The following is a 231,411-nucleotide window of genomic DNA, read 5'->3' as shown; positions in this document are numbered from 1 at the left end:
GATATGGACAAAACTGTTTATACAACAATTATAATACTATATCATGATTCATGTTAGCAAACCCTATATTATACTTGTCTTATCTAAATATGTGACTATGTGAGTGAGTAGTGAGTACCTACCGAAAAGCACCGTAGCAACTATCAACAGACCGACGTAAAGTCAATTTTTGCGAAACGTTCGGTTTTTATATCGTCTTGATTCTCAATTTCGTGTGCAATGGATTGAGCATATTAATATATGTTTGTATTTTCTGTAGTAAAGATAACATCATAATATTTTAACTTAAGTCTGGATTTTTACGTTTACGAGTTTTTACTATAGAATAATTTTATTGCAATTAACCTTTTGTTAATAATATGTGTAGTACATGAACATGGGTACATTTTTTGTAAACATATTTTTGCATATTTTAATAAAAATGACTATAAATTGCATATTTCTATAAAATTGCATAAAAGAATCATTTTTTATAAATGGTATATTAACATTTTATTTTATTTCATTCTGATGAGTAGTTTTTATTTGTGTAAGACTTTGCTAATTGCTAAGTGATAGGTAATGATAGGTAATCCTATTAATTTCCAATTTGAAAATCTCAAATCACTTTTTGTAACTTTATATAGATATAAGTAGGTTATACTCGTTCTACAATTTATGTTACGCTTTCCGTTGTTAATTTTGTATTTACATAATTAAGGTTGATAGTTTGATAATTGTATGGTAATTATTTGTCAACAAAAATATAGGTACTGATATTTAATTGTATTTTACATTTCATCATACATTTTGTAATTTATTTTTTAGATGTCTAGTTTTTTTAATAAACAACAAAGTCTTTGTGAATATTCAACAACATTTTTGCATACGAATTCGAATCTTAATTATTTGTCCATCGACTATAATTATTATTGTCGTAACTCTTATTATACGCCACGATATTCGAGATGACCTTTGCGTATGTGTCCGGTATATCGATTTCCGCGCAACTGGTAACACTGCTCGTCGACGTCCTGGTGACGTCACCTATACCCGCTACTGTGGTTGGGTCGGTTGCGGATGTATAACGAGTATTGGGACGGCGGTGTGTGTGCGTGGGTGCGCGCGCACCTACCCTTACGTCAGGGATGACGGAAGCGGACACGGGATTTTCCGCCCACGGCGTACCCCGCTTTTCCACTTATTGTTCATTCAAAAACCGACCGTGGCTGGTTTGGCTTTGGCGCGTATTGTGTCACTGTCGAGCGTATCGTGCACACTCACATCGTTGCCGTCGTAGTCGTCGTCGTCGTTTACCTTTAATAGTACTACACAAAAATTAACGCAAATCGCGTAAGTATAGTACCTATATATTTATGTAATTATAGTGTATTATAATTATTACTAAGAAATTTTAGTTTATTATCATTAATCACATTTTGAGCATAGGTGGATACAGAGTAGAATGTTATACAGCCTTCTATACTCTTTACTCATAAAAATTTTCGAAACTAAAATAAATAAAAACCCAGATACATCTTTTGTACTTATACTGAAATTGTATTGTAATTTGAGGTTTGATTTAGAACAATTTTTTATCTCTGACTATTGACTACCAGAAGTATTAAAAAATAGGTACTTTATATTATTACCTACAAATGTCAGTCACGATTTATTTTTCGTTTATTATAATAGCATGAATAGAAGCAATCTATTATAAAAGTTTTGAGCGTTGGATACTATATATTATGTATTATAACACAATTTTTATAAATGTAGCAGTATACATATAATGTAATATCATATAGTACAAGCATACACAATTCGATCTATTTGATTTCGTTAAGAATTAATGTCTAAATTAAAACAAAATAATATCAACTGCAGTATAAAATGATTATTTTAAGAACTTTGTCTTAAATTGCAATTCATATAGTAAAGCCAAAAGCTATGTTTTTCTTATTATTACTAAAATCTATACGTGGAATCAAAGGTCCTTTGATGAAACATTAATTTTGGATTAAAACAAGTTAGGTACATTAATAAGATATTAATAATTGTATTGTTTACATAGAAATTAAATTATTCGAAGAATATACCTTACGTAATATTTTATTTAATAGATGAGATTAATTGTTTTTGTTATGAATTCAATTACTTTGATGATGTTGTTTGGTTTCTGGTTTAGATTTTCTGAAAGTGTTTGATAATTCTCAATTTGTTTCTTACTAGTATTTATTTATTTTTCATATTTATAATCGATAAAAAAAAGAGCATGAAAACATTTTTTTCATAAGTCCGTATTCTGTATGTAAAATTATCAATAAGCTTAATATAAAATTTTAATTTGTCTTGAAGATGCATCAAAATTGCCTATATAAAACGCCTTACAATTCGTGACTTATTCTTTTTAATAAGGACTCCAAACTATTGTAATATTCTTGTAATCGTCTCTTCTTAATTATAATTTAATCATAATTATGCAGATCTTTTATAATAAAGATTGTTAAGCAATTTATAAAAATAACGAAATTATCATTGTCTAAGGCTTAAGCTTTTTATATTATACTAATTGATCCTGTGCACGGTCTTGCCCATCTTAAATTCCATTAAATGTACACAGATTATTAATAGTACATTTGATTGGTTTTGATAGAATATACAATTTCATTAATTATAACAACTGTTTTATTTTTTGTAACTAATGGTGATTACAAAAAAATATTCGTTTTTTATGTGCTAATAAGCACAACCCTCCGTGTAAGCTTCTTTTTAAAATTTAAATTTCATGAAATTCTTTCTAAGACCTAAGTGCACTCCTACTTGGTTGTACGAAGATACCATGACTGTTTTAAGTCTATAGCTATCATAGTTTTAGTTCTACGTTAATTATGAATCAATCAGTCAATACTTATTCTTTTATATACATTATACCTATTCAAAACAATTTTGAACGAACACGCTATACGAATTTATAACAACGCTTTTAAATTATAATGACACTTAATTTTTGATTTTTTTTTTAAGTATCTAATAGACGGTGTTGATAAATTTCAGTATAATATGATTACAAGGTAGTGTGTAATACTGTGATTACTGCCAGTGCATCGTTTCCCATCAACGTTTCCAAGTTGGTTTATTATCGTTAATACTTTGTTTATGTATCGTTAAGCTTTAAGTATGCCACTGTGCAAACCGTTAAACGGGTACTTGTTAACGTTAACATTTTTTGATTTTAAAAGGGTAGAAATATGACTATCCATGTATACTACGTTATGCGATATTATTATTAATATAAAGAAACGACTTTCACAGTGTATTGGTCCTCGACAACTGTAACACATTATGCTATAAATTTTACAATATGAAGTATTGTCGTATTCAATTTTTTTTAACATTTCGATCTATTTACAGTATGCTGTTGTATTGTGTAGATATCAGATAGTAAAATTCCATCGGGTGATAAAATAACAAAACGATATAAGCTTGCCGTTTGTATGCGTGAAATGCCCTATTTTTTTTATTTTGTTCTTGTAGTTTCATTAACAGGTAATAGTCAGTGCAGTGAATAATACTTTTCTTTCTTGTAACAACGTCTACGTTTTTGTTAATTATTACATATTTTCCACATTATTTTAAATGATATCAACCTGTAATATATACGGTAGTTTGGTTTGAGCCTATACCACCCGTAGACAAACCTGGTTAAATTTCGGATTTGTCGACATTTAAGTTATTTTTGAGTTCACACTTAAGGAAATCCAAACACTAAACATGAAAATCTGTAATTCTTCAAATATTTAATTACTTAGATTAACTACAAAAATATATTTTGTTAGCGCTCGACTGACTGTCGTTTATTCTGTATATTCTTGTCTTGACGACGCAGTCGTTTGAAAAAAAGAAACATTATGCTTACTTGCTATTTTGTTGTTAAATATATTTATTATTTTAAAGTGAATTTAAGAGTTCTTAACACCTATGTAGGAGTTATTTTTATTTTTTCAATTTAAAACATATTCGATATTGATATTATGTTCTTTTGAAAGTATATTCGTATATGTATCACTGATGAGTCTACTTGAAATGTTTTTTAATCTTAATAGATGTATATTTTTACGGTAAAATATTATTATTACGTAAGTAAAATAGTTTATTACTGCTTAAAAGATTTCGATTTATCATTTGTGGCTTCAGTTTTTAATTATCTCAGATCAAATTTAAATCAGTTACAAATTATAAATAATTTTTATCAATTATCAAAAAGACAAAAACATTAGTAATGACAATATGAACCGAAAATAATTAAGTGTGTACATAAGTACATAAGTAGTACACCTAAAATGTTAAATCTTCTTCGTAAATCTCATAGGTAGGTATATTATTTATTATTATTTTTTTTAAAGAGCATATACATCATTTATGCACGATATTTCAAAATGTTTATAAATATTAATAGGTACTAATCGCCATTTTTATTTATTCATTAGGAACTAATAAATAAAAACAATATAAACATTTATATAGTTAATATTTAACGTTTAAAGTGACTTTTCCATGATTATCTTTACAGTTTAAAAATTGATATCACTCATGTAAAAATAAAAATAAAAAGATATACCTATTTGGCGTATTTAATGAGTAAAACCAAATTCGTACCTATTTGTTCACATATTTCTGGTAAATTATATTTAAGTTATTTCTTGGATGATTAATTCTCCAGTAAATAACTATATCAGTTATTATAGCTAACTGTTACCATTCAAATTTTAGACATTCATCTTTCTCGTAGCTACCTAATTTATGTGTTCATACAGTGTACACATCATAAATATTTTATAAATCTATTTACTGTTTAGAAATCATTTACATCCGTATAAGTCAAACATAGCTGGTTGACGCCATGGGATGACTAATTTCTCTTATTATGTCACCATCGTTTGTTATTTTAGGTAAAATTTTGCGAGATCAAATGACGTCAGTTATATATTATCTAGGTATACATAAGTACATAAATCACGTTTTGCGTGGTAAGTAGGATCACCGATCCCAGTGAAAATTTAAGGTAAAAAATAAATGAAAGTTTCATTGTAAATTATCGCTTCGTGTCAAAGATGACAACGAGTAAGTGTCACCTTACAAAATTTAAACGATTTTTAATCACCATTCCTAATAATTAAAAAAAAAATGTATCTTCAATAAAATTAGAATTTGTCTACCCGTGCTATAGATGCAATTAATTATTGGACTTTTTACCTACTATAAAATTATAGTTTTATTGACCTAACCTAACCTGTAGGTGATAAAACGTTTCAGATACCTACTGAATAGCAGTAGTATACTCGTATTTATGATTTTAGTACTGTGGTTGTCTTGTCTGTAGGTCAATATAGCTCACGATGCTCACTCATGTAGCATTTACCAACTGTGCAAGTACTTGAAATCTGCTTAACTCGTTAGTCGTAAATTGTTTTAATTATTTTATATTTTGATGAAAAAATAACTTATTTGCCATTAAAATTTACATAAAAACAGTAGGTAAATATAATTTATTATTGCAATTTAATAATTTGTTTTACACAGATATTAATTATATTTCAAAATTAATAAGATAATATTTACTCGGATATATTATTCCAATCGCAATTAGTTAGGTGCTTACTTGATTACCTATTTTATTAATGACAATAATTAATATACAAAAATATAAATCTTTTAAGAGGACGCCACACCGTATGTCTTACAAATATGTTGCATAGCAAATTGTACTCTGTAATTTTTAAGAATCAAATGAATACTTAACAATATTTTAAAATTATATTTTTTAAATTTTAAAATTACTATATAACTTGGTTCAAACTTAAAAGATCAATATTAGCCTCAAAGATTCATTAGGTAAATAATCTTATCTTTAAATTATTAAATTAGTTACTTCACTTTAACTTAAACAATAATAGAGTAAATTTGACTTAAGTAAAAGTAAAAATGTCCATGTTGTACGTTTATAAAACTGAAATAAAACATATGATAGTATGGAGCTTTTTAAAAGTGAACGTCATACATTCTTATATCCCATTAAGATAGTTAGGTTCATGCAAATTTTCATTTAATAGAACCAACTTTGTGTACATAATTAATGTTATGTTATTATCTTTTTAATATTAAAATTAATTTATACATTATCAAATTTAAATACTTATACGATTGTTATCTATGTTTACACGCCAGTTTTTTATAATGCTTACATTTTTATAGTACATATATATTATATATACTAGCTAACCCTTGTATTTCGTTGCTCGTTAAAAATGCCAACCCAATATTATAATATGATCCAAACTTTGTTTAATTTGAAAATTAATAATACCCGGTGTAATATGTAGTGTTCAAAATTCAAACATTTTTATTGAACATCTTCAATCTCAAAAAATGTGTGCAAGCACATCACTTAAAAATGCGAATTTTGTAAAATGCTTTCTTATTACATATACTAACTTGGTGTTACGAAAGTACCATGAAAATTGCAAGCCGAATTATGGTTGTTCAGTCTCTGATCATCAGTCGGTGAGTCGATTATAATTTATAATACATTACCCGTTCGGTATTGCCTGTGAGACTTGCTTATAGTTATGCAAAAAGTTTATTATCATGTACGTTATTCACATGTGGTGTGTGCGCCGTATGATATTGAAAAATAAATATTTATAAAGAAATAATTACTCAATTAACTTACAAAATTGAAATTAAGCCTAAAATCTGGTCTACGGTGTACAAATCATATCGTGTGCATACATGTGTGTTATTCACATAGATCTTATGCAGCAATTCAAATTTTTGAGTTAAAAAAACAAATTTCGTTTTTCAAAAATTGTCTTTCGTAAAAACCATTTCCTGGCAATTACAAACAATAGAAAAAAAATTAAGCCAAGTCGGCCCAGCGTTCTCAATTGATGAATTACTATACATTTTTCAATAATTGGCCCCAATCGTAATACGTAGGTATGCAGATAATTATAGCAATCGTCATCATTTTATACACGGATAATTTTTTGTTCCTATGTAGTTACATTTTATTGAAGTAATTAGTTTTTGTTTTTATAGCATTATGTATAATATTTTTAATAAATAGAAATTAAAATATCATTTAATTTCAATGTTTAACTAATAAACACAATGTATCAGTAGTTGAGGCAAATGTTTAAACAAAATAAGACAAGACAAACATTTTGATCAGTTATATATAATTATAACTTAGACTTATTTTATTTTTAGCAAATATGTTTAAGGTTTTATAATTATCTTGCTGCAATAAGACACTATATTATAAAAATGTATAAGAGACCTATGTACAATTATTATTAAATTATTATTATTAGGTACATATGTTTGTTCAAATAAAAAGTAATATTTAGATATTTAGTTGTATTAGAATTTAAAATTTAATCAATTTAATATTGTAAAAAATATTGTAATAGTTGTCAACAATTTGACTCCCAAAACCTTTTCTCATTTGAATACTTTAATCCATTTTTAAAATGCACTATCCAATGTAGGCTACTCTTCATGTTTTATTTTTGTATTTGAAAAGTCTGATTTATTTTAAGATATTTATTATATGTGTGTAATTTTATCAGAATTACTGGTTCGATGGGATTGTAATGAGATTTATGCGTCCCTATTAATTACATAATATTATTTAAGTAAAAAAAAAGTTATATGTATTCAATATTTTTTTTTTAGTAACATTGAATATAATATTCCTACAATTTAAACCCTAATTAAATTTAAAAATTAGTACAGTAAAATATTACCTACATAATATCTGTATGAGATGATTAGAATTTAACGCTACATTAGTTACTTTTATAAAATGTATGTTTTGACAGTTATAATATTTATCATAGTATAAAAACATATAAAACATGTTGTATGATGATTATATATATAATATGATATTATTTTTCATAATATCAATAATGGTGCTTGTTTTATGACACAAAGTGTAATACATTTATTTGATGAAAATTTTCTATTCACATAATGTAGATCTTTTATATATTTCATTTATAGAAATCGCCAAAAACGTATTAAAAGTTTTATAATAAGAGTCTTTGATGGTTAGAAAAATGTTTTTTTTTGACCTCCTACAAATAAATACCTTGAGAATTTATAAAACCATTCTTTTACTTGAGTTTTCTTTTAAATATTAAATTATTGTTCATGAGTTCTGCGTTTTTTTTTCAAATTTTATGTGCAGTGACAAAACAAGTAGCACACTAAATTTAAATATAAATAACTTATTAGTTATTAATAATTATCCTATGTAAGTTGTCATGTTTAAATTAATATAATATAAATTCGAATTCAATTGACACACGTATCTATGCATGCATATCTACTGAATAGTATTTATCGATACAACTTAATTTATAATAATTAATAAATAATTTAGGCTATCGAGACGCGTGCATGTTCGACATTCATACCATTTACCATTCATTATAGTATGCAGTGTCTCGCACACCTTTGTACACGAGTGTTAGTACTTGTTTAGTAAATGTGACATACGCCTTGGACAAATACAATATATTACATAATTTTATTTATTTCTCTTTTTCTTTCTCTCTCGTTTTATATCTTATAGATCAGGCAAAATAAAATCATGTGCCTGTCATAATTTTCGTTCTACATCCGTCTGCGGCCAGTGTAAATATTATTTGCTTGTATACAAGTAACAGTTAGATCTTTTTTCACCTACATAAAATATTATATGGTTATATTGGTACTCGTTTATTGACTTTTAAAAATTAACTCTCATAATTATTATATTTCGCATTCGTTTTATGGTTTATATTTTAGCTGGGAAAAAAATAAACAATATATTAACTCATCGAAAAATCCTTACAATGCTGCAATAGGTTCTTAAAAAGATACGGCAGCGGCACTCTAGTGATTTATTCGCTTGAAAGAAATCCATCTAATATTTACTGCACTACTACAGTATCTACTATTATTGTGTGTGTAGTGCGTGTTTGTATATTCCACGGGTTATCATATCACAGTTATCTATTATGTTGCTTTGATTGATAACGACTATCAAATGCGTCTGTCAGCGGGTCATCATTTCTTCGTGTACATGCGTGCACCCAACCGAAGACCTATATGCTTTCTATACTTTGGGCAGGGGGCTGAGATGATCAATACCTAATTATAATTTGAAAAGAGTTGGTGTTTATGTAGAACCCATTATTATAGAATAATACCTATATATTTTTCTTAGTGATAATGTGAAGTAGATGATGTGAAGTATTGATCTCATTGCAGAGACGCACATATAATATAATATTCTGGCTATTGACGTTGGGGTAGGTACTCATAATGTTTTCGGAAAAAAAATTATACATTTTTACAAATTAGATTATATACAGACCTACGAGATCTCAATTCCATTAAAGTAGAATTATTTAAAAACATTTTCCTAAAAACTACTGATAATTATAAAAAATTAGTTGTAAAAATATATTATTAATATCTGAAGTCCACAGTTTTTAATGTATAAACGGACATTTCTAAAGTTAAATTTAAACATAATTTTAAAACCAATTAAATCAAAATTAATAATGGTAAAAGAGCTTGAATTTAAATTAGTCATTTTAATTTATATCAAATCGTTTCAATTTTCAGTATCAAAATATTTGATATAATAGTTGCTACTTGCTTGACTATAGTTTTTACGAGAGTAATAATGTTATTTTACTATTCCCAGCAAAATATTTTTGCCTGAATAAATATGAAACATTATACAATCCAAAACAAACTTTATTTAATAGTTTCTACTCGTTGTATTTTAATACAAAAATATCAGAACTTTTATTCAGCTCTGTGAAATAAATTATTGACCAATTTAAATTAAATTTTATACTTAAATAATTGATAGATACAAAAGTAGGGAATTAACTAGGTAGTTAAAAAGTAAATTTTTAAAAAACTTTACTAATTAGTTAATATTCTTATTAATAAGTTATTTAAATTATCCTAAGTTGTAAACATAGTAAATAATTTATGTATCTTATCATAACTATATTAGCTTTTACTGATTAAATTATCATTGACTACATAGTCTTGTCGATAATGACTATGATTAGCTAATCATAAAAATTATATATTACTATTAAATTATTTCTAACATTTCTATCATTATCTGTCTTAGTTAGACATTCTCTAAAATGACTGGCCAATGTAGTCAATAATATTAATGTATATGAAAAACAGTCAGAGTTAACATAGATCCGATATTTTTAATAGTGACTAATTATCATCATTGATGGAACACATACATATATACAAACATAAATAAATTTAGAGAGAATATATAATCATATAACTGGTAATATGTTTAATTATTTAAGCTTATAAATTACTAGTAATGATAATATTTATTTCAACAATTCGATTTCATTCAAATTTCTGTAATTCATTTAAATATCGATTAAATTATTATGGTTTATAATTTATATTTTATATATTTATCTCACAATACTCGAACAGCATAATATAATTCACAATATTGTTTCATAAATAATTTCTTAAAGTTTTCAGATTACCTAAACAGTTTTCAAATAAGTTTCATAAAGGTTATACATTTATTATAATTTATAATAGTTCTAAACTGAAAACGAGTCTACAAAAACAATATATATCATATAACAGTAATAGAGTTTTTATAAATTAAACTTAACAATTATTCTAAGCCAGATAAAGCGTTTATATTATGTCTTGATAGACATAAATTATTATTTGGAACTTCAAAAAATTTCCTTTCGTCGCGTAATGTGTTATGTGTATACCTAAGCAAAAATTACTATTTCTATTGCTATTACTCTAGCAGTTGCTTTAAATTCGTTTGCAGATAAATTTACGAAAATACTTAAACTGACTATTGAGTAGTTCAAATAAGTTATCAGTTTATCACAAATTAAATTTCATTGGAAATTTCAGTTTTATTGAATAATGTGTACACTATTGTAATGATATTCACATTATTACGCTACATAGCTTCATAATTTAATATCATTGTAACTTATTACTCATTATCAAAACTCAATTAATGTCTGTACCATGCACTTTACTATTATATAAAAATACTTACAAAATTAATTATTAATAATCATATATGTATACATAATGCGATCAATATCACCAAATAAACTTCAATAATAGCTATATATTAATATAAAATAAACAATAACAATTTTAACTGGAACAATAACAAGTACTAAAGGTCAATACTATAAGTAGAACCCCTTTTTTAATATTATGGCCTATCTGTCTTCAGCAACCAGCCTGTTTTTAAACCGTCTTTTTTTCATTTAGTAGAGATTATCAACTTAAATTATTATTGACGTTTATTTTATATTGTGAAGTAGTTAATATCGTAAATTATATCCAAGTAAAAGTTTCACATTTTATTCAATACATTCATCATACCAAATTCTCATCTTCATATTATTGACCGAATCATAGATGTACTTATATCAGGTAAGAAATTATATTAATATACATTTGCACATTAAGGGTAATAAGATTACTACTAACTACAATTAATAAGACTTAGGTGTAGTAAAGAGTAGGTAACATAACTTATATTTGTAAATCTGTAATCACGATCTCAAATAATTGTAATATAATTGTATAGGACTTAATCTATATAAATAAAATAAAGTCGGGTTAGTTACATTATTTATAACTCAAGAACGGCTGGAACCATTTTGATGATCTTTAATTTGATAAATTCCTCTCTACCCCTAATAGCAAAGTAACTATTAAAGTATAGGAAAAATGCACGTAAAAAAATTATAGGTAGGTAACTACGGAAACGAAAATTTAATTTTTGTGTATAATGTATTATATTTTTATTTACTTTTTTTTGCAATTTTCCACAAGCGTATTTAGGTTACCTGTCGATTTGTTTGTAAAACAGAACCATTTAAATGTTTTATATATTTTATTATTTCTTCAAAAAATAATTGTCTTGATTCAGAAGATCTAACTGATAGATAAGATAAAATAATCTATTTATGTAATAAACAAAGACGAAGCCACCAACTATCCAACTGAATTTTTAAACTCCTTCCATGTGTCTGGTTTACCATCGCACAATTCACAACTAAAGATGGGCTCGATAGTCATCATGCTTTGAAATCTAAACCAACCAAAACATTATTCATACATTATTAAATGTATGAATATGGAACTAGGTACAATATAATATATGATCGGAAGTCAATATGAAGAATAATATATGAGTGTTTACTGTTTACTTTATGGCATGTGCAATGTGCATGTGTCGCCTTTATGGGCAATTAATAAATTATTGTTTGTCAAAATTATTTTTGCAAAAATTATAAATTCCTCATGAATTTCAACCTATTTTTTGAGACTAATAAGTTATTTTTTAATTTACTTACGATATACCCACCGACATCATCACCATTCACCACTGATCGTGACTAATTATTTTAAACGTTTCGGGCTTACAAATTGACGAATCATCGTTACCAATGTAAATTTATTTTCATTATTCATTTGATTATTTGATAATATAAAATGCTTTGTGTGTTAATATTAATATAATAGGTATATTGAAATACATTACATAATATGTTTTTTTATAACTCTATATTTCGCGCTGTACAGTGTTCATATTAAAAAAATGTTTTTGGTTTTACGAGGAATAATATAAAATGATAAAAACATTAAAAACAAAGTTGTAGGTTTCCTATTTTACCAACCTCTCTCCTATATTTGTATAAGATAAATTATTATTCGAATATAATATTATCATCGTCCATCTAATCCCATAGGCACCATATCTAATTCCATAGAGTAGTTTTTATGTATCATCTCTCATAAATTTTTTTAATAGAATTTCAAAAAAATTATCGATATTTAACCATACTTGCGTAATTCGTATACATTATTAGTCATTCAGTGGGTATTAAAAATTGTAGTAAATATAGTCTAAGAACAAATCTCAACACATGCAGCTGCGGTACAGTAAATTTTAAAATGAATCAATTTCGAAAGATATTATTTTTTTTCTATACGTTTATATTATAATAGGCAATGTTGTAGTATTGATAGTCACTTCACAGTATTTGGGTCATTGAGAAACTTATTTAAAATTAACCTCGTTCAACTATTATTTTGTGTTGAAACTTTTAATCCGAGTTTCGTGCACTTGCGTTTACTATAGCTTATCCCACGCGTGTCCAAGTGTCTAATGATGGGACTGAGGGAGACAACTACAGTGACCGATTATTATGTAATGTGGTTCATTGCTATGTATAAACGACGAAGTGTATTCCTATTTGGTATTAACTTTCAAAATGGCCTATATGTTATTAATTATTATAAATATTAATCGCATTTTGTCTTAAATCATTGTTATAGTAATCTATTTTAATACTAAAGTAGATTTTTTTATTCGTTTTCTAGTTTAAAATGAATAATATATATACCTATAGTACCACCACTACCACCAGATTTAAATTCCTAAAAATTCTAATATAAGCTCTCTTTTTTTGTATCACATATATTATGTGTTGTATTTTTGTCATTCGTTCTACGTTGAGAGGATTACACTGATGACGTAAATCGAACGGTTCGCTACAGGAAAACAAATAAATAAATTGTAGTTTCTTCTGTATACCTACAGTTACACGTTTATTTCAACGTGTAATTATGGCGAAAGTAAAGCGCCACCTGATGCACTGGTATATATTTATAGGCGTATTGTTCATAGTTAACAGTTGTGTGCACATTCCCATTATTCCTGTATATATTTATATATTAACGGGATGAAAACCATAACTGTAAAGTATCAATTATAAAGACTACCAAGAAATAAATAAAAAATATTATATCATTTGTTATCAAAAACATTATACATATATATGAGTTAAGTACGTATGACAATCGACTATTATGATGATGCCTATGTACTTACCAAAGTTGGTTATCATGTTTGGTACATTGAATTCATGTAAATGCATATTTATAGGTTATGAATTGCTAAAATAATAATGATATACCTATCTAACTTAAATAAAACACATATTTTTACCCACCTATAAAACGTGGTACATTTTAACGTTAAGTAACATATTATACTATAATGCTGTAGGCATGTAAAACGCGTTAAATATAATATACGGTACACCAACTAAAAAGTTATATTAGAAAATAAAAATGACAACTATGAAAATATAAAACTCGATTTACGCTATTGTGAAAATAATATAAAGAATAACAATATTAGTATAGGTAATGTTCTATAACTTTGAATTTTGTCAAATTTGAATTTCATTATATTTAGTAAAAAAAAATATTTATGTCACATGCTTACTGGTTGCACCTCATTGTCTATACACAATAAAATTGTAAAATGTAAAATGCATTAAAACGTGATTGATTTTGGGGTCCAAAATATACAAAATTCTGTACTGCAAAAAATATTTTATGCATAATATGCGTATAATATAAAAATTATCGAGTACGGTAGAAATTGTAATTTGTATCATTCATAATTATTACCTTTCTAATTAAATTATAAATTTGATTTAATTGCACAATTATCTCACTACTTTTTCAAAAAACACGATAAAATATTACAAAACAAGAATTTAAGTTCAACTTTTAAAATATAGTGAATATTTATATTTCAATTTATTATCAGTTAAATGTGATCGTATTTTTGAGAAGTTAGAATATAATTGGTGAAACATCTACCACTCTCCCTTAAAATGTTCTAATCAAACACCATAATAAAAATTAAATATATATATATATTATATACATATAATGAGCGTCAAAGATATAATACAGTTAGGTATACAGAAGTTCTTGAGTAGAATAAGCTTATTTTCATCATGATAATATAATTTTGAGCGAAGTACAGTTTATCATATTTATTTATTATGGACCTAGGTACAATTACAAAATAAAATGAAATATAAAAGAGATATTAATTAATAACAATAACTTTCAAGAAAAAAAAAAAATCAGTAATGACAATATTGATAGAGTTACCATTTCTTGAAAGCTAATTAATAAGGTATTTACTATTATGTAACCGAAGGAAGAATAATTCATATAAATAAACAGGAGTCATTATAGTATAATGAGAATTAACTTCAAAGCTTATAAGACTTAATAAAGAATGTATTTTAAGTTATATTTTAAGAAAGTTAATTTTTTAATGTGTTGTTTTAAATCATGTGTTTTAATAACATGTTCTATAAAATAAATAAAATATCTAAAAAACAATTATTAGTACATTTGTAATCTATCCTCATTATCATCATTCATTATTTCTCTTTCACAGAAATAATAATCAAGATTGTCAAATTTAAACTTTTTTTTTTATTGTTTTCAAGTATAACATTTATATTATTGATATTCAACATTATATTTATATTTTGAAATATTTGATAAAAATGTATTGGTTAATGAAAAAATAAAAGTAAATACATTTGAATATCTATAAACTTTTATACGAATAAAATATTGTTTGATAATATTGTTTTTTATCAAGTCGTGACAGTTTTAAATTCAATATTATGATTTCTAAAAAAAAGTTATATTTAATTCAATTATTATGTATTTTTAATAAATATTATTTTGTATTATTGTTTAAATAATACCTGTAATTATTGATATCATTAAAGAATTAAGTAGCTTTCACATTTAATTAATTTATAAAGAATATCGTTCCGTTAAACTTCTTATGAATATGCAAAAAAAAAAATATCATTCAATTGTTACGAATTCTTCTCATTGAACCTTCAGGACAAATTCTTGTGATATTTAATATTATGTATCTCCATTGGTTACGTTATTCTAGTAATATTAGTAGTTATAGTATAACCGGTTCTAGAACACCTCATTTTTTTTGGTTTTAAAATTCTGTGTTAAATTTTGCTTATTTGAGGGTATTTTTCACTTATTTTAGGGTGTTTTTTAGGTATACTTTTTGTATAGTTTTTGTCTAATTTTTTTCACTTTTTTGACATTTTTTAAACATAATTTATGTCTGCGACATTCGCAAGATTCCTTTGGATCCCCAAAAAGTGTTAAAAAAACTAGATTTTTATACAAAAACTGTGACTTCATTTTTCTGGAACTGTCCTGTTTTTTGTTTTAAAATGATGTGTTAAATGTGTCTTATATTCGTTTTAATAAAAATAAAGTTAAAAAAAAATTTTTCTTTTTAAATGGAGTTTGAAAAATGTAATTCATGTTTAGAAATTAAAAATATTCTTTGTTTCTATACTAATAATAATACTGGATATAAAAGAATTTGTAAAGATTGTTATATAAAAAAAAGTTAAAAATAATTATATTTGTGTTTTGAAAGAAAATATTGCGAATAATAATATATGTGATTATTATAAATTAGAAAAAATGATTTTTATTTTAATAGCAAATTTTAAAAAATATGTATTGATTGCCATAGAAATATAATGAAAGAATATTATAAAAATAAAAAACATATTAAAGTGAAATGTGAATGTGGAAAAGAAGTAGATAAAAAATGGTTAGAAAAACACTATAAAACTAATTTTCGATAAAATTAAATTATTATATTGTGATTCAGATTCTTTAATTATTGAAGTGTTTATTGATGATATATTTGAAGATATGAAAGATAATATAAAGCATTATGATACTTCAGATATTAAATTTAATAAAGATCAAATTAAAATTAATAATACTTTAAAAGATTTTCCAAAAGTTAGTAAAAAAGTTTTAAATAAATTTAAAGATGAAATGAATGGAAAAATAATAGAAGAATTTATAGGATTATCACCAAAAATGTATTCTATTAAAATATATAATAAAAAAGAAGAAATTAATAAAGCTAAAGGTGTTAAAAAAAATAGTGAATTAAAACATGAAAATTATTGAAAATGTTTATTTAATAAAAAAAAATATTAATAATTGAACAAAATAATATTATAAGTAAAAAAAAAAAATTATATACTATTAATCAAAAAAAAAAAATTGGTTATCATATTTTGATGATAAAAGAATTTTAACTCCACAAGACTTGATGCATAATTTAATAGATACAATACCATGGGAGTATTATAAATCAGAAATTAATATACAAAATTTCCATGAACATTTAAAAATAATTAATAAAATCAGTAAAGCTGAGAATCTAAATTAATTCAATTAAATCTAAATTAATTCAAAATTAAATCTAAATTAATGTGATATACATTTATTTATTTTTATTTTTATATTTTTCTTTTAAATTATATAAAAAATTTATTCTGTTTTTAGGTTCAGCTGGTTTATTACAACAAAGCTGCGCCAGCGGAGCTGACTTGTCTGCGACCTGACTTGTGTTAACTGAGCTAGCGTTTGTCTTTTCTGCATCTTTAAATTTTTCATCTATATCTAAATATTCTAAATCTAATGATTTAAGAATTAATTGATTTTAATAGTTATAATGATACAAAGGAAATAGCTGAATATTATACAGATATTTTAAAGAATCTTTTAGAAAATGTTGAATCAGCAAGAATTAATAAACAAAATAAAGAAACTGCTAAACAATTAATTAAATAAAAAATTAAATAAGGAAAGAAAAGAAAATCAAAAAGAACCAATTAATATTGATTCATTTAAACCTTCAAAAGAATATTCAATAACTAAAAGAGATTTAAAAAAACCTTTATCTACAATTGATATTTTAGAAATAAAAAAAATGGTGAAAAAGCTGTAAAGGAATCTAAAATAAATGAAAATAGATTAACAAGAATTTCAGCAAAAACTGAAAATGGTGAAAATATAAAAAATATTAAAGCAGTTTATGTTAAATTATCAAAAGATAATCATGATAATATTATTCAAAAATAATTGTGATAAAAATATTGAAAATATATATAAATATATTAATATATGTTCACACTGTATATGTATATATACAATCTAAAATTTAAAATTGTGTTAAAAATGTCATTTAAAAATGATGAAAAATTTATAAAAGAAGAGGCATTTAAAAATTATGAAATATTTCTAAAAGAAAATTCATCTAAAAATTATGAAATATGTAAAAATTATAAAATATTTTTAAAAAGACATGTATGTCGAAACTATACTAAACAATATTTTACTGAAGTATATAATAATAAATTGCCTCGATATATTACAATATTTGAAAATGAACCTGATATAAATGATTTTAAAAAATTAGAAAATGATTTAACAAATAAAAATGTTTATAGAAGCAAAGAAGAATTGGATATTTGTGTATTTGATACAATTGAAAATAAATATCATTTAAAATTAAAAAGTAATTGTACATTGAACTTTATCGATAGAAAACCAACTCATATATTTATTGTAGATATTGTAGATATAGTTGGTATAGACATTTATCAAGAAAGAAATAAATATGAAACTATATCATCGGAAAAAATATGTTTACAGTTATTTTCCATGAATAGAGAGCGTGCAGCGTTGGAAAAAAGATAAAACTTTTTATTAAATCGTGTAAGTCTTGTTTTTGAAAACTTATCTCAAATATATGTTTCATTTTTTTTATTTATAAGAAAAAATTTTAATAAAAAAATTTATATTCTCAAATTTGAATATAAATTTTTAATCGATTTAATTCTCTACTATGAAAATTAGTTTTATGGTGTTTTTCTAACCATTTTTTATCTACTTCTTTTCCACATTCACATTTAATTTTAATATGTTTTTTATTTTATAATATTCTTTTATTATATTTCTATGGCAATCAAAAATTAAAAATAATTTTTTTCTAATTTACAATAATCACATATATTATTATTCGCAATAATATTTTCTTTCGAAACATAAATATAATTATTTTTAACTTTTTTTTTATATCAATCTTTACAAATACCTTTATATCCAGTATTATTATTAGTAGTAGTATAGAAACAAAGATTTTTTTTAATTTCTAAACATGAATACATTTTTTTAAACTCCATTTATAAAGAAAAATTTTTTTTAAACTTTTTTTTTATTAAAACGAATATAAGACACATTTAACACATCAATTTAAAACAAAAATGTACAAAAAGTATGCGTCAGCAGACCTAGAAAATACCCCCCCAAAAATAAGTGCAAATAAGCCAAATTTAACACATCATTTTAAAACAAAAAACAGGCCTGTTCCAGAAAAATGAAGTCACAGTTTTTATATAAAAATCTAGACTTTTTAACACTTTTTGGGGATTCAAAGGAATCTTGCGAATGTCGCAAACATAAATTATGTATAAAAAATGTCAAAAATGCTTTAAAAAATGTCAAAAAAGTGTGAAAAACTAGACAAAAACTATACAAAAAGTATATCTAAAAAACACTCTAAAATAAGTGAAAAATACCCTCAAATAAGCAAAATTTAACACAGACTTTTAAAACCAAAAAAAATGAGGTGTTCTAGAACCGGCTATACTATAACTACTAATTTAATAAATGTATTATAATTGTAGGGATATAGTCACGGACCCGAGATCGTACGGACTATAGGTTCGAGACCATTTGACAATTTACGGAATATTATGTTTTATACAATTAAGGGTGAAGATACGGATTGTCACGTCCGGCCCGCTCAAGCAAGTGGCGTCGGTTCGTGGGTCCGTCCGGGTAGCTTGGCCTAGGCAGGCGCGCTTAGGGGGGACTAGTTTACGTGTATCACTGTCTGGTACGACAGGGCTCGTAATGAGGCGATGCTCCTTTGTGGCCGGTGTTCAAGCCGCAGTCACGGAGCCGTTGGTTGTGACGTCGAAAGCGTTTGTCTGGTGTCACGACGACTTGCTGATGTTCGGGTTACGGACCGTGCGGTGAAAGTGATAGTTTGGCGCTGTTGGTCGCCGCACTAGTGTCGGTTGTCATCGAATTGTGATGTCTGGTCTCGTAGATATACGAGGTGGTTCGCAGGTCGCTTCGGTGGTTTCTCCTTACTTCTGGTCGTCGAAGATGTGCTGTTATGCAAGTCTTGATGGCTTGAAGTGTGGAGAAAGAGCGGTGTTTTGGTCGGTCAGTTTACCCGTATTTATACGGTTTGACCGACCTTTGTACGCGTGTCGTTGGATCCGATCGTACCGTTAGACGAATGAATATGACATCGTTCGTGAGGTCGCCAGGTACCAACCGTGTTATCTTCCCTCGGCTTTATTGTGAAACTTACTTGTGAAAACTCGCATTATTCACATGCGTTTGTGTTATCATGCTTATTGTTGCGTTTCCTTGCCTAACACTTGTTTATTTATTTAATCATATCTCGGCCGTGAGAACGGCCGTTTTAGTATATATGGTGTTTGTACCGTATATCATTCTATAGAAATAATTTTTGAAAGTTTTTTTTAAGAAAATAAAATTAAAAAATTAATAATATTTTAAAAAACGCGTTTAGTATAAAATGATGATTATTATAGTTGATCGTATAGGAATTTATTTAGGAATTTAATACGAATGAAAATCATTAGAAATATAACTCTGACTATAGGTACTTAAATGTTTAGTTTATCACCTATAACTTTTTAAAGTTTAATACGTATTATTGCAACACGCTAATTATTATTAATTATTTAACATGTAATATATTTTATAACGATAGACGTCGCGTGGTACAAATTTTATCCGATTTATTATTAGTAATTATTTATTTTCATGAATCATAAAATACAAATACAGTAAATATATTAATTGTACTGTCAATTTTTTTTCAACTTAGTAATTTTATTTATGTATATTTGTAGTGTTATAACTGATTGTTATTTATTGTTTTTAGATGATAATATATTATTGTGTATTATAAGGGTAGTTAGTACTTTGGTCACGTATAGAATGTATAAATTTGATGCATATGTACTCTTATATATTCTGTATAATAAAATAGTACCTATATTAAAGAATTGAAGTAAAGTAGAATATGTTTACTATTGAAAAATAAAATCAAAATTATTTTTTTTAAATAATATAATGCACCTATAACTAAGATAAAAATGTTTTTATGTAACATTGTTCATTATTCGTTACAATATAGCATATGGCCTATATTATTTTTTTAAGAATATTTATTTTTCTAAATTTTCTTATTGATCCAACATTTTTTAGGCAGCAGGTGTATGATCATTTGACCACGCTGCTTATAATATAATAAGTGTTTGTGGCCTAAGTTTTCTGAAAAATCATTATATTTTATAGTTCTTAATCATTTACTCATCAATCATCATAGTCCTTTTCAGATAATTTTGTTTTTTTCATACTACCTTCATAAAATCTCAAAAAATCGATTACATTTTATTTGAAAGCCATGGCAAGAATTTACTTCCTAGTCATTTAGATTCATACTTAATATTCTTAATGGTCACATAGAATTGTAGCTTTTGATATCGAATACTATCGAGTATAATATTAAATTGTAATAGATTTACCTTTTTAAGAATCTACCTAAATATTTTAAAACATAAAAGTAAAATTATTAATGCTTTTAATCAATAGTAAATTTAAATTTACATTAACATTAAACCTATTGAAGACCCTTTAACTGGTTTTATGTTATGCAAGCATTATGTTATTCCAGACCTTTACTGTTTTGCTTTTATTATAGCTATTAATTATTAAATATAATTTAAACATGCTAATAACAAAAGTAACATTTAATATTTTAATTTCGTAACTGCTGTAAAAATCGAAAATTAAAACGAATAGCAAAATGGTACATACAATCATTAAGCATTAAATATTATTACTCGCCATTACGAATTAATAATGCCAATTGTACTAATAAAATAATATTAGTTCATTTAAACTCAATAACTGTTTTCTTAGAAATGTGTACCATCGATGACGGAATTTTAATTCAATATGTAAAATAAATATATGATGTTAATTTTAATGTTTTTTTTTTTCATTAAAATTGTTGTCGGTTAATCTAAATCCATTACTGCACGTAGGTTACAGCTATAGCTGTACTATAGTACTATAGTACTCATATATTCAAACTTTTAATTTTTCTATACATTTCTATTTGTTGTTTTCGGCCATGCAATTATATTTTAGTGTATTTGTTTAATAATGTTTTATAATGCATCAAAAACTATAGTTAATTTGATCGAAGTATACATTTTTAATTTAAAATTATATATTGTGCTTTCATAACAATAATAAAAATTGAGTTAAGATTTATTTCAAACACTCATAAGGTTTTTTATGTAGGTATATAATACGTATAATTTTAAATAAAATCAACCTCCTGTTTGAACTCAATTCAAACCTAAAGTGGTTTTTTATGTGAATGCGGAGGAAAATTCAATTTTACATTTCAAATCATGTTTATTTTGTGTGTAGTGAGTATACATTGACATTATTTAGTCAAGTAAAATAATTTCTAACTGAAAAGCGATACTTATTGTAGTTTTTCAGAATATTTGAAAATCTTTTACGGAACAAAATACATACATGTACCTATGTACTTAAATATTATTATATTACACACGTCGTTGTTTCTTTCATTTTCTTATTCATCAATCAAAATTATATTAATATGATATGATATTATAATGTATATGTATTATGAGTATTCTTTTACAACACTTAAATAATCAAAAAACAAATGAAGGGCTCCGTGCAAGAACAAGATAACTTTTTATTTATCAATTCTTCAGGACGAGCAAAACAAAAGTCTTTATCCCATTTACCACTGTAGGCGGAAAATAATTCATTTTGTAATATCTCCAGGAATAATAATCAATTTTTCTGATTTTGATACCAAAATATAGATAACATTATATTCCTAACAAAGGATATATCTTTGTTAGGCACACCGGATTTACCTTTATGCTATTATTTTCAGTACCTTGATTTAAACATATTCTCTAATAAATTATCGTTCACGGTATTTTATCGGAAATATCTATGTTGTCAGTTTATCATTGTAAGACGTAACCTTAGTTCTAAACCATTGATTCTTATTAAGAATTTTTATAAACGGCAATTGTATCCTGACTTGTTGCTAGCAGTTCTTGTATTTAAATAAATCCACTAATGCTTAGTAATATGTTTTACTAAAAGTATACTAGTATACATATAATAGTTCAGCTTCGTGTAACTCTCGATTGGGTAAAAATTCAAACGTAGTCAATAATAATAATGTTACAAGATTGTATTTTATTATTGTATGTATCTAATATCATTATTATTTATTGTCTTTTGAATTACTTAGAATTCACTATAAATTACGAAATAATCACACAATCTGTCACTGATTTAGAATTCAGATAAATCTAAGTTGAGTTATTATGTTTCATAATAAATAACTAAATTATACAGGGTTATTCAAAAGTATTCATACGATTTCAAAGGCATCTATTTTTTTAGTTTCTATAGGTTTATAGTAACACATTATGATAAATAAAATAAAATAATAATATTTCTAAGTTATGTGATAGTACCAATAAATGTTTTACGTGGCATCCCTTGGTCACAAGAACAACATCTGGTTGGAATATAATACAATACTTACCCATCTTAATAAACTGGCGACTGCATATTTTTAGCTCTTTTTTGGTTGATGATAATAGTGGTACGTATACAGTATCTTTAACATATCCCCAAAACACATAGTCGTATGGCGTAAAATTAGGTGACACAGATAGGTGCAAAGCATCGGATGTTTCATTTTGAATAACCCTGTATTACTTTCATTATAATATTATAATACTCTATCAATACTAACAAGAAAAAAACAAAAACCGTGCATAATATTACTGATTAGTAAAGTTGTAGATGTAAAAATGTGTATAAGTATAATATATATCATGATATATTATGTTATCATTAGAAACACATCATAGCATAATTCGCACACAAAGGTAATAACATTAAGTTGGGTTGAAAACATCTTTTGTTTTCAAATATTATACAAAATTACTTTTAAAACAGTTCAAAAAACCGCTTTTCTTCAAAAATAATGTATTCGTAACATTTTATGATTGTAATATTATTACATAATCACGCTATATAAGTACATTGCAGTTATATACTACACTATATTATATACTATATTGTATACACTGTACAGAAAATTTCACTAAATAAGTTTATTGCCCTTAAAAGGTTAGGTTAGAATTTTTAAGAATAAATAAGAATCTTATTTTAAAATATTTAGTTTGTTTATAGTTTATAAATTTTAAGGTTTAGTACCTGTGACGAAATCAACTTAATTATATTTTCAAATGAGAATCAATTTTTTTTTATGTATATTGCAAAGGACTTTTTTGAAAATGTTGATGAACCTATTGAAATCAAAATTCAATTGAATGTATGTAAAGTGAATTAAAAAACTAGGATTGCAAGTTCATGGGAATGGCATATAAAATATTCGCAAAAATCACGTCAATTTTAATTTTCACTGGGAAAGAGCTGAAAAGACGTGATGCTAACTCCCTTCGTGTTTTTTAAATTTTGTATGATTAAGCCTAATAAATACTGAATTCAATATTACATATAATTTATACTAAATTATAGATTCTTAACCTTTTCTGGTCTATTGATCCTTTTAAAGTATAAAATATAATCACGGACCCCCTCCCCACAAAAAAAAAATATATAAATAAATAAATGAAATTTGTATTTTTATTATTTTTTAATGATAAATCTAATACTAAATCTATATTAAATTTTATATAAAAAAAAAAATTGTTATATTCCAAGTCATACTGCCAAGACATTATTATTGTAATCTTAAAAATTATCGAAATAAAATATTTGTTTTTGGATTATTTAAAAAAAATTCACAGCCACTCCGTGGACTCCCCTAACCCCCAAGGGGTCCATAGACCCCCAGTTAAGAACCTATGTACTAAGTATTTAGTATATACAATTATATTTTTGTAAAACTATTTTTAAGAACTGTTATTAAGTATCTATATTATTAGTTTTAATAATTTATAAGTATTCTAGTTTGAATTCTGATTTAGATACATTTCTAAATTATCATTTAGATAATTTTTTCTGTGTTAGATATACCAACATTTTCTAAAAAGGTATCTACTTAACATTTAATATAAAAAATATAGGTTTTCGATTTAAAAAAAAATAGGGAGTAAACTGGTATAATCTGTTGTATAGTAGGTGTCGAATGATTCACTTTAAAGTTTAAGGATGTGTTATATCCGAATTCAATGATATACCTATCATTCTGTTTTATACGAATAACAATTCTGAGCAGAGATGTCTATATTGGTCTATGTCACTAAGTATATAATTTATTATGTATTTACTGATATTGTGATTTACTTTTGAGTCTATACTACCTTATTGTAAAAAAATACCTATGAATAAATTCATAGCATAAATAAATAATATTTTAAAATAATTTACATAGGTACTTATTTTAAAAATGTCATTGTAAATGTTCATAAATTAAATTTTTATTTAAAAAAAAAAAATAAATAATTAACGTAATTCATCATTAAAAATACGATTTTATCCAAATCTGAACTTCAAATTTCTATGAAAAATAATCATGATAATATATAATTTAGATTTTTTAGTAACAGTGTGAAATACTTATAGTGGATCTTATATTATTTCCATATTTATAAAAATAAAACTAAAAATAATTAAAAATGTCAAACAAATAACTTAAAGAGTTCAAATGATTTTAAAATTATCCTATGTATAAAATGTATAGTGTAAGTACTTGTTGAAAATTTCATATTTCTACAGTTATTAATTTTTAAATTATCAAAAAATTAGGATATCAATTTTGGCTTAAAAATACCCGTTATTTTTAATTTTTTCCTTGAATATTAAGAAAAATCTCTATAAATTAAAATATTTTTTTTCGAGTTTACTTAGACATTTTAAAAATAATTTTGAATGAATTTTTTATTAAAGGAAAAATAGAGATGAGCATGATTAGTGAATCACCCTGTTTAATATAATTTACGGAATAAAAATAAAACGTGTTGTTTGAAGCTGCACATTTCCCAAACAAATGCTCAATAATTTTATTGAAATATAACATTAACAGTATTACTTTTCTGACTATTGTAGTAAAAAAATTTTATTTTTTTTTTCTATACAGAGTTGCAGTGGTACCTGAAAAAACATGATGTGCCGTTATACTTTATTGCTATCCGCCGGAGTTTTAGTGATTCTGTTGGCAAACCACGGTGAAAAATGTTTTGTCGAGGGCTTACCGATATCCGAAACTTACGGTGAGTCATTTTTCTTTTTTCCTTTCTTTATATATTTTAGAAACCAAGTTGGTTTTGTTATCATTTTCTGACGGCTGCTGTCGGAATAATTTAATGACAAACTTATCCATTAAATTATCCTCCATCAACCGTCGTAAGTTTGTAACGTGTTTTGCAAATTGCATTATATTATATAAGTATAGTTATAATAACGAAATAATCTTTCCGCAAGCTGCGATGGAAAATAATCGGCGCCTATTTATTTTATACGTATGGCTAGGTACTTACGTAATGATGACCTAGGTAATTAAAATGTCCACTTCTACTGATTAAACAACAATATTAATTAACGGAGATTCGAACTAAAACTACCTATGTATTATGATTAATTAAAGAATCATACTTCTAACCAAAATATAAAACCTATTTTTAATACGAATCCTTTACAATTTCGATATTGTACTGTGCATATTATTGTGCACTAATTATACCAGTTAATTATTAATTACAAATGTGTCATTTATTTTATGTCATAATATTGTTATGTGCTATATTCATATTGGTTTACACAAAAGCAACGTTATTATTTATTCATTTTAATGTGGGGTCTTGAATATGTTATGATTGAAGAAATATAATTAGGTATTTATAGAACCAATTATTTGCTTCAAATTGAAAATCAACTACCAGGTTTTACCAACAACTAAGTTATAATTATATAATTACTGAGAATAATTTGTTTGTAACTTATATTAGTTTACTATTGTTATCGTTATGTTTTTAGATTACATGAATGTGTAAAATTTAAATTCAATAATAGATCTTTTATGTATATAAATATATAAAAAACAAATCAAAAATCTCTTATGGCAATAATAAATTTAAAAAGGCAAAATATTTTGAACATTTTTTTTTTTTAATATATGGAAAATTACAACATAAACGTATAGTGAAAATGTCAAATGTCTACTGTTATTCATTTTGGAGTTACATAAAAGAAATAAATCGATTTTATCAAAGTTTAGATTTGAGCTAAAAAATAAATTAAATTTGTTATCTTAAACCATCTTAAAAGTTGAAAATCGAAGCATTTTATCGACTATTTACTATATTGTATATATAGGTACAAAAAAATCACATCATCATACATTCATTCCTCAGAGTCTAAAATTAAAATGCCTGATTCAAATGTGTGCATTTGGTGTTGATATTATAACATAGTTATACTTTTATTATAATAGTGTTTACTATTTTTATATATCAGTCTCAAATTAAAATACTTTTGGAAATACTTATATAATGATTACTCTAAAATATAACACATACTTATTATTTTTAATAATTTATTTGAACTTATTGCTTAGTTTTTAATTTTTATAGTAGTTTGAATAATAAATGGAAGCTTTTGTTATAAACTCGTGACATTTTCCTTAAAGTTTTGAGATTTAACTCCATTATAGAATTCGTGTTTGAAAATATTTGGGATTTTTGCAAATTACAATGATTTTATTCTTCGTGAAATCACGTATTTGAAATTTTAAAAGTATGTATTGTATCAAATTTTATTTTGGTTTTAAGATAAAATATTTATTATTTTAAAAATAACATTTTATTATATTTATGTAATTATGCAATGTCAAAACTAAATTCTTTCACGTGAACCTTGATACCTAAATTGTTTGATTGAATATAAAAAAAAAATTCTAAATTAACTGGTAGTGTTTATCATTATGTTTTACACTATTTATGAAGCATCTTATGAATAAAGTAAATATGTTATCACAGGAATCCTTCAGTTCTTGGCGTTTATTAGGATTTAGCGATAAATATTTTCAGTTTTACACAATCAAACAGGAATTAACAAAAATATAAACGGCCGCTACCTTTAGTCTACATGCGTGAAATGAATATTAGGATTACTAAGCAATCTTGTATTTATTTAACTAAATTTACTAGTTGATATTTAAAATCTATTATCAAACCTAAATATGGAACTTTTAAATCACTCCTATATAAAAAAATTAATTACAACGTCTTTTTAAATACTGTGTTATTTAAAAATGAAAATGAAATTCGAGGTCAAATTTACGGTAAAATGCAAACAAAACAAAAATGTAATATACTTAATGAGCTTCCGAAAATCGTTTTTGTTATAATGGGCTTAAGTTTAGAATTATACATATAATACTATTGACTCGTAAAGTGAAACGACGTAAAATAATAAATAGTAACTTGAAGTTACTATGCTTATGTTGACATTTGACATTTCACGAAAGTCACAATACCAATATTTATATTATATACATATAGATATTATATACTATACAGTTACCAGGTAAATGAGATAATACTTTAAAATATTAATTTTGAATGAGCAATTAAATGATAATATGATATTTTATATTTTATCATTGTACATCGTTCTTTAAACTATACTTTTGATGCGAATCAATTTAAAGTGCACGCTGTTTTTGAGTGTCTCTTTAATAAAAAAAAAATTCAAATAATTGTTTTTCAATTATTTTTGAATTATTTTTTCCAATATTACAAAAAAATCGAAAAACATCCCGTGAGACTGTACAGTTTATAAATATTAAATACAATACACAAAATATGCAATAGGGTCTAACAGTGCATGTTACGGATTTTGCACACATGAATTATATTATGGAAAGAATAATGTTACCATGGTTACCTTAAACTTTTAAGAAAAATGTGTAACGATGTTTTCTTAAAAATAGATTATTTTTTTCAGTATATTTATATTATTATTTTACTATCCTCGTTAAAATTTCACACAAAACGTCAAAAAAACCTTTTATTTTAATTTTTTTTTATCCCTAAATTATTCTAAAAAATATTACAAGCTAACAAAGAGTTTTTTTTATTAGTTTTTTCGATTATTTTGATTTTAACATACTCGCTATTGCATATAATATAATAATATACATAATATAGTAATGTACTGAATACTAGAATCCATTTATTATTTTGTATAGGTATGATGAGTATAATTATTTTTAAACCTTTTAAATTAACTATGGAAGGTATTATTTATTGCTATATATTACTTAAGTTGTGTTTGATTGTGTGTCAATAACCAGAACCAATTAAAAAAAATAGCTATTTAGAAATTCTTTTAATTTAATAATCTTTGCAAATAAAATTGTTCTGAACTGTTAATACAGTAAAAATTTTAACTACCTACTTTAAAACATATTATTTCTTATATTATTTATTATTACATAATATAATTATTAAATAATAATAGAAAAAAGTTCAATTCTCCAGTTCCAAATAGAAAATCAATATGTTATACAGATAAAATAATATTATCAATAATAATACTACAAACTTTGAAGCTTATCTGATTTACTATTCAGTTTAATTTTCTGAATATACACATATAGACTCTAGAGACTGTTGTGTAAGACGCACAAAGTTATCGTAACATAAGTCTTATAAGTTGTAAAACATGAAATGTATATATCAGTTGGCAATAAAATAATCTTCACTGTTTTTTTTAGTTTAATTTAAGCGTATTATGTATTATTAATTAATACCAAGCACAATAAATTCGTTTTAACTACAGTCCTTGTTTCTTTCTTTTTTAAATCAGCGATGTTTGCTATAGTTCATATTTTGCTCTTGTTGAAAACTGATGTACCTATATTGTGCCAGTAATAATATTGAGGTCAAGTACTTTGGCCTCCACAATTATAAGCCTCTCTTCCATTTCGTTAAATATTTTATTGATTACTCGTAGTTAAGTTGATTACAAATTTAATAATAATGAATTTGTTCGTTGTTTGGTATTTAACAGTATTATAATGTTTATACCAATCGCTCTGTGTTGTTATTTTGAAAATGTTTAATGATTTCTCAAAATGTATGTGTTATTATGTTGAGTATGTAAATTTAAAATTAAAACATAGATAGCTTTTTAAAATTACATACTATTTATGCCCGTAATCTGTATAGTACCCATTATAAATGGAATAGTTCGAAGTTTAAAGCTTAGTTGTTTTTACTTTTTTGTGAATCAAATTAGAGATTTCCTGTTAACAATAAGTAACTGAATAAAATAAACGGGGAAAAAAATAATTACGTTTTATATGAAGCCAAATATTGCAATTAAATAAGTTTTTTTTTTGTCTATATATGACATTTCATTTTGATTAAAAGTGCTAAATTTCTTAACCCACCATAGGTTTGGTTAAATATTATTTTTGTAATAACGCAATTTTCGTATTTCTTTTAAATAATGCATTTTTTAATTATATTTATCTTACCGCTTTTTGAACCACCCGAATTCAAAAATACTCGAAGTATGTACGTAAAAAAATGTTTAATCAAAATACTTCGTACTTCAATTTTCTACGTGACTTTAACTATAAATTATTATTTCGTATATTAAAACGAAAAAATTAATATCATCGAATCATCGATATTATTGCTTTATATTGTACCACATACATAAAATGTAAGTTCCAATTTAAATATATTGTATATGTTTTTGAAACTTATACACAAAATAACAACACATCATAATAGACTATAGGAAGTGTAAAATAATAGTATTATAATATTAACAAGCGTCTGCAAGCACAAGACGACCATTCTATTAGAGCTCTCGTAAAAATTCATTTTAATTTAAAAACTTTAGGAACATCTTTAGTGCATAATTATTGAAAACAAAATCTTTGTTTACTTTAATTTTTAAAGGTTTATTAGAATTATCGTAAATTTATTATTCACTGTTAAATTATATAGTGTTAGGTACATTTTTAAATTAATTTTTTACTTATCGAAATTTTATCATAATTGTGTATACAGTATACACAGTGTATATTCATGACATACTGAGACATTGTAACTATACCTACTGTTATAATATATATTTTGTATACTCGTATATAATATGTAGGTCACTGTTCTTTTATGTTTGCACATAAAATATTAAAATTAACTATTTTGTCTCTTTGGCTTGAATTTATTACGTACACACGAAATTAAAATATTATATTTGCCAATATAGCCACACGACTACACAATATTACAAGAGTCATAATGTTAATAATAAATTCTCACAACTTACAAATATTAATGATACATATTGAAAATATTATAATAAATTTTATCATACCTAATTCATAAATCATTATATTATTAATAAATAAATATTATTATTAATTTATGGTTATTTTTATGGTTTATTATTTTTAACTAATATGTAAGTTTACAATAATTACATATCAACCTTATTTACTTAAATTTTATAGAAAGGGGTTATTACAAGTATATTATAGAATATTGGTGTATTTAATTTTTATTGAATAATACTATAATATTTTATTCTATAATTTATTTATTTAACAATTCTTTAATAAATTCCACCTAAGTAATCATTATATAGCGGTTGATGAGTTATATAAATTATTTATTGCATGGTACATAATATATATGAACTTAGTTTAGTTACTAAATGCCTACAGATAGCTTCAGCAGTGAAATTATTGATAAAAAGTGATAGTTCTATCTTATACATAATAATATTTTTTATAATAAATTATAAATGTCAAATCAAATAGCATTGTATGAATTCTACAAACTACAGTGTAGTGCACTTTATTTTCGAGTAATTACGGTAATTTAATCGATCCATATAATTTCGTATGTTTCGGAGTTTAATACTTGTTGGATAGTGAAAAGAGCTAAATGCATTGAAAAAGTTTTTACGAATAATATTATCATTATTTAGTAGTGTAGTCTGTCGTCTGAATGCGTGGGTTTTGGTAAACCGACGGTGCTATGGTATATATGTGATGCGTAGGATTCAGCCTTTGGCGAATGGCGATTAAACTCTAGCCGACTAGGGTAAAACGAGGTATTATGGTTGCCACGGTTAGCAATAATAATATAGGGATAAAATTGTTCTCTGCGGGCCGAAAACACTCCTGTGTTTTACGTCTGTGCAATCACACGAAATCCCGCGATGAATTCGATTTGGAATTATGAATTATTTTAATTTTATGTAACGTTTGTCACGACATATGGTTGATAAATTATAATTTATAATATTATTTGGGAATCGATAACGAAAGGGGAATAATTTTTGAAAAATAATTACTCTTGGTTCAATTTATTTTATCATATTACGATCTCCAAAAATAATTTAATTCTTCCACGTCACACTCGGATCAAATTTTTGTGATTACGTTATTGTTATTATTATTATTATTATTTCGAGATAGTTTGTAGTCTATAGTTGGTATACAAACGTGTTAGTTTTAAATCATTCGTTATTGTTTTCAATTTTAAATACCGGATTTTGATTTAAACATTTCTTTGAGCTCTATCAAAGCACGTTCAAAACTAAAAACGTATCTGTGCGAAGTATATACCTTTATTATCATCCAATTAACACCAACTCAAACGATGATCGTTTGATATTACTGAAAAATAGGATATCAATCGGCTACTAATCATAGTGATGTTTCGAAGGTTAAGTGAAACTTTGTCTTTATTAAAATCAAGTTATTTTGAATTAAAATAGTTTTCCGAATGTTATTAAATACATTTAAATATAATACCTTTACTCAAAAACGTTATTATATAGAAATATATTATAATGTTTTATGCAAAATTAACAAAACATGCTTGATTAATTATTTAAAATAAAAATAAGTTTTCAAAAATTTAAATATATTTTATAATATACAAGTTAAATGATATAGTAGCAAATAATTATTCAAAAATGCATAGTATTTTATTTACTGTGTATCCAACTATCTTGTGTGAGTATAAATTAAAAAAAACTACAGAAATACTTATGTTTTTCATTTAAAAATTTTAATAATAAAAATATATTAAAAAAAGTAATCGTCAGGAAAAACAATACCATAAATAAAAAAGCCAATACTTGTTTTTTGTTTCGGATTTATTCATACAACTTTCCCTGTAAAAATGTATTTTTATAAATACCTATAATATTTCATTGATTAAAATTGATTTGTTTAAATGTTGAACGTAAATTAATGTAAAAAGCAACAGAATATTTAATTATTGTATTTAGACTTTTTAAAGTATCAAAATCAAAGAATATATCATATGAAAGAAACATTAAAGGAATACAATATTCAAAAATATATTTCTAATTGAATCTCAATTAAAAACGCGTTGACATATATTTCTTTAATTTTTATTTGTAGTTGTTGGTACTTTTTTTATATGCTGAGAAAAATTTAAGAAAATCTAAAAATTACATTTTAAAAGTTGCATTTAAACTTTAATCTTCAATGATTTAAGCTATGCCATGAAACTTTTAAAACTAAAAAAAAGTATTCTCAAAAATAGATAATAAATAAAAAATAATCTTGGAAAAACCAATATATTTATCCAGAATTTAAGACATACTATATACATAGAAATAAGATACAAGTTTATAAAAAAATCCGTAAAATGTGCATACCTAATAAATTTTTAGTAAGGATAAAACATAAAAAGTTTTAATGATTTAAAAAAATCAAATGTACTAATTTTATTGAAACTTTTTTATATAACATATTAACTAATTATTATTTTATTTAGCATTTACCTGATGACATTTTTAAAAATGAAATTTGTTGTATTCATGCCGATTAATTCTATCCTAGTTATTACGAGATCTGTTTTGATGGTATTTATGCAATCAATATGTGTATTGTGTAATATTATCAAAATATTAAATATATGTATGTTTATAATAAACATTGTTCTTTGTAGTACATATTTATTCAATAATTTTACTGTGCCCAAGATCAATATGTATGAATGTTGCCATAATAATAATTATTAAGTATAATGATGATGATCAAAAAACTAAAAGCGGCACTGTGTATAGGCAATTTCAGTTCACTGAGGCTGTGTACAATATTATTATTTTATAGTTACACTGCAGAGAACTGGGATAAAAACATTATATTATAATATTGAGTGGACGTTGAAAATAATTTAAAAAAAAAAAAAATTCTTTTCGCAGCAAATTTGTCAATAAAAATAACGTTCAATCTATTTAAGAATATACTAAAAATTGATTAAATAAAATTAAAATAATATATTATATTAACAACTATAATAGTCCATAACCAATTGGTTTTTTTTTATGATACAAGAAACTGTATTGTTTGAACTCCAAATCGATTTCAATTTTTTGCATATTTTGTACAGTGAAATATAGACGATCTTTATAGACGTGGGTTAATTAACGGTATGATTTAAAATATTCATTCCAAGTTCATTGTTTCGTTCACAGCCCGGAGCTGCTGTGTGGTATAATTACTATCTTTGTATTGTGGAAATAATTACGTCATACTTACATAACATATACATTACATATGCTATAATAGATATAAATACATGTGTTTATTAACGCCAAACTTGAGAGCTTGACGATTCGATGCGATAAACGGAGTGTTTTAATTGAATAGAGTTAAATTAATTATCAAGTGATGTGTTAAAATTGAAGAAGAAAAATTATTCATATACGTTTTAACATTACATTTTGCAGAGTCTTAATTAAGGTTGGAGTGTCCCTGGGTTTTTATTAAATGGGTGCGCTGAATATTTAACCTTTAAAAATAATATAATGAATGTACAATTATTAGTTGTTTGTTTAATTAAAAAATTTCTATCATAATTTGTTGAAAACATATTGAAAAAGTCAAAACATTTTATTCCAATCAACCTAAACTTGATCTGTAAAAAAAAAAAATGATTCACAAACAACTATTTAACTTCATTCTTCCAAGCACAGTAATGTTAGATCATAATATACTATGATAATAATATGTGCTTTTTGTTATTATTTTCATAACAAAATGTTTGTACACTTAACGTTTACTCATGAATTCTAAAGTAATAGTTCTATTACTTATATGATTATACTTATGGCCATCGATTTTTGGTTTTATAATTAGAAGCGGCCATGTGAATAACATAATTTATAAAAATTTATCTTTGCTGTTTGATTCGATAACGGTTGTTTGTTCAACACTCTTTATGTCATTAGTGTCAGAGCTCACAAATCAAATATGGACATAATACGGGAAATATGTTTTATATACTTTTGTTTTATTGTTTATTCATATTCTAATTATGTTTGGTTGAGTCTAAAGGTTGCTATTTCACAAAATATAAAATATTATACTTGCAGCAGTTATAGTCACTATTGTGTTATATATATATATATATATATATATATACAGTGTATACTTGTTTGTGTTCTGATAAGGTAAAAGTAACGGCACAGCTCTAAAAAAAATATAAGTAATGGAGTTTTACACAAATAATTGTTTCCCGTGAGTTTCTTTTTAAGTTCTAATTTATAAAACATATAAGTATGAATAACCGTAATAAATTACATTTTTTTTAACAATGCAGAGTGTATCTAAATACAATTTCCAAAATTCCGGATAACACTGGTTTTCTAAAAAAATTTAATAATTAATAACAAACAACTATTATCTTTAAATTCAATTAAAAGTTTACTATTCAAACTTAGGTGACCCATTCAAAAAATTGTGTATAGAAATGAAATGTTAACTAGCTGTATTAAAAAAGTGATAGCATTAAATATTTTTTTTTACCATGCTATAAAAAATATATCATAATATGTCAACTAAAACTGAGCCTTAAATAATATCTATAGAATTAGATTTTTTATTAAATTATTTTATTTATGAATAATTTGTAATATCTTCAATACTGACTTTATATGATTTATATAGTAGTTAATTAGATTTATAAATTCTGTATATAATAAAATATGAATACAAAGAAAAAGATAATTATTCTAAATATTATACTTTGTATACTATTTATTAAAGTTATTCTGCATTTGAAGTATTAATATTTAAAAAGTGCCACAAACTAAAGTATGGCCATCTGTTATTTGTACCTATTCTAATGTCAATACGGATTAAAAATACTTTTAATCGCCAAAATAGAAATAAGTAAAGATTATTTAAATTTTAAAACATATAATAATAAAAATAAAATACATAATATAATAAAGCATGCATTTTTGCTAAGTAATACAAAATTCAAATATGGTCAATATTGCTCTCAAAAAAATAATTTCTGTACTTTATTCTATTTTTATGTTATTCTGTGTACTTACCTTTTTTGTAAAGTATGTTTATTGTTTTCAGTTATTTTCAAGTAACAATCATTTATAAATGGTCAACTAAAATAAATATATAAATACAGATAAAATGCCAATAAAGTTTCTTGCTTTATCTTTGACCTAATTATAGAAACGATTTCTTAAAAATAACATATTTATTGGAAGTCTTAGTTTCCAGTACACCTGCATATATATGGTTATTATGTGCGTACCTAGTTCTCTCCAGTTGGACATTTTTCAGTTCATACCATTCTAAAGAGTATACATAGTTTAAATATTTTATTCAAATTTAGAGAATTTAATTTTGGTTTTTATAAGGGTATTGTAGGATGTACAAAATATGTCTACATACATGAAATATACGTTGATCCGTCTCTGTATAACGTACAAGCCGTTCGCCAACGCGTTCGTGACATGACTTTTTGTGTAGAGTAAACAGATATATAATATAGCATATGTTCCTTCCCTATATAGTGATGACTGGTGTAATACATGTTGCGATATTTTCGTTTACACGAAAATATATAAAAACTTGACCTTTTACGTTGACGGGCAAACGGATTAATCGTAGGACCTATAAAATTTGCGCCTGCTTGGCATCGAGACAAAGCCACATTGATTTTGTGATTTATTATACGCGCACACGTCCATATATGTATTTTCGTTTGTTCAATACAATATTATTGGTCTTGGAATCGTAGTTGCACTGAAGGGATGACTGAAATGTATTACCTTTTTTCGTCAACCTGAAAATTGGAAGAGAGATTCAAAGGATCAAACACATATGAGTTGTATAAAAATCCATTATCCGAGCACCAGAATATTTAATATTTATGTAATGTATATATGTACTTCATAAAATATATGGTGTCAATTATGTACACATTTAATATTCCGTATTTCAGTCATTTTGTTGGTTTTTATTTACTTGTATAGCGTCAATCTTATTCTCATAAAATGTATTAAAACAATAAGACATACAAAATACATAAATATATATAATATAATATAGGTATAGGTTCACATATATTCTTTGACAGGATTGTGAATTAAACGGACGAGATAAATGATATTTATATTTTATATGTCTAAAACAATATACCTATATAATACCTAACTTACTCACCTTTTTTTTATACTTGTAACTTGAAAGCGAAACTAAGCTTTTTCTATCAATTTTCTTTTATCTGTAGTCTTCATATATTTTTTTTTAGAGTAGGCTAAGCTAGATTAGACATGTGTTGGTATTATCGTATATCTGATGAGATATTACTATATTAGTAAATTTATTAACTGGTAAATTAAAACAATTGAAGTTAAAAGTGTGGAGCAGATTACAATTCCATTTCGTTTTCTGTCCTGGCGTAAATCACCAAAATTAATTTTTAGATGTGGCACAAATTACAAGTAATACAATTAGCGCAAAATACTATCTCTATTTTAATAACCTAGGTATTTACTATAGAAATTCAAATTTAAATTTACATTCTCTAAATTAAGACTCTAAACAACTTATTAAAAATCTCTCAGTTCTCACAATTCCTAGTAATCCTCTTTAAGTCTCAAACAGACAAACGGTAATGATATCATGATACTAATGACCAATTAAAAATTGATACACTTAAATCCAAAAAAGTTTAAAAAAATCAATCAATAAGTTATTAAGAGCGGCTTTCATCCTTAAAGTCAGTTCACTTATAAGTATTTGCATGTATTACGTATGCATGGATCATCAAAATATTTTTTAAATTTTATTTAAAACCTAAATAAAAAATACATACTTTTTAATGGATAAATACAAAATACAAGGTACTAAAAACATTAAAAAAAAAATAACAAAATTGGTATAACATAAATATAATTAATTATATTTTATTGATAGTATTAATTTAACTGCTAATAGTGATTATTTAATCAAACAAACAATATTATAATATGTCATATATAATATGTTAGATAAGTAAAGCCTATAGACTATAACAAACTAAAAGTTTAAATAAATGTGCAATAATGTATATAGATACGATAATAATTTAATTCGAAAAAATTATAATCATCTACCACATGTTTGACAATGGTTTCATAGTACAAATTATGTAGTTTTTTAATTCTCTTCTTAAATGTTCCAATTATCTATGATACCCTGGTCTATTTTATGTATAAAACATTACATTATATGTAATAAAAACTCATTAAAGGTATAACATGAAACTATAGTACAAAAAACGTGTTTTATATTTTTACACAAGTGCAACCGCTACAACTGCCACAAAAAAAATGACCAGTGTAAATTAACAATAAATTGATAACATCACTCTTAATATTAATTAATAATATAAAAATGAAAAGTTTTAAGTATTTGTTTATTGATTAGTTTCTGATTATAAATATTATACCGGGAAAAAATAATGTTCATAATAAGATACAAAGTACTTTAGAAAACTATGCACTAAATAGTAGATTTAGGTACGATTGTATTTAAGATGCTTTCCATTCCTAAATGTAGCTTACTCGTATCCTATATATATTTATTGTATCATTCGGTAAAGATTTTTGTTTTACATTTCTTGTAGAAGTTTAAAAATATATCAAAAAGATTACTTATGTTTTATGTAACGACATATATATAGTTAAATCCTTCGTATTATTTTGGGGATATACCAGGTTAGGTTTGGTATGATAATTTGTATATGACTAGATCTGGTTACTGTGTCCGTTAAATTTGTAATTTAACCATACTGTCCAAAAATCTAAAAATGAATTCACAACACATATCATGACGTTGTCCCGTGCTTTCACAATACAAATGATAATTAATTCTAACACGAAACAAAATCTCGTTTCCTGTAGTCTGTACTTTTCGCAGACAATACGAACTTAAATCGCTTTTTTTAATACTATTACCCGAAGATTACTTTTTACGAATTAAAAACCTGCAAGTAAAAAATCTAAATATTTTGTTAGTTTGTTGCTATTAAATTTGTTAGTACTACTAACAACCGTAAAATTAAAAACTCTACTCATGTAGTGTCTATAATTAAGTACCAAACGAATTTAAACAATAGATATTTTTCGTTTCATAGTTGTGAAGATAAATCAATTTTACTCACTATTATAGGTACAGTAGACGCCTCTTATAAGACTTCTCACTTTAAAACTAGCATAAAAAGAATCTTGTAGGCAAAATGAGAAAAATAACATAATTGTTTTTAATTATAAAATGTATTTTATTACACATTTTGCTTTAACTTTAATCTAATTTAATACATATTACATAATATTTATACGTGTATTACTTATTAGTAAATGAATGAAATTAGATTCTACGATAATTGTGATAAATGTGAAATGTGAACATTATAAAATATAAATCGAAACCAGTAATAAAATATGTAACTTTTCAAAACCAAGTTATTTTATAAATTTAAACCAAAAATATTTATTTTCTGCCATTTTTTTTTTTTTTTTTACAAAATTAAAGTCTTATAAGTTATAACACTTATAACAGAAGTGAAAAGTCTTACAACCGAATTTTTTATAATGCATTTGGATACGTCCGTACTGTTCTAGATGATTTTGAGAGTCTAATAAGCAACTGAACTTTATATCCGTGAATCTTATTAATGGTGTCCACTGTACATAACTATTGGTACCTAACATACCACAACATACTTCTAAACACCTATGTTTATTAATGAGTTATTAAATTGTTATTTTGTATAAAACGCAATACTAAAAACGATCGAAGCGAAGTGGAAAATACCCACGCAATGTTTTACGGAAGTCCCTACGGAGTTCCTCCACTTTAAGGGGTCGATAAAAACCCGCCGAGAAACGCACGCGTATGATCGTTCGATCGATTACGTGTCGTTGGTAAGTGGGAGTAGAATTTTCGTTCGCATGACTTAGATACATACTATATAACTTTTACTGCACAATAGTCGGCCGCAAGCCATTATCTAAAATTTATATTAAAATAGATATCGTTTTTTCCGTCATCCCTTTTTCAAAACTATAATGTATGCTTAATGCTTACCATAAACTATTTTATTTCTAATGTTTTAAAATTTATTAAATCTTTTAAATTACGGTTTTAATTGGTATTTTTTTTTTTTTTTTTGTCTGTTTTTATTGTCTGTAAGCAACTTTAACAGTATAAATAAATTAGATTCTCTGGTCTACTACATCTAGGTATATTTCTGGAAAATTGAATCTAATTATTACTTTGATAAATCAAAAGTAAAAATTCCACTGTACCTAATTACTTGAAAATAATTGGAAAACATACAAAAATATAAAACATTTAAATCGGCATTTTCTATAATTTTAAAGTATTTTAGTTTAATATTTTACATAGGTACTCTGAAATAGTTGAATTTTTTGTTTTTATTTTGGTTAAAAATGTATAATACAATGTTTTTTCTGAGTAGTTTTTTATGAACACTTAAATTACAAATATTGAACCCCCGGGTTCAGTGGAAGGATCCTGCCACTAATTTAATATACATATATATTATGTATAGGTACTACTACTACTTCTCGATAGTTGGAAAAACAATAATATATCGTTAAGTTCTCATTTTTGCTTTAAGACGTATCTACACTATAATACTTAATATTGTGTATCGTATTTATCGATCAGTCTTCATCTAGTGCACGTAGCAGATTGCAGCCAATAAGTATGTCGTATATTATTATAATATTAAAAGATTATTGGTCTTAAGTTTGTGAGCTAAAAATTGATTGAATTTTGAAATCCAAACCTCAAGCAATATGCTTTAAAAAGAATGAGTAGCGAAATTCATATTTATTTTTAATTTTTATTATAGATGATCGTACGTTTGTGATTTACTTTAAAACATACGAAGTATCTACTATCTGAGTATGAAACAGCATTTAAGCTATTGAATTAGTGTAAAAATCATTTAATAAATTAATATGATTTATAAGTGCATTTCAATTTAATTTTAATATTCTTAAACTCACACACATACACAACACACATGTAATATATATATATAATAAAATACTAGTATATTACTGGTTATTAATTAATGAGTTAATGAATGGATTTATTGAACCAAAGAAGAAGAGCTTTAAATAATATGTGCCATTCATTTTTTTTAAATTTTTTAAATGAATTATGATTTATTTTATAAAGATAGTTCTACTATACGGTATTGTGTAAATGAAGCTGCATGAGTACTATACATTATTCTGACAAAAATAATAAATGTATTTTGCAAGATAAACCAAAATATAAAAAATGAAAAGAAATTGAATATGCGTAGGATCTTGGGACACATTTCTATGTCTTTGCTTAGCATTAACACAACTTAGTAAGATTTATATGCAAATGCACGAACTTACGAGTCCTGAATTAATAATATTATGCTGACCTACACAGAAACCAGCACGCATAGTTTGTCCTATTATTAGGGGTTTTGTGAAAATGGCGATGGCATAGTCAGCGGACTTCAGTTCCATCGTTATCTTTTTGATTGTAGTATTTTTTTGCATTTAAAATACTCTTATTATAGGTCATTTTTAAAACGAACGTACATAATAATTATTTACGATGTTGTCTATGCATCAAAATCATTGTTTCGGGTCAGCAATGCGCACGACAACTATACATAAATATAATCATAATAGTTGCTATGTAATGGATTTATAGTACAATATTGAAACTATATAGTCAAAAATATTTAATCAAAAAATGATTAACCAGAAACAATAAAATTATAGTCAACAACTATAATTTTCCAAAAACATTTTTATAAATGTGTTTTCAATCAATAATATTATAATCGGTATTTTATTTTGAATATTAGTGTGTATTTGTCTATTAGCTATAAATAATATAATATTATATTTAATCACAAAATAAAATATTTCAAACCTTTTGATTATTTTACTTATCAAATTCAAATCTCTTAGTGTGATTTGCATACTGTTTAATAATTTAAATTTGGTTCGTATGTGATTATTCTAATATCAAACCACAGGAGACAAAATAATATTTACATGTGGAGTCTACTACAACATTTTAACTCAAAACCGTAGCAAAGAAATCACAAGATCATTTTCATAATTTGTGGGTTAAATCCATATCACCAAGACAGTTTTCCAATCACAAATCCGTAGTCCACATCCACCTAAAGTATAACACTTATTGGAAGGTAGTTTTATTAATTTTATGTTATTATTATCATCATCTATTTGTATACTAAATACGATTGTTACACGTGGAATTTCGAACTAAAATATCAAAATTAATTTTATTTAACATAGTGTGTTTTTAATGAATACACTTACTGCTCACGAATTTTCCGGATACCTACCATAATATTCAATATTATGATGTCTATTGATATTCGTTGCGATATTCACAAAATTCGATTAAAGTACCTAGGTAGTTGGTATACATTTTTTTCTCTCTGTTGTTGATGGAATATTTTAGCTTTGATGTATTTGATTATAATGCTTATTGGCGAAACGAAACGTATTTTATGGTAGACACGTGAGTACATGTTGAAAATTGTTGTCATTTTTTGATTCGATGTTACAGTAAAAATCAAAATGATAGAATATATTTAAATAATATCCCTACTAGTGACATACCTATAACATTTTTGAACTTTATATTGCAGGAGCGATCAATATTTTTTCGATAAAAATCCGCATGCTGTAGATTTATAGTATTTTATTAATATGCATAATATTTGTTGCTTATTCTTTAATAAACCAATAAAATATCATATCATTAATAATATTTAATTATTGAACTTTGGAATTAAAATAATCAATTGACATTATCTGTTATGTCTAAAATACTATGAACAATAATATAGCTATTTTCTAAATAATAAATTCCAATAACAATATGATAATAATCTATAAGTTATATTATGTAGTTTAGTAAGTAATATTAAAATAATAATAACAATAAAATAAAATAAAAGCTTATCGAGAGTAGGTACCTTAATGTTTAATACTTCAAGAAGTTCTGTACAATCAATCATATTATGCAATAATTTAAATAAGAATCTTAAATTTAATGTAAGATATCTATTTTTTAAAGAATCGATTTTAAAAAAATTACTGATAATATTATATCTCAAATGAGGGGTTCTTTCCACATTACATTTATATGATAGTTATCTTAAGAAATTATTTTGAATTGAGGAAAGGCTGGTATTTTGTTCGATGTAGTCAGTATGCCATATTAATGTAGCATATTCTATTTGAGATCTAACTAATGAGAAATATAAAGTTTTTAATGCTGAGCTATCGTAAAATTTATACAAATGCGTTTTAGAAGACCTAATTTCATAAATGACTTATTACGACCATAATCAACATGCTTATTAAAAATCAAATTTGAATCAAAAATCACACCAAAGTCTTTGATGGTATCATTATGGGTTTAACTAAAATTATTCAAAAAGTAATCAAAATATGAGGTTGCTTCTTTTAACTAATTTGATACAGTGGAATGTTTATTTAATGTTCAGTGTCATACCATTCTCATAGCACCATTTATAAAAATTATATAAATCAACTTGAAAGTTGTTAGAATCTTCACTTAATTTTTTGAAAAGCTTAGTATCATCTACAAGTAGATGATAAGCATCCCGAATGTTTTAAAACCTTAACAATGTCATTTATGAAAAGAGAAAATAGTAACGGTGATAAATGATCTCTTTGGGGGAGATCAGATAAAACCTTAATTAGATTAGAAGTGAAGTTTTCATATTTTACAATTTGAGTACGATTTGTTAAAAAAAAAAAAAATTACCCGAGAAAGCAATGGATTATTAAAACCTATTGATTCTAATTTTTTTATTAATAATTTATGATCGATCCTATTGAACGCTTTTTCAAAGTTGGTGTACACAACATCTACCAGAGCTTTACCGTTAAAAGCGTATTAATATCCAATAAAATTAATGAGGTTTCTTTGAAAAACCTAGCCGAAATATCATCGGGACTACTATGTAAATGCAATTTAATAGACCAAAGTCCGTTGAAAACATCCATTTTAGAAATATTAAATGAATTTAGATTAAATGAAAAGTTATCAAAAATAAAATTTTCAGAATTATTTAAAGTACTTGTTTTACATATATTTGAAAAGTGTTCTCTAAATTGGTTAACAATGTCAGAACCAGTAATAGCTTCCTTCTCATTACATGACACAAAAGAGGATATTGATTTATAGATTCCTGTAATCGATAAAAATTCCAAAATGATTTTTGGTTTAGTTTAACTAGGTAATTGTTGTGTTTTATTAATAAAGACTTTACAGTCACGGTATCTTAAATAATTACATTTTTTACGAATATCAGAACAATATGTAAATGAAACGGTGGTTTTTAAGATCTTAAAAGTGGAATGTACTTTTTTTTCTTTAATTAATGTTTTTAATTTATTACTAAACCAAATTGAGATACATAGTTTATGTCTGCGGTTTTTAAAGATATAGTTTTTTATTGCATAATCGATATGATAGTAGAACGTATTTAAATTTTCATTGATATTAAAATTAGAATAAAACAAGGTAGTCCAATTAATGGATCCCAGGTCCATTGGTATGGTTAGGTAAGATATAATAGAAAAATAATCACCTAAATTCCAATTAAATACAATATATTTTTTATGTTTATTATAAGTTGGAGATGCATTGACTTAAAACTAAATACTACAGAATACATGAATATTCGATTTAGAAATAAAAATTCAATTAATAAATTTCTGCTATATTTAATTTTAGATTACGAAAAATTTGAGATATTTCAATCCGACCGTATAATTGTGTTTTATTTTTAATGTACGTTTGAACAAAATTAAATTTCAATAATTTTTCTTATGTCCTACATAATTTGTGTAAGTTTTAAGACATAACCTACATAATATTCTAATCATTTCCTCATTCAGTTCACCGTTTTCTCACAAATGTGTTCAAAATATTTGTATTGTTTCCAAAACTCATATTATCACATGTACTTGAGTATATTAAAAGTTATAATCAATATAAAATATTATACAACATTATAATATTGTATAATAATTGAGTCATTTAAATTAGCACTACATAGAGTGATTTCCGAGCATGCTTACGCACCTTTTTTTTCAATATTGCAAATATTCAAAGTTCGATTTAAGCATTTCTATGTATATCTTAAGATCATATTTTCAAATTTTTGAGATTTTTTTACTTCTTCTGTTTTCCAAAATATGAGAACCCTCTTTTTACACTAAATTTTTAGCACATAATTTTTCTAAAAATGTTTACGTATCAAAGTGTAAATTCATTCGAATATTTTTTGGATTATACAACATTGTGTACTAACAATAAAAATAATAAATGATAATATATCTGGAAGATAAAAGAGCTATGGTTACTTTAAAATTTTAGTAATTTATATTAATCTTTTAACATTTATAATTTATAAAAATGATCAAAGTATAATAAATACTAAATAAATTATGTTAATAACTGAAATACTTACGAATACTACTCATTGTCTCGTTCGAATTTTGAATAGGGTACAAAAAATTTAAAAAAATATGTCTTAATAATTTACTGTAAAATGATGGATTTTCATTTAAAAAAGCAAAAGTTTATATTGCCACAAGATATTTCTTAAGTACAATAAAAATCTCAACAATTTTAAAATATGGTATTTATAAGTATAATATTAATCAATACAAAAATCAAATAAATAAACTATAAAAGTTGATGTGAATATGCTTGATGAATTATTCTGTATAAAATAAAATATTTACTACCTACTTTATTTGATTGTTTTACAAGGTTGTAATATTATTTTATCTTTCTATTTTTTATCTTGTACTGTTTCAAGTAACATTATCCAGTGTTTGTTAACCCAATGTTCCTTGTATTGCTTAAAATATTTTGGCCAATCGTGTAGGGCGTATATAATCAAAACAAAAATGTTCTATACATACTGTACTCGTATAGTATGTGCTATGCCACAGTTAAATTAAATTAAATTTAGTCGACAAAATCAAATATAGTGAACCAGAAAAGAGAAGCCTTTTAATTCAATCGACTTCTAGTAACCACGTGGGCGTATACACTTCAACATATATGTAGGGTAGAAACATATTATGAGTTGTTCATTCGCGACGAAATAACATCACGTCTACGTCACTGTGACTTAGGTTTATCAAACGACACCGAAACAAATTTCTCAAGTGAAAACTACCACCTTGAGTCTTATCTAATCGTATATATGTATATATATATATATGAGTAATGAATAATGTACAGTATGTAAACTTTTTCTTAATGTACTTTTTTAAAACTCAATCCATTAAAAAAATAGAAACCATTTTTAAACTTTATTTCCCTGACGATTAGGTATTGACTCAAATAAATAACATTAAATAACTATATATATTTAAGTTTATACAATACTTTTATTAAAGTATAATAAATAGCCTCACAAACATTTGATTAATTTAATTCTCGATTTCATTAAGATAATAACTATTCATAAATATATTTTTGAATTAATAGACTTTCGAATATGGCGCTTTATAGATAGTTACTTTTATTATCTAATCAGTCATCACTAAGCATACATACTATAATGGTTAAATATGCCAACTAAACGTAAAGAGTTGAATACTAAAATATTACTCCATTGCGCTAAATGTGTAAATACATAATAATATTTTTATTTGATCGACAAATTCATTTTTTTTTTAATTTCAAAAATAAGAATTTATCACACGTGTAAAATAATATGCGAAATATAGTTTTGAATTTAAACATTAAATATATTATGAAATACATATTTTATATAACGCTTAACTTTTCCAATTTTCGACTGTTGATTAAAATGATGCTATAACTCTTTTTAAAAGTCCCTATGGCTGTATAATAATGAATAATCTGTGTAATGTTTGTACCTATCCGTCATACTTCAGAGTTTATAATATTTATATATATTATAACTCATGTGTTATCTTTATTCCTTCGTGTTTAATAAGTAATAATCACTTTTTTTCATTCTCTCCATTTTACATGTATAAGTGTATAATATAACGTTGTTTCGTCTGTTTTTATTCAACTCACTATGATCGTGAAACGTTTTTTCTTTGTAGAAATTTGTATTTTATTTTTACGTGTAACGAGAAGCTCACGGATTTAATTATTTTTGGTGTTTAGTTCGTTTAAATTCATCCTTGAAGCGTTGGCACTAGCATGCGAATAAACGTAAATAATTGTTTCAAAGGGGTATTTTGATGTAGTACAAAAGTAATTTTATTTGCTATACCTATTGCAGCTTTAATAGATAGATAACGTTCAGTATATATTAGGACAAGATAATATTTGAGTCAATATAATATGATGTACAAATGTACCCATACCTATCGTATTGTATATAGACAAGACACTTACTATTTTCCAACTTACACAATATCATAAAAAAGGATATACTAGAATTTCTAATGTTAAAACAATGTAGATATATTCCATATGAAAGAATGAAAACTTAAAAATTAAATAATATATTTATAATAAATAAATTTTTTTATTAAAATCGATATCAGAAAAATGCTACAGAAATTGTTGATTCCAATCACACTGAATACTATCATAATTTACATATAATTATGTATAGGCGCGTATCAATTTCAGGAGATAATGGTATTACAGCTAGGTATATATGATTTATATATAAATTATATTATATTTTATCCGTGCATTCATGTCAAATTTTAAAAACGTATACATAATTGGATTATAATAGTTAGGTACATATATTATGGGTAACTATAATAGATGTATACACCGTTGTGTAATAATCGTATTATGCGAGTATAAATTACTTTTAGTATTACTTATTATAGTATTATACAGAAATATTTAACACAAAAACTTATATGTGTAATTATAACTAAATATGTAATAACTTTTGATCTAATCATAATTTAAAAATATTATGTAGTAATCAATTATGGAGTTAATTAGACTGCCTTTTATTATATTTTTATTAAATATATATAGTATATACATTATAATATATTGATTAGAAAAATGGTATATATCATATATATCACGTTCATAGTCGTTAATTCGCATTATGTAATTAAGCTAGGAGTTAGGTGTATTTAAACCATATAAAAACTTAATTTTTAATTCGCGCTGGGCCAATTGCGTAGTAATTAATGTTACACGACTGATATGATCGGATTAATGCATCAGTAGATTACACATAAACCCGGTAACAGTTAAAATCAAATATTTTAGTTCTTTCGGATGTTCACCTTAACGTCCTATATCTGTATGTACTTAGATTCAATCATATTATGTGTATTCGTGTAAATAATACAATATTTAAACTTGATTGTGTATACAATGGCTACAGTAATCAATAGAACAACAATATGAAACAGGTCGTATGCCAATGTATGATTAAATTTGGGTCGTACTTTATACCATGATCAAATTTAAGAAATGTTTACATTATACATTAAAAATAACGAATGAAAATCTAGCTTTTTAAAATAACTAGTGAATAAATATACAACAAAAATGATAATATAATAATAAAAATCTATGATTAATAACTCCAGATGGGCTATTTGCTACAAAGATTTTGGGTAGACACTAGATACGCAAAGTTAATTGTTATGTAAAATACTTTGTTCTTTTACATTATATTTTATATTTTAGTTTATTGTCAATATTAAGCCAGAGAATAGTTAGTAATGTATTCTATACGTCATCTTTTATAAATAAAAACATACGTTAATACATATTTTTCACTTTCCAAAATTACTTTTAGCTTTTAATTTAAATAAATACATATTTGTGTTACATATTGATGACTATATTTAAAATATTAAATCTTGTCATGTTATTTTAATATTATACAAATATGTCACATTTTTCATTGGTTTATACGTACGGTACGCAGTATATTATTATTATAATTTATAGATGAAAAATATTTTATAACAGCATTTCGAACAATGCATCAGACGTATTTTATTTATAGCAATTTTTTGGGATAACCTAAAATAAAACATAAAAGTGCAAAAATGTAAGATACTTAGTGTGCAGTCCGGACGTGTCGTGTTACGACGACTTAAGTACTAATAACACGGCGTTCTTGCGAATAAAATCCGATACTTTTCTCTGCAGTCGATTGTCAACACTATATTATGAACATTTTTACAATGTGTATATATAGGTACTACCACCATCGAGCAAACTCCCTCCATGGACATTCATACAGTTTCCTTGACAAAACTATTCAACTGTGTAACTATAAATATAATGTCCTATATGTGGGGATTTCCAACCTTTTTCTACTATGGGTAAAATATACTTGGGAAGGAATACAGAGATTTAATAAAAAGAGAAAAGAATCATTTTATTATTTTATTTCACCATTGTTATACCAAAGGTACAAAATAATTTTACTAAAGAATAACTTCAATATACATCTATATATTATCTATATTTATACGAGTATTAAGTATCTTTATGTTTAATATCATAGCATTTGTCAGATATTCGCACTAATTAAAAAAAGCTTGATAGCCTGTAAGTTGCAGACCATTGGTCTATGTACGCGCCCAATAATAAGTGTACTGACCGCAATAATAATATTTTAACACCTAACCTTGACCTAACGCCTCGAATCGCACGGATAGGCAACTCTATGTGCGCGACGACACCAAGGAACGGGACTGGAGTATTTAACAACTCTGGGAATTAGGATGATGCAGTTTAGTTATAGGGGGGGGTTCTCTGTGATCGATCCGGTCTGGTGCAATGATCACAGAGAGTACAATTTCGGGACACAACTTAATACTAAACTTAAAACTACTTGACGTCGGTATGTGATGGTCCGCTGAAGACCCGGGCTGAACGCACTCGACGACCTGGGCGGCTTCTCACACAACAGAGTAGTTGCTGGCGGACTTACGCGACGACAATACCGATGATGATACGATGATGGACCAGCGACACACCGTAATCGGAAGATGCTATGATGTGTGAAATGAATGAGGCGATAATGTGGCAAATAAACTTACAAAATGTGTAGTGGTATGAGGGCTTTATTTTGTGTCCTCACAATTTACACATAGGTGATTGTAGATCACCGAATAATAATAATAATAATAATAATAATAACACACAAGTTCTTGCGCTCAATGCGACTTACAAAAGTATTAACGAAAAAAAAAGCAACAAACAATTTTTAAAGCAATTACGTACAACGCTGCAATAGCGGAAAAAGAACAACAAACGTACGTACGGCACGTAACGACCAACAAGAAGACATAGTAAAAAGGGCGTTGGCCGCAGAATAATAACAATAATAATAATAATAAGTGACATCAGTAATATGAGACAAGATAACAAAATAAAAGAAATATGATATTAAACATCTGCGGAAAAAGGCCGACCAATAATTAAATAATATAATAAGAGACAAAGAGAATAAATATACAGATAGCAATACTATTATAATAATTAAACAATTAACATAAAAGACGGAGTGGAGTGCGGGGAAAAGGAAGATGAGATTGCAAGCGGTGTCGTCGCGCGGCGATTAGGTAGTAGGCAGGTATTTAATGGTCGTGGCGCTAACATATGTCAATATTTTAAAAGTACATAATATATAATATATATTGGACCTCCGAGTTACTTGATATGGGGCCTTGATATGTTGTAAGCGACATCGTATTAAAAGAAAAACTACCGTTGGCATTATGATGTCCAAGTCTAGGTATACGTATTATACAATATTACATTGGGCTACAACTGAAAATTGCATATTGCTAAAAATCAAATTTAATCTATCTTTAATTTATGTGTAGGAAAATTCGATCAATACAAAACATTTTTTGAAATAATGCACTTTCGTGTACTCGTGTAAGTGTTTTAAGTAAACACATCATATATTAAAGAATCACCCCACGCAAACTCGTTTTATATGCGTATGGTATTAAAAATAATTGTATTATTTTGCTGTGTCACTGCTGCGTGGCATTTTCCTAAAAAACAAGTAGCTATCCTAAATGACAGGAAATTAAATGTTCAGCCTTTACTGGGACGTCACACCGACCTGGATTTGTTATATTTTTTCGTTCGTCCTCGTTGTTTACATATTATAATTTAATAGCATCACGTACCCAGACTATGTTAGTAGCCACGACTTAAGACATTTTGTTTGTACTGAGATTTAATTTACTCCATATATGTCATCTAAGATTTTGACGGCTGAATTCGAAATAAATCGTAATTTTGAATTTATTATTATTTTAAATTACCTATATAAAGTGATAATTTAACAATTTTTGATTTTGAATTTCCTAAATCAATTATTTTTGTTTAAAATTATTATTATTATTATTTATCGACGGCGAATTTTAAGTGAACGTGATTATAAAACTTTGAAACGTGATTTTACTTCGTAAAAGTATGTATTTTTTACTTAAAAATATTAAATTATTTTTTAAAACAAGCTCATAAACTGACTATGAAAATATCTATTATAAGAAATCACCATATTGTAAATTAATTGATTGCATACTTGTATTTTACGGAACTGATTTTGATAATTATAGCCGATCTTCACATTAAATAAATAAAATACTTTTAATATTATTTATTTTTAGTAAAAACCGTAGGTACTCAAATTATTTTTAAATATTATATATAAATTGAAAAAATGGGTTAATATTTTAATTTGTAAAAAATTATATAAATCATTAATATGCATTTGAAGACTTGACGTTGACATGTTTACATTTTACACAATTAACGTTTGTTAAAATATTATAGTTTTTTGTTTTTATACACTTGTTTGCTAAGTTTGGCGTAAAAATGCAATTATCGTTATTTAATTTTAATTAATTAGGAAGAAGCGTGTTTATTAATAATTATCAAACCGTTAAAAACAAAATAATTAACTTTTATTTTTATACATAAAGTATACTGATCCATACTATTGTCATCATATCAAACAATGTTTATAAAAATATTTCCACTTTAAAAGTTGTTATTTAATTGTAGGTATATCGCATATAAATAATATGTAGGACATAGATATTATATTATGTATTTGATGTTTGATATAATTACCTGTCGAAAAAACTTATTTTTATGCTTCTAAAAAAATATCTTTTTTTTTTAGATATTTAGTCACTGTGATCACAATAAAATGCATGCAAATGAATATTCAATATTCTTTACTTTTTTATTTTTTTATCTTCGAGATTGGCAATCGCAAATTTTTTTTTGCTTCTCATTTAAAGGGGGAAAAATGTATTTTCAATTAGAAGTCCACACAGTATCAGTTTCAATTTATCGTATAATATTTTTTCTGAGTTCACTTTTCTTATATTATACAACTAAGTCATATTTAAATTTGGTTGGAAGCCAACAAATAAAATAGAAAAATGTCATTTGATAAACATAGTACATCTTTCTGTACCATAAAAAGTAATTGGTTTATTTGGTATTTACTATTCATATATAATATATTATATACGTTTAATACTAATTAATAGTTAATTCATAAATTAGTTACGAAACTAGGTATAATACTAATTTTGTGTATTACAGAAATTGATTTTTGTTTCGCTATTTTTACTTAAAGATTGGATTTTTTTTCATTTTGTAGGTTAGTCAAACACTTAAATAAATAATAATAATATATATAATACAAACTCATAATAAAATAAACAATAGCACATTTTATTTTTATTTTAAAAAATGAGTCCATTAAATAAACGCTTGAATCTTATTATTTTATATTATAATTTAACTCTTCCAGGCATTATATAATGGGCTATTAAACTTTTCTAAAACAACAATAATATCGTTTGCTAAAAAGATTTTTGTGTGAATTTTGCAGGCGTACGCGCCTCGTTAACCTTTCATTTAAAATTGTAACTCCCTTGTACACTATAAAATAAGGCAATTTATTTTTATTTATTTTAACAGCTATATATTATCCATGTTATGTTATGTTATACATATATAATATATGACATTTTTATGTACAAATTAACGCAGTTATTGCATGCCAATGCGGTTGCCCGACGCTGTAATTATTTGGCGTTCAAATGAGGATGTCTTATTTCCAAACAAAACCCGATAGATTTAAAATTTCTATGCCCTATTCACTTTATGATTGTCAATAAAAAACATTAAAAATGGCCAAAGACACTTTGTGTCAGAATTTATGTAGGATTAAATGTCCAAAAATGAACAGGAAAAATTTATTAAAATTAGCGAATTTAATAAGCCTATCTATTTTTTAAACAGTAGAATTCAATAAAACGAATAAACCCAAGATAAATATGTACTTTTTAAAATGTAAAAATTAATTTTTATAATATTCTTTTTTGAAAATCATTATCTGCGTATAGATTAAAAACGTAAGATAAACTAGCTATATATTTCAAAATTTCTTAGCGTCCCGCAGATATAATAATAGTATGGGCATCATTATCGTTATCTTAAACAATATTGTATTAATATGTGATATTATAAAATAATAATTATTATGACCAGTTATTGGTGATTATATCATGTACACAATTGTATAATAATATAGGTTGCAGTTTTATCACTTGAAAACCAAGGTCAACTCACCTGGTAAACCATATGAGTGTAAGAGTAAGACACAACCTATTCAATAAAATATTTATCTACTCTACTGAACACATATATATATATATATTATACATTATACGGCATTCGCCTTTTAGACCAGTGTTATACAACATTTGAGTTCTTTTTCGGGTAATGTTTCTTAAAATTATTTTTATTCGTCACTATACGTATGTATTATGTAGAATGTTTAATGCAGTAACGTCCTCAAAAATTTTTAATTATAAATTAATCATTTGGTTGTAGTTCCTTCCATTAAAATATTAATAGGAAAATACTATAAATATAAGAAATAAATATTTCTTTTACTATGTCTCACATTTAAAATAAAAACATTTTAATTTAAGAATAATTTTATTAAATCAACTTCTTTTGATAACTTACTTTATTACTTACTTGAAACACGAAATTAATAACTTATTTGGGATCAATAACTGTTGAGAACATTTCAAAAAATCACATCAAATCGAGAAAAAGTCATATTAATACATTATATGTATTCCTCACTTCCGTTATTATGTTTTTATTTCGTAGTACGAATATATACATATATTTTCTTAGTACGGAAAAAATGGTTTGAATTTCAGTTAAATCAAGGTAATAAGATTAAACTTAAAAATAATTTATCTTATAATTATATGTTTTATTATATATGTATGAATCGATAATTGCAGAAATGTCACGAGTCACATAATATTAAGAAATTAAGATATTAGTAAAAACTAAAAACGTATACTATAGTCATGTGTTTCTGTGCGTTGGGTGTAAAAACGTCTTTAATTGTATAGTAAGTATATGATATATTTTAATAAAGTATTTATTTTTTCCAAAATTATTCATATTATACAGTTTTATCAATTATCCAAAAGTTTTAAACAACTGACTCATGACGTTTTTGTAATCATCGATTCATATAATATACCTGATGTATACTTTTTACCAGACTTAAAACTTTTTAAATTACCTAATCAACTATTAAATGTAATCAAACAGTTATTTTTTGTAATATAGCAGATTAATTTTCAGGTTTATTTCATTAACGACAAATCAGACATTCTTGAAATAAATTATAGTATAGAAATACATTGTATGCTGTATAATATGATTTTGTTTATTTTGTTTTTATTACTAACTACGTCATTATATAATATATTTTATAAAACGAATATTATATTAACATAAAACGAATCAACTCTTCTGCTTATAAATCTTACTGGCCTATATATGGATATCAAATACACCTTGCATGTATTATCTATGCTAAATTTCTACATTATGACATAATTTAAAATATTAATTCTAAGGAATCTGAGTTTGAATTTTTCATCAACAATTTAAATAATCAATGCAAATACAAAATCTTGAAAATAAACTCAAACCTTTAACAATATAGAAATATATAGTTTAATTAAATACACAATATGTTTATATTTGTTCCATTACGGTAGATCAATTATTTATTAATGGATAATAGGTACTATATACATATGAATCATGAATAATTCAAAATATTAAATGATAGAGTTGTTGATGCAATCAAATATTATAATAAAATTGTATATTATATAATAATTATACAATTTGTCCTATAAAAATCATAATTTAAATAATTATATTTTTCTGAAATTTAGAAATAGTACTCATAAAAAAAAGGTTATCATTATTTAGTTTTTAGTATGAGTCCTTGTTCAAACTTGGAACCTTCGGGTGCATAGAGTTATATAATAATATTTTGCGAATAATTTAATATTATACCAGCAGCCAGTCGGTATTTTTGAGTAGAAATATAAAACTCAGGTGAAAAAATGACGAAATAAAAAGGCATTTTTTTAAAATACAATATTTATATATTTTTTATATAATACAATTAATATTATATTATACATTATATATATATATATAACACACTTGTACGTTTATGATGATTATAATATATAATCATAAATATGGAGATAAAGTAGCAATAATAGAAATAGTAATTATAAAATGTAACCTTATCGCCATCGACAACAAATCGCAATGACGAGATCATGGTAACATATTATGGACAGGAGAGCGGTACAAGAATAATATTAACAAAGCTATAGTTGGAGCTTGGAAATCACTTTAAATGTGTTGCGGATAATGGCTGAAGTAGGCTACAAATTCAGTACCCTATTGGTAAATGGGTTCGGGAGTGCTGGGCAGAGTGGCGAGAAGTCTGAGCGATTCTTGGATTTCAGCTGGGATTGGTGGTGGTGTGGGAAGGTGAGATCCGTATGGCTGGTAACCATTTTCATCGGCGATGTATCCGGTTTGGATGGTCTGGCCGTCTGGGGCAACATATGCCACTGCTCCTTGGAAAGCCACTACGGGTCCTTCAGGTCCTGGTTTCAAGTAGCTGACTTGTTCTTGTTTGATTCCGTTTTCGGTTTGGAAACTGAAATAAGAGCACCGTAGTATAATATAATGCGTGGTTAGGAATAATTTTTTATTTTTAATTATTAACATGGAAACGAAAATAATAATAATAATAAAGTTAAAACGAAAAATTATCCTATGATAGGTTCATTACTAGCGGCTAAAAATATTGTAAGTACGCAACAAATTGTGGTATGCACAAATTTCACATAGATCTCTTAATATTTGGTCTATTTATCAGATGAGTAATGCTATGTAAGTGATTTCACCGAGAGTTTTAAATTATTTAAAAGTGCGCATAAATATGAGACTGGCGCGCTTAAAAAATTGCCCTGCGTGTACGTGTTTTTTTAAAAAAATTCATTTTACATACTTGTTCTTGGAGGTACCATCGGGGTTGTTTCCCGAATCTTGGCTCAAGATGGCGGCTCTGGATTCTGGATTCAGTACTGCGGGGTAGGCGCTGACCGCAACGGCGGCTAACAGCAATGATGATACGACCAAAGTGACCTGTGTAAAAGCACAAAACGTGAGCAAAGATAGTCGTCGTAGCTGATGATTATAATCATCGGTGTAGAAAAAATTTCGATTTCTGTATCTTCAACTCTTACCTGCATTTTGACGAGTTTCTGTTCGTTTGTATTCTGTGATACTCGCTGATCAGTGTGCAATGAGTTTGTGAGGATGATAGTGGATACGTCCCGTATTTATATACGCAAGACCGAGTGTATGCGTGTGTATCTTCATGCGGTATAAAAACGTAAAAAACGGGGGATACCAGTTTTTTTTGTTTAGCATAATAACGGAGGCAGAATCGTCCGAACAGAAAGGTCGCAGTCGCATTATAGTATTATTAATATTATTACAATTATTATGTCAGATCGTTACGAAAGCGGTCCGACGACATTTGTTTTGGCAGAACGAGCGCTCAGAGGTTGCGGACAAACAAGTTTTATAGATCTTTGCCCACGCTGAAATCGAAACTATAATCGTTAATCATCTTCAGTACTAAGTCTAAGCCTAGGATATGAATCGATGTAACATTACGCGTCGAAGTTTGTCTGAATACGTGATATTATAAAGAGTAGGCACAGATCAAAGTAAAATTATTTGAGTAGAGCTGTGTACGTCAACAAAAAATACGTCTGAAACTGTATGTATTGTGTAAATTTTGTTTTAATGTCAGACGACTTCCAAAAACGCATTTTTTTTTTTTTTTATAAAATCTCAGACTATTACAAGGATACGCGAAACCGGTGTTGAGTAATCGTGGTCTCCCTTCGCTAATCTCGTTACGAGTTGTTCCATTATAGTATGTCTGTGTGGTATATGCAAGAAATTTATGATAAAATTTGATCGCATTTAAAGAAAATTAAAATATTTATATGTAATACACATTAAACTATAATCGGCCATTAAGTTGTGTAATGTTTTATTTCGAATAATTGTACTCTATGATTGCTTAATATTTGTGATGTACAACTAAAATAGCTTAAGCTGCTTTCGGGTATACGATACGATCACCGTTATCAAATATGCGACTATATTTTTCATTCTATACTATAATTAATTCATAAAACAATAATTCTAATTAACAATATATTTTTTTAATTTGGATAAGTTGTGTAACTGGAGTACCAGTTGTTTAGAAGTACTTTATGGTGCACGATTAATTTAATCAAAAAGTAATAACATTTTTTTTTTATATATAAATTTAATTTTAAATCAATTTGAAACAAATACCTAATATATTTGCAAAAAAAAATACTTTTTACTTTTTATCATTATAGTTTTTCGATTTTTAATTTGTGATAACAATGTATGTTTAAAATATATATCTATATTGTACTCAAAAAATTGAAAAAAATATTTTAAAAATATTATTTAGTTAATGTTTTAAAACTTTTCGAGATAATTAATTTCTTTTAAAGAATTACCTTGAATACATAGGCTACATAGTTAATAATTGCATATCATACTAAATTCAGAGACGTACTCGTATTTAGAGATTTAGCGCCCTAGGTAATAATATTTCTTACTAATTTTGTATATGACATATTATGATTTAATTTTTTTTTTTTACGAGCAACTATAACTGAAAAATAAATTTCCGAGCAATTTAATATTGAAGGCCAGAGTAGTATTCTTTTGAGGATTGGATCGCACTATACTTGTTTCCTCTCTCTAACCCATACGCAAAGTAGTAAATGTTTCGTTTAGCAGAACTAATCTTATGTTATAAGCTTTAGTATTTTGAACTTAAGAATAGTATCTACGTTTGTAATATCAAATGTATATTATGTTATATTTTAATATTAAAATGAAATACACGGATTTTCAAAAAGTAATAATTTATATACTCATTTAATACTTGCATCAAAATTAAAATAACATAAAAATTCTAATATAAAATTACAGTCGATATTCCTAGCTCAAAGTTTGATAAAAGTGTAATTCACCATAAAACTAAAATATCATAAGGTTGATCTGTTTGAACTCAAATTCACTATATTATGCGTAGGTATAAATGAAAAAGAGAAAACAATGAGCGGTGCGTTATCATTTTTTTAAGGCAATTTTGATATAAATTCTTCAAATTTATTACCTATAGTTTTGGAGAACATAAATTTAATTATTATTCTAGACAATATTAATATTAAATACTAAAATTCATAAGAAAATGTGTAATTGGTTTATTCTTTATATTAGTTTTTTTATCGAGATATTTTGATTTTGAAATGATAAATTTATTAATTTTCTAACGCTGTAGATACATGTTATTACTATATCGTGATAATTATTATTTTAAGACACTTCATTCTATGATTTTTGTTTGAATTGTTTTGATTTCGAGCGTGTTTTATACAAATAATCGACTTATTATTAATATTAAATATAAAACAAGAATTTTGACGCACTCTCGTGCAAAGGCTGTTGTTGCTGACCTTAAGCGTCAAGATGGGATTATTGTGCTAAACCTAAACCGCAGTAACATATATTTAAGATATAGAACTAATATTCATCTTGGTGCTCTACCCCCCCCCCCCCCCACCACCACCAAAATATTTTACTTACTTAACAGGATATATTAGTATAGGATTTTATTTTATTTTGATAAAAATATGTTAATATATTATGAAGTATGTACAATAACAAACATGATATTTCGATTCTCACAATGTTCTCCTTTTTAAACGTTTAATAATGTTTAGCAGCCACCAAATTTGTTTGATTCCTTTTACACAAAAATTCATTTTAATATATAAATATATTTTTTTAATTTTCAGATATTCCACAGGACATTGATTTCAAAAATAGCGCTTCTCGGGTAAGTTTATAGAACAATATAATTTTGTTTATGTAAAAAATGTATTAATTTTTTTTCAAATAATTATATCTTACTTAAGTATAATAAATAAGTATAAGTATACAAGTATAATAAATGTTTTATGTAAGGTAAAATCAAACACACAAAAAAAATATTTGTAGTTTGATATTACAGAAATAAAATAAACGTTTGAGTTTTATTTTTGGTCATTCTAAAGTATTATTAATATTATGTAACCTTGATTGGTGATCAGTGATCACATAATACAAGGTCTATACAATGGCCGTGTAATTGATGATGGGTGTTACATCTTCAATATTTAGTTTACAGCATAATATAATATTATAGTATGTTGTTGGTTTAGGTTTTGGCCGACAATTGTGTATAATATATACTTATACTTTTATCAATGCATCTACGAAATTGGCGAATCGATGCAGTCGACGATAAATGTATAATATATTAAACGACAATCCCGCCTTCACACCACAACCTACCAATGGTTTAAGGCGGATTTCTATAGTACACGTATATCAATTAAAAACTACTTTCAAATGAAATTTCATAAATAATCATATATTCATTGAAACCAATCCCATCTTCTACACTAATCCGATGATGTATTGAAGATACCTTGTACATGTTACAAGGTATCTTCAATGTTTAAATTTTAAATAGGTGTGCTAAAAAAAAAACTTGCATAATAAAGCCACAAGGAAATCATACAATAAAATTGCATTTTAATCTCATATACATAGATAGTACCAATACAGTTTATACGAATTTATCGTAGTGTATATTATAGTTTTAAAATTTAAAATTTAAGAATAAAAACTACAAACATTTATAATTTCATTCAAGAATATTTATATAGTTAGGTAGCTAAAAATGTATTATTTAGAAGATAATATTTCAAACTTTCAGAGTCATATTTTATAAATAAAAATCAAAAATTTCGAATAAAAGTTTCTATAATTTCACGAAACTCAGATTTACACTATACAATAAAAAAGTTTTTATACACTAAAAAAGGAAATTTCATTTTATAGCAATAATATGTTAAAGATCTATAAAAGTTTGTTCGTTGTTTAAATCAAACCAGTTATTTTATCACACCAATGATATGTTTTTGGAAAAAATGAATTTTAAACAATTTAATTCATCTTTTAAACAAAACAAAGAGTTTTAAACTTTTAATTTAGTAAGAGTTTAATAAATTAATATAATAATTATTTCTGCTTTTGTGATAAACTTAATAACGCATACAATATGCGATATGTTATTTAGAAAATATTTGAAAGGAATTTTTTAGGTAAAAATAACTATGTTTAAGTTTTAAGTTAAATTTTTGTTATTTCGTTTTTCTATTATTATTATAATTATTATTCATTATTTCTATTAAGTTATTTTAAGTTTGTATGATTTCTAAAATGTATAGATAACGTATGTGAAATTATGTAAATTGTATAATATAGTAGGTCAAAAGTATGTTTGAACTTCAAACAAATACATCGAATTGCTAATATATTTTAATATTATGCATTTATTTATCTCGTATTATGCCAAAATATTATATAATCTTATTGTTCTGAGAACGCTGAAACTGGCGAGAATTGTTCTGTAGTTTTAGTTTATTTAATTTTATAAGAATTTAAAGATTTTCAATTATTTAAGATGTTCAATATCATATATTAAGGTTTTTGATTAAAATAACTCTGAAATGATAACTCCAAATAAAATATCTCACAAATTATATAACAAACTAACAACATTATTGCTCTTGCATAAAAATATTTCTTGATTTTTGAAAAAATATAATTAGTTATTTTTCGATCACGCACCATAGTTTATAATACTTATAAATGATAAATTTATAATAATATAAAAATACTTTTATTTTTCATGAGTATAATATGAATTTAAGATAAATTAGATAGAAATTTCTTTTGGGCGCGTGTTTTAAGACTATAAATTGTAATGTTAAAATTATATTATTTAAAATAAACGTGCATAATTTGCAATTATTTATCATTTAATATCATTTAATAATAATAAAAAAACAAAATTGTAAAATACTCTACATAATATTTTAATTAATTTTATTTCTTTATTTTATTTTGTGTTAAGTTTTATAACAAACATTGGTAGTCGATTTAATCATATTAAATAAATATGTTTCTATACAAAAATAAACAATAATTATAATTTTTAATACTTTCATCCATAAAATAAAAAATGCTTAATATTTGAATTAGATTTAAAATTATTATTGAATACTAATAATACTTACTATTATTATTATTAATACGTCGTAATATTTTTTATTACTCCAACTAATAACCAGGTCAATATGCAAGATTACTTACACAATAAATATAAACTTATTATTTTTATTTTTATTCATACATATAATAAGTTATCAATAAAATTAATATTGAATTATAATAATTTGTATTGATGAAACGCTAATGACCAAATTCATCAAATCAAAATAATAATCAATTGAAAAATATATAATATAAATAGCATACTAATTGTATGTATATTTTTCAGGCTATTGATCAGGATGTTCAAGAGTTGGAGAAATTGAAAGCTCCGACGGGTAATCTATTAAATTAAAATAGTTTTAAAATAAAATCTTTTATCAATTTACTTTTTTTGTTAGGACCACTGTCAGAATCAATTTCAATGATGAAAACACATGAATCTTCCTACACAAATGACAATGGCAAAGAAAAAACTGATGCTAAAATAAAACAACAATGTAAGTAATAACAAATTAAACTTACATTACATAATTATTATTGATTATATTTTATCTTGTGTACAAAGAAATGGGGAAATGAAATATAGATGGCTATACGATTTTAGTTTGAAGTTTTAATAAAAAAAATTGCATTCGTTTGATACTTTACAAGATAGAATTCATTCTCACCGCACCTATATATCATCAGACATCTACGAAATAAATAAAATACTTTTCGATATCAATTCGTCCGTGGTACACACATAAGATATACTTTAAAGGAGATATTCATTATGCATAGTTGTTTACAAGGAAAGGTTTGCAATTCCTTTGGGTATACGGTTTCTAAGGAACAAATAACTACGCGTTAAATAACGAGATAAAAGTGTTAAGTATACCTACATGCATTGTTATTATAGGATAATACTGGTATGCTCGTGGTAGACACACAATTTTGTGGTCTTTGGAATTAAATTGTAAGTATATCTACTTTGGAAAGGAAAATGATACATAAAATATAACAATGTTATGGCATAATAATGTACGTGTTCCATTAATGTACATCTTATATTGATACCTAAATTGTAAGCATAGATAAATAATATATCCTTATGTCTACGCGGGCGTGTGTCATGTAAGGCTAAATTTGAGCAGATTTTTTTTGTTTCGAGAGTTACTGTTTTTATGCTTTATACACGATACAGTTACGAAGGATAAATGTAAAATTTATAATTTTTTAAACTACAAATGGATTGTATACAGCAGTACGCCGTAAATTATATTGACACAAGTTTTGTTGGTCGATTTAGTGAACAAAAACGGCGAGCTGATGGCTAAACTGGAACAACAAATTTCGTCGAAAAACGACCACGAGGCTGGAGGTCGGCCGGATACGAAGGTACAGTTGTCGGTGGATATACCGAGCAAGGGCGTACACAAACAGACTGTTTACTCATCAGACGGAGAACCCCCGAGGAAACGAGACAGCAAATACAGAGAATACGACAAAAAAAACTACGTAAGAGTCACGTGAACTATATATTTCAAAGTTAGACAGTGTGACCGTCCTCAAGACCGTTTCTACAATTCTATAATAATCTTCACCTCAAATATTGTTTGACAAAAGTCAGCCAATTATAGAATTTAATGAGATTAGCCGTTTAACTATTATATGTTTTAGGATGTTACGTAATGTGTTATTTTTTATTACTAAATTAAATATGGTAATAATGTATTTTTAAATGGTTTCCATGTCCCGATGCCGTTTCTATTATTAAAATCAAATCAAAAATAATATAATCTCCTTTCGAACCCTTATGCGATAACTGCATGTGATTAATGATAATACGACCGCTTATATCACATAACGACACATTTTTCAAACGACGTATTGTATGTAATATTAGTTTTGTTACACATTCAGGACTCGCAGTTTCCTCCTCCAGTGTCGTCGTACTTCAACGTAGAAGCAACACCCGAGGATATGGCGGAATACATTTTCTTCACAAAGGACTTCAAGTCGGTGACGCAAGCAATAGAGAAACTCATCCAGGACGGGAGGGTTAGTACAACAGCTGTTACTATTATATATTTATTCGTTTATACATTTATTATTACGTTAATAACACGGCGTCGTGGATAGGCTATTTAGATGCACTTTATGTCCGTTTTCCAAAAGATACCCTATTACCTATATATATATATAATATATATAATATAGTATATATTATTATAATTTATCATATACAAAAACACTCCCCCATCCCACTCCACCAAAAAAAAAAAAAAAAAAAAAAAAACACTAAAATTACAAAATAATTAAATAAGAATATTAAGGGTAGTAGAAATATGGTTGAACATTAGCAATTTGCATTATCCATCTCAGGAACAACCCTTTGTGAAATAATTAGAGGTACATACAGATAGAAAGAATACATTTAGTTTAAGAAAGATAGAGAATATAATATTTTACTTGCTTAAAAGTTGGCTCGAATTCTTCTGTAAGCTGTAAGTAATCTGTTTTTAAAATATCCCTAGACAAGTATAATAACTTACACTGTTAACGTTCTAAGATACCTACTATGATTAATAGTATGTGAATCCTACAAAACGTAATAGGGTACAATATTACAAGGACTTATTAGGTAAAACTAATGTATACTAAGTACAAGCACGTCTAACATAACCATAAAGTTTTAATGCCATACAACATAATTCATATATATATATGAATACAAGATAACTTTAGAATCAAAAATAATGCCTAAGTCACTCAACTATATTTCCTATATTCGTTTCAAAATTCCGCCAATATTATAATAAGATAGAAAGATCAGAAAATAGATATAGAACTGCATTTACGTATATTAAAAAAAAAACCTAATGGTTTTCGTCGTTGACCATGATATACTAACAAAATAACATAATAATTATCTATAATAAGACATACTTAATTAGTACTATGAACCTGTAATAACAATTTTCGGAAAAAATTAATATACATCTTAAACATTTAAAAACTAAAAATAAAAAACTTAAAAAAACACAATATAACAATTAAGATCAGGAAAATTTTAATTTCATTAAATTGAAATTTTTAGGCCAGTTTTTTCATCATTATCCTATAATGTACTAACATTTAACTAACTAAAAGCCACCTATATCTGTATGCAACGTGTAAAGCTGATATTTTGTTATAATGACATCGGACGTGATCATAAAATCGTCATCTCCATCTCTTTATTGTAAATAAATAATTTAAATACAAAATTGCACTTGTTTCTTATATTATTATTAGTGCTATAAAAATCAATATAGTATTTTACGCTTAATATTTTTATTTTTAACATAGATTACAGGAGTGTAAATACACAATTTACAATATAAATATTATAAAGGATCTGAGCTGTAGAGACCAACAATATCAAACCATTTGACCGTTTTTTCTCTTGGAATACCTAATCAAATTTACATTTATTATTATCGATACGGTAAATTAAATGAATGTTAAAAATAGCCTTTAGTTATTGAATTACTCAACCAACACGTTACACGATATCAAATTCGATTGTGTTCCATAATTTAGTTACGTATATTTATTTTTGTAATGTCTAGACGAAATTTGATCAAAAAAATTGTTTAAAAACTGTTTAAAGTATAATTGTGTAATTATTAACTTTGGTTAAATTGGTTTTAAAGTGTAAAAATCAATAAAAATACAATAAAAAAGCAGTCTATTAATTTTAAAATAATTCAGATTTTAAGTATTTTTTGAGTAGGGAAAACTCAATACGTCCCATATTAAGAATGAACATGTCAATGTTCCATTTAAATAAGAAACTCAATAAAATTCTCATAAAACCATGATATTTAAAGATTATTATCATTTATTTAAAAAGAATGACACTACAATATAATTTATCTTTTTAATATTTTTTTTTTCTGGGAAATTGTATTAGTGTACTTGTATGCCACTTTTGAAATAAATTAGTCAAAGATATGAGACAAAATAATTATTATCAACTAGAATAATAATTTTGCTATACTATAAATATCAAACTTGAAATTAAGTCATAGTTTATGGTTGTACTAATTCCGTCACATTCAGTTAATGAATAACTGCAAAATATGCTTCAATGAGCATACTGTTGAATCAAAATTAATTTATGCATAAAGAAAAAACATAATTAAATAAATTTTTTAATTAAAAGCATTAAATTGATATAATTTAATACTTTTAGTTTATTTTGAACAGACTTAATCCTATAGTTATCAGCGTTATACAATATTTGCATTATTTACTATTGTATCAAATTGCCTGTATTTATGCATTAATAATTAACAAATAGTTCATATTATTTTATAATCGTATTTTATTCATTAAAATAAAATAATAATAATAATATTAATAAAAGAAACTAACTACCTAACTTATACAACTGTATATTATTATACATATGTTAGCATTTTCACTGTAAACATATGGCTTCAAGCAGAAAAATAACTTGTACATAGTAGAACGTAATAATACACTGTGTACAATTCATTTCTCATGAATGGAACGATGAAACATTGCCAGTGCCCAGTGGATATAAAACTTTAATAATATCGCTTTTGTACGAGCGAAAAAAAATATAATAATATATACTTTCGCAAAATAGTATACCTACGCATTTTTCTACTCATAATTGAATTCGCCAACAGTTTGTTCCGAGACTTTGTGTACTTTAGGTACACAATAACACACACAATAAAACTTTAGTTTATTTTTAATTTTAATGAAAAATAAGTTTAGAATGTCATAAACCATATAAATATTACAACAGTAATAATTATAGTTTAGATTTTAATTTTCCTGTTCAATAGACGTTTTTTAATGTTAAATTTTATTTATTTTGTTATATTACATTACTATTTAACATTATTGATAGATACCTGAAGTCCTGAACATAAACTTTAAACATACGTACGTATCGAATTTCCATAACACTTCGTTTGACATAAATCCGAGTCTCCCAAAGATATGACCTGATTGACTGTATATAGCAACACTGAAAGTTCTGTTTGAGGTATACAAGTAAATATCGGTGGAATCAATAATTGTCCGCCCATCGACAAAACATAATATAACTGTATAGACAATATTATGTAAATAATTGTTATGAACGATTATTTTTTCAAACTAAATAAATCAAATGCATTATACTCATCTTTGCAGCATGAAAACCTCTATAAAATATTTTCGAAAATTCAACAGTATTTTAATTTTAAATATATTTTATAATAATTTATGAGATTTCACATCAGTAAATATTTACCTGATTTTTTCAATGATTAAAATTATACGAGTAAATTATTTTTGATATTAATTCAACAAAATATTTATTACAAAATGATTAAATTTAAAAGTAAATACTAAATACTTAATTGACATATCTAAAAATGTTGTGAAAATGATTTTCTTTTGTAATTTTTAACAAGTACGTTACGATATAACATCCAGTAGTAATCCGTCAACATACTGTCATTCAAAAACTCATGATAATGAATTTTCACTAATTCAATCTTTTGATAAAACGTTCACCTTGTCGATCACTTACTGTACCTAAGTTTTCTGGAAAAAATCTAGGTGTGTATGTAAAATATAAATCTTCAATGATATTTGACATCCTAGTTAATTATACAATTTTAATAGATAATTGGTTTAATTGCAGAACCTAAATTAGGTAAACAATATTATGTTTATTTCTTTTCAAAAGACCACTTATGTTCATATGACAAAAATATCGATTGTTGTAATGATTTTTTTGTTCCCTCGATATTATTTGTATTGCAAATGGCATAGATAATGTTCTTTTTTTATGATAACATTGATCACATAATCTTTTGTACAAAAACTATACATAATATGTGGTGCGAATTCTTTATCTTGATTTCCAAGTAGACAACTAAAGTACAACTAGTCAATTTTCCGAATATCATTTGTAATTTTACATTGTTGCGTTACTTAATAGAAAAAGATCCACGCACGTAATAAAATATATCACAATGATTTTTACTCTGAAGAGGCGTAATATTTAATATAAAATAAAAAGAAATACTTACAATGCGCTCTCGTGATATCATACTTATATGCTGTATTAATACATGAACGAATGGACGTTCATTACATACCGATGTTATATCATTATTGAACATCGATTAAGATAATACTATAGATTATATTATATTTTAAAATACATTCGAAACATTTGGGTATATAGTAATACAATATACAGTATAATATTATATTAATTATTTATAGAACACATTTTTATCAATATTATTTTGAAAACTGTATGCGCTAAAAGAAAATGGAAAACATATTTGAAATCAGCATTAAAAAATATTTCCTTCAGTGTAAAATATAATCCTCAATGAAATTTCGCGTTGTAGACCATTGAAATCGTAAAAATATGACAAACTGCAAATGATTATTGGCGGGGCGAGATTGTTTTTTTTATATCAACGTCAATTCTCTAATACTTTGTGCGTAATATACCGCTTCAGAATTTGACAGTGAGTTTTTTTTCAATTATTTATTTATTGTTTTCGTTTTCCCCCGTACACATTCAAATAACATTGTTATTGTGACGACGCTTGTCGTGGTCTTTTTTTTTTCGATTTTCACGAGTGATGTCTCCTAATCGTGGTATTACATCATTCCCCATTTTCGTATACGGATAAATAAAAGTACACCGTTCGACGTATAATATAACAAGACAAAACAAAAAAGAATTTCAGCCACGTCTCCTCGAATGACGAAGGTTCCTCCGAAAAGACAGTTTTAATGTCGCTACACAACTGCGATGTTCATTATTAAACATTTATACATAGAAAGTATAGTTTAAATTCTGCATGCTCATACTTGTGCGTTTGCGTACAGTTCTACGAATACTTTTACAGATCTACACATTTTACGGATAAACATTAAACGTATAAAGTCTGACGCTAAGACGTAGTCGTAACTCGTAACAGTCTGTGTAATACAATTTTTATTGTGTATGCGACAATACGAGTAGAGCTAATACAGACATTGTGCAGGTATAAATTTCTCTAATTCCACAACGAGCCATTTTCGTTTATTCCGTCTTCGCAGTTTATTCTAATATACACATGATATAATATTAAAATTTACCGTGAAGGTACAGTTTTTGTAATACACTATATTTTCGTCGCTATACGAGACATTATTATCGTGCCTCGCCAACGCATATAGTGTCATCGTTGTCGTAAAAAAAACGACAGTAGGTAATTTACTATAATAATATGGTATCGGGCTGGGCGTTTCTCGAAATGGTCGATAAGGTTTTTCGTTTATGCATTGAATGGAATGAGATGTAACAAAAATAACTTCACAACGTTCAGAAAGGTTTGTGCTCCAGAATAATAAATACATATATTATTAAATAACTATACAATTGAGTCGGAGCTATGCAGCACAACGACGCTGAGGTAGACGACTTGAAGGTAATTTTTGTGTTTTAAAAGAAATTCAAAGCGGTATAATGTCGGAATAGTTATTATTTAATGCGAGTTATAATCTATTCATGAATTATAATGAATATCATTATATTAGTTGGTAATATTATCATATAATATTTTAGATGTATAATTATAACGTTTAATATCAGTTGCAAACTTGGTACTAACATACAACTTTGTTTAGAGTAACATTTTTGAATAATATAATAATTTCAAACTGACCTAAACCTTCAAAAAAATCTGTCAGCCAGATGCGAAACTTCAGTTTTCACTGACATTTAAACAATTTATTTCTGAACCAGAGTTGCTCAACTCTTTAACAATTTATGGTGGATTAAACCATTTGAAATGCTATATACTCACTGATATTAGTTTCATCCACACTATATAAAAATATATTTCATTATTAATTGAATTCTCATTGTTGCCTATAATCTGTATCCATCATAAATTAAAAATTAATTTAAAAAAAAAATGTCAAAAATTATCATATTTATAAAAATTATTGTAGATTTTCTTTTAAAGACTTCGATTATAATAGATTCTTAATAACAATCGAATTTATAAAATATATTAAAATATTTTTAATAATTACCAAAAATTCAAATTTTTTTCATATCAAAAATATACCTATTGCTATAAATACTTTTAATAAAACTTACTACGTACCTACAAGTTTATGAAATTGTCATTTTATAATAAAATAAGAATATCAAAAAAATATGTACTCTTTAAAAGTGCATACTTTTAAATAAAAATTGAAATTTTTAATCAAGTTGTTGATTTATAGTTTTATTATTCATGAGTAAATAATATTATTTAAACATTAGCCAAGCGTTAGACATTGTAGCCATAAAAAATTACAAAAACATAATCAAAGTAATAGTACACTTATATTTTTTAAGTGTGTACAAACAATATAATTCTTGAGGTCATTATAATATTTTATAAACCACTATAATATTATTAAAACGCCAACTGAAAATTCCAAGTGCTCAGGCTTTAAAATAAAACACTGAACGGTCGAATATTATTTTATCGCCGAGAGACGACCATCGCCAACGTCGTATGATAATAAAGACTATATTATGTCAATATTTAAATATATTATATAATTATATTTTATTTCTATGTAAGCATACATTTATTTATACAAGTTTTTATATTATATTAATCACAAACGTATTGTATTTATAGGTGCTCGTGATATGTAGAAAACATTTTTTAAATAAGTAAAATATACAAAAATAAATTTGAAAACGTTATTCCTTATCCCCTTACAGACACGATGATGATATTACACCACTAAAGATATCATTATACATAGGAGTATTATTATTCATACTATATATATTGTGTGATGTATAATATAGCAACCTAATAATAATATACACCGCGGCCCACGAACTGTATAAATCGACGACCGACTGTACGTTACATTGTACGTTTATTGATGACAACATTTCCAAGTACGTGTGTAATATTATACTATCTATAGTGTACGTATATACCTACAGATATTGCATTTATGTATTATACAGTGATTGATTTCGATAAATCTCTGAACGCATCCAATTACTGTACATGATGGGAGTTTGGGACGCATTTTGTATGTGTGTAAGTGTATCGGTACTGATATAATTGCGACCGCATTGTATTTTGTTTCCCATACTATAAAGTATATAATATAGCTTACATAATAAAATACGAATTAATTTTAATCGATTAGATAAATTATATAATAGGTACGCTTCGAAAGCATATAGAGCGTAATTAATCGTATCGTTTCACTGAACAGTAATTTTATTGATTTCATATAATATACGATAATATACTGAGTAGGTATTTTTGAAACTATTTCCTCTCAAATGTGTTTTTAAAAGTAACACATTGTAACACAAAACTATGTTTTGAATTGTGTGTAGAACAATTTTATACAGTGTTAAATAACGAAATAATCACTGTATCACTCGTAATCTATGGCTAATACTTGGATGTATTATACGACACCACATACACGCGAGCAGGGATTTGAGGATATCTTATCCGGGTTTTGCAGGACATGATTTTCCACGCACAATTATTATTTACTGTTAAAAATCGTCTTTTTTTACCGTTTAAAAAATTATTTATTTCAATCGTTATCCTCGTCATCCGGATAATAAGTTTGTTAGTGATTTATGGACCGACACAATCCCAATACACATTTATATTTTATAAGCCTCGTCCGTTTTATTATAGTCGTTTCTCTGGAGCATTAATACGTGTTGCGCTGATCGTAAATTATGTATAGGTATCCGTTTTTCAATGACGAATTTATTATATAAATAAAAATAATAACGTTAGTGTTGCGATTCTGGACGTGTCCAAAATAAATTCAAAACGTCCAATTTTCGATCAGTTTGTATATATCGCTGCGTGCGTGAAAACTTGGGGCTTATAATGTTGTTATTTATTATACGCATAAAAATTCGTCGGTGTTATATGAAAATTATTCAGACAATTTCATTGGTCTAGATACATTGCCCGTTTTACACGGTGAAATTCTAGTCTAACGTGGCAAAATATTGATTGAAATATGTATATGATGAGCGTGGATGGATAAATTATTACATTGTGTGGGAGGCAGCTGTCGCGACTCATCCGGTGATGTGGTGAACTTTAACTAATTGTCATGAGCAAGCGTTTTTATCCGATACTCGACCCTCCTCTAAACACAAACAATCACTCTAAAAACAAAATTCGCTTTAAATAAATGACATTCCCTTACAATAACAGACCACAGTAACCACGTCATTAAACGCTATATACAATCATCCCTCCGCATACAAACACTCATTAACAGCTGGAAAGACTAAGAAGCGGGTGTTATATACACCAGCCCTTGCCCACCCACCCACCCACCAATAAATTCACAATTTTATTGATACGTGGACATTGTAACGAATAATAATTTCAAATCTATAAAATGACTTACCTAAAATAACAATTGAAAAATTGTCCCACGAGTAAGAAAACTAGAGCTGATTTGACCCCACATCACGTATATTTTTATAAAAATTAGTTTAAATTACTTGTATTTTATTTATTTCAATATACTCCCATAATTATATAGCGACAATAAACTGTGGTTAATACTCAATACTATAACGATAATATTTTTAAGCGAGTAGCGATGTATTGAAATTATTGTTTACTTAATTTATATGCATTGCGTGTTATACATTAGTATTGTATTTAACCACAAACTATAGGTAATATCTTATCTCAGCATTCTAGAGTTTTATTTATATCTTTTATTGGTACCTTTATAACATTTTAATTACTTAAGAATAAATGGTTTATGTGTAACAATTCTAAAGTTATTTTTCCAGTTAATTTGCAATAAAAAAAAATATCCTATTCGAATATAAATGTGAATAATAATCCTTAACCCGCAACGAGCACAGTTCTGCAAAAATATCCGTATTATTATTAGTTATTACTATTACAATGGTCGCCGCTTATTAGTCTCGCTTTGGGACCAAACCAATTTTCCATTAATCGAATGAGTCAATACGGCGAATGAACCCAAAAAAATAAAAATAAAAACCATTTATTTAAAAAATATGTATTGAGATTTCAGCTATTGTGTAATAAAATGTATAATAATAAAATAATGTATGGGTATTTAATAGAAAACATTTTGTTTAATTAAAAATTAAGTACCTAGTAAAATATTGTATTAATATACGATTTTTGATAAAAATTTATCTAGAGTTGATCAGATTTTCCCTTCTTTGACGAACTTCATAATTATTTCTACGTGTGTTGCTCGAATAGTTAAAATCAACTTTATGCTGAGTTCTTCGGCATAGGACCTGAAGCGTTTCTAGCATCTGTTTTATTGATGGTGGCTTCTCACCAGATTCAAATGTATCTTCATCATTATTATCAGCCACATTCTCTTTTCGCCGTTTTGACTGCATTTCACCGCAGTTGTCTTTTTCGGTTATGACTTCAGTAGTTTGTATTAGATTTAAATCAAGTTCACATAACTATAACAAAAACAACTCAATATAATAATAGTATGAATAATGTTCATGAACATTATATTATAATTTTAAGAAAAACAATAACAACCCTGCAAAATTCTAGAAACTATGTTCAATTAATATTTTTGAAAGTTATATCAAAATTTAAACAGACTAAGGAACTCTAAAATATAGAAAATATTTCCTCGTAGTTCATCATTATTATATTATATACATGCTACAATATTATGTTAATTGTTAATCGATATAAACCAATAGGTAGTTACTAAAACCAAACACAATATGCATTATATCATATCATAATAATTAAAGACTCTCGCACATCACTTCTAATTTATAAATAAGGAAAACCGAAAATTGAAAAATAATATCACCATAAAATCGAATTATAAACAAAGTATCTGAGGTTCTACATAAATTAAAATATTATCATATAAAGTATAAAAAAATATATAATATTACCAATACGGGAAAGATTAATGATTTTTTTTTTTTTTAATATTTATTAAGAAATCTAGAAATATGTTTTACAGTAAATATAAACAATGTAGGAGTAATAATTGAACAGTAAGCTTGCGAAAAAAATTCATTTAATAACGGAACTCTAAAATGGCGGCAGACAATGGTTTTTAATAATTTAAAAGGTCTCAGCACCCTTTTACATTTTAAACATCTGGGGTCCTGGGGTCACCTGCAGGGATGTTAGAACAGATAAATTTAAAATTAGTGAATTACAGTAGTTGGATAGTGGTGCTATTAGTTGACATTTTGATAAGTAATGAGGTTTGAAACATCAAAATATATTTAAATATATTAAAATTAAAATTATCAGTATCCAAAATATTACTACATTTTATCAAATTCATCGATGAAATCTTTAATTTAAAATCTAATTCCTAAAAACAAATCTGATCGCTGTGTAATAGTATCCATTTTTAAACTTAAGATATTTATAAAATACATATATATATAAAGATTCTAACTTTTGCTATAGATACCTAAAAAAATAAAATAAAATAAAATCGTGATGCATTTGTTTTAGTACTCGGTATAATCTCAGAAACCACAAAAGCTATTGAAGCCATATTCACTTATTATTATGTTTGATTGGTTCTACTATTGTTTTTTGATTTGGTTAGGTGCATTCAAGAAAAACAATTATTTATGGCATTACAACGTTTGCTGGGTCAGCGATTTTATTTAAAATTACAAATACATAATAAATATACTATTGCATTAATTGCAAATATTCAAAATTATAATTTCTTTATTTTATTAAAACATAAAAACCAAAACATTGATTTAATCTTAAATACCATCAAGTATTATTTTTTTTTTAGACATTTATTTGCAACCAAGTAAAAGAAGAATTCGCATTTCTTAATTATTTCATTAATAAATGATATACATGTATTACGAGTTTAAAAATAGACACATCATAAATTTAACATATAATTTATTATTTTCAGTTAGTCTGTGAAGGATACGACATAGATACTAAATATTATTTAACATCTTCATAGCTTTCTGTAAAACTACTGAACATTTTCTATATTAATACAGCCGATACTTAAATAGCGCAACTAAACACTGTGGATAAAAAGTTCTCGAAATTGGTGTATTATTTATCTTTACAAACTTTAATAATTATCTAATCTAAGAAAAATAAGTAAACATGTATGATGCACCTACATTAATGTGTTTAAAAAATGTTCACATTTATTTTTCTGTCTATTCCTTTCTAGTTTCTGTGCATATTATAAAGTAACTATTGTTCAAAAAGTCGTGTAGTTATAATTAAAAGACTGCGAAAAGTCTTAAAATACATTCATTGAAATTCTTATAATAATTGCGATTCGAAACAAAGCAACGTTAGATATATATTATGGTAATTTATTCAAAAATATTTACAATGCGATTTTTTGATTTTAAGTATAAATTTCACAAAAGTACTATTGTATTTTATCTTGAAGTTTAATTTTTCGTTGTGAAACTTTAATCTCCGCATATATAGGTAAATTTGGTCGGAATGGTTTCAGATGCTATGACTTGTAATTTTCAAGTAATTAATTAGTAATTATTACATTAACAAAAACTAAGATAAAACTTTAAAGTGTAACATACTCTCGTAATAGTATACTGCATCGTTAAGTCTTTAGTGTATATACACTATAATTATATTATAATATAACACACAATAGTAAAAACACATGGAAACATTTCAATTCAAATGTACACTCATACACTGCAGTAAAATAATAATTACAATAAATAACAATACATTTTAGGAATATAAGAACATAATAATGTTATATAATATTATTGTCAAAAGAAATTTATACTGTGAATGTATAAAACAGAAAATAATTAAACAGGAAAAAATAAATATTAGAATTTCCATTTGTATGGAACATTTTCACAGATTCATATAATTTAGGAATTGTATTATACATTATTAATCAGGATAATATAAAACAATTAAACAAATTTCAATACCATATCTTTTAGAAATACTATTTATTAGGAAATTATTACTTAAATCTTTAAAAATCTTTACTGGTTTTAAATAAAAATGAGAATATTGATTTATCGGGAAAAAATTACAGTTTTCAACTATTGATATTATTTAAAACGTACTTTAGAATCGATAATGATAAAATCAAATATATCTTTGCAAATGATAATATGATATTATATAACGATGAGTACACGGTGAGCACTGTAGAGCTCTTCAAACATTATTATAATTATTATTATACTTAGTTTCACTGTAGATGAACATGTTCTAAAATAGTAGCGGCGTCCCTCTCGATGCAAATCTGATTATTTGAATAATGTTCAACTATAGATAATTATATCTTTTAAGTTAAGGTAAAACCCAAACATTGTTTTTTTTTTATTAATTTTCTGCGAATATTTTTCACTTACCTGCCCAGATGCTTAGAGAAAAGCATTAGAACATAAAAAAAATGCTGAAAGCCTCGTTCAATCTTTTAAGGCATATCGATAATATTTTTCACCACTAAATATTATAATATATTCCTCTACCCGAAAAAGTGTTCATGCAAAAAAAAATACATGAAACAAAAACATCGTTGTGTATAAAGCCGATAAATTTCCCTTTGGCTATAATAATAAATATGGGTATAAAACGCAGGTTTTTAATATAAACTTTATATACAAAAAAATATATATTTTTTTTTATTATTAATATACAGTGTACATTATTAACAAATAACTTTAAAAAAAAAAAAAAAACAAAAAAATGAAAAAATAAAAAACTATATTATATGAACTATACGTTGTATAACACCAATGTAAATATTATAAGCACGAAGCCGTTTGCTATCATTCCCAAAAAACTAATAGACTAATTGCGCTTGGCACATTTGAAAAATATTGTACACTTCTTAAATCTCAGTATATTTTGTTATTATTAAAAACTATCCGTCTAATAATTTAATTTTAATATTCGCCTATGAAGTTTTATAATTAAATTGTTTATCTTTTTTTGAAATCGATTGAACTCTTATTTGATTAGGTACGATATTTCAATAACAATTAATTACAATGGAACAAAATCGTTATTAAATTAAACCTTAAGGTTCTCACAAAAACAAAACGGTAAAAGTCGACTTGATCAATAACGATGCGCATCACTGCAGTGCTTAAGCTGACTATATTTCGTCAATAATCACAATGAATTTTACCACCATATGTATAAGTGTGACGTGTGTTTCAGTTGGATCGCGAATCGGCGTTGGCCTACTTGGACAAGATCGACAGGGAATTGTATCGATTAGACGCCCGTTACTCCGAACAGGCCGTAGAAATGTCAAACAAAGACATCGTGAGTATACGATTTTTTCTACGTCAGGATTATAACAGGATTCGTTTTAAGCTTTAAGTCATCGTGTAGTTTTGCGTTTAGTATTTAATCCGCGTTTTTAAAGGACCTACAATTTAATTTTCTAGACGACGTTAACGATGATGAAAACGTATTTACATTGTGGTCTTTATTTACTATAAAACAAAATAAAATATTTTAATTTTTCGAGTACTGCGGGTTTTCCATCACTGTTTAACACTATAACATGGGTTCCTTTAACCCTTTTTAAGTTGTCTATGGTGAGGTTTGCTAAAAACTTTATGTTTTTATATAGTCGACGACCCCATTCATTTTTGATATTTAACTGTGAATTTTAGGATCATATAATTATTTTCAATACAATATTTCATTTATAACTAAGTCTATAAAGACTGTATAATTATAATTTAAAACAATAAAACATTAGCTTATAATATATTATATAATATAATATACTAAAAAAAAAAAAATATCGAAAATGTATAAATTACAAAACTTCAGATTTATAAAACAAATGTATAGCGGGCTGAAATTGGTTGAGTTTCTCTGTAATCTGTATGCATGTGTTTGAAACGAGTAGAATATATACCTGTACATGTATATTATACGATGACACATAATTTATTTTGTACACTGAAAGTACCCATATAGAGTAGTGAAAATTCGTTTGAAAACCGTCTCAATCGTTTACACCCAACACACACATAATTCGATACATGCTATACAGCCGGTAAAATTATAATAAAATAATCGAAATTTCTGTTTTAACTGCTTTGTAATACATTTATTATTTTGAACAGTATTCGAAAATATTTCGACAGCGAAAACTCTCATATATAATATTATTATTTTCTATCGGAAATTTTGCCAGTTGGAGATAAACAAGCCGAAGGAGAATTGTATACACACTTACTGGAAATGTACCTAAATGTATTATGCAACGCACGGTTGATCAACCGAGTTTTAATTAATTTTCATATTAAATTAAGAGCTATTGATGTAGGTACGAGATAGAATTGTATTACATTTATATAACGTAATTCACTAAAGACACTTACACTAATTTATTCATTTAATAACCAATTTACTAAAATTCTGATTTTTGAAATTATTTTAATATAATTAAAGACCATACTTCTGAATTCTTAAAATATTTTTCTTATGAAGTGCTCTGTGACGATACAAACTCATATTTTTAAAACGAGAACCTACCTTTTTTACTATAAGTTATTAAGTGGATGTTTTTCTTTTTTAATTCTGGTGTACCAAATTTAAAAAAATAATAATTATTATTATTTTTTCAGTTATTTATATGTTTATGCCAAGGATAACACTCTTTCTAAATATTTTTACAAAAATATAAAACTGATGTTTGTGTATTTGCTGTGCAAAGTAATTTTTAAAAATCATTTTAAATGTATATTTAATTAATACTAATTTACTAATTACTAAGATATTCAAGTCATCATAGCTCTAACATATTTTCCGAACCCGCTATCATTGATCTGTTATCTTTAGAACTTGCACAAAGTTAAATAAACTATTCATAAACCCTTCGGTTGAATTTTGATTTTTACACATAAAATATCCAGAAAAAATATCTATTACATAAGATATACTTAAAAAGGAGGTTCTCATTTGAAAAATAAAAATTTATATTTTCACAGAACATTCCTCCTTCAATCCTAAGAATTTTAAAACATAATATTTAATTATATTTAAAAAAAAATCCTAGGTTTATATTTGCAATAACTGCTGCATTATTGAAAAAAGAGGAGTTTTCTTGATAAATAACCCGTCATACGTTATTACATTAAGTATTGTAAAAAACGTATTGAAATATTTTTTATTTAATATTTTCAGTACTTCTCACAGATTTCCATTCCTCGCATCTAGTTTTTATTTAATCACTTTAAATACATAATAATATGATGAAAAATATACAAACGCTACATATGTGACATGCATATTACTATTAACGAAATTCATAATAATATTTTGAATAAATTTGTGAAAATTCCGTTGGAGTTGAACATAATATTTTTAACCACATTTTTATTTTATTGTCTAGGAAAACCCAATAAAATTCCAAAAGAACTATGAATCCGATTTCAATGACATTGATGGAACGTTGACAGAACTTAAAGAAATGCAACAAATACTCAGAGATAAATATACCAAAAAAAGCTTAGACTTGGATGATGAAGATTACAACTCGAAACGTACTGATTATAAAATCGACTTCATTTTCAATTTTTATGAATAACTTATTAATATTTTATTCAGGAATTCGAAGAATCTTGGAAGCCAAACTCCGCATGTCTGATTCACAGTATAATCGACTTTTAGAAACGCTAACAGCTTCATCAGACTATACGTATGCCCAGACGATGATGGACGAAATCATTTATCAACTAGCTAAGCTTATGTTCAACCAAGGACTTTTCATCGGTAAGTATCTTTAGTAATCATACCTATTTAATATGCAGGATGAACGATCATAGTCTTTTTGTCCGATTACAATTTTTTTATTATTATTAAAATATTTTAATTACAATTTTGGATAAGTAGGGAAATTGGATTTTAGGTTTGGGTATATTTAAGCCCGCGCGGAAGCAATTATTTTTGCTTACTCGTTTATACTAATATATAATTATACAAACCTTTTTTATCCAAGTTTTTTAAGTAAAATTCTTTTTCTCGTTACTCTGTATAATATTACTATAAGGTTAAGTTAGTAATATAGAACAATTTTATGTTTGACAGTTTTACCCCTTAAAATATTAACGAACCAAAAATATCAAATCGCAAACGCCAAAATTATTATAAAAAGCTTGTCGAGATAACCCCAGGCTATTTATTTCAATAAGTAAAGTTAAATAGTTAAGCAAGTGAAATATTATAAATTTTAATAGATAATTTATAAATGTTTACACTAATATTTTATTCGTGTTTTTGGTATTATATTATACAAGTATTTTAAAAACGGAAAATTAATATAATAATAATAATAAACATAACTTCACACTCAGATTGTTTTGAAGAGTTAAAATAATGTAAAAAATATACTATTATACTCCAGTCGTAGGAAAACTGTTAGACGGCGCTATGGTTATGCAATCTAAGGCCATATTTATCAATACTGTTATAATATTATTACCTACGATCTAAATATTAATAAAATAAGATAACAATAATACAAATTAAAAATTCCTTAAAAATAATACATAGATAACCGGATAATATTGTCAATAGTTAAAAGAAGAAAAATATTAAATTAATTCTAACATAAAAATGAACTTTTAAATAACTTTTTAGAATTTTTTTTTTTAATTTTTGCGTCATAAGTCAGAAAAATTTGATTCATTTTGATTTTGAGTTCAAAGCAAATAATAACTGTCAAAGACGATTATAAATATTATAATCATATCTAATATAGGTCCTATTTAACTAATTTGACGCTTAAGCATATAATTTATATTGTATTTAAATATATATCGTAAATTAAAGTATATAATAGACTGTAAAAAACACAAATGTACCTATATAACAACTATGTTCTTATTGTGGACATTATAAATACAATTTGAATACTATATGAACTATTTACAAACTCTATAAACACTGTGTATTGTAACTTATGTATAACACAACATGGGAGTTGTGATTTTGTAAATAGTTTACATTCTAAAATAACTTTTGGCAAAACGTATTTTTGCTTTAAAATATTCGGTATAGTTATTACAAGGACAATATGTGAATACAATGCTCTGCAGGTTTACAGCGTTTTTTTTTTTTTTACTTTTCATACTTGAAAATCAATAAATCAGTCTATTTGAAAATAATTTCATTTATCCTTATTGGTGAGAAGAAATAACCTTGTTCACATTTTAGGTGGGTCGGAAGCTCAAGAATCTTTGCAAAAATTCACAGATTTCTTGGAAACCGAAGCAAGCCGAGGAAGGATCTCCAGGGCCCTCGAAAAAAAGATATTGGGTAAGTCAAAATACAAAATCTAATAGTCAAAGTAAAAAAATTACATAGTATATATATATACAGTATACATTTATAAATATTAAATAGAGTGGCGTCGGTAGTAGGTATATAGAACGTGATATAATATAAAATCAGATAGTTTCGAGTACATTTTTCAAAAAATAAATCTTTTGAAAGGCTAAGCCATCTTAACTCATAATACACATTGATATATTTATATATAACAATACAAAAACACAGTGACAGTATTATCATGTCAATGCATATATTATACGATGTAACTTAAACATTAATCTAAGGCAGCGTTATGCAATTTGAATTTTGTTTATTTACTTAGTTATTATAGTAGAATTTTTATTCGCGAAAAGAAGAAGCAATGTTATGAATACGAATAGCTAATAATTTGTTAAAAAAAAAAATCAAAAATATGAATTTGTATGTTTCCAAATACAACTAACCAAAAATATAAAATTAAATTGAATAGTTCCGTGCAAAGATATTTAAGTGTTTTCGATTAACATTTGCACAATGTAAAGCCGTAGAGGTAAATATAAATTACCCTAAAATAAATATCAATATTTATTATTGGTATCTATTTTATGGACTTATATTTGGAAATAACCAATCCATCTTAATTGTCGACATAAAAATAATATTAATATTTTATTTGTGTTTCAGATTTACTAATAACATCCCTTTCAGATACATTGACCGAACACCCGGAATTGATGGCTGCCGCCAAAGAAGGTTTTAGCAAATACCTAGATGCCTATCCCAATTCAGGTATAAGGTCGTTTTGATCATATTCGGACTATGTATTTTCTAAAAATATTGTTTTGATAAATTATTGTGTTTCTGACATTACACTACATTTCATGTGCATATTTGTAATTACAATAATATAATTATTGTCTGCAACAAATAAAAATATAACTTATTCCAATAATTCCTAAAAATATTATTAAATATTTATTATTTATTACAAACGAAGTAACACCGTACGTTTTACTGTTTGCCCGTGTACCTATAGAATCGAACGTTATCCATCAGATGAAAAACGACAATATTTCTACAAAGACGAGAAGAGACACAACTCCGGCGAAAGTTCAGCCACACGATAACTTAAAAACAGCCGTGGTGAAACGCTCCGTAAAGACATCCGGTATCGAGGACAACCCGGGCGGTAGTGTAGCGGCGAAAAATTAAAAAAAATTATATACATATTATTATATTATTAATCTCGACGTCGTAGACTATTAATTCAAAAAAAAAATCTCTCTCCATCCAAAAAAAAAAAAGTAGTCTCATATTCATTACATTTATATTCTATTATTTAATATAATATTATACATATGAATGTATGTATGTGTGTGTGTGTGTGTGTGTGTGTGGTGTGTGTGTGTGTGTGTGTGTGTGTGTGTCCGAATGTGACGTTCCCGTCCACCACTCTCAACCTATACCTCCTCGTCAAACTATATATATTCTATATTTCTATATATTATAATATTGTTGGCCCCATCGATTTCGTTGTATCGTAGGTAAAATTAAATTTGAAAATATATTATACTTACAGACGATTCTATAAAATATATATTAAAACATGATATATCTATTTTTTACGTGTAACGAGCGATGATATCTTGTCGAATGTGTGCAGTGCTATATACATTTTGTGATTTGTGATAATTTAATTATATTACTATTTACATAATATTATATTATATCATTTATATAGTGTTTATCATATTTAACTAATTATTAGACTATATATTACGTTTCGTCGCGGTACATACCCATTTTCAGTACACAGAATCCAACACGTTTCGAAAAATACTTTTTTCCTCGAGACCGTTTTATTGTTTAAAAACAAAGTTATTCAACAGCGGCTTTCGATAATTGCTAATTGTTATCATAATATAATTAATATTGCATATTTTCAATAATATTCCTTCCTCTTAACATTCTAACTACCATTATTGTATTTATCGCGGCGAACATAATGTATAGCACCGTACGCCCTTAATCCTTATATTTATATTTATATTTATATAGACAATTGAATATGTATGGTTATATTTAGCACATAATTTAGTACATAAAACTAGCAAATATATATTCATGAAAATTATTCATATAATATTAAATATTATGTTAGCTCTTTACAATATTATATATATATCTATTAAAGGCGTCCGAAAAAGAAAAGGAACTCAAATTTACCTAAATATCAATTATTGTACAACGATATTCACGTTTAAGTTAACTGTCAAGGTCCAATTTTGATCTTATTATTTAAAGAAGTATATATTATATATTATACAATAATATACGCATCATACACCTATATATCGATTTTCTGTAAATTAATTATAATTATATAATAATATATTAAATTATAATTCACGATCGGTATAATATGCATTGTGTAATATTTTATTTACCATTATATTATATTATACAAGACATGTTTAAATAGAAAACTGTATATTTTATTATGTCAAATTTATGCCTGTATCATGATTTTCATTAAATACTAACGGTTTTGAACCATTAGAAAAGAGAATTAAATTCAATGCCATTTCTGAAATTTTAAAATGCTAATCATCGGACGATGGTATAAATTGGTTTTTAGAATTTGTTTTTTAAATTGGAGGCTGGACTCTTAACTAAACGTTTCTTAATACGGTCATGTAAACTCGCACTCACTTTTTTTTTAAAAAAAAAAAAATAGTCTTAGGTATTGGATTAAGCATTTATTTTACTAAAACAACGTTCAAAAATGATAAAATACTGATATATAGATAATTTGTTAATCATCATAGTCCTCATATGATTTATTTCAAAAAAATTATCATTGACCTATTACTCTTAATACACAAAGAAAAATGTTGAAAAATGTTGTGATCCATTACAACCCGCTTATCTAAACTAACAATTTTTATTTATAAAACAGTTTTAAGTCATTTGCATTTTGGAAAAAAATATTCTGCTTCTGATTATGCGAAATTAAATAAATACACAATCAAAACAATAAAACATTAAAAAAAAACTTTAAATGAACTATTTAATTTACAATAGTTATACATACATTTTTTTTATTCATACAAATATATACCTATATTATTTAGTTTTATTAATACCTACATTTTAATCACCACTAAGGAAATTTATTAATGTACCTAGCTATTTATTCCGGTCACTTTGTAAAATTTGTTTTGTGACAGAATCCACTGTTTAATTTTCGTCAATGGACTGCTGTGAACGAATCCTGTAAAACATTTTTTGTTTTACACTTTTACACTTGTTTATTATTAACAAATTGTTAATAATAATAATAACATGGTTTCACCTATACATATACTGTACGAATACCATAAAAGTAAGTACGACGTCATTCGTACAATGTTTATAAAGTATACTTTTGTCCGTTTAATTCACACCGTCGACTCGACAACTGCCGATGTTTTATTCGGGTCGATTCGGGCGTCACGTCGCTCGTTTTTACTTAATACAAAAATACAAAATTCTTAATTGTTTTTTACCATAGGACCCCTGTCGGGTCAACTGTTACGTCACACAGACATTATTATTTATTACTATTAATATTATCGTCGTGATAATATATGCGCGTTCTGTGTGTATCATAATATTATACTGTTGGCTGAGCAGAAATGTTTATTATTGAGCGCCGCTCACTATATTGGTATTTAATATTATTATATTATTATAATGTGATTATTGTAAACGAAACGTTTGATCGAGTTAATCATATAGTATTGGTTTATAATGACGTTTCGCGTATTTTATATTCACATTAACCCTGACAATAATTTAATATTAAATTAAAAAAAAACTAAACCGAACTAAAACTTAAACTAAAACTAAACGAAACAACGACGACACGATAAAATATCATATAACCTAACCTATCTTGTAATATAAATATATATAGGACACGGACTATTTTTTCGAACGGGTGGTCGTGTGAGTATAATTACTGCACGAAGTTGACAATTTAAATTTAATTTCGTGTAATTTTTTCCAGAAAAAAACGCAAACATATTATGTGATTACGCGTCTGTATATATTATATGTATAGCTTGTTTTTTATACTTATATAATTGCATTTTTTGGGATTCTTTATTGTGTTTATATAATAAATATATTATTATACTTCTAACGACGCTAAGTCAACCACAGTGTCGATGTAACAGGTAACGTAGTAGGACGTATGATCTATGCGAATTCCGATTTTGCAAATATAATGAACACAAAGCCGTTAAATGGAGTCTTCTGGTCGTGATCGCGCCCTTACACGCGTGTAAAGTATTCGTCGTTTTGCGGGTGAGCTACACGTGAATTGTGGAAAAATTTCGTACAAAAACACGGTACACTTCGTAGAGAGGAGAACACCATGACGGTGAGACTGTAATAATATTATGATGTTATAAAAAAATGTTCAGATCGATACCGACGGCGGCGTAATTATTAGATTAATATTTCTAGGCAATCGAACGGATATAGTAGCGCTTTCTTACGGTTATGGCAACGCTTTATTTTCCACGTCACCAGCCCGATTGGTTGCAGAATCGACAGTGTTATTTTATTACCTCTGTTCTGTTTTTGTCGTCCTAATAGTTAAAAAAAAACTCAATTAATAATAATATGTATTAATAATAGTATAGACATAAATTATTTTGGACGATCAAGGTTGTCTGTAAGCAGGATTGTGATAGTAAAGCAACCCAGATAGGCAATTTAGCTACAATAACGTATCTCATAATCATTGCAGTCGTTGCGGTACCTCACTGGTATGATATTTTTAATTTATAAACAAAAAATGTATTTAATAAGATTTTAGTCAGTAATATTGCTGTTAAACCATCCATCGAAAACCCGGGGATCGCCAAATCGTTCAGACAACGTTTTTAAAACCAAATCAAATAGTCATATAATATTCGCAATCAATTAAACCGAAATTTAATCTAGATTTCGCTTAATTTCACGTAATCCAGACGAAAAACTCTGCTTAGTTTGTCAATTATCCGGAATCAGCGACGACTACTGTTAATGTAAACATTTTCAAAATCAAAAATATATTACTATAATTGAGCTAATAAATCTGTATAAATAACTATTCAATAATAATTACTATTTTGGTAATTTGGTTATAATCATAAAAAAATATGCAATATAAGGTACTATCGATTATTATTTATCGAAATTATTGTTTTTTAACACTAAAACTTACAAAAACGTGTAAAAATTTCTCTAAAAAAACCCTATAAGTAGTCGTTCGAATTTCAAATAATATAAACCTGTTTGACCAAAAAGTGATGACCGGCATTAGACTCAGTACCCGTCTACATAATGAACATATTTACAGCACTATTATGCGAAATATCGTAGGTATAACTTTTAAACACCAGATCATCAATAATAGTAATATTTTTAATAGTAGTGTGAATATAAAAATATATCACTTACCTTTTGAGTACATAGTTTAGTATATTTTATGATTTTTTTTTTCAACAAAACATTACGCTTTATTTGTTTTTGCTTACTTTTTTTTTTACTTTCAATCGATTTCACGCCAGTATAAAACTATAAAGGCGTTAAAGCTATTCACTTGACTATAGACATAACTAACTGAATATCGTCGTCCATTTGTCAGAATCATTGGCGAATTCGACAGTTGAAATGGACGACTCTTGTGTGTTTCCTCCCAGCTCGAGTCACCGTAATAAGTTTCCGGTAACCATATAAGTTCGCGGTCGAAACAAAAAAATACGTCCACTAACTTTTAATGAAGTTCTTACCCGTCTGGACGAACGACTGGACCAGTGATGGCCACCGTAACCTTGGAAACCATTGTTCGCGAACACTTCGTCTCTCTTTTTTTCAGATATAGACTAACCCGCAAGACTCTTCCGTGCTTGATTTATTCGAATGAGTGATTTAATATTTCTATATTGACACTGATAATTTTTAGTCGCTTCTATGCTTGTTTAACGAAATAAATAATATTGTTATAAATTAAATCAAGCCAAGTCGAATATACCGTTAATGATGTGTTAGTGTGTATAGGTATATTATGTACGGTTTATTGTACTCATTATTTAGATGCTAACAGTAGTTTTATTTTGAAATCGGTTAAATTCTTTCAATAAGTAATAACTAGGGTCAGCAAATAAGTTCTATAGTGACCAACGTTCTTGCTGGTGGAATAGATATCAACTGGGAAAGAAGTGCTTTGCCGCGGTCAGTTATCAAAAAGATGAGAACTGAATTTAAAAATTATTTTGTTTTAATTCATAATAACGTCATTACATAAAGAGCCGAATGTAATTCGTAAAATAACCTATTGTCTAATGCATTAAAAACAAGAAGTACCTATTTAGTTATTTAGTTATTATTATTTTTTTATTGAACAATTAATATCAATGTTCCGCAAAACGTACAACCAATCGACTGGACAACGGTTGTAAGTATGATACACACCTAAATCTATAGTCAGTACTCAATCATCCGTTTAATGAAATACTGTACTCTCGTGGAACAAACTTTTTAATAATTTATACATTTTTAACTTTAAACAATAAAATAATTTCCAACTTAAGTTTAGCCGAGTTAGAAATCTAGGAAATTTCCGGAACTAAATTGTATTCGAAATTAGTTGGTTTTTCTGTTAAAGTAACTCAGCTTTAACTAGTCAAAAAAAAAAAAAACTCTGCTAACTTTTTCTGATTTGTCGATCATACACAAACCGACGTCTTGAGTGCGATCTCCCGAAAACTATTTTATTATTTGCTACTGGTAAACAATAGAAGTTTGGACATATAAGTAACATGAACGCTCTAATTTTCCAACTTACTAACCTGTTTCATTGTAAATATTTGTAGTACAAATATGTAGTATATAAATATTTCGTCTTTACGATATCAGACTTCGGCGGCCAACTTGTGCGCATGGGCGTGGCTTCGTTCCGAAGCGATTGTCCTTCGTCCCGACGGCCGCAGTCGGAAACTGGTCGCCGCAAAGGTCAGATCATCGTTCCGAGCAGAGGAGTATAGATATAGATAGGTACTTACATTGAAAAATCCATCTTTAACAAATGTCATCCAGACACCCATAGTCGAATGCGTTCATCCGCTACAATGTACACCCACTAAAAACACCACTATGGTAATTTTTGGCCATTACACTTAGAATATAAAACAAAAAATAGTGTTTTTAATCGATTGCAACAACCCATAGCCTGACATAACAAAATGTCAGTGTTTCAGTATTTTTCTGACAGACATAATATATTCGAACTCGAGATTTACAGACGACCGCCGGGAAGCAAAACGCAATAGAGTTAAAAAAAAAAGAATCGATCTAACATAACATTATTGCCGCGTTAGATAAATAATTATTTATTACAATAAATGCAATTTTTCGGGGCAAACGTCGAATACCGTAGTATATTAAATATATATGAAATAAAAAGTAAATATAATATACTTTAGACGGGCATATTATTATAATAGTGCCTATACTTAACTGTTGTGAATTCTAACAAATTAATATTTTAAGTAAAGTTTTTAATGTCGCTTGAATACAAATTGAATTAATAATAACGTTTTAGATTCTGAACGAAATGATGAACGAATTGATTAATGATTTTACAATGTGTTTTTTTTTTTTTTGTTGTTGTTTTTGTGTACACCATAACTTGTTGAAAAAATGTTTCAATTTAAAACTTCAGAGGTGGTTTCCTATGGCTAAGCGAATATTCTTGGTGCGTTATAGAGGTCAAAAGTAAGAAGTTTCCAGTAGTTTTCAAAAAAAAAAAAAGTGGACAAGTGGGTACCGTCCTGCTGTACATTAGGGGGTGGGGTTGACCTCGGACTAGGGTAGGTTAAATTTGAATGCAATGATAGGTATCATTGTATACGAAAAACGATTCTGAACGAAGATGATTTGTCAGCCTAGGATATAATTTCCAGTGGTTGGTGAAAAAGGTGGTTTATGTTTTAATGGCCTGAATACACCAAAATTTAAGTTCTTTTATAATTATTGTAAGCTAAACTTATGAAAAATCTTGTATTAAATTTTCTACTCTTAGCTACCTATACAAACATTTTTATGAATTACACCTACAAAATAATTTGCAAATATTCATAATTTTGACGAATTTTCGTCAAAATTTGAACTTAAAATGCTAATAAAAAAAAATTGTGACTATGTATTCTTATAATTTTTTAATCACTATAAGAATAACATATGAGGAACTTTGTATAAAATTTTCAAGTATTTTGATAGGGCCAAAAAAATTTTATCGACCCTTCAAAAAAAATTTTTCAGAAAAATTGAAAATTTCAGTTGTCTATAAATAGCTCAAAAAAACTCAAAATATTTTGAAAATTAATTCAAGTAAATAAAATGCCAATCTTAATAACTGGTAAAATTTTCAAGTATCTACGACTAATACTTTTTGAATAATAACAAATATCAAAAATCGTTTGAGGCTAAACCGTTATTTAACTCGGTTTTGTAAAAATTTAAATTTCAAACACTCATAAAAAATTTTTGTCTGAATCCGGTAGAGTTTTTTTTACAGATATTTGAAGAAAGGTATGGAAAACCTTGTACCAAGTTTTCAAAACTTAGTTATAAAAGAAAAAAATTTTATGATTTTTCAACTTCAAAATTACTTGCAAATTTTCGCGTTTTCGACAGATTTCATAAAAATTTGAACTATAAACTCTTATAAAAAAAAATTGTGACTAACGATTTTTAATTTTTTTTAGCTACAATAAAAACAACTCATAAGGATCCTTGTATTAAATTTTCAAAACTTTTTGGTCATCCAAAAATTTTTTATCGACACTCAAAAAAATCGAAAATTTCAGTGGTCTATAAATAACTCAAAAAAAGTCATATTTTTTTGAAAATTTAACTATATACAGATACCACTGACATTAACATTTGGTGAAAATTTCAAGTATTTTCAGTGATTAGTTTTTGAATTACAACCATAAAAAAAATCGATTTGGTCGAAAACTGGTTTTGCGTAAAAATTGCCGTTTTTCCGTCATTTTTTTTTTGTTTTTCTCGATTTTTTTGAAAACTATTGGAAAATGTTAACTTTTTACCTCAATAATGCACCAAGGATATTCACTTTTACATCGGAAACCACCCCCATAGTTTGAAATTGGAGCATTATTTAGACTAGTTATGCTGTACACAGACACAAAAAAAAAAAAAAAACACACATCATTGTAAAATCAATACATTCATCACTTCGTTCAGAATCTAAAAGATCGGAAAAAACCACAAAAAAGGTGACGGGAAAGTGGGAAATTCTATGCAAAACCAGTTTTCGGTAAAATCGATTTTTTTTTTCATAATAGTTGTAACTCAAAAACGAATCACAATAAATACTTGAAATTTTCACCAAATGTTTACATTAGTGTTATCTGTACACGGTTAAATTATTATTAAAATATTATGGCTTTTTTTAAAACCAACTGAAATTTTCGATTTTTCCTAGTATTTATTTTTGGTAAGTCGATAAAAAAATGTATGAACCTCAACTCTGTTTTCTGAATTTTTATCGCTTCATTATATCAATTGGTACGTTGGAAATAGGACACGTCTATAATCTTATGTTGCGTGTGTTAGATAAACACAGAAAATCCTCGCTTCCAATCCCCTTAACTTTTTTTTTATATCATCCATTAAGTTTAGGTAGTCCGCGGGTGAGCATCAATGTAAACGAATACGAGCCACTTTTCACTTTAAGACCGTTTTTGGATGAAAATGTGTACACAGTAACAATTAACTTTTGCTCTACCACTGGTAGGCATTTTACATTTTAAAAATTAATGTTTGTATGTACCTACATAAAGCACGATACTATCAATTGGAAAAACAGCTTAATCCATTTTTTTTTTTTTTTTTGGTTAAATTATTGGAGGAAAACTAAGGAAGTTTCAATAAAAACAACAAATTCCCATTAAAATACATGTTTAAAGCATAAAGTTTATATGTATATAAAGCACTAACAATAACAAAATCATGGTATTACATAATAATTTTTTCATATTTTTTTATAAGTTATTATAGAAAAATATAAAAATTATAGATAATTCAATACATCACATGAGTAGTTACTGCACAATTATTTTATAGCTAAAATGAGAATTATAATTTTATTGTAGTTTATACCACTTAATAATAAATTTTTTAAAGTCACAGATACATATTTTTAAGTACAAATATATATATAAAGAAAAAATAGAAAATTATGATTACGAAAATAAACATGTTTGGAACTGGAAATAAAAATAAAAATAAATAAAACAGGATTTTTAAACTTGTCAAAAACATTATTATTATTATTATTATTATTTTGTTTTAGTTGCTTTTCTTTGACATATTTAAAATAACAAACCACAAATTTAAACAAATCCAAAATGCTTAGTTTTTATGGCAATCAATAATTTGTGCCTAAGTATAGTACGACTGCTGTAAAGTGGTATATACAATCTAGATATACACGTGTTTGCAGTTGGCAAGTGTGAATCATCAGCAGGACGCATGGTGACGCTAGGCATTGGCTGGAATCCTTCTTCTGATGCTGGTAGAGCTGGTGATCCGGTCCAGAAATATACCTGAAAATAAGAAATACATATATTAATAACAAAAAACTTAATTTTATATACATTTTTTAATGAATATTACCAAGTCTTGTCTTTCAGATGGAGTCATCTTATCAACAATAGACCATAACCAACGCTTAAATTTTATTTGACGATCACTTGTGGCAAGACCTGACTCATCGTTGAAACTTGTATATGAGATTAACAAAGGTACATTAATATCACCAACTCCATTTAACAGCAATCTCAAATCTTCAGCAGTTAAACCATCTAATGCGCTTTCAGGAATTACATCAAATACTCCAGATCTCAATGCCTGGGGAAAAAAATAAGTATCAATATTGTGACTATATGTCAATCAATTTGTTATTTTTAACTTACAAAGAAAGCTTTTTGTTGAGTTTTAAACATTCTAAACTCAGCATATCTTCTTACATAATCATAAACATTTTGGGGCGTCACTTCAATATCAACACCACAACTAACCAATTCTACACTTCCACCACCTTCTTCTTGGCTTAGATCAATGCTAAAATATTAAAAATTAGAAATATTTGCAACTCTTATTAGATTAAAAATATATTATACCTGAAGTTTAAATCCAAAGTTGAGAATAATGATTCTTTATCTTTTGATTCAGCATCTAAAACAAGTTGTCTGAGACTTTCATACATAACTGGATCAAAAAACGCTAAATCATGGAATCTTATAGGTCTTCCAAGTATCACTTTGAGAACGTGGCGATTAAAATACATTGGGCATAATTCATTTTGTAAAAGACATAATCCAATCAATCTAAATAACACACATTTTTAATAAGCAAAAGAATTTATAATGATTAAATATAACTCATTTTAAAGTATGACTTAAGAACAAAATCTACCTTCCAGTATTTCTGAAGGCATTCAGACGTTCGTAAGAAGCTTTTCCTTGACGTGGTGAGTAAAATCCTTGTTTACCAGGGCAATAAAATAATGGTGTGTTATCTTCCAAATTTTCTTCAGCTACATTTTCTTCTGGAATTTTTTCTACTGCTGGTGGAGGAGGTTTAGAACCATGTTGTTCGGAAAGACTTAGGAACAAATCGACATCTTCTATAATGAAACAATTCATAAATAATAATGTAAGTTAATTTATAAATAAAAATGAAAGTACCAAGAAGACTATCGGCAGGCGGTAATGGATGAGCTGCCTCATTAAGTGCTGACATTTCAACAGTTTGCATTAGCAACGCAATAGCTTCATTAGCACGCATTCTCAAAGCTTCATCAGATGCTAATAATGTTAGTAATTGAGCAGGTGATAACTCTAAAAGCATTCCTGTAATTTTGCTGGCTAGACTTGGTCTAATTTGAACAATCTGTAAAATAAATTGAAATATTATATTTTTACAATAATTTTAACACCAAAAATTTGAAAAATATACCTTTGGATACAGGCGATCACCAAGTTGTTGTTGGTGAGGAGTTAAATGAGAATTAGGATTAGCATCAGATGATCCAGCATTAGGAACAAATGAACGTGCATCAACAGAGAGTGTACGACGTTGTTCACGATCATTACGCTCAGACCGTCTTGATGTTATTCGTGGTGATAAAGGACCAGGATGACGGATTCGGGGAGATTCAGTACGTTCACGATTTCTTAAACGTTGAAGAACAGTGTATTGTGAGTATCTACCACCAACTTGGACTGATTCAAGGTTTGGCAATTTTTCACTTGATAGAAGAGCCTAACAAAACATATAAATCATTAACTAACAATATTATGTTTCAAAAATAAAAATAAAAATATTTATATTTACCTCAGCTAAAGCAGTATAGAATGATCTAGCAACGCCAGATCCTTCTCCGGGTTCATCCTTAAATGTTACTTTTACTCTATTAACTGCTAAACAGGGATGACTACTAGATGTTCTACGGTGATAAGAATTATACTGATTGTTTAATTCTTTAAAGGTCATGAGAATCAATTGATTACGATCACGTTCCAACTGTTTGAATTAATTAAATTTGATTTAAATTAATAACATAATAAAATTATTCAAAATACTAAATAATATTGAGTAAAATACATACTTTCGATAATGTTAGATCTCGATTTTGTTGATTTCTCAACTTTTCCATATCTCTACGGAACTTTGCTTCTTTAACTGGGAAACCCCCAAGTTCAGATACAACAGACCCCGGTTCCAAACCTACATCTTCCATAAACACACGACCAAAAAGGTCCAATGTCAAACGCCAGCGACCTAATAATAAGTCATGGGATACACTCTCTCCTAAACGACTTCCCCTTAAAATAAAAACAGAAATTAATAATGTGATTACATATAATATGTGCTAGACAAAAAACAATGAATATTTATTTAACATACTTAATCAATGATTTAATAATCTCACGAGATGATAATAAATCACGATTATCTTCCACACCAGGATTTGGTTTTACTTGTGCTGAACTTGACTATATTTAAATAAATAAAAAAATTAATATAACATCATATTTGATATATTTCTATTTCTATAACTAAACTGAATAGGTACAAAAATTAAAGATATATCATTCAAGTAATATCAAAAACATGTAAATACATCTAAATATAAATTTAATGAAAATTTTGTATTAAAGAATAAAAATTATAATTAACAGGCATATTCAGTATAGTATTAAATAAGAATATGAATTAGTAATTTTATTTAGCAGTTCAATTTAGTTCATCTAAATTTGATTTTAAGAATATTGTTATATCAATTATAAGAAAAAATAATCTACCAATACATAAAAAGTTTTAATAATAATATTAAAACGATTTAGTTAAATATTTCGATTACATATTTGAATATTTTAAAGACTTGTCTATAAAATCAGTTTAAGACCTTTACAATTCATGGATATAATACAAAAAGTATGCTTTGTATACATTTTTATAAATTATAATAATTTAATAAATATTTTTTGAAAACTTACAGAAGTAGATGGAGTTCCACCAGAAGGAGCTCTAACAATTACACTTTTAAGCATAGGTGATGTAGTATCAGACAAAGTACTTGTTGGTACAATTATTAAGTCTCGATCTCTTTTAGTCATTTCAGCTGTAATTGATAATGATTATTAGTTTTTTAAATGTTTATTTTTTTATTTAACTTACATTCAGAAATTGGTTGTGAAGAGTCTGATTCATCACCAAGGCCATACAATTCAGTCTCAACCTCCAAATAATTTTTAGCCATATTACTCATATTTGAACGAACAGAAAGGTCTTCTGGTTCAGTATCTTGTCCTAAAATTTAAATTATACATATCAACAATTCAAAGACATCCAAGAAAATAGACACTCAAGCAATCATCTTGCTATAATATATATATATATATATTTAAAATCTACAATGAACTAAATTAAAAAAATATTATTTATGATATGAAATTAATAATTACAATTGACATGTATAAAAATATTTAAAACAGTTATAGTTGTATTGTTTACTACATAGTATGTATTGTTTAAAAGATAATAATTACATAATTAATATACAATTGCATTATATAATTTGACTATAATAATGTTTTAAATTAGTTATAACAAGATGAAAGCATGTCTAGATGTACAAGTTCTCAACACAAAGAAGTCCGTGGTAAAATGTTTTTTAGCTGCCGCCAGAAAAAAACATTAAAGCATATGATACATGGGTGAAAAATTACATAAAAATATTATCTTTTATTATTAGTAACAAAAAGGAGAAATTATTTAATTTCTTTTGATTTGATTGCTGTAAAATTTATAGCTCCGACACTAGAAAGAATATGAATATGTCAACGGACATCAACATGTTAATATTTTTAAATACAATTATTTTAGTTTTTCTTTTCTACATGTAAACATGCATTCCATTAAATTATATTATTTTTAAAATACTATTATTTCTAATTATTAAATTAATTATATCATGTAACCGCAGAAACAGCTATCATTGATAATTAACTTTAAGTTAAATATTCTCAGTTTAAATTAATTCATGTTCCAGTAATTTTAAATGTTATATTAAAAAATAGAACTGCAAATATTATTTTTAATTGTATTATCTAATTATTTAAACATTAATTAGCAATGAATAACAAAATATTATTTAAGTATTGAATATTACATATTATAATATGTACTTAAAATAGGTTTGTATTTAAGTTTAGACAAAAATATAGACCATAAAATTATTAATAGACATAAGACACATTTTAATCAAAATAAATTAATATTAAGATACCTTTTCATTCGTTATATTATGCGATATTATAACTGTAATGATAGACAATATTTAAAGACAACCAAATTCTAACAATACATTTACCAAAAATAACTGAATTCAGGGTTACACAATAAAATAAAACTCTACTCTATTCTACCAACTTTTTCTTTCATGTTCTTTGGGTAACTGTTCACTTCCATTATCGCTACGACTGGATAAACTAAGCCTTGATGGCACACCCTCCGATGATCCATCTATAGGTGCTACAAAATGGATCATGTATTTAAATAATAAATATTTTTTCTTCACCAATATAACTTATGACTTATTATTCCATCATTAAATCAAAAATGATTACATACCTGGAACTCTTGGAGTGCCAAACATATCTTCTTTACGTGCATTTGGTTGTAGTAAATGCGGTTGATCAGCTAACGGCATAGCTTGAGTCATAGGTGTTTTAAAAGGATCTGGTGGGGGACATCCTAAACATAGAGTAGAATCTGATCGTTGGAAAAATCCATGACGTCGTCCTCTAGTTCCAGAATCCATGTCTACAAATCTTGGACTAGATGTTTGGCTGATTGATGGTACAGTAGTATTAATTTCTTCATCATTTTCTTCATTATCATTTTCATCCTAACAAATAAAAATAAAAATTTAAAACCAAGATGAAAGGAGCTAAATAACAGTAAAGAATTCCAAATTTTATCATAAGAATTAACAATAAAAATACTTAAAAACTTATAATATTTTAATAATAAGAACATTAAACAAAAAGAATGATCACAAATAATGCACCACGCATGGAAGATTAATTAGAAGAAAATTTGTTGAAACAGAGATGATTACATTTATATATTGCTATTCATTAGAATTATAACATTTAATTATTATTTTTTAAAGTCTCTAAGAATATTTTATATTTTAGGATAAAACAGCTTAATATATATATATATATATACATATATACAAATCTGTAAAACTTACTTGCTGTTCTAAAACCCAAGGTTCAGGATCTAATGGATCTGCTAAAAGAACAGTTGCACTTAGCGATTGATAGGTATCAGCCCTCATATAATACACTAAAGCATCCAAAACATAAGCAACATGTTTTAAAGAAGAAACGTCCAAAACTGGTAAAGAATCTCCATGCTCATTACTATGAGCACGCATTAGAGATAAACAGTATGATATGAATTCACGCCGAGGTTCAACTGCCTGATTATTATTACTACTAGTTGCACCTAAAAATTAAAAAATAAATAAATTACAATATAATACCATACTTAAATACTTAAAACTTTACCAATTCCAGATGATGTACTAGGCATTGTATTTGTAGTATTAGCTGTAGTTGTTGAATGTAAAGGATGTCTTGGATGTTGTGGATCAGATGATTGAGTAAGTGAAGCACCAAACCTAAGTTGAGCTTCAGTTGAATCCATGATTGCCATTAACCAATCCCAAGTAGGTTTAAGTGACTTTTCAATTATTATCTAAATAAAATGTATACTTGAATATTAATAAACAAAAGAACATTTTTTTAAATATTACCTGTAAATCATAAGTTTCTGCAACTGATACGCGCGTTGGTACTGATAATGTTGGTGGAGGTTCATGCATTGATGAGACTAATAAATCAGAAATTTGTCGTATGACTATTGCAAATGCTCTAGCTAAACTTGAAGCAGTAGTAGCCATTGTAATTGAATCATTAAGACCAGCTGCCGCAGAGGCAACTGCTGCTGCAGCGGCCGCTGCCGCATTATTGCTTCCATTACCAGAATTATTTGTACTATTACTAACTGCAGCTACAGCAGATCGCCTTAATGATGTAGGATCTATGAACACTAAGGAATTTCCAGAAGCAACTCTAAACCCTGTTAAATAAAAATGTCCTTATTAATTGTCACTTCAATAAAAATCTTTTAAATAACTGGTTAAATACTAAAATACATGATTAATAAATAATTTTAATAGAAATATACAATCACGGAAAAAAGCCATGCGTTATTCACGATATATATTTCAATTAAAAATAAATTTAGATTAACTACTTTATATAGGTGCATGGGTGGTCAAATGATAGTAAATGGTAGTTTACTTCGAGTTTGAAAATTAATCAATACTACTAATGTTAATATACAATTAATATTACAAAATGAGCATTTTTTGCATATATAAACATGATATCATGAAGATGAAAACTTAAACATTCAATACATACAAATATATTTTATTCAGAATATCAAGGTAAATACTTAATACACATGATTAAAATATTGAAAAAACTAAATTTAAAAAAAGAAAATTGATCAAAATATATAATAGTATTAAAATAATACAGTTGAGTCTCGATAACTCAAATTTCAAAGCACCTAAAAATTCATTCTCGAATTAGGTATTTTTGCAGTTATAAATATTGCGTTTGTGTTAGGGAAAAAAAAATTTGAGTTATCAAGACTCGACAGTATAAATAAATAAATTAAACTATACAATTGTAATAATTGGGTAATTGGTTAGCATCTTAAATTCTTACTCAGTTTATAAACAATATAAATATTTACCTGTTGCTGTTCGTGTGGCAGTATCGCGATTTCTAATTGCCCATTGCATAGATTGTGGTGCTAAATTTGTTCTATGTCCTTGTCCAGAAGTTGTACTGTAAAATATTAAGCAAAAGTTTTTATTAAAATTGTATAATTGTATTATTATGTAAATTAAAACATACGCTCTTCTTTCTAATTGATCTTCAGACACAAGAAATTCTTCAGCATCCAATTCATCAGTTTCTCCAGCTTCAGATTCTTCCCCATCTTCTTGTTGAGTAGATTCTCCTGATTCATCGTCAGTATCTGATCCAGCAGTAGCTCCTGTCTGGACACTTCTTTGACCACCGCCATCTTGATTACTTTGGTCAGAATCTGAATCTGTTTCAACTAACATATCTTCTGTATCAGATTCTGGGTCAACTGGACCTTGTTGATTAGAATCAGAAATACTATTTTGCCCTAAACGAACATGACTTTCAAGTACACTTCCCATAACATCTTCAGGATCACTACCTTCACCATCGTTATCTGAAAAAATAATTAAGAAACACTTTATTTATGAGGTATATTATAACTAAAATTTGAATTTGTTGTTTTAATATCTCATTAATATTAACACGACCAGTTTCCAGATAGATGTATTTTTTCTCAAGATACATAAAATTCAGTAAAAAACACTTTAATTTATTGAAAACTGGTAGACTGCATACAATTTAAATTCAAGGTAATTCTATGTTAAATTAGGAAAAAAAATTACTGTCTGCCATTTCGTCTTCTAATTCTATGTCAATTGGAGGTTGATCATTTTGGGATTGTCTGTGAACATTAGTACCTTCTATTTGATCGGACATATTCATATTATTTGGAGCCATAGGCTCTACAAAAAATATTTCCTCGTAACTCTAAAATAAAGATATTATTATTTATTCTTTCAAAATATATTATACTGTGATAATAGCATAATACATACTTGTATATCTGGAGTATAATTAGTAGACAAAGTAAATGGAGCAGTAGGTCTTGCTACACCAAGACGAACAGGTGCAATTAAGCTTTCAGCTGTTTCACATAATTCATCAACTGATAATTTTATCATTGACTGGAAAATACGTTTAGCTCGAGTAAATGGAGATGATGAACTGTGAAGCCTAATTTAAACAAACAACAATTTGAAATGAAAAATATTTACACTCGTTAATCATTATACACTTACATTCGTCGCTTATTATTTTGAGGAGCTAATTCAACACTATAAACAACAAATACACGTATTACAGATCTAATAAAACGACGTGCTATTGAGTTAACTTCAGCTGAATTACTTAATGGATTATGCATTTCTTTAAGAATTGTTGTAACCACAGCATCAATCATCTAGAAATATCAACAAAATATTTTTAGTATATTATTCTTTTAGAATAAAATAATAAATAAATTAAGAACTTACTAAAAATGCGTTCATACCCTCATTACTACATTTAAAAAGTAAACAGTGCATGAATTTGTCAAGGAATGTTGTACCAGACTGATTTTTTAAACATGATTGATCAGTTGTTAATTTAGACTCAGAATCATTTTTAACTCCTGACATTATCATAGCTTTTACTGCAGGCCAATCATTAAGTAGTCTTTCTAGTGCTTTACGGCTAAATCTGGGTGGTTCTAAATCATGATCAGGCATATCCATTTCTACAATAATTTAATAATTTAAAAATTTCTCTCTAATAATACAAAAATTTGATTAAAATATTACCAATATCAGAAGATGGTGTTTTGCGAGAAGCAGCTCGTTGTCTGGATGATCTATTATATTGACGTTGTTCATTTGATTGCCGGCCAACCGTCTGTACCAAAAATAATAATATACTTTCTCCTCTGAAAAATTAAAAAGTTTTAAAAAATTAGTAATAATTCAATGACATTTTATATTTTAAAATAATACCTTGAATTATAATGGGTTACTAAATCAGTTTCATTAACTAATCTATTTAATAGTTGTGTTCTAGATGCTTGATGACCTTGCACTAAAGCTTTACAGCGACATTTTTCCCAACAATCGCAATATGCAGTAGGAGATGTTCTTTTTAATTTACAATCATGGCCTCGATGACAAACTCGAGCACACTCTGTACAGCAGCATAATGATCCAGTTAAACCACATGTACGACATTCAAATATATCCTGGTACAAAATTAAAACATATAAACAACTTAATTTATTAACACTTAATTTAAGGTATACTCATAAACATGATTACCTAACACCATTAATACATCATGATTATTAATTAAGATATTAATTCATTACTTATCAAAACTAAAGATGTACTTAAGAATAGCTTACTACATAAAATATTTATTTGTTCAATAATACAATATTTTGTCAATGTAAATAAAATAAAATAAATTCTTGTTCTTCAAAATGAATTCATTACTTTTAGAAAACTTAACAACAACAAAATGTTTTCAAAATCAATAATTAATTTGAAATATGTTATCACAACATATAGGTAATCAAAATTAGGTTATTTATAAGGCATTAATAAGTCATTATTTAATATCGCAATATAACAAGGTGTGATCAGCATGCTTATGTACTTTAAAAATCAGCTCATACAAAATATATTACCTGATTAATATGTTCAGCTCCAGTCCAAGTAAAACTGCAAGTATCATTGCAACAAATAACATGCAATGGACTATAATCTGGATTTGAGCCAGTAGGATAAACCATAGAAGCTAAAACTTCCTTAGCTTTTTGAATTTTCTCACTATCACTTTCACGATAAAGTGATCTCTCGGTATACCAAATATGTGTCTTATAAATTGATAATGGTGGCGGAGGTGGTGGAAGAGGGAAATATCCTTTAATAAATAATGTATTTCAATATATTCAGGAAAAATGTACAGCTTAATCTATAACATTATAGATATTTATAAAATAAAACTAACCTTTAGAAAAATCATTTGGCTGTTGTTGTGAAGGTGGTGGTGGAGGTGGTGGAGGTGGTGGTGAATGTGCTAATGTACATAACGATGATGACCAATAGGCTGGTAATTCATAGTTAGGAGTCTTCTTACACAAAGGTACTGGTTGAGGTGGTATTTCTGGAGGTACTTTACAACTACTAGTAGGATTGGATCCTGTTCCAGCAACTGAAGATCTCCAAGCACTCATTACATTTTTGATGGCATGTTCTTGTTCGGTAGATGAAGTGCCTTGCATTTCAAATATATTAGGTGGAAGTACTACTTTTGAAACCACGCGATGGATAGTATCAAGTAAAATAATAGCAGCAGGATATGCTCTAACAGTCACCGCCAACATAAATGGAGTTAATCCTTGAGCATCTCTAGACAATTTAAATATTTTAGCTTAATTTTAGAATTATTATAAAAAAAAAAAAAAACTTAATTCTTAATTTTATTTTATAGAACTGATTGGTCAAAGAAAAAAATTTAAATTACAAGTACTTATCATTGAGCAAATTTAATAACAAAATAATGTAAAATAAGATAACAAAAAAAACATTAACAAAAATAAAAGTATATATATTAAATTTCAAAGACAAACAATATTAACTTACTTAGCGGTCAATAGGTCCAATAGATGAGGTGAAAATACAGATGATTCACACAGTAGTCGTAAAATAGCCAATGCATTGTTTCTTCTTTCAGTATTTGGATTGATTGGTGGTGTAGGTTGAATTGTTTCTTCTTCATTTGGTAAAACAGGGTTTGACTGAGTAGTTGCATTAACCGGTTCATGCCATGAACTTGGTTCAGGAACAGTACCTGGTGGTGGAGCTTCATCATTCATTTCCATCGGTTCAGATTCAGATGTATTATTGGTGTTGCCTAATGATTAGTTAAAACATAAAAAATGATTATCAATTGAATACATGTACACAAAAAAGTAACTATGTTTCAATATTTTACCGAATCTTGACCGTATTAAAACAAAAACTTAATAGCCTATCTGATACATTAACTTACTTGATCTTACAACAGCTGAAGCTCGTCTCATCATTTCTCGTAAACTCAATGTTGATCGTACCCCAAATGCCTTTTGAATTACATTCAAAGTATCGACATTAGTATTTGGTTGATTTGATACATTATCTCCTTCTAAAAATATAATACAATAATAACACATACACATTAGATAAATACTTATTATTAAGTAAAAATAACATATTTTTAATACCTTCTGATTCTTTATTTGAAATAGGAGCACAGACTGAAACACAAGCATGTAAAAGATTACGATTACCATCACATCGCTCTGCTAAAATCTGTGATAAGAGTACACCATTATCTATAAAAAAATTTTAAAAATACCTCAATTAAATGTACCTAGATGACATAAAATTAAATAAGAAAATATAAATATAAATAAATACCAATTTCAAGTGATAACTGTTGTATCAACAATTTAACAGACTCAAGATTAGGTTTTAATATTCGGGACATGAGTATTTGTTGTTCTACATCCAATACTATGATGGCAGCAACTGCTTTTACGTGAGGAGAAGTAACTGTATATGAACCAATACCCATACAACGTACAGGTCCCAAATCTAACCACTGTGGCTCTCTCATTGAATCAGTACTATCCTTAGCCAGCGGATATATAGTTCGATTACCATCACGTAAAATACATATATTATCTTTGCTCTATAATGAAAATATAAGTTATGATAACAATTTAATTTTAAGTTATATTACTATGACATAAAATAGAAAATTACTTCAGCAGTACAAATTATCTGCATATTATCAGGATTCAGTCCTATTAAAGCACTGGCATCAACAGGAAAAGGACTATCTTGCTCTATTTTTCCGCTAGTGACATTAAATTTAATATAACTGATTTTTGAACCATTTTTTACAATGGCATGTACACCTTAAAATAAAATACAATTTTATATGAAATAAAATAATGTCAATAAATTAATATACCTTGACCATCAATAGTTAAAGTCAGGATTTGATTCCCATTATCAGTTGGTATATTTATTCTTCTAGGAGTTCTCTGAAAACAATCTGGTACTTTACTTGCAACAGCCACTTTACAAACCTAAATATAAATTAATAATTAAAAAAAAAATTATACAAATATTAAATATAAAAAATATAATAATAATTTTTTTTTTATATTAACCTGTAGGTCATCTTTTTTCATTAATCTAACTTCATTTTGGTCTAACATCTTTATGATATTTGTCACTACATCATCATTTACAGACGTATTTGGTTCTTTATCTTTAGGAAATATTCCAGATATAATTTCTTTTGAAACACAAGGAAATTTAACTGCTGCATACGAACCGTCCACATGAACAACACGGCCTTTAAAAATACAAATGTATAATAACCAATGTGTATAAATTATTTTTGTTATAGATATTACCAATAGGTAAACTCTTTTGATCTTCGACAAATACAACATCTTTTAATGGCCAATCTTCTTCAATATTTTTATCATCTTCAAGACCTTTCATTGTAACTCTTTTAGTTCTCTCTGGAAATTATTAAATATTAACTTAACATTTTTAATAAACCAATTATTTTTCCAAGACATCCCTTAGTTAATTTAATTGAGGTTTTTGTTTTTAATTTTCTTATATTTTGTGAGAGTAAATCTACCAATGATTAATAAACAATATAATATATATAAATAAAAAATTATCATAACTAAGTAATTGTTAGTATTTATAGTACACATCAGTGAAAAAGTAAATTTACTTACTTGAACTTTGAACAGTACTTCCTGTTTCACTGCAAGTACTTGATGCTGGAGAAGGAGGTGGTGGCATGTCAATTCTATCAGCAGTCTCTTTACTTTTTTCAATAGGTGAGCATGATTTAGAGGAACTACTATTAATGTTTTGAGACTGAAATATCTGAGGTGGTGTCAAAATTTGAAATCTGCAAACATCAGCATATGTCCAGGCAGAATTTAATAATTGACCTATTTTAGGTTCACCGCCATACAAAGTTATACCTATAAATAAACATCAAAATTAATAACATGGTGTTTTTAAAATTTAAGAATGTATACATACCAATAGCTCCTGGCTGATAAAGTGGACTATTTTTCATACAAACTTGACTTCCGACAATAATATCAGAATTTAAATTGTTTGTTTTTTGTTTTCTAGCTTTAGTACGATATTTATCCCATATTTTACGTCTTTGATTAAATGGTAATACTCCCCTGTTTGATTGATATATAATTGTATTTAAAATTTACTCAAATGATCATAAAATAAATAGTATAATGAATACATACCACCAATAAAGTGCTCCACTTTCCAAACGTGCTAGAGTATACAGTGGGCAAGTGTGAATAGAAATTATATGATCAACAACAAATTCAGAATAGAGCTGAGCTGGATGTTCAAGTTTAGAAGCAGTAGCAGCATGAGTAAGACTTTCATCCATCCATGTAGCTACTTTATTAGATTCAGTTACTACAGAAACTCGTATAATAGTACCAGAAAGCAGGACAACTTTTTCATTAGTTAAACCAAGAGCAGTAGTCTTTGGATGATGTACATTGTTCTGAAAAAATATGTTATATGAATAAAAATGTTAAAAAGGTTGTATATTTTACCTACATCTAAAGTCTTGTATGGATCAGAATCTTCCCATTTCCATTGATAAAGTTGTCCTTCAGCAGACAGGGCAATTAATTCTGAATGGATTGCGGCAATTTGTATAAATTTGACATTTGGTTCTGGCCAATATTCTGCATCATTCGATAACCACAAAGGATTGCCAGTGTTACTATCCTTTTTTTTAGAGTCTGCGGAAAATTCATAAGGTCCAACGTTAGAGTCCTTCTTTTTAGAGTCTATAAAAAATACATTCAAGTATAATAATATATCATAAAACTTATATTTTCTTTATTATAATTTACCTGTATCTTTATCCCATGCAGAATCACGTAGTGCTCCTTCAAGCCACTGTTGTTGTCTTTGACGATGTTGTTGTTGTCCATAACAATGACGATCTCTCCATCTAGTGAAACTGTCTCGATCACTGGGTCCTGAATTACGATCACTAGATGTACTGTCATTTGCACTATTGCTTACACGTTCACGTTCACCTAATCTTCTAGCACCATTCCTACAAAATGTCAACATGGGTCTAAAATCCATGTAGCTACTAATAAAGCTAAATAAAATACAATACAATACACCACATTTACCTTCTAGATGAAGAATATGAAAACATATCTTCAGAAAAAATTGCATCAGCATCAATAATAACAGAATGGTCTGAATGAAATCCTCCACCATCCAATAAAGACATCAAATCTTCAGGAACATAAGAATCTCCACCAGGTCCATTGACTTCTTCGATTTCTCCATCTCCTTCTTCGTCATCACGCGATAAGAGGTTGTTGACAGCCAAATTCACGTCCAAATTTGTTCGCTGAAGTTCACGTATTATTAAATTTCGACTTTTACCTTGCAAAACAACTTGTGCTTGAGCTACAAGCTCTTCTGGTACAAATTGAGCTGGCATAACTGGACGTCCACTTGATGAACCACTGCTCATTATCACACCACTACCAGATGACCTAAACATATTACTATAATTATAAGCTGAATTCTATACAATATTAGAATTTTGAACATTTTACCTAGAAGTTCCACGGAATGTTCCTGATCTCATTATACGAGCTCGTCGAGTGAGGTGACGAGTGGCAGAACTTAAGTTTCCACCACCCCCACCACCACCACCTCCGCTATTTCCACTACTGGATTTAGAAGGCAACTTATTTGCATCTCCAGTAGATCTAGACAAGTCCAATCTTTCAGCAAGTACTGTAAATGGAATTCGAGCCACTCGTCCATCTTCAAACAATAAGCCAATATGATAGGGTCCAACTACAATTTGTTTGATTGGAGATTTGATATTTGATAGCACAGGATAAGATGATGTATTTCCCAAAATACTTCTATTTAAACGTTCAGAAACTTCTTTAAATCTAAGTACAAACAAAACAAATTATTATTTGATATAAGTACATTAATAATATATTATATTAAAATGTCGTATGTATCTACTACCTATTTCATGATAGTAAGGTAAAATTATTTTATAATTTATAAATAAGTAGGTATATGATTAAAATTTTAAATCATAAAAAGTAGTAAAAAGTAAAATATAAACCTGGCTAGTAACACTATATAGGTAGTCACAACTAGTGATGGGTCATTATTGCTATATTTGGTACAATGTAACAATTACATTGGTGGAACAAGTAGGAAAGAGTATATTTATTGTTCCAAGTTTGTTCTATCGGTACAAGGTTTCCAACTACAAAATGGCCCCAATCATGGGATACCGATACCGAGTATCGAACAACCAAATGTTTAAATTATATGTTATAAATTTTTAAAATGTTCTATTACCAACAGTGGTCAAATAGTAACGAGTTGTCAAGATCACAGAGGTATAATCATTGCGATTAAAATTTATCGAGATAAATATAATAGGGTACGATAACGGAATCGGTATATCCCAGCCGTCACTGCCAACCATAGGGATACAATAATCGAAAAGTACCAATCATTAATAAATTAATATAAACGCTTAAATTCGTGATAAAAGCAATTTTTTTTTAGGCTCTGTAATCTACCCTATCTGTAATAATAATGCATTAGGGCCATTAGGCTGTATTGCTATGTAGTGTGTTAAGTGCAAACAAAACAAATCTGAGTACGTACAACTACAACTAAATAAAAATTGTACCGATGAAACGAGTACTTTGGAATCGGTACTTTATTGTAACTGTACCGATTGGAAAGATTGTACAAAAAGAACGATAATTCCCACCACTAATCACAACCTTTTAAATCTAATAAAAACTGTAAAATATTCTCTTGATTATTTTATTGTTTTGAAATTTGTTATTAAAAGTAATAGCACTTCAATTGACATTTATATTTATTGGTATTTTTATTTTTAATAGCAAACATTTTAAAATATACTTAAGTTAAACCTATTATTTGATTACCAATCAATATTAATTATTAAGCACTTAAACACAAAGGTATTTAGAATAGGAATTTGATAAGAAGACACTTATTATGAGCAGAATTTGTTTTTAATGAGGAAGTGAAGCAAAGAATAAATATTAATACAAATAACTCTATTTTTAATTATTGTAGTATCGAAATATTTAATTAAAAATAAAAATTTAACATAAATTTATTAAATTAAAATAAGAAAAAAACTAACTATTAAACAATATTGATTAGGTAAATACTAAATAGATTAACCAAAGAATATTAAGATTATATTGGGAACAATACAAATGTAAACCATAGGTTCCTTCCCAAGTAGATACTTAACATTATTTTTTTCACTTAACACATCTATATAATTAAGACAAGTCTTTTAACTTTATCCTAATAATATTAATGAGTTAGTATATGTATCTGCATATTTAACAAATAAATTTCATTTATCATTTTTGATTACCAGTGACGGCTCGTGTGCTTTGAAAGTGGGAGGGCGATATAAAATTGCTTATTTATGAAAAGTATCGAACACAAATAATATTAATAATAGTTAATTAATTAAATCTATTTAATACATATAAATTTTTATATATATTATTTAGCTATTATGTTACAACTGCTCAAAGTAAATAATAAACACATGCAACTTCGGAATCCGTGCACATATCGGGCGATTAAAATCATTGCCCCGGCGGCAGTATTATTATTGTGTTCCCTTTCTTAATTATTGTATTCCGATCATAATTATGAGGAGCGACTTTCAACATCGCTCAACATCACATTCACTGCTCGCGAGTCCCGGAAAATTGTTATTGGTAATCGATTCTTAGAAGCTACAGACGCTATAGTGTTGAATGACTTATTTTATTTTCTGATAATGTTTTCTTTTATTTATTAGTGTAAATATAGGAAACACAACTTTTATTTTTAAATTTTTGACAATATTATACTACAATATAAATTTTAAATTTGATATTTAACTTATAAATAAGTAATAAATGATAATTTTAATAGGGGGGGCGATCACCCAATCACCCCTATTTACGAGCCGCCACTGTTGATTACTAATTACCTAATTAAATAAAATTTATAATTTAGCACAAATAAAAAAAAATGCATCTAACAATAAAAAGAGTTTAATCAACATTAACTTTGGGTAATACCAGCAATATAATACTTAATATATACCTACATAAAATCTGCATTTGTGTACATTATTAAACATCAAAAAAATTATTTAATTTTTACTATGATTCTACCTATAGAATTTTAAATATACTTACTTACTAGATGTTAACCATACTAAATGTACCAAACTCACATAAATGGTCAAATTAAGTTTATAATATATCCATTTGATAGCTAAATGTCTGTACAATTAGTGAGTTAACAAGAATATGAATAAAAATATATATAATATATTCTTATATAATGTAATATATCCACTATCTAGAAATATATCTAATCATAATTCTTAAAAAGGGAAACAATTTTAAAAATATGCACATAATTAAAGTACCTACTACAATAATATGAATGTAAAATATTTTTTGTTAAATAGTTTTATCCGCAATTAATAAATGGACAAGTGTTGATAAAATAACGCACAGCTAAAGGACACTAGCTTAACACTAAAAACGAACAATCGTTCAAACAACTATGACAAAAGATCAATTAATTTAAACGACAACTGAAATGAGATGGAGACCGGAACCATATTACAATGCACTGTCCAATTCATAATGGCACTCAGCAACCAATATTATTTTTTTTAAATACAGTGATCCAATTGTAACAGTTGCCGAGTTCCAAAATGAACTGATCGAGTTATACCTATCTAATGTCATACGACCATTTTGTTGTGTACAACATGGGCGTCGAAATAAAAGGAAAAATCTGTTTTTCACATAATCAATAAAATACTGTCCAGTGAATCACCATTAGCATCGCCACCATCACCACACCCAACGGAAAAACATAATCACGTCGTCGACAAACGCAAACCGCAAAAATAGGTAAAAAAAGTACGCGTTTACGACCGACGGACACACTGTCGGGGGGAGGCGGACGCATCCCGTCTGCAGCTAATAAAGACGACAACGTGCAGACAAACGAAAACTATTGAATAAGTGTATGCGCCTACCTGTCGTTGAGCTGATCATCCGTTCCAGGAGCTGGATGGACGATGAATTGTAACGACGACATTGGACGCGATGCGAGGCAGAGAATGTCTGCCGGCGCACATCAACGCAAACCGTCCGTCGAACGTCTGGCAGTTATTCTGTGGAATTTGGGGCGGCGAACACAAATATTTTCGAGACGGAACACGCAGGGACGATAGAGCCGGAGAAAACAACTCCAATTAAAAAAAAAAAACCGCACGCACTATGCACACAAACACACCACTAAACGTCGTGCACACAAACGGTTCAACGAGCGAGATATGCTATCGCCATTTTTGACGATGATGATGAGGATGGAGACGATGACAAAGACGAGGGGGTATAGAACCGAATGGTTTGCTCGTTTGCTGCAGCAGGCAGCTACTTTGGGTATGGTTGTGCGGTGGTGCCGTGGTGGGGGAAGACACGACCATGCCGACGGCAGCTGCTGCAGCTGGTCACCGATGGTTACCAATAGTACCACACTACCACCACGCTCGGTTGTTTGATACCAAGGTTTAGGTTATAAACTTTGGCTTGGTACCACAATTTCTTGATCAAATAAAACACGGTATGTCACTACCGGGAGTCAAAGACCATGATTATAAACCAATACTTGATAAGGAAAAAAACGCCTTTTTATTTTTTAATAAAAATTTGAAAATGATTTTAGAATTTTAGATTTATAAGTTATAAGTGTTATAACGACATATTTTTAAAGTATCGAGGGAATGTCTAGTAATATTCGGCTTATATAAGGGCACGATTAAAGATATATCTTTATTCTTTAATCGTGAATAAGGGTCAGACGAGGAGGATAGAGCCATTTTTTAAATATTCTATTACAATAATTTTATAATTTATTATTAGATATATATTATTCTATGTAATAAAATATAATTAATATTAATTTTTGTTGACTTATATTTATTTTAATTGATGCATTTCAATTTTAAACTATAACTATCAACCTAAGAAAAAGAAAATAGTAAAAATATAATAATATACCTAATATATATTATGTAGGTACTACATGTTGTAGGTGTCTACTGTCTACAGACTGCGGAGTAGGATAGTTAAAGTAAATTTTAAATCTTTGTTATTAGGTGGTACTTTATAATATGAATCAATAAAATCATAATTAACTATATAGGTTAAACTAAGTTTAACATAACTTATGTTTCATGAACTATAGAGAGCTTTTTCCCGCAATTCAAATACTCGACTCCTCTTAATATAACAGTCAACAGATGATAATTTTTCAATAAATCATTAAAAAATGTAAACATGTATTATAAATTTGTACAAGAATAAGGTTTTTACTTAATGACAAAATTAACAAAAATTAATTTTGTACTAAGTATAATATCTTATTATATGTATATAGATGCAGGTAAATAAAAATTGTTAGGTCTTTACTCTATGATTTTATTTTTGCTTTTTAAATAGATTATCATAATATATTATTATTAGGTACTATTGTTTTTTGTTTGTAAAGCTGTATGATGTATAAATTATAATATGAACTATACATTACAAGATCCTTGTATTGAATAGAATTAAACTGGTCTTACTAGCTTGTCAAAAAAATCGATTAAAATAAGGTTATAATTATCTAGGTATTCACTATTGGTCATTGGATATCAATTATTGATGAAAAATATGCCAAAAATTATGACTTATGAGATCTGAAACTCAATATCAGCTATTTGTCACCATATTGTCTCTTAGATCATAATATATACCTATATAAATATGATCTAAGTATTGTCCATTTGTCCCATATTCTTAGTGACATAAGTGGCCATAAGGGGTATTAACAATTTTGGCGTACAAAGATTAAATATGAAATCGTTGTAGAAACGGAAATCGGAAATGCAATCTCTGCGAACTGCGAATAGGTAGAGGCTAACGCTGACCACTTAGTGTCTACGTTTATACATATATTAATATTTAATATTCTTATATCAAATAAACTTATCATGTATCAAGTAATAATATAATACGGAAGAATGAAATATTAAAACTAATGATAATAGTTTTAAGTGTATGCAGAGGCGATTTTAGGATTTTGCTGCCCCGGTACACGTCAATTTTTTTTTACAACTGTTTATATCAGTTTAAAAATTTAACCTTCCAGTTACATACTTCAATCTATTCAATAGACTAATATACGAGATGGCCTCTCTATATATTCTTACTCTATGAGTTACATTCACTGCCCCCCCCCCAAGCAAGTGCTGCCCGAGGCAATTGCCCCCCATGCCATCCTAAAATATACGCCACTGCCTATATCCCTTTAAAAAGTATTCATAATTTTCAACTCGTACACTTATCGTTTGATTCGCTTCCTAATTAATGTCCATTCACTCCAAACATCTCAGTATCTCACCACCGATCAAAAAATTCTTATATTCTAGTAATCCATACACTGTCTCATATTCTCTCATCCGTATATTACCAAAATTCCTTTTAAGTACTTTTCTAATTTCTTGCATCCACTTTGTGAGTACAATGAAACCTAAATTTAGTCATGCTAAGTGCTAACTAACTTCTGTATAGAAATCTGTGAATAGTGTGAACAGAAATAAAGCATTAATATATTATTATTATTACGACTGTGTTCAAAAATAGTAAAATACTGTATGTAATAATTATTGCTGTCATGATTAAAGATAGTACTATCTTTTCGGTATATGATAAGACAAACAAATTGTTTTATCATATTGTTGTATTTTGTGATTACAACAATTAACAATAATATACAATATTAATAAATATTGAATTATTACTAATTACATTTTACAATATAATTATTTTTTTTAGTGTTTACTTTTGTGTTTTTTTTTTTTTTTGTATAAATAATTATTCTCAAGTCTCAATCGAACACGTAATATTTTATTTATAATTAGCTAACTCAGGTTAAGTTAACAATGTCTTTATACGACGATTTCGATGTCGTTAAACAAAAATCTGATGGCTGGTCTTCGGGCATGAAGCTCTTCCAGTCACAAATGCAGTTAAAAAAAGCAGCTCAAACTCAAGTTTGTGAATAACTTAATTCATATTTTAACTGTTTCTATAATGTATAGGAAGTATTATAATAATATATTTTTTTTATCAGTTAAAACTTAACACAAATATGGTATATTATTTCTTTTTTCTTAATCAATATAATATTCAAGTTATAGTTTAAAACAAAGTTATTTTTATTTTTTAATTCATAAGAATATAATATATTGTTTTAGCCAAGAAGAGAAGCAACTCGTAAATCCACATCAGTTTTAGCACCAGTAATTGATTTAAAGAAAAAAGATGACGATGAATCCATGTTTGATCCAGGACTTGGCTTTACAATTTTTCCATTGGCTCGAGTAATATAAATATTCTTTATCATTAAATAAAATTATGTCATAATGTTTACAATGTTGTAAAAATACCAATAGGAAGGAAAAAAACCACAGCGTCCGTCCTTTCCTCCTATGGACTGGAATTTTGATGGAAATGAATATGACCCTATGATTCCCAATGACTATGAAAGAGTAGTTAGAGGTAAACATAATTCATAGAACTATTACAAGATATTAATAAATAATTAATTTTAAATATTTTAATACTTAGATCTAAGAGACATGCGAGATAAAGAAAAAGAAAAAGAAGATGATGAAAGACGAAAACGAAGAGAAGAGCGTAATAAAAATAGAGATCCGTATGTTATATAACTGTATAAAGTAAAATTAGTATGAACTCTAATTTACTATTTTTTTTTTTTTTTTATGTAGTGGCTACAATATGATGGATTTGCCAACTGGTTTTACACCCAACACAGATGAAAGACGCAAAACAGGATTTGCTGGATTTGGTGGACGGAAAGATAGTGATAGTGAAGAAGATGAACCAAAACCCATGAGTAGAATTCCTGGTGCCGCAATCGCTCCACCCCCATCTTTACAAGAATCATTTGTATCATCACCTGGACCACAACAGTCTTCTGGAATTGGCATGGGCATGGGTGTAGCTGCTAAAATAATGGCCAAATATGGTTTTAAGGTAATAAGAAACAAAATTCAGCATCGTGTACCTACAATAATACTTAAATTTAGTTTTTACCACTTTTGCTCCCCTCTCCTTTTGAGTTAAAAATTTTATGTACTTCATAGTCCATTGATCAATAGTTATAAATTAAATTCAGCATGTAGTCATAAAATAAAAATAATATAAATATATTTTTCCATTATCTTAGATAAATATTGATAAGATGGCTACTTGTGGGGTTAGCGTAGGTGGTGTACAAACATTTGTAAATGTAATGTAAATAAAACCAATATTTTTATACAGATACTAAAAATCAATTAAGAAAAATTATATATGATGTGGAGCATGCTGTTTTTGGCAATTGTTGGAATAGCACAGCATAGTAAAAACAAGCACGCTTGTCAACATCAAAATTTTTTCTTTTTTAATAAATAATTTTTAAATTTTTTGCTGCATTATAACCATTCATATTTATTATATAAATCTGTATACTAATAAAATATTATAATATTTATATAATAAATATTATAAATATTTTTTTTATTGGTTTACATATTCCTGTGCACCATGGTACCATGAATCACCATTAGTATTGGTTGTTATAATACAGTAGAATCCGCTTATTATGATACCATATATAACAATATTCTAGATAAAATGAGTCCTAGCAATGTATTTGGTTAGTTTTAAATTTTATATAGGTAATTTTAGTTGGATATTACAAATCGGTTACAACGATAATTTGGATACAAAAATGTTATTTTTAAATAAAAATTGTTTTTTTTTTTTATTCACCTGTAATAATAAATTGGAGGAAATTACATTGTTCCCAGTTAGGCAGTGGTGTGGCGAAGTGAAAATATTCCAGAGGCAAGTAACATATAGCCTGAGAATCTACCCACCCCTTTACTATAGACTCAAATATGGTTTTTTTACCCAACCATACAAAACTTAAAAAATCTCAGAAGCAATTGCCTCTGAAATTACTCTTCGTCACGCCACTGCAGTTAGGTAAAAACAAAGTACTAGAACTGACTTTCTTTTTCAAAAAAAATGTAAATATAATTAGGTTAACATAATAATATAATATACATAATACGTCCTTATTTTTATTCATATTATATATAATATAATTATGCTTGTATAATACTAAATTTTTAATACAAAATACAATATATATTATACATGCATTTGTTTAATAAATCAATTTTTCAAAAGATTCCAAGTTCGGATATAACTATATGATTCTCTTGGTACTTTGAAGGTTAGGTTATAAGCGGATTTTACTGTATATTATAATGTAACATATCTAAAATTTATTGGAAATATTTTTTGGTTATTGTCTAGGAAGGACAAGGATTGGGGAAGAAAGAACAAGGTATTTCAGTGGCTTTACAAGTAGAAAAAACAAGTAAAAGAGGTGGTAGGATTATTCATGAAAAACCAGGTGGTAATGTGTCACCTCCACCTATGTCTTCTATAATACAAGATGATTTTGTTGCGCCTGCTCCGCCACCTCCTAAACCTCTACAAAGTATCACAGAAATAATGAAAGAACAATCTAAGGTAATACTACATAATTTTTTTTATTCTTAAATTGGACCTAAACTATTAAATAAAAACAGGTAGTATTATTACGAAATATGGTTGGACCTGGTGAGGTTGATCAAGATCTTGAACCTGAAGTAAAGGATGAATGCAACACTAAATATGGGGATGTTAACAAAGTAGTTATATACGAAGTTCCAAATGTTGATCATGAAGAAGCCGTACGAATATTTGTGGAATTTAAACGTATTGAATCCGCAATCAAAGGTAATATCATTGTAAATATATATATATATATATTAATTTTATAATAATTACATTATTTTTATATCATTACAGCTGTTGTAGACCTAAATGGTAGATTTTTTGGTGGAAGACAAGTAAAAGCTGGATTTTACAGTGCAGAAAAATTAAATAGCTATCAGCTCCTAGATTAAAACTAACTATTTTATAACATAAAAAATAATTAAATTGTATAATTTTAATATATTTGGACAAATTTTGATCAATATTGACTGTATAAAATGGCTTAGTTTTTTTTTTAGTATATCTAATAATTTTATTCTAAACTCCAAACAGATGCAGTTGAAAATCCCCGATTTTCCAAACAACAATTTTCTGTTAATTTGTATTCTTTAAGTTTTTTTAATCGCTCTTGTAAATGACGTTTGGGCTTAAAACAATGTCTACCCGGATCACCAATCAGTATAGTCTTCCCTTGGTTACACAGCGTGTCCAGCCATTTCCACAGTACATCCGCCATATCTTGTGAATAAAACATATCTCCAACAATGATAACTTCCCATTGTGAACAATCATTGAACAAAATATTCTTAGACAACACATCAATATTGATGTTGTTTAACTGAGCATTTAGCTTAGCTGCTACACACGCAACTGTTCAGAACCAAAAAATAAATTGCAAGAGAAAAAATTAAATTAAAATATTAACTGTACCAGGATCTATGTCGTTAGCTGTAACTTGATTGGCTCCCGCTAAAGCTGACGCAAGACTGCATGCAGCACTACCACTACCGATATCCAAAATTGTTTTGTTATTTACATACTTACTGTTATCTAATATAAACCTTAAAACCAAATAAAAAATACCGGGTTAAAGATATGAATATAATTCTTCATAATTTGTTTTACCTGGAAATAGCTTGGCCACCAGGCCAATAAAATGCCCAGAATGGATCGTTAAACTGGCATTCATTTGCAGGCGAATGCCACAGTTTGCATTGTTCAGTAATTAAATGCAATTTTATTTCTGGAGTCAAGTGATTTGTACACACTACAGTAGCATCTCTTATTTGTTTAGCATAATATTGCTCGCTGCGAGAAGAATAATTTTTGGAAATAATTTTTATTGAGTCTATGATCCTATGATATCTCATTTTATGGTTTAAAAAAGTATATACATCTCATATAAACTTTTAGGCTTAAATCTTCATTATTACGTTGTATTATATTATAGTAGACCTACAAGTGTTGTCAATCAGAATTTTTTACCTAGCATGTAATACGATTTAAAATGATTGATGAGACTTAAGATAATATTTATTGTTTCAAATAGGTATCTAAAAGTCTTCGTACGTTTTAAGATTCAAAGCCTCCATTGAGAATTTGAAATTTTGAAACGAAAATTTTAATAAAATATTAAAAATTATTGTAAAAGAACGAAAAACATGATAACTCGTTATATTATATCAGTTTTTACTACAAAGTACAAACCACGGGCTTATATGAATTATAAACCTAACCTGAATAGTAAATAACTGGTTATAATGATAAATGATAACAGTAAACTACAACCACGGCCGTGACTATATACTGATCTATAGCCGTGACTACAACCCACGGTTTTAATATATTATACTATATTATATTATTGTCCACTGCAGGGCTACGTGCTACGTCTACCACAATACAATTTCAATCATAGACCTTCCACTATAAGGTCTATGATTTCAATTAATCTATGCTACCACCCATGACAAGGGTGGTATTAATCTTCTATGCAGTAGCAGTACCACGTCATAACAATACTAATAATATTTTATATCGTGCTTTGACCCCAGAAAAGAAACCCAAATGACGACAACACAACAAACTCGTAAAAATAGTTGTAGTATGATTCCGTTTGTACGGGCGTTTGTAATGTAATTAATATGTATGTCGTTTAGGTACTTTTTATTTAGGATTTTCTCATCGATATAATTTCAATAAACAGTTTTTTTAGACTGCGGTAGTGCGATTTGGTACTTATTTTAACACTGATTAGCAACATCAAATACATATGACTAATTAATACAATATAATATTAGGTAAGTATGAATGTAAGCGGACACTTCAGTGTTGATCGAACAATAGCTAAGATTTTGAACGAATATTGGTTCCCGATGATGCGAAGATATGTAAAACAGCATATCTATATGTGTATAGATTGTCTCATCCATAAAAGACCGGGCGGACGCCGACCGGGGTTGTTACATCCTATTCCGCCAGGCCGTCGTCCTTTTGCTGTAATACACATTGACCACCTGGGACCTTTCGAAACAAGTACCAAAGGTAACCGTTACCTCTTCGTTATCGTTGACAACCTTACAAAATATGTTTCTTTATATGCTTCAAAAACAACTGACACCGCTGGTGTGATCAAGCGACTTGAAGAGTTTATCAAGCAGAGAGGACTGCCAGATCGAATAGTTAGCGATAGGGGTACTGCTTTTACCTCAGCAAGGTTTAAGAAATTCTGTCAGGAACAAGGGATACATCACACGTTGAACTCAACTCGCCACCCACAAGCGAATGGTCAGGTGGAGCGAGTGAACCGTACCCTAATCCCCATACTTAGTATCACCAGCGCAGAGCAATGTCGTTGGGATCAGAAACTAACCGAAATCGAACAGAATCTAAATACTGCATACAACAAAGCGACTAAGAAAACTCCTTATGAGACTGTTCACGGGTATTATCCAAATTTTCGCGGTGGCGCTGAAAGACAATTGAATCTTAACCGGAATCTATGGACACCACCACACAAGGTTCAAGCTGAGGCGAGACTTAACATTGAAGAACAGCAGGTCAAAACCAAGGAGGCTTATGACAGAACAAAATTTTCTGGGACCCACTTCACCGAAGGAGAAGTGGTAGTAATGATAAAGGCACCGAATCCAAATGAAAGTGCAAAATTACAAGCAAAATATCGCTCAAGACCATTACAAGTAATAGAGGTTCTACCGAGCGATACATATAGGGTGGCCGAAATAACATCAGATGGCCAAAATACCTACACTACGACAGCACATGTCAGCCAGTTGAAGTCCTGGAGAATTTTAAGCGTTGACGAACCTGAAGGAGTAGAACTGGAGGAGGATCAAGGAATAGTAGCAGACCCGTTACCTACTACAAGTACACTGCCAGCTGGGAGTGAACCTCTCAACCCACCACGGAGGTCGGTCAGGGAGAAGAGGAGGCCCGCCTACCTTAGTCAGTTTGAGTGACGGTGGCCGAGGGCGTCCACAATGTGAGGATGGCCGAATGTTGGCGACACTGGCATAGGCCAGACTGCCGACAACCGGCTCCCTTTTTTGTTAAGACCGTTTTCTTACTTTTCTCCTCCTTCTCATAATATGTCATAAAGATATGCGGCGCGCTAAATGCGACTCTTACAATTTCCAATTCCTTAGATTTAAAGGAATAAGATAATTCTTTTGAGTCTCTTTCAATATATTCTAAAGCTTTATCCTCCGTACATGAATCTTCGTCCTCATCGCTGCTATCATCAGAGCCTAATTTATCATTGCTAAAAGACATGCTCATTACTTTGAGTCCAATCTCTTTTGATATATCACTCTCAAGACTACTTTTGCCTGCTGAGATCGGAGTACGAGGTGTGTCAGTTAATGTTCTTTTCGTACGCGTTACACTCGCTGGTGTCATCAATCCTTTTTCCCTATCTTCACGTCTTCTACGTCGAGCGTCAAATTTTGCGTCCACTTGGTCTGGAGTTAGTAAAACTGCAAACGTGGGAAGCTCCATCTTTACGGTCTCGCAATCATGCAGTGACGATATCTCACGCGTCGCAGTATAAATATTCGCGTCCACTCCACCCAATATCGAAACCTGTGTCATCTTTGGTCTTACTATTTCGAACGTCATATCTTTTGGTCTTCTTGAAGTGCCAGTTTTGATTTCCCTGTCTGAAATTCTGATTATGAGGTCTTTATCCTGCAGCAAAAGCGTGACTGATGAGAACGTTTTGTATATAAGATCAATGTCATCACGTTTTTCAACCCGCTCAGTAATATCGAATTTTATTTCATCAATTTTATCATTTACTAACTTAATTGCATAAATCTTGCCGAACCTCGATGAGTAGCTGTCATAAATATACAAGGTTGTAAAAGTATTCTTGGATGCCATGTTGAATTAAGGGGTCTCTTTTATAGCTAACACTATTATTTATTTTAAAAAAACATGTCTATACATTGTACAACATCTTCGAACATGGAATATTATTGTTGTGTATGCTTACATAACAATTTTTTATAATGATTAACGAGTGTTATTATGGTTATAACTTAAAAGTTATATTATACGTTTATGTATTAAAGTTTTTGTGATATTATTTTTACCATTTTTATAATATTATTCTGATATCGTAATTATATTTGTCGTGCTTGCAACTGAACAGAGAGTAATATTATTTATAAATAGATGTAGTAATATCATCGTTGTAAAGTTGTAGATTATATAATAAATGTAATAGAACTCTAACACATTTTTTTTCTCAAATAGGTACCTACCTAGAAGAAAAACTAACTATCTATAATTTTTTTTTCTTTTACAGTTACATAGGAATAATATAATTTGACGACTTTTCTTAAAAATAAATGAATCAGAATACTATTAAAAGCTATGAATTATTGGGAAATATATCTATAGGTATTAGATTAACTCGTCAGATAGTGACTGACTATAACTGGATGTCCACTGCGGGTAAAAAATATAATATGTTAGTTCCAATTTAAAATTTTTAAATGAATTAAATCGATACCTATTTCATGATAAAATAAATAGATATGGTTACAAAAATATAATTTTTATCAAAACGGAGCATTCCACTCTACTTTTCATTAGTCTTTGAACTTTTGAAGTCTAAAATATTTCACAAATACGTGAAATATTACATTTTTAGTATTTATATTATATATTATATAATATTGATGATATTAATACATTGAGTATTAAGGTTGACATATTGATATATTAATTAATAACATTTATAAGTAGGTATACAGAATATTATTGTAATTAAAATAATATATGCTATGTTTTGTGTATGATACTGTACCATTTAAATATTTTTGTATTTGTGCCTCCTATGTTTTTCTCAATACCAACAATTTTGAATAACTTTATAAAATAAAAAAATAAAACTATTATTAATGTCAGATGTACTTACGAAAAAATAAAGCTTAGGTATTTAAATAAAATTATTATAATAAATTTCATTTGCTTTTGAAGTATTGTCTTCGTGGTAGTTGTAGTATGTAGTTCATACTACTCATTTTATATAGAGATGTCAAAATTACGTGAGCATTTGGGACCGGGCGAATAAACTTGAATTTTAAATAAAGCTAATTTTAAATTAAAATTTATGATAATACTTATACAGCATTTTCAGAACTATGCCGGTACGTGCATGTATATATATTATATATACTTGAGTGTTTATATGTGTGTGTGTTTTAAGAAGGAAAAGTAACGTAATATTGTTGTACGCACAACATGTAACAATAATAATAAATAATTATTAATTATTTCATTGTTTTATTTCTAAAATCTAAAATTAATACAAATTCCTAAAAACAATAACCTATTGGCATTCTTATTTATCATTTTATTCAATAATTCAATATTCACTGATCTCGAGACTCGAATTTCAGTTAACATGCGAGTTGCGAAAGTTTTGTATGATTATTGATTAGGTTAGGTCTTAGGTGTAATACAGTAGGGTAAGCTTGTAAACTATTCTGTATTTTGTTAATTTAGTTAAATTCCTATATTATTCAAAATTAAATTTTATTTTGCTTCATATTATTGGGCCATTATGTCATTTTTTATTATTAGATTCTGAACGAAGTGAATTGAAATATGATTTTACAATGATGTGTGTTTTTTTTTTTTTTAATATTAGATTATGTTAATTTATGTAAAATGAAATTTAAAGGGGCTGGTAAACATGTTTTTTTAGTACCTATTTAATTTAGTTAGTAAAAATGTATATAATAATAATAAAATAATAATTGTCAAAAATATTGTAAAATTAAGAAAGTTTTTGTAATAAGTGGGTGGATGCCAAATGGTATTAACTGTGAACCAACAACTCTAATATATTAAACCTCTGCACTTGGATAAGCACCTAAACCTATCTTTTGTATAATATAATCATCTACTCTGTGTCTTTGCACGTCTCAAAAAATATAGAAGGTGATCTGAATTTAGATCTTGAGTGTAATCTACCAAAAAATCTTTAATTGCTTCAGTATTAACTGTTCTTTCCTGCGTTGAGCCTCCATTTTGAATCTGAAAAATGCAGACAGTAAGTATTAATGATAAAAATTCATAATTTTCAATAGACTTAAAATTTAATTCAAACCTTCAAATTTTGTTATAGTTGTCTGAATTCAACAAATGACTGATTTTCTAAAAACAGTAGTTGATCTATAAAAAAATTAAAGAATTTAAGAACTAATTAGATTAAATAATTGCCATTTCATCACAATAAATATAAAATAATAAAAATAATACATTTTTAAATACAATTTTAGACTCACTTATACCTTAGGTTAGGTAACAAATTAATACAAAAAACATATAAGTATAATTTTGCTTTTAATACATTGCTGTTATTGTAGAACATCTTGCAATAAAAAAATTGCAGATTCATACACTATACCAGACACCAATGGTTTTCAAACTGGGTGCCATAGTTTTCCCATGAATTACTGATTGCATTGAATTGTGATATAAAAAATTAAATTAATAATTAATTCAAAACAATTTTGTTCATCTAAAAAAAAGTCAGTGTGCCGTGAAAATTTTTTGAAGTATACAGGTATGCCGTGTATAATAAAAGTTTGAAAACCACTACACTATACTGTCTATACTTAACAAAATTATTAGTAATTTACTCACAAAAACAATCTAAAAAAAAAAATACATTTACAATTATGGTTTTAGACTTACTTATATCACATACACTATACAATGTACATCCTTTGGTTAGGTAACAAATTAATACAATAAACATATTAATATAATTTTGGTTAAAATACACTTAGTCTTTATCATGGAACATCTTGCAATTAAAACATTGATACCTTAGGATAGAAGACTATAAAAATTTAAATATTATTCATGTTAATTAACAATTATTTACTGTATTAGGTGCATATTTAACTGCCACTATTAGTTTACATTTAGAACAAAATTAAAAGTTAGAGTTAAATCCTACTAAGGAATTCCCACACTTTGGGATAAGGTTTGATGAGCCTTCACAATGAAGCATGGTAACTTTCAACAAAGTTATTTGTTTGAATATCTCTCTTAAAAACTGTTATTGCTGTAGGTCCCATCGTTTCAAACCAATATCTCCAAATATAATCAAATAAAAACTCCTCAAAACACATTATTAAATTGGGATATTGGTTTATGTAATCAACAATTGTTTGAAATCCATCCTCCATTGATAGAATATCATCAGTTTTTACAGCGGCCAAATATGGTAAAGCTAATACCTGCAAGTAATAAATCTAAATTAATTAATTTGTTAAATTATGAAAAGTATTATTTTATAGTTTCAATACCTATTCAAAAATTACCATTCTCAACACTCTGGCAGCAATTGGATTTTTAGTAATTAAGTGCCAAGTGGTATATACTAGTTTTTTTATTTCTCATGAAACGTATTATTGCCTAAAAAAATAAAATTTTAATTGAATACTTTAATTTTCATTAGAAAAAAACTAATATAAGCATTTGAATTATATTTTAAGGTACCTACCTGGAAAAAATGAAATAACACTCTTGTTTATCGCTTTTAGGGAATATAGTTTTTATTGCATTCATCAATCCATATTCATAATCAGTTATTATTATGAGTTGGATGTATGTTAATAGTAAAACATTTCTGATGTATGACAGCAACTCAACATGTATTTCTCGGTTTTCCCTGATAGTATCGCATACACCAATGGAACACTCTGTAACAAAGTATATATGGGCATTATTATTACATAATTACTTAGATGTATTATATCTTGTTATGATTTTTAATTATTTGCTATATTGTAGATACTGAAGTCTTGGAGAAATCCAGGTGCAGAATAAACATTTTCTGAAGATTTGGAGCTGAATAAAAATAATATACAGTGAATATTTATCAAACAACACTCATTATTTCAAAAAGTATTGACTTTTTCAATTTTTTTTTTTTCAAAATTTAAGATTTATACTGTTTTAGAATTGTAGAACTCCTCCCTATTTTCACCCAGGTAAGCCACTATAAACTTTTGATTTTCAAATGACAACCTAAACTTAAAATTTTTAAATTAATGTGGTTATTTTTTTGTGAATTACCACATATTTTAAATTTTCATTTTATGTTAATCCGTTGATGATATATAGCTTCTCAAAGTTGGGTAGTTTTGGGAAGTGTTTATTGAGTGTAAATGTGCTATAAATTGTCAGTAGATAATTAAGAATAATTAATAATATTAGTCCAATTAATTATAATTATATGACAATTGATAATAAGCTATATGGGGCAAGTAGTAACAGATACAAATATTATCACCACTCTCCGCTACACTATGGGGTCGACGATATTGAATTCATTAGATAGGTACTATTATAGCTACTAGATTTAACAAATAAAAATCCTAATTATGACAGTGCTATTTAGTATTGATGTAAAACACCTAAAAACCTTCTAAAACCAACCAACTTTGAGCAGTTATAACTCACCGACAGATCAACAAAAGTTAAAAATGTTAACATGAACATTTATGAAGAAAATAGCTTTATTTATTTATGAAATTATAAATATAGGTTGCCATTTGAAAATCAAAAGTTGATAGTTTTTAACTATTAAATGTAAGAGTGAAAAAAATTAAAATTTTATACAGTTGAATAAAAATATGTATCTAGAAATTTGAAAAAAAAAATTTATACTTTTTGAAATAATATGAGTGTTGTTTGATAAAAAAATCACTCTGTATATTTGAGAGGTAATATTGAATTCTTTGATTATAATATTTATGACCTACTACATTTTTATAAATTACTTGAAAAGTAAATACTTGATAAGCATCTTTTTTTTTTAATTTTGGTACAGTCTTAAATGTGTGGTCACATCATGCTACCCGAACCTTATATTTTAATTAATAGTGAATTAAATAATTATCACATTTAGTCTTAAGATTTAAAACATTACATATATTTCTTAATTCTAGTTCTAGTTGTTGAATACTTGAAATATTATAAAAAATTAAACCTTTGATTTGTTGATTAATTAATAAAGAATCTTGATAAAATCTATTAAATTTTAAAGTTAGTACTTAAACTACTTAAATTAAAGTATAAATATCAATTTACTTATTTGATGGATTTTTTAGTGTTAATGTAAATTGGCTATTTGCCATTAGTAAAATATGAAGGTCTTCAACATCATCAGGTGTTGCAGGAAATGACTTTTGCCTCAGACGATGCATCCTTTCAGACCCTTGTAAAAACTTGAAGTCTTGCAGGGCAGTATTTGGAATACTATTAAGTAAGTCAGTGTTATAATTAAAAATAAATTATTTACTGATTAATATACAAACATACTCTTACATTTTTCAGATAAACAAATTGTAATTATTGAAGGACATTTATTTCATTTGTAGAATAGTATAAAGAATATGTATTACTTGACAATCTCTTCCATGTATATTCCTCAAGAGGAATATGAACATAAGGATTTTTTTAATGCCTTCTCTGTTAACGTTTGCCTCAATAATGATACCTCCTCATTGAATGGCCTTACTTTATGATTGTGTTGTTTACACAAAATCAATTTGTTATCATATTGGTCAGAAGATATATGAGCAGTTGCTTGACATGAATTTTCTGATTTTTTTTCAAGACATACCAAGTATCTGTACAATTATAACATTTAATTTTTTTTAAGCAGGTAACTTTTTTTTTACTCACATTTTGTTCTAAGTTTTTTTATTTTTTTAATAAAGGAAGCTCAAATTATCCCATATGATTTCTGTTCTTCTTTGCGTACCAAAAACTATTTTATAAGTCTTGGGCTTTTCCAAAAAATTAAAGATTTCATGTGTAAGCTCTTTGGGTTCTATTTCATGTAATAATAAATAGTAAGTTTTTAGTGAAAGAAGTACATAAAATAACATAAAGACATACCTGGATTATAATTTTCGATGGGCTCCGGTAAAATATTTATTTTTTTAAAAAAATAATAATTACTTATACTATTTTGTATTCCTCAAACGGTTGAATACATACCATTATCATTGTGTACCAAATCCATTGGTACATAGTCATGATCATGATTAATAATACCTAGAGCATCATTATATATATTAGTAATTTTCAGACTATGTTAATTAAATAATTAAATATATACTTTATAATAGGTAAATCTATTGTATACACTTATCATGCTCTAGATTGGTAAAATGATAGGCATGGTCATGATTCACAATACGTAAACAAACTTTCAATATAGTTTAAAAAATGTGTTTTTTAAAGCTTATTAAAAAATATAATAATAACATTTACCGTTATTTGTTGGCACATCCATTTTTAATAATAGGTAGTTTAATTTAATTTATTGTCAAAATAATATATTATACAACGTACAATTTAAACTTTTAGATATATATGTAGAATGTAATATAATTTTTAGGCTTATGTATAATGTAATATCATTTTTATCAATCTAAATATTGAGAGTATTTTGTCTAACGGTTGGCAATACCTTCCTGCTTTCGGAGTCTTATCAAGATTCTTTCTCTTATAATTTTTCGGACAATATTGCAGATGCCCCTAGAGGTGGAGCATACACTGACTAAACCTTACAATATTGTCAATAAATAATAATTAATTGTGTAATACAAATTTAAATATTCTTATATTTTATGTAATAATAATTTTTTTTTCATTTATTTAATATGTGTCAACATATCACATGCTATTACAAGATTTATGCATTAATTACAAATTATAAATGTGCAATAATTGACATGAATAATTATTAGAACTTCTGTTTGTAGTAATATTTACGATATGTCTGTAAGCTGCACTCTGCTACTCACTGCACTAAAAAAAGGACCATAAAAAAATTAATAATACTTTGGAAGTATTTTAAAACCGGAAAACGAGATGCAGATTAGACATATTTAAATTGTACTGGAAAACGGCTGTTGGGCGCCAATTTTGTGACCGTCACGAGGGATGTCGAGCGTCCACGATTTTCGACCCCATCCCTCCGTCCAACCATCGTCGCGCATGTGGCGCCCTCCGTCACCGACTAGCGCGATCAATAACGCTGCACCAACGCCAGTCGCCAACCGGCAACCAGTCCTTTTTGTACGCTTGTCGTATGTTGGTCGGTCGATTTTTGTCATTTGCGCTCGTTTCACTTCGTGGTTTTTTTTGTTTGACGGATTTATATTCCGACCACGTTTTGGTTTTCCTCGCGTATTCGCTGTCCGTGTCGTCGTGACAGCTCACCGTCCGTCTTTGTTTGCGAGCCCGGTCGTGACTCGTTTGTGTCAGCGCGCCATGTTTTTTGTTTGTGACCGCATCCTGTACGACAACGTTCGTCCTGTGCGCCACTCCGTAATGCCACTTTTGCTGATTATTTACTTCGTGTTTGTTTCGTGTATCGCACCATAGTGCCGTTGTTGGAGTGTGTTGTAGTCCGCCGAAGATCACCCATCCGCCTTTATCGGGACACGTCCGATTCGGGGTCCACGAAACACGTGGTTTTGTTACATTTCATCCGTGCTCGTGTGCACGCTGGACGTTACGTTAGGTTAGCCTGGTGTCTGTTCGTGCAGCCGACATCAGGAATGCCAACCTTTCCCTCCGAGAACGCCGTCCGTATAATCATGGAGTTGGTAGCAGCGCCAGCGGCCGCCGCAGCAAGTATCAGCTGCCCGCGACTGTTGTCAGTCGAGAGCTTATCAATTGTTTCACCACCAGATAAGATTGTTGTTTCATTTTCTTTTCATTATTAAATTGTATGTGGTCGACACCTTGTGTCACATAGTTTTATTATTATTAGAATATACTTTTTTTGTCATTATTTTATTTGGTATGATCATACCCCCCTGACATCGTGTATTTTTTTTTATTATTAATAGTTTATATATTACAAAAATAATACATAAAATTAATTCATTCCTTTAAGCTATGCTTGTGTTAGGATAAATGAATTATTGAGATAATGTATACATAGAAAAGTGTCGTTTTATAACATTCATACAATATCTCATTATAACCCTACTGGAATTGTGTTTTCCGTTTACTATCCTCCCATCACTAACCTTAAATTATATTCCTGCATGTTACAAGTACCGCGTGACTAGCTACCTACCAAAAGTGACTCAATAGCTCTGCGACGGTTCGACAACATCATGGTAGCAGAGCGTAGTTAATACCTTATCACGTCCTTATCACGTCCCAAACGTGAGTCCGCGATCGACAATATAAAGGCTGTACCTGCCATGACAGCTCGCGTGGGTACAGATTCGGGCTTCATTCTCGACTTCATATTAAATGTTAACGGTTTCGATGTTTTGTGATCCTAAGTCAAGGTCGACGACAATGCACTTCTGGAATGTCTCGTTACACTGAATAGAGCATCAAAGTACTTGGTAGGACAAGTAGGTGAAATAAATGCTCAAATTCATTCCGCGAAAGCCGTCGCCAATATACATCGCCCAATTTTTTCCACGTCCACGGAGGACAATAATGTCGGCAATACTCAAGCATATCTGCCGAAACACAGTGTCAAACTTTCTCGTGACTTCCTGAAATCCCTCTACCGAAGTTCGGAAGTGATTTCCACTTATGGCCCACATTTCATGATACGTTCACAGTGTTGGTCGAGGTCTTTCGGTAATATTAAATATTGACAAGCTATGATTTGACTAAACTATAAACGAAACTCTGGTACCACACCGAATGGATTACCGAACCGCTATTATGTTCGTTTAATCTTCCTTTCTCCCCCCCCTCGCCCTCGCCTTGCGTCCGTACACGACATCGCGTACTTTGTAATGCATCATCATCGACATTAATATTCGTCTTTCTGCCGTGTGCGTGTTTCGCTCTTGGCACTAACGTCCGTGTCCGTCTGTCCGTATCACTGTCGACGCTATAACAATATTCGTCATCACGCCGATTTTGGTATAACAGTATTTATATTTTGATAACCACGCGTCCGATCGTAACGAGAGTGATTCCGGTAGTAATCATACTATCGCGTCGGTGTTTGTACACAATTTGTTTGTCGTGTTGGTTTTGCAAATATGGCGTCCTGATTAAAGTCGTCATCGGACGACTCGAACAGCGATTCGAACGATTTATCGCCGATGGTCCACAATAACCAAAAGATCGGCAGCATCCCTACCGTAACGATCAAGTATGAGCCCTTGTCTCCCGACATCAGTGATGCCGATAGTGACGTTAAAAACGAGAGTGGCGAATATAGTGATGTATTCGATATCTTTAGAAACAGTTGGTACAATCACCCTCTCAGCTTCCTCACCTCCGCGAATTCCCGAGTATAATACCTGAAGAGGACGGGTCCCACAAGCCTCTCCACCGGGAACGCAGCCTGATTAGCAGCGATCGGCACGGTACGCTACCGCAGAGATTTCCAACGCCGATCAGAGGTGATCATCACAACGTGAACCGCACGCTTCACTAAGGTTAGGATGTCATACAGAATGTACAGCGATTTCGATTACCATTTAGGAGGTTTTGTTCCCATGCCGTCACCATGGCCGAGGGTATTAGTTTGTGATACAAATGAGGTGCCCTTTTCATTCCATACGAGGCTGTTCCTGAGAACGTTATATTCAAGGGACTTCCTAGTGACGCTTCATACCGCAGAAATCTCGAACTCGAAAGATTGATTCACATTCTTGGTGGCGTTATAATCGACGACCATATTAATCTTTAGTTCCATACAACTACATTCGTTCTTCTTGAGACCCTTATCGATGGTATCCTACCGGCACTCCCTATAAACAATGTTCCTCCGGTGATCTCCATCGACGGTGATCATCGCGCTATCCCTATTGACAGTGTTCCACCGGCCATCCCCATCGACAGTGTTCTTACGGTTATTCCTATCCACAACGTTCTGGTCAACATTAAATCTGAGATTTTTTCGGTCGCCACGCTTTGCTACCAAAATGTTGTCGCACCATCGCGGAGCTATTGAGTCACTTTCGCTAGCTGGCAGTGCAGTACTTGCGACGAGCAAGAATACAATTTAAGGATAGTGATGGGAAAAAAAACTATAAAGTACCTAAATGGAAAACACAATGCTAGTAGGGTTATAATGAGATAATGTATTAATGTTAAAAAACAAAATTTTAATATATATTGAATAAAATCTATTGTGAACTGGTTGTTAAGTGAACTCTAATTTTAAGTTATCATTTAAATTATATATATATAATATTAGTTTTGTATGTTATAATTAAGAATTAAAATTGTAAATCTAAATTCTAAGAAATCTCCTAACCGGAGAAACGTTGTCGATAGGAAAAGCCGGAGGAATACTGTCGATGGGGATAGCCGGTGGAAGACTGTCGATAGGGATAGCGCGAAGAACACCGTCGATGAGAAGCACTGAAAGAACACTGTTAATAGGTATTGCCGGGAGGACACCGTTGATAAGGGTCTCAAGAGGAAGGAATGTAGTTGTGAGGAACGAACGATTACTACGGTCGTCAATTATAACACCACTGGGAATATGAATCCAGACTTCGAGTTCAAGACTTCTGCAATATGAAGCGTCACTAGTAGGTTCAGTGAATATGACGTTCTCAGGAACTGCCTCGTTTGGAACGAATAGGGCACCGCGTTCGTATCAAATACTAATACCCTCAGTCATGGAGACGGCATGAGGGACAAAACCTCCAAAATAGTAATCGACATCGCTGTACAGGCAACACTATCGGTACCCGAGTGATCACTATATCGCATAGGGAGGCCCCGGAGAAGCGTGCTGTTCACGTTGTGATGATCACTTCTGATTGACATAGAAATTCCCTGCGGCAGCGTGCTATGCCGATCGCTGCTAATCGGGGCTGCGTTCCCGGTAAAAAGGCGTGCGGGACTCGTCCTCTTCAGGTCTTATACTCAAGAAGTCGCCCGAGATGAGCAAACTGTGAGGGTGATTGCACCGACTGTTTCTAAAGACATCGAATACATTACTATTGTCGCCGCTCTCATTTTTAACGTCACTATCGGCATCAACGATGTCGGGAGACAAAGGCTCGGACTTGCAGATTACGGACTCGGACTTGATCGTTACTTACGGCATGCCGCCTATCATTTGGTCATTGTGGACTATCAGTGGTAAATCGTTCAAATCACTGCTCGAGTCGTCCGATGACGAATTCCACCAGGACGCAATATATGCAAACCCAGCACGACAACCAAATTATGTAAACAAACACTGACGCGATAGTATGATTACTACCGGAATCACTCTCGTTACGATCGGACGCGTGGTTATCAAAATATAAACACTGTTATACCAAAATCGGCGTGATGACGAATATTGTTATAGCGTCGACAGTGATACGGACAGACGGACACGGACGTTAGTGCCAAGAGCGAAACACGCACACGGCAGAAAGACGAATATTAATGTCGACGATGATACATTACAAAGTACGCGATGTCGTGCACGGACGCACGGCGAGGGCGAGGGGGGGCGGGGAGAAAGGAAGATTAAACGAACATAATAGCGGTTTGGTAATCCATTCGGTGTGGTACCAGAGTTTCGTTTAAAGTTTAGTCAAATCATAGCTTGTCAATATTTAATAATACCGAAAGACCTCGACCAACACTGTGAACGTATCATGAAATGTGGGCCATAAGTGGAAATCACTTCCGAACTTCGGTAGAGGGATTTCAGGAAGTCACGAGAAAGTTTGACACTGTGTTTCGGCAGATATGCTTGAGTGTTGCCGACATTATTGTCCTCCGTGAACGTGGAAAAATTGGGCGATGTATATTGGCGACGGCTTTCGCGGAATGAATTTGAACATTTATTTCACCTACTTGTCCTACCAAGTACTTTGATGCTCTATTCAGTGTAACGAGACATTCCAGAAGTGCATTGTCGTCGACCTTGACTTAGGATCACAAAACATCGAAACCGTTAACATTTAATATGAAGTCGAGAATGAAGCCCGAATCTGTACCCACGCGAGCTGTCATGGCAGGTACAGCCTTTATACCGTCGATCGCAGACTCATGTTTGAGCTTCGCAATTGTTCAGTGCCAGCGGCCGCCGCAGCAAGACGTATCAGTTACCCACTGTTGTCAGGTGAGAGCTTATCACCATTTTCAACACCAGATAAAATTGTTGTTTTCTTTTCATTAACAAATTGTATGTGGTCGACACCTTGTGTCACATATTTTTTATTATTATTAGAATATACTTTTTTTGTCATTATTTTATTAGGTATGATCATACCCCCCCCCCTAATATTGTGTATATATAGAAAAGTGTCGTTTCTTAACATAAATACAATATCTCATTATAGCTCCACTAGCATTGTGTTTTCAATTTACTATCCCACCATCACTAACCTTAAATTGTATTCCTACCCGTCGCAAGTACCACGCGGTCAGCTAGCGAAAGTGACTCAATAGCAACGGCATTTAAACTAGGTATTTGAAATAATTAAAGCATAATAATAAGTAATAATCATCTAAAATGTAAATTTTTATTTTACTACAATTATTATACAAATGTAATTAATCATTAATTTTGATTAATTTGTTCATGCAATTTTATGCAATAATTATTTTTCATTGACATAGTGACCGCTGGATTGGTGAGATATTACATGATTCAAATTGGTATGATATTAATCCGGTAAAATAATTAGTGGCATTGCATTTAGACCATTTAGTGCGATAGTATGGTGTATTTATTGTCATCAATGGCTCGCCTAGAAATTAATGATAACTGATAAGAGATTAACTTATCTAGGTGTTGATTTATTTTTATTGACGATAGAAATAATTTAGGAACTTATTTGCGTTTTACATTATTGAAGTAGGTACATATTCAAAACTCATAAGTAGGTACTATCTCTATTAGTACCAACTTTTTAAATTACGATTTTACTATACCAATTAAAAATTAATATTTAAATTATTAATTAGAATCTAAAATTGTTATTGAAAACTTTTATATTAAGTTTAAAATTATTAAAATTAAAATGAGTTTATAGTAAATTAAGTAATTTTTTTATTAATAAATATTTAAGTCCATAAATTCAATTTAACTTTTTAATCATACGTTGTTGAGTATTTATACACAATACTAATTGTTAATATTATTCTTAATTTTAGTAATGAAACAAACTGAATATTGTATTCGATAAAAATGTAACTAAAATTATAATGTATAAAGTTATAAATTTAAATTTATAGTAACTTTAGTATATAATTAAATATATTGTATCTACATAATTTTAAATAGATAGAATGTTAGTCATAAGATAAAAGCAAAACAGAAAAACAAGATTTAATTTGATTTAACAATTAAAATTATTATTATTTTAAACACATGTTTCTTCTTTTAAAACCCCAAGTCTATAATTAACTCAAGTAATAAAGTAACCAAATTAATGGCATTTTAAGTTAATTGATTTATATAATATTATCATGACGTCGTTACTCTTGTTGTGGCATAATTATAATATAATAATTTTATTTATTTTTTATTACATTTCAAGAGTGTCAGATGATGAAATATAATATAATATCCTATATAATCATATGATTAGGATTTAAAATTTTGCATGATTATAAATTATAATATAGGTTTGTATTTTTTTAATTTTAAAATATAAATTTACAAAATTTTTAGACATGAATTATATTATTTATATTGCAAAATAATACTTCTTACAAGTAGGTAGGTATATAATACAATTTTTCACCAAGCATACCACTCGTATTTGTCTTTAATAATGAATTTATTCAAACTCTTATTTTTTGAAATGTTTAAATATACTTAAAGATTATATTGTCATTTATCAAATTCATGATTTGGACTCGGATTTTGAAGTATATTATGCTTCTTTTTTTTTATAATACCTATATGAGATAGAAATCTAATTTTTATACATGAATTGATTTCACGTGATTCTGATTTCAAATAAAACAATTAAATTGTTTTTTTTTATGTAAATGATGTTTTTATTGCTTTTTTTAATTATTCCATTTGTGAATTTTTTATATGTTTATTATGCTATTGTAATAATAATAATAATAATAAAAAAAAAAAATTAATAAGAAATGTAAAAACCCAGAATGCGGATATTGGATTATAATTGTTTTCGTTTCGGCTTGTTTATTAAATGTATTAAACGCATAGAATATAGATTATTGATCTACATAATATAGCCTGCCATGGGCGCCTATAAGTAACATTTTAGGGGGGGTCAAAATAAAAAAAATTCTCAAATGTAATGTAATAAAGATAATAATAATATTATGGTAATATTTATTGAGATACAAGTTTTAAATATTTTTTGTCCAAGGGGGGGGGGGGGCAAGTGCCCCATCTTGCCCCTCCCAATGGGCGCCCATGTAGCCTGCAATACCTATACGGTCAATGTGTCTTTAACATTGATACCAACCATTTCAAAATTTAATATTTGTTATTTTTGTGTTGTAATTTGAAATCTCTTGGATGAAGTAACCACCGATCACTTCAGTGAATGCAGAGAGTACGTTTTCTATGTTAAATGTTAAATATTCAGTCGGACAATAGTCAGTTTCACTATTGCAAATCAAGGGAAATATACGGTAAATAGATAGTTAATTTTTCAAAATTTTTTAATCATTTTTATAACTAGTTCATGTAAAGTTTTGGCCATGCTTTTTTTTGTTGCTTTTTTTAATAAAAAAATATTATGCTTCTTTTTCGATTTTTAAAAGAATCGTGTGCTTTTTTAGTTGCTTATTATGCTTTAAAATCCGAGTCCTATTCATGATATTTTTTTGTACTACTTAAGGAATGTCCTGTGGTGATACAAATATTTGTATTTCAAATGAGAATCCAACATTTTTACTATAAATTATTTAATGAACAATTGTTTTGAAAATGTTGATATATTTAATTTAGAATTCAAACTAGTATTTTCTTAATTATTAAAATATATTTTATATTAAGGTTAATGTAGGGTAGTATTGTCGTATAGTATTTTAGTTGGACATTAAGAAGTATTACACGCAACATCACAACATATACTGTACCTATACATAATGTATACTATATAGTATAATCACAATTCACAGTATACGGAATGTGTCGCTGCAGTGGTTTGAACATATCAATAAGATTTTTTTATTAATAATGAATTTAAAACTAGAGTGTTATAGTTTATAAAGTTTAAATATTATATTCGGTAGTATTTGGTTGACTTATAAATTATAATAATTGAAAATACTTACCTTTGATTTTGGTATTTCATAAAAATCTATAACAGTCAATTTTTATATTAAAAGTTTATTTTAGAAATTGAATTAAAAATGATTTTCCATTTCATATTAAAAAAGATAAATATTATCCAATTTATAGAGACTGTAGCTACTAATTGTACGGGACAACCGAACGGTTGAAGCACCCTGTACAGTGTTTATATGTATAAATATATCGTTTATAATAAACTGTTTGAGTGACACTTAGGTACTAGTAGTAGCAGGTAGTAGTAGTAGTAGTAGAAGAAGAAGAAGAAGAAGTAGAAGTAACCGCAACCTCACGCGCACACAAGTTCTCAATAAATGGCGGCTGCGTCTCGTGACCAACGGTCAGTTGCACTGATTACCGGCAACACAGCCGGTCGTAGTGCGAAATTGTTTTGCTGTCGAACGTAATATTTCGATTTAAACGCTGCTAACGCTACCACCTTTATAGTATTATACAATTCAAAGGCCGTATCGTCTCGTGCAAACAGCAGAGAAACCGCTTGAGACGATGAAGTCTTCCGGGCCGGACCGGCCAAATGAGCAGCAATCTCATTACCGTCTACCTCTGCGACTGCAGGCCACCACCATCCTATTGCTGATTCTGCAGTTTGTCTCTCCAACCTTGACCCTGAAGAGTGAAGCATACCGTGAGATTTTCACCGATGACGCAGTAATACTCGAAGGTAAGGACTAAGGGTGACTTTTCGTATAATATTATATAGTTAGGTTAGATAGTTATAGTCGTTATAAAATACCATATTTTTTTAAATATAAATCTTTTTTGATAGATCAATTCTGAGACGACTTATTCGTATATCTTCTTAATCTTACTTAATATAGTATTATATATAGACATTTCTGTCTTTCAGCACTACATTTTTGCAAACTTAATTTGCATTCTCCCATGATGGTATATCGTATTCAAATGTATTTTAAGTATAGTTGTTAACTGTATTCAAAAACTGGTTTCAAGTTTTTTTTATTCGTTCGTTTTTTCATCTCATTAGATCGTTGTAAACATAATAGTATGGGATATTTCGATTGGAGGCCAGTCTAATTTAAAATTTAATCAGTTAAAATAATCGATACGTTAATGTAAGTAATAACACTACTCAAATAAATATTTCCAAAAATAATGTCTAAATTTTAATTTAGTATTTTATTCAGACGTATAACACATAAACAAATGTCATAAAGTCATTGCAGTTTATATTATATAAGTTATTATTTTATTTTCTTATGAATTTTATAAAAGTGAAGTAAAAAATAAATTCACAATTCACGAGTAGGTAGGTAGTTAAGTAGCTTCTTAAATTAAACGTTTTATATTTTATAATGTATATTCATTATTCATATTTTTCAAGTAGGTATAAAAATATTAATTTTGAAAAATTTAATTTTAATAAAAGATTGATTTTTATATTATAATATTAAGACATGTTATATCTATTCAATTAATAATAGTTATAGATAAGAAATAAATTCTTTTAATTTATACATTTTTTAATTTTTGTAGTAATTATTTAGTTTATATAGTCTATAAATTATATAATTTCCAATTTAGGCTTAAGGGATTTGAAAATTTTTTCCATTTTATTAAACTGAAAATAATATTGTGTTATTATCTAACTTGGTTTCAAAAAATGTATTTGTATAACATTATTTATTAATTTAAAATAAGAACTACATAAAATACTTTATATTTTATAGTAACTCATAATTCCTGTTTACATACTTGAGACGAAATATTATTTATGTTTTTTTTATATAAAAGACGTATTTTATTTAAATTTTAGAACATAAATATAAAGTATATATTGGTTATATAATTTTTTCTTTTGTGATAAAATATATATTTATATATACATGGACAATTGTTAGTAATTTAATTTTTAAGCCACATGCTGGTACCATTTATGACATTTGATGTAGCATGTGAATTATAATTTATATGCAATAAAAATCAAACTATACAACTGTATAGTTTGAAATATCTTATTTCTTATTGGCCACCTTTGATAATATTTTATCATTGTGTTGAAAATTAAATTACTTAATTGACCATATAATATAATAGTGAAAATAAATCATTTTAGAAATATTATATTAATTATTATTAGCGCACAGTTCTGATTTCTGATGAGATATTGCGTGTTAAGAAAGTCTATTATAACTATTTTTGACTAATTGTCTCCTAACGAGTTCAATAATTTACTTTTCTCAATCATGGTAGTTAAATTATATTGATCTTTATATTACCTAACAGTTTTGACTTTTCATAAAATAATTGAAATTATAACTTATTAACTTTCTTCAAGTCGTAATTAAATAATGTGCTACATTGAATACAATTGTCTATGATTTATGAAAATTAATAGTAAATACGAAACAATAAAAATACGATTGAACTTTTGTCCTACCGACATATTTTTAATAAGATTTTAGACTTTATATAGTACCTCTTATAATACTTATTGTATATAATTATTATTATTATTAATTATATTCAAAGTTTATACCGTCATAAAAACGGCAAGTAATAAAAATGATTTTATTATTTAGGACTCATAGGGATGGATTTTTGAGGTAATTGAAATTCAAATCGTTTTATTAAATACTCGTGCCTTTCTTATTATAATTCTGTGTAAATGTAATTGCGTTCTATTTAATCCAACAAAAACATAATTTATACAGTATCACACGTATTATTATAAATCTTGAATACGGGTGCGTCTCGTGAAAAATGTAGGACCTTGCACGTCTGTTCTATATGTGTATATTGTATATACATATGTATTATATATATATATGTCTATATAACAATTTATAATAGTTGTCCAAATACAATGTATAGGTATACCAAATATAATTTTAATATTTATTTTGCAAACAGCACGTCTGTCATTTTCTACTCGAAGTAAAGTGTACATTTTAAACGTACCTATTCGATTTCTGTGGGCGGTTACTCACTCTAGAAGGAATACATCGCTATCTTCCTATTATATACAACCACACTAAACTCGTGTACATATTTTCATCATGTATTTGTGCTCTCCTAGTAAATTTATTTTTTGAACGCAAGATGAGTGGGTATAGTATTATCATCATGTATAGGTATTAATTTCATTAACTTATCGCAACAGTAAGTATATTAGGACTCACACGAAGAATAATATTGTTATTGTTAAGCCAAGGGCTAAGGTTGGCGATAAAGGTAGAAAAACCGAACAAAAATTACTGTATACTTACAAATGACTTACTCGGCCGATGCGAACACGTTGTCCTGCGTCAAGGTCGCCGGCCAATGCGACACAGGTTCAATGACAGCGACGGCGGAGGCGGCGACGCAAAAAAGTATCCGTTTGTTTACATGCGATTGCAATATATATTTTTATTCGATGAATTCGTTGTCTGTTGCGATAATTCGCTTCTCAAGTATAGATTAAAATTTATATTCGATGTATCACCGAAACACGTGGCTAAGTTAACGGGTTTTTTATCGTGCACATAATAGTTAATATATTTAATATTTATTTGGACAATTCGTGGTTCATTCGTCCCGTGTACAGTTTTTCCAAAAAAAAAAAAAATTCGACAAACCATAGTATTAGTAATAATTTGATCCATCCCAAGCGAGTGTAGCCTTTAATACTCTACAGTGTAAATATCCGCCATGATATAGCTAACAGTATTAATACGAGTTACTACGTATACGGTATATGTATACCTAAACCTAAATTTTTTTAGTATACAAATATACTAAAAATCAAACATAAAAAAACCAATTCGGACGGTCGTTCACACTATGTGAATTCTGGAGCACTATGCAGATACCGTTTTTGGTTTAATGTGAAGAGTCAAAAAAATCGTCTCAATAGAATCTACTATAAAATCGTAAGAAATAAAAAATCTGTAATACAAGAAGGCGAGAACGAACGAAAATTATGGTATTGCCAGTTATATTTTCCTCTTAAAAGTAGATATCTACTAGTACGATAGGTTATATTGTATAATATTTTGATGACCGAAATTGAGGTTTATATTTTGTTTGAAAATTTTTATCTGGACTGTTTACTGTAAGTTCCTAGTTCAATATATACAGTAAATATACATTTCTAATAAAGTATTTTCTATAAAAATAGCGGATTTGTTTCCGATTTAGTATATATTTGAAAATAATTACTCTCTAAAGTAATATGATTCAATAACAGTTAAAAATGCAATTCTAACAGCATATTAGTCTAATGAGATATTTTTCAACAAAAAGTCTATTCCAAATTAATAATTGTTCAACTCTTTATGCACACCTATCGTAACTTGTAATATATCAATAATAATATTAGGTATATTCGATAGGTACTCATGTATTTTGATTAAAACCTAAAGCCATTATTGCGTTTTTAATGCAATTTTTCTTGATCGGAAATTTTAATGTATACTTTATTTAGATAGGTACTATTTAAATAATCCTTTTTAGATTAATGAGTAATACAAAATGTATATCTAACCAGTTTATTAGGTAAAATTACAGTCATCTATCAGACATCTCCGGTCGGATAGAAAATATATATTACAGGACATTCCTACGTGTACTCTAAACGAATTAAACTTCGTACACACACATAATAATACTATTAATATTCTACTCGCGATGTTGTAGTAATCTATTGGTGACACACCAAATGAATACATTCTCCGTTTTATTTTATGACAAAAAAAAAATCCCTTTTCTGTATTAAGTTATACTATATGACGTAATAATTAATTAGTAAAATTATATATCATCATATATTAAACTACATATATATAAAAATTACATGCAAGTTTTGCAGTCTAACTTAATGGCATTTAAAAATATATTGTCAAACATCACTATTTCTAACTTGAATGTTTATAATTTTAGAATAATTAATAATTGATCATCGTAAATAATGTAAGTGTTCAGTGAATAAAACAAGAATGGACGGATTAGTTGTCATTTATAATGCAACGTGTTATATTTTTATAAAGTTGTACTGTTGAGTATTTTTTTTATAGTTGATTATAAAAATAGCCTATACTATAGGCCTTATTTGTATGACAGATAGGTACTATATATATATATATATATAGTTATATAAGCATATTTTAGGATTTAATTTAGTTAAATACGCCGGGAGAAAATGTAACTCGCATGCCAGGTGGCAAGGTCAAAACGAGTTACATAAATAAAATTTATATATCAACACACAAAATATAATCTCAAACGGAGTAGGTAATTGAATTATTACAATGTATTAAAATTAATCACCACCGTATATTATTAATACATTTTATACTCATGTGCTCTGTAAAATATTAAACTGGTATCGTTTCAAACATAATTAATTTTATTAATGTGTATAGTATCACGAGTTATAATTTACAATTAATTGGAAGAAATGACACAAATTAAAGATATTTTTTTTTTTTAAAAAAAAAGATAAATATGTATTGTATTTAAAATATTCATTGTAAAATAATAAATAGTAATTAAATAGGAACGTTTTTCGAAGAAAAAAAGATTTCGTAATTTTAGTGAAAATACAATGGATATATTTTACTATTTATAAAAACATTAAAAAAAAAAAACAAGGTGAAAATTATAGTAAAAATATAATAATTTATTTATGTAATATTATCACAATGTAATAGTGAAAATAATTTTAGTATTCAAAAAAGTATGCATCAATCACACAAAAGTTCAAAAAATAAAATTCGAGGTTTGAGATCCATTGAAATGAATTTTGAAAACTGAATTTTCTTTTTCTCAGAAATCAAATATGTACAACACAAATACGTGGAATAAAAAAAAATAAAATATTATAATAGAAAATGTATTTCTTAATGTTTCGTAAATGATAATTAGTATAATATTGTTCATATGTTTGATATATTGATAATTTAACAGTTTTCGTTATGTATAATGTATGCATAGTTCTCGAAGACAAGACATTGTATTATTATTGATAGGTATTTTAGTATTTAGATCTTTACTTGCTTTCGTAATTTATAAGTAGCATAAATGTGATTAAATATTATTATCATAACCCGAAATATTCTCAGAATTTGGTTAGTGTATCGTGTAATACTGTGTGACACAGTCCATCCAAATAATTGCCCTAGATCTCTCTTTCGAAGAAATGTTTTAAACATTATTATGAGTACGTACGTAATTATAAATGTTTGTATCGAGATTAGAAAAACATAACACACACACATATATTATCCACATTTTGATTTCCGGTTTCTGTCAACTTCTGTTAACCTAGCTGCTTATATTCCATTTCTATGACGTATCTAATACGTCTAATATATCTGTTAAGGCTAGGTTATACGAATATATTACAGGCATTTTCGTTATAAAAACTATCATTGGCCGCCTGTGTCGTTATTTGTTATTTGGACGTAGGTTGTACTGGATTCGAAATAAATTATATAAATATGCAGATTAATAGTTGAGCGAATTGACAATAGATAATAACAGTATATGTTATATTGTGAGATGAAAAAAATAACGTTGCCAAAAATTCAATATAGGTACAAGTTTTTTATACGTGGATTGCAAAAATGACAAAACTTTTTTTTTTTAATATTAAAAGCTATCTCTACACTCAGAATCTAAGGCCATTGAGCATATATCATATTGGTTAAGAATATTGAGATAAAATTAAGTTGTTACATTGTTAATAGTATTTACAAATGTAAAAAAATATATACATTCAATTATGTTATTATATATTATATTAGGCTGATAAAATGTATTATTTCAGATAAAAGTTCTGGTAGTCTGAGGATATTATTTGTCTCCATTTTATTAACACATAACATGGAAAATTTAATGTTGAAAAAAATCCGTTTTACTCTACTATCAATGGGATATCGATAGGTTTTTTTTTGATATAATGATTTTGAAAATATGTAGGACAATTTATTAGACTCAGTCATCTTCGCCACAGACTACAGAGCATTGATCTCGCAATTAAATGTATAGACATTTAAACTTGAGGAAAATTAATCTCTTGTACGATTATTAAACTTAAAATAAATAAATATATTTTTTAGGAGATACCACTTAAAATACTTAATATCACTTTAATATGACGTTACAATATGTATAACTAATTTTAAATAATACATTTAATTAAGCTATTAAACTAAATAATATAATTATATATACTATTATAAAATAAATAGGTACGAACAACATATTATTATTTCATATTTTATTATATAGGTATAATATTTGAATTTGTCTCTGTGGTGAACTTGGTTGAGTCAAACCGTCCGTGTGTTAAATTAACTTGCATCAAAAGGTCCGCGTGTTAAATTGTCTACGTGCTCAATTATCCATGCTAAATTTTTTGCGACTGTGTCCGGACACAATTTTGAAGCATATTATGAGCATTTTAAAATTTACAAAATATGTATCATTTTAAAATTGAGATATTTTAGATAATATTCTTACCTTTAATTTGATAATATTGAAATTCACTAAAATATTTAAAATAAAAGAGTAAAACAGATAGGACTATTAACGTAAAATTTGGTATGTTATGTATTAGTAAAGTAAAGACACGCGCAGAGACATCACATTTATTACGACAGAAACATCAAATATTTTTTATGGGAAGTATTTCTTTTCTCAACAAATCATTTTTTGTTTAATGGATTATGAAACGTATAGATATAACAAAAATGATCACCATTCTAAGTGAATAACCATATTAGATGTACCTATAGTATATTATTTATATTATTGTAATAATTGTATGGGTAGGTGCCGTTGAATGAACACAACTAATATTACTTATTAGGTATAGTGATTATAGGTACATTGGAATGGGATTATAATATATAATATATATTTATAATATTACCATATATTATATATATTATATAGAAGCAATGCTTATCTAGTTATCTATATCTATATGTATATTTTGTCACGTTTAAGCTCATGAAATAAAATATATAATACCGGGACCCCAGAAATTAAAAATATTACATAGTATCTATAAATAAGGTTTTGGTCACAGATATATATAATACAATATACAGGTATATATATTTCTGTGGTTTTGGTTTTACTCGTACAATAACTTATCATACTGCATCCGTATATCAAGTGTTTGATGAATTGTAAACACTGTTCAGGATAAAACAAATTTGTAAAGTTTAAGTACATAATTTAACAGTCTAAGAATCCGAGGAAATAACGGACAATAGATTCGTCAAGTTCACGGCTACTCATAAATCAACTTACTGTACAGTGTGCACATCAAAACAAACATGATCATACATCTGTTTAAATAATATAAATAATAAAAGGATAATAATTCGCATTGTCATCTAGGTAGAGCTATGTTAATCAAGTAGTTATGCATAAATTATACATAGATCGGTCAATCTATTAGTTACAGTGTCACCTTCATAGAATGCGATTTTTTTTTTTATGTCATTATATTGTATAATATATTATATATTATACGAATAAAAATATTAATAAAATAATAACCATGACGTATAATAGATAACATCTATTATTTTATGAAGATAGTATAATGTACTAGGCAGCGAATGTTTACTAAGTGATTTCAAAAACAAAACTTCACATTGTCAGATATCTAATTTAATTCAAAAATATTATATATCTATAGATTTGATTCGATTTATTTAATTCAAAACATAATAAAAACAACAAGTTAAAATTATAAGTAGAAATTTTCATATTTAACACGCCTCTTTTAGTTTTCTCTTAAAAAGTATGTTGAAACATGGAATACATTTTGTGCTTTTTTATATTATTTCAGCTATATGTATATATGAATATACATTTATTATAATCATCATAATGATGCTATAGTATATAGTGTTTATACCTATCAGATGTATACAAATTGTAACGTAATTATTTTCTAAACTAAAATAAATTGACTACTACGAAAACGGTGACACGGATTTTGGAGAAAATATGATAAATATATTTTTTACAGTTGTTAGCATACATACATACATATACTTAACAACTGTTCCGTATGTCCACCTAAAGTATCGCGCGAATTTTATTTTCAAATTTATCGTTTTCACTCAGTTTGGGCAGGTTATGTGGGTACCGCTAATATATACCTTTACCTATATTATACCCACGACCAAGAAACATTATTATTGGTGTCATTTATGCGAATTATATTATTCTATATTATATAGGTGGTGTACACGGTGTTTAGTCGTAACTCTTATTTTGCGCAGTGAAATAACCTACAAACGAGCACAAAATGTATAAAACGCAAATATTTATATTTATTTATATATATATTATTATAGTCGTCTTATACTAATATAATGTAGGTAGTGTATACACATTGCATCCCCTCTATATATGGCGGTAACCCGAGCGTGCTCATGATGTGTGCATTAGAGTATATTGACCCACGTTGACTGTTCAACTTTTGTGATATAGTATAATATTATTGCGAATGACCAGTTTGGAAGATATTTAAAGCGTAAAAAAAATAAAAATAAAAAAAGTAAAAGAAAACAAAGTGGCCGAGTCCAAGACTTGATTGTTTATATATATATATATATACATATGTATGTAAACTACTCTGACCGCTACGAAAAAAAACCATCTATTTGATATACAGAAATATTGTTAAAAATACATTAATATAAATGGCGTGTGAATTTATGAGTTAGGATGTGACCCGTGGAGACGTATAGATCGAGTGTGTTGTATGTGTGTGTTTGTGTGTGTGTGTGTGGATATTTTGGCAGAGATATAATTGGTTTTGTGTGATAACACCATACGTATGCACTATGTAGTATAATGTGTGCGTGTCGTATGTACACGAGGAAGAACGGGAACAAAAGTGAATTTTAAACACGTTTTAGGTCGTTTAACCGATTCCGATTTGACTGTACCTGTATACATTGTACCTACCTATAATGCTCGCTATAATATTATGTACCTACTCATGTCTGCAGATGATGAAATTTAGCTATATATTTCAAATAAAAGCCTATACCCCCCACTGCAGTGTTATTCGTTTCGATTTTTTGCGATTCGGCATGACCATTAAATATTATAAAATTGTGAAGTCGGCATAACGCGAGGAAGCGGCTGACTGTATTAAACAAATAACAATTTTGTACATAATAATATACTCTAATGCGTTGGGTGATGATGGCATGACTATATTACTATGATTTATTACACATTTATTATATATAGTTTGTGATGATAGTTATTATATTTTATTACTTAGTATGTATACCGTCGCATAACCGAACAAAGTTGCTCATGACTTTAAAAAATGTTAATAGAAAAATTATAAATAATTCGTTTCTTTTTAATGAATTCGAAGTTTGTACCTATGTGTGGTTAGGATAACTTTCACCGAGGGGGAACTGGGCAAATCCATCGGGTGGCAGGTTTGCAACATTTTCTTTGGGCAGTAGGTGGGTCCCAATAATACAACACAATATTATTAGCAATCGACGCGACGCGAATTCGATTTTACACATTTACACGGCACGTAGGTATTTTGCATATTTGAAAATAAAAAAAAAGACAGTATAGTTTTCGTCATATTCAACATAGTACATTAATTAAAATCATTAACATTATTATTGTTCGACATATATTATTCTGAAATTTAGGGGTGGTCCAGGACAATTTTTGGTAACCTTTATGGTGTAAAAAATGTATTTTATATTTCAAGTTTATTTAAAATATTTAGAAATGTATACAAAATGAATCTTAAATAAGAAATACCGATCTTCGGTGTATTATATAGGTATACTAACCCAACATTGCGAGGTCTGTCGCAATAGAAATTTCATTTAATACGCATATAGGTAATATACATAATATTATATTGTACATATAATTATCAGCTTATAAACGGTTGTTTTTGTTTTGATTTGCTTAACCTTATACCTACGTTGGGTTAGGGTATGTGCTGATTAATAGGTACTCTGTAGTCTGTACGTAGAACGGCTTTCTAGTCTTTCTATTTATTTTCGCGGAAACCTAAATGGTACGACTTATTAATCATACATTCATACATACGTCATTCGATTATTACTATAAAAACCACAATTAGTATTAGTGTATTTAGTTTTATTAAAAATAAAAAACCAGATCGCTCGAAATAATAATATGCGTGTTGTGCTCGAATCACCGCAGACAAATATTATTAATATGATACATAGATATATTACAAGCATATATTAATTTGTGTATAATAATTACCGTAAACACTTTATAGGTGTATGTATACCTATATACGACCTGTAACATGTTATTATGTCGTGTCGAAACTGACGCCTGGACATGAAAGATCAAAGCGCGGTTAACACGTCTCTTTACATAATATTATATTCGCGGTAGGTATAAGTTATAGGCGAGCTGCAGTGTATTTCGCAGGATTATAATAATTTATCCGAAAGGCTGATATATATTATTCCTACAACGCTGCTCGAACGACGCGGTCGTGATTTTAAATAATATTCATAATTGGAATAAGAACGATTTCAGTAAGAATAAGCGAAAAAAAAAATTCGTACGCCCGCAAATAACACAGGCACTGAGGTGTATGTTATTTCGGTTTTGGTTATACTTAAATTACATATTATAGCGTACAAAGTAAACTTTATTACATGTATACCACCTGTATCGTTCGCCGGAAGCGTTTTCGTGTTTCGATTAAGCCGCGTGGCGCTATATACGTATAATAATATGTATGGCGTAGCTCAACGGTGGTCCGTTTTTGCATGATTAATCGGACCGCCGTTGGGTCATTAGCCCAGCTTCACTGTATTAAAACATTACCGAGCCCTATAATCATCGTTCATTAAATTTGCGAACGTCGGGAAAAACGCGTGATATCGCAGTCACCTATGCGTTGTCGTATATTTGATGCTTACAAATCGATGATTAATAAAAAAATATTAAGAAATCCGTACACCTATAATGTAATATATATGTCTACTGTGTAGAGACAGTTAATCGTCGGCGTGAAAAGAGATCTCAGAACGAGGAGAATAAACCCTCGAAAAGAGTCCTCATCGAGTTTAAGTATTGTTTAGGTAAATTTAGTTTTTTTTTAATTAAATTATTATATAAATAAATATAGGTATTTATTGAAAAAAAAAATATGATTTATATTCTCTTAAAATCTTTTAAACATGATGTTTATCATGTTTGATCATGATGTTAAATCATTTCAAACATTATTATGTCGTTTGAAATTTAAATAGGCATTATATTTTTTTTAATATAAATCTTTAAAAAACACGATTAAAAAATTATTCAATTAAAATTTACTTAATTAATTCGCTTTATACAGTCGTATTGTTTACAGTTTAAACAATTTTTTTTTGTTTAGAATAACGATTAATTGGTTCATAAACAACAAATACAAAGAATATTTAATACAAATTATTATATAATAAATATAACTATTTTCTACGGAAAAATATTCACAAAAATGAATTTTATTCTCAAATATTCTCTAACCCCTAAAGTATGTTTTTTTTATTAAAAATAATTTTTTTTTCATGTATTATATGTAACTTAAATGTATTTATTATTAATCGTATAAGTGCTAGTTTAGCCAGTTATAAAAATTGATACAATAACCGAAAAAATCTCAAAATCTTGTATTATGTCCAGTGTCCGTGTCTATTTATAATCGCGAGTATTTTTATAATGCAGGAACCGTGGAGGTCACCAACGATTTTCTATAATTATTCTATTCGTTCTATTCTCGCTAATGGAATCGGGAATCGAGATTAACACTTAATGTATCATATAATTTATAATTTAATAACAATATCAACCTAATAGATTATGAAAACGATGTAACGAACGTCGTCGTAAAAGCTTTTATTATTGCGCGCGTCGCTGGACTAAGCTTATTTATATTACGTACGCGCGTCGAACCGGTCTCGATAACACAAAGTGCGCCTGCAGACTTATCTAAAAAATATTATATTAATATTTAATGTCATCGTAAACCATATTTCTGTTCACTTGCGTGTACACGTGTAATTCTATATTATATTATTATTATAGGTGTAGCAGACATCGTCTTGTATAAATTATTGATGAATATTCGTGATAAAATAACGACAGTTTAGTCAAGTTGACTCGTGTATTATGTATGCATACATTATCATACTGTAATCATATTTGTACCGTATAAATCCCATCGGTATTCTCACGCAGAGTTTATAATATTATCATAATGTTTAATAATTAATATCTGGGGACCCACGTTTTCCGCGACATTGCGCGATAGGCGATATTATTCATATTATATAGTGGGCAGCCGCGGCGAATAATGTTCGACATTTAAAACTTAATCTAAAAATTTGAATTATAATATACTTAAAATAATACGGCTCATTTGTTTTATTATTGTAGCATATACTGTGGATCAGGGACATTCGACAGATCGTGATGTCGATCACCACCAAGCTCCGGTTGTGAGTAACAGTGGCCCACAAACCTCCGACGATATCAGTACCGACAGGACGTCGAGGACAAAAAGACAGAGTTCGTGGGGGATGGTATCAGGCCCGTGTCTGACGGGCAGAGGCACGTTGGGCAAGTGCACGAGTTTTCGACAGTGCTATCCACACATCAAAATGCCAAACTTTCAGTACTGGGACTCGTGGATGATGGGAATGTACGATACGTGTACGTACATAAGTATGGACCACAAACAGGTGAACACAAACATAATAATATATAATAATATGTAATAATATGCAATAAAAATGCAAAATTTAGGTGACTATAGGTCCGTATATTTGATTTTTACGTAAATAGAAAATCTTTGAATGTTCCTCTTTATATTAATATTTTTTTTTATACATACATTTTTTTGGTCGTAAATTCTTAGTTTTAAATGATTTTACAAACTCCAATATTTGAAAATAATTATCGTTAAAAATTACAAGCCAATATTATTTACTTAAAAACGTTATTTTAAAAATACGATTATCATCTTAAACGATAAAATACTAAAATAATATTATGTATATACCTACGTTATAATTTTGTGCACATTGAAAAATAAATAAAAACGCTACTGTAACCATCATACACCGATTGGCACTTAGATGTTTGGCGTGTGCTGCGATCACCCGAGCTTCGTCGGAGAGAGTCATAAAGAAGAAGGTATAAGACCACCGCCGTCGATGGTAATGCCACCGAATTGGCCACCACCGTTGCCAACGCACCCTCCAGACCACACTATACCGCCAATTCCTACTCATCCTCCACACACGCCACCACCAATGCATTCGACCGAACCAACGCATCCGACCAAGCCAACGCATCCGACCAAGCCAACGCATCCGACCAAGCCAACACATCCGACCGAGCCGACGCATCCGACCGAGCCAACGCATCCGACCAAGCCAACGCCTGCGCAGCATCCGACTATTCCGCCATGGCCGCCGTTCCAACATCAAAACTTCACTACTAATACTACCCCGCAAAATAAACCTACCACCACACCGTCTTATGTGGACGGCGATAGCGGCAGCTTCGATTATCAGTGCGGTCTGAAAAACGGTCCACAAGATCAAGAGAGGATCGTCGGCGGTCAAAACGCGGATCCCGGAGAATGGCCGTGGATCGTAAGTATATACGTCTTATATAGTGTAATGCAGTGGTCTCAAACTCAAATTACCAACGGGCCATATATATTTACGTCATAGGTTAGCGGGCAAAACACTTTTTTTTACTCATTTGTATTAAAATAAACAAAATCTAAATCAAAATTTTTGAAGAAATAAATGACCACTGGTGTAATGTATGGTAAATACGAGTGTCGCGTGTAATATATTTGCATCGCACACAAATGTCACGGTAAAATATCTTTTGTATTCACCGGTAATCGATGAAACTAGGTCAATCCAAAGTAGCCTATATACATACACTGCAGATAAGCTTAAACTCAATAACCTATGACGGGTTTCTGTTTATAATCTATACATTTCCGATGTCCACCGCACGGTACAATAATCTCAATGTCAATCGAAATAGAGATCATCTATGATGTGTGTGATATACATATTATAAAAATTGCAAACATCATAATATATACTTCATGATAATAGTGAAAATAATTGTTTCACATTGTGATCTCGTCTATTATTACAGACAGTAGTACCTATTGTTCTCCGGTGTATAATTTTTCGACTGCCATACTACAGGTAGTTGATCCATAGTTAGATAATGATTTCTGAGTATCTTCATTTACACATAGTTTATAGTGAATACAAATCTAAAACGACAATGGTTCGTGGTGTTCCCAATATCGTAGTACATAGGTATAGGCATACTATGTGCTCAATAGGTGTTTGACTATGACAAACAATATTTCAGGTAGCTATATTCAACTCGGGCAGGCATTTTTGCGGAGGATCTCTAATCGACGATACACACGTATTGACGGCGGCACATTGCGTTGCTCAGTAAGTATTGATGTAGACATTTTTAAACGTCCAACATCGTCTTGATATTCTGGAATTTTATTGTAGCATGAATTCGTGGGACGTAGCTCGTTTGACAGCGAATCTCGGAGACTACAATATCAAAAGTAAAACCGACGTGAAGCACATGGAGAGAAAAATCAAAAGGGTGGTTCGACATAAAGGTTTCGATCAAAGAACTCTGGTTAGTAAGACGTTGGACGTCCTATGTTCAAGGTCGTACATTAACTTACGTCTGATAACCTGTATGTATGTATTTTGATTCCAGTACAACGATATCGCGCTCCTGACTCTGGACAAACCAGTGAACTTTGATAAGCAAGTGCACCCGATATGTTTACCCACGAGCAGATCTATGTACGCGGGACAGACCGCCACGGTCATCGGGTGGGGCAGCTTGAAAGAGAGTGAGTTTTGAAGGAGACGAACGCATAATCATTTTTGGAATTGAAAATCAGCCCGATTTGTTGTCTGTTTTTAGGTGGTCCACAACCGGCGATTTTGCAGAAGGTCAACGTACCGGTGTGGACAAACCAAGAATGCAAGTTCAAGTACGGAGCCGCGGCCCCGGGCGGGATTGTTGACCACTTTTTGTGCGCTGGCAAAGCAGCAAGAGACTCTTGCAGTGTAAGTATAAAATCTTAATATCACGGTTGGCGGACTGTCTTTCGATGCGAATATATATTTTTAATTATCATTTTTTATTAAAACAGGGTGACAGCGGAGGTCCTCTGATGCTCAACGACGGTAAATGGACCCAAGTGGGTATTGTTAGTTGGGGAATAGGATGCGGCAAAGGACAGTACCCGGGAGTATACACCAGAGTTACGAGTTTCATGAATTGGATTACAAGAAATTTAAAAACGTAAATTGAAATAAGCGCAGTATTGCTTATACCGTTAATAATAATTGTGTCTCGGTAAATTATTATTGTATTACATATTTATATTATTTAATTTTTGTACATATTATTTAGATTAGTATAAATAGTTTTATTATTTATAATCTTATGTTCTTTAAACTTTTTGTATTGTTCTCAATTTATTTTATTTTATATATTTTACTTGAAAATTAAATGATACATAAATATGAACTATTATGTTGTATGTAATTTCAATTGGTCATATCACTGTCATCTTTAACGATAAATCCTTTCTCAGAATCTAGGATTACCATATCACCTGAAATTCAAAGTTGAATTTTCATTTTAAACACCTTCAAATTATTTTTTAATTTGTATTACCAGTTTTGAAATATTTTTTGGCATTTTGAACTCCAACAAGACAAGGTAACCCGTACTCTCTAGCGACAACGGCTCCTATGTACAAAAACGATAATAGTGGTCAATGGTATTGTACATATTGCAGGATTTAAATTATTTTGTTTTCATTGCATACCGTGAGATATTACACCACCGATCTCCGTGACTAAACCGGAAATAATCGGGAAATATGGTGACCAAGCTATGTCGACGGATTTCATGATCAAAATGTCTCCTGTCCGCAAACACCGCGCGTCTTCGATGTGCTCTATTACACACGCACGGTTTTTAACCCGTCCAGGAAACACGCAACAACCTTTAAACCGCGTAGAACTGTAAACAGATTCCTGTACGTAGAATACAAGGAATTTTAATTAATGTAAATACGTACAATTTGTAAGGATTAAAAAAATATACATAAAGTATAAGATAAATAATAATCAACCTCGTCTAAAAATTTTTTAGGAATAGGTGGTCCGTAACACACGTCGTCATACTGCAACAAAGCACAATCGGGCCACAATTTACGTCTTTTCATTGCTCTATAAAATTTAATAAAATAATTGCAAGAACAAATATATTTTTTTGTTTATTAAACACGAGATAGCCATAATAATACTATCAAGAGAAGACTATGTAACGATTAAAAATACAATAAGTCGAAATAATTTATGTGTATTATCATTAATTATGATAGATGTCATCACCTATTATAATATCTATAATCAAGATATGATATTATAAATAAATTATAATATACACTCACTTGTGTACAATTTCGGGATGACTATTGTTTCCGCACATTATTCTTATTTCGTACTGAGACATGAAAAAAATAAGTTTCGAATCGGGCATTTTTCCTTCCGTTACGAGTTTTTCACCGAGCTTTCGATAACCCAATCTGAGCTTGTGAGTGATCTGCACCAGCATATCTTTTGATTGTTCTCTATACGAAATGCTTTGACGATATTTCTTTAATAAATAATCGAATATTATTCTAATGATAACAAAAAAATACATTATAATTAATTAATTACATCAATTCGACGTTTTCTTAAATGTTGTTTAACTATAATTTAAAATACTTTTTAAAATATCCTCTTGAAACAGTACTAGAATCGATTTCTATTGATTTGTTATCGGGTTGACGGTGTTTATACAATATTAACGATTGAAGACAGGAAAATAATCGGTTACGATCAGTTGACCATGTTTCTGAACCAAAATCTAGCTATAAAATTAGCAAAAGATTAGTTTGATTCTTAACTAACGTGGGCAATAAGAATTAAATATAAATTTCCACTGGCAATATGTAAGGAAATCAATGAAGGCAGTGAAATCTAATATGCTTTTTTTTTATTTTACTATTGTTGGATCTAGCCAAACTATTATACTTCACATACAGTATTGTTAGTTTCAGTCCCAAAGTTTTAGTTAAATACTACAAAATCTTTAATTTTTATTTTTCTAAAAAATAACTATAAATAAGTGTAAGTCAAACCTCTTGGATACCACGGTGTCCATATTTTTTTATAAAGTCTTCCACTTTGTCATAACCTTTATCGCAGTTCAACTTTAACCATTCGTTACAGTTTTCAACGGGCAAATCACAAAATTCTTTTTTGGAAGGCATTTCAGAAATAACGTCAGCAATAGCCTAAAAAATAAAATAATATAATTAACAATTTATCACAGTATTATATGTTCATAAATTTTACTTGAATATCTTTTAAGATTGAAACGTTTATTATTACGTCTGGAGTATTAATTGAAGTTGCTAAATTGGATAATGTGTCAACAGGCGAGTCTAAAAATTTGAGTCTTATTAATTTTTAATCTGTATTATAAATTATATTTATGAAAAAAAGTTTTAACAATTAAATAAGTTTACCTTTATTGAAATCTAGTCCTAATATTGCCAATAATGTATGTGATATTACATTATTCATGCTTGATGCCACGTGACAATAAGTGACCTTTAAATAAATTATTTAGAAAAATATAATATTGAATAACTTATAATATATTACAAGTATAATAATATACAATGTAAGGTACCTAACTATATTTATAAATTTTTCCTAAGTTATAAGAGCATTTTATTATATAGAATAATTTTGTAATTTAAGTATAATACCTTTTCTAAAACATCCACAACGCTGTTGATATTATTTAAAAGATCGAACGCCGTATCTGATTGTTCTATATTTGCATTACAAATCAATTTATGTGTTTCGTTTAACCGTGATTCGAGGAATAGTGTTTCCTAAATGATATTTTATACATTTTTCAATATATTTTCATATGTATATTCCATATACAAAATAAATAACTACCTTAAATGAATAAATAGATCTCAAAAATTGTTGTAATGCAGAACTGCGATTTTTTAGTAATATTTTGTCCCAGATGTCACTTGTTAAAAAAGATTGTCCGGCTATGGAATATTCAATTATTTTAACGTAAACGCTACCAGGTTCTAAATCTTGAAATATCTTCCGTAAAAAAAATAGGTATACAATTTTAGTTAAAAAAACATTAAGTTTTTGTTAGTATAGGCACTTACTTGACACACGTTAAAACAAATATTGTTGTGAGTGTAGTTTAACTGTTTGTTACAATAAATATCAGTGGGCTCTTTTTCGGTCAATTTAAACAGTGGATACATTGAAAATAAATCCAAAGTCAACGATAAAGTGTGCATAGGTTTGGGATACACTTCCCTGAAATCAGACAAATAATTGTATTAATTACAATGTGTTGTACTCTTTACGCAATATTATTTCTCGGTCTGACTTCGCGTTATAAAACATCACTACGTCGTCGCTCGTAAATGGTGTGTCAAATTCTCGGGAGATTTCGTCGTTATTCCAAGCAAATATGGACGTGATTGGTCTCGACTGGAGAAGGTAAACTTGATCCTGTTGACGGAAGACGATAATGAATTTATAAGGTATGACGTTGACGTATGTTTATTGTTTATATACCTAAAATGATTAGTTTTTATCCTATACAATAAACGGTTAGTTGTCGACAATCGTTTTTAAGTCGCAATTTTGAAACCATATTCGTATAATAGGTTTGAATGTATTTAGAAAATGTGCATACTATTTTATATATCACACTTGCGTTTCGTTCATAAAACTCGATACCATATCGATATGTCAATACTACAGATGAAAGTACAATTATTAAGGGCTTATTATTATATATTTGGAATTTCAAATAGAGCTCAGTTATTGCAATAATTAATACATTTTTTTTTTACTATTTTAAGTCGTTCTATATATAATATATATAAACGGCAAAAATAATACAAATATGAAACCGCGTATGTATGAAAACGAAAATTTGAAATTGTATCTACAATACTTTAATAGAACGTCAGAACCTTGACTTAGTGTAAAACAACACAGAATTTTACTTAAACGCAAAATGAATACCTCTACAGCTACCCATTCGATGTCTTGCGGTGAACCAAACACGCCTTCCACTCGGACGCAGATGTCGGCCAACTTTTTAACCAAATCATCAGAAACACACCGCGGTTTCGCATCATCGTCGTTTTCAACGATAAAATCTGCAATTCATAATTGTTATTACTTATTATTAATACTGACGTAATGACATGACGTGGCTATAATTCATAAGTAAAGGTACACTACAACAGCTATACAGAGAAATAATGAGCATTGCTTGTAGAATGTAGATACTTATAAAGTAACTATACAATTCACATTTTGTTCAGTCAAAACACTTTGAATTCTTTGTCATGGATAGTATAACAAGTATTCAACATGAAAAAAATACAAAAAAATTTGGATTCACACTAAGTACCATATAAAATATAATATTCAATCTGATATTTAATTTATTAGAATTTTCTTTCTATAAAATATAGATGTATGGTAAAATGAATTGACGAGTGTTATACGTGGTTGTTTATTTATGTATTACATGATATAAATACTTTGTATGGTATAAGTATAATGGTAATTCAATTTAGTGTCATCTTAATTACTTGATGGCAAAATAAGTATATTTACTCGACATTGTCTGCGAGAGTCCTGCTGCAGAAGAAGTGAAGTCGTCGTCGAACTGCAGTCTAGAAACAACGATCTCGTAGGGTTCGACAGATCCCGAAACAACACCCTGTAACATGTTAGTTTAAGCTTTTTAAGACATCTTTACATGTATTCGCAATTTGTACATCTTAAAGTGACTAAAATTATGCACAGTGCGACACACCTCGGGTACCTAAACGAAATTTTGAGCGCTGAGCATTTAAATACGAAATTATGTAATTATACTATTTAGTATTTTGCAACCTAAATATGAAATTTGATAATATTATACTTAATTTTTAATTATTATTACTAAATAAATATTCATAATGGTTTTTATTTTTTTAATTATTTGTAACTGTGTAATGAAATATTATGTATTTATTAGTTTTGAAAATAAATAATATTTTTTTCATTTTAATCATAATCGGGAATTGTTTTCAAGTCATTGGTATAACAATAGTTTTGTGCTTTTAATGATAGCCATAACTATCTATATATATCTATAAATAAGTTTAATTATTGATAACAATGATAAGAATATTTTATCCATATTTTCGAACATTTTATTATAATAATATATGTAAATATGTTTGTGGTTTGGAACACAGATTTTCATACTAACTATAGTTAGACGTTGGTATAGACATATAGAAGACTGTGGTTTGGAACCGTCATACTATCTTCAATTACGGGTTTGAGGCGGAGAGACGAATAATTTTGGCACCGCTCCCTCAATTATATTTGTTTACATAGTTAATTTCATTTTAATATGTAAATATTAAAAATAATAATTTATGACAATATTATTACTTATTAGCAATAAACATTGTGAAAGTTTTCAAATATAACCATAATAAAATGTAAGTATTATAATACGCTAGGACAACATTCTTTTAAAATACTACCTATATTAATAACGATTTATTACTTAAATATTTGTGCCATGGTTTTAAATCTGATTACCTTGCTTGAAATTTTATCAAACTATAATTGACTATAGAATTTCCTTTGCTAGTAATAATAAGAACATTTTTTTTTTTTACTGAAATTGATTTGATGATTGTTTATTACTATTTACAATATGGGTGTATGAGAGACAATTCCCCTCAAGGCAAATCAAGTCCGATATAAAATGTGCAGCTTATGAAAATTTAAGTGTTTTAGCCTTTGAATAATTGTAAATGGTAGGATCTCGTTATTGATGTTATTGTAGACTGTAATAGTATTATACAGTGTAATACATACCTATATTATATTGGATTACTTTCACGGCGTGTATAAGAACAAATTCCCGATAAGTACTAAATAATTACACCTATATAATACGAGTATAGTTACTGGTTATGCTCACCGCTTTTTCCAGACCGTAACTAGCGGCCACGGTGATTTTCCCGGGATCGCCGGTGTTCGGGTCTCTAGAGAACGCAACTCCTGCCACTCCTGGACCACTCACTTGATCCTGAATGATCACAGCCATGTCACACATCAACGGCTGTCCATTATTCCTGCGAAAACGAAGTTTAATATTTTAATCGCAACAATCTGTCGTCCGCGATTACGATACCAAATGATGGATATAACAACAATGCCACGGTGATAGTGGTATATGTATTATAAACCACATAAAAACATTATTTTATTTTTTAAATATCATTTGTTAAGTCTATTAAGAGATGTCATAGTATTAACTCTGGATAATGCGCAACATAGTAAATTTGCATTCAGCAGAACTAACCAAAGGCGTAACAAGGATTATACATTTTTTGAGAGGCCTTCATATTTTTTTTAGGTTGAGTTTTCTTGTATACTACTCTTCTAATAAGTCAAGTTAATTGCAAATGACTTGTAATAAATACAACTTGACAAAAATAATTATACACTAAGTAATTATTTCACTAAGTATTTACATACCCAATTTTTTCTTTCATAATGTACTTATTCAAATTATAATTGTTGAAACTTTTAAATATACTCGAGGACCATGCTTTCGATTATTTAGATTTAAAAGTGTGAAATAAGTTTAATAATTTTCATAAAAAAATTAATTCTCATTTGAAAAAAAATAAGTTGGTATCACCACAGGACAATCCTTAATAAATAGTACAACAAATCTAAGCAGTTGCTAAATTTAAAAAAAAAGTCAAAGTCTTACAGCATTACTTATTTTTAGCCAATTTTATGTCTCATTAAAAAAACTCATTCTTGACTTATCCCTTATGTGTTTGGGAGCTAAGCGTCCCCACTCCGAGCTCGCGCTTGGGTCAGAAAAAGAAAACATTATTGCGCTGACATTCTCTTAAGACCTGAAGTTAATTTTTTTATAAATTAACACGAATGTATTTCGTGTTGAATTGTATAATTCGGTCTTCATGCACGTTTATAAATAATATATATATATATGTATATACTTTCGATACGTCAGAGCTCGCGCCGAGAAATTTGATGACCAACACTCTAAAACCGCCTCCGCGATTTCGTAAGTACGACCGGCACAGCCTAGTTTGGTGATATATTGACCGGCCGACGATGTCGATTCGCCGTCCTCGAACGTTCCAGACGAACGGACGGCGTATACGCGGTATTTGCTCACACCGTTTGAAATCGCCTCCAGCAACTCAGCACACAGTTTTGTTGACTGCCACTGATAGTTCAACCTGAACGTAACAATATATTATATTATACTACAATATAGCATATAATATACATGCCCGTAATAAGTACATCCAATGGCGGGCTTATGAAATAAATTGGTCCGGGAAAACTATTTTATTGGCTTTAGATAAAAATTTGTTAAAAATACTTTACAAATATATTCAGTATACACAAATTTGAAATGTAAATTCGAATATTTTCTTTCAAAAGTATATTTATTTAAAATATTCAAATTATAAATACCTATATATATATATATATATATTTAATTTCAATAAATTGTACATTGAAATATCCGTACATTTACAAATAAATGTATTTATTGTATACAATTAACTTATTTAAAAATATTTAAACTAAATATTTAATATTTAATACTTATATAGGTACAAATATATTTAATAGGTTAGATAATTCCTATTTTTTAAATTTGTAGTTAAACCGAGGGCCTCAGTGGCGTATGTTGATACTAAAAATGTTAGCCCCTCTCCCTGAAAATTTAATGAATTTTGTCTATGTTTAACCTGATTAGCTTTTCTGTAATTTACTTCTCTCATGAAATCTTATTATAAACTTATAGAACTATTATAAAATATTATTTAATATTATTAAAATTGTAAATAGTGCAAAAATATTGGCCATTAGACGTTTCATAAAACGAAAAAAAGAATTTGGGAAAATGAGAAAGTTCTTACAATATTATTTGTATGAAAAGCTACATGTCCACTATACCAGCAGCAGCCTGCCTGGTTAACTCCCGATGTTTTGTTGAAATAGTTTGCCAGTTTGCCACTGGGTACATATTATAATTCCTACGCTGAAATAACAGAGAATGATTATTTTCTTACCGTTCACAGTAGTTCGATAACTGTTCAAAATCACTCTGTTTTGCTTTTTCGATCGCATTGTTTAAATAGTTCGACAATTCTTTATTTTCGTTTATATGTGCTCTCATCGCAGTCGTCGTGATGCATATACCTTCGGGGACAATAGCCTTCAAGTCGAAACAACACAAAATAATATCGTGTTAGTATAAAAACCATCAACACATTTCTCATAGATTAAAATTCAATCTAAAGCGTGCGTAATAGTAACAATATGTGCATTTGCAAAATATTTAATGTGTAACTCACGTTGTTAATCAGACCATTAGCGATTATTTTTTTTAATCGGAACAGAGATTTTGCTTTGTTCCCTACTATATTGCTGAACGCGCACATCTCCGAGTTTAAGTTAACGGTTAAACCGATTTTATGATCGTTTACAGAAATGTCTTCTGTACATTTTACTAACTTGTCTGTCTTACGCACTTCTCTGAAAGTCCATAAAATATTTTATTATACTTCTATATTGTTCATATAATATGGATAAGGATACATAAATGGCTAAATGACATAATGGAGATATGAATGAATAATACCAACACAAACAAGATATTAGTTGTAGTGTTTTAATTTTTTAATACGTATAGTATTGTGCCGTTAAAAGAATATTACCTACTTGAAACATAAAAGTATTCCCTTAAAGTTGTCTCCAATAACGGTTTCGATCGACACAGTATTTAGGTTGACAATCATTTGACTTTTTAAATTTGCATTTAAATTGAAATCTATAACATTAAAATATAAAATCAACGAAATTGGAGTCCGGAAAGGATAATCTAGGGGAAAAAGTTAAAATATATAGAGTAAGATAATCACTTTTATGATATATTTCGATTGATTGACTATCGTTTTCTTCACTCACGAAATGTATTTCATCCGGCGTCAGTATTTCGTGTACTGAAATTGTTTTGAAATGCCCACGGCAGTTTATCCTAAATCCAGTCCAATAATTATATTGAAAAACAAATTAATTTGAATATTGTATATACTAATAACAAACCAAGTTCACAATATCATAGTAAAAACCAGTAGCTATAACATATATTACCTTTCTAATTTCTGTACGGAATACATTGTATCACTGTTCATAAATCCAGCAAATAACGAGTCGTCTACTGACATATTCCACCGTCTTAATTTCATAGCATGCATGTTTATCATGTCTGTTTTACCGTCAACGACCATAGAACCGGAAATTTGACCGAACTGATCGAATCCCAATAAATTGTTAATGCTAAACCGTGTAGTAAAATCAAAAATAATATATAATGTTAATGTGTTACAACATTGTGATTTAACTTATATAAAAACATTTACCAGTCTGGATCAGAATGATCGATTTCGTGTTTAAAAAATGTATTATTTTTACCACAGTAAACTGGAAATCCGAACGGCTTCCATCTAAACATTGAAGCAAGGCTATAAATTAAAATTGTACAACTAATAACTGTATATGTGTATTGTGTACTATGTTTGAGCTACTAATATAATAATCATAATACTTCTTTTTGAAAGTGTCTTTTAGTATTTTATGTTTTTTATATTATTTAATACAAAAAAACTGTTTTCGAAACATACAAATATATTTCTAATTAAAATCTAAATATAATTTTTGATTTTTAAAATAACCATATCGATTATGTATCTAATTGTTAGTAGGTAGCTATCAATCAGATAAAAAAAATATTTGTATCCTAAACTTACAAGAAATTTATCTTGAAGTGACGATAATTCCCGCCGTTTCTATGGAAAAAAATTATTTATAATAGTAAGTATTTTTGTTTTAATTTATAGCATATTTGTGTATTTTCTAACCTCAGACGTCCACTGAATACAATTCTCCATGTCTGCATAGGTACTGTACATTGAAATTGGAGACTGAGTGTTTTCCAACTAGAAAATTCATAAGATCCTTTATCTGTCTCTAAAAGAAACAACAAAACCAAGAAATATTGTTGGCGTATTAGTTGTTACTTATTGATTTATTATTAAATGTAAGGTCTTAAATAAATTATGTTTCTTAATAAAAAAAATAAATCCGTTATTTAAGCTAACGATACAACTTAAGATTTACCTAAATTTTAAACATGAAATTTATCTGAAGAAAATTAAGATACGTATGGATACCTTGATTTGTGAATTCAAGTCCTGTGGGATCTCGTATGTGTATTACAGATTTAGATTGTTTTAAATTGTAATTTTGATCAACACATAATATAATCATATTTCCAATTTTGTCTGCACCACAAAATACCATTAAATCTTGAACGTCCTACACACACATAAAACATAATTTGTATTTTATATTTAAGCATTTTTTATAAAATTTAAACGACTCAGTTATCTCACATTATTTCGTTCGTGATCCAATAAAATATCAGATGTAGTAGGCGCAGAAAAACATAACCGTTGCCGAAAATGTTCCATTTTTTACTATTTCCTTATACCTGAAAAATATAAATAAAAGTAACCTTGTACCTAAATCTATATAATATATTGAATATTCCATTTATTAATGTCTCATGAGACATTTCTTAAATTATGTTATGAATCAAATTTGCAAAAACATTATTATTAAGTAAAAGTAATTTTGTAATTCTCTCTAAACTTTATAATGTTAATTATTTTTATATCAAGGACCGATTTGATTAAGATTATGCTTTCAAGTGCACAAAGTTCAGTGTCATAGGTACTTCTTTTAATTGATTAAATTTATTAGTATCAATAAAACAATACATATATTTTAAGAAAATGTATTAATTTCTAATTGCTTATTATAATGTTGACTATTAACTGTATAATTTTGCTGCAATAGTGTTATGTGAAAATAAAAATAGAAGGAATCTGTCTGTCTATTACATATTGGAGGACGCTGGACGACAAATACAGATTAAAAAAAAATGTATTGTTAAATATACAATTATTTGCGTAAAAAAATAATTTTCAATCAACAAGTTAGGCAAAAGAGTGATGTGGATTTTACGTAAAAAAATTTTTTGGTAATTTACCGTGTAAATTTACCAAATTTACGGTAAAATTAGTAAATTTTTATTAAAATTCAAATTATAACGTACCTGTTGAATTTTTTCACAATATAATGTAAAGAAGGCAAGATAAATATAAAATAAAGTATTAATATTTAATCCCTTTATTAATAATAACAATTAATAATTAATAATTATTAATTTATCATAGTAAAATTATTTTACTAAAATATAAAATTAAAACAATTTTAATCTGTTTCAAAAAAAATCTCGTAACATTTTCTTTGTAAGTGTTGTTACAAAATAGACATTTTTGTCTATTATTTTGACACGCTTGAAAATATTGTTTCTTAATTTGTTGAGGCTTCATGACTTATTATAATATTATTTATTAATAAGTAATCATAAAATAAAATAAAATTGAACAAAAGTACGAAAGCACAATTATAACAAATTTTATAATCACAATTATATTGAAAATTATTATTATTTATTATGACCATGCTATTTATAAGTTTATAATAATATTGTATTCAAAATAAATGTGATTAGATAAAGATAAGAAATAGCGTATCGTATTAAACAGTATCAGTAACCCCGTACACTATATCACAATAAAGGTCCCCACACACTGCAGCGGTGGCGGTAAAATTCTATTGTCTCGGCGGTGGCGGTAAAATTGTGTCCAGACTCATTTTAACGCTACCGCCACCGCTACCGCTGCAGACCTGCAGTGTGTGGGCACCTTAATCCGTATCACGTAACTGTCGTTATCATTTTATAAAAATCCTAATTTGTATTATAATCCTAATATCTTGATAAAAAATACAAAGACCTACAAATAAAGTGGTCACTCAACTGTTTGAGTGGTAAAAAAAATGTAAATTGTAAATTGTTTTTTGTAAATTTATGGTAAATTTACTTTACCGGTAAAATTTTACATGGTAAATTTACGAGACTCACATCACTAGCGCCGCAAAACCATACAGTACTGTGTTGAATTTGTTTGAGTATTTAAACGTTAGTTTGGGAAGTATTAAATAATATCAATAATATAATTTAAAAAATATGAAACCATTGTTACCGTATAATGTAATAATAAAATATAAATCTATACCTACTATAAAAGTAAGTCCACACAGACCTTTCAATTTATCACATCATCCGAGTTTGCACGAAATACCGGGACATAAGAAACAAACTCGCTATACCATCGAATATGGAAGAAGCTCTCAACGAAAACAATGCCAGTAAAATGATCACATTTCTAATCAAAATTAATTTTATAAATAAACTTTAACATTGTGAAAATCTTTTTTCTTAGCAGTTAGGGGACATGTCCAATATTTTGATATTTTCAGATTTGTACAGAAATATGTAATTTGTATCTAAATCCTTTATTTAGTGTTAACATCTAACGAAAACCTAGTTACGTGTTCCTATAATAGTAGGTATAGCACCCAACAGTATGATGCGTATCTTTTTTTCATTTGTTTAGAAAAGGGAACATAATAATAAGTTATAGAAAATAGGTAAATTATGTGTTTCTCCTGTAAAATTTGAATTTCAAAGTATATGTATTATATTATACTATTATACATTACAATATATTAAAATAATTGTTTAAAGCGACGTATAGTTATGAGCAATCTCCTATGACCCACCTTTGAATCGACGATGAATCAATTATTATTGTCGAAGTGTACATAAGACGTAACAACGGCTCGGTGCTTTGAACGGTCCTGCGGGATTTGATATTTAAATCTCTGCGTTCTAACTACGACTGACGGACTTAATATTGAGATTAGAGTAGATAAGATAGGTTAAAACGCATCCAATAATAATAATAATAATAACCAATAGAAAATTAGTAGAGTACGTCAGCAGCTCTGATTGGCTGTATGATGCGAAGACTCACAGAATGTCATGCCCAATTTCATTTTTTAATAAATAATTACCTAATAATTAATAATAATCGTTATTATTGTTATTCGTTTTAAGAATTTATAATATTACCTATATAAGATATTTCTCGAGCGCAAGAATAATGATATTAATTTGAGAAAAATGTGTTTTTATTATCCATAATTAGTACATTTATGAGAATTTATAAACACCTTAAATTTTTTAACGAAAATTTAGATAGGTATATAGGTAAATTATCAAAATGATAATTATATTAAATATAAATTTGACTCACCGAAAACGTAGCTGTAAATAAGTCGTGTACATATACAACAATTATTCTAGAATGTGCATAATATATATTTATTCATACGGCGGCTATTGCTATACTCATAATGATAAATTCGACGATGACGCTAAAACATTAAGAGTATAGACATAAGACATAACAATTGATTATAATGAATAATTATTGTGTTTGAATTTCACGATTAAACTGGATGAACGCAAATAACACGCGTAATACCTACCTATAAAATATATGGGTACCACGTAATTATGTATTATATAGCAGGTTGGTTCTAAATATTATGTACTTGTGTAATATTGTTAGAAAAAATTGATAACTATTCTATCACCTTAGGCATACGAAGACGAACTGCACTATATACCGAATCGTCAGTTATCCAGTTCTCGACAATTTCGGGTCAGCATTATAAAGTTGGGTGCGTGAAAAAAACATTGAATACGAATTATTTAAATGATGCTGAATAATGATACTGACCCCACTATTGTTACTATCTATTATTATTATTATTATTGTATATAATATATTATTATGTGTATATTGACAAACTACATGAACCAATCGTCGTTCGGCTAATACATTAAACATGAGTGGAAATATATGCACAATCGAATCTCGAGAGAGATTAATTATTCAGTGTTTACAGATAAAAACCCGAATATTTAAATAACAAAGCGAAAATTCATTTTCCCATACTCTTTTTTCTAGTCGAAGCACAGAAAATTAGATTAGATACCCAATAGTTCTAGTCGAGTTACCTGTCTTATCGAGCTGTCAAGAACAGTATAAACAAATTATAAACAATTAATTTTCTACTTCCACTTAAGCTCATTAGATACTACTAATTATCGTATACCAAGTTATAGTACTTATACCGACAGTTTATAATGTACGTATTACAATCTTATATTTTTTTTTGCAATTCGTATTTGCCTACTGGTTTCAGCCGTTTCAAGTTTGTAGCTTAAACATTTCGTAAATAATAATTTTTTTTTAATATACTTACAACTTAACGATCGGCTGTGGTCACTGATTCTAAAGCATTTGTGGAGAGAGGTGATGCTATATTATGTAGTTCGAATAACGAAGTCGTTACTAATAACGAATAACGAAGTCTAGAAGTCAAGCGTTAAAAAAAAAAAATTTCGTTACAAATAAAAGTACATAGTATGGACAATTTATAATGCTATAGAAAACATCATTGTTTCCTATAATTTTGATAATATATGAACGACAACAATAATTATTTAAAATGTTGGTTTTGTGATATACCTAGTAAAAAATTAATATGAGGATATGACCATTTACTATTTTAACACAGGTAATAGGTTCTCATAAACATGCGTGTATTTGTCAACTACTCCGTTTACTAATAAGTTATACTTATTTAATTTAGTTTACTTATTATTATATACATAAAATGGACATTGAATGTAAATTATATAATTGGCATTTGTATTAGGTAATTATTGAGGGCTACGGGTGCTACGCCCAACGATTTTTTAAACCAATATTGTAAGCAAAACTCAAATCTCCCAAATAATTTTAGCTGTATTCGAGTTATAATATAAGTTTATTTACTCTGGATAGTACGATTGTCCATTGTCCTGCACGCAGATACCGCGAGATACGTATGTCTGGCAATTATTTTAATCGTCTGTGTGCTGCGTATTATCATTGTTGCTTTTAGTCATTTTTTTTTTTTTTTTTAGATAAAAATTGCTTATTTTTTTTTTAAGTACGTGCTTCAATTTGAATTTGAAGCAAATTGGATCTTAACTAAAATGTAATAATCGTAGTAGAGGGGATAGGACCTATGTGTCTGGTAAATGCATTTGAGGAGTAAGGAAGCTACCGGTATCAGTTTTCTTTCAAGGCATCTTTAAAGGATTAGGTACATTACAACACAAGTTTTGCTTGACGGCTATCATCACAATGTAGAAAAGATAAATATTACATTCTCTACATCCTGAGTCCTGACGTCTTTGAAGTTTGAATGGAATGATGAAGTCGATGCACGAAACTTAGTTACGTAAAAAATGGCGATTATTTCATATTTGTTTATTAGGTTGAAGTTGGAAAAAAATTATTTTGGTTTTAAAGAAAAACACGTACGATACCGCTATAACAAACAATTAAAATAAGATCGTAAAAAACGTAAAGGTATGGTGCCTTATTCAATGATTGTACTACAATGTAGGTACAATAGAGGTGTGCTTAATAAGAATATTGGAAATAATATTAAAGTGATAACAGTTAAGAGGCAGTGTATCGTAATTTGATAATATTATTTAATATTTAACATAAGGTGACTTGTAAAATTAGAATAGTAAACTACCCATTATGGCATCATACAATATAGTTGAATAAAAATTTATTCTGTGTTAAATGTTAGTGTAATCAGAATCCTCATCATAGCGAGGCTTCTTCGAATAAACTGACAAACTTTGTCAAAACAAAGTTCAACAAAAGTTTTTTGAACTATACTCAATATGTTAGGGACAATTATTAAAACTAATAAGTATCTATTTTATTTATAAATTATAATTTATACCCAAACATTCTGAGCTCATTTTTAATTAATTGTAATTCAATAACTAACAAGTTCAGGTTAGGCATTCTGCTGTACCTGACTCTAAATAATATAGAAATCAAGCAGACTAAATATTGATACTCTATGAAAAAAAAAAGTATTAGCATACTATTCTATATTACATCGAAGGTACAGTATTTTATTGTAAAACCATCTTCAGAACAGATTAAATTTAATTAGTAAAAAACACTGATATTTGAAAATGTATAGACTATATTAGTATCCTAGTTATGCGGATTATCTAATTTATTTATGACAGATGTCATAGTAGATTTTGTAGGAGGGAGGACCAAATGAGATAGCGAGGTCCAAAAATAGATCTTATGAATAAATATAAAAATATACAAATAATTAATAATGACTAATGAGTATAATATCATAAATAATTATTATAATATGTAGTAGTTACTATTAAATTGAAATTAAAAAATAAATTTGGAGGATAGTGGAAAAGCCTTTGATATATGATGTTAAGAGGACATTGAAAGTTCATTTTCCACAGTAAAACCATGTCCACACAAAACAAACAAAACTGCCATAAGTAGTTTTAGAGTTAAAATACCTATGATATTTAAAGAGAAAAATATTTAAGAGATAATGTCATATGCATTTTAAAATATTACTATTAATTAAAAAATTTGAAATAAGTATATTTTGTATTTTTATTTATAAGTTAAATACTAGCAATATTAAAAAATGCATATAAAGTATCTTTAATTCTTCCGTGCTACTAATTTTGGTTAGGTAGATAAGGTAGAGCAGTACAATTGATTAAACTTTAAATTATCATATTAATTTGAATAGTTATAATTAAAAACTGGAAAAGTAATGATCAATCAAAGCTTACGATTATGAACATTATAGAAAAACAATAATAATTATACATAATATGAAAAATAAATGATTTTCATTCATGTAATGTTTGATATACCATATATAAATATAATAAATATATATAATAATATGATAAATTAAATGTATAAAATAATTTAGTTTATAAGATTTTCCATTAACCAATTCAAAAATAATATACATATTTGAGACTTAGAGAATTACATTTTTTTTATATACCATAAATAGCATTAACATATATACTTAGATGGTCGTGACTATTGAATATTTAAAGATACAAAAAAACCAAGACAACTAAAAATTATGTGAATTTTTCACTAAATGACAACTTAATAAATTAATATATATATATATTTTTTAATATCTACCAAATAATAAGTCATAAGATCAGTATTAAATACATTTATATTAGGTATATGGTACTGTTTATTAAATGTATTTATAAGCATTAGACATTTAAATCTATAGGACAGTTTATTTTAAAACTTGATAAATAAAGTTTAAATATTTTTAAAATAGACCAATACACATACAAATTTGAAAATACACAAATTTTAATTCAAATTGAATAACTTATGTAAGCATTAACGCCGAGGTGGGCCACCACGTCCACGTCCACCACCACTTCCACGTGGCCCACCACGACCTCCTCGTCCTCTAGGACCTCCACGTCCACGGCCACCTCTTCCTGGTCCTAAGACAATAATAGTTGTATTAAATTTTTTTTAATTATTCTAAATTAACACATTTCATTTCATTTAGAAATAAATAAATCTATGATAAAATATAAATACTAACCTCCACGACCTCCTCGTCCACCACGGTTCATTCGTGATTTGGGGGCATCATCGACTAATAGGGTTTCTAGAGTAAGAGAGTCAGGTAAAATGTAGTACCGAATGTTGTTACCTCGAATACTAAGTGTTTCATAATGTATAGGTTGTTGGTTTCTTACAGTCATTTTAACAGCCTTAAGGTGAGTGTTCATTGCTACATCAACACCTAAAATTGTATAAATAATAAATATTTAATTACATCCTACTAAAATAAAAATATAAAATTATTGATGTCAATCTAATACAACTGAAACATTAGTATTGAATATATATAAAACTATAAACAAAGATTACAGTTTAGAACAATAGTTCTCAACCTTTTTGAAACTGCCACCCCCTTGCAATCCACAAAACATAATTCCACATCTTTTAGGAACAAATTAAAAATTATTACTAATTTATTTAAGTCTCCACCTCCAATATTTTGTTAAGCATTGGATACTACAAAGATAAAATGTATAAAAGACTAGTGCTAGCATTTTATTTATAGTAGAACACAAATTATTAGTAAACGGCATACTATACTAATATTTATAGTTAGATAGTATACAAAACAAAATAGTTAAAGGAAACAATATAATAAATAATTATCAAATTTTTCTAAACTTGACCAACCACATTTTTAGAGTTTTAAAAATTCATTATATTATGATCATTGATCAATTATGGTTATTTTTGGATTTGTTTGCCATATTCCCAAATGCAAATTTTTGTTGGTGAGTTATTATAATATGTATTATATGTATTATATATATAATATTATGTATCAATAATTTTTTTTTTTTTTTTGGTTGACATTAAATATATTTTTAGACTAAAAGAATACTAACATTCCAAATATTAATTATAAAATCTTACCAGTAATAGTTCCATGAACACTAGTGCCATTTTTAAGTTCTAATGTTACAGTTTCATGACTGAGTTTCATCAAAAATCTAAAACATAGAAAAATTATTGAATGTAAAATGGCATGTTGTAATATATTACATATTATCTAGTTATTACTTATTATTATGTACATCATTAAACAATAACTAAAATAAAATATTCTATAAAATCAACTACCAACTTTGTTTTATTCTAGGTAGGTATATATGAAGTTTTTAAGCTATCGTTTTATACTATTCTAAAATAATATTATTGACTACATTAATAACATTAATTTAAAAATTAATTTCTCAGAGATTTTCACATTTCTAATTATAATTACACTCAAAAAACTACTACATAAATGGTTCTTAATTATTTATTTAATTTCCTTTCTTTGTTAATTTTTTTAATCAATAAACAATAGGTTCATAAAAAAAAATATTAAGTATAAATATAGTTTTATACTAAACTAAACAGGTAAGGGTAAGATTTATAAGTAAAATTCAAGTTTTAACATTTTTCAATTGTAAATGAAGATAGCACTTGGATTAGGTCTATAATAATAATGTAAATTAGTTGTAAAAAATAATGTATAGATATAAAAGTAAAGTAAACAAAATAGTGACTTCATAATATGGAGATAACAAGTTATGTTGTGAGTTAATTAAATCATTTGAAGATTTAAAATATGTGTAATAAGCAAAGATGAACATGATATAAATAATGATTATTTAATTATATTAAAAATAAAAATAACAGTAATTTAAAGATGTTGAATTAAGAAATTAATGAAATACATCTTGCAAAATCAGTTGGAAAACAAGGACAATCAAGACTAATATATTATCCTATGTATTAAATACACTAGTTTAATATACACTTTGTACCCAACTTTAATAGAAATCTTAAAAATGTATTGATTTTAAAAACTAGTGCCCGTATGCATAGTCCTGTTGTTATGTTTTATGTGACACATAAAATGACTATGCATACGGGCAGAGGTATATTTAATACGAATTACCAGTTGATTAAATAATAAATATCATATAATATGGGTTACTAGTAATCTACATAGGTTGAAAAGTAAACAAACAGTTGTTAAGTCTTCCGTAAGATTTTCTATTTGCTTGGCCAAATAGTTATAATCTGAACACGTAAATACTGTTAAAAAACTAAATTAATATGTGTATATAAAACCTTTCGGAAATAGAGTAAACCCCAAAATTCGATTTATTAAAATAATATACCGGCATCCGCGGCTTTAATTGAACTACCGACTTACTTGACTAATTTCATGATTCCAGATTAGGTCTGAGAAAGCTTTGAGAGTTTGTGACGGGCTCAATTTCAATAATGATTGCACTGTTGTTGGCCGTCTGACGTAAGAGGACGAAAGTGAAGCAATTATGAAATAATAAAGCAGAATAATCAAATTCAGACCGGTATGAAGATTCTTTAGTTCTAATTTCTAGAATCAAAACATTTGGAAAAAGACGGGAAACCGCACGTGATAGCTGATGTTGTCAACGAAAGAAGCCGATAACCAGTGCTACCACCATTACCGATTACAAACAAACAAACGACGATTTCTCACGAAGATACACTGACTGCGTAATTTTTTAAAATTTTTTTTGTTCACTGGTGTATAAAAAATATTATAAACTATAAAGATAGCCGATTTAGATGCATTTATAATATATCTAAGATATTTGCCATTTGGATCCTTTTATATTCTATAATTACTTTATTGTCATATTAGCATTGAAAACAAGGAAATAGTTATGCATAATAATACCTAGTTTTTAAAATTTAAATAACTAAAAAATGTACATTAATTATCGTCTCTGTGCATGCTAGTTCTACAAAATTAGTCTGTAGTCACTAGTCCTGACATTATCCGCTAAATCTCCCACCCAAATGTAACTAATGCATCTAACACTGAGAACTTGTTATTGTAGATCATAATACAAATTAGCATTGAACATCTACATTCTACCATTGAATGTGTAGTTGTCTTATATTAATTAAAAAGAACTTTAAAAATCGATATTTTTTGTTCTAGTTTACCAAATCTCATATTTAATTTTAAAAACAATGTATTAACTGATCCTTAAACATTCTTAATCTTAATTATTTATTTAACTCAATAAACATGAAATAATCTTGGTTGAATTGTTAACTTTGTTTTAAATATTTTTTTTATGCTTATAAGCAAGTATGAATAATAAATAAAAAATAACATTATCATTTTATATAGGTAGGTAGTAATAATAAAATTTACGAAAACTGAATATGTTAAAAAATAACTTGTTCTTAATATACTCTCCACAGTTTATTATTATTATTCAAATTTAATCAAAATGGGACAAAGTATAATTTTTAGGGATAACTTAATATGGGTTTAAAATGTCATCTGGTAATTTTTGGCCCATATGTTATTTTAACATTTAAACTAAGCTTTGAACAATAAAAATTATTTAATATGTTATTATTAATTAAAAATATCATCACAGTTAAAAATAAATTGGATTTTGAAGTGTATGTAAAACTAAAATAAGCATAACTATAAAAATACACTTACTAAATATTTGCTATTTAAGGAGTTTAATATAGGTAACTTTAACGCAATTTTGAGTAGAATTAAAATATATTTGATTACTATCAAGTTCAGTATTTTATATGTGGTCCCATGGCAGTACGCCAGTACCAACAATAATTGTTGAATAACAATGAGATTATATGAAAAAATATTCCATACAGTAGGACATTTAAAGTAGATTTACCAAATTTACACACTATATATAACTTTAAGCATGTCCCAATGTTTATTTTTTTTAAATCAATACTAAATAATTTTTTATATAAAAAAAAAATAAAGACCTTATGACATACATACACTTCATATTGTGTATGGTTAAATTTAGCAAAGTTACTTAAATACTGTTTGTAAGTTTATCTCATGAAAAATTATTTCCATGAATAATTTATAGATGATACAATACATATATCGTATTAAGTCTTACTAAACTATTTAAATTGGTAAAATTTTTATATATATTTTTAACTAAGTCTTAAAGTTAAAAACATATTTTCTTGAAAAAAAAAAACAAAAAAAAATCCATCTAAAGGTTAATGAACTAGTTTAAGTCATAATTCAGTATTGAGGGATTCTGTAACTTAAAAATGTTATAAAAATTCAAATATTTTCATTATTAGTTTGCATTGTTATTAAAATTCTCTTCTATGATATTTGTCTGGTTCCATGAAAGAAGTAACCACAACTCTGTTGTTGAACTTTCGGCCTGCTAAAGCTGTTGTGCCTTTTGACAGTCACCAATAGCATTGAATTCTATAAACACCTGAAAAACAACATTTTTAAAATATTTAATTTATTAGAAAATAATAAAAAATAAAAATAATACTTTTCCGCAACCAGGCACATCAATTCCTTCAATAGGTCGTGGAATTTCTAGTGACCGAACTACGCCATATTTATTACACTCTTCACGAATATCTTCAAGAATATCTTCATATTCTTCTTCATCTTTAAGTTCATCAGGAGTTACCATATTCAGTAAACATAAAACCTATGAATAATTATAAATGATTTTAAAAATGTTTATTTTTTATTTTATTTAAAAAAAAAAAAAAAACATTTACCTCAGTTGGAGGTCCTGCAGTTCCAACAACCGTAAGTCCAGGGACTTGAATTGTTACAGGTACTTGACCAAGACCAGGATTTTTAGCACCAATACTGGCCCTCTGCACAATTAATTTTTTTTCTCCTAATTGCATACCATTCAAACCAGCAATAGCCTATATTTACCAGTTTAAAAATGTATTTTTGTTAAACAATGACTTAAAAGGTATTTAAAAATTTCTTTTGAATATTAAGTTGACTATTTTACCTGATCAGTCATCACAACATCAGCATACTCGCAGAACGCATAACCTTTACTTAAGCCAGTGGCAGCATCTTTGACTAAATTGAATGCTTTTAACTGACCAAATGATGTAAGTAGTTCTTTCACCTATCATATAAATAAATAATATAAAATCTATTATGATATAATATTATATTGGATGCTAATTAACCTTTAATAATATTTGTTTAAAATTCCCATAGTAATATTTATAAATAGTATGCAATTTAAAAATAAAAAAATTTATTTATTTAAAACTTAAAAATGTAATCTATAAGAAATGTACTTTTTTTAACACTCATATATTCCAAATATCTAAGAATAGTTTGTTACAAGCCAAAACTTAATTTTATTTGTTAAACTTTAATCTCACAGGTTATATAATAGTTTTAAATATATTTTTATTTTTTATTAACCCGTATTACATCCAATCTTTATGCTTTATTATAAGAATTATTTTATTAAAAAAAGCAGACTTAATGCTAAATATTTTTAAAGGTATTCTACTTTTTAACTAACTTAGTTTATATATTAATATTTATAAACCAAAGACCACTCATAAGGAATAAAAAGTTGCCAAACTAATTTAATAAGCACCTAAATTTGTGATCAGGTTCCTATTGTATTCATTTCATTAAATATCTACCAACATATTAATAATTAAAACAATTTATAAATAGAATAATTTTCACAATTACTTTGTGTTTTATTGTGGCGTATTTTTAACTAGTTTGTTTACACGATTGTTGTTATTTTATCTCTGTTTTATGCAATATAGACAAATTTAAGAGTTTGTAAACTTAAAAAGTTGTAAAATAAGTACTTAATTTCAATTTGTACACACTGTTTTTTTTTTATTTACTTTATATTGTTGAATAAAAAGAAATAATTATTTATGATAATAAATAAAATTATCTACATTATATACCTATATAAAATATTTACTTATACTGAGGTACAGTAGTATTTAATGTGAATAAATTAGTATCAAAAACTATGTGAATGGTCAATGGTTTATTATTTAATAGATGATATTACTTATTATTATTTGCTTCTTAAGTATAATATTCAATATTATATATACATTTTAAATTAATAAAAATATCCACCTTTTGCTGCAGTTTTTAATTGAAAATTTAATTTTTAAAAGTTACCAACTCGTTATTTAGAATTCTACATTTAGAGTATATTTTATATAATAGTACACTAAGAAAGAAATTAAATTTATTCTTGTTAGTTTTATAAGTATGAATATTATTCAAGAAAATTTAAGAACAGTTTAGTCCCTGTGATACATAACCAACGTAATATTCCGAAACACCACTTGCCTGTATGTCGATTTGGACAGACGAAGCAGTCGTATCAAAGAGTTTCATTTTCAACCAAGTAATCTAGCTAAGGGCAAGGGGTATAGCAGAGGAACAATTATTAGCTTTTTACTGTTCTATTGAAAATTTTCATACTTCTTCTTTTTTTTTTTTTTTTTTAAATACTTTTTACTTACATTTGTTTTCAGACAGAAAGAAAAGTAAATGTATTGCAAGCATAATGAAAAGCCAATAAAAGGCTGGCAAGGAGAATCCATGTTCTTACGGCGACCCTAAATAAATACCCTAGGTCCCTGTAAATCTAAACTGTTATATTTTAATACACAAAACAAGAATATATTTTCTGAAAAAAAAAACAAAAAATAAAACCTGAAATGTATGCTAAAAAAAAAAAAAAATGTACACTATTTTTGTTTCTTCTCAAACCATGTTTTTTGTATTGACCTAATGTACCTCTGCTAATGACGGACCATTAAGCTAAAAATAAATAGCTGGATTTTATTACTAAAAAGATTTACCTGTTCATCATTAAGGTAAGCTGGTAATCCTCCAATAAATATTTTGTGAGGTGAATCTAAAAACATAACAATTATTAATGACCAAGAATATTTAATCTAAATAAGAACAAAATACAAACCTGGAACTGTTCCAACACCAAATGAGCTGGAGTCATATTTCACTACACCAAAAAAATCAATAAAAAATTATATTTTTATCTAAAAAAAAATAAATATCACCATACTCATGTCTAAAGTCATTCCAGAATTATAGTTTGTCACCGGATTACTCTCGGTCATTCCAGGTGTAGGCTGATAATCATGTGGTCGTCTTATTTTCAAGCTCTGGCCTTTGAAATTAATACCATCAAAAGCCATTGCTTGAGTAGTTTCATCAATAGACCTAAACTAAAATTGAATGAATTTAAATTTTCATTCAATTTTATAATAGCATTATATGAAATCTGTACATACCTCCAAAAATGCAAAATTTTTATCTAAATTAATTTGACATGCAAGTACAGGATTACCAGCAGCTTGAGCTAATCCAGATAAATGCATTTGTTGATTAAAGAATTCCATCATTTCATCCTAAAAATGTAATAAAAATATGTTTATTTGTATAAGATAATAATAATAATTAATAATGATAGTAATACCTCTGTTACACCAAATGGTATGTTGCCAACATATAATCTTCTTGCTTGGCGTGTAATTGTAGATCCAACCACAGGGACAGCTGTTTGAGGAGTATCTGGCATTGTATTCGCAGGAATTTGTCCAGCAGCTAAACACATAATATAGCTAATTAGCTGGATATATTTGCTAGGCAGTATTCGGTTACAAAGTTCATAAACTTGAAATATTATGTATTACATTTATACTTTCCCGGTATAAATCTAGTTTAGCGGCCACGCGAATTTTTCGATTTTTTTTGCCGAAACCCTAGTAAATCAACGTTTTAAAAACGATGGTGCAAAAAAAAATTGGCGGAAATCAATAGTTTTTGAGTTATACCATTTTGAAATTTGAGTTTTTCTACAATATACTTATATGGGTAATTTTATGCGAAGTTTCGAGCTAAAATAGTGTGGCGCAGTGGTCTGCACCCAAAGTACCATTATCGTGATCTCGGGTTCAGACCCGACATTCAGAGAAAAAATTTTTGCACTTTTTTCCTCGTTTTTTCGTCGAATTAATTTTACCCCTTTTAACCCTGCTAGGTGACTCAGTGCAACAAAATGCATTTTTTTAAACCTGTGACCTACTCGAGGTGGTGTTGCATAGCAAATCGAGGGATATTTTCGATTTGTGCGGAGCGGAGCGACGGCGCCGAGGAGCGTAGCGACGAGTGCCGAAACACGCGCAGTCAAATTTTATGCATTTTACATTTTTACATTTTTTAAAATGCATTTTAACCCAACTCCTACTTGAGGTTGTGTTGCATAGCAAGTCGAGTGATGTGTTCGTTTTTAAAAGTCTGAGTGAGCGCAGCGATTAGGTAATCCGATGTCCGTTATCGAATGTACAAATTTCAGTATATGAATGTACAAATTTCAGTATATGATTTAAGATAAAGATACTTATTTTTGGTTCATAGCTGTTTCTAACGCAGTATTGGTTACACGTACATAGTTTCTTACTTTGAATTTAATAATGTGGTCTGTGATTAAATTGTTTCAATTATTCGAGTGCAATGAAAATGGTCCGTTGTCCATGACGGTCATTGAACAGCTTCAATCTTGGGGTCTCATTGCAAAGCCAGATACATTGAAATGTAACAATAACCATTTTCTAATATTGTCAGAAAGTAGTGACTATGTCGATGGCTTTGTATGGCGATGCAGAAAGTCGTCATTGGTTTCTAAAAAAAAAGTAAGATGTGATTTTCGACAATCCATCAGAAAAAATACTTTTTTTGAAAAATCTCACATGTCGATTTGGAAACTAGTGTTATTTTCTTATTTGTGGACGGAGAATGTTTCTCAATCTTTCATCAAAAAGGAAATTGATGTTGCGCAACAAACGGTTGTTGACTGGGCATCATTCCATCGTGAAGTAGTTTTTGATGGTATGATTTTACGTCATGAAAAAATCGGTAAATATTGTTGTTTCCATAATTTGTACATGATTCATTTGTTCATTATTTTTTTATTTACATTTATTATTATGAAGGCGGTGAAGGTAAAACTGTTGAAATCGATGAGTCGAAGTTTGGTCGGCGGAAATATTACCGAGGGCATCGAGTGGAGGGGCAGTGGATTTTTGGTGGTGTGGAGCGGGAAACAGGTAAATGTTTCTTAATACCTGTTGAACGCAGAGATAAAGATACGTTGTTAGTCGTGATTAAAGAATGGATTTTACCCGGGACATTAATAATAAGCGATTGTTGGAAAGTATGTAATCTATTTAATATTTACAACTCTTATACCTACATTATTAAGATTAATTTTGATTTGATAAATTTAGAGTTATGATTGTTTGAAAGACGAGGGTTACAAACATCTAACAGTCAATCACTCAATTCAATTTAAGGACCCTGAGACCGGGGCACATACTAATAATGTGGAAGGGATGTGGCGTCATGCTAAAGCATCCATGAGCCAATATTGTCGTAAGAAACGATTCTACGCAGGGTACTTGGCAAAACATATGTTTTTAAAATCGTGTCGAGTACAAAATGTTGACCCCCTAACAGAGTTCTTCCGATTGTGTTCCATATTATACAACCCTGCCAACCCTGACACAGTCGACAATCTCGTGGAGACTGCAGAATCGGAATCTGAAAGCAGTACTGATGTAGTGTCTAGTGAAGAATCGGAATAGTTTTTAAATTGATTTTTCTTTATAATAATAAAAATAAAAATGAAAAAAAAGTGTAAAAAATGTATTTTCTTCTGTCGGGTTCGAACCCGAGATCACGATAATGGTTAGGTCCGCTCCGCACAAATCGAAAATATCCCTCGATTTGCTATGCAACACCACCTCGAGTAGGTCACAGGGTTAAAAAAATGCATTTTGTTGCACTGAGTCACCTAGCAGGGTTAAAAGGGGTAAAATTAATTCGACGAAAAAACGAGGAAAAAAGTGCAAAAATTTTTTCTCTGAATGTCGGGTCCGAACCCGAGATCACGATAATGGTACTTTGGGTGCAGACCACTGCGCCACACTATTTTAGCTCGAAACTTTGCATAAAATTACCCATATAAGTATATTGTAGAAAAACTCAAATTTCAAAATGGTATAACTCAAAAACTATTGATTTCCGCCAATTTTTTTTTGCACCATCGTTTTTAAAACGTTGATTTACTAGGGTTTCGGCAAAAAAAATCGAAAAATTCGCGTGGCCGCTAAACTAGATTTGTTCCACTTTCCCAAAATAATGTTAATGAAGATATTATGCATATTATGTAGGTACACAGTGTATATTAATTTAAAGTATAATAATAATAAATGTATAATTTATTTCAAAGAGGCGGTTTGATTAATACCTAATTTAATTAAAATTTTAAAAGACAAAGCCAAAAGATAAATAAATTAATAAATAGTTAATTTAATATAATAATTATTAATTATATCTATTATAATAATATTAATTTTGAATTTACTTAAGCAATTACCAATTTAAAAATAAGAGTTTATTCAACTATAAAAAAAAAATTAGTACCTATCTACCTATTTACGATATTGAATATTATATTTTACCTTGCATAGCTTTATATTGAAGAGGTGCAATGTGTTCAAAACCTGGTGGTGGAACATCCCAATAGAGAGATGGCTTTCTACGTCTTGACTTATTTTTAGGTGACTTAGATCTACTACGTTTACGTCCTTCGCGACTTCTTGATCGATGTCTGCGATGACGTTCGCGGTCTCTAGATCGTGAACGTCGTCGTCTCTCACCACGTTCTTTATCACGTTCTCCTCGGTCCCTGTCTCGTTCTCTTTCTATGTTGCATGAATATGATTTTATTAATAAAAAACAATATATATATATATATATTAGTTAAACATAATTTAAATACTACCTTTGTCTTCACCCATTACACTATGTTTGTGGTTATATTAAATTCAGCGACTAATTTGAATTATCACGTCCAACGTTAAAAACAAAATGAAAAATTGAAAATAGCTAGTGACGGGTAAATATTAAATGTCAAATTGAAAAACAGCAAAAAAAAGTAAACCGACTTTGATAAAAAATATTGTTATTCACTAACACTCGTGATTCCCCGTGCCGGGCCGTACCACTGTCCAGTACTCCAGTGTGTACACAAGTAACATCACTCCTAAATTCTAATCTCTTGACTCAAGTTTAAGCAGTTCTTTCTTCGAGATAACAACATAAATTTTCGGTTATTCTTCTGGAAGAAACGTAAAATCGAGGCACATCAAAAACCCAAGTGTACCAACTTCGAAATATAAAAAATCAAATTTTTTAAACCCGAAATAATTTATTTTTAAATATGTACATATTATGTATAATACTCAAATACTGTATTATTATTATTTTTTAAAAAAGCTATGATTTATCTTTTTTAAAAATTGTTTAAAATTGAGCTTAAGACACTAGGATAAGACTATTGTATATTTATTTTGTATTCAATAATTGCTGAGGAATGCAAACAACAGGTAGATTAGTTAGTTTAATCACTTTTGGTTTTTGTTACCTATAGAATATTTGTGTTAAATAAGTAGCCGTAGATACTTCATTACCATACAAGACGAATTGCAGTGACTTTTGAATTAGTGTCAAACTCAGGATTTTAGTACCTACCTATTATGGGTGTGTCTCACATAGTCACATACGAGAGGCAACTTAGTAGAACCTTCAACCAATAATGCATAATAAAGTCGCTCGCTACGCTCTCGATTTACATTATTTAAATTATATTTTGATACCAACAATTAATAAGAGATCGGTGTATGTTTTTTAAAGGCAAAACGTATACACGCTGCGTATTATATAATCGTGTTTTTCGATTTAGGTACATTATTTTTTGATAGGTACCTACCTAATCGCCGGCCGTACAATTTCGAACGCGTTATTTACCTATACTTCAATACCCACTTCACGTCATTGTATACATCTATACATCATAATAAACTTATAGTTATATTTTTATATAAATATTCTTGAGCCTGTGTACATTTTATAAATTATTATTTAATTTTTTGTACCTATTGTACATGGTTATGTAGTTTGTCATTTTGAGGAGATCACATTTTACTGAGAAAAAAACTATTGGTCAACTGACCTCCCAGTCCTCCCTCCTGGGTTCTGAATTTGTAAGGTAGTAAGGTACTTTCAAAAGTGGTAAAAAAAAAATAGTACTAAATAGTATAAATAACAGTATGATTGTATGAGGATACTATTTATAGTTGGTAGGTACTAAAAACTAAAAAGTACTAAATACTAAATAGTATATAGTAGGTACTATACTACTAAAGACACTATACCTACTTAGTACTCACCTACCTACCTATGTTTAAGCTTTAAATACATCGAGTTTACAGTCCTATCCCGTCTTAACTATAATATTTTTTAAATTAATTTTTATCATTAACAGTAAGATTGATGACACTTAAATACACTTAAATACCTACCTATCCAATTTTGTCAAAATTTTAACTTTAAAGTTTAACATATAGGTAAAAAATTATTTGATTATGTATTTTAGATATTTTTTACTAGTATGCCTATGTAAAACTCACAAAGTCATGAGGAACCTATTAGGTATATTAAATTTCTAAACGTTTTTACTTAAAAAAAAAACATCCACCATTATAAAATCCAAACATTCTTCTCCTGACTCAGAATCTTAAAAATTAATAAACCATGCTTAAAATAAATTAAAATTATTAAATATATTTTTTAATTTGTAGATATCACTTAATATGTCATCTGAAATTTATGACAACTATCTTTTTCTTATTAATAAAAATAGTACAGTATCGTACGGTATGATGATAATATACCTACAGTGTTAAAATAAAATTGTGAAATTATTATACTAGTTAATCTGATTTAGTGATCTAGACTCTCGAGTTTCAAGTTATAATGTACCTAACTTATTTACTATCTATATAGAATATAGATAGTACCTAAATATTTTCAATTATTATGTATGTTAGTACCACTTACTAGTGAAGTTTAATAACAGTTAAATTAGTTAAAAAACAAATTCTAACCTACTTTAAAGACATCAAATGTTAATATATAGTTTAATATTTTATAGCTTGAAAATATCAAACTTATATCAATGTTATTATTTTTATATTGTATTTAATAGAGTACCTACTACCAAACTTCATACGTATTACAATAAAATTAATTTTATTATTGAACAAAATTGAAACTAAAAAAGATTGCAAAAATTAAATTATTAATATATTTTTAATTTTTCATAAAAATGTATGTACAAAATTTATAAATAAGATAAAAAAAAAAAAAATGAACAATAAAATCATCACAATATTGTATTAAAAATATAAAAATATAACTTACATGTAATTATTTGTAGTATTTAAAAAATGTTTCAAACATTTATGCAACTCTTAAGCAAAAATACTTGTCTAGTATGGCACATTATTTTTGAAATCAAATGCATAGATAAGTATTATGGTGCATAACAAAAATACTGTATTATAATCAATAACCACTAATCATAGATTAATAGTGACCTAATATCTATTATTTGCTAGGCACCATTACTTATCTATTTTGATTTTTTGTTTATATTTTCACAAACTAAACGTAGTGAATCAATTTTATATTTTGTATTTTTGTTGCCTAGGCAAATCTTTGAAACATTTTTCAAAATTAAGACAAATTGTACCTAATCTAAATTAAGGTTAAATACTTAATTACATATTAATTATTATCATAAGCTTAAACTAATATACATTTAGATTGAGCTAATTATACATTATTATTTGAAATTTTTGTTTATAAAATTAAATTTCATTAATTAGCAAGAACAGGGGCTAGACTCGTTTGCCAATTTAGCTTAGGGCCGAGTTTATTACACATGGGAATTTTTCTATTTTTCTCACATTTTTTAGATGTATCCCAAAAGCTCTGACCTTCGGGGCATTGAAACATTTGACCTAAAAAAAGTACGAGTTTTAGAAGCATTATTCAAAATTACTAATAAAATTTATATTTAAAATTTTACCATTGAGAATTCCTCGAGCGTTTCTATTACATTTTACAAATGTTTGACAATCATTTGGAGAACCAAACATTCCTTCTGATGGACATAATTGCCGATAAGGTTGAATCTGGACCTAAGTAGCATAAACATAAACCAGTTTTATATGTAAGTTTATTTGGAAACTTAATTGTAATAACTTACAGTTGGTAGTATCTCTTCAAGTGGTTCTGACCGGCCTTCATCGTTTAATGGACATGATTCAGCTTCATCTGGTGGTAAACATTGTATTCTCTTTTGGTCATAGTAAGTACCATTTGAACACGCGAGAACCAATACCTTTATGTCATTATTATCTGCTATTGTACACTGATAAAATAAGTTACAATTTTTTGGATGCCTTCTAAAGCCTGTTGGGCACACTAATGCAACTTGATCCGGCTCTAAAGTGGGACATTTGTCAGTGGAGTTCGAAGTTTCTGGTGAAGTTGTTGTGGCAGGTAATGTTTCTGTTGTCGGTTGATTTGTTTCAGAATCTGTTGTTTCTGTTTGACTTGTTGTAGGTGAATTTGTTTCCGATGGATTAGTTGTTGGAGGATTAGTTTCTGATGGACTTGTAGTAGGTGGATTTGTTTCTGATGGATTTGTCGTTGGTGGATTTGTTTCTGAAGGACTTGTCGTCGGAGGATTTGTTTCCGATGGATTAGTTGTTGGTGGATTTGTTTCCGTTGGACTAGTCGTAGGTGGATTTGTTTCCGTTGGACTAGTTGTAGGAGGGTTAGTTTCTATTTGACTCGTTGTAGTCTCAGTTACACTAGACGTTACAGGATCAGTTCCTGTAGGATTAGTTGTTGGTGGATTAGTTTCTGGTTGACTAGATGTAGTAGATTCTGTTTCTGGTAAACTTGAAGTTGGTTTTAATTCTGGTTCATTAGTTTCAGAAGGTCCTGTTGTATCAGTTTGACCTTCAGTTGTTACTATAGTACTTGCTTGAGTGGTAGTAGATGTTTCAGTTGTTGGAGTACTAGTACTACTAATTTGAGGGGAGCTTGATCCAGAACAATCTCTGGGAGGGTATACAGAAGCTTCGTGATTACAAACGTTTAAGCTAGGATCAAAAATAGTTCCTTCGGGGCAGTCAAAGTGGTACACAGAAAATCGTTCACCTTTATCACCGTCCCAGTCGACACATCTATAGAACTTTTTACAATCATCGGGATGAGGGAAAAATCCACTTCCATTACACACTATTTTACTAGGTGGTTTTGGTGAAGTATTACAAGGAGCAGTTGAATTATTGGTCGATACAACTGTTTGACTTGTGACTGAAGATGTTTGTTGACTAGAAGTAGTTGTCGAAGTCTGGGTTTGGGTAGTTTGACTACTTGTTGATGACTGAGGGTAAGAAGTTGTAGGCAATTTTGTGGATGTTTCTGGATTATTAGGTTGACTTGATATTGGATTTTCAGAACTATTAGATGTAATTGATTCTGTTGATCCAGTTGTAGACGATGAACTTGATTTAGAACAATCCCTATCCACTGCCCATGGATGATTACATACATTATTAACATGATCCCAAACAGTCCCTGGACCGCAGTTAAAGTTATATTTAGTAAATCCTTTTCCATTACCAACACATCTATAAAACTTGTTACAATCTTTAGAATCTGGGAAAAATCCTTCTGCAGTACAAGTGTCTGTTGTTGAAGGTTGTTGCGTTTGATGATTTGTAGATGATGATGTGGTTGGTGGTGTTTTCGTAGATTGCTGACTTACTGGTTTAATAGTTGTTGATGATTGATATACAGGTTTGTTTGTGGGTTTAATGGTTGTCGTAACAGATGGTTTAGTAGTTGATTGAGTGGTTGGTTTAGAAGTTGAAGTGTATTGCGTTGGTTTTTTAGTGGTAGTCGTAGTGGCTCTTTGTGTTGTAGTTGTTGGTAAAGTAGATGTTGACTGAGTCGTTGTTGTAACTTTTTGCGTGGTACTTGAAATTATTGGTTTTTGAGTGGTTGGTTTAGATGTGGTCGGCTTATTTGTGATTGGTTTTGAAGTGGTTGGTTTTGAAGTTGTTGGTTGCGGAGTAGTTGGTTTCGGAGTTGTCGATACCGTTGGTTTTTTTGTTGTATAAATTGGCGTTGTTGGTTTTAATGTTGATGACATTGGCGAAGTTGGTTTATTTCCAGAATTATTTATTTGTTGATTAGATCCTGCACCAGTTGTCTGTTGATTAGATCCTGCACCAGTTGTTTGTTGATTTGATCCAACGCTAGTTGTCTGTTGATTAGATCCAAAACCAGTTGTTTGTTGGTTTGCTCCGGCACTAGTTGTTTGTTGGTTGGATGCGGCACTAGTTGTCTGTTGGTTAGCTCCAGCGCTAGTTGTTTGTTGGTTGACTCCCGCGCTAGTTGTTTGTTGGTTAGCCCCAGCACTAGTTGTTTGTTGGTTGGCAGCGGCACTAGTTGTTTGTTGGTTGGCTGCGGCACTAGTTGTTTGTTGGCTAGCTCCGGCACTGGTTGTTTGTTGATTGGCAGCGGCACTAGTTGTTTGTTGGTTGGCTGCGGCACTAGTTGTTTGCTGGTTAAATCCAGATGTTACGGCTTGACTAGACCCAGAAGTAGCAGATTGTTGATTTGTGCTAGCACTTTCAGCTTGGTTTGAACCTTGATTCATAGCGACTGTTGTTGAAGAAGCACCTTGAGATGTAGATTGTTGTCCTCCATTTGTTTGACCAGCAATGATAGCTGAAGTTGAAAATTGACTACTTGAAGAACTACTAGAACTTGAACTTGAGCTTGACATCATAGATGAACTAGAAGTCATTGAACTTGACCATTGGTTGGCTGTAGTTATTTGTTGTGCTACGGTAGAATCTGATTGAATTGTGGAAGGTGTAGCTGCTTCTGTGGTTCCACAATTTACTAGATGAGCATGGTTGCATGTTTGTTGGCTATTATCCCATAAGGTTCCTTCACCACAGTCAAATTCATATTTGGTAAAAGTCCCATCACCTTTGTCCACACATCTTATAAATTTTTTGCTACAACCTTCATCGTATGGATGGAATCCTTCTGACACACAATTTGGTCCAGTAGAACTAGTTTCTTCTGGTTGATTAGGTGATTCATTATCTACTTCATTTTCAGGACTTTCTGATGATGATTGCTGATTGTAGCCATCTTCTGGTTGAACAGGAGGCGCATAAGTAGATTGTGGTTGATTGTAATTAGGGTTTGATGGTTGATAATAATTTGGTTGCGACGTTGATAATACAGGTTGCACATAATTGTATTGCGGTGGTTGATTATTACTTGGTTGATGACTAGGTGGTATGTAACCAGATTGTGGTGGTTGATTATAGCTAGATTGTTGACTAGGCGGTATGTAACCAGATTGTGGTGGTTGATTATAATTGAACTGTTGTGATGGTGGCGTTGATGGTTGTGCGTAACCAGGTTGTGGAGGTTGGTTATAATTTGGTTTTTGTGCCGGTTGTGATGAAGTTGGAATGTAACCAGATTGAGGTTGTGGATTATTATAACTTGGTTGAGGCTGTGGTTGATTATAACTTGGTTGATTAGATTCTACGTATCCTGGCTGTTGAGGTTTATAATTACTAGATGGAGAGTTTGGTTGTGGTGGTATGTATGGGGGAGGTTGGTATATTGGTGGTGATTGAGGTTGTACGTATTCAGTTTGTGTTGGCTTATAACCAGACTGTGGGCGCCCATAGTCATAGTTTGAAGATGGCTGACTTAAATATTCAGGGGCGGTTGAACCATAACCTGAGTTATTTGGTTTATTAGAGTTTGGTTGATTTGAGCCGCCATTAGGTTGTGAATTCCATGAATTAGATTCTTCTGGGCTAGGTTCAGGCTCAGGATTACTAAATTGTACATTTTTGCATTCTTCTCTGTTAGAAAAAGAAGGATGTACGCATACAGAGTTTTCTGGATCAAAAACAGTTCCAGGAGAACATTGGAATTTAAACTTGGTATAGTATGTTCCAGCTCCAAAATTTACACATCTGTAAAATGATGTACAGTCAGACGGGTCTGAATGAAACCCTTCTGATTTACAATTAAATGTTCCTTGTGTGGGACTTGAACTACCTCTCGATCCTCTGTCAGTAACATCTGTAATACAAAATAGGAATTTATTTCATGTTTTTTTTCGGAGTCTTAGATTAAAACATACCACACGAAGAATGGTAAATCATGCACACTAAGACGATGATTCGGCTCATCGAACCCACCATGATTGTATATGACTTGTCACTAAGTTATAATAATCAAAAATCTTCCTGAAAACAAAACAATTAAAAATAAATACGTTTAGTTTTTTAAAGGACTCATTGGCCGGAAAACTATTTCAGCCGTAAAATATTGTCTAGTATTACATGTCAGTAAAAACTGTCTATAATATGTGGTTAAAAATATTATACTATATGCAAATATATTATCTTTTAAAATAACGGAATCATAAACCGGTTATACTTATAAGAATATGCGAATCTTTTAAGTATAAAAGTGAATATAAAATCGCATCAATTGAAAATATACCGCACGTGTAAAATACATGACACATATTAAATCAATTGATTAACCTAAATTACTGGAATTAGTAGGATAAATACAGTTATCAGGTTAAACGATAATACGTACATTAATATTACTTAATCAAACGTGAATCGTGATCGTGTGAATATAAAATAGGTACTTCATTTCATGTTTGACAGATATTTAATATTGATTACACACGAATCTTCTACAAATATTTATTTTATAGGATTTTATAATGAGCGTGACTAAACTATTACAGATAACGCACATGCGTAAGTTAAACTGTATACCTACTAAAAATAAACTGTATTACATAATTTTATTTGAATAAATTCCAAACGAATATTTTAAAATTATCTATATTTATACACGTTTCCTATCATTTTATAGAGATTTATTAACTTTGTAATTTAAAATCTAATCTGAAAAATCGTATTATTTTTTAATTTACCTGATTACAACTTTAGACGAATCATACGATATCAATACAATATTAACGTAATTAATAGCTTTACGTACACCCATACATTTTTATGCGTCTATGCATTATGTAGCGCACTATACAATAGACATTTATATATATTTATGAATGTCTTGTTATTGTCAAATACATTAGAGAAGGCATACTAGATGAATATAAATTTGTTTATCCGAGAAATGCGTGTACGAGTACAAGAAATTAACACGGAAGTAGACGAGAAAGTAAAGCTGGGGGAGGTGGGTTTTATATTTCGTACGACCAGATCGTGTTTTATGAGGTCGAAGAGAGGAGGTCATGGTTGGCCGTTGACCGAAATGACTATGCAAATCTGATGTAGCGCCATCGGGTTCTATATGAGTCACAAAATCACGTTGTTTACAGCAGTAAACAATATTGGTAATACATTTCTTTTAAGTGCAAGGTTTCAAAATATAATTTTAACTAATCGTATATGTATAACTGGTTAAACTGTATCTAAATGTTGAAATTTAAATTTAAATTATGTATTTTTTTTTAAAAAAAACGTAATTTTTATATTAAAAATTATTTTCAACATTTTGATTTAAAATTATATTCGGGATATATTTTATAATACCTATCAACATACGAATATATGGTTCATCATTTGTATGTTTGAGTAAGTAACTGAGTAAAAGAAGTCAACGCAATTGTATGTGTAAACCAATAAAGTAAGTAGGTAGATACCTAACTATATTTTTTGATTGATATTCTAATTTGTGTTAATTAAAAAGTGAATTATTGAAATATAGGTTATTCGTAAAATAAAATCATACAACCAATGCGAATTATGATTTTCATTATTACTTACACTTTTGATAATTTTAATTTAATGTTGTCATGTCTCTTTTAAATTCTATTGAATGCGATTTTAATTCATAAAATTACTACTATATATAATTGCACTTGGACATTTAAATATTTCATTAATCTTAAATAGTCTGGCCAACTTTATATTTTTTAATCTAAGTCACGTTTAAGGTACTTAAATGTCTTAAACACGTACAGGATGTATGCGTGTACCACGGGTGCTTGTGTATTATTTTTGTGTGTCAATATAGCTTGTGACGGCGTGTAACCATGTAGGTACCTAATGATGATGTCATGAGCTTCAATTGGATTCATATGAAAACTGAATGGTGTGATGATGACGTGATGACATTGTAGCGAATAGTAAAAATGATGATCAAGGTTCAAGGATTGGATACTGCACGATCAAGGTCTAGTGCGTCTTCACGTCAACTTTTAAATACATACAAATTACTTTTTTCTATATATTTAGTACACAACACAAATATAGGAAGTAATAGATTATATACATTTGCAATGAAGATAATGTTATCAGTTAAACTTTTCCAGGAATAGATAGAGATATCTGATTTTAACATCAGTCAATTGTATTATTTCGGATTGTTTAACGATTATAATATGTTAACACAGGAGTTTATAGTTTTTATTATTTCTTATAAAATGTTGGTACCAATTTCATTTTAATAACTTAAATAGAAATTAAAGTAAATTTTCCATCAAACATGGTGGTGCAAAATTTGGAGATGAACACAACTTTAATTGGTCCAATAATAATAAAAAACAAGTCATATTCAAAGCTAATCGTTTAGCTGGTGTTAATTGTCTTATCATAATTGATTGTATATAAAAATCAAAATTATCCTCAAGATAATATGTACATTTTAACACTATAATATATTAATACAGGAACCTATACATATAAAAATACTTAATATTTAAGAAAAAGTTATTAAGTTATTTAATTGAAATTTAGTTCAAATTATAATCTATGACAATGACAAATCTATATAATTGAAAAGTTCAACTCTATTTTATTATTTAATCGGTTGTTATATTTTATCGATAAAACAAATTAAATTAAACATCGTTGTATATTATTTTAATAGGATTTAATTTAAGCTTCAGCCGATTCAAAAGCGTATATTATAATATATACTAACTATCAGGAGGTGCAAGTGCTTCGTCGTGTACTGTCGCGATGACGCTACTGCGATGTATGGTATAAATAATACGCGTATAACGTTTAAAGTATGAAATGTCCGCATAATCATAATATTTAAATAAAAGGATTTAAAACCGATTGTTATAATTTGATTATATCCAGGAGTATACACCAATTTATACCACAGATCGTGGAATAAATCCTGCACTCACTGCAAACACCCACACCACTATAATACTATCCAAAATGTAGTCGATTAATGATTAATCGTTGACAGATGGCCCGAAGCCCGAACAATATGCGTATTTACAACGATATTAGACCGATTGTCGTCGAACAAACGAACCGTGAATCGGGCATAATTACGTACGTTATTATCACGATGGCACAACGATATTGTAATGTTGTTGTCCAGCTAATTCGGCATAACAACGGGCCGGAGACGACGGCGTATAACACTCTCTCCAGTCTAACGTCGTGACATTGACATTGGGATGGACAGCCGCGGTCGAACGCCACTTCACTGCCGATGAGCGCGTACAGGCGATTCGCGCATAATAATTACGCGCAACGTGTGATGGTCGTACTGTACTGTAGGTGCCTAAATCGTTATTTCCGTGCGGCTAGTAAATTTTTTTTTTGGAAAAATCGTCGCTTTCCGTATTGGCCGGCGTTAAATATCATATATATTTATTCACTCGAACGGATTAATAACGAGCGCCTAATTGATTATATTTTGAGTTTTTAAATTAATTTTATATTATTATATTTATACCGAATTCGGTGACAGTTTTTTTACCGACAGTTGATGATTTTGTAAACCGTAAACCGGTTTTTTGAGTTCTATAAAATCTACCGATTTAAATATCTTTATTATATTGAACACTCGTGTGTTTCGTTTAAAGTCGTATATTTTTTTAAATTTATTTGGAAGTCATATCATTCCTATATTTATATTGTTTATACGATAATATTTTGATTTAATTTTCTAAATTTTTCTTTTTTTTTTCACGAGATTCTTTTAGTATTCTATTTGGGTTAAAACAACAACAATAAAAATATACGATAGCCCTCTCGTTTGTGCGTTTTCTGAATTTACAACTACGTATCAGATATCTTGTTGAATGGCGTCTATACATTGCTTGTTTAGCAAGTATAATTCCTACATATTCACTCATCTTTAAAACGTAAAAATTAACTCGGAGCGACGGTTTTGTTTATTTTTTTTTATTCCTAAGCTACTTTGTTAATTATTGACGTTTATATAACGCCACCTATTATAAAAAAATGATTATTTCCATAGACGACTTATGATTTGTAAGACCGCTTTAAACTAGAACTGTTTTACTATCAAAAAAAAAAAAACAAACAAAAACAGCAACAGTGAACTGGATATTACGAAATAAATAATTTATCCTTTCATAAACATTAATTAAAACTCACTTTTTTTTATCTATAAACCAATCAACATTTATCAATTAATAAAATAATAATAAATAGGTCTTAAACTAATATTATAGAACTTTATAAAATATAATTAAAATATTTAATAAATAGGTAATTTTTTTCTAAATAAAACATTTATAGTTAAATATTATAATTAAACTATTGTTTAGGCAGAAATGTTATGTTTATGATTTTTATAAAAGTAAATGTTATATTAATGTATGTATTATCGGTCTCATCTATGATTTTTATATTTTTCCAATAGGTTATAGCAATAAGCAGGCATATATTACACCAATGGTTTATTATTGATAAATTGAACAAAATAGGTATATAATTTTTATCGTTTTGTTATTCATCAAGGCTAACATTACGCGATGATGAATTTGTCCGTACCTTCGTGTTTACATCCGTGCTTACAATACGTGAATTGTCTAATTGTATGATATTTATCGTTATTCTATGATGCCTTACAAAGTACAATATTTAAAATATTATAGATAGATTTACACAATAATGTATTAAGGTCTACAAGTAGCAATGTAGCTTTTTCTTTGGCCGTAAAATACGAAAAAAAGATCATCGGAGCAAAACGGTTTGTTCATTGGAAACAAGTAATGTTGAAAGCAATATTTAAGTCATGTTTAAGTATTAATATTTACTTAATGTTTGGTTTTATGTGCGTTGAACTCTATAGTCCTTCAAATCGCTAATTTAATAGTATTCTAAGTAGGTACGTATACTGTGCAGTATTTATCACCTCTGTCTTTGTATACCTACACTTATTATTACTCGTTATGTAAATAACTAATAAAAATAATGATAATATACTATTATCATATTTATATTATGTAACGATTACAATCTTTTCAAATAAAACTACAAATTAAAGTACCATTCGACTTAATTACGTATTAACAATTAATTCCATACAACAAAGTAATTTTTTCGAACAAATAAAAATTCGAGAATACACTATGTTCATTTGCAATTAAAGGTGCTTACTCAATACAGTTGATTACAAAAAAAATTATTCAAGACTATAAAAATGTACTATTTTTACTTATGTTTCCTTATTGACAACACGTCATATTGACATATCTCCTGCATACCTAATAAATGTATTATACATATTTTTATTGACCTAAGTTAGGCGCTTGACGAATAATGATGTATCTTAAGATGGAATACGACTTAAACGATGCGTTAAAGGTTGGTATACTGAAATAATTTGAGAAAAATCAAATAATCGGACGTTTTCGAAACAAAAACAATTATAATATATTACACTTCATGACTAGTGCGAATGTCATATATAGGTATACTTTCCGAGAACGTCAGTATCGACATCATACAACCGCAATGGTCGATGAACTCGTTTTTCTTCTTCATCGCCCTGCTAAAATAATAATAGCATTGCCGGTATCGTGACAAATCATACACGACGAGTGTTTTTGTTTTGTGCGACGATTATATAGATCATAATTATATACCTACATATGATTTAATGCGAGGTTTAAGGCGTCGCAGAATCGCCGAACAACGCGTCACAATGAAAACGATCCTGCAGTCGACCCGAACACGCATCTCAGCGTTTACGATCTACACACACGCGTTTAAGGTACCTACGTATCGGTAGGCAGTTAACCGTTCGTACGTATGAATTCATTACGATATATAGGCCACGATACGATATTATTGCAAACGAGTTTCGCGTGCCCGCAATGAAATTGGCGAACGATCAACGTCGGCCACGCGCAAGGTAAAAACTAAAAACTCGTATTATAATTTATAGCGTTTGCCGCGCATCACGCATACGACGACGTATTAGCTGGTGTTTATGTACGACGACGATCGCAATAAGTAATATTATTATTATTATTTTTATAATGTTACGTCTCGTTTGAACAACTGTATATTATTATAGGTCTTACCCAACAATCCCCTACCCCGGACTGCGACCAGGCGGCTGCGTTATTGCGACGAGGCCCTCGGGTTCCGGTTAACGGTTTCCTGGGACTGGATGAATATAATAATATAATATAATATTATCTACTATTGGATTATTTCACACGCGCGATGCGAATTCGTTCGGTGCCTCGAGTTTTCCCGAAAATCGCAACGGCCGCGGGGCTCGGACGCCGAGCATGCGATAGGTGCGTATAAGCGCCTCCGCGTAGGCACTATATATAATAGTATGATATGCGCCGTCTTAGGGCGCCCCATGGACGTCCATTGTCTACAGACGAGAGGAGACCTAGTTATCGAATATCGTATATTGTATATATATATATTATACGTGTTTGGCGCTTTGAGTGCTTTGTAAAAAACTTATAAATTTCGTTTAAAATCTCAAAATATGCGGTAAACACGAGTCACCACACGAAAACCTTTATAAAAATATCATACAAAAATAGACTAAAAAGTAGAAGTGAGTTTTTTTTTTTAACTCACTTCTAAAAAGACTTAAAATGACTTAAAAACCGAAAATGTCAGAGAATGAGTCCGAAAATTGAATACGAGTCTAACGTTGGTGCTATGCCGAAAAACAAAAATAAATACAAAAGTGCGTTCGCTACAGCTTATATAATATTATACCCGAGCTTCGGTGTTAATTAACGATATTTTATCGTTCCGATCGTCGGGACGGACGCGATAAACAAAATAAAAAAAACTGAACCGTAATAAACAAATTACGCGTCGTAGACGGCAAAAATATACCTATATATTACGGTGAAATAACTAATAATAATATTGTTACAGCTACTGGTTATAACTGGTCCGGCCTTGCAGACCGCACGATAGACGTCGGCAGCGCGAAGATCACGTTTCGCAATCCGACGGACACGATGCGTGCGTATAGCGCTTATCCATCTAACGCATTCTAATTATATACCTATGTGTATATACCTACCTACCTAGCTATATTAAACCGAATACTTTATATTAAAATTATATACGAGTACGGTATTCATCACCTATGCGGTTATGCGTGAGTATACCTAATATATTATCGGTAAATACCGAGTATATCCGTGCGTGTATATTGTATACACTACCCATACCATGGTCGGTGCATTACCGACTTGAACGTTTTTTAAATCGAGTGGATTGTAATCGAGTCACATAAAAAAGTTATTGATTTATGTTATTCGCGCTTTTAGCTTTATTCGTTTTCTTTTCCTTCGAGTAGTAAACACAAAGACGTCTGTATATTATAAATTAATTAAATTAACAAAATACGTTTTTATTATATAAATTGACACATTACGGTATCTTAATCTTCTGGAGGTATTATTCTAATAATAGTTTAAGCGATTGAAAATCTAAAATCATTTTACTGACTTATTCTGTTTTTTATTATAATTTATTTTATAACTATAATATGTTTTTAAGTGTTGTTTATTTTTTAAATTTAATATCTTTAAACTTAGTGCATTAAAAAAGGAAAGACAATCTCAAACAAGAAAGTAAAGAGCAAAAAAAATAAAAAAATAAAAAAATAAAAAATTTTGTCGACTTATTATATTCTTTTATTCAATATTATGCTATAGCTTAATTCTATATTTATACGAAATGTATAGTCATTTATACGTAATTTAATAAACATTTAACGATACGAATAAAAACATAGATAAAATACTTATGATTTTATTTTCATAATCCTCACCTCATTATCGAATCGATATAGGTACGTTTGAAATGAAATACGACTAAATTCTTAAGTTGCGTGATGCAGATCATCACCGATTTCAATTCTCTTAACAGGTAGGTATATCATTTCGAATGCATATATTATTTTTCTTTGACCACGTACGTTTTTTTACCTCGTGTGGTTTACGGTTTAATGGTTAAAAATTAAAATAAATTAATATACATATTGTTTAACAATACCACATGGGTAATAAATAAATTATCAGATTCGTAATCAACGCGTATGTACAGAATAAACAACAGAAAATTATAATTATTTGATAATCAGGAAAATAATAGCGTAAAAGCATAACCATACCATATCGTACCTGTCCAGTTTTAACGAAATTTAACGGTAAACGTTGAATAAACCTATAAACCTTGTGTTGGCATTGGAGTATAATAAAATACAGGTAGACTTGTACAAATAAAAGCCATAATATTTAAATGCAATTAATGGACGTGACTTATTTGCAAGGAGGTACATGAAAAATCGTTTTCAAATACAACAATAATTAAAATAGTCAAAAATATTATACAATAATAGGCACATTTTCGGTTTTTTGAAATATCATGTTATAGAACCTACACGTAATTATTTTTCTCGAAATATTTTTAGTGTAGGGGCATACTTTTTTAATGAAAGTATTAAACAAAAAAAAACATGCAAGACACATAAACTGAACCAGTTCTAATCTCTTAATATTTATTCACGCATAACTAAATTAACGTATTAAAAAAGTAAAACTCGTAAACTTTAGCAAATCATAGATAGATTTTTTTGTAATCAACAGTTACCTATTTTTAAAGTAATTTTTATTACATTCTTAACTTTGTATATTTTATTTTAAGAGTATATTATTATGATTGGTTAAATACAGTCAGGTTAGGCATTTAAAATAGCTTGAATAATAATCATAATCTTACTGAAAGCACAACTTCAATTTCAGATAATGATATTAATTAATAAGAAAATTACTTGTCCAAATAAATTATTTGTTACATTCTTTTATTTTTAGAATTATTGTCTAGACTAAATTAAATTGAACATCAAATAATTAAAAAAAAAAAATTTCAGATTTTTAATTAGAGGTGTATTGTAAAAGCACGATTTAATTACTTATGGCTCATTTTTGAAACTTATTTGAAATTTAAATAAATTAAGCCACAAATATTCTCCCAAAATAACACATGCGTAATAAATAATTCATAAACTGCCTAATAAACTTGATTAAAATTTTTAATTATTTAAAATTGTTTATATGTTTTGTTTCACCTAATTCGTAATGAAAATTTAAAATATTATATTTCTTGAATAATTTATTATTATTATTATTTTTAAACGTATCGATAATATTTTATATAATGTATTGCATTCATATAAAACATAATGTTATTAATGTTAAGTAGGTATAATCTAAGTTAAAAAATATCAAAGTTTTTTCACTTACCCGCGAAATTATGAACGTATTAATACACGACCGTTGAGGTCACTGTCGGATAGAATAATATCGCTTGTTCGTCAGCGCCGCGACGACTGAATTCGCAACACAATCCATTCGGCGCCCTACAAATAGCCGCGAGATCCTTCCTCCTCAAACCCATCGCCTTAGATCGTTAGCCGGCACCCAATCTCCGTTCTCATGACGACCACTGGACGCCAAAATAATGAATTTGCCCCTCCAAAAAAGGATGTTCTAGACGTCGTTTTGATAAGGTGGGTTTTGGGTATTGGAGAGGTTTAACTAACTATTATATATCGGTGGTGGGATTTACATTGGCATGCATACATTTATAAAAACATAGGTACTATTATTATACTTTTAAAGTTACCTATTACTATCATTTTTTAAAATATAAATGAAGTGCCTATAATTTACAAGCTGTGCATAAATTGTAGAAGTTACAGTAGTTTAAATCATGCACTCATGCCCGATCATAATCAATCAATAGAAATTTATTTGAATATTATTTTCAAATAAATGGAAACTTTTTATTTTTAATATATACCTAATATTATTTATTTTATTTAATGATTGTCGTAGAGTAATTTTAATTATTAATATTTTAATGTCAACTAGAATTTTTAAAACAGAAAATATTTTCATTACCTACTTATGTATTTATTTTATTATGTTAAGCACTTGTATAACAATTAATTTTTATATTAAGGATAATATTGTACTTTATTTATTTTATGAATAATACTTTAATGGTATAACATATAGTACAATATTAATTGATTCAATGATTTAATAGAAAATAAAAGAAAAATGATACGAAAGAATATACAAATACTTCATTTTAAGTAATGAACGAGTATTATACAAGAAATAATATTATTTAGGTTGAGGTTGCAATTGGTCATATGTAACGATATGAAAAACAGTGTTAAGGTTCGGCGTCTTCTATACTTTAAATTAACAAAGAAATGTTTATTTATGCAAAATCATATAAATTATAATTAATATGGTATATAAAACTATACAATACATCTATATGTATAATCATTATTTAAAAATACACAAAATAGCCTTCATTGTGTGTTTCTAAACAGTTAACAGTATATTATATTTATATAAATATTGTATAATATTATCTATAGTGTACTTAAACAAATTGATATTATACTGTCGTCATCCATATACCTATCATATTATTAGATATGTGTGTACACAAAAATAATAGGAAAAAACAATAAAAAAAATGATCATTCAATTTACACGATTGATAGGTATTAAATTCGATCATAATAAATATTACCTATTAAATAAATTATTCGTACTTTAAATTCTAACTCACTTATTTAAATCAAGTTCCGTTCTTATGTTTTCAATGTTAAAAATAGATCAATGTGCGTAACATAATAATTATTTTAATAATAAGAAAATTCCATTTTCAGATAGTAATCGTAAATTATATTGTTCGAAATGATCGTATTTACATGTATTTATTATTACATTGTGTAAGACTCACTTATAAAATTTCCTTACTAAAAAATGTAGGTAAACATTATTAAGCACTAAAAAGTACAAAACGTCATAATAAAAGTTATAGCATTCTAATCCAATGCTAACTGAGTCATCGTAAATAAGATAGTAAGGAATTTATTTTAATTTATATTTAATATCAAATTTGATATATTTACTTGTTGACTTAAAATATGAATAGTAAAATATGAATAAAATATATTAACGAAAGCATTAGTCATTTAGTTATTTGCATTGGGTAATTATACATTGCATTAGATAAAATGTGATTATATAAATATGTAATAAAAATTGTTGTCCCTAAATCCTGATATTTTTATTTCTCGTAAATTTAAAATAAAAAATGTTTTTCAAATTAGTAATTAGTAATTACTTATTTTTATTAAATTATACACCTTGTCAGCTGTTCGTTTATCGAAATGATTTCGTTGATGTGTAGATGTGTAGTTGTTTTTTTTTTTTTTTTTTTTTTTTAATTAAAAATATCAATGATAGACAAAACTTAAAATTTGTTTCCCATATGAATAGTTTAATTTATTTATTGATACATTAAAACACACCTTTAGAATATTATTACTCAAATTAGGATTTTAATTTTAAACTGAGGATTTATATTTTATATCATGTTTTATCTATTATGGTGGAGGAGGTATTTATTGAACGTCTAACTTTAGCGTTGAACTGGTTATATTATTCATAAGATATAATATTACCGAGGAAAAACAGTATTTTATTTTATCTGTTGTGCTAATCATAATGATGACCTAACCAATTCTGATTCTATTCTTATGATTTTCCTAAGACGTACTACTACAGTGAATCTGATTGTGAAAAATGTTTATAAAAATTATTCACTGCCATGGAATCTCACAACATTTAATTTAAATATCTACTTTTATAAATTACAATAATATCTTTAAGATAGGTGTTATAAAAATTATTACTTATTATTGTTTGTGATATATCTAACTAAAGTAACTTCAATCGATTATTTTTTAATTGCTTAGTTAGCCGATATACAGTATTATTGACTCTGAGTGTATCTAATAAATTAGTTTTACAAAATTGTATTTTTTTGGTATAAATATATTTATAATACGCGCAAAAAGCTATGTAAAAATATTGAATAAAAAATTTTACTAAGTTAAATTTAAAAAAAAAGCCATTGTTTTGAATCAATTGCAATTCAAATGATTTCAGATTTAAACAAAAAGAAACCATGTATAGTTCATTGAACTATTTTTCAGTTAGTTTACATAACTTGCTGTAAGACGATTATTTTATCATCAGGATTCAGGATATTTTTGTAACCGTTCATCTACAACTTTTAGGTATAAAAATAACCTAAAGTATCGGAAAAAAAATACAATTTTCTTTTAGATTTATTGGCTAGGATGAAAAACCGAGTATGAATCCAAGAAAACAAACGGCCTAAAATTGAGATAATAATATAGGTATAAAAACGAATAATACGAATAATGATATAACTATAATATACTGAGGTTAGGTTAACAGTATTTTCATTGCTTTTGATGGCTGGTCACTAGCTTATTTGTGGTATTCATGTAGTTCACACGGATAATATATGAGGTCTTTGCAGTTCACACTGAAATATTCATGTGAATAAACTTTAATGAACGTTTAAAACAAGTGTATTTTGTGGTTATAATGCATATAAACATATTACAGTAGTGCAATAAAAACGAGGAAACGTAAAAATGCGATATTATTTTTTTGTATATAAACTAAAATAATAATATATTACTATATTACTATATGCTCATATTATTATAATATGCTTATTATAGTTTCAACAGGCAATTTTTATATAATTATAATATTGTATACCTACTATTTAGAATTTATTGAAATCTGAATCAATAAATAAATAAATAAATTTTTTTTTTTAAATCAAATGTCATTATAATATTCTTATTTATATGTTGTTTAATACTTCAAATAATAATATTATTAGGTAATATGCATTAAGGCGATATACACTTCTAAATATTTAATTTTAAAACTTGATGCATCACCTAATATACAATATGTAAAATAATAATAAAATGTCTACTGTATGGGGGTTTTCGTCAATAATGATTTATTACTACAAAATAAATTAAATAACTACACAATTAGTAAATACCAAAATTATATAATTGAGTCTTCTTTTGTATATACTAAAAAATATTTTTTGTATTTTTAAAAAGTTGTTTAAGTATTACATTTTGACCAATAAAGCTTTTAATTTATTAATATTTCAGGTATTTAAACTAAATCAACATATTATTATTGTAATATACAATATGGTTACTCACAATTTAAAAATTGTTTAAATAATGTCTAGAAGTCTAAATTTAATTGAGACTTACTTCTGTTTAAAAATTAAAATTGTATAAGAATTTTAAATTTGTTTTACAAATTGTATACATTTTAACAGTTTCCATTAATAACTATCATTATATAGTAATATATTTAGTATATCGTTCTTAATAACGTGAGGTATAATTAAGTTAAGTGTCCGTGTAAATAATATATTTTTAATTCAAAAGTAGCCTAATATTATCCATAATATTTTAAATTTAATTTAAATTTAAATTAGGCGTTAATAATAATAAATAAACGGTTATTCGAAAAACGAATATTGTTTTAACTTTGACGATATTTGTATTACGTAAATAATCAATAGGAAGCGTTTAAACACAGAAACTCATCTTTAAAGATGTTGATGCATATTATAAAATATAAATACTATAGGGACGATTCATTGTGGTAAAAATGTTATTATCGTAAGGTCGTAAATTATTTACATGGGTCACTACCGGTCCAGAGCCAACTCGTAAATTATCAAGTACTCTATAGAAGTGACGTCATATTATTTGCATCAGCTAGTGTACCTGTGTGTACTATAATTTAATAAACTTCCAATATAGTGATTAAAAAAAAAACAACAAGAATTGCAAACAAATTACCGCCAAAAACGTGAATATAAATAAATAATAATTTCAACTGACGCGATTCAGGTAGGATGACGAATCGATTCCACCACAACCAGGATCTGATGTGTTATCAAACAATAATTGAGGATTTTTTTTTATTAACATTATTATTAATTAGCTACTATTGAAGTAATAGTCGTTAGTTTATCGTAAGTATCTTCGTGTTCTGTTAGGTGTCGTTAATCGTTATACTATACTATTATATACTAATTACATTTGTATTATTATTAATTATTAATATATTATTGACAAACAAAATAGTATGTTGTTTATAGTGTATTAGTCGATCATAAAACTCTTATAGTGGTTGTCGGATAGGTACTTATAAAAGTGTTTTTGTAGACAAGTGTTCGTATAAATTAATTAAAAATGTATTAAAATGGCTTTAAATTGTTTTTATTGATATGTTATGTGTAAATAAATTATTTTAATGATTAAGTAGGTACAACAGAATAATAATCTTACTAAATAACATTACGACATGTTTTTCACGCGTACTGCAGTTCACCAATACAATTTTCTACGTACTTGTATTTCGTTTTTATAAAATTTAACCTATTGAATGATTTTACTAGTCACTATATATCATATGAAATATAACAACTATGCAATGATCAGTAAATGTTTATTAAATTTTGGAAATTTAATATTTGTTTAGATAAATTACTCTGCGAATATATTGCATTTTGTATAGAGTTATAAATATTATAACTTATTGCTAGAAATAATAAAAAAATATATATTATTTATATAGCATGAACAATGTTTACAGCAACGATGACGGATTTTTTTTATATATTCAAGATTAAGTGCGTAGTAGGTATAGCAGTTTCAATCTGAATAAATTTAAATCTTTTTACTAGAAAAGGAATATAAATTTATTAATAAGTTGTATAAATCATTATATATAGTTATTGCTTGTTAAATAGTTACTATTATTATGATATGTAATAATAGAGATTATTAGGAAATTATAAATGTGATTAATTTTATTTGCAGAAATACATTTTTATTTTCAATTTTAAAGCAATTAAATTTTTAAGGAAAAACATAATTTTCAAAATATTTTTCCTAACTAATTATTATTTGTAGGTGGATAAATTAAAATTAAGATTACTATACGTAGAGCTGGTCCCACACAACTGATGTACTTGGCTAATGTTGGCAATTGAAAGTATCTGAAAAGTTTGGGAATGGAGCGATGAATGTAATTGTATGATATTTTGCAACAGAAAAATATCAAAAACAGCTTAGATTTTCAATATTGAGGTGGTAATTGTTAGAAAATTGAATGTAATTAGTTCTTTGAGAGATCAGAAGTAAAAGATTTATAGTGCTTACCTACTTTTAAAAATAATCAGTAAAAACTAAAAACGGAAATATTTACGCAACACTATTTTTTGAAACATTTATTTTGTTATTTTGTTATTATTGCAAAATGAATAAGCGCGGAATGTAAATATTTGAAATATTTATCATAGCATTTTTTGAGTATGGTAAGACATTGTGTATTTTCAAGTTATATATACATATTTTAAATATTAAATTCTTTTTAGTTTTTTTTTTATATATAATATTCAAATCATAATAACAAGAATTAATTTCCAAGTCAAAGAAGTAAGACAAAAGTTTTGTCAAAAATGTGTTCTATCACATATACCTTCTACATTACTGATTGAACGATAAATTATTAATAATATTAATATAAACAAATTATAAAACATATAATAAACTAATAAAGATAAATAAACGAATAAAGAATTTAAAATTGTATTTTTAGACAAAGTCTAAATAGGTAGTTAATAATATTAAGTTGACCGTTACATGTTATACATTCTCATGTATTATGCAACTGATAAAATTAATCGAATAACCGAAATGGTCGTTTCAAAAATATATTACATGTAATATTTAATTAACGGATCCGGTCATCTTTATTTGAGTAATATTATGAATAGGAGGACAGTGTAAAAACAACTGCGGGTGATGAGCTGTGTATCATGATATCATTACATTCCACATTCATTGATCGCAGAAATCGGTTGTTTGTCTGATGATCGCTCTTATACTTGAAAATTAATTAAAAACCTATTGAAGTTACGCTATTTGTATCTTATAGTTCATTTGGAAATCGACTTACATATTTGAAATATGTCTTAAGGCATACTCAGTGTTCAATTACTTGTCAATACTAATTAGACTTGCTAATTCTTAAACCATCAACCTTTGAAATGATAATTTTAACCGTGTGGGATAAGTTTATATTTAAATGTTATTATTAGGTATATTGATTTACCAGTAAAGCACATAAAATCAGATTTATAAATTTATATTTACATATTTAAAGTGTTTAGATTATATTCCTAAAAAAAAGATGTATTGATATTATTCGATACATAAAATAAATAAAATTTTATTTATTTGTAGTTTGTCAGAAGAAATAATAAGATTTACGTTACGTTTTTGGTATATTTAAAAAAATAATTAATTGAAAAAAATTATATTACTTATTTTAAAAACTAAAGACTTTTATTATTGACGTAAGTCGTAAGGTGGAGATCTTATTTTATCTGTATTTGAAGTATAGTGAACACAGGACACGTAATTAATTTTTATTTATATCCGTGGTCTATATTAATTGAGTTAATTTATGTTTTCTAGTTATCACACATTTTTATGATTTTAGATCCTGAGCGATACGAGAAACTTTTGTATTCTTCATCATGTTTTATTAATATTGAGAGTTAAGTATATTGTATATCTAATAGAAAATTTGATCTAAATGGTCTTTCGAAGTAAGAAAGTAAGACATTTATATTCCTTTTCTTAACTATTTTAACAAAAAACAGCAGTAAAATGGAAATATTTACGCAACACTGGTTATATTAAAACCATAAAAGTTTGGAAATTATTTTGAAATTGAAAATGTATACAATTTTAAATTTTAATACTTAAGACTTGATTATTTAATACACTATCTCAACTCAGAATCATTATTGTATCCAATTTCGTCAAAAACTTTAATTCATTAGAGCAACTTACTCAATGACGAAGTTTATTTATTTTTATTTTAACGAAATACTCATCATTGTAATAATCTTATAAGTAGCATTATAATATTTTATTTTAATTACCAAAATATTTGTCGCAGGCATAGAAATATATCGACAACTCACATAGTAAACAATCCGTTTTTATAATCGTATTTTAATTAAATAATTTGAATAAAATATGTATAATGTATATGTATATTGATTATAATTTTTAAAGTTCATATAATACTTGCAAACTTATTGGTATTTTGTTTTATTTTTATTTTGAAAATTTAAATAAAGTTGTTTAATGTATTAATTCGTGTTTTTACGTAATTCTAAACCTTAATTCGAGTCCTGTAGGCAAAGTTCAAGAGATTTTGTTATCAGTCTATCATCTGAACTTTGAAAATTCGTTTTCTCGCGACCCGTTCACATAATTTGTGTGTGCAGTTTACGTCATATAATTGTATAGAAATTATAACGTATTACACGAGCACGCATATCAACAAGATACCTGATACATTATGGCCTTGCGATTGATGTCCAAGTACATGCCGGATATTGCAAAATCGTACAAACAAGACGTGCTACTGACAAATTCAAGTGCTTTATTGTTTCATGTGTTATTTTGTGTTTGAAAAATTAATTTTAGGCTATAAATCGTTATTAAATTACCGACGTAGGTACCTACGTACGTTGGATTCCGTTGGTCATTATTTTCGTTTCCACCCGTCAATTCAATGATGCGCATGCTATGCAAACGCCTTTCGTGAATCATTATAACGACGTCACTGTAGGAATTTCTATTACGTATAATATTTCTTCTTCTGAAATTCGCGAGAAAAATCTTATCAAAATAATTGATTTAATTTTATAGTTTTCACGATTATCGTGATCGTGACCTTCCGCACAAAGAGTCCTCATTGCAATTTTAATTTAATTAAAATATAGAAATGTGACCATTACTCAAGGATCAGATTCACCTCGTTTGTATTTCCTTTAACTCGAAATTCGGGGATTTCAAGGTGATCTAAATTATTAATTTTTGTTAGACAAAAATGATTGATCAACAAAAAATATTTACTTCCGAGAATCTCAGAATATTATAGACATACCTTCAATAGAATACTATAAAATAATCGGTACAAGCCACAATATATTAACCTATATTATTAAATATTGTATGGTTTTACAGAAAATAATCTAATAGTAATGACATTTAAAATTTAATGAATTAAATAATTTAATCATATATAAATTAAAATACTTATGTGTAAAATATAAACAATTATAATTTATAAATAACCATACAATACTGAATATTTTGCTACTTATTTTGTGTACTAATAGCTAATTTTTAAAAAGGATATCTGAAACTAATGATTTTAATTTAAATGACAAAAAAATCAAGTAATAAAAGATAAATATCTATTCTTTAATGTTACATGTATATAATATTACGTGTTTAAACTTACTCGAAACTACTTATTTAGAAATTTCAGTATAATTCAATGTATTTAGGACTTGTGTAATATTTGAGACATTTACATTGCAAATTTTTGTAAACACCTATAATAGAACTCAATAACTCATATTAAAATAGTTGTTTTATTTTAATTGTAAGTATATTATTAAAAAAAAAAAAAAAATGTGAACTGTGCTTTTAAAGAAAATGAATGTATTTATATGCTTTAATCAATAATGATCACATATTTTTTTTTTAAAAAAAAAGTTTTAATATTTTATAGTTCATAACCACAGATACAGGTTTTTATATATTATTTATATAAGTGGGATATGCATAACAACTTAAAACAGTATTATAATACATTAGTATTATTAATATTTGTATCATATCGTTAGATTTATACAATATTTCAAACTAATGCTTTGCGAAGATTGTTAGTTGCATAAAAACTATATGGTGACGTGGTAATTTATTAAATCACTTTAGACAATTTGTATCGAGACTATAGTAATCGGTTTTTTTTTTATCTTCTTATGGTTATATATAACTATATCATTACACAATGGTGTCTAGCCGGAATTCGATGTGTATATTGTGGTGGTGTTTAGGTGTTATGACTACTGTAAACTACTACAATTTTCCACCTTGTTCCTTGTAAACTCCTAAAATCAAAGTATCCGGTGTTCATCGAGCATCGAACGTGTGACAAATTTATTTGGTGTGAGCGAAATATCATTAACTCATGACTGCCCAGAGCACTTACTTCCAACCATGACGGTTCGAGTTGATTATTAGTGTAAGGTCAGAGAGGTCACGGGCATCTGAGTTACATGACACCTTCGCTCGCTATTATTAATAGATAATCGATGTGATTTTCGATGATATTTATATGATATACATTCGGTGGAAACGAATTTGTAATGATCGAGTATTTTTGAGTGAAATAATTGGATTACAAGACGATATAAAAATACGTTTCTATGCTACTATAATAATATTCTGATACAATGTAAAAATGTAAATTAAACTATGAATTCAAAAACAATATCAGTATTCGTTTGATTAATATTATCTTCAGCAGAGTTCTACACAATTGAAAATATAATATTGTTATCATTTAAAATAATTAATAATTCATTTATTATCATTAAATAATAATAATTTTAAAGAAAAAAATATTAGGAGTTCTTAGCTAAATATTTGTAGATTTATAGTAAATTATTATTAAGATAAGATATGAACCTGAGATGGATAAATTCCCTCGAAAAATGGTTTTTAAAATTATTGGCACAGTTAAAACTTGTTATATTTTGTTTAAAGTAAAACTGCTTACGTAAACTAATTTCAATCATTGACTAGCGACAGTTAGTTATATGAATACGTTTAAAATGACTAACTTAAGGTATAAAAATAATTATAAACGCCACTAGGCACTAATATTGTGTAACCGTGTAATTTTAACTAACAGAGTAATAACTATAATGGTAATAAAAACAATTAATATTTAGTTTTTCGAATTGGAATTACTTTGAAGACAATATATTTCTATACATGTTTAGTGTTTGCAAAGTATCACTATTATAAAGAAACAATTCTTTATATTAAATTCGCAAATATATACAACAATCATGGGACCAAGACGGTTGGTTAAATGCAACCGTATACTAATCTTATGCAATTTAAACTTCCTGTCAAAAATAAAACATCCGTAGTAAATACGAAACTATAAAAGTAATAATTATAGTCGAAACTCGGCACGATTTTGAATAATTTGAATTGAATTCTTAGGTTATAGATACAAATTGTATGATTTTAATTTAAAAATATTTTTATTATTTGATGAATAAATCATAGTTAGATAATACGATGAGAACATTAATTAACCCTAGACACATAAAAAAAATAGTCATTTTTAAATAAGTTAATTTATAAACTTAATTTAAAACTGTTGAATACGTCAGGTAAATAAATAATAAATAGTTGGTTAATTTGAAATTTGAATTTAATTCATTATACCTACATCCTTAATCCTTATTGTTGTGGCTTAAAAAAAAAACCAAAACAAATCATTGATAAAATAAATATACTTATTTCATTTATTGTTATAAAAAAATAAGTTGGTATCAATATTTTATTATTGGTTGTAACTCTCATAAAAGTAATAGTTGATTATGTTTTATTTTGAACATCATTGCAGAATAATGAAAGCTAATTTAGAGCTTAAATATAACTTTATCTAAAGGTAAATATTAATAAAAGAACAGTCAATATTAGTCTATGTCAAAAAAAATGAATATATAATATTATATTGAATTAAACGCCCACGCGTCTACTGAAGACTGTTCACTTAAAGAGTACTTATCCGTGTCAACATTATATTGTGTAAATAAATAAAACATGATTTTCGCTAATGCAAAATAGTAAACTCATCATTATTCATAAAGTTAAATAGTTAAATAAAGTGATGTTTTTTAATTTTGATTACTCAATAGATTCTAATATTATCTTCACCTCATATCCTCGAGTGTAAGTATATATACATGTATAGGTATTGTACACAGGGTAATCCACCAAGCATGCTCTGTTTCAACTTCACACCTTTACCTAATACCTTTAAATACCTAATTTATTTATCAAAATTATAATTTACAATATTTTAAAATGCTCATATCTTTCACGATCATATTAAGAAGTATTCTGTAGTAATAAACATTTTTTTTTCAAATGTATACTATTTTACTATTAAACGTTAGCTGACACGTAATTGACTTGTATAAAATATAATATTACATATTTAATTTTGTAGGTACCCAAACAGTTTTAAAAATTATACATTTCTGATAAATTAGTTAAAAATAGTACATTACTTAAAATAATTTTCAAATTATTATAGCTTCCACGTGTAAACCATTTATCATAAACTATTATAATCGGTACCTACATTAAGTTTAATAATTCATTAGTTTGTATTTCGACTTATATACCTATTACCTATACATCAAAATGTTCGCTCTGCTTAACAGGTAAAAGTAAAAGGCTGGTTTTTATTTGAAAAAAAAGTTTTTGTATTTACACAAGATACTTCTTAATTTAATATAGGATATTTAATGAATAATGATTATACTTAAAAATTTCCAAAAATAGAATTCGAATAAATTCACTATTAAAGCGTAAAAAGACGGTAACCATGAATCAACTTATTATTTACACATATTATACACTATTATTATTTAAGCTAAGATGATGCTATTTTAAGATTTGGATTGGCAGTAATATCAGTACTACCAGCAAAAGTAATCAAATATCAAAATACAACTAAATAATAAAGCAGAATTCCATTTGTTTATAACTTTTCGTTTTTAAAATATTATAATTACAACTATACAATATATGCAATAAAATAGGGTAAGTCAAATTGTATTTAAATGTCAAGTTAACTTAACAAAATAAAATTATACTTGTTCGTGTAATTCATATACACACGTACATATTTATTATTCAAAATATAATAAGGCTAGTTCTTTCTGTATTAAAATTGTATATATAATTTAATACCTTGATTATTTCTTTAAATCATTTAAAGTCAAGACAATTGAAAATGTAAGTCTATTATTTCAAATAGAAACTTTTATTTTACATACATTGAGTATTTTAAGATTTATTGTAACACTATAATCATTAGAGTTCGAGATCTTTCTGATAAAATTGTTTTCGGAACAGTGAATAAATTGCGGAGATGTTGATGCGACGATTGAACTCCCTATTAAGTGTGTAATTGTACTGTTTAACGGAAGCAGACTTCGCGTGTACACGAAGAAGATGAATTTAATAATCAAGTAGTTATTCTAAATCTTAATCTATTGTTGTTTTTTGAATAACTCGTATAATAACTTATATTGTTATATATTGAAATTACCTAGGTGAAGTATTTTGTTTTCAAATCAAAATTGTTATGTACAAGGAAAACTAAGTGTGAAGTTATAGTTGTAAAAATTATTCAAAATGACTTTTTACTAAAAGGACATTATTGTATTTAATAGGCTTATAAATAAATAATAATTTTTAAGTAGTCAGAATAAAAACAATAACTATAAATTTAATGTTTGATATAATAGTACACTTTATTAGAAATAGAATTGTTTTAGTTAAAAAAAAAAAAAAATGCACTATATTATAATATTTAAATGTTATACTTCTAAATATCGCGAAAATGCCCAAAATAGTGCTTACAAATTAACAATTTTTAAATAAAGTTTGAGTCAAAATTCAGTACAAAATATTTGTTGTGAATTTGTAACTAATAATTAATAACGATATGATAAAAAAATTATGTTAACGCTCCAAAATATACAAAAATGGCGAAAAACGTATCAAAAATGATATCAAAAAACAAATTTTTATAATAAATACTTGTAAAATAATATACGCATAGTATCTATATCTTGACATTTTATATATAAAAAAAATTATCATTTCTAGGTAATAACCAAATTATTTTTCACCCGTTGACATTAAGTCAATTAAGTAATGCGGTGCGCATTGCCCAGACAATGTACGAATACACTTCTTTCTTTGACTACTAAAATTTGGATAGTCGGGGTATTGCACTGTGCTAGTAACATAATATAATACTATTATTATCTATTAAAATAAACTCATTATAACTCGTGGAAGTATTAATTAATAACTATATTATTATAGTCGCAAGGTCAAACTAATTACAATATCATTCGCTGTACATTAAATTATCCTGTTACGGTTTTTTGTGCGTGTACGAATTCAGCAAAGTATCAGTCACATTTGCAGCAGGTGTACACACACTCATATTATCGCACGAGCATATAATATTATGAATAAAAATTGTACATATAATGACAATGGCAAGTCTAAATTAAATTCAACCCATCGATCAAACACACTCGACAGTCGGCGAACCGTACAATATAGAGACGACGAGCGAGTAAAATTTAGTCGTACCGTTTTTTTTTCTTTTCTCTGCAGTGTCCTCGTATAATATGTAAAACGGATGAGAAAAAGAAACACATACAAACTAACATATGCGTGTCACCGCGATATCTGTGACTTCGATTGCGACGATAGTATTTTTTTATCCTACGCGTACCATGTCGCAGCAGAGTGCCTTCGAGCGACGACTCGATGTCCATAATGATATTATCATGTTATTTTATCGATGCGTTTATAAATAATCCGTTTATTTCCGTCCATCTACCTACGATGTATTATAGATATACATGCAGTATAACACTGAATACGTGACGCCGCCGCCGCGAGACTTCCGAAACACGAGAGGGCCTACGCAATAAAAAATACGTGTAAACGAAAAAGCAAAAAAAAAATAAAGAAAAGAAAATAAAGTAACAAAACATTTACACGTTCGTACGCGGGTTCCCGATAATCGGGTCAAGTTCACTGTGTCGCGGACGTTTAACGAACGCACACACACAGATATGTCTACGGCCGCAGGTCAGACAGGTATGCGGATACGCGCCCACAATCGAATTTTACGATCCCGACGGTTGTTACTCGTTAAAATCGCCAGCGTTGACACGGGTCGCAGCAGTTTTGCACGGCGCGTCCGCCCGACAAAAATATAGGTAGGACCGTAAAACTCTCTTTTCACGAGTTCAGTGGATCATCGCGTCGGCGGCGTATAATGACGTATTTATACGCACATTATATGGTACATACATACATTACAATATAATATTTATTATTATTATATACGTACATTATTGTGCGGTGTTACGCCAGTCATCCGAGTACACGTGTGTACGGAGTGATCCATTTAACGTACAAGACGATCGTTAATGTTCAGAAAACGTTTTTGAAAACGTTTCTTTTACACGATTATCTACCTATAAATCGTTACGAGACAATAATAGTTTTGGAAAAATTATATTTTTAAATTTTATTTTCACTTTTTTTTTTTTTTTTGGAGACAACGTGCGTTTTTAATATTCCTGATCCCAAAGCTGGAGGAAACTTTAGACTATAGTAGTTTATTAGTTACAAATAGGAATCGGATTTATACGCACAAAAATCCTCAACATATGCTTCTAAAAATGCTGTAGTATGTTAAAAAATATGCGATTAAATTTGAATCGAAAACAATTTATTAAAAATTATGTAAAAATAAGTATTAATTAATAAAAAAAGTTTTATAAATATAAACAAGTATTACGTCTTCTTCATTAAATTCTTCGCCATTTAACATTCTTAATCTTCAAATGTGATACAATTTTAAACGTAAAACGCACGACACTGACTGATTGGTGTCCGTCGAACATTTGAATTTTATTATATGAAAAATAAATGTATCTATATTAATATACAATATATTATATATAATACATATGTATGTAATATTGCATATGAATATGTTGTCTTATTTTTGGCAACAACAATAGGTCGAAATTTTATTGACATTATATGTAGCTGTGAACGTGAAAACACGACGAAAAACAAAGTACCTATACAATATGTGCTATAGATAACAATGTGCATTATAAAACTATAAAAATGTATTAAATATGCATTTAATAGATAAAAAAGTTAAAACATGCAAAATACAATTATTAATGTTATTTTAAAAAGAATGATCTAAATCTGAGAGAATTCTCATCGGATTTCAAAAAGTTTATTTCAATACAAATATTATACATTAGCAAATAAATCTGGTTCTAGCTTTATGTATTTAAAGTTTAAATAAGCGAAGACCAATATTTCACGAGGTACCTACCTACTTACTCCTGTACCACTCCACTCTACTCATTTAGCTTTTAATACTTATAATTCATACAATACTAGTTCAAAATTCATATTTACGTACCTATCGAAGGATTTTAATCGTATGCTTTGGAATAAGGAAACTAAAAACTGTTGTCACTAAAAAATTTAAAAATAAAATATTAAAAATACGTTTTCAAACACGTTAAAAGTTTTTAAAGTGTAAGTTGAAACGAGTCATCCGGTATACGTTGTATTGGATAGTGCAGGGTGCGTCTGCAGGTGCGTGGGCTGTTACCAAAACGGGGACCACTTCCGCGGTCGGTGACGGGTGACAAAACGGAAAAAAAAAATCTTATACGATCATCGTCACAAAGCAAATATTCGATATTCGCAAAACAAACGTCGCGCAAACCGTTTACCTCCTGACCACACACACGCACATAATGATTATTATTATACAGCCGGCGAGCGATTTTATTATCGTTTTCGCGGCGATACTTTTATTATTATTATTATTTATTTTTTTTATTTACATTGATGTTATGGATATTTACTCGCGTGTTTTGTGTACACACGCAAACAAGTGTGTCTTGTAAACCGTAAAATATATTGCACGCCAACATAATATTATGATAAACGCATTCGCGTGCAACGACCGTTGTACATATTTCGCACGTCCGAAACAATATATACGTAGGTAGTGTAAGGTACATAATATTATTATTATATTTACTTACCACTCGAGCATAATGATAATATATAAATCAATTGCGGTAATCCGATCGATTGTTATCTACACCATTAACTATTATAATTTATACTGCACGTACAAGTGATTTAATAAAACGTACTCGGTCAATCGAGTTCTGCACATAATACATTACTCGTATGATGACACGCGGGTAATTAATATTTTTTATGTATAAAACAGAATATCTATAAAATATTCGCTTATAGATGAATTACGTTTATCACGTAGATACCTGTATTATAATAATATTAGTATATTTTGTCTATTTTGTCTATTATGAAAAAATTATTATGAGCCGTGTAAATGTGTGTAGCTGAAGACTAGCTATATGAGTTTTATGTAATTATAAATAAAATATAATAGGGATAGTTATAGGGATAGTGAGTGTGGCATTAAGATCGAAACAATTTAATATTTTTAATGTTGCTATTTATATTTTCGATAAAATTTAATTTTTTTAAGTTTGATGATTATATAATTGTAATTAATAAAATTAAATAGTACATTTATGAAATATGCATCAGTATTTAACATAAGCTTTTAAGTTATTGAAACAAAAGTGAAGAACAAATTGTTGAAGTATATTTGGGGAGGAATTTCAGGTACCTAAATATAATAACGTTTGAGATAAATTTAATACATATTAAAATACATTTTTTAATGTCAAATAGTTTAAATATGTTCTACTAAAATCTACCTAAACTAGACAATTGTCTAAATTGTCTATTTATATAAACATAACTACATAATATAACAATATTAATGAAAAAACAACCGTGTTACTTTGGTAAAAAAAAAAATGATATCACCGTTTTGATAAGAATCATAACCTACTACATTAAAACATCTGTTCTATTTTTTTTTGTGGAGGTAGATAATCATTATGCACATATTGTATTTAGCCCGTGTTAAAACCATTTTAATTGACCCTTAAAGGATTTTTTTTTAAAGAGTTATATGTAATTAATTCCTACTTTCTTTCACAATACATAATAATATGTAGACTTTATTATATAATAAAAATACCTATATGGCTGTATATAAATAATATTTACAGATAATATTATAGACAAACCTGTTAAAATGTGTAAAATCAATATCATAAATTAGGTACCTACCTATATTACTAAACAGTATAATCTGTTCACGTTCGTGTTCCTACTACAGTATATATTGTTATATTGTGTTCATTGTCATGATAATTTACGATTATTTATTTATATTAGAGCTTATATTTCGAGGTTCTAACAGATTTATTATTTATACAAAATTTGAATTTAAACAAATTTTTAGTAGCCTAAACTCCAAAGTCATTGAAAAAATGAACTGGAAATGTATAAAGAATTAATGTGCGAGTTAAATTATAATTTTATCAACTGCACTTAACGTCTTAACTAATATGAAGCATTATATATATATTGATACAATGAAGTTTAATAAAATGTAATTCAATTTTTTTTTTACTATGTTAAGTTTGAAATAACCTCGACCTTTAATACTTGAACGTGAATGAGAAATCGATAAGTTATTTTGCTCGAATGTAATTACGAATATTGTTCGGATGTTTCCATGATTTTTATAAAAAAATATGTTTAAAACTAAAAATCAAATTACAGAGGACATTTGCGTGGCTAAATAATATGTCCTTGTGAATATGAATTTCCTTTCGTTCATCGTATACGACGATACTCACCTGTGAAATGTTGTCGAACAGTTTTGTTAAAAATTGTTCGAACACGTACATCGTGTAACAATTAACGCGGTACACATAGATGACAACGATTGATATCTTGCAATTAAAAATTCTGTTTACATTCGTAACGATAATATTTTTTATTTTGTGATCATCCGATCACGATTACGAGTAGTTGTATTGTTGTTTTTCTGTTGTTATGAATGTATTTCTTTGGCGCTCATTATCGAATACAAAATATAATACACTCGCGCACGTTCGAAACACATAAATATGTGGAACATAACCCAATATATTTTGTTCATGAGGTGCTACTTTACTGGCGATTGTATAGCTATATAACATAACTATAGATTATGTTATATTATTGTACGTTGAAACGTTTCCAGAGTATTGTTAAATGGACGAAATGTAATATTTATGATTCTAAATTGACACCGTCTTAAAATATTACGGGATCGTATTCAACATATGCTTACTTATAAATTATACGTTTTATAATATTATAATAATAATGTAAGTTTATACAAACACGTCAAATAACATTAAACCAGTTATTAATTTTTATTTGTTTTTATAAACTGTTAGGTTTGATTCCAGCGCAAAATATTATTATTAGGTATTTACTCTAAGCTCTAGGGTGATCATTAAAAATTAAAAATAAAACATAGGATTTAGATTGATAAATATTTTCATATGTTCATTCATGATACAATAATTAATATAATTCACTTGCATATGAATTAATATAATCAAAATTAATAAATACATTCCAGCATATAAAATATAATAAAATATAATACATATTATTGTTTAAATAGAATAAATACCTATGTTGTATACGGGTGTAGTGTTAACAAATTCTATTGCATCAAAAAAAAAAAAAAAAGTGGTTTCTTCTACTTAAACCATCAAATAAATTATACATAAGTGTAAAAGGTAGGTACAAGTATATATTTTCAACGACAACAACGCTATAATATTATGAAGTTACATATAAAGAAGACAATAATTACCATAATATATTTTTTTGCACATTGTATTCTATGTTCTACCTTATAATTATTATAATTTACTCGTATATGCCAATTTTCTATCGCACATAAAATACTTCAGGCTATGTACATACTAAACAAAAAGCCGGGAACGCCGTTATAATAGTTGTGATAAATTATTCCTTTTCAACTAATAGGTACCGGCTATAAATGTGGGTCAGTATTTTATTTTTTGTGAAGTTTTCAGATAGGTGACTAAATCCCAAAACGCCAATATAAATGAGAACATATTGTAGCAATATATTTTGTGTGTAAACAATATTGCAATAACGAAGCTAATACTAAACTAAGCTAACTGTAATACCTAATAATTGTACTGTTTTTTATATTCCACTTGTAAAACAAATATAAAATTATACTTAATTGGATAATTAATCTGATTTCATTGATTTCAATTTATAAGTACTTAAAAATATAAAAAAAAAATCTGTAACGTAGTTATGTGTATAATCTCGACAAGATATCTCCATCGAGAACTAGGTACCTATATTTACTCTATATATCATTAATTACATATTATACGCAGTATAATATTATATAAATTATATATAAGTTAATCTTATTGTTAGTCGTACCTATGTATCAGATAATCAAAATAAAATTCATGTTAAAAATAATTAAATGTAAATACATTTTAATTAAATTACTTAGTTATATAAGAAGCAATTAAAAAAAAAAATTATACTTGTTGAAAAATGAGTTTTATAGTGTAATAGTGTAAAATATTTTTTGTTTATTGATAGTTTTTAATATTTTTCATGTAGGAAACTACAAATGGTTATTTTTTAGATTTCAAGGTAAGATAATCATGTAATATACCTACTGATAATATATTATAAAATTACATACGATTGATTTTGTATAACATACAATTAAAATGTTTAATGGATACAATATAGTATTTAAAGTTAATTTTACAAAAATGTTGTTCAGTTATATTGTTTATTATGATTGTAATAATTAAAATAAATTACAATTACTATAACTATAGTATTATCAGAAAATTCTAACAATAATAAAATTATAGACGCTTTATACATTTTGTTTATAATTACCTACGATAATATAGATAGTAATGTATTTTCAGTCCAGGTACAATTTATGCAATCAATCATGTACTGAATGATTCTTTTAACAGCAAACACTCATTATTTCAAAAAGTATTATTTATGTATATGTAATTTTTTTTACATAATCTGAAATCATTACAAAACAACATTATTATTAAAAATAAAAATTAATTTTAATGATAAATTATTTTTAATGTTTTTTTTTCTTTTCTTTTTTTTTTTAACTTTTTTGAGCTAGAAACAAAAAAACATTATATTCCAAAGCAAAATATTTTTTTAAAAGAAATTTGTACCTATACATAAAAATTGAATACCCAAAATTGTCGGGGTACATAATGTATATGCCTTTATCATTCCACTAAAGTGTATTTTTATTTTAAATTAGTGACAATAAGATAATATATCATGTAAGATTATATACAAAACAAAGTTTGTGTGCAACAAATGATAGCACAGTGATGTTACTTATTATTCATGGCTTGTTATTAGTAAGGATAAAACGTATCTCCACGTTGACAGTTGACACGGAAACAAATGTAATACATTTAAAAAGAAAGTCTATGATCAAAATATAAATTAATTTTTGTAACATAATTATAAAATATATATTTTGTTATTGAATAATACAATAATATAATAGTTAGGTATAATAATTATTGTACAATGTACGAACATTTAACACACAATACAATTGTCTTATAATTTTATACTACAATGACTCACTCTTCTTCGATTATTTTGTACAATTTAATTTATCTTGTTCCTTGGGTTCTTCAGTTTCTTAATTATTCTCGTTTACGAAATTCCGGTGTTTTTCTAATTAAAAAAATATTTAACTTAAAATTTCAGTATTTTTATTAAAATTACTTTAAACATAATAACATGTTCAAAATGTTTATACTTATTAAGTATTAGTTTTGTGTTATTTTATAAATTGTATTAGTTTAATTTATTGTCTAGTGTATATTATATATTTTGAAAAGATTTATTAAAGTGTTTCTTAATATTGCATATATTCTGAGATAAGCGATTATATACTTTTTCAATATGCAGTTTTATTTGAACATAATATGTGTAAGTATTTATTTAGAAATATTAAGATAGTAACTATAGTTATTATTAATTATAAGTTATAACACATATTTAATTTATTTTTAAGTATAAATTTAAGTAAAATGAGTGATTGATATTTGTCATAATATAACGTTATAGTTAGAGTCTATGACGAAACAAAAAAATTATACTATAATTAAATATTATTACTCTATTCTTCTTTAATGTTTTCCAAGTATAAATATTTGTGATACATATATATATATATATATTTAGACCTTAAAAATTGTAAATTAAAATCCATTTGTTACATTTGCATAGCTACTATCTACGCATATTATTATAGTTTATTTAAAATAAATTAAAGAAAGTAACTTTTTACAATAGCATATTGTGTTACACCAGCTTTGTTTTGAATACTAAAAATACAGTATTCTATTATTTACAGTGAAACATTTTCTATTAGATTTTAGAATCTTTTTTATAGATTGTTTTAATTAATACTTTTACTTTTAAATCTTAATAAAATATGATTTGTTAAATATAACGCGCACGAATATAGATAAAACAATCATAATAGTAAAATAAAAATCGAATCTTTTCAATTAAGATTCAATGCACTTATAACAATATTACAATTCAATATTAATAAATAAAAAAAAAGGATTAATAAATAATTGAAATATAATAAATTTCTTTCTTATTTTTTGTGTATTGTATTAGATTACTGAGTTTTAGCCATTGTAAAAATTTCGTTGGAATTAAATAAAATCTCGTTGATTTGAAAGTCTAATAGTGTGTTATCAATACCAAAGAAAATATATGACTTAATTGAATGTTTTTGCCCATAGGTACTATAAGTGTATTTAATATTTATACTATATTTAATCCTTTTTCGTAGACTTCTTTATATATGGTTCAATTTAAATATACCTAGTTTTTAGCGATTAAATATAAGAATAATAAGTCAACTAAAAATAATTCTTAAATAATTCTTTTTGTACTTTTTTTTAAATATTATATAAAACAAAACATATTCCAATATTATATAGAAATTAAGTAAATTTAATAAATTAATAGATAGTGTTGAATGACACGATCGACGTGTTATCGAGAAAATCATCTATTGTTAACACCGGCCATTTGTTTAATCTACTTATATATTGTGTATGACTATAACAATTGGAATAAATTATAAAATTAACTCTGTTCGAGTGAAACAGATCAGCATAAAGCAATACTACCCATTGTTTAGCTTAAATTTAATCATAAGTTTAACTTAAAATTAACATTGGAAATTGGAAAATAACTATGAGTGTTGAATTTTGACATAAGACTTCCTCTATGCACGTAGGTCGTGATTGATAATTGGATGTATCCGATAACACTTTTTACTACACCTAACATCCATTACTAGCTACTGTATTACTGTGTACATTTGCATACAGTAAGTGAATATATATTTAAATAAAACATTTAAACAATTGTAGTAGGTACCTCGTGATATTAACCGTTATAGTGTTTACATATTTTATACTGACATTATTATTTACGACGCATAACATTAAAAGTAGTTACTTATTATTTTATTATAATACAGCCTACGGTTATATGAATTTTAATCAATTGATTTTTAAATCTAGAAAAATAACAAACCGTTAAACTTTATAAAAAATGTATTTTCCGACAGCATAATTTAATTGCTTTGTTTTTTTGTAGTTTGACCGACATATGTAATAATAATAACTATATGTGATCTAATTTGTATATTTTAAATTTTTTACTTTTAATAAATAAACATACACAAAGCATATTATAGATTGTTTACTTTTTATTGCATTGCGATTTATGGCAGATGATTAATTTTAATAGGACTATTTTTTATTGTATCTGTACGTTCTGTTTGTAAATTATAATATGTTAGAATAAATAGGTACAAACGTGTCAAATGTATACAATGTTGAATCAGTATAATAATAAATGATTAACAACCACTTGTCTATGCCAAATTTTCATACGCACAAAAAAAAATGTTACATGTTAATTTTGTACGTTTCTGATTATTGGTTGTTTTATTATAGTAAATAATAATTTAAATAATTAAAAGAAAATACATTCGTATATACTTATACTTGAGATAGTACAATATAAATAATTTATTTATTTGTAAGGTTATATTGTTTTAAAGTACGAAAATTATCAATATATGTATATAGTGTATCTTCCTAAAGGTATATAATATAACAATAAATAATAATATATTACGTCTTGCTACCAGTACAATACCACGATACTTTGAGCGAAACGGTTCAGCTTGAGATGTAACGATAACAAGGTTACAGATTGACGTGAAAAATGAACACGTTATGTTTAGCGAGAATTAAACTAGGTACGATATAATTTTAGTAACGAGTTTAGCGAATAAAGAAAATCGAAATGACCGTGAAATCGTCGTTTTTATTATAGTGACACTGATACAGACCACAAAAATCATTTAAAAATGATATTAAGTTCTACCTTTCGCGTACTCATCTCTATTATATTATGTACACCACGTATTATGCAAGCACTCCAGATGAGATTGCTGTAACATTCAAAACGTGAAATTCTCCTGAAAAAAAATACCTATATACACGTAGTAAGTTATACAGATAGACTTGAGTCTAAAAAATGATCAAAGTAAAAATAAAGTACGAATAAATATACGTACCATATAATATGTAATCCTAACCTAATCCAACCAATTCGTCCAATCTTGACGACCTATATCATAGATCTTAGGACCTGTTAAGAAAATCCAACGGAACATAAAAGTCGACGTCTTAAATCCGCCTGTGTTATCGACCATGTATTGAAGTATTATGTAAAGGTATAGTATTTCATACTAATAAACATTCTGTGAGCCACGATTTTGATCTTGATGTAACTACAATACAGTGGCTCTCGGACGGACCTTAGATGGTCTTTTCTAATTGGGAGTATCGTTGCCAAGGTCTGTTGAATTTAAGTTTCAGTGTCCGTTTAAGCCGTGTTTGTTGTATTTTTCTTTAAATAAAAAGTGACTTTAGTAAACAATACATTATTATCATGCTTAAATTATACCATTATTATGTTATCCTAATGATTTTATAATTTTAATGTCGGGTCGTACGATCAATAATTTAACATTTAGTGAATTATTAGTGGGTTAATGACTTCTATAAATCTTTTACACATTATTTAGTGGCAAATGATTGATCCATCAAATTTTAGTGAATCATTAAATTAATTTATATTTCATGTAATTCAGGCTTCAGCCTAATTAACTTATTATAGGATCCTACATATTTTTGACACATAATACCTTTTTAGTTTAATAGAATTATAAATTTAAAATTCTCAAAGATATACCACATATTATTTTGTTGTAAATTTAAAAATATTGTTTTAAGGACTTGAATCTTCATACAATTGCATAATATATTATTATTTATTTAACACAATGAAATTATTAAAATATTCAGATTAATTTTAACCTATTTTTATCACATATCTATTCATACCGGTCAACGGTATGTCGGCATTGACTTAAGTTCATAACACCTAACAATATTATTAGGCATAGTATTTGAATAATCATTAATTATTACTAAATAATTTATATAATTTAAATTGACAAAAATTCGGTTAAGTTATCTTCTAAGTAATAAATAATTAGGTACTAATATAAAAGTAAATTATTGATATCAATAATAAAAGCTAAAATACAATATTTTTAAAACTTGACTATAGTCTCCACTTTGATTACTTACCAAAATATTCAAACATTTATCATTAATTCAAATTTAATACTATATCCATTATAGCAATCCACTAAATAATGAGGTACTCTTGGCACTTAATATATAGTATAGTGCAAGTTCTTCAATTTATTTGCCTAGATGAATTAAATTTATTGAATTACATACATATTTATATAATGCATAAACGACATACGTATATAGTTGTAATATATAGTTATTTAATAGTTAAATATTATAAAAAATGTTAGATTGATTTAATATTATATTTATAATAATAGGGTTAATGAACACTAAATTCACATAAAATAATATATAACAATATAACATATTATGTATTAATTTTTCAATTATAATATGTGTTCCATTAACACTATTAATTTTAATGAAGTAGCAGTAGTACCATACCTATACTAATTGTTATACATAAATTTCGATGTACAGTGTCATCAACTGACTGTCATTCTTCTTGAGTGTTCGCTTACGTTAATTAAATTTGAAATTAATTTTTTATCTTTTCTCGCTTATCTTTATTTTATTGAGTTTCATCTTTGATTTTTAATGTCCACAGCAATTGTTACGTTCAATATGATTTCTTTTTGTCTCATATATACAGTGAAATAATTTAATGTCTTGTATAGTTTAAGCATTGTAACGACGAATCCAGTCAAGATGTAAACTCGTCGTTTGGCACTAATTTCACTGCACTGGTTCCGTTCCATATTATTAGTTGGTTTTTTATTCAGATCTGAAATAAATAAATAATTTTAAAGTCAGGTTAGTTTTGAATATGTTACTCATTTTATAGTATATTATTGTTTTCAATACTAAAAATTAAAATATAAAAATAAAATATTTATTTAAAAAGAATATAAATCAAGTGGTTGGTGGTTGTAGAAAATGATGGATATTGATTTATATCTATGTATTCGTTTCTTTATTAAATCCTATTAAATAAAAACTGTATTGTTTCAATATTCAGTTAGTAATTAATAGTTTAGAACATCGTGTGAAGTATTATTATTATTATTTTTTTAATAACCTCTTATTTAGTGTCAGTAAATAGTATTTTACTTACGAGATTTTATACTAAAAATTAATAATTTTAATGAAATTTAATTTAATAATAATTAGTAATTACAGTTTTAGTTATTTTAAGTAATTTTATTTAATTTTTTCATTCTTCGGTAATTTTTTTTTGTATATGTATTTAATTTGGGTAAAACAACTGAGAAGGAGATTTATAAGGAGTTATCCATTTGACCATTTATACCAAAAAATCGATGTTATACGATTACGACGATTTTCCTTTTTAGTAGCACGATTGTGTGGGCATACATCGATTGCGCCAGAAATCACTCAGGTTTGGTTCATCATTATTCATTATCAATAATATAATATAATATAATATATATCTGTACCAAATTTCGTCGCAATCGGTCCAGCCTTTTAAGAATGCATAAAGGACAAACAGACAGAAAGAAATTCATTTTTATATTTATAGAAGATAGATAATATTGCTTTTTAAGTTATTTTATCTGATTTTAACTTGTGAGTTTCTTAGATGGTATATTGAAGTGAGCGTGAAAATATTCGTAGTTATAGATAATTTTAATTTAATTTATATTATAACTATTAATATTAGGTTTATTTTTTAACATCAGTAAAATCAATAACAAATTAATCAAACAATTTGAATACAAATTGACACTAATGTGACTTATACTTAGCATATTATTATATTGTAAAAATATAATATAACAGTGTAAATCAAACTTTTATATTAATGGCCTATTCGATGTTAAAATGAAAATTTTAAATTTTAAATACTAAAACGATAATATTTACAAAACAACAAAATTAATAAAATATTAAATTCTAGAGAAATTATTGATAGACATTTAATTTTGTGTCAATAGCTGATTTAAAAAACTTGTTAAACGACCTGTTTTGGAATTAACAGTATTTCATTCGCTTTTCATACAACACTATATACACAACTTACCATATAAAGCAGTACTCATTTCATTTCGGTATTTCCTGATGAATGAATAATATGTTTATATAGTATAATTTATACATATGTATATATTGTTTAAACATTTCGGCTTGAGAGCTAGAACGAATTTTTATAATTATAATCAAACATAGTAGGTCATAGAATTTACTATTGTGTGTGGCACGTAATATATCAGGCGGGGAGCGTGATCGTACTAGACAAGTTTAATAATACTTGACTATGACATGTAGGTATATAGTATGTACTAATATACAATGTAGGTATATTAAATATAAATAATAGTTAATAAACCACATGGTATTAATGTATCTATTTATTTTGTATTTAAAATGGAAAAGTGTAATGAAAAAATTAAAATAATTTGAGTGGATGGGCGAGAATACATACGTTTTGGACTTTTTTTTTTCTAGATACACGATTCTTTAATTGATAACACCCGTAGGGTGTTACTTGCCAACGTGTTTCATTTTGAACCACAAAAATATCTCACTGAAAAATCATTCGTAATATTTTAAGTATATATTATAACTTATAAGAATAGATTTAATCGGTCAAATGAGTAATTGGTACCTATATTGTATCGATGTCCACCGTTGCTCTTATTTCTACTCCACATAAACTGATCTCCAGTCATACATTCACAAAGCTAATAGAAGAGAGGGGCTTTCAAATAAGAACCCACTCTTTTTTACTGTAAATTATTTGGTGGATATATTTTTTTAATTTTTGATGAATCCAATTTAAAATTATTCGAATGAGTAGTTTTTAAGTTATTATAATGCTTATATTAAGGATAATAGTTCTTAAAAATGGTTTTACTAAAATATTAAGTGAATGTTATATTAAGTCTAGTATTTATATATTTAAACCATTTACTTTACCTATACTTAAACCATTTTAATAAATTATTAATATTAATAGTTTAATATAAATCACTAAAAATGTTATACTAGGTACCATATTATATTGTTTGCCTTTATATTCTACAAATTTATTATTTCATATATTTACTATTCTTAGTACCTACACAAAGTCAAAATACTCAAAACTACTTGTTCGAATTTTTTTTTGATACGTCAATTTTCATCAGAAAAGTTATCCACTAAATAATTTATTGCATAGAAAGAGGTTTGTTAAACGAAAACTAATATATGATTCACAGTACCCTCGAAAAAGGAAGTTGAAATCGTAAAGGGATTTGAAAATATGGTCTATAAGGACATTGGCTAATTTCAAAAACTCAAGGATTTTGAATAACCGCACGATTGAAGAAGGATCATGCTCGACGAACGTCCTTGTGTATCAGACGATTGAGCGTTAACGTTCGCGTATACCGATGACGTACAATATAGGTATAGGCGCGCGCTCATAGTGATTTTTGAATAGAAATGAGAATGACGATCGGGTAAAATAATATCATCGGGCTTTGTTGAATTCTCGTGCTATACGGTACTTCCCACGCGCGGTCGTTAAATATTATATCCTAATTCGTAGGTATAAGGTGCTGTCGAGTCGGAGACGATCCTCCGCAGGAACGTGTTAATTAACGAAACCGAGACCGCGCGGATTCGCCGGTCCCGGGCGTGTCAATAATTGCCGCACGTTCATTATATATTCATATATTGTAATATTAATATCACACCGCAATCGAACACCCAAGTGCAGGCGTTGGGTACGCGTACACACGTCTCGCCGTACTATCAATGTATGTATATTGAATAATATTATACCTATTATCGTAAGTCTTTATTATTATTATTATTATTTTTTGTTCCGTTCGATCGGCACGCGTACGGCCCGCAAATTATTATATTTATTATAATATCAATTCAATAAACACAAACCGGTGCGGTGTGTGCGATCGCGGATGAAACACACACACACACACACACAGACATCCGGACCGCCCTCCGAGACGACGGGGGTAAAGCAATAATAATATAGTATAAAGGCACCCATACCCGTTCCTCGTACAATTACAATTCTAACGGCAAAAATAATAATTCGCCAATGCGTGTGCGAAAAACGTTTATATCATATGTATAATATTATAATGGCACGGTAGACACTCGCACGGTAATCACTAACGGTCCAGATTTGCCGCTGCGAATCGCCCCGCGGGTCGCATAGACATGGACCTGGGTTCCGGTTAATCGGCCTATCTCTCACTCGAGACGGCGGGCATATAATACACGTGTCCGTTTATTATAATGTTATTATATTATACGCGTTCGGTCTTCCGACGTAACAGTATGATTTATTCTCGTGTTTAAAATAATATATTGACGTCCGCGAAATACATGTAGGTGCGCGAATAACCAATACTGCGTTATATCACACGATTATTGTAAGATATAAGGTTCGAGAGTATTGACCTGTTGTACCACCGAGCGAGCACATATTATAATAATATGTATAATGTATATGGGTGCATAATGATATTACTATTCGCGATTTAGTCTTGCAGTCGTCATAACGTCCCAATCGTTTTAAATTTGATTTCCGTGAAAAATGTGATTCGAACGCCAAGTCTATTTTTGTACATTATTTTGTTTTTTCTTATATTATGTGTCGTGTTTCACGACGTGTCGTCTACTAATTGGTGTCGGAAAACGAGTATCATACGCGTACCTATACTATGGTAAAATGTTGACTCGAAAACCGTATTATTTAATTTATGTGCCTACATGTTATAAATTATAATAATAATGATCCGCGATTTAGTACGAATGCATATTATAATATTGTGTAATGCGTGTCCGGTAAAAATAATCCTGACTTTATTGGATGACGTTTGCATTAATTTGTGTTATCCTACCGGCTTATATCATTGCATTTTTTATTATTTTTTAGAACTTAAAAAACCCAGCATAATATTAAACGAGTGATTTTTGCGCTGAAACTCTAGAGTGGTCCGCGATAGCTTCTTTTTTAAATATTTGATGACCAAAATATATATAAATATTTAAATAAATCCGGGTAAACATTTAATAAAACTTAAATATCTAACGTTATTATCTATTATTACAATAGTATTGGCAATCCAATAAGTAGATCTCAGATCCAGTGGACTATTGTATTTAGTCATCAGGTTTTAGTGATTATTTTTATCAAGTTTATATGATGAATGTTTTGGTGAAAATTCTATATATTATTGGTACATTAATTTAATTTAATTTAATTTGTTTGTATAGTATACACAGTGAATTTGCATTTAAATATCCAAAAAATATATTAATAGAAACATAATATTATGTACGAAAATAATTTAATTTAAAAGTTAATTAATATCAAAAAAAAAAAACAAATATTTTATTAGAAGATATTAAGAATCGATAAAAATAAATTAGTAGAAAATATTGTAATGATTCCAAGACAAAAAGGTTGGAACGAAAATTGGGGAAAAAGTGATAATTTAAATATTATCAATGTTATAAGGAATACTCAATACATAGATGCATAATCTGGCCAAACTATTACTTAAGCGTGAATATTATTTTATAATGAACATTGTATTTTTAAATTTAGGATATAAAAATTATTTCATAATGTATTAGCTTTAAATTACTGACATAAATGAAATTTATAGAGACTAATCAATTGTATGAAATATAAAATATAAAATATAGAATGAAGACTAAGTGTTGTTATCACATAATAGAAATATCAAATTCCAAAATAATTCTTTGTTTGAACACTACTCTTTTTATAAAAACTAAATATTAAATTTAAAATTTAACTCCACGGCATTTATATTTTAACTTAACTGTACATATTCTTACGGTTCAATAAAATATAATCTGGCATTAGTAAAACTCAGAATTCAATGTTCGATTTAAATGCGTTACAACAAATTAAACTTATATTTTAAATGTTTTGAAGTGCCTACTGTAAGAATTGTACTTAGTTTTTACTAGAAAATATGAATAGATCGATATTTTGTATGTTTAGTTATAGACACTGTTAACTACTACTGCCATTATAATAGTTCAAAATCGTGTAGCAGTTTATGACTATATACATTATACACGTGTGTTAATAAATACGAATATATAATTTGTTTGATGATCGACTGATGGTATCTTACTAAGTAGGTACTATTATACTATTAACGTCCTATTATATTAGTACAATAGTAAAGGAGCAAACAAATAGCACTGAAATTAAAATATATTAATCACTTAAATATTCAGTACTAATGCACGACATATTATATTATATCAAATGGTAAGTTATTGATCTAATTTAATTTAAATAAAATCCACCTTTTTTTCCGTGGATTATCGTAAAACAATTGGGCATGTCGCTTTTACAGTTATAATATGCCCTTGCATATTTATCGTTTATTCTGAAGAACCAACTATTGACTTAGAATAGTGATTTCGTGGGACGATTGGATGACAGAATGACCTGTAAACTTCAGTACTACTTGAGTAGCACATGTGCACGGTAGGAATTATTTAGACATATTTTCCTAAAACACAACACTTTAGTTAGTAAATTTATACGACATATAATGGGTGTAATATTTCCTTATACATAAGAATGTGAGCCAAGCACATCTATAGTAATTTTCAAAGATGCGTAAGCAAGTTTTTAATTTTTAGTTTTATTACCTAATTAATCATTCTTATATAATATATTTTATCGATGATAAAGTATTATTTTGTGACGTATTTTGTTTCATATAGCTAGATAATTTAAAAACTAAATTTTGTGAATTATGCAGTAAGTTAAAACTTATTTTTAAAAATGGGATCATCAATTTAAATTAATTCATATATTATTTTAAATTAACAAATGTATTTTTTAAATACATAAAACGTGATTTGTTGATAACATGTCCAAACGTGTTATACTCATGTAAACTATCCTGAGTCTGTAATAACTTCGTGTGTACACTATAATTATATTATTATAATTTACATACAAATTAAAAAAAAATTAGGTATACAATTAATATAAATAATAAAAATAATAATTTTAATTAATTAATTTAGCTGTAAACTATAACTATTTTAGTACGGCTACTATTGCTAAAAATAAATTTATTTAAATTTAATTTTTAACGGTAATCGCAGTTTTAGTGTAGCAATGCAATTTTAAAACAACTCGGAAGAGTTGACATATTTCCTTCGGGTAAAGACATATTCAAAAAGTATATCTCCTATCCATTTTCGCTAGTGACTTAGGAAAAAAAAGAAGGCTCTATCCCTGAATTTCTTTTGTTTTGTTTTCGTGCATATTTTTAATGGTCTAGTTAAGAGTAAGTTCAAACTAACTGTTATTATTATAATTTTTTTTTAATATCGGTTCACCTTTGTCTTGACCCATATTCCTTTCTCTAGTTGGACATACGCCCTCGCCACTAATTTATTCTGCCCTAAAAAGCTTGACTGATGACTGTTCTGGTTCGAAATGTCCACCGAAAATTATTTCCAGTTCTACGTTGTCTTTGTCAAACGGTCACATTCCGCGTCGTTGATATACCTAAGTCTATTAATTGAAAATAAACGCATCCAAACTTCTTGTTTGTCAACCTTCTCACATTTCTGATTAGTTCGAATATCAGATGTCCTGTCTCATCCTCGTCCAGGACCACTCCTACTACTTTCTGTATATTTTTTTATTCACTTTTTTTTCACGAACTGTCTTTCCTCATCCTTGCTTCCGTTATTTACATACAAATTTATTTCGCTCTTGTCAAAAATTATAATGAGAGTAGTTCTGCTTTAATCTTCACGATTGATTGTATGGAAATTGTTCTGTATATACCATAACCACATTTAGATCAATTTTCTTTTACGATCCTTGGATAATACGTATATTTATACTCTTACAAATACCAGATCATTTGCCATTTGCCTAATCTACTGTAGTAATAAAAACAGATCATTTAATAATATTACTTTATTAATCTGAATATAACTTAACCTAAAAGAATAAATAATGTTTACGCTAGGAATTTCTGATTTTGGGAATTTTTACAGACCTCTTGTTTTTGGACACTTAATCATTTGACATTTTTATAGTATGCCAGTCGAAAAAGTATCTTACTAGAATATGTGTTTAAAAAATCAAATATTCAAACTTGAATGATAAAACAAATATATAAAATACTAATACTGAATATTCTTACAAGTATAATTTCCATTAGTTATAAAATAGATAAGTTTAATAACTGAAATAACTATTAAAATTGTAACAATCAATTTTTAGCCTTGAAAAAAATATAAAGTTGGTTCCGTTTTTTAAGTTTTTCATTCAGATAACATGAAATAGATAAGATAGGAAAAATGTATTCTTTACACATAATCTTATGTTATTAACTATAGGTATTAAAACTTTAATATGCGTTATGTGTGAACATTAATTTAGTATTGCAGTATTTGAAATTAAAATTTATTAAGTTTAATGGAAAAAAAAATCATTGCACTAATATAAAAACTGATATGTAGTTTATAAATAAATTCTAAGGTGTCACATAAATTATCATCATACAAAATCGTGTGAAAAATCATGGTCTTTTTAAAACTTTTTTATAATAAATAATAGTGCATCAAAAGATACGTATTTAATTATTGTTCATAAATCATAATTGTTGTACCAATGTCAACTTATAAATTATAAACTTAAGTTATTTTATATTTTATTGAGTATAATGTATTCATGAATTAATATTTAGTTTATATTTTGCATTAAGAAAAAAAAAACAAATAAGTTTTGTTACCAGTGAAAAGTATAAGGTAATTCAATTACAAAGTAGTTTTATTTTTATTTATTCAATTTTTTTTTTCAGAATGATTATATATGTATATATGATTAAAAATATTTTAATTTACCATTTTTAATGTTCAATTTTTTATCATTATTTTTTTTTTACAGTTTCAGTAAAGTCTTTTTGATAAAAGAGGTGAAGAAAAAAATCAAGTGGTTAAAAAAAACAGAAATTCTGTACACTGGTAAAATAAACATCCAGTTATTAACGTATTAATTTCGATAAAATAATGTTTAACTATGGACATATTACGAAGAAAAATAAATAAATTAAATATTTGCTTCGGTATATGATAATGGTTTTGTTTTTTTTTTTCAAGAGGATGATCTCATACGTAAACCGCGGGCCTAGGGCCTAGGATAAGGCCACCGAATTTCATGCTATGTCGTTGATGATATTAATCTACTCGTATTCTACAGCCATATACTATAAATAAGTGCACATAATATATTAAAATCTTTAAAGTATTGCATATTCTTAAAGACATAAAATATGATAGATATACTCAAACAATATTTTGAATAGCATGATATATTAAATGAAATAACGTGGTTCACGTATTCGACCTTAAGAAATCAAACAGTTTAAAATATTTACTTTCCGGTAGCAACAATATATGTAAACAT

General features: G+C 27.7%; 11 protein-coding genes and 1 long non-coding RNA gene across 27 annotated transcripts; 3 read left to right on the top strand and 9 right to left on the bottom strand.

The window, feature by feature from the left end:
- The first annotated feature begins 1,167 nt into the window (after positions 1-1,167).
- Positions 1,168-83,871, top strand: LOC114125876 (uncharacterized). 3 transcript variants are annotated; one of them, XM_050199510.1, is made up of 14 exons: positions 18,276-18,343; positions 18,481-18,543; positions 26,120-26,252; positions 59,761-59,801; positions 62,355-62,403; positions 62,467-62,565; positions 63,357-63,565; positions 63,971-64,108; positions 77,347-77,454; positions 79,544-79,694; positions 79,759-79,923; positions 81,367-81,468; positions 82,147-82,251; positions 82,499-83,871. In XM_050199510.1, the coding sequence occupies exons 3-14, from the start codon at positions 26,144-26,146 to the stop codon at positions 82,672-82,674; spliced, it is 1,452 nt and encodes a 483-aa protein (XP_050055467.1). In that variant the 5' UTR covers positions 18,276-18,343; positions 18,481-18,543; positions 26,120-26,143; the 3' UTR covers positions 82,675-83,871. The 3 variants fall into 3 exon arrangements, with proteins under 3 accessions (XP_027845470.2, XP_050055467.1, XP_027845469.2); XM_027989669.2 differs by lacking the exons at positions 18,276-18,343; positions 18,481-18,543 and adding an exon at positions 1,168-1,332; XM_027989668.2 differs by lacking the exon at positions 18,276-18,343 and having other exon boundaries at positions 18,415-18,543.
- On the bottom strand, positions 55,865-57,224 carry LOC114125877 (endocuticle structural glycoprotein SgAbd-4). The gene is made up of 3 exons (XM_027989670.2): positions 57,085-57,224; positions 56,847-56,983; positions 55,865-56,492 (listed from the first exon to the last, which is right to left on the bottom strand). The coding sequence occupies exons 1-3, from the start codon at positions 57,088-57,090 to the stop codon at positions 56,228-56,230; spliced, it is 408 nt and encodes a 135-aa protein (XP_027845471.1). The 5' UTR covers positions 57,091-57,224; the 3' UTR covers positions 55,865-56,227.
- Positions 83,872-91,465: 7,594 nt separating the features above from the next.
- LOC114125879 (E3 ubiquitin-protein ligase UBR5) lies at positions 91,466-110,473 on the bottom strand. Of its 5 annotated transcripts, none has more exons than XM_027989675.2 (43): positions 110,100-110,473; positions 106,570-106,917; positions 106,132-106,506; positions 105,841-106,049; positions 105,539-105,774; positions 105,211-105,482; positions 104,984-105,135; positions 104,668-104,922; positions 104,329-104,439; positions 104,080-104,267; positions 103,878-103,995; positions 103,667-103,821; positions 103,319-103,592; positions 103,123-103,233; positions 102,912-103,043; positions 102,503-102,773; positions 101,868-102,268; positions 101,545-101,780; positions 100,859-101,097; positions 100,670-100,791; positions 100,364-100,605; positions 100,130-100,290; positions 99,887-100,064; positions 99,674-99,818; positions 99,096-99,444; positions 98,932-99,026; positions 97,919-98,244; positions 97,671-97,860; positions 97,352-97,608; positions 96,724-97,000; positions 96,523-96,624; positions 95,269-95,400; positions 95,088-95,212; positions 94,495-94,583; positions 94,196-94,412; positions 93,922-94,110; positions 93,544-93,849; positions 93,273-93,477; positions 93,001-93,211; positions 92,706-92,912; positions 92,499-92,646; positions 92,200-92,433; positions 91,466-92,129 (listed from the first exon to the last, which is right to left on the bottom strand). In XM_027989675.2, the coding sequence occupies exons 1-43, from the start codon at positions 110,159-110,161 to the stop codon at positions 91,917-91,919; spliced, it is 8,865 nt and encodes a 2,954-aa protein (XP_027845476.2). In that variant the 5' UTR covers positions 110,162-110,473; the 3' UTR covers positions 91,466-91,916. The 5 variants fall into 5 exon arrangements, with proteins under 5 accessions (XP_027845476.2, XP_050055112.1, XP_027845478.2 ...); XM_050199155.1 differs by having other exon boundaries at positions 93,001-93,208; XM_027989677.2 differs by having other exon boundaries at positions 105,539-105,726.
- A 2,409-nt stretch (positions 110,474-112,882) lies between these two features.
- Positions 112,883-116,212, top strand: LOC114125890 (splicing factor 45). Its single transcript, XM_027989697.2, has 8 exons — positions 112,883-113,162; positions 113,367-113,492; positions 113,565-113,670; positions 113,740-113,827; positions 113,901-114,168; positions 115,501-115,719; positions 115,779-115,968; positions 116,041-116,212. The coding sequence occupies exons 1-8, from the start codon at positions 113,052-113,054 to the stop codon at positions 116,136-116,138; spliced, it is 1,206 nt and encodes a 401-aa protein (XP_027845498.2). The 5' UTR covers positions 112,883-113,051; the 3' UTR covers positions 116,139-116,212.
- Positions 115,978-117,360, bottom strand: LOC114125891 (electron transfer flavoprotein beta subunit lysine methyltransferase-like). The gene is made up of 3 exons (XM_027989698.2): positions 116,854-117,360; positions 116,659-116,789; positions 115,978-116,598 (listed from the first exon to the last, which is right to left on the bottom strand). Exons 1-3 carry the CDS (start codon positions 117,096-117,098, stop codon positions 116,261-116,263), a joined length of 714 nt encoding a protein of 237 aa, XP_027845499.1. The 5' UTR covers positions 117,099-117,360; the 3' UTR covers positions 115,978-116,260.
- A 1,772-nt stretch (positions 117,361-119,132) lies between these two features.
- On the bottom strand, positions 119,133-120,396 carry LOC126549585 (uncharacterized). The gene has a single exon (XM_050199174.1). It carries the CDS (start codon positions 120,127-120,129, stop codon positions 119,191-119,193), a length of 939 nt encoding a protein of 312 aa, XP_050055131.1. The 5' UTR covers positions 120,130-120,396; the 3' UTR covers positions 119,133-119,190.
- Positions 120,397-121,519: 1,123 nt separating this feature from the next.
- On the bottom strand, positions 121,520-126,592 carry LOC126549586 (uncharacterized). Of its 5 annotated transcripts, XR_007603682.1 has the most exons (9): positions 126,559-126,592; positions 126,181-126,339; positions 125,965-126,112; positions 125,605-125,909; positions 125,368-125,535; positions 123,776-123,974; positions 123,579-123,687; positions 122,369-123,509; positions 121,520-122,295 (listed from the first exon to the last, which is right to left on the bottom strand). It is a non-coding gene; the product is annotated as an uncharacterized LOC126549586 (long non-coding RNA). The 5 variants fall into 5 exon arrangements; XR_007603683.1 differs by lacking the exon at positions 126,559-126,592 and having other exon boundaries at positions 125,599-125,909; positions 126,181-126,451; XR_007603684.1 differs by lacking the exon at positions 126,559-126,592 and having other exon boundaries at positions 125,682-125,909; positions 126,181-126,450.
- A 9,244-nt stretch (positions 126,593-135,836) lies between these two features.
- On the top strand, positions 135,837-152,150 carry LOC114125874 (serine proteinase stubble-like). The gene is made up of 8 exons (XM_027989667.2): positions 135,837-136,208; positions 148,976-149,280; positions 149,677-150,198; positions 150,950-151,038; positions 151,105-151,240; positions 151,325-151,463; positions 151,538-151,683; positions 151,770-152,150. Exons 1-8 carry the CDS (start codon positions 136,034-136,036, stop codon positions 151,923-151,925), a joined length of 1,668 nt encoding a protein of 555 aa, XP_027845468.2. The 5' UTR covers positions 135,837-136,033; the 3' UTR covers positions 151,926-152,150.
- LOC114125873 (putative phosphoenolpyruvate synthase) lies at positions 152,097-165,605 on the bottom strand. Of its 6 annotated transcripts, none has more exons than XM_050199167.1 (31): positions 165,448-165,605; positions 165,105-165,225; positions 164,569-164,862; positions 164,026-164,171; positions 162,270-162,367; positions 162,048-162,192; positions 161,736-161,844; positions 161,625-161,663; positions 161,238-161,321; positions 160,969-161,154; positions 160,737-160,852; positions 160,537-160,645; positions 160,170-160,350; positions 159,885-160,030; positions 158,793-159,038; positions 157,736-157,889; positions 156,364-156,469; positions 155,761-155,897; positions 155,114-155,238; positions 154,884-155,040; positions 154,654-154,812; positions 154,455-154,583; positions 154,209-154,293; positions 154,036-154,124; positions 153,819-153,974; positions 153,403-153,548; positions 153,084-153,314; positions 152,763-152,859; positions 152,454-152,664; positions 152,300-152,374; positions 152,097-152,237 (listed from the first exon to the last, which is right to left on the bottom strand). In XM_050199167.1, the coding sequence occupies exons 5-31, from the start codon at positions 162,345-162,347 to the stop codon at positions 152,170-152,172; spliced, it is 3,564 nt and encodes a 1,187-aa protein (XP_050055124.1). In that variant the 5' UTR covers positions 162,348-162,367; positions 164,026-164,171; positions 164,569-164,862; positions 165,105-165,225; positions 165,448-165,605; the 3' UTR covers positions 152,097-152,169. The 6 variants fall into 6 exon arrangements, with proteins under 6 accessions (XP_050055124.1, XP_050055126.1, XP_050055121.1 ...); XM_050199169.1 differs by having other exon boundaries at positions 164,049-164,171; XM_050199164.1 differs by lacking the exon at positions 164,026-164,171.
- A 3,343-nt stretch (positions 165,606-168,948) lies between these two features.
- Positions 168,949-171,778, bottom strand: LOC114125902 (probable small nuclear ribonucleoprotein Sm D1). The gene is made up of 4 exons (XM_027989718.2): positions 171,550-171,778; positions 170,256-170,332; positions 169,360-169,563; positions 168,949-169,255 (listed from the first exon to the last, which is right to left on the bottom strand). Exons 1-4 carry the CDS (start codon positions 171,561-171,563, stop codon positions 169,146-169,148), a joined length of 405 nt encoding a protein of 134 aa, XP_027845519.1. The 5' UTR covers positions 171,564-171,778; the 3' UTR covers positions 168,949-169,145.
- A 1,291-nt stretch (positions 171,779-173,069) lies between these two features.
- LOC114125884 (splicing factor U2AF 50 kDa subunit-like) lies at positions 173,070-180,347 on the bottom strand. The gene is given in 12 exon segments (XM_027989686.2): positions 173,070-173,578; positions 173,581-173,626; positions 173,690-173,854; positions 173,928-174,083; positions 174,176-174,298; positions 176,037-176,092; positions 176,156-176,197; positions 176,261-176,423; positions 176,490-176,606; positions 176,675-176,802; positions 179,721-179,963; positions 180,044-180,347. Coding segments are annotated over 12 exon segments (1,338 nt in total). The 5' UTR covers positions 180,060-180,347; the 3' UTR covers positions 173,070-173,495.
- A 2,035-nt stretch (positions 180,348-182,382) lies between these two features.
- Positions 182,383-196,961, bottom strand: LOC114125870 (mucin-2-like). Its single transcript, XM_027989662.2, has 5 exons — positions 196,796-196,961; positions 187,370-187,475; positions 183,374-187,308; positions 183,194-183,305; positions 182,383-183,125 (listed from the first exon to the last, which is right to left on the bottom strand). The coding sequence occupies exons 2-5, from the start codon at positions 187,428-187,430 to the stop codon at positions 182,983-182,985; spliced, it is 4,251 nt and encodes a 1,416-aa protein (XP_027845463.2). The 5' UTR covers positions 187,431-187,475; positions 196,796-196,961; the 3' UTR covers positions 182,383-182,982.
- Between the last annotated feature and the right edge of the window lie 34,450 nt (positions 196,962-231,411).

The sequence above is a fragment of the Aphis gossypii genome, chromosome 2, assembly GCF_020184175.1.
Source record: "Aphis gossypii isolate Hap1 chromosome 2, ASM2018417v2, whole genome shotgun sequence".
NCBI classification, from domain to species: Eukaryota; Metazoa; Arthropoda; class Insecta; order Hemiptera; family Aphididae; genus Aphis; species Aphis gossypii.
The sequence above is the reverse complement of the archived record's forward strand: the minus strand, read 5'-3'. Positions and strand labels throughout refer to the sequence as shown.

Excerpts from the sequence above, each read along its gene's own strand:
- LOC114125873 (XM_050199167.1), bottom strand. The coding sequence starts at position 162,347 with ATGGAACATTTTCGGCAACGGTTATGTTTTTCTGCGCCTACTACATCT. Across the intron at positions 155,239-155,760 it reads TCGAATGGGTAGCTGTAGAG|GATCAAGTTTACCTTCTCCA; the intron begins GTATTCATTTTG and ends TTCCGTCAACAG. Across the intron at positions 153,975-154,035 it reads CAATCTTAAAAGATATTCAA|GCTATTGCTGACGTTATTTC; the intron begins GTAAAATTTATG and ends TTTATTTTTTAG.
- LOC114125891 (XM_027989698.2), bottom strand. The coding sequence starts at position 117,098 with ATGAGATATCATAGGATCATAGACTCAATAAAAATTATTTCCAAAAAT. Across the intron at positions 116,790-116,853 it reads GGTGGCCAAGCTATTTCCAG|GTTTATATTAGATAACAGTA; the intron begins GTAAAACAAATT and ends TTTGGTTTTAAG. Across the intron at positions 116,599-116,658 it reads AGCTAACGACATAGATCCTG|TTGCGTGTGTAGCAGCTAAG; the intron begins GTACAGTTAATA and ends GGTTCTGAACAG.
- LOC114125877 (XM_027989670.2), bottom strand. Across the intron at positions 56,493-56,846 it reads GATGGTACCTCCAAGAACAA|TTTCCAAACCGAAAACGGAA; the intron begins GTATGTAAAATG and ends CTCTTATTTCAG.
- LOC114125876 (XM_027989669.2), top strand. The coding sequence starts at position 26,144 with ATGATGTGCCGTTATACTTTATTGCTATCCGCCGGAGTTTTAGTGATT. Across the intron at positions 26,253-59,760 it reads ACCGATATCCGAAACTTACG|ATATTCCACAGGACATTGAT; the intron begins GTGAGTCATTTT and ends TTTAATTTTCAG. Across the intron at positions 64,109-77,346 it reads AACTCATCCAGGACGGGAGG|TTGGATCGCGAATCGGCGTT; the intron begins GTTAGTACAACA and ends CGTGTGTTTCAG.
- LOC114125902 (XM_027989718.2), bottom strand. Across the intron at positions 169,564-170,255 it reads TGTTCATGGAACTATTACTG|GTGTTGATGTAGCAATGAAC; the intron begins GTAAGATTTTAT and ends ATACAATTTTAG. Across the intron at positions 169,256-169,359 it reads TGGACGAGGAGGTCGTGGAG|GACCAGGAAGAGGTGGCCGT; the intron begins GTTAGTATTTAT and ends TTATTGTCTTAG.
- LOC114125879 (XM_027989675.2), bottom strand. The coding sequence starts at position 110,161 with ATGTCGTCGTTACAATTCATCGTCCATCCAGCTCCTGGAACGGATGAT. Across the intron at positions 106,507-106,569 it reads ACATTCCGTGGAACTTCTAG|GTCATCTGGTAGTGGTGTGA; the intron begins GTAAAATGTTCA and ends TAATATGTTTAG. Across the intron at positions 96,625-96,723 it reads TGGCACTCCAAGAGTTCCAG|CACCTATAGATGGATCATCG; the intron begins GTATGTAATCAT and ends TCCATTTTGTAG.
- LOC114125890 (XM_027989697.2), top strand. The coding sequence starts at position 113,052 with ATGTCTTTATACGACGATTTCGATGTCGTTAAACAAAAATCTGATGGC. Across the intron at positions 113,493-113,564 it reads CAATTTTTCCATTGGCTCGA|GAAGGAAAAAAACCACAGCG; the intron begins GTAATATAAATA and ends AAATACCAATAG. Across the intron at positions 113,828-113,900 it reads CGTAATAAAAATAGAGATCC|TGGCTACAATATGATGGATT; the intron begins GTATGTTATATA and ends TTTTTTATGTAG.
- LOC114125874 (XM_027989667.2), top strand. The coding sequence starts at position 136,034 with ATGAAGTCTTCCGGGCCGGACCGGCCAAATGAGCAGCAATCTCATTAC. Across the intron at positions 149,281-149,676 it reads TAAGTATGGACCACAAACAG|ATGTTTGGCGTGTGCTGCGA; the intron begins GTGAACACAAAC and ends ATTGGCACTTAG. Across the intron at positions 151,241-151,324 it reads GTTTCGATCAAAGAACTCTG|TACAACGATATCGCGCTCCT; the intron begins GTTAGTAAGACG and ends TTTTGATTCCAG.
- LOC114125870 (XM_027989662.2), bottom strand. The coding sequence starts at position 187,430 with ATGGTGGGTTCGATGAGCCGAATCATCGTCTTAGTGTGCATGATTTAC. Across the intron at positions 187,309-187,369 it reads GATTTACCATTCTTCGTGTG|ATGTTACTGACAGAGGATCG; the intron begins GTATGTTTTAAT and ends TTTGTATTACAG. Across the intron at positions 183,126-183,193 it reads CGCTCGAGGAATTCTCAATG|GTCAAATGTTTCAATGCCCC; the intron begins GTAAAATTTTAA and ends TACTTTTTTTAG.
- LOC126549585 (XM_050199174.1), bottom strand. The coding sequence starts at position 120,129 with ATGGCATCCAAGAATACTTTTACAACCTTGTATATTTATGACAGCTAC.